We start from the raw sequence: 288,358 nt of genomic DNA, 5'->3' as shown, positions 1-288,358 counted from the left end.
ATGTGAATGGCAAGACTGAGTTACTACATTACTAGGTTTATCAGAAAATTTATACAAAGTATATGTATGCTAGTTTTTCTAAAAGGTTATTACTTTGCTGGAATGGTTTGTAAATTTCATGTACTTTACTTCTGTTTGAGTGGGAAGATACATAAGTATGCTGCTACTGTAATTCACTAAATAGTTCTAGAAGTTGTTACAGTGCATTCCTCATTTAAGTTTTAATTTGCTATGGAATAACATTTTAACAAAATAAAATTATGGCCCGATTTGTCATGATTCCAGTCTGGGTTGACTCAAGTTACATAAACAGCAGAGCTTCAATATTTATTCCTAGTCATATTGGATCAATGGTGGGTTTGGGGTTTGATATAGTGTGTAGCTGAGGGTCTCAACTAGTTTCTATCCTCCATTAAGCCAACCCCCACACCTCCAAACCATAAAAAGACGGAAAAAAGTGTTAAGAAGTATAGCAAAAAGAAACAACTTAACACCAAGAAACAGCAGAAATTAAAGTTATAACTTAACCTGAAAAATACCTATGAAGAAGACCGGGGAAGAAAGGGCTGATGCATTTTCATATTTACTCTATATGTGTCGACATCTGAGAGTATTGGAGAACCAAGTCCAAGCTAAGTCTTACTATGAGAGAGTACGTCACACAGAGAGACTGAAGTATGTGATTAGACACAACTGCTTCCTACACTGGATTTAGAAAGATGGTTCTAGCAAAAACCAAAATGCCAAGGGCAGGACCCAGCACAAAGCAATCTCCCTGGTGATAGTAAACACCAGGCATGTAGGCATACTTATTATAGGTTAAATGAAAAGAAAACAAAATAATACAAATTTAAAAATCGAACAAGATGATTTCTAAAACGCAAGTGAAATCTCACCTCCATTCTGGAGAGTCAGAGGGAAAACACAGCTTTGAATGTTTCCTAGAAAAATGAGAGTAACATTTACACAGTGTCCTAGTACTTGATCGGAAACAAGACCAGACTTCTGTGAAAGCAGAGCTAAGACGAGGTTCAAACAGGATGAGGCAAGGAGACAAATCAATGATCATGCCACCCACAATAATTTCAAGGAAATAGAAAAATGCAATAGCAAACCTAACGTTTTTATTGGAAATGTAACTAGAGAACCAGCTCAAAATGGTCCTATTTTTTTAAACAAAATATTGAGTTCCTTTTCAGAGACAACAGATCCAAACCAGAACTGGGCCTGCAGCTGCACCAGGAACCAAAGTCTCGCTCCCTCATCAGCCCCACAAGGAATGAAGGACCCACACGGCACCAGAACGTGAACAGCGACATCCTTGCCTAAGCTTGGGTCCGCTGTCCAGGGAGACTGGTGCTGATACTCCTTGACCATAAAGGGCCCAGCTCCAAGGTCCCCAATTAAAATATGCTCCGCAGCGACCCCACATCTCTGTTCTCCCCAAACACTACGAACATCTGGCCACACCCTGCATCAGAGTCTGGGCTTTGGGTCGTTTGCTCCAGCTCCCCCGGGGAGTCATTCCCAAGAAAACAGCCAGTCTTCTCCGCTGGGATGCTCACGTCTAGCGTATGCTCTACCGACGCTGGGTGGACAAAGAATGTTCTGGAGCAGAAGCAGATTAAAAATACAGGCTGGACAGCATGGAAAATAAAACACAAGCAAGAATAATCTCAGAATATTTTCCCCACAAAGAATAATGGAAAAGGAGAAATGACATATGAAAAAGCACATCGAAGCTGACAAAATTGAACTCCACTTGAGCTCTGTGCTCTCAGAAAACAGAGGTGAATAAGAAGCGCCCCATCCTTTTGTGCGGGGGCGGGGGGGGGAGGCTCACTGCAAAGAACCACCCTTCCTCATTTGACCTACCTAGAGTCCCCTTGTTGGACAAGGCCAGACCCAGACCCTCAGAATTCCCTTTCTTTGTCTCATAGATCATTAGCTGCATTGTCTCCACCAATCCGCACAAGACGTCTGCTTATGTGGCCCAATCACACATTAGTGAGGTTTACCCCCCCTCCCCCAGGGCCCTGGACACCAACCCTGCTCTTGAGCTTCAGCAGCAACAAAAAATGAACAACCTCTCTAGAAGGACCCCTCTCAAAAATTACCTCAGGGAAAATAATTCCCCAATCAATTTACCTATCACACCACCTACTCATTCCACCCCACACCCAGTTCTTCCCAGCTTAGTTCTTCCCATGACAGAAAGTCCTTTTAGCTTGACCTTTGTCACATTCAGGGTCTTACAGTGGGTGGGGTCTCCTTATTGCAATATCCCCCTTCATCTTGGGCAATAATGTCCTTCTCCCTATTGCAATAGACTTTCAAAATAATGTGTCTCTTTACATAAGTCCAGATTTTCTGTTGCAGTGTTGTTGTTTTTTTACGAGGGGATACCATGGAAAATTCAGAAATTCAGTCTAAGAATTTTAGGTACTCCTAAGGGGAGCATTACATCAGAACAGATGTGATATAAAAGCAAAACAAAACACTTCTTTAAGTTAAAAAGAAACTAATTTTATAGGTCATTCCAAACATATTCCAAATGGGAAAAATTAAAAAGAAAAAATCATCAAAGCAATAGAAGAAACTGTAAATAAACCCCAGGCATGGAGGACCCGCTCCTCAGGTCTGTCCGCTCCGCCGGGACACATTGTCTCGGGATAGCTCATTCCTTCCAGTGGCTGGAAATGAAGTGCAGCTCTCATTGCTCATGAGTGTTGTCGCCTCAATGACTTCCCTGGACTCCTGACCCACATGGCCAGCTTCTAGCCCGCTGTCTCTACTCCACACACACAGGGCACTCCAGCTGCCCACGTCCAGGGCAGATCTATCCACTTCTGAAGCGCCTGTTTGAACCCATTCTCCAGCAAGTTCTCCATCTGGAGTGTGTGAATGAATGCGCTTCACTGAGGCATAGTTCAGGGAGGGATTTTCATTGGTATTTCATAGTTCATTGGCACATTCTGCCATGCCCATATCTCACGACCTACGGCCTCTCCTCCCTGTGCCTCTGAGACTGGAGGTCCAGCCGTCACTGTCTGGCCGGAGCTACACGCATGACTTCATGTCTGGGCCTCCTGCTTCTTCTCCTGCCCCGCCCCCTGTTTTGTGCACACAGCAGCCAGAGTGGTCTCTGAAACGGAAGCTTAGATTATATTGTCTTTATTCAAAACCCTCCATGAATCCTCCTGTTCTCAAAGACCAAAATCCCTTACCAGCGTCTACACTGAGCCATCTCCCAGCACCTGTAACTCCCCCCAGAGACAGGATTCCCGCTGCCCCCCACCCCCCTGGCTGATTCTCGCCTCGAGGTTCTTGTGCTGCAGGAACATCGCGCGATTCCACGTTCAAACGCATGTCCGCGTTTAGATCCCCACGTGGCACGCTGGGGGTCTGGAAGTTTTCATATGCAGTGGTAAGACTTACAGCGACGTACATAAGTTGAATGCTTCCAGTTTTTAAGAATTTTCAACACTTTGACGAAATTAATGGGATATTTGTTCTTTCCTTCTGCAAAAGTGAACTCTACTAATAAGTATCGAGTTTTTGAAAGAGATTTGCCATTGTCTATAACAAAGAGGGAAAGTGAACACCACGGCCAAACAAGACAACAGCAAAGACCAAGCAGGGCGGATTCTTTTCTAAATGAACTGAAACCAACCCTTTTGAGTGCCTTTGAAACACCAGCTATAAAAGACGTGTTGGGATGAGAAAGACATGAGAAATGGTCTCTAGCGTCAGGTAATCTTGTTTATAAGAGAACAAATCACACAGTAATAGTGCAGTGTTTAAAAACCAATAAAAATGATCATTCGTTAAAAGTCAAAAATAATGTCCTTCCTGGTACAGCTGAACATCACACTGGTACGGTGTCCAGGGCAGGGGGCGTGTGACCGGGAATCGGCACAGGTGTCCAGGTCACCCGTCACGATGGCGGCTCCAAAATGTGAACCTCCGCATGGAGTAAAATCCCTCAGAGAAAATTAGCAAACCTCTGAGTTGCCAACTTACATTGAGCTCTACTGAAACTTTGTATATATATGCATGAATTAAACTGTAACATTGAAACTTTTCAGATAAGAAAGAAGGGACTCTCCAGTGCTTAATTAGGCCCTACGTTTAAGTCAAGCAATGATGACATTACATTCCTGCACTTAACACAAAATGAGGTCTTGGGTAATAATCATTATTTCTCATGTTCAGAAAAGTGTCTGTGACAAAGGGGAACCCGAGAGCTGCTCGGGGAGGTTTTCTGTGGCGCAGGCTGTCTCTGCGGCGGGGGTGAGAACACAGGCCTTGCTGCATATTACTTGACATCTTGGTACACATGCAGGCGGAAGCCTCTCTTGCACATAATTAACCACTTAGTAGTATGTTCAGAACTATTTCCCAAAGCCGCTTACGAAACCGTAACAGTATTATGCAGGAACATCTGACGGCAAATCCCACGGAGGTGCGTGTGTAATCAAAATGACTGCCATAGTTTCAACCGCGTTAGACCACTTTGGGGATTGTCTTGTCAAGTCAATTGTCTTCTTCAAAGCAGCCTGGTGAGGAAGAAAAGGAAGAAAACAAACTAAAAATAAAACAGAAAAATGACCCAGGCTCAAAGGGATGGGATCATCTATTTGCAGGAAGGTCAGACCAGCGAAGGTCAGGAACATCAAATGCTGATGTTTAGCACACGGGGAGGCATTGGGAGACCACGGCCCCGCAGGTTTCTCGTGGCCTGCGCCCGTGGGCCTCTGCGACACGGACACTGAGAGGGCTCATCTTCTCGTCCATCTGACACCGAACTGCACACACCTGCCACCTAAAGTAGGTTTGCATCCACACCAGCTCGCATAGTTTCTAGCAGAGTTTTTATTTCTGCTTTTTTTTTTCACCATCCAAATCTTTTTCCATCACCATTTTTTAATTTCTTTTCATTCTTCCCACTATCTTAAAAAAAAATTTTTTTTGTCCCAAGGATATTTTTCCATTGATTTTTAGATAGAGTGGGAGAAAGGGGAGGACAAGAGAGAGGGAGAGAGAGAAACATTGATGTGCGGGAGACACATCCATTGGTTGCCTCCCCCACGACTCTGACGGGCGGGGATCGAAGCCGAGGCCGTCAGTCCTCCGGGTGATGCTCCAATCGCAGAGCCAAGCGGGCCAGGGCCACCACCTTATCTTTGGACCAAACTAAATACTTTCATACTACATTCTAGAATACACATGGACAGTAATTTAATGGACACATTTGAACCAAGATGATTCAACCCAACCACCTGTTGGTTACTGTAATTGCATCTGGACCACCCACCTGATGGCTGAGGAGGGTGAGCTTGGGTGGTCCGGGGACTCAGGTGAGCACGGACGGGTTGCCTTCCCTCTCCTCTCAGGAAGAAACAGAAACACAGGGTAGGCTGTCATGACGACGTGAAAACAAGCACATAGAACGCCTCTCGCTGTACCTGGCACCCTGGCCTGTGCCCACCCTCTGGCTGCCACTATGCCAGCTCAGGCCTCGCCTGCTCCTTGCCAGCCTCCTTCTGGAAAGATCAGCAGTGAGCGCTGAGTGATGCCCCGCTGGCTCCCTTCCTCCGGGAGCGGTCAGAGCTGAGGAGAGAGCGGGACGGGCCTCGTCCCTGCATCTCAGGTCATTGATCTGGGAAAACAGATTGTTCTCGCTCATATTAAAAAAGCAAACTTTCCTTCTGGCCTGGCTCGGTGATTCCGAAATAATCAATATCTAATCTACACTTGCGATGACATTTCTATTTCTTCTTTCAGGAGGAAGAACTCATAACAATATTATGCAAGAAAATTCCGACACTTTGGCTGATGGTTTTATCTTGATCATCTCCAGTGCGATGCTTTCTTCGGATAAACCTAAAGCAAAATAAATAAAAAAATACTTATAAAGTAGCTTCCTAGCAATTTCTTTTACATCAAAAAATATACAGTTTTCTGGGGAAAGTAACGCACAGCCATTAAAAACAACAAAATTAAGTTGGAGATCAGAAGCTTGTATACACTTCTTGACAAAGGGAAGAGAGGTTGGGCCTTAGGAGAGGGTAAGTTGTGGGGCGTGCCTGAACTCTAACGGGAGATAAGAGGTATTTTTTTGGGGGGGGGTGAGATTCTGCAGCCCTCAGGCCAGCTCTTCATCTCCAGTGGCAGGAGCAGGGAAATGCATGCCACCCCCACAGGGAAATGCATGCCACCTTCACAGGGAAATGCATGCCACCCTCACAGGGAAATACATGCCACCCTCACAGGGAAATGCGAGCCACCTTCACCTAGGGAAATGCATGCCACCCTCACAGGGAAATGCATGCCACCCTCATAGGGAAATGCATGCCACCCTCACAGGGAAATACATGCCACCCTCACAGGGAAATGCGAGCCACCTTCACCTAGGGAAATGCATGCCACCCTCACAGGGAAATGCATGCCACCCTCATAGGGAAATGCATGCCACCCTCACAGGGAAATACATGCCACCCCCACAGGGAAATGCATGCCACCCTCACAGGGAAATACATGCCACCCTCACAGGGAAATGCATGCCACCCCCACAGGGAAATACATGCACCCTCACAGGGAAATACATGCACCCTCACAGGGAAATGCATGCCACCCCCACAGGGAAATACATGCCACCTTCACAGGGAAATGCATGCCACCCCCACAGGGAAATACATGCCACCCCCACAGGGAAATACATGCCACCGTTCACAGGGAAATACATGCCACCCTCACAGGGAAATGCATGCCACCCCCACAGGGAAATGCATGCCACCTTCACAGGGAAATGCATGCCACCCTCACAGGGAAATACATGCCACCCTCACAGGGAAATGCGAGCCACCTTCACCTAGGGAAATGCATGCCACCTTCACAGGGAAATACATGCCACCTTCACAGGGAAATGCATGCCACCCCCACAGGGAAATACATGCCACCCTCACAGGGAAATGCATGCACCCTCACAGGGAAATGCATGCCACCCTCACAGGGAAATACATGCCACCCTCACAGGGAAATACATTCCACCTTCACAGGGAAATACATGCCACCCTCACAGGGAAATACATGCTACCCTCACAGGGAAATACATGCCACCCCCACAGGGAAATACATGCCACCGTTCACAGGGAAATACATGCCACCCTCACAGGGAAATACATGCCACCCTCACAGGGAAATACATGCCACCCCCACAGGGAAATACATGCCACCCTCACAGGGAAATACATGCCACCCTCACAGGGAAATACATGCCACCCTCACAGGGAAATACATGCACCTTCACAGGGAAATACATGCACCCTCACAGGGAAATACATGCACCCTCACAGGGAAATTCATGCCACCGTTCACAGGGAAATACATGCCACCCTCACAGGGAAATACATGCCACCCTCACAGGGAAATACATGCCACCCTCACAGGGAAATACATGCCACCATTCACAGGGAAATACATGCCACCCTCACAGGGAAATACATGCACCTTCACAGGGAAATACATGCACCCTCACAGGGAAATACATGCACCCTCACAGGGAAATTCATGCCACCGTTCACAGGGAAATACATGCCACCCTCACAGGGAAATGCATGCCACCGTTCACAGGGAAATACATGCCACCCTCACAGGGAAATTCATGCCACCGTTCACAGGGAAATACATGCCACCCTCACAGGGAAATACATGCCACCGTTCACAGGGAAATACATGCCACCCTCACAGGGAAATACATGCACCTTCACAGGGAAATGCATGCCACCTTCACAGGGAAATGCATGCCACCCTCACAGGGAAATACATGCCACCTTCACAGGGAAATACATGCCACCCTCACAGGGAAATACATGCACCTTCACAGGGAAATGCATGCCACCTTCACAGGGAAATACATGCCACCCTCACAGGGAAATACATGCACCTTCACAGGGAAATATATGCCACCCTCACAGGGAAATGCATGCCACCCTCACAGGGAAATACATGCACCTTCACAGGGAAATACATGCACCCTCACAGGGAAATACATGCACCTTCACAGGGAAATATATGCACCCTCACAGGGAAATGCATGCCACCCTCACAGGGAAATACATGCCACCTTCACAGGGAAATACATGCACCCTCACAGGGAAATGCATGCCACCCTCACAGGGAAATGCATGCCACCCTCACAGGGAAATACATGCCACCCTCACAGGGAAATACATGCCACCCTCACAGGGAAATGCATGCCACCCTCACAGGGAAATGCATGCCACCCTCACAGGGAAATACATGCCACCCTCACAGGGAAATGATGCCACCGTCACACAGAGAAATACGTGCACCCTCACCTAGGGACATGATGCCATCTACACAGGGAAATGATGCCACCTTCGCAGGGAAATGATGCCTTGTTTGGGCCTAGATACAAGAACGAGAGGGGACTCTGTATCTTTTGATTCTTAACTGCCTTCAGTTGGAAATATTCCTCATGCCAGAGTGGCATATTTGTGGCATACCCTGGCCCCCTTGAGAGGAATGGGCCAGGATGTCCCATCCTGCACCCTGTTCCCCAACTCACCCACCTGCTCACCGTTCGCTGTGGGGAGAACGCAGTGCAGTTCCCTATTCTCCTTGGTGCCGAGGACCCAGAAGTGGACAATGGGCAGCGTGGCATCTCTAAAAGGTCAGGGAGCAGGTTAGCCGTTTCCACCAGGTCGAGCAGAGTCGGTCCCCACATGCCGTCGCCCCTCAGCAAGGCCAGGGCGGGGCGCCGCGGAGAAAGCATGGCTGGGACCCGAACTCATCCTTCAGGGACTGGGTAGTGGGCAGCGAGGAGCAGGCAGTTCAGCCAGGAAACATCTGTCCCTTTCATGCTGTAGAGATGCTTACTCACAGTCACTGCGATGACTTGGAAGACTACCGAGTCACCGAGAGCCTCGTGCTTGAGGACGAGGGTGCAGGGAGGCTGAGCTGGAGGTGCTGCGGCCCCTGGGCCGAGGGCAGCACACGGGTCAGGTGGGCCCAGCAGGGGGCGGCCCTGTGCCAGCCGGTGCCAGAGGAAGTTCTGAGGGGGAGGAGAAGCAGCCCAAAGACAGAGGTCAGGCCCTCCCTCCCCCACCTCTGCCTCAGGGTCTCAGCTGGCCTCTAGCATCAGGGCACAGAAGCGAGGGCCCTGCGCTGCAACCAGAAAACAGAAGTTTGGAAGTTAGGGTTCAAAGGAGGAGCAACTTTTATATGTTTTTAAGTAATGATGACGTTGCTCGGAAATGGACACTTAGTGTTTGGGAAGAATCGTCCGGGACAGGAACATAAATCTTGGCCTAGCAAAGCATCCCACTAATTTGGCGTCCCAATCGAATCAAGCAGAAATCGGCTTCATCCTGGGAGGAGGGCCTCTTCCTAAATGAACTCGGCAGTGGGCACAGGAGGGAGCTGGGTGCCAGCAAAGTCTCAGAGCAAAGTCAACTGCCACCGTTGTTCTGTCTCAAACCACAATCTGGAAGCTTCCGGCGCTGCTTCCGTGCTCTTTGTCACAGCAGTTTTTCACCTAAAAATGTGATGCTGAGACCGGGCCCTGGACCGCTGAGGACACCCACAAATATTCACGCCGCTCCAACCCCACGCCCCAGCCCCGACAGGAGCCCCCGATGGCTGCTTGCTCCATTTCACGCCCTCATTTCGTACGAATTCACCTGATCGCTGGAACCTAATTTATATCGAAAAGATGATGACAGCAAGTCACTAAAGTGATATTAACAAAATTGAGAAAGATAATAACAATAAAATTTTATAAGCATAGCCAAGAGAATGTTTCATGAATGCAGGTTAGGAAACAACTTCTTAAACGTGATGCCAAAAGTAAATAAAATAAAAAAAATTATGTTCAACCACATTAAAAATTAATGTCCGTGCCACACAGACAGATAACAGCCAACCAATATGCGCTCAGAGAATAAACAATGATGCCTGTTCGGAAAATAGAATAAATACGGATCCTTACAAAAACAGAATTCGCTAGAGAGAAGGTGGGCCTAAGACATCAATGGTCTTACTGAGAGAGCTCACCACGACCATAAAACAAAGAACGAGATATGTCTAAACATCGGATAACACCCGTCCAGGAAGACGCGAAACACATACGACAGCAGTGACATTTCTGGCTCATATGACCAACAATTCCACTTCTAATCATGTATCTTAAAAACCGTGGCCCTTCATTGTGAAAAGGAAGGGGTTAGCTTCTTCCTGGTAACATGATCCGTAAGACAGAAAAGTCAGAAGTTACCACCTGCCCACTAGTGATCCGGTAATAACTGGAGTCCGATGGCTACAACGGAATGGTGTGCAGCAGTTGAACTTAATGCAGCCTACCCAGATTAGCAGGTGTCCGACTCAGATTCAGGTGACCAGCGGGCAGTAACAGGTGTTTGGCGCCATCTGTATAAAATAGCAGCAGCCTAGGGCACAGCGTGTGCGTGCAGCAATCACGTAGGGTGTACGAACCAACAATACTATTTCCCTCTGAGGGAAGGAGGGTGCGCGGGAATCTTTAGCTGTTACCTGTGATATTTTTGATTTTTCAAAATATAAATAAGGCAATAAGTTAAGGTCAGTGAAGTAGGTGATAAGAATGCAAAGATTGTCTGGCGGGTGTGGCTCAGTGGTTGACATAGACCCTGCACCAGGAGGTCGCTGGTTCGATTCCCAGTCAGGGAACATGCCCAGGTTGTGGGCCAGGTCCCCAGTGGGGGGTGTGCAGGAGGCGGCCAGTCGATGTTCTCTCTCATCCATGTTTCTCTCTCTCTCCTTCTCCCTTCCTCTCTCTCTAAAAATCAATAAAGGGAAAAAAAACCAAAAACAAAGAATGCAAAGATTTATCATTTTCCAGGAGCTATACATATTCCATAACCCAATCAGTGAAAATAAAATAGTCATGATAATGACAACAATAATAACAATGATTATTCAATGAAATCAAACCGTGGGTGCCCCATGTGTGAACCATGGTCTCCCTGAAGTCTTCGGGGTCCTCACAGAAGCCTCAGCCAGGCTCAGTGTCTCTTCAGCCCTCTCAGTACACTCGGAGGGTGATCTGTTTGACTCCACAGAAGAAAAGCTGAATATGATAAGTCATGTGAATCAAATACAACATATGTCTCGTTGCTCCACATTTAAAAAATTTAATGTGATAGCTACATTTTGTTCTTTCTTATTTTGGGGATAAATTCAGAACTAAAATGTATCCCTGTATATCCAAATTGCTTGATGGTTTAACCATGGAGCATGACCATTCATTTTCAAATTAAACATATGAATATGTATGAAGGCATTCTTTGTGGATTACGGCAATCACATGCTCTAGGGCTCTATCCTTTCCTGTGCTGCTGGAGGGGAGTCAAAATGCAGTTTGTGGAGCGGATGGGGCACGTGGGTGGGTGTGACCGGGGCTCTTCCCGTTCTGCAGGTGGATTTCCCACAGGTGGGCACTGCTCATTATTCTTACCCTTCCAGGCACGTCCCCCCTGACCTGCAGGTGCGCAGAGGACAAGGTGCTCTTTATGGAGGGATGCATCACCACAAGTGTCTTTCCCTGTATATCAACTCTCTGTCCACATATTGAGTTCAATAGTGGCAGGGCAATTTTTTTTTGGGGGGGGGGGAGACAACCCTAAGTTTAGAAAATCTAAACAATTGACCAGTATATCATATAGATGAAAAGTACATGTCTGGATGAGGCAACCTTGCATAGAAAGTAAGTGAGCCCTGGCCGGTTTGGCTCAGCAGTTTGAGGGTCGACCTACAGACCAGAGAGTCCCGGGTTCGGTTCCCGCTAGGGGCACGTACCAAAAAAATACCCCCCTCCAAAAAAAATTAATTCATCCATTTAAAAAAAAAGAAAGTAAATGAATATATCTAAATTAGTAGCTATTTATAAGTATCTTGCTGTCTTACTGTGAAACAATGTATAGACAGAACAGTTGGATTTGAACTGAGTAACTTTTTCTTCTCTGCTAGAATTCCAGTGGAAACTAGCTTGCTCTCTGCAGTGGTGGCCACTGCTAAATAATTAACCTTGACCTTCATCAAGGCCCTGCTCTGTCGGCAAGATTTATGACAACGATGGAAGCAAGGCATTTTCTTGCTGATACAATTTCATGGGTAGTAGTAATAAGCCAAATGGGAGGACATTAAGACTGACTTCCAGAGGCTCTGTTTTCCTTCAAGTGAGTGTATTACCAGGAAAATGCAATCCCTTTCTGACTCTAGAATTACAAGGCAGAGTACTTAGGTGATGGAATTATACTAGACGACTAATTATCTGTTTTACATTTAAAATTTAAACAATTTCATTTTGCATAATTACTTTTGTTCTCATTTGAGTTTCGATAAGTAAATTCACTTGTTAAAATGGCATTACAAAGACATCGTTGGGGAAAAAAGTGATTCTAAAGATTTAGAATTAGATTTAAATAAATAATCATTATATCATTTAGTGCTAATATTGTCTCATTAGTTGTGCTTATTACCGATAGAAAATTTCATGTCTGTGTTACGAAGGATTGCATTCATGCCCAAAGTGGGTACCCTAGCGAGGAACGGCTGCTGGTCTGCAGGGTCAGTTATTAATGTCAAGTTCAATATGTTTTAGAAACTTCAACTAACGTGTTTTCTATCATCATTGATAGTATTGTGCAAATATGCTTTGCATGTACTGTGAATGTATTCAAAATGAAGGGATAATTATCACTTTAACACTTGTAGTATTTGTTTTTAGATGGAAAATAGTTTCTAATCTTGCCATTGTGTGTGTGTGTGTGTGTGAATCTATCTGTTGATCTATATCCGATGTTCCTCCAATGTGAAATTTGTATCTGAATCCCAGAATTCTGAGGACCACTTCCACTTTATTTTGCAGTCATTCTATTGTGAAGAAAAAATACAAAGCAATTTAACACTATTGTTTACATTTGTAGTAAATACTTTTATTTCTGGAGATTCCTTCTATAAATTGCTGAAATCCGGAAGACTTTCTGTGACATATTCACTCCATTAGTGAACAGAAAACAGATTTTAATTTAGCCTTAACAGAATTGTTTTCTTTTCAAAATATTTAAGACAAAAATCCTGTCACTAAATAATTGCCATTTATAAAGAATTCACTGTGTCAAATTGCCTTTATATATTTAGACACATTGCCTTTGTTATTTAAACTAACTAGTAAGGTGAGGATTATTAAGTGCGTTTTACAAACGAGGGGCTGAGCAGGAGCAAAGCTCGGGAGTCTGCAAGCACACAGGTGGCCCGGCCTAGAGCTCTGAGTCGCCCTGTCCCCTGTCTGCTGGAGCGTCCCCTTCCATCACATGCAGCCCCGGACCCAGGGCAGCCCAACCAGGGAAGTCACAGATCACCCTCCTGTCCTCTCTGCCCCAACAGAGTTCAACAGACAGAGTGTGGCTCTCATGGGAACTGCTACAGTGACCTGGGTTCTGAAGGAAGTCGTGTGTGTGTGTGTGTGTGTGTGTGTGTGTATACGCCCACGTGTGTGCGCGCGCAGTCACTGACGTAGTCATAGAAATACAAATGTACAATATTTTATCTGAAACATGTGGGGTGAGGTCTATTTAAAAATTCATAACATTTCAACCACTGGAAACATCATAAACATCTCTTGTGGGGTTGGTGGACGGAGGGTTCTAATCAGACATTAACTGTTCAGCAGAAAAATATACGAACCTGCATGCTAAGTAACATAAGTAAATACCTTCATTTCACTATCAAATAAGCTGCTTGCAAACCTTTGTGTTGTGTTCTTTACATATCCGAATGGTGCCCGAGAGAGGGGCTGCTGCTTTGGAGGGAGGAGGAGGGGGGAGGAGGGGGGGAGAGGGGGTAGAAGGGGGGAGGACGGAGGGAGGAGGGGGGAGGAGGGGGGGAAGAGGGGGGGAAGAGGAGGGGAGAGGAGGAGGGGGGAGGAGGAGGGGGGGAGAAGGGGGGAGGAGGGGAGGAGGAGGGGGGGAGAAGGGGGGGGAGGAGCTGCAGTTGCTAAGGGAGCTGCTGACTCAGCGTGTCCGTACACCTGATTGAGGGCACAGCTGGACGGTCCCATTTTATCCAGACTTACATTTTCTTTGCCTAGAACTTATAACAAAACAAATTAAAAAACAACATCCCTTGCCTAGTGGATTGGTATTTTATAAATTAACATTTCCTCAAAATCGGCTTAAAATTGTAGTTTATTACATGCATGCATAACTTGTAATGGATATTGTGACAAACCATCCTGCTGATAATGACTGTATGACAGCAACGACTGAGGGCCCGGCTCCCACCAACGTCACCCGTGTAGACCTGCAGCAAGGTGCCCACAGACTCCCTGTGCTGGTTTCATGACGTATGGAAGGTGATTAGACCACTGTGGTAGAATCTGGTTGTTCTGTCATTAAGCTGAAGATTTTCTTTTGGGTTTTGTAGTTTTGCTGGCTTATTCCTTGAAATGGTCTTTCCTCCAGCCTGTGTGATGTCCTCATGGGGCTTCCCATGTTCTTCTAAGTCACGGGTACATGTGGCAACAGGACATTTTGTGGAAACATGCACACATAGGTTCCTTTTGGTCTAATGTGTCCTCTAGTTAAATACGTCAACATTGTTTTAATAATGTCTGTGTGCCGCAGGGCATGATCCGGAATTTTTTGAAGTTAAATCCATATTGCAAGCCTGCAAAAAGTAAATACTATTATAATACGTTATTATCAGAGTAAAATAGAAGAGAAAGAGCTTCTCAGACTCGGGCTCTTGGCTGTTCTTTGTGGGCTTTGTAGTGAACTCACTTCTCATTTTAATCAACCACTTGGACTTTTTTTTTTCTCTCTCAGTATATCAACATAACAAAAAGTGAATTTTCACTTTGCTCAATTCTGTATATTTCCAAAGTCTTTTGTACATGAACTTACACCAATTACAAGATAGGTTAATTTATGCTCACGGACATGTAAGCAGCGCTAGTTCAGCCCTCACAGGGGGCGAATCCGTGTTAACATTCTCATTCATATTGACAATTGAGAATATTGATCAATGATAATATTCATAATCCTCATGAATACCGAGTGCCATGCATTCTAAATTCTATAAACCAGAAACAGAAAACACACATCCTAAGAAGCAAAAGACGGGGAGGCAGACACATAGAAACAAAAATGTAGTTATGACCCCATAAACCCAACCTTTACCCGTAAACTGTGCTCATTTCGTTGGGTCACTCAATTCAGTTATCAATCTCCAACATCCGAAGCCCATCAAGTCTCCGCATTTTACCTTCACCCTGACCTACGGCATCTGCAATTGCTTTTTAACTCAACGAGGGGGCAGCTGAGAACTACAAAGGTCAGGTGTATTCCCACGGCCTCCTCGCTCGCCCAGTGCCCCGGTCTGAGAGTGAGCTCCTCGCACACACGCAGTCACACACCCATAGTCACACACCAGGGTTTTCCAAAGGCAGTGGACTGTCGTCACCCCTTGCGTTAGGGTTAAACATGCGATGCTGTCAGTCACACCCCGAAGAAGCATTGTTCCGATGGGACAAGAGGGAACACATCGGCCTGTTGACGTTTTCCATACAGACCGCGACAGGTTTAGCAATCCACGCTCTCTGACTAGAGACTTAACCTACTCCCTGCTCTCAAGTGCATCTTAGCGGCATCAGCTAATGTAATGAAGCCAAACACGGATCGTGATTAATGACTGATGACTCATTAATGTAACAGGCGTGTTCTGTAAGTGCTCGTCATTTCAAAACCCCTTATAGAAACAATGTATCGACTCCCACCTGCGGGGCTCTTCGGTGTGGGGGGACGATTTCCTTCCCCACGTCTCCCTCGTGGTCATGTGCGAACAGACACGCCCGTGGCGTGGCACGTGAACAGGAGATGACTAATGACATCGAAGCAGTCATAGAAGGAACATTCCCGGGAACTGGATAAACACAAAAATGACAAATGTGATGACGAGGAACGAGATGCTACATAAATTGATATTGCCAAGCGTATCATTTCAACCACATTTCAATACTCGTAACAATTACTTAGAATCAGCAACACCACACAGCTAATCAGCGGCATGTGTTCATCCTCACAGCTGTTACCCCGGAAAACCACCCAGCTCCCCCCACTCGGCGGCAAGCACTCCGCGATTGCGGCGAAGCCGTCCCGACAAGGACACGGCCCACACGGGAGAAAGTTCAGGCAGAGGTCCACTGGCAAGTCGGAGACATGTGGTTACCAAGGCAACTCTCTTGGGAGGTAAACAATGTGGTTTAATGTTGAGTTTCGTCAGTTTATTTTATGTCAGAATCAATTTGCTATTTTCCATGTATTCCTCTAAACCGGTTAGAGAACAAAATAACATTATAAATAATAGAACCAGACACGCACTTAAAGGACGAAGTCATTGAGTCGTTCACGCGCTCATTGATTCTGAGGAATATACATTGTTTTTCAGCCTTCCCAGTGGTCTTAGCCATGTAAACATACACATGTCCTCGTGGCTGCTGCGTGGAGGTAGAGCAGACGGGGCGGAGGCAGAGCGGTAACTAACTAGTCAAACTGCTACGTGGTGTTAAGGGTTAGGGTGTCGATCAGGAAGCTCAGGGTTGTGTGTTTTCTGTGAAAACCTGTCACCGAAGCGGAGCCTGGGTGGAAACCTCATGAAGAGGAGGCGAGTGCTCCGGGTGTGGACGCAGCAGGAGGAAGTCCCGAGGCGGAGAGAAGCAAGCGGCTGCCGGGTCGAAGCAGAACAGTTTACGGCCCGGTTCCGAAGGGTCAGAACAGACGTGGACAGCAGCCCGGCCAGGGGACGGGGCGCGCCTCACCTGTTCTCCTTGGCAAAGGGTCCGAGGCTCTGTCCCGAGAACACCCAGAAGCCCAGGCGCAGGGGAACAGACGTTATTTCAGAGAAGCTCTATCGTTAAGGAAAACGACCTCTCCAAGGGCAGACATCGCCCTGACTACCTCCACACGGCCGATCTGCAGGCCTCGGGTGCCCGCCCTGTCCCCCCTTCCCTTGCCCACCACGTGCTAACTTCGCCCCGGAAATTGACGTGCCACAGTCCCCAGAGCAGTCACTGGGGGCAGTGTTTCGCTGTCCCTCCTCTTCCTGCCGCCTGCTCCCCAGGCCCCAAGCTGTGCCGACGCTGCCCTCGCCCCTCTCCTAGCGTGATTCTTCCCCGCCACTTCCTGCGGTCCAGTCCGGTGTCCTCGCTCACACCGGCCAGCGCAGTGGCGCTCGTGTTCAGCCCTGGGTTTTCTAGACCCACCTGTCACCGTGCGACTACGCGATGCTCCTTGGAAAATACAGATTTGATAGTTATCGGTTTTATTTTCTGGATTTAAAAATACCAGGGCCCCATGACGTGCCTCACATGCGTCTCAGGGTTCTCTGTCGTCCGACCGAAACGTATTTCTCCAGCCTTGTTTCTGCGAAACCCCACTTTCCCACGATGTTGCGGCTCTTTCTGAACCTTTCCTGGTCTCCACAAAGGTGCTCAGATGGTGGAGATTCTAATTATGCAGTGTGCATTTTAAACTAATTCTCTGGTTTCACATGTAATAAGAAGAGCACTTCTCTGAGCATGTTCTTCCACACAGTGCTCTGTGTGGTTTCTGTTGCTGAGCCTGTTTTACAAATAAAGAAATGGAGACTCAGCATCACACACCTGGCAGGTAATAAAACGCAGCTTCTCACACCGAAGCTTCCTGTCTGCAGGTCCCACCTGCTACAAAGCAATGCCATTTGTTCTCATACACCTCGCCGCAAGTCTGGTCACGTCCTACCGCTCCTGATGTGGTCTACACAAGCCCCTCTCCCTGCGGTGTGGCCTCCTGTTGTCGGGCTCCATGAGTTGCTTTGATTTTTTCCCCTTTCTGCCTCTGTAGGAATACAAGAAGTCACTAGGAGAAATGTGTTGACCTCTGTGCGGTGGTGGGGGTGTGAGGGATTAGGAGGATGGAAGTGTGTGTGTTTTAGAACAGCCCCGAGTCTGGCTCAAATTAAATGTTTACGTGATTATAATGTGCATACTGCCAGTACTGTTGGTTATTGTTTTCAGTTTTCATATTTGCTTCCAGGTGGGTATTCTCCCAATTATATAAACTCTTACTTCTTTATTTTTTTTCTTTCAATAATGAACAAACCTTTAACAAGGGGGAAGTTAGACACTGTAGGTGGCGGTTTTGCTGTCACGTGGAGGGTCTGCACTTTCCCAGAACGGAGACGTTTGACGCTGTGGCTTCACGGCAGAACTCCAGGCCGGCCTGTCAACTCGTCGGGCAGCTGTTCCGGAACGGCTGAGCTTGGACAGGAGGAGGGTCCTCACACTGACTCCGCCCTGTTCCCGGGCCCTGGCAGATCCGGCCACCCAGCCCCCTCTGGCCATGCAATTGTGGACTCTTCATCCTTCGAGGATGCTACCTTCCTCCTGCATTTCATTCCCTGCTCCCCTTTACCTGGCTTCCACATCTGCTGTCCTGTGTGCTTGAGTCTCCTTAGCTGAACAGTGCTTGTCCTAAGACAACTCTGAAAGCTACTCATTCTCAGAAATATGAGCAGTACTGATTTCCTTTGCAAAGAAAGCAGGTGAATTTCTTTCCAGCAACTAAATCTTCTCTTGTCTTTTTCATTTGTACCTGGCTGGGGAGACTAAGACATCGAGCAGACAGTGAGAACGCGGGGCGTTGGAATAAAATCTCATGTGAAGAACACTTCTTCCTCAGCTGAAGAACTGAAGAGGAAACTTTATGAAACAGATCAAGAGCACAGCTGTCCATGCATTTTTTTCTTTTCTATTTCAATATTATTCTATAGGTTAATCTCTTTGCCCCGAATGAAAGTTTTCCCATTTATATATTCTGCCCAAAGAGCTGACTTTGACCCTTCTCTCATCAGAGCGAATGCTTGTTTTTCTGGTGGAAGTTCATCTCTCTCCATATATATATTTTTTTCATTAATGGCCATAAATAATCATTACGAGAAGAACTCAAACCTCTGTCTTCACTCATAACCTTTATGTGAAGGCATATCTCAAATGAAACTCTGTTCTAAAATAGATGACATTTTTGAGGAAAATACCATCTTCTGCTGCAGAGGTGATGATCAAGCACTCGCTGGAAGACACCGTGACAGTGGTGATTGTCAACCGTGGCCGTTTCTGAGGGCAATGCAGCTCCCAAGGGAAGGGAAGAATCGAATCAGGAGCAGCTCTGTTTCCCTGCCTCTCTGCAGAGTTCCCTCCGAGGCGCATGAGCAGGGATTGAGTGTCCGGCTGCTGGGTGGGCTCGACCCCGCCGGTCACAGTGCGATGGTTCACGACGGCCCCTCACCTCTCCTGCTGCGCTGTCACCGGACTCACATGTTGAGAAAACAGCAGGTGAACAGAAGGCATGTAGAGTGGCAATTTTCCGTCCTACTTTAAGGTGTGGGAAATGCCTTCTGAGTACGTGGGAGTCCATCGTTTTATACTCGACATAAAGGGACATTGTTTGGACAAGGTTCCCCATAACCATCCTCAGTACGTTGCCTCTTCCTTTGCCAACACCAAGCCTCTTCGATAGTGTGTTTGATTGGAAACCGCTATTGTAGCTGAGTCTGTGTGGACAGCTCCCTCTGCCACTTTAACTTAGCTGAAATCTTGCCGTGGTGTTCGTGGTGAGTCGTCAGATGATGCTCAGTCAGGACGGGCCCATGGTTTTCTCTCCCTGGTCCCAAAACCCTTCCTTCTTTGAACTGTGGGACCCAGGCAGGGTAGCCACCCCTCCCTCATTCTCTTTTCTCTACGTGATGAATGTAGACATTTCTGGGATCATACCCATGTTCTCTTAATCCAGGTCATTTGGACAATATATACGGTTACCTGAAGTCATGCTCATCCGCTATTATATAACCTGCATGTGGTTCCCAGGAAGCTATGGTTCCCGGAAGCTGTAGTTCCCAGGAAGCTGTGGTCCCCGGAAGATGTGGCCCCAGCAAGAGGTGGTCCCCGGGAAGATGTGGGTCCCGGGAAGATGTGGGTCCCGGGAAGATGTGGTCCCCGGGAAGATGTGCGTCCAGGAAGATATGGGTCCCGGGAAGATGTGGGTCCCGGGAAGATGTGGTCCCCCGAAGATGTGGTCCCCAGGAAGATGGGGTCCCCAGGAAGACGTGGGTCCCGGAAGATTGGGTCCCGGGAAGATGTGGTCCCTGGGAAGATGTTGGTCCCAGGAAGATGGGATCCCCAGAAGATGGGGTCCCCGGAAGTTGGGGTCCCAGGAAGATGGGTTCCCTGGAAGATGTGGGTCCCAGGAAGATGTGGTCCCTGGGAAGATGTGGTCCCCGGGAAGATGTGGGTCCCGGGAAGATGGGGTCCCCAGAAGATGGCATCCCGGGAAGATGGGGTCCCCGGAAGATGGGGTCCCAGGAAGATGGGGTCCCTGGAAGATGTGGGTCCCAGGAAGATGTGGTCCCCGGGAAGATGTGGTCCCCGGGAAGATGTGGTCCCCAGGAAGATGTGTTGGGAGGTGCTATTCTGCACTATATCCATAGCCAAATGTAGTTGAGCCAGAGCAGACTCCTGACCCGAGAGGAGACAACGGATTGATTCATCACGGGAAATTGCTTTTCTAAAGTATGGCACTAATGGTCACACAGACTTGAAGTGTGACACAACAATGGGTGATCAGAGTAATGGTCTATTATCACAGATGCTGAGCCCCTCAAATCTAGCCTCGTCCTGCTCTCTGAAAGCTTGATTTTTCCCCTTGGCCCCTATTCAATGTCTTACCTCAGCATCCTTCCGACCACATGGGGCGTCTTCATTAGGTTGATCACACCTATTTTCACCTCACTTCCTCTCTTTTAAAAAATAGTTTCCTTGTCCAGCCAGTATGACAGTTTTTGAGCGTCGACCCATGCACCAAGAGGTCGCTGGTTCGATTCCAGATCAGGGCACATGCCCAGGTTGTGGGCCAGATTCCCAGTGGGTCATGCAGGAGGCGACCAATCAGTGGGCTCTCTCATCCATGTTTCTATCTCTCTCTTCCTCTCTCTCTCAAATCAATAAAGAAAAAAAAAATAGTTTCCTTGTTAAGAACTACAAGCATTCTGCGTCAATTAGCTCCTGCTGTGTAACAAACCACCCACAACTCAGCGTGGTTGGAACCACCATTGATTTAGTTACAAGTATTCAAGGTAACAATGTGTCTGGTCTCAGAGGGACCTCCCATGCTTCTGGACTTGATCACCAGCTGGACAGGGGGCTTCTCTGGCCTTGGCGGTGCTCTTCACACACCACCGAGGGCTTCGGCTGGAAGGGCTGGCCCGGGATGGCACAGTCTGCACGGTTCCTCATCCTCCAGGGGACCAGCCTGAGGCTGTTGTCCTGGTACACGGGCAAGGTCCCCAGGAGAGGGGGGGGGAGGGGGCCGCCTCCTGCCCCTCCTCACCTCTGCCGAGCCCAGTAACCCACACACACCCCGATTCAAAGTGAGAGGAACACACTCCCCTTGTCCTGGGAGCGGGTGCGCGTCACCGGCCCACGGGAGCTGCGCGGAGTGGGTGCACGTCAGGGGCCCACGGGAGCGGGACGGGGCGGAGTGGGTGCGCGTCACGGGCCCACGGGAGCTGGGAGAAGCAGGTGCGCGTCACGGACCCACGGGAGCTGGGAGGAGCAGGTGCGCGTCACGGACCCACGGGAGCTGGGAGGAGCAGGTGCGCGTCACGGACCCACGGGAGCTGGGAGGAGCAGGTGCGCGTCACAGACCCACTGGAGCTGGGAGGAGCGGGTGCGCGTCACGGACCCACGGGAGCGGGGCGGAGCGGGTGCGCGTCAGGGGTCCACGGGAGCGGAACGGGGCGGAGCGGACACGTGCAGCCAGATTCGCCGTCGCCGAAACCTCGGCTCCTCGGTTCTCTAGCGGTTTCTCTCCGGGTGTCCGAGGCTACGAGGCCTCTGGGCAAGCATCCAACTGTTGCCACTGGGGGTGGCTTTCTAATGCTCCCGGGAAGGTCTGTCAGGAGCTTCCCTCCAGCCCCTCATTTTCTGTTCCGAACTCCATTCTCCCCGAGTCGCATATATAACCACCTCCAACGTGCGGCAGAAGGAGCCGGGCACTATTCCTGTGCTCTTTCCGTCCGAGTGCGGGTCCCATTACTCGGCAGCAGCTCCCGAGACTGGAAAACGGAATGGATGGCCGTTTTTACACAGAACGGAGCGTCACCTAAAAATGGCATCGGCTGCGGTGCCAATCACCTGCGGCTCCTATAATTAACGCATCATTTAAAGAAAGAGAAGAGACAATACATGTAGCGTAGAAAGATGGGGGAGCCGAGCGGGTCCAGCTGTCTGCCGCCCTCTCGCAGTGATCTCTGTGAACTGTGCGCAGCGCATGATCTATTCCGGGCCTCCGTTTATTAATCCGCACAATAAACAGGTTGAATGACTAGCAAGAACTGTATATTCAACTAGGGAATTTGATTTGGAGATATAAAAGAAAACATAAGTTTAATGTTCTGCAGAAATAAAACAAAACAGACCATTTGATGTTTAATGGATAAATATTTAAACACACTCAGAGTTATTTTCCTCATGTATTTTTAAAACTTCATTTCTTTCTTTTACCACCAGCGTATTTAAAGAAAGGCGGAATTATTCTATAACAGATATCCATCTGTTCCTCCTTCTATGCTTTGTTACAAATAACATATTTCCGTGGTTATAGCATAATCGCCTCCCGTGAACGGTGATCACATCACCACTTAGGAGCAGCGGCTGGAGCAGGTGTGCGCTTCCCGAGCTGCGGCGCACGGTGCCTGAGCTGTGACCACCACTCGCTGGCCGAGCGGCCGACTCGGAAGCGGTGCGCACGTTTTCCTTCCGGCGGATCACTCAGCCCTGTGTGAGGGACGGGTGCCAGGCCCAACCTGTGGAAGTGTCCGGGGGTCCTGGTTCCCTACCCGGTGTGCCTCCCGCCACCCCCCTCCATCTGCTGAGGTTCTGGGTGGTCCCGCTGAGGTTCCTAATCTTAAACGTGAAACACACACCCACCCAGGACACGCTCACAGACGCACCCCCGCGGGGTGGACGGTGAGGCTCCTTGCTGTGTGCTGAGGGTCCCGTGCGCACGCGTTTGCACGCACGTTCCCACCTCTGCGTACTCACGCGGTCTCCAAACCATGTCTTAGGCGAAGGTCAGTCACTGGTTATAAGGCTTCATTTTCCCGAAAGGAAGATTATACCGTCTGACTCCTCACTTCGCAGTGTATCAGCTGGAACGCGGGTAACACCGGAGGAACGTAGCTCTGACTGTTTTTAAAATGCTGTCATCTTTTTTTCCGATGCAGAGAGGTGAGGGGACTGCCACTCAGGCTCGGTGGCCGCAGGCTCAGACGCAGGCGGTGAGGAACGAGGCTGCAGAACCCGGAGTGAGCAATGTCCAGGCGGGTGCACATAGCCGGGAGGCACCGTGTGCATCCGGAGCTGGGCTGCAGGAGGTGCCCCGCCCCCAGGCCGTGGTCTAGGGAGCCCCGGGGACCGGGACAGGGTGGCACAGCCCCACTCTCGCTGTGGACAAAGTGCGCCGTGCTGGGTCCTGGTGGCACTGCAGGGGGCCCAGGCGGTGCTTCCAATGCCCGTGTCTCACCTGGTAAGTGACTGGTCAACACTTGCAGGGCACAGGGGGACGTGAACACACCTCCACTCCCTGCGACAGCTAACGCCACGCCCCGAGTATGCGCTTGGCCGGCCACTCGGGTTTAAGGCGACATTTCAGGGAGAGATGGCATCACGGAAGGGTTCATGGAACGATGCTCCAAAGAATAAAAGTCATGAACACATATATGAACACAGAATGCATGGAAACATGTAAAAAGACAAGGACACGTGAATAATTCCACAGCGAAGGACACTATTGAATCAGGGATACAGCCCAAATGTAAACGTGTTATTTCAGTCGTACATGTTGAAGGACACTCTCAGTTGAAAAGTACGTGTTTTGCGTGAAAATAAAAGAAGATTCTAAGTTTATAAACAGTAAGATAAAATTATTTTAATAATCCAGAAAGAGCTAAATATCTAGGAAGGTAAAAGAAGGGTACTGAGTGCCTTCCTGCGGTGAAGTCAAACGTCCCTTCGGCCTGGCTCAGACGTGGGGACGCTGCCAGGCTGAGGGGTGGGCAGGTGTGTCTGCGTTCCCTGCCGTGGGCTCCCTTCCTGCCGTCTCTGCTGGGCCGGGACGTGCTGCAGACTCTGCACAGAGACCCCTGGCAGAATCTCCTCTGGGGCAAAAATCTGTCCTTCTGAGATAAAAGTATAATAGATTGTCCTTTCTGTCATAGAAATGTGACCAGAAGAGAGAAGCCATGTCTTGAGTGGACTTCACACATTGCCAGCGTCAGGAGGGGGTTCTCTAGTAGCCGTGGAAGCTATAACACAGATTAAATTCTAGTGCAAAAGAGATCGCTACACATCTTATGCCAAAGACCCAGCGAACGCAGAGCTGCGTCTCCAGCTGGGCCTCTGAGACCTCTCAAGGTTGCGCAGGGGACATCAGCCAGCGAAGCATCCCACAGCCGAAGGCCTGGGGACCTCTCCAGACAGCGCTCCAGCCTCTGGGCGTCTCATTTCAGACCTCAGCCGCGGGAAGGGAAGTTCTTCCGGGGGCACCGACCTGAAGGCTCCGACAGGTCATAGACGAGCCTGTCCTGTCTGTCCCATCAACAGGGAACTCTGAGAAACGCAGAGTATGTGTACTCATGTAAATGCTGCAGCACCACCGGTTATGGGAGATGTGTGCGGAGCCAGTCTGATGGATGGACACAGTGACATTTGTTGAAGAACCACACCAGCTAAACTCCCCAGGTGCAATCCAACACGCCGCTTGATTTTGTACCATCAGCTGAGAACAGCTATTGCTTTTTAAATTGTTAGAAACGAAACAACAAACACAAAGGGTTGTATTTTGTGACATAGGACATTATGTGGAATTCAAACTTAAGCGTGAGGGCAGAGTAGAGAGACGGAATACATCAAATGGGGTAGCTTTCACCAAGTTGCTAAAATTATTGACATTATAAAGGTTGAGGCATGAAGGAAAACTCTCTTCTTGTTCTAACTTGCCTGGACACTTTAACTTTCTGAATTTTCAAGTCCTGTGATATACATCTGGACAGACACCAGACCTCTAGATGACCCTTGGTTATCTCCCTGAAGGACTCACGTATGTGGGCCACCTGGCATCTCCCTGACAGCCACCATCTGGACCACTGGAAGTAACCAGGACTCCTGGTACCCATCCTCGAGACCACCTGGCACCTGTCATCCAGACCTCTGACCTCTGACCTCTGACCCCTGACCATCCTGGACCGTTCTCGGGCTGTCAGTGCAGGACTGATTATTCTCGGGAATGCAGTTTTTACTATGAGAACTCACAACTGTCCTTTATTCCTGGGCATACTTCCGGGGTTTCACCTACCTGTGACCCCAGTTTGCAAACTCTAAGACCCTTGAATAAACCTTTAACATTTATTTCTAGCCAAAGTCTCCAAAGTTCTTTTTTTTTTTTAGTTCTTTCGACAACTGTGCCCTGCATGTCAGTCTTTTGGGGACAGAATCACACTCACCTGCTTATGAATTGCTGAGTATTTGGGAGCTTATATGGCCTGAGAACTTGAAATTATTTACTATCTGGCTCTTTATGAAAAAAGTTTGCTGAATCCCGATCTACAGTGAAGCACTTTACCTGCAAATACTTCATTCCATAATTGTTCATTTTCATAAAATATTAAACATTTTTCCAAATACTTTATTTGACTTAAATATTCTTTATTATTTATTTTGATTCCTTAAGCTTAATACATTTAAATTTCAGGTTGCATTTGAAATCGAGACTGGATATTACATGGCAATTTGCTTCATCACATTTTTCTGGGCATTTGATGAAAACTATTTAGGTTTTAATTACTTGCCAATTCCACCTCTAAAGACTCACATCCTTTATGCCTCGTTTAATGTCCAATAATTTCTTCCTTGACATTATTTGTATGTTATGTCTTTTAAATGTTAAGGTATTCTGTTTGTAATCTCTCCCAAGTTGACTGTCTGTAGAGTTAAACGTTTTGGGTTTTAATGGAATCCAATAAATGTTCTTTGATGGGAGTCATGAATTTTAATCTATTTAAATGTATTCTAATAATTAAATAATATCCACACTCTGTCATCTTGTTTCAGGGTTTTTGTATACTTTTTAGTTACTTTCTAATTGTTGTGTTTTTTTTTTTAATTTTTTCCCCCTCTATTGATCCCAGAAAGAGGAAGGGAGAGGAAGAGACAGAAACATCGATGAGAGAGAACATCTATTGGCCACCTCCTGCATGCCCCCAACTGGGGATCCGACCCACAACCTGGGCATGTGCCCTGACCGGGAATTGAACTGGTGACCTCTTGGTGCAGGGATCGACGTTCAACCACTGAGCCACACCAGCCAGGCAATTTTTTCTAATTCTTACTGCGTCAATACACTTCCCTTATTCGTGTATTTCTATATGCACATGTATTCATAGAACCTTCTTCATAACAGTCAAAAATTGGAAACTATCTAAATATCAATTAGTAGCTGATCTGACTAATGCATTTCAGTATATTTATGTAACAAAGAAAAACTGGAAAATAAACCAGTGCACCCAGGACATAAAAATTAGTAAAAGTATCTATTTTCATTTCAATCTATTCCACGGTTATTGGTTGGTATACACATTAGTGCTCTTATTGCTTCATATTTATCTTTCACCTTTCTTTTAAAATTTATCAATTTTCGAAAGTTAACAAATAATGTCTTACTACACACAGTTAAGGTAGCATTTATTTAGTGCCTACTACTCTGCTATCTTGCTTTATAATCATATAATCAATCTTGATAACCAACATGAACTAATACTCACATTAATGATAATAATAACCGAAGAGTGTTAATTGTGTACCGGACTCATTCATGTAGCGAATGCGGAGGCTCCTCCCAAACCTTCTCAGGTAGATGTTTTACCCCCTTTACCAATGAGGGCACGGAGGGAAGAGGTTAGATCACTTGGCCAAATTATACCGCCAGTAGCAGGATGAAGCTAGTAGCTGGAGACATAACATTTAAAAAAATTTAAACGTAAGAAATTTTTTTTTTTTTTTTTTTATCCTCACCCGAGGACATTTTTCCATTTTTTGTACAGATAGAGTGGGAGGGAGAGAGAGGAACATCGACGTGAAAGGGACACATCGAGTGGCTGCCACCGCACCACCAACCAGGGCCGGGGACAAACTGCAACCGAGGTACGTGCCCTTAGCGGGAACCGAACCCGGGTCTCTCCGGACCACAGGCCGATGCTCTAACCGCTGAGCCAAACCGGCCAGGGCAACGTAAGAAATTTTTATACGACCGCAAACGGCTGCTATAAAAAGGCATGGATCCGTGCAGACAGCTGGTCCCTCATACCCATGCTCTCCCGGCTGCGCGTGTAAGTCAGGAATCACCGAGAAAAAGCGGCAGCTAAGTGCACCTGAGCAGTGCAAACTTCAAAGGCCAACCGCACGTACAAAACGTTTAAAAAGGTTCGTTTAGGCAGAACTACGACACGGATGCTCCAAAGACGCCTGCTGCACCGGACATGCGCCGTGGCGCGGTCCGCGGGCAGGAGAGGCGGCGCGGATGCTGCTGAGGCTGAACAAGACACAGGTGTCCCAGCGAGCTCACCGCGCAGCCCGTGGCCGGCGCGAGAAACCAGGCGATAAAGCGCAAACCAACAGAATCAGATCTTATTGCAGCTCCCGAGCGTTTCCCCCGACTGCACGTGTCGTGGGTGCGTGGCCCTCCGTGCGCCCTTCAGACCCGCCTGGGTGCCAGACCCGCCGACCCGGCTGGCGCGGTGGTGCCGCCAGGGGACGGAACCGGAGGTGGCTGGGGCTCAGTGGACGTGGAGAACGGAGACGGGCACAGTCACTCAGGTGACAAACAGCAGTGACAGGCGTGGAAGCCGAATGCCTGCTACAGAGGCTGCAACCAGACCCCGGGAGCTGGCTTCTTGTGAGCGTGACTACCGGGTGAGCCCGGACTCTGCCAGGTGATGCTGTCCAAGTCCCAAGAGGGGCAGGAAAGGACGAACGTCGTTCGGGAACCCTTCGCAAACCGGGGAACACAGCCTCTAGGGAGCCACAGTGTTCCCCGGAGACCAAGGGGACAGCGACTTTCACCGAGAAAGATCCCCCCGGGCCCCGGAGCAGTCCACCTTGGTACCAGGGAGCATCCCCATTCGTACAGCTGTGCTCGGTGGGGCCGTGCAGTCCTGCTCGGTCGTTGTCACGCATGCTGACCGGTTCTTAGCGAGCATTTTCGATTGTTTGGCGTCGATGCAAATGCAGATACGGTTGTGCAGTTCCGGCTGGATGGGGCAGGTCTCAGGGCTTCGGTGGAACAGGACACCAGGAGCTCCCTGGGGGTGACCCCGACAGCAGGGGCGCAGGGCAGGGCGTCCTCAGCCCGGCTGCGCGCAGGAGGGGCTTGTGCTGGTGACTCGACTCTGGCGATGGATCTGGGCCCGTCCACCCCAAGCAGTCCTCCTCCACGGAGACATTCCTCTCCAGGGTTCACAGCGGAACCAACTGGCTTCTGAAAGTAACAAGCAAAACTGTTCAGCCCTTGGGTATGGAGGCAAGCTAGTCATATAATTTAATTTGAAAGGGTCATTTATGATTAGTTTTAAGAAAAATAAAGGGATAAGGAATTCTAGGACTACTACTTCGCTTTTCATGGTACCGAACTTTACAGTTTGTTAAATATTTTCCCACGTATTGTTCTAATTGGTCCTCAGAATAAACTGGTGTCATCACAAGACCTATTTTATTTATATAGTTTGTGACTAGAAAATTGTAGTTTAAATGGCAGACTTGTTTTGAATAAATTTCTATTGTAAAGGGATTTGAGAGTGGAATTTGTAATGTGATAGAATTAGTAACAAAATTATAGTGTGAGTAACAAAATCTATTCCATTTTAAGGGTTTAACATCTATCTTTGTCCTTCCTACTAAGATATACAGACAATTCTTCACATGTTCTTCCATCATTGTTCTATTCACTTAATTGACAATGGTGCCAAATATTATTTTTTAGCATTTTTAGATCAATAAATTTTCAATTTATAAGACTTTTGTGTAATATTTTCTATGTATAAAATCTTTAATTTGAACTGAGGTGCTAGGGCATTTGAGAACCAACAATGAAGAAAATCTATACCCATAAGTTTTCATATGCCATAAATCATACATTTATATCTTTAAAAAATCTATGAGATTAAGAAGACAATGTTCCAATATAGTAATAACCAAAATAAAACAATTTGCTTAATGTTCTGTTCTTATTGACTTTTATTCCCATGGAATCCACAGAGTTCTTTGATTACAATCAATTATGTAAACCAATAGAAGACCAGACTAATAATACATCCAATGCCATAGAAAGTACACATGAATATGTTCTGTTCCAGATGAAAGTTCAATATCATCTTTGTTGTGTTGCTAAAACTATGCCATATGGGAAAATATTTCGCAACAATGAATTGATATCACATTTATTTTCTATATCTCTTGAATACCTGTAGTGTTGTCTCATCTAGAGCAGAAAGTAAAATTTCCCATTTTCACATCCAAGGTCATTTCTGTTTAGATATGCTATTTCCTTTCAACCAATTTTCAGATCACAGTATAGACCAAGACAAGGTTTCTCATTTGTAGAGGTGGAAAATCTTGTTTCTCAAGCTAGTTTGAAATTACATGGAACTGAAGTCACTGTTAGTGAAAGCATCACTTGGGAAATGAAACTATGTGGTCCCTTCCTATAAGAAACACCTGAGGCATTGCTAAAAATAATCATTTCAATCCATAGTTTCAGGCAGATATTATATTTTGCAAATTATTGGCATATATTTTGAACTGTATTTCCTTCTGAATTTTATTAAGTGGAGCACTGTCTAAGTTAATGATTACTTTGCTTTTAAATACCATGTCATTCGGGTTGTACTGGTATTTATACCTGCATGCACACTCAAAAGCTGCCTTCTGCATCTTTAATTTGTTGTGGAATATTTATAATAACCATTTACATGCAAGCCTACGTGCTAAATTTAGTCGCATGTCCCTTGACCTGAGTCATTAATTAGCAGTAATTGCTATACCGAGCGAAATGGTGCCCAGGTTTTACCTGCCTGAAACAGATGGGCTTACAGAGAAGACCCAAAGCGCGAGAATCGTGGGCATGGCCGTGATGTGGCAGGTAGTGTTTCAGACACAGTGTGTACATTTTCTCTAATTCCTATAACCGCCCTGGGAAATAACTACTGTTACTGACCCCACTTGAGAAACAGAAGGGACTTAGCTGCATCCACCCACGGGACCACGTTCTCGTGACCACTTAGCGTGAAGCAGTGATCCGGTGCACGGTCTGCCCTCCTCCTGAGCCGTCACCTGTCACCTTCGTGTTTGTGATCTGCTGTCAGACGTCGGTGTCCCTCCTGCAGGACTTGGTGTTGTGTTGGTCTGCCGCGGCCATAACATGATTCCGCCTCTGGTCTTATTCCAACATGTCCCATACCAAGTTCCCCTTTGCTCTGAATTCCCAGCTGTCTTAGTGGGTGACTCTTAACTGTATCACCTCGAACAACAGGGAAGGAACAGGAGGAGTCCAACAGGGACGTAGGTGGATTTTTATGCACGTTGATGTTCACTCGGGCTTACTTGGTGAACACAGATTGGGTGTGAAGGAGCCTGGGTCTGAGTTCGGGCCCCGTCACTTAACCACGCGACACTGTCACACGGGAGCAATCACTCACCAGTGGCCACACAGTGGGGCTCGGGGTACACTCTGCAGTGACATCGGCATGGTGTTTAATAAGTGAAGGAATAAGTAAATCAAAACAAGCTGTATTGAGGGAAGACTGAAGTTTCGAAAAAAATAGGTCTATTTCCTTGCCTCCTCCCACAGAGAGACGTGGCCTCGGCCACTTGCAGAGGGGCACCCGCACCCCACTGGGAATCGATGTCTGCAGGGCAGGGGTGCGGCAGTGGCCTGGCTGCAGGGGAACGAGCAGGCTTCTCATTGGTAAGTAGCGAGTTCTGAGGGGGGCGCTGCCTAAGGAAGGCGTTTCTGGGGCCCTCACCTGCTCGGCCCCTCTAGCCTGGGAGGTGTGGGGTAGGAGAGCTTCCAGGGGGCGTAAGAACGCCCTCGGTCCCGTGGGAAAGCGATGAGCTGCAACCCTGGAGGGGAGGGTTCAGACACCGGCTTACAGCGCCGTCAGGTGACCACCGAGCTTTCGGACCGTCCTGCCCTTCGGACACAGTGTCTCATTAATCTCTCCTATAAATGGTGCCAGTACCATTGGCTACCTTAGAGGATCATTGCGGAGATTGAATGAGTGGACACAGAAAGCAGATGTCTGAAATACAGTAAAAGGCTGAGTCACTTAGTGTTATTACCCATTTATTTCCTGACACATGTCCACCCTCCCAGGCACCTGTGCCAGATGGCAGCATATAAAATGAATACAGCCCTTCGTAGAGTAACAATACTGGCACATTTAGTGCAATCGACCTTTTATTTTACTATTATTATTGTTTTTAAATGTGTTTTTATTGATTTTTTTATTTTAGAGAGAGAGGAAAGGAGAGAGAGAGAGAGAAACATCGTCGTGAGATAGACATACCGATGTGAGAAAGAAACATCAATGGGCTGCCTCCTGCACGCCCCCTACTGGGGATCCAGCCCCAAACTCCCAGGTATGTGCCCTGACTGGGACCTCTCAGTCCATGGGAGGATGCTCCATCCACTGAGCCACACCCACCAGGCTATATTTTATGTTGAATTACTAGTCCATTGACTCTTCAGAGAGATGTCTGCTGTACTTAGTTACGAGTAAGCCGTTTCTGGGGGTGAGGGGGACTTTGGAGCCTGGCACCCCTTCAGTTTGTACCACTTACTGTTTGAGGGACCTTGGTACCACTTACTGTTTGAGGGACCATTGAAAGCCTCGGTTTCTTTAACTGCAAAGTCGTGAAAACTGATATTCTGAGGTCGTTAGGATGATAAAAGTAGATAGTATTCAAATGCTGTCTGACATATTCCCAGTGCTTAATTAATGCTAATTCCTCTCCTCACCCTGAGCATGATGAATAGTCTTTTCAGAGGTAAAGTTTATTAAAAACCCAAATTAGGATTTATTTGATTTCGAAATTGCTTAAGAAGCAGACACTTCGTCTGTTTCGGTGATTCGGCTGCCTGCGGAGTTCCTTAGAATTAGAATAATACCATTGCCCCTGAGAGTCTCATGAGATGAATGTGACATAGCAGACGCCACGGCCCAGACCCATGACGTTCACCGTGAATTATGCTCCCCGTCTGGGGCACTCAGCCAACCAAAGCACCTTTGAGCAGGACGCTTTGTATTGGTGTAGCAGTCCAAGACATTTAATCAAATCATCTAATAATTTTTGTCATGCCTCACCAGTTCCTAAGGAGGAAACAAAGGTACACACTCCTGGATGGGACCCCTCAGAGGACAGACAGCTCCCTTTTGGAGGAAAAAAGTCGCTGCTCACTGACAGACGCACCCCCTGCGGAAGCGTGTGACCGTCCCCGGACTCCGCAGGGAGGGAGACTGCGCAGAACAAGGAGATGGAGCGCCATTCAGCACTGCTGCTGTCTGCGGGCTCCTTGAGCACCTGCCGAGGTCCCTGCATGCACAAGCCTTCGGGAGACCTCTGCCCTGTGACAGAGATGAGGTCCCAGCCTCCAGCTGAGGTCCCTGCATGCACAAGCCTTCAGGAGACCTCTGCCCTGTGACAGAGATGATGTCCCAGCCTCCAGCCGAGGTCCCTGCATGCACAAGCCTTCGGGAGACCTCTGCCCTGTGACAGAGATGATGTCCCAGCCTCCAGCTTGGCTTCGAACCAGCTGCCTCCACGCGGTGCTGCTGCTCTTTCTGAAGCTCACGGTCCTTCGTCCCTCCTTCCCTCTGTCTCCCAAGATTCAGCGCACGTGTTTGCACGTACTGGGGGCCATAGCATCTAGTCTTCAAGCCAGAACACTTCTGTGAGTGAAACGTGGCAACAGAACAGGCCGACCCCTGTCAGAGGGGAGGGGGCTGGGGGCGAAGGATGAAGGGATGAAGCAAAGGAAAAGTAAGACTCATGGACACGGACAGCAGCATGGTGATGACCGGGGAGGGGGGCGAGGGTGAGGAGTGTAAAGGGGGTAAATGGTGATGGAAGGAGACTTCACTTGGGGTGGTGAACACACAATACGGTAACAGATGATGTGTTATAGAATTGTGCACCTGAAACCTAGCTAATGTTATTAACCAACGTCACTCCAATATAGTAAAAAAAAAAAAAAAGACTTAAAATAAAGCTACATGATACTAATAAATCCTTAGAACAGCAGGAGCCTCCTGGACTGTTGGAGAAAACATGGACACGTGGTCCCTCTGTGCTGGGATCTTGGGACGGGGTCATCCTTTCTTTTGTGATTCTCAACCCTTTTTTTCTATTTGTTCTGGCTCCACTAAGTGGATAAAGTGCCCCAAATGAGCTATTCTGTGCCATTTCCTCAAACCTTAGACAAGGCTAACAATCTGTCCTCTTAGGTCAAGTAGTTACTGCTCGGATCTTATCCCCCACACGCGACTGAAACCCGCACCAGCCACCTGGACTCCTTGCTGCTGCAGACCCCGGGCCCCGCTCCCCAAGTCTCCGCCCTCGCTGTCCCCCCACCTGAAGGCGTCTGTCCCGGAGCACCTGCTCCCTCACGCCCTTGAGGGTTTCACTCAACGTCAGCTTCTCCGTGAGACCTTCAGGTTTACATCCCCCCAAAACGGTGACCCTCTCCCCACCCCATTTTCTATGTCTCTTCCCTGCTCTATGTCCTTAGCAGCGATTTCCAAATGAACTCGACGTATATAACATACATATACAACGTACATATACATTGTTGCGTCCTCTCGCATCTCCGGCATCTACAACTGTGTTGGACAGACGTCTGCGGATGTGAGTCTGCCTGAGCCTTTGTCTGTGACCCTGTCCTGCTTTCCCGGTCGGGGAATCTGCGTCGATCCTTAAACATCCCGTTCAGTGCAGTGTTGCAGCCAGCCGCCCCTGAGCTCCCTGTGGGCACACACCTTAGACGTTATGGGGGCACCCTTTGTTCTCAACCTGCTTCAGACGGACTCGAATTGTCCCTCTTTGCCGACTTCAGCCGAGACTGGCAGCTCCTTCAGGTCAGGGAGGGGCACTTACCTCTTTCTCTCTGATGCGATCCCATGGCTGCAGCACTGAACGGGTTACAACTGCACCTTGCCAGGGTAGGAAACTCACTGCATTTAGAGTCGAATCACTTCACCTTTGGATGGTTATCATGTATACACACTTCTTCTAATCTTTCTTGATGAATAACTGGCCACCTTCTCATAGGTCTCGTCGTCTCAAGGTTGATCACAATTCAATCTAAGGTTTAAATGATCAAGCATCCGGTGTCATGCTTACCCAAGCCTCGCTAACCTCAGATCATACAGTCTCCTCATTTTTCCGTCTGGAAGTTCTACATTACCAAATGACATATTGATGCAGATAATACATGGAGTTACTTTTTGTTTGTGGTATAAAATAAGAGTAGAAATTATCCTCCTCCTCCTCCTCCTCCTTCTTTTCTGTTTCTGTGTGTACATCCATTTCTCCTGAACCATTTGTTGAAAAGATAGTTCTTTTCTCTAATTGAATCTTATTTGCATTTTTGTAAAAGAGCAATTGACCTAGAATGTAGAAATACATTTCTGGACTTGAACATCTGTTTTATTGACCTAGCTTATTCTTTCATCGATGCCAAAATGTTTAGATTACTAAAACTCTTTTGCTTCTGGATTTTTAATTTTTATATAATTTTTTTTGGATCAGATTTCAATGTCTACCAAAAAACAAAAACAACAACAAAAAAGGCCCACAAGGATTCTTCAGAATTGTAGATTAACTCAGGTGGAAAATGGTGTCTTACCAATATTGAGTCTTCAGCCTTGAATTGTAGGATTGCCTCCTGATTTATTTAGATTTTAAACTTCTCTCAGTCATGTCATGTTCTTCGTGTACAAATGCTACAGTTCTTTTGTTAAGTTTATTCCCATCTATGTTGTTCTCTGTGATGCTACTGTGAACGAGGTTAGTTTCTGCATGTTGATCTTGTAACTTTGTAACCTTGGGAACTTGTTTATTAGTTCTGATAGGCATCATGGTGCTTTTATTTATTTTTCTTTTTAGTCTATGTTATGAAAACTGTCTACTGAATGTATCCTGGGACCTGACCATCACCCATTTTTCTGTGTGTTTCTTATACATCCTACTCGAGGCTGATTCACCGCTTCACGAGCCCAAGCTGTGGGGTGTCCACCCCAGGTTTGTTCCATTTCTGAGGAAGCAGCAGACTTCCATACCCCGACGTCTGCTGCTCACCAGAGAACCCCGACGTCAAGTTTGACTACAACATCGTGAAATGGCCAACATGTCATTTGTTTAGGTTCTGTTTTATAGTCTCCCAATGTGTCCACACGTGCTGTTTGACCTGATTCTTACACAACCCTAGCGAGGCATGTAGAAGTACTCCCCAACCAAGAGGGGGGCGAGGGCTCGGAAGATTATGTTCTCTGGTATTTGGAAAAATCTGGGTGGGAGGGGATCAGCAATCCCTGGTCCCCCTGCAGAGTCTGTGCCGTGACCTGCCCTCATCTGGGCTGAAGCACGGGGAAGCCCACACTGTCCCGCTGGCCGGGACGCTGGCCCTTCGGATGACGCTGTCTTCCCTATGACCCGAGGGCCTTCTCATCTGGAATGACTGTCCGTAAATTGAAATTGGGATCAATAGCTGAATCATAAACTCACTAGTGTTATTTCACACTGAAAAATGTTACAGCTATATTATTGTCCATGAAAAATGTATCAACTTCATAAAAGTGCTATTGACTTTCCTCAGAAATTCTCCTTGAGTTTATAAAGGTCTATGCATTTATTTTTACAAGAGTCAAGTTTAGAAATAGGCAATGCTTCTAATTTATATTCGGTGTAATCACCTGTTATCTATTTAAGCCAGATAAAGAAAGAGATAAAGGAAATCGGCACCAATTTACACCAACTATTAACTTTCCCAGGGGTACACTGCTAGAACGAACCCCAGGTTTGCTGAGATTGTCCTTCAGCTTAATTTCACTAGGTAATATCACTAATGACCCCATTAGGGGCATTAAATTTTCCTTTTCTGATCAATCTTTAGAATATTGAACTCCATAAAGTATCTACTGACTGGTCAGCTAAATTAATCAAGGTCACCTTTGAGGTGGTATACAAAAGCTGACTGCAGTACCAGAGTTGTCGTGCAACTCTCATCCAGAGGTACTTATTTATTTAGTTTTTTAATCCTCACCCAAGGATATGTATTTATTGATTTGAGAGAGTGAGAGAGAGAAAGAAAGAGAGAGAGAGAGAGAGAGAGAGGAAGGGAGAGAGAGAAACATCAATCTGTTGCCTCCTGTATGCTCCCTGACCAGGGATTGAACTCACAACCTAGGCATGTGCCCGGACCAGCAACTGAACCTGAAACCCTGGGGCTCCTGCTAACTGAGCCACTTTCTTCTAAGCAGGTTGCACCAGACACATTACATCACTTGCTTGTTCAGCAACTGGTTCTGAGGGCAAGTGTACTCAGGGAGGTGTGCTGTAATTTGGGAGCTGATCACTTGTTTCAAAAGAAAGTATTTTTTGCCCTGGCTGGTTTGGCTCAGCGGTTGGAGCATCGGCCTGTGGACCAGAGAGTCCCGGGTTCGGTTCCCGCTAAGGGCATGTACCTCGGTTGCAGTTTGTCCCCGGCCCTGGTTGGGTCGTGTGGGTGGCAGCCACTTGATGTGTCCCTTTCACATCGATGTTTTTCTCTCTCTCTCTTCCTCTCTCTCCCTCCCGCTCTGTCTGGACAAAAAATGGAAAAATGTCCTCGGGTGAGGATAAAAACAAAAGAAAACATCCTCTAACAAAAGTTCTCTCATTAGAAAGATACTCTGCGAAACAATATTTGAAAATATTTTTGAACGATTAGTTATATAAGTTGAGAGGGTTATATTATTTTTTTAAATCCTTTATATTATTTGATTTGAAAAAGTAGACTTTGCGAAGTTGTTAGATGAAAAATGGAGGTTGAGTAAAATGAACGAATTCTTCTATGTAAATCGGAAATACTGTCCGAGGGCTGCCGTAATACGTGATCATGGGTGACCGCAAAACAAAGCAAATGCGTTCTCTCACGGTCAGAAGTCCCGAAGTGTGAACTCAGGGTGTGGGCAGGTAGGTTCTTTCTGGAGGTCCCGGGGGCGTATCCGCTCTGTGTTCCTCTCTCAGCGTCTAGAAGTGGCCCACAGTCCTCGGCTTGGGGTTGCCTCCCTCCAGTCCCACCTCTCCTGTCACACGGGCTCTGCCCTGTCCTCGTAGGGAGACATTAGTCATTGGATTTAGAGCCCACCCTAACCCAGGATGACCTGGTCTTCAGTCATTACTCTGCAAAGACCCTGCTTCTTAGAAAGGTCACATTCTGAGCTCTCACACGGACATGTATCTGTTGGGGACACTGCTCTGGTCACTACACACGTGCGTTAAGTCTTCTAGTTGTCATCGTCATGAGTGAAAAGAATCATCACAAAACATAATTTCTCCATAAATACAATTTTACAGTTGAGGTCCTTTCTGACGGTGCACTCACTGTCGCGGTATTATAGATCCCGCCGTGTGTATTTTTCTAGGAAGGACCCAAAATGATCAAGTTGAAAACAAATGCAAAATTGTGCTCTGAGTGCCATGCAAGGTGTCAGTACACAGAGTTCTTCCCGTGTGCTCTCAACGAGGAACACACAGAGCCCGAGAGAAAGCCCGAGCACCGCCCGGTATTCGGTACGGAACAGGCGCGAGGGGGAAAACCGTTTAACATCTAATTAAAAATACCTTGTTTGTCCTAGACGAGAGCCCTGGGAGGCGATTAACTGAGTTAGTCCTCTATCGAATGCCCCGTGCCTAGGTTGGATGTCTGTGTCTCTGTTTTCAGGCTAAGCATTTTTGTCCCTGCAGAAGTGGAAATTTTCTAGTGCATTCTGCTGACCTCAGGGTTATCACGCAGTGGCTTTCCAGCCCGTTCCCAAATGCTGTGGCTGCTTTCATTTCCATGATGATGATGTTTTCTCGGGGAAACACATGTTTAAATGCGGAGCGCGGCCCAGCGCTGTGCCTTTGAGTTATTCAAAGCTGACCCCAGTGTTTCACCCTTGAGAAGTTACTAGGAAACTGCTGTCTACCACAGAGCTGATAAGTCACCCAGCCTCATTAGGTGCAACAAAAATTACTATGCAATTAACTCAGAAATAGCACAGAAAAATTGCTACTATAGGACACTTTCACAGGTCGGAAGAATGGCCAATCAAGACACGCTTACTTAGAAATCAAAGGCCTCTTCAGATTTCAAAGAACACATGTTAAGCAGCATTCGGGGCTCACATGCTACTTTCTGGCCCCCCGGTGGGATGGGTCTCTCTTTCCATTCAAATGTTCTTGGATGCCTCCCAAAATTCTCCACAGCAATACAAATAGATTAAATGGACTCCTTTTTTCAAATGAAAGCTAATTGTTTTCAGATATTTAAAAATAGACACATGGATACACATAGATATATAAGTACTGAATAGAAAATAGATAGATGATAGATAGGTAGATAGATAGATAGACGATAGATTGATAGATAGATAGATGATAGATAGATAGATGATAGATAGATAGATGATAGATAGGTAGGTAGGTAGATAGATAGATGATAGATAGGTAGGTAGATAGACGATAGATAGATAGATAGATAGATAGATAGATAGATAGATGATAGATAGATAGATGATAGATAGATAGATGATAGGTAGGTAGGTAGATAGATAGATGATAGATAGGTAGGTAGATAGATGATAGATAGATGATAGATAGGTAGGTAGATAGATAGATAGATAGATAGATAGATGATAGATAGATAGATAGATAGATAATAGATAGGTAGGTAGATAGATGATAGATAGATGATAGATAGGTAGGTAGGTAGATAGATAGATAGATAGATGATAGATAGATAGATAGATAGATAGATAGATAGATGATAGATAGATAGATGATAGATAGATAGATAGATAGATGATAGATAGATAGATAGATAATAGATAGGTAGGTAGATAGATGATAGATAGATGATAGATAGGTAGGTAGGTAGATAGATAGATAGATAGATGATAGATAGATAGATAGATAGATAGATAGATAGATAGATGATAGATAGATAGATGATAGATAGATAGATAGATAAATAGATAGATAGATAGATAGATAGATAGATAGATAGATAGATGATAGATAGGTAGGTAGATAGATAGATGATAGGTAGAGGATAGACAGACAGATTAACGACAGGTAACTCCCTGTAAGTGTCTAGAAAGGTAGGGGACTCGCAGGTGAAGAGACAGAAGCCTGAACCGAGGCCCCGACCGTGGGGTGTGAGTCAGTTAAGAAACCGCACCAGTCACCTGGCGCCCCCAGTCCCGACTGTGACGGGGTACAGGGGCACACCACTTCCTGCTGACAGAAATATGCCAAGTAAAGAGGACTCTATCTGAAACCCCAACAAATCTGAAATTTGAGTGACTTATTGATCGCTCTAAATGGAAAGAACTGCTATGTAGGTTCCCTCTCAGTGACTCTCATCTTTTTCTTTAAAAATGGATCAAATTATCATCAACAAAATACCTTTTATTAAAGAATGCTTTTTTCTATGCAACATTGACTTTTTAAAAACATATTTTAAATTGGATTTTATGTGGATATGAAAAAGTCACATATCTTCACATACCTCCATGTTGCAGCCATACACCTGGATGGATTTGCTGAAACTGAGTTCCCTCAGGTGACCAGACAACCAGAGAAGATCCTGACTGGTACCTGAGCAGCCTCCCGACCCACTCCCACCAGCTGTACACCCACCCCCCACCAGCTGTACACCCGCCCCCCACCCGCTGTACACCCGCCCCCCCACCCGCTGTAAACCCGCCCCCCACCAGCTGTACACTTGCCACCCACCCGATGTACACCTGCCCCCACCAGCTGTACACTTGCCACCCACCCACTGTAAACTCGCCTCCCACCCGCTATACACCTGCCACCCACCCACTGTACACTTGCCACCCACCTGCTGTACACCCGCCATCCACCCGCAGTACACCCGCCCCCCACCTGCTGTACACTTGCCACCCACCCACTGTAAACCCGCCTCCCACTCGCTGTACACTTGCCACCCAACCACTGTACACCCGCCACCCACCCGCTGTATACCCGCCACCCACCTGCTGTACACTTGCCACCCACCCGCTGTACACTTGCCACCCACCCGCTGTACACTTGCCACCCACCCACTGTAAACCCGCCTCCCACCCGCTGTACACTTGCCACCCACCCGCTGTACACCCGCCACCCACCCGCTGTACACCTGCCACCCACCCGCTGTACACCTGCCACCCACCCGCTGTAAACCCGCCTCCCACCCGCTGTACACTTGCCACCCACCCACTGTACACCCACCACCCACCTGCTGTACACCCGCCTCTCACCCACTGTACACTTGCCACCCACCCACTGTACACCCACCACCCACCCGCTGTACACCCGCCTCCCACCCGCTGTACACTTGCCCCCCACCCGCTGTACACCCGCCACCCACCCGCTGTACACTTGTCACCCACCTGCTGTACACCCGCCACCCACCCGCTGTACACCCACCACCCACCCGCTGTACACTTCCCACCCACCCGCTGTACACCCCCCACCCACCCGCTGTACACCCACTCCCCACCCGCTATATACCCACCCTCACCGGCTCTACACCCACCCCCACCGGCTGTACACCCACCCCACCAGCTGTACACCCACCCCCACCCACTGTACACCCACCCCCACCAGCTGTACACCCACCCCCATCGGCTGTATACCCACCCCCACCAGCTGTACACCCACCCCCACCCGCTGTACACCCACCCCCACCAGCTGTACACCCACCCCACCAGCTGTACACCTGCTCCCCACCAGCTGTACACCCACCCCCACCAGCTGTACACCCACCCCCACCCGCTGTACACCTGCCACCCACCCCCACCAGCTGTACACCCACCCCACCAGCTGTACACCTGCTCCCCACCAGCTGTACACCCGCCCCCACCCACTGTACACCCACCCCACCAGCTGTACACCTGCTCCCCACCAGCTGTACACCCGCCCCCACCAGCTGTACACCCGCCCCCACCCGCTGTACACCCACCATCACCCGCTGTACACCCGCCCCCATCAGCTGTATACCCCCCCCAGCTGTACACCTGCTCCCCACCCGCTGTACACCCACCCCCACCAGCTGTACACCCACCCCCTATTGGCTGTACACCCACCCCCACCAGCTGTACACCTCCTCCCCACCAGCTGTACACCTGCTCCCCACCAGCTGTACACCCACCCCCACCAATATATCCATTCACCTGGCCCCTAAGAGCAGAGACCCAGATATGTGTATTTGGTGTAAAAACAGACTTATTCCAAGTAAACAGAAGTACTCCCTGTTGGACTATAAGAAAATTCCTAACACCATTAGTGAGAAGAATAAATATTATTCTTCCAAATGATCGGGTTATAGCTTTCATCTATGGAAAGCTCACTAGTCTAATGCTAAGAAAAAAAAAAGCTAGCAATTTATTAAAAAGCAGAGATAAAAAAATCCTGTGGTAGCCTTGTCAGATGAACCACAGTGGTAAATATTTGCTCGCAGAGCTATTGATGTTATGTATATTTTTGAAACTATTAGAGGGTTATTTATTTTTACCCTACTAATAGTTTTTAAGTGAAAAACAGCACAGTAGTCAAAGCTTCATTGTGGTGCCGTTTTTCCAATAATGGAAAATATATGATGTAATTCTCCCTGGGATGTTTGAAGTTCAAATGAAGCTGGCGTAGCATTTTTCAAAAGGGGTTTTTTGGGTGCTCATTGGATTCTGCTCGGCTTTACGTAAATGAAAGAAAACTCGGTCCGGGTGCAGATGTGTTTGTTTCGGAGTTTGCGGAAGTCCGTCATGCTCCCTGTTCCCATAGCGCGTGAACCTGGACAGGCCGATCTGTCTCCCCAAGCCCCTGTCCCTTCCCTGTAGGACTGATAGGACCTGCCTCCAAGGGGCTTTGGAAGTATTGAAAGAGATGTCACCACTGCACAACCCAGAAGCTTAAAAATGATCTTACAAAGAGTTGATTCCTGCCCTGGCCGGTTTGGCTCAGCGGTTAGAGCGTCGGCCTGCGGTCCGGAGAGACCCGGGTTCGGTTCCCGCTAAGGGCACGTACCTCGGTTGCAGTTTGTCCCCGGCCCTGGTTGGTCGTGCGGGTGGCAGCCACTCGATGTGTCCCTTCACGTCGATGTTTCTCTCTCTCTCTCCCTTCCTCTCTCTCCCTCCCACTCTATCTGTACAAAAAATGGAAAAATATCCTCGGGTGAGGATAAAAAAAAAAAAAAAAGAGTTGATTCTTGCCCTGGACAGTCTGGCTCAGCAGTTAGAACGTTGGTACGCGGACCTGACAGTCCCGGGTTCGGGTCCCACTAAGGGCATGTACCTCCATTGCAGTTTGTCCCCGGCCTCGGTTGGGATCGTGTGGGTGGCAGCCAGTCGGTGTCTCTCTCACATCGATGTTTCTCACTCTCTCTCCTTCCTTCTCTCCCTCCTGCTCTATCTGAAGGTAAATGCAAAAATGTCCTCGGGTGAGGATTAAAAAAAAAAGAGTTGATTCCTTACATTTGTATTAGGTGGTATATATTTTTCACTTAGATCCAGGTCTAATCAGAGCCAAAATGGACATGACTAAGCCTGTGTTTATGACGTAGCTCAGGGGCCATTGTCCCGCTCACCGACATGTGTGATGCTTGCGCGTGAAGGGACAGGTCCCTAGTGGCTGGGTCTGGACAAGCGATGGGAAACCGGGCCCTGAAGTCCTGTGGCTCCAGTGGCCCCTCCGTCCAGCTGCTCTGCTGTCCGGTCCTCTGACTGTGCAGGCTAGGATTCGGGGACCACTGATTCTCCTGATGCGAAACTACATCAGGGTCACAGAGCCGGAGGGAAGTCATCAGCCCCACCCCCGTGAGACCGATTCCAGTCTCTTCTGAACTGAAGACGGTAACACTTGCCGCTGCACCGTTTCTTCTGTGGCTGAATGCGGCCAGTGGCCTACATCTCCATCCGCACATTTTCCCGTTCATGAAGCTGCAGAGCACCCCAACTTCACTCAAGATTCCGAGGCATGTCGCCAGAGATCGGAGCTATACCCCAACCTTCCACCCGCCTAACAGTCACACCGGAGAGAACGCAATCTGCACACACTCGTAGCAGCGGACAGTTGTACAGAACTGTCCGGAAGGCCTCCGTGAGTGCGCAAGCGAGCCGGAGGGCTCCGCCTGGGGGTGGGCTCCCCCTGGACAGCCCCCAGTGTGATCCTGCGGCTCAGACCACCGGGAGGCCTTACCTGGCCCCCCACGGGGCCGCCTGCCCACTGCGGGCTGCGCACAGCCGGCCTGCTGGGCGCAGCACCCCACTGGCCGTCCTGGGCTTCACGGCCGCATTCCCAGCCCGTCCGTCCCGTCCCAGGTTTCTCCATCCGAGGTCTGGGCAGAGATCTTCTCTGATGAGACCTGACGGCACAAGGAAGGGGTGAGCTGCGGACACCTTTCCCGGTCCTGAGTCACGCCAGCACGTCCTGCTCCCGGCCTTTCCCGGCGTCCAGGTGTCCAGAAAGCAGCAGGGGCTTCTCCGGGGGCCTCAGTAGTGAGAGAACCCCCAGGCCTGTGCAGATCGACCTGACCCTCTCCGTGCGGAGAAGGGAAGGGGGTGTGTGTGGGCACCGCCCCCGGCTCCAGGCTCTGGCTTATCCCACAGCTGCTCTTATTGTCGAGAGTATCACAGTTGTCCTGCCCCCCACCCCACCCCCTCCTGCTGTCCCCGAACTAGTGTCTGTGCCCACTGGCTTTGCATATTTGCATGTACGCTGTTCGGTTTATCCCTTCCGACACCCGCCCCTCCCCATGCGGCTCGTTCACCTCTGGCTTTGCTCAGCCTGTTCCACTCCCCGCCACCCCGCAGCGCCCGCTCAGCCGCCCCCCCCAAACTTTCCCTTCTCTTTGGGTACCTGACGCATTCCAAGGGCATTTATTTTGTCTCCACGATGGACTTGCCGTGTGTAAATCAGGAAGAAAACCGGGTCCTCGGTGACCTTCCGATCTATTTGCTTCATCAGTCTCATGATCATTTCTTTAGTTGCAAGTATTATTTGTTTTTAGGTCAATATGCTTTTTGGCTTCTCTGAATTTTCAGTCATAAGGGAAACTTGCGACACATCCTTAAACAGAAACAAGAAAACAATGAAGAAAATGCCAGGAAATTAAAAAAATAGTAACAAATTTAAAAGTAAACTTTTCTGACCTAAGAATGGTTTCCTTAACCTAGGTTCATTAAATTAATAGGATCAGTTCTTTAATAATTCAGGTAATGATTAATTAAATAAATGACGAATAAATAAAATGAATGAATGCTGTTATCAATAAGGCCGTTTACTCATAAATTAAATGTGCTGCAAACTGAAGTGTTGGAACCCTGTCCTCCTGGGAACCCCCCTCCCTGCCTTCGCCACTCACTCCAGGGGTACATCCTGGGACGCTCTCAAGACCTGTTCAGGCCCCACAGTATCATTTCAAGCACGTCGCCCTCCTCCCACTGGCCCCAGTGAAAGTCTGTCCCCAGGTCGTTTTCAGTGTCCTGACCAGCGTTTGTCGCCCCCCCCTTCGCTGTGCACGCCCCCGTCTATCCGGGGTGACTTCACCGGCCAATCCCTACACCCCCTCCTGCAGCCAAGACTCGCATCCCCGGGTAGGGCCACGCAGACTCTCCTTCAGGTAAGACCTTTGACGGCCCCACCCCGTCCTCTGAGAAAACGTGTCGCCAAGCTGAAGGGGCCTTCGAGGCTCCCGTCCCGGAGCCGGACTGGTTATGACTGCCCAGCAGCTGTGTGGTATTTACCTCCCTGTCCGTTTCTCCCCCAATAATTTGTATTTTGCTCATTTACCTTTAACTCTATTTTTATCACATAGTTTTTTATAGAAAAGACCCTTTTACCAGCTGCCTTCACTTTTGGTAGAAGCTGGGACTTCTGGCATTACCATTTCGACCTTAAATTTCAGAATTTGTAAAAATCAAAATACACAACAACCTGGGTTGGTTGTCTTCACTTTAATATCCCGTAATGCACTGAGTTGGTTTCCTCCCCCCCTCCCATAACACTGAGCATTATGCTAACAAATGCCTAACGCAGGGGTGGTTCCGATTCTTCATTTTCCAAGACACTTCTTGCACTCAGCAGGCTTTCTCAATAGGCGTCTGTAATCGAAATATAGTTCCATTACGGAAATACGTGTATTAATACATGTGTCAAACTAGTTAATATATATTTTTTTATTATTCCTGGAAGGATTATGAGTATATCTGGAATACATTTTAAATTTTTAAATTTATGCTTCATTTTATTGCGTGTCTCTTAAAATTTTAGGTTGACCTAATTTCCTGAAGAATGGCAAAACTGATTAGTAGTTAGAGCATCTATGTCCAAGAACATAGAATTGTAACACCAGTGACAATTAAAAAATCCTATAATAGAAAACTGAGAGTGACGAATAGCACATTTTAATAAAATATGCAATAAGATTTGGTGAAATATAATTTGTAAATAAATTTTGGCATTGACCACAGTCATTTTATTGAAGACTATAAGAAAATCTCTATGTAAAATTGCCACTTTTTAAAAACCTGCATAAACTCTTAATCCATTGTCTTTATTTTATTTAACAAAATTTTTTTTTCTGTATTGATCTTTAGAGTGAGAGGGAGAGAGAGATAGAAGCATCGATGAGAGAACATGGATTGGCCGCCTCCTGCATGCCCCCCATTGGGGATTGGACCCCCACCCTGGGCATGTGTCCTGACCAGGAATAGAACCAGGAACCTCTTGGTGCAGGGGTGGACGCTCAACCACTGAGCCACACCGGCCAAACTTAATCCATTGTCTTTAAAGAGAAAGTAATTGTATTATAAAATTGTTTCTTAAAAGTATTTAGCGAAATGAGTCAAATAGCTAAAATGCTGTACTGTGATGTGGACAGTATTTATGGGAGATTCAGCTGTTTGGGGGGCAGATGTAGGTACCTGAGAACCCCTGTTTTCAGCCCTGGAATACGTGTGCTTGAGTGGGTCCTGCGCGGCCATGATGCCACGTCGGCCGCAGTGGCGTCTTCTGGTTCTTGTTTATGTTTTAGTCCCTCTGTGTGCTTCTGGCTGAGAACACCCCGTAGTTCGGTCCTGTCCCAGGGCTGCTCTTGGGGTGCAGCTACTGTCCGGACGTGGAGAGGGGACCGAGGCATTTGCACCGAGAGCCACACCAACCGCAGCTATTTACCCCAAAGCCCTTGACTTGACGCCCCGGGGGACCCCAGGGCTGCCAAGCTCCCCGAGCCTCCTTCACGTCGTTAGAAGCTCAGAGAATATCGGCTGTCGCAAAGCGACATTGCATCAGCCCTCTAGGGCCCTTTAGAAATATTCTAGGATTACTCAGAGAATCATCCGGGGCCACTTAGAGATTTTCCACCCGCAGTCTTGATGTCGTGATCATACATCACACTGTGCTTCAGATCCCCCTGCAGTTCCTGTGCGGGGGGCACTCGCGGTCCTTCTCCCGCCCCTCGCCCGGCCACCCACACCCTCCGGCCAGCATGGCACCTGCGAAGGAGGTCTGAGCGCCTTCGCTCACTTGCTGCAACCCGGAAGGAATGGTCTGCTATCTAAGCATTTCACTTTTATTAAGAACATACGAAATGCCTGTGATCGAGACAACTCATTTAAAAACATCCAAGAAAGAGAAGTCTCCCACTGAGCTATGAAGTGATCCTTAAAATGCTTTTTATAAAATATACAAAGGGGACTATATCCCAGCACGCTGAGCATTATGCTTCACGAGTTAGGATCATTTAGAAAGGAAGCAACTTACCATTAAAATTCACTTGCATTTAAAGGTAAATACAGGTATGAAGATATTAGACTCAGTCATGTAATACGCCTTTTGAAGTGGTATCCATCTTTCCTGCTCCCACTGATTCTAAATTAAACATGTTAGAAATGGATATATGTATGTATATGTATATATATATATCTCCATATATATGTATTGAATTGTAATCATGCAAGCTTTAAAATATACAAAACCTATCATTGTCATGAAGCGTAAACTGCTTATAAATTATGGTTTTAACAGAATGTAAGAGCTCCTGTCTAATGGACCTGGCGTGCATAACCTACGGATCATATTAGATTGCATCTATTGCAACCCTGAAGTTCAATACGTCGACTCAATAGGTTGACAGTGTGGACATATCTCGACCTGCTCAGAGAGGCTGGGAAGGTGCTGGTGAGCTGTGCCGTTAGCTTTCTCAGGGACAAACAGCCCTACTGAGAGCAAGATGAACGGACCTTGGAAACCCACCTTCCCTTTCAACCTCAGCCATGGCCTCTGTTCCCTACTGCCCTGAATCATCTTGTCACCACCTCTACCACTTGAAGGGAGACATGTTTTTATTCCAGAATAATACCCCTGTTATGTAAATGGACATCTATTGGTGAGAGGGACTTTCTGGACCAATGGCCCGTTTTTATTTCTATGTCTTTTTCCCCCTTTTTTTCTTTTCATCAATGATCTTTCATTTTAGTGTGCTGAACAATCCCTGTTATCAATACCATTATTGTCTGAGATTTGACCTGGATAATTCAGAATGAATAAAGTCTGAGGCGAGTTCTTTATTTGGGGAAATTATTGAACATACCGTGAGTTCTGGGTTGTGTAACAGCTCATGAGAGTATATAGCTCCACATTTCAAGGAAATACTGCTGTCCAAGTGAGATATTGCATCGGAGCTGGTCTGCAGCCTTGGGAGTCAAAGCAGAGGAGGGACAGTAAATCCCAATCCTTCCTGTCCTGGGAAGCACGTCAGAGTTCGGGAGGTAAACTCACTGCACTTAGATCTAACTTGTAGGTAGGCTTACCCATAAGCGAGCTGACAGGTGAAAAATGGAGATGTAAAAATTTCTGAATGGAGAAAGTAAACATATATATCTTTGATCAACGAAGATAGGGGACTATCAAAGCAATGCTTGGTGGCAATAAAATATACACATAAATGTAAACCATTTTGGTTTCAGATAAATTTAGCTCCTCCAAACAACTTTATCTCTGTCTCGCTACAAAAGTACATGTACACTCACACTTCATATTTAAAAATGAAATAGCTACACAATAGTTTGTCTTTTCAACAATGTGACTATTGGGGATTTTTTTTTTTCTTGCTTATTTATGTTTACTTTGGGAAACTTTGTCCTGATTTGGAAGTAATAGCATATAAGTATAAAGAAATGGTTAAACATTTTAGGTAAAAACATATTTTAATAAGTATACTACCCAAGAAAAAATTTCCCCATTTTTTAAAGAATTTTGACTATGATGTATGTATAACCTTTTTTGTTTGCAGTTCATTGAGTTTCTCAGATCTGTGGGATTATACATTTTAACATTTTAGAAGTGGCCAGTGGTCTTTAGATCTTTTTAATCTTCAAGCTTTCTTCGGGCATTTGCACATGGCTTAGGTAGTTTGGAGTTGTTACTCAGCTCACTGATGCCATGTCATCCTGTTCACACACCTTTCCTTCTTCAGTCAAATTTTCTTCTCAGCCGCTATCCTTTTTTGAACCCTAACATTTATATCTCCTATAAATGTTTATATTTATATCTCCTATATTGCTATTGCTACTTAACGCACTCAAACTTATTTTCTTGAACATATGGAATAAAGCTATAATAACAGTTCTAGAGCCATTTTGAATTAATTCTATCATTTGTCTCACGTTGGATCTGCTTCTACACTGGAGTGAGTTTTTGCTCATCATTCTGAGTCATACTTTATGCTATTATGGTTGACTTTAGTTCTTTTTTTCTTAATAAATTCTTTTTTTTTCTTTATTGATTTTAGAGGGAGAGGGAGAGAGTTAGAAATATCCATGAGAGAGAACATTGATTGGCCACCCCTTGCCTGGCTCCCACTGGGGATCGGGCCCACAACCTGGGCATGTGCCCTGACCGGAAATCAAACCGCAACCTCTTGGTGCATGGGTCAACACTCAACCACTGAGCCACACCAGCTGGGCGTTGACTTTAGTTTTTAATCACTTGCCACTGTTGGGACCTTTCACCCTGTTGGGAGCCTTACAGGCAGGACAAGAAGCCCCTGGTCTAGGACTAATTTACACCAGTGCTGAGGCAAACACTTCTGAATATGTAGCTGCCTCTGCATGACTTTCAAAGCTTCCCTGGTAGCCAGGAATGATCAGTGATTCCTGTTCTCAGATGTGTTCCCTCTGCCCCACCGGGTGGCTTTTCCCAGTCCTCAGTGGCCAGCCATGCTCTGCTCCATGCTCATGACCCACCTGGGACCCTGACTGTGTCCTCCAGCTGGGAACTCCAGGGGAGGTGCCTTGACTTTTCTGGGCTCCTGGTCTACCTTCTCAGTCACTGGAGTTTCCTCTGGGTGTCCCCTTGCTGGCGTGTGGCCTGGGAACATGGCTGGAATACCACAGAACCCATTTTGTGCCCGCATCTCAAGGATCAGTGACCTGAATTGCTCGGTGTCCAATGTCTGAACCAACTTGACACTTTTTCTCTGTGGTTTTAGTAAGTTCAAGAGAGAGATTTTTTTTTGAACATTGAATCTAGGTTAGCAGTTTTCTTTTTGCTTTTTGGACTTTAAAGATATTCAATTGATTCTTGCTTCCAACGTCTCCTTTGAGAATTTATCTGTCAATAGAATTGTCATTTCATGTAAGATTATCTGTTCTCCCCAAGATTTTTGTTGTGGTCATTGATTTCTCAGCAGCTGTGGTGTGCGTTCCTAAGGAGGCTTGTTTCATCTTATCCGACCCTCACCTGGCATGACTCCTTGAAATCTGAGTTGATAGGTTTTACGGTTTTGGAACATTCTTAAACAATGCCTACATTTTTTCTATTTATCTGATTTTTAAAATATATTGGCTTCAAGTATTCACTGTAGTTTTATGATTTTCAGAATCTCCACAGCCTGTGATTATGTCTCATTCTTAGTAATTGTTTCCCTAGTGCATTTTTTTTCTTTTTTTCATGTTGTTTCGGTTAATTTCACCGTAATTATTTCCTTTTCACTACACTTATTTACAAGTATTGGCTTTTTAAAAAATAATACTTTTTTCATTTTACTTTTTTTGGTTTTACATTTTTTACTTAAGATTTTCTGTTATATTTTTTGCTTATTAAGATGAGTATGTAGGTAATGGATTTTTAATATGCTTTATTTTTAAAACAGTTTTTGATTTACAGAGTATTTGCAAAGGAAGTAAGTCGAGTTCCACTACACCTTGCACCCAACTTCTTCTAAAATTAACAACTTACATTAACACGGTCCGTTTCCTAAATACAGAATAATAATAAAAACAACAACACAACATGGGCACATTAGCAACTGAAATCCAACCTTTGGCATCTGGCCCCTCAGCTGCTAGCCCCTCCCTGCCTTCGCCACTCACTCCAGGGGTACATCCTGGGACGCTCTCATGACCTGTTCAGGCCCCCATGGTATCATTTCAAACATGTCGCCCTCCTCCCACTGGCCCCAGTGAAAGTCTGCCCCCAGGTCGATTTCAGTGCCCTGACCAGCGTTTGTCACCCCCCCCTTCGCTGTGCACGCCCCCGTCTGTCCGGGGTGAGTTCACCGGCCAATCCCTACACCCCCTCCTGCAGCCAAGACTCGCATCCCCGGGTAGGGCCAGGAGGACTCTCGTTCAGGTAAGACCTTTGACGGCCCCACCCCGTCCTCTGAGAAAACGTGTGGCCAAGCTGAAGGGGCCTTCGAGGCTCCCCGTCCCGGACTGGCTATGACTGCCCAGCAGCCGTGTGGCATTACCTCCCTGTTCCTTTCCCCCCCGCGCTCTGCCTCCGCCCGTTCGCCTGGAACCACGGCCTCGCTTGCCCAGCCCTTCTCCGCTCGGGAAGCTCAGTACTGACATCGGGAGAAGACCGGGTGCCGCTCCCCTGGCAGGGGGCCCGCGTGCTCCCACTCTCCTGCTGTCACCGTGCCTATTGCCGTGCTGTCTGTCGTGTCCGTGGGCAGCACAGCCTGCCTGAGCCGGAGCCCCAGCTGGGCGGTGTGTCTCGCTGGGCGCTCGTCCCTCTCTGTCCTCAGCTCCGCAGCCAGGGGCTGTCCTGCTGCGCACACGAACCCAGGGCCTGCGGCGGCTCTCGCTGTGCTGGGCGGCTGCAGCAGAGATCCCGTCTGTTCAGCCATAGTCAGCTACTCCCCAAGCCCTGGTGTCCTCAGCAGCGGGCAGGAGTTTCGGTGGGCACTGCCCTGGGCACAGCACTACCCTGGGCACAGCACTACCCTGGCACAGCACTACCCTGGGCACAGCACTACCTGGGCACAGCACTACCCTGGGCACAGCACTACCCTGGGCACAACACTACCTGGGCACAGCACTACCCTGGGCACAACACTACCTGGGCACAGCACTACCCTGGGCACAGCACTACCTGGGCACAGCACTACCTGGGCACAGCACTACCCTGGGCACAGCACTACCTGGGCACAGCACTACCCTGGGCACAACACTACCTGGGCACAGCACTACCTGGGCACAGCACTACCCTGGGCACAACACTACCTGGGCACAGCACTACCCTGAGCACAGCACTACCTGGGCACAGCACTACCCTGGGCACAACACTACCTGGGCACAGCACTACCCTGGGCGCACCGCGTTCATGCACCGGCATTGTCTACTTCTGGATTAGAAATAAAAGTCAGATTCTCTAGTCTTATTGTGACACTTGTTATGTATATACCAATATATATATATGGATATATTTATACATTATAAAATTATACTTATGTTTTATATATAAAATAAACGTGCAATTTGAATATGTGTTTATTTTTGTTTGTTTGTTAATGTCCACCTGAGAATATTTTTCTATTGACTTTTAGGTAGAGAGGAAGAGAGGGAGAGAGAGAGCGAGAGAAACAATTTGTTGCCTCCCGCTCGACCCCTACTGGGGATGAGATCAAACCTACAACCCAGGTACGTGCCCTTGACCCGGAATGTAATGTGGTGACCCTTCGGGCCCTGGGCCAACACTCTAACCACTGGACCACACCAGCCAGGGCAAATTTATTCTTCATTCTCTCTCTCTCTCTCTCTCTCTCTCTCTCTCTCTCTCTCTCTCACACACACACACACACACACACACACATTTATCTCATTTCCCTCTCAAGTCTCTATCGCCATGGAGATTTGAAACATTTGCTGCTTCATCTTTTCCTCTGTCTTAGAACCTTGAGAACGGCACGAGACCTTCATCCGTATGGATCTGACTACACTTATTCCTCAAGCCAGGCTACTGGGTCCTAGAGCCGTCCCACCAGAAGCCTCCGTTCATGCCACTGCAAACGCGTGGTGATCATTTCCTGCAGGCCGCCCTGGCCCCTGCCCGGCCAGCTCTCTTCCTTAGAGCCCACAGCCGCTATTCGTCACGCCTTCTTTATTCTGCAGGTGAACCCTCCCTGCTCCCTCCCACCGAAGGTTCTGACGCCTCTGAAGTAAAAGCGAATTGTGGGGCAAAGCTTCTAAAACTATCACCCCAAGCTCCTCCCCCATGCTGTGGATAGAGGGGTCTCTCACACGGGCTCACCCTTTCTGACACTTTGGACCCTATTCCTTCCCAGCTTTCCGGAAGGGCAGGCCCTCTGGCACCCCCTTTGGTGCCACTTCTCATTTTCCTTCTCACCCCTTGTCCTCACGTATCCCATGCACATCGGCGACCCTCCCCCTCTGCCACAAGCCCTACCCTTTTCTCCTTGTCTTGTCCTTGAACAGTTGCCCCCATGACCCTACCTTCCATTACCCTATCTCTGTCCACTCTCTTCCTGATGTCCCTGCTGTGTTACAACTGCTTTTGAGACTATACTTGGATAAGCCACACCCACCGAAACCTGTAGAAAATCTTCTCCCCAAGTCCGTTCTCTGGATCCCCATTGTATTAAAAGGCAGCACCATTCACTAGTTTGCCAAAATTTGAATAGGGTGACTTTGGTGACTTTGAACTCTTCTCTCTCATCCCCCACCCCCATCCAAACAACATGCTCTGCAATTTCTATTCCCTACAATGCTCATGCCCACCCACTTTCTTCACTCCTGAGAAGCAGTCCTACCATCTCTTACTTAAATTCTCGAAACACACTCAACATTGCTCTTGTGACCTCAAGAATTTCTTTCATTCGTCCCCCGACTTGCGATGCATCCAGAGTGACCGATCTTTAACCAAAATATGAGCAGGTTACTTTGAAAACACTGTAACGGCTTCTTTAACCTTCAAGTCGACCTCAAACTCGTTGACATGGTTACATGCAGGGCCCTGGTTCTTTTATTCCATCAACGAGTCCTCTGCACACCATTCCAAGATGAATCAAAGTATCCATTTAGCTCTCAGTTGAATCAAGTTGGCATTTGCTTTTGGTACATATTATATTCTTTACGTCTGCCTAGAATACTTCTCATCAGCAATGCCCCCCGTCAGCAATCCCCCTTCACAGCTGCACCTGTTTGCCTGGGTGGTACTCAGGTCTGTGCAGATTTAATTCTCTTGTTCTGTGAGCCCCTAGCGCTGGGCAGCCCCGCCCTACGTGTCATGTTGTTCTGTCAGAAGAACTGACTGTTCAACCCACACTGTTGTTAACTCTCAGGGAAGGAGCGACGTTCACCTGTAAATCATGTGCATCCTTACACACTGACCAAGAGAGACACTCAATAATTATTAGGATGATGAACTAACTGATTTTTTCCTCAGCGACTAAAGATCAAATGTAGTCATCTGAAGGAGGTCTTTGAACTGTCCTGAAATATTTAAATAGCTTTCACAAGAAAATGGAATTAACCATATTGTACGTACAATGCAGAATTAGGACCAGAAAGCAAAAACTGCAAAGGAGAACCAACCTGAATCTGTTGAGGTGGTCTCTCGTGGTGAGAGATGCCTGGGAAGAGAGCGTGTTAGCTCAGGGGTGAGTGAGCCCCCAAATCAGAGGCTGTCTTGTGGCCAGTCGATTGCAGTCTGTCTATGAGGATCTCACAGAGCTGTGCTGCCCCATGCATAGTTCTGAGGCACTAGAACGGTTGACAGTCACTCATATAATATTACCCCAAATCTGCACCCAGTCGTGCGGAGGCAGGTCCCGGCCTGCGTGCAGGGAGAAATAGCGCCAGTGAGCATCGCTGGTGTACATCACCGCTCGTCCCCCCAAATCTGACACCATGGTGACTAAGCTGATAGTAAGTCATTTCCCAGACACGCCTACCTGAATCACTAGCTCCATGCTCTGGAGACTCTTTCTGAGGGTGTTTGAACTTTTCCAGGACAACGGGGACATAACCCTAGAGGCAGGGTAGGTGTCTACCAATGCAGTCACGGTGCTGCACGCGGTCCCCGCGCTCAGGGGCTCACGCTCGGTAATCCGCATCCTAAACTCTTACTAGTCTTATCTTTGAGCGTGGGCTCTGCATTTTCAGCCTGACAGAATGAAGGCTGCGTCAGGGGCTGGGAGGCTCAGCGCATGGGCAGTCGCAACCTCCCTGCGTCCGCCCCCCGCTCCCCGGCAGCCCCCCCTTCCTGCTCCAGCCACTCCTGCGTCTGGAGCCGTGGCCAGGGAGCTGGGGGCATAGGTGGCAATGGACACACGTGGCTGTTGCCCTCTTCCCTCCTGGGGGGACTTGAGCTCCGGGAAGGGTTGGGATCAGGCACGAGGTCCATCGCATCTTTGGGCAGGTTTGGCCGCGGCCATCCTATCCCCGGCCGGCAGGGCCTTGGTGTACATGATGGACAGCTCCACTGTGACCTGTCACCACCGAAGTACTGAGCACGCCAGGCAGGGAGGTGGCAATGCCTTGAAGCCACCTGTCTACCATGGGTTGAGACAGGAGGCACTTGGGAAGGGGCTCTAAATTACTCCGTTTTCAATTTGCACTGGGCCCACACATGATTTTGCCAGCATTTCCCAGAAGTCAGGCGCGTATTCATTTAAACAGTAGTTTCTAAGTCAAATGGAGCAGGTCAATGCTACGTCGAGTTGTGGTGATGAGCACACTGCTACATTTTGGGTTTAGTGAAACACATTTTTGTATAGATAAGCGGGGAAAGACAAGTGGAATGTTTGACTATATTAAACATTCTGTAAGGAAATAAATAGTTTAGCCTCAGAAATGTGGGGTACATTCATGCTTGTGTTTGACCTAATAATAAATGTGTAAATATGTTTTTTAATCAATCTGTCAGTGAAACACCGTCCAGAACTTTGTGGTACTGTCACACGGGGACCTTAGGCTGTTTGTTTCCGTGCTTGGTGTTTCTGGATGATGTCACTGAAGTCAGGTGAGCTTCACCTATGCTGTGGCTACTTCAGGTCCCTGGAAGGTAATTCAGGTGCACAGAGTGAGTAGTATTCTCCTGGGTGCCAAGACTACTATGATACACTCTAAATTCTTGAAACTGCCTCAAAAATTAATAACCATGTAACCTTTAATTCACATTGTTACACATTATTTTTGCTTCTAGGACCCAATAATACCTCCTCTTTTTTGGTGCAACCCTCACCTATAAAACGTAAAGCCCATGGCTATGTCCCGTGAACGCCAACGAGCCAGCATTTGTCTGGATGGGATGCGTTCCAGTAACTTTCCGTGTGCTCCTAATTGATTAAGTTTCAAATGCCGACCACTTTTTTGGTCCATTACCTCTTGGGACTGATTCGTGAAAATTAAACGATACATTAACTTACAGGTCAAAGTCAAATGTGCCGCCCCAGGCAGGACTTTTCACTGACTTCTGCTGGAAATAATCCCCTGGTACGTTTCAGCTCCGCGTCCAAGCTGGTGGGCCCAGCAACATGCCTCCAGGTGACCGAGTCTCCCCGACAGAGACCTGCGTGCTGTTCTGTGTGCTGCCTTTGCAACGGTGGGTCTCCTAGCAACCAGCATGCTACAGAATTGATCCAAATTAGAGCCACGAGGCTTGTGACAGGTTAATTCATGTACATAGCACCTCTCGTATACTTCTACTAGAAGGCTTTCCGAAGACGATGTCTGTAGAGCCATGGGAATGTGAACAAGGAAGCTCACATACGACGGGCAAGACTGTCAAGAACTGTATCTACAGAGTGGGATGCATCTTTGAATCTGTACATATCACGAGCCAGCAATTTCATTCCTCGTTAGATCATTAAATAAATGCACGCGTCTGTGCAGCAAGAGAGATGTCGAAGAATGTTCATAGGTGCAGTATTTATAGTAACATGGAATGACAACTCTCGGAATGGCCACCAACAGTAAGAATGAGCATCGAGCTGTGAATAGGAGTAATGTACAGCTGTAAGAATACACTTGAACGCTATAGAACAATACGACCGAATCTCACACACCTCTTCCTGAGACGTGGATGCCAAACACACAGTAATACTTATACACTACATGAGCCCATGGAAATAATACTTAAAAATAGGTTGAACCAAGCACAAGAGTTACAGAGACGAGAGGGTAATGACTGTAGAGGGACTTGAGTTCTGGCCGAGTGGCATCTCTCTGCCCAGGGGGTGATTCCACAGCTTATGGTGACGATTCATCAGTCTGTACAATCACGGCTCACGGCACTTGCTGACGTGTTGTCATATTTTAATTTTAAATAAGAGTCTCTATATTGACTCATGTGTGACAATTTCTCCCAACATATGATGTACCTTTCTAAAGGTAGATTTACCCCTTTAACCTGAAAATATCGTATTATCTGACTAAATACTCATGTGATGTTTTAAAATTTGGGTTTATTTATTTTTTATTTTTTGCAGACTCCAAAATTTCTATGTTTTCTCTAATTTGTCTTTCATTTGCTCTACAGTTATTTAAAATTCCTTGTTTCTTTTTAATGCCTTTTTCTTGTCCATCCCTTAATAGCACAACTAAGCATTTTCTAGTGATCATATTTTTTTTCTATTTCCTTTAAGTGATCCATTTTCCAGTTCTTTCCTCTGTCCCACCAGCGTCGACTGCGTCTATACATACATCCAGGGTGCGGTAAATGGAAAATAATACAAGAATCAGTAAATCATAATACAGTTTTCACAAAGCAAACTTCTTTTGTTCCTAATTTTATTTCCTGAAAATGTTACTGGGTACTACGAGCAGCATATTTTTAGACTACTTCAACTACTGCTACTAAAATTGCTGGTGTCAGGTGGATACCAGGCCATAGACATACTTTCATTATTCTTCATTTATGTGTTAGTTCTCGCACTGAGCTTCCTGCGGCAGACACACGCTCTCCACTTGCAGCTGGGCCTTTAGAGGCAGGGAGTCTGTTTCTCATTTCTCTCTCCGGGACATGTGTGTCCTTCAGGTCCTGCTTGCGTAGCCCAGATGTACCTTTATTTGATGGGTAAGGAGCTTCAATTTATCTTTTTTTTTTCTTAAAATAGAGCTGTGTTTATTTTTCCTTTGTTCTTAAACAATTTTCAGGGCCTGAAAGTGTAAGTGCGGAATTGAGGCTACTGCGTTCAGACCGTAGCTCTGAAGAATCTGTCCGGTGTGTGTGAGCGTGAATGTGTTATGGCATTTATATTAAATACCCTGGGGCAAACCACTGATAGACTTACGCATTTGATAATAAATTGATTGTATTTCTGACAAGAACAAGGCTAAATCATGGAGTGCACAGCTTTAATTATTATTCTAAAGTGACTGATACTAAATGATTGTTATTTGAATATCCCGCTGATGTGAATGCTTTAACCAGCGCAGTAGAAGGGAGAGGTTATCGGAGGCTTCAGAAGTTCACCCAGAGATCTCAGGCCACTTTGAATATTAATGATGCATGCCGACTCTTACGGAAACACAACAGGAAATGTAGTGCACACCTTTTTCCTATGACGAGTTCTCTCTGTTTTTTAGGCCTATCGTCTGAAATCCACAATATGATTTTCTTTAAGAACCAAGGATTGAAATAGGAAAACACACTGGATTAGGATGATGAAGCGAACGCCGTAGGGACAAGGAGAAAAGCTTCTTCGTCCCGCAGGGTACGCGTTCTCACCTGTGCTGAAGCTTCCTCGGCGCCACTTCATGCACTGATGCGATTTAATTAAAAGCGGGGTGTGTCCTCCTGCTCGTCGTATTATTCCTGTTGGACTGAGGGCTCATGTCCGACGGAATTTCATATGCTGTTACCTGAGGCTACTTCCTTGACACCGAGCTATTTGGGGAAATAAAAATTTGTTTTCTTTTTGGTTATTACCTATTTATCTATTACAGTTTTATCTCTCAGGGCTGGTGACGGGGTTCAGGTTGTGTTAGGAGACGAATTATATTCCCTTCCCTAATCCCCAGTTGGGAGCCTGACCTCCGGGCCCCGAGAGTGTGATGTATTTAGAAACAAGCTCTTGTCCCCGGTGATTCAGTTGAGACGAGGCCACCAGAGTGGAGCCTTAGAATAAAGGGTGGATTGGGGCCTGGACTCTCACAGAGGGAAGACCAGGTGAAGACACAGGGAGGAGACAGCCAGACAGTAGCCTCAGAAGAGTCAAACCTTGCCTACACGTTGATCTGGAATTTCCAGCCTCCTGCACTGTGAGAAAATAAATTTCTGGGCTTTAGTCATCCGGCAGTGCGGTTTGTTCAGACGGTCCCGGCGAAGGCGTGTGCTTTGCAGGGTGTCTGGGGACATCGTCCTAGATCAAGGAAACAGAGACCTACAAGACCACTCATGCGTCAGTATTCACACTTACAGACGGAGAGATGTGTAGAGATGATTTTGTTGCAGAAGGAGATCCAGTTTCTGAAAAAAATGATGTTCGAGATGCATGTTAGTCTTGACACTGCTGACTTTACCACCTGGAGTGGCCGGTTAGACCGTGTTGCCGCAGCAAACGGGCGTCTCGGGCTCCCCATCTTCGACCTTGGGTTGCCCTAAACTGAAGCGCTTTATCCTTTCATAAAATGTAGCATCATTCGCATTAAAAGTGTAATGTAAAATAATGAAAGATGGCCTAAATGACCGACTCTAAGTTATTTAAGAAATACATAAAAGAAAGAGCCACAGAAGGGCAATTTAAATAACTAACGTGTGAGCCAGGAATAATTTCCCCTGCCTCCTGGAGCGTAGTGTGTGCCCTTGTTTTGGCGGCAGATAGAAAACCATAGAAATGTAGATAATAAATGATGTGTTAATGTTCAAAAGATTCTTCTTGTGTTTTACCTGGAATTCGACAGTATTCCATTTATTTTTCCAATGATGTTCTCAGTACTTCCTAAACAATCTACTTACGATTTCTTCCCTGTCATAGGCCCTGCTTCTGAGAGACCCCGAATGGGGGGTGATGACATTTTAAGGCAAGAGCTCAGCCCTTAGCTCAGTGTCTGCGAGACAAGTGAACACAGAGTGACCGCAGGGAAGAGATCTCTGAGTAAGAAGTGGACGATCCCTAGGGCAGATTCATAATCGCACTATCACATAACTAGGTTTTCTGTAGAAATAATAAGCACATTTTGAGATAAGCATACTTGTGAAGTTATTGTAGCACCAACATTTCCACATAAGTGTTTGAGCTCAGCATTCTATAGAAACAGTTTATTTTTGTAATGGTAAAAATTGGTTTCGCCCCCAAATTTCCAGTACGAGTTTGTTTTCAGTTTTCAGCGTCATGCGATGAGTCCGTACCCCATTTTCTCAGAGTAAACGGAGGACCTTAGCTTTCTTCTCGCTTTCGGAGAATCACTTACTGAGCGCATAAATAAAAGCGGAGATGACACCACCTTCCGTTCTGTCTCTTGCTTTGGTGATCAACTAGCCCTTTCCCCGTCTGCGTGGTTTGAAATGACAATCCTGTCAAGGTGTACCTGGAATCGAAGCTAGAAATTTGTTTATTTGAACAGTCACTCGGGGGAAGGGATTTCCTCCCAGCAGCCTCTGCCCCACGCGTGGAGACGGGCAGCTTACCAGTTTACTTCATCGTTGGGCAGTGGTAGGTCTCAGAGGCTGTGACTTCAAATTAAAAGACAATCTGGCCAAGTGAAGTTCATTCCTCTCTAACATCGTTGGAAATATGTCCCAGAACCTTTCCTTTGCGGCCTCTGTCAACTTGGCTGAAGCGAAGTGGAGATGCTTCCCAGATGGCCCGAGCTCAGCCGCTTCAAATACCACGAGAGTAGAGTAATGCAATTAGTGTGTTATGCACAGATGGTCACGAACAATGTTCAAGGAAACGCCTTTGGTGAGGACAAGCCAGGGAGCTACCCACACGCTTGCCATGTCGACAGGGAGAGTATGAAAATACCAAGTTATTCGGTATCTGTGATCAGACCAAGGGCAAAACCGAGAGGCGTGAGAATTTCTATAATAAATGTTATTTATGCACTATGTGCCTGCAAGTCTTCCTTTTGTTTGTATTGGTCGTGCAAACCTCAAATGTGAATCTTGAGGTGGGTACATTTTTAATTATGTGCATGCAATGGAGAAATGCCAGTCTCACTAGTACTTGTTACATCCCTCCTAGGGAACCACTCGGACTGCTCCAGGAGGTCAGCGTGGTGAGCCCCATCCCCAGGAGCAGGGAACCTCCACATCTTCCTACCTGCTTCTAAGATGCCAGAATCGTTTATGAAGGGCATGTGGATATAGTCGGTCAATGACACAGTTTAAGATAGAACAACTTATGTGCGTATCTAGAAGTCTACTTTTGCAATGAATACACATAAATTTTTTTTTCTTTATCAATTTTAGAGAGAGAGGAAGGGAGAGGGAGAGAGAGATAGAAACATCGATGCGAGAGAACACCGATTGGCTGACTCCTACACGTTCCCTGCTGGGGATCGGGCCTACAGTGTGGGCATGTGCCCTGACTGGGAATTGAACTGGCAACCTCCTGGTGCAGGGGTCGACACTCAACCACTGAGCCACACCGGCTGGGCTCAATTAATACACTTTAAAGCAAATACTTTGAACAACAATACAATCTTTTTACATATATTATATAGAGTATTTGTACTTACCTTTTTTTTTCTGAATTATGAGGCAGACTTTCTTGCTGATGACAATTTATAGTACATTTAACTTCAATTATGATGTATTATTATTTGCTATTTATGCTTTAAAAAAAAAATATATATATATACACACGTTTATTATAAAAGAACCTGATAAAGGATACAGATGAGCATCCAGAAGGAAGAGATGGGGAGGGTGGGGCGTGGCCAGGGTTAAGGTGCCAAGCCCTCCGGGGCACCCTTCCTCCACGTCTCCCTGTGCTCACCCTCCCGGACGCTTCCAAAGCCCGCACGTTAGAGATTGTGCGGAATTTCTGTCTCACAGGCACGACCTGTCAATAACTCCATTTCCAGCCCTTCCCCCTTCTCAACAGAACGGGGGAGGAGCCGACAGTTCAGAGGGTGTAATCGTAGCTGGGTGTTTCCCGTGCCCACCCAGGAGCCCACCCAGGGTCCCCTCCTGAGAACCAATGCCCAGAGGTCCGGAAACCCTTGCTGTTTAACCCGAGTGGATGGGCAGCAATGGGCGTGAGCTGCCAGACAATTGCTGAGACACCCAGCGCAGGATGTGACGGGAGTTAACACACATCACGAATCCCACGTGATCCGTCTGCAATGCGAGCAGAGAATGACCAAGAAGATGCACGTTACAGATCGTGATGATGTCAAACCTGGCCAGGGTAGGACTGGGCTTGTGGGTCCCCAGGCTCATGCCTCCCCCGAACTGATTTTCTTCCCGAGGTGACAGTCATCCTGAGAGTTCCTGACCCCTGTACTCAGGGTACTTTCTCTCTGTGGTGAACCGGCCCGATGGGGACTCCCTACGTCGAAGCTGTGGCGTCGCTTTGACTATTATACCGTCTCCAGGTCTCTTCATGGTCGTCAGCACACTGCTAGTTAACCCAGTTATTATGAATATGAATCATGTACACAGAGTCATTTCCACGTCTGAGGGGGCCACGCCATTTAAACACAAAACAGGGATTGAAATGCAGCACTGTCCAGTGTGAAAAGTCACTGTCTCTGTGACTGGCCGTGAGGGGATCAATGACAAATGTGCCAGGTTTGGCACAGGGGAGCGCGGACACTCCGTAGGAGGTAACGGCGTGTATGTCACACTAGCATTTCAGTAGCGGACCTGGCTGAAATGTGACTGCATGACTAGCGATCAGACCCCTTTCTCAGCCTCCTCACCTTTGAGGTTTCCCCAGAGAGGCTTAGGAGATGCATTCGGGTCCTTTGATCCATGCTCCTAGCAACACAGGGAGCATCACCCCACTGACTCTCAGCAGGCCTGGAGACGGGGCGACCAGCCTTCCCCCGCTCCACTCCAGTTTCTTCCTGGGAACCTGTCACCGAAAGTCCTCCGGCGAATTCCCATTTTCTGTGAAGTCCCTAATTCCTTCAACGTCTCATAAAATTCTCCACGGTGTTCTGCCTTCTTAACTATCCCGAGTACATCTAACAACTCTGACCTTCAAACTGCATTTCTAATGGGTCCTGGTGTTTCATTTTCTGTCTGGATCCAGGCTTTATTTTGCGTGGACACTTTACGGAAGGCAATTCAATCACTAGCCCCTCCCACGTGACCTTGTTTTCAGTTACTCTCTATTATTGTTGAACTCCCGTCTACCCATCCCTTCCCAAGGGACATTTTCTCTCTCTTCTTGAAGAGTTACCCTTTCCCTAATATATGTTTGCATAATTTCCTTTTTATCCCCTTTATTCTGTCCATCCTACTTCTTCTTAAAGAAATTGTTCAGTTCTTGTTATTCTCTCGCTACATGTTCGGTGTGTGAGCCTCTGTCTACCGTGCCCAACCGAGTAGCCACAGAGCCCAGACCAGTGAAGGGCACACGAGAAGCTGCGATGATGGTGATGATGATGATTAGTAACAATGTTTTAATGTTTCTTCTGCAGTTCTTGGAGAGAGCGTCTAAACTTTAAAGTATCCTTAGTTGTTTGAATGCTTTTGTTGTTCTTGGAAGATCCTTGAAAAACACCCGAGTTTATGCTAAGGAGATGACTCCACATTGTGGGATGCTCAAGCCAGAAAGATGAATCATGAGACAAGGGGACTGGAGCTTGGAGCCACGTGGTATTGGTCCAACCTCCAGGGAGAGGACTAAGGACTGAGTTCAGGGACGTGGCTGATGGTTCAGTCGATGACATCTACCAAGCGCAACCCCAGTTAAAATGATCGAGGCCTGTGTGAGCTTCTGGGTGATGGACACGGCCACACGCTGGAAGAGTGGGGTGTCCTGATTCTTTGGGGACAGGACTCAAAAGGTCTGGGATTGAGATCCTCTTAGACCCTCTGTGTCTGTTCATGTTGCCGGTCCTGATGTGTATGCTTTACAATAGAACCATCATCATCAAGCTAATGCTTTTCTGAGTCCTGCTAGTCATTGTGACAAGCATGCAAAGCTGGGGTGGTTGTGCACCCCCAACTGTGGTTCGCAGCGTGTGCGGTCTCCTTGGTGTCTGTGCCTTCAACCCGGGGAGCCTGCCCTTGGTGTGAGACCTGCATTGCAGTGCTGTCGGGCTCCTTGGACGTCCAGCAAAGTGCCCTTTACAGACTTCCTCACTCTGCAGCTTGATGTAGCTTCTGTTCTCCTCCAAGCCCTTAGACACCAAGGAAAAACCTTATCATATCAACACACCATTTAAACGGTTTGCCTTTTTGTATCTAGTTTCTTTCCACGGCATTATTAATTAACAGTGTGAAGGTACATGTTAAATAGAATTGTACACGGATGTCATAAAGAAATTAATAAATGTGTGAATGAATTGAAAAATAGGAATCTAAACCTTGATTGAGAATGGAAGTCTTCAAGTAGTCTTACATGTGCACATCTTTTTTTCTCGTAGTAGGCAGACTTCGGAGATGCCCACACAGACCACAGTGCAGGAGTTGCATGTCCCCCCCAATCCCCTGAGTGTAGCAGGACCTTTGCATATAATGAGGTCACACTGTACAACAAGGCAATGGGACACTACACTGTACCAGACTCTGTTTTCAAAGACTAGAGTGAGACTTCCTGTGGGCTTCCAGGAACCAGCTATCACACTGTGAGGAGACCATTTGACTGGACCCTGAGGGAGCCTGGAGGACAAAAGAAATGTCCCCGGGCCAACCGTCAGACCCTCTATGGGACTCCCATTTCTACAAGTGCAGGGAACGAGGTTCCTCCAACAGCCGTGAATGAGTTGGGAGGTGGACGTCACGTTCCAAATCAAAACAGCCTGGTGGACACCTTGGCTTCTAACCTGTGAGACCTTGAGGAGTAGGCAACGACTCTGTGCCTGGACTTGAGATCTACGGAAACCGGGGGAACGGCGGGGTGGTGTACCCCGCTGACTTGTGGTGACTGCTACACAATAGCGGGAAACAACCACACTCTTCCTTCCAGTTACCCGCGAAGAAAAAACATGTGAGCAATTTTTAATCTTCTCTTTTATAATAAGAACTTAGGAAGCAATTTTTTATGTTGCCGATTAAACGAATCTCTTCACGTTTTAATATTCAGCCAAACATTGGAAAAGGTTGACAACTTTTTGGAAACATGAACGTGAACATTTTATTTTCTCTGTGGCATCTTGTGATGAACCGCTGTCTGCAAAGGCCCCTACACGTGAAGAGGAATGCGGGGGGAGGGGCTGACGGTACACGAGCCTCTCAAGGGTCTAATATTTCCTGTCAGAGATGCTTCTTCACAAAACAACCCAAAGTTAACCAAAGTACAAATGTAACTTAAAAATCATGCTCTCGGGGGCTTAGAGACCCTGACATTAGAAGACCCATCATGTCAAAAACACACAATGATGTAGAAACAACCATTTCTGAAGAAGAAGGAGGAATTTGAGGAATGATAGGGACTGGGGGGCTGGTCATGCTGATCACGACCGTGCACATTTATTTGTGTGCTAATGGCATTGTGTGCACGCTATCATGGCATGGTCTCCTTCAATCTGTATGAGTTTAAAAGCCTAGTATTACACGTCCTGCTCACGGACCTCTATTTTCTGCTCCCGGAACTTCAGTGATTTGAGAGTGTGTCATCTTCTGGGGAGAAAGAAAGGACATTCTGTTAAAAATCAGAGCCTGCTCATTGTGAACACCATTGCGCACTGTTTAGGTATTTTAAACGGTAGCTTCCAGTAAGTCTCTTTTAATTGGATACGCGTATCGTCTTTGTCCCTTGTAATTTGATAAAAGTGTTGAACAGAATAAAGCTGAGGATATTAACGGACATCATTTCATAGAGAATACCATTTAGTTGGGCATCTTTTTGTCTTACTCGTCGGTATGATGGCTGATCCCATTCTGTATCACTACCACCACACGTGGGGCCGCAGATAAATTCTCAGGATCTTGAAAAATTATCTTGTTAAGATTCAGATAAACTACAAATTGCCATCGTTTCTGGGTGAAATTGTGGACTTATGCAAATTTCTTGGAATAGACACAGAGAAAACTAACCAGCAAATTCGGGTTTTAGCTTTTCTTCCGCAAGCTTTGGCTAAGGCCTAGGCAATCAACCAGTTCCATGACTTGTGTCTACAGACTATTCCATATTCATTTCTGCATAAATTGTCTATGTCCAGCAATGTGTCTTTTTACAAATTTTCTTACTCTGCAGCTGCATGTATTTTCTGTTCTCCTCCAAGTCTCCAGACACCGAGAAAAAAAAAGTTATCATTATCAACATACCATTTAAACTCTTTGCCTTTTTGCATCCAGTTTCTTTTCTTTGCACTATTAATTAACAATGTTAAAGTACATGTTACATATAATTTTATACTCAAGTCATAAAGAAATTTGCCCTGCCATTAATTTTCCCAGGTGAAGTTTGGTCACCTTCTATTTCCACGTGGCCCCGAAGTCTCACACACTTGAAGCGGGAGCCATGAAGTCACCGGGACACTGGCGTTATTTATGACGGCAGGTTATCCAGTGGCACCGTCCCTGTCTGGATCACAGGTTTGCAGTAACGCAGGGAAATGATTCGAACGGGTCAGAGGTCTAATGTGTGAAGCGCATAAACAAAGGCTGCCCATGGAGAGTGTTAATCCACGCTCATTAATTTTTCTGATTTCACATTCTGCAGGTTCATCCAAAATTTATGAACCACAGCAGAGTGTGGCTTCAACAGCAATAGAGACATACTGGAGCATATGGCCGGGGGGCAAGACGAGTCCCTGCCAGAGCTCCTGCCCAGGGCGGGTGACTTGCCGCTCCACAGACCGCGGCCGCCCTGAGCGCCACCGCGCACGGGAGGGGGCCTCCCAGGGTCTCAGCCCCTCCCCACAGACCCTCCCGGCCCAGCTTAGTGCGCTGTCTTCCTTTCAGTAAACCTGTATTTAAACCTTCATTTAAACCACATACAATCCGACAACCTTATCTTTCCATGTCCCATGCATGTGCACACATACACATAGGTGAGTGTGTATATATGTGTACTTGGTAGCTATATATGTATATTAACTATACCACCAATATGTTTGTATATTTTTTAAAAAGTACAAAAATCTATTTCTTTTTTTTTAAACCTTCACCTGAGGACATTTTTGCATTTATCTTCAGATAGAGCAGGAGGGAGAGAGGGAGAAAAAGAGAGAGAGAGACATCGATGTGAGAGAGACACATCGAGTGGTTGCCACCCGCATGACCCAACCAGGGCCAGGGACAAACTGCCACCGAGGTACGTGCCCTTAGCGGGGACCGAACCTGCGACTCTCTGGTCCACAGGCCAACGCTCTAACCGCTGAGCCAAACTGGCCAGGACCAAAAATCTATTTCTAACAACAAAATATATTTATACTTATTATTTTACACTGTAGTACTGGTATAAGCCATCTTTGGACTCTGAAGTATTATTTGAGTAATCTTATTTTTATCAGAACTGAGCTGACTAGCAGTAATCCCTGTGGTAGGGAGACTACTCTTCCCCAAAGACATCCCCGTGCTAACCCCGATGCCGCCGATGTAATTCCTACACAGCGTCAGAGCCTTTGCGCTCGAGGTGAAATGGGGGCTCCTGCGTCGGAAGGTCGCCTGGGCTGCAAGACTGGCTCCCGGGCAGGCACACGGTCCTTACGAGGGCCAGAGAGACGCAGCAGTGCAAGTCCGAGACCTGTGACGGAAGCTGAGGTCTGGGTCACACCTCTGTGCCTCTGAGAACGGCAGGGAGGACGGGGCAGAAAGAAATGCAGGTGGGCCCCGGAGGCTGGCGAAGGCAAGGAGAGGAGCCAGACCTTGGCTGTGGCTCCAGGGAACGGAATTCTCGGACTCTGGCTTCCAGAACGTGGAAGACTAAATGGTGCTACTGTGAGACACTGCGCCCCCAGGGCTCGAGCCTAGGGCCTGGCCGGGTGTGCTGCCGACGATCGGGGGTTCGGGAGCCTTCTCTCTGGGGCCGCCTGGGCAGCAGACATTGGAATAAACTGGCACCGGTTCTGATTCGGAAGGGTTACGTTTCCGGGAAGGGGTGTTTTATACTCACACTCAGTATTGACTGTTATTCATGTGTGTTTATGTTGTTGTTGGGTCCCTGTGACATCAGATTTCATGGCCTCCCCTTCCTGGGTTCACGTGGCAGAGTGCGAGCCAAGCTCTTTGCAGGTGAGGGCGTTCCAGATCCATGGGACCTAGAAACTAGGACAGGACATCCCTTCTGGGGGTCACAGGCTGGTGCTCAGACTAGAGAGCCCCTCTGAGAGCACCAATCACGACGCGCCGCCACGGTTCCCGCAGGGACACGAAGGGTAAGTACAGAGGGTTCATTAAATCGACTAAACACAGTGCACCCAGTGTCAGAATGGCCCATGATTCACCCACAGCAGAGCAGGGAGCCGGTGCGGCGACCACTGTCCGCTGAGCGGGGTCGGATCATTCCCCAGACCCCGCTGTGGTCGGGAGTCCAGGGCTCGGGTGAGCGGCGGAAGCGAACCCGCTATAGCTCACGTACTGACATGCGGGGCGGCTGCTTCGCCCAGTAAAATGTAAGGGCTAAAAGCCTGAGAGTTATAAAACCTGGATCGATTCCCAGGTCTGATGCTTTTCAGATCAGTGACTTCGGGCAAGTTACCTGAGCCCTTGTGCCTTAGATTTTAACTGTCTACATAGTCACAACTCAGAAAATCCTGCAGAGGACTGCAGAGGAGGCTCTCACTATAGGGTATGTGTAATTATTTCTTTAATACAGTTATTAGTATTGCAATTTAATTATTCAGCAAATAAAAGTGAGCCTTTCCTAGACTGTGTTCTCATGAAGTTTCTCTTATCATGGAGATATTTATGGGTCCAGACAGCTGAATTAAGCATCATTTGATGTTCAACAAGTTGTGTAATTATTCACCATAATTATAAATTTTAAGTCACGTGCAATTTCTTCATTGGGGGCCACTCAGCAAAAGTAAAGTTTGATGCCAATGAGAGCATTAATCATCGTCATAAGAATGAATAACATTGAAAGGCTATACTGGAAAAAAGAAACTAATTTTCTTTTGATTTTTTTTTCTTTATTGATTTTAGAGAGGAAGGGAGAGGGAGAGAGATAGAAACATCAATGAGCGAGAACATCCATTGGCTGCCTCCTGCATGCTCCCCACTGGGGATCAGCCCACAACCTGGGCTTGTGCCCTGACCGGGAATCAAACCCGGGACCTCTTGGTGCAGGGTCGACGCTCAACTACTGAGCCACACTGGCCAGACCAAGTAGTTTTCTTAATTTCCAATTTGATATCTGTGTGGGTGTTGTCTATGGAAAGAGGAGCCCTTGTCTAGCCGGTGAGTTCCTAGTTCATGGACACCAACTCCGGTTCTGAAGACGAACGTGTGGGTTACGGAAGCCCAGCGCCTGCCTATCCAACTGCACGGTGAGCTCCCCGAGGTCAGTCTGAGGCAGGCAGTCACTCCGTGGGTGAGCTCCCCGAGGTCAGTCTGAGGCAGGCAGTCGCTCCGTGGGTGAGCTCCCCGAGGTCAGCCTGAGGCAGGCAGTCACTCCGTGGGTGAGCTCCCCGAGGTCAGTCTGAGGCAGGCAGTCGCTCCGTGGGTGAGCTCCCCGAGGTCAGTCTGAGGCAGGCAGTCACTCCGTGGGTGAGCTCCCCGAGGTCAGTCTGAGGCAGGCAGTCGCTCCGTGGGTGAGCTCCCCGAGGTCAGTCTGAGGCAGGCAGTCGCTCCGTGGGTGAGCTCCCCGAGGTCAGCCTGAGGCAGGCAGTCACTCCGTGGGTGAGCTCCCCGAGGTCAGTCTGAGGCAGGCAGTCGCTCCGTGGGTGAGCTCCCCGAGGTCAGTGTGAGGCAGGCAGTCGCTCCGTGGGTGAGCTCCCCGAGGTCAGTCTGAGGCAGGCAGTGGCTCTGTGGGTGAGCTCCCCGAGGTCAGTGTGAGGCAGGCAGTCGCTGCGTGGGTGAGCTCCCCGAGGTCAGTCTGAGGCAGGCAGTCGCTGCGTGGGTGAGCTCCCCGAGGTCAGTCTGAGGCAGGCAGTGGCTCCGTGGGTGAGCTCCCCGAGGTCAGCCTGAGGCAGGCAGTGGCTCCGTGGGTGAGCTCCCCGAGGTCAGCCTGAGGCAGGCAGTCGCTCCGTGGCCGTGTGGCTTCCGCTCAGCCCGTGTGCGGGAGGTAAAGTGCGGACTGGCCGCTCACAGCTCCAGGGCCGGTGCTGCCTCCGGAAGCCAAGCGAGCTGCTGGGTAGGCGTGTGGATGTGAACCATGTGAACCCCGAGGGACAGCCGGCAGCGCTGGTCACTTCTTGGTTTGTTGCCAAATTTTAACATACTGTACGTATGACGTGCATTATTCTTATAACCAAGTCGCCATGAACGGGTGTGTTGTTCACGCGGGACAGAGGCAGAACAGGCACCGAGAAGGCTTGGGTGAGAGGGATAGGTGCTTCTTCAGGGTGACCTCGGGGTCCCAACACTCAAAGTCGCAGTGTTGATGGTGCTGTCTTGCTCCTCTCTCCCCAGACGGTTCCCTTTTTGTGCCTGTGTCAGTGTTTTCCTGAGGTAGTTAATATTTGTCTAGATCTCCGCCGAATGAGGCGCACACACTATTTTTAACTCAAGGTTATTGTGAAGTTAAGGAGATAGATCTCTTGTGAACTAGCTGTTCTCATGGTTTTTGCCCCCCACCCCCCGTTATTGTTCCCTAAAGCGCAAAGCAATTATAATGCTGTAAATATTTTAGCGATAGGATTTGGGAAGGCCATTTCCATGTATAAATACAGAGCAATAATGAGTCATTCAAGTGACCATTGAGTAAACCGGCCCTGGACTCAATGAGGAGAATGAAGTGCTCAGGTGTCTGGTTCCTCCTAATAAGATGTCCAGGGGCTTCAGAGAGCCCATCTCTCACTGTTCTTGCTCAATTTGTGTGAAATGCTGGCATAATGCTGATGTGAACTGCTGCCTCGTTTTCCACCCATGGAGATAAGGGCCCGAATAAATCACAAAGGAAGTGCAGGGAAACAGCACTTCATTCCCCTATTACCGGCAGGTCTTCAGTGACCACTGATGGAGTCGGTGTTCCCGCACCAGTGGGACAGGCGCTCCGAGCGCGGGCTCAGAAAGGGTCCGTCGCCCACGGCACGCCGGCGCTGGGGTGACCTTTGCAAACACAGCAGAACAGAACATCCGCAGAGTTGTGCGTACAGCCTCACGCTAGTCATTTAAACATACAAAAAATATTTACCAGTAAGCATCCAGTCATATCGACTATGCCTTTTGTGGGTATGAATATGTAATCTATGTTTCTCACTGTTTCTACCTGTACCAAAATTCCACTTAAGCAACAATACATGTGAACTCACGTACAGTAATAAAAGTGCAGAGAAATGGCAACATCTTAGAATGTTTTAACACGGAGGCTGTTTGCCAAAGGAATGTGACATGGGCACGATGATAGTCAGCCTTGACTTTGAAAGGGTTTCCAAACATGTCACTTGCTCCTTGACAAATTTATATTTTTTTCGGGTATTCGGTGAGCCGGAAGGAAGGAGTTGTGAGAGCTTTGTGAATGCATCCTACCCCATGACTGTACATCCTTGACGAGCTAAGCTCCCCACCTTGATCTCCCTGTCAGTCACCCCCCCTTAATAAGTGGCAGCAGCGTCACGAGAATTTAAAGACGTATGTAGTGATCTTTGCTAATTCTCTCTCTCATTCCTGGTCTCCATCAATCTCCCCTTGAATCAATTCTATTGGTGAAATCCACCCGTCTTCACCTGTCCCCACCTCGATCATGGCCACTGGGCACGGGAAATGCGATGACCCTGGTCTCGGGCGATGGCCTTCCTGTTTTCAATTCTGGGTGGCTCTCTGCAGAATCGGGAACGATCTTTGAGAATGAATTTGTCGCGTGACACGCAGGTAATCCATTTCAACGACCGTTTTCCTCTCTGCCACAAAGACCGTGCAGTACCTCAGGGAAAGGTTGACGCCTCTTCCGATATCAACATTTTCTTTGCTCATGGCACCCCACCCGTGGTGGAGGACACGGACAAAGAGAGCCAGCTGCTTCGGCAGAGGAGATCCTCCACGGGGCGGACAACCCGAAGCCGGCTGGACAGAGGTGCGGACCGAGATGTAGTTTTCCCCAGGCAGCTAGTGGTTCATGGGGGCAGTTTGCATCTGTCACATCCAAGGTGGTCATTTATTTGCACATGGTTGTGACAGTGAGAGAGCTGTCCCGGCTAACCCAGTTGGAGTCGCTTGTCGAGCTGACACCAGGGTTTGTCACCCCCAGTCACACCTAGAGACACGGCTGGGCATGGAGGCTGTGGTGCTGCCCGGAGACTGCAGCCTCTGGGGACTGGCCAGTGGGAAAGGTCAGGGCCAGCCCTCCCCTCCTCCTGCCCTGGTCAGATCTGCGAGAGACCACGCCCACGGAACCGAATGCACGGGCATCTGTCCGTGCAAGAGACGCCTCGGACTTGCAGCAGAAATAGACTCTGGTCTCGTACTTTTACCTGACATCACACAAGAAAAGAAACTCCTCTGAAAATTGTTCTATCAGCTCTGTTACTGCATGCTTTAAATACTCTTCAGTCATAAGCATCCTCGGTCGTTTCATTTCTTGGTCCTTGCTGCTAACTCGGAACACGGAACGCAAACAGAACTGAAGGGCTCGAGGAAAAACATGACCCGGAGTAGCTAGGGTTGGGGAACAACCAAGAGGAGCAGTTTTTACTTATTTAGAACGGATTAGACGTAAAATTTAAGAAATGGCATGTAAGAAGGAAGAAACCTGGGGAAAATAACACTTAAGTTCGGAGAATGATTGTCACAGGTAATACTGGTCCCGTGGTGCCGCCTGAGACAGTCTCAGCTCATGAATTTGTGAGCAATGTACTGATTTTCTCTTTGGGGGATGTGGAGAGAATGAGTCAAATTTGTCATTATTATTTAATTGATAACAATTGAATTTTAAGGTCACTATCAACATAAAAATTTTTAGAAGTCTAGACTGAATATGTGATAAAATAGAAGGATATTGTATGTATACCATAATTACGGATGAAAACAGACTTTGCCATACAGAAATAAGCTATAAATCAAGTAAACAGCAAACAATGTTTAAGGTTCCCATAGAACGAAGGGATATCATAATGCCTCCTTAGTGTAAATTCGCCTATGACATCTCATTTCTAGCACAATATGAATGAGGCCTATGAATAATTGGGCTTGATTTACAGTTGTTTGGGCGCACGTACCCCCAACCAAATCCACCCATGTCCCCCAGTGTTCAGCCAAGAAGCCATCATGAAAGAGGACAAAGGTTTAAGGAACTTAAATTTTTCATAGTCTTAGATTCTCTTTAGTTCATGAACTTACTTTAAAAAATATATTTCTGATCTTACCTTATGTTTTAATCTTTAACGTCAATGTCTTTGTTTACTTGCTCTTATTTTATTTCCATTTGTCTACAATGCGTGCATGGATTTTGAGAGCTGAACCAAGTTTTGTGTCCCCGTACAGGGCTTTAAGTTGTCCCGCTGAAGCAACATGAAATCGAAATGGAGAGCAATGCTCCTTCTGCGGCTACTTACCCAGAAAGCAAAGAATGTACAGCTTTGCTGATCAAAACTCAAGTATCCGAATGCTTAGGCAAGTTTTGTATTTAATTACAATGTTATATAGTGTACTTTACAAAAATAAAGTGATAGTGTAGAAAAAACACAGACCTAACCAAGGAGACCGTATGCATACTTTAGGAAATCTCAGCTCCATGCCAGACTATGAAACAGGAAATGTATATATTTTTATTTCTTGCACCAATACCGAGATAAAAGCTGTTTAGAATTATAATGTGAAAACTCAAATGAACTCATATAATTAATTACTCTTATTAGTAAGGTAAGGTCTCTCAAGGCTGATAAGAACAATATTGTATTTACATCTAGAATGACTGGGTTTCTACTCCTACTCTATGGCCTCTTAGCATAACTGGACCACCCTGTGTCTGCCTGGTTCTCCATCTGATGGGGAGTGCTAAAAAGAGTAAATAATGCAACATGTTAACATTTGTTTAGTAGGAAATAATGCATTAGAACATTAGGTGTAATGTTAAGGATATTTGCAACATGTAAAATAAATGCAGAGCTGTGTTGTTAAAATGGGTGGGGATGCAGCATCTTTAACTCCCCCCATTCTGAGCTCGGAGAAACCTTTGGTGAGCCTTAAAGCTGGGTAGAAGTTGGTAAGAAAACCATTGAAATATGACAAGAAAAAGAATTTTGAAAAATAGGAATCATCATACAATTGCCATATGTTGTTACAATAAAGTTTTCTTACTTGTTAATGTGTATACTTGCAAACTGCAGTTAGTTTCAGAACAAGAGCAAGTTCTGTTGACGGGATTAGCAGATGGGTGCTGCTCATGCTGCCTCATGCCCCTTGCAAACCATGGCCTGTGTCCCATTGTGGTGGGAAGGGTTGACTTCCAGCTTACAGACACTTTTTTCTTGGAAATTGGCCAAAGAAGTTGCCTGGCACCTAAGTCCATCTCCCTGCAATGACTAGTCAATGTAGGGGGCACACTCTGGCCCTTGCAACTGAACTCAGAGCAGATTTAAATTGCAGTGCCGGCTCCAGAATCCCCCTCGGATCAGCTGTGGTCTCTTCTGCAGCTCACTGCAGTGTTTGCTACTTTGAAATCTTATGCTTAATCTTGCTCCCCTCATTTCACATAGGCATGTTTCCTAAGGTCTTCCCCATGACCCTCCTAGATGCCGTACTCAGTCTCAGAATTGATTTCCAAGCGACCATTCCAAAGCATTTCATTCCAAGAGCAGTCATTGGAAGCAAACTCCAAAATAGGACTTGGTGGTTGGAGCACCCCCTGGCTTCACTGGCCCCATCACTGGTGGTAGATACAATACAGAGAACCCTGGGGATGCTGCAGTGGCGTGACTGATGGAACTGTCGCTCTGGTGACCTGCCACAGGATGGCTGCAGCGGGTCCCTGGAGGGGGCGTGGCTCGGGAGCCAGTCAAGCTCTGGCCCACTGTAGAGGAACATCTCAGGTGTCGAAGGTATTGGAAAGTAGTTACAGTGCAATACAGTAGCTATCTGTTGTTGGGTCTATTGATTCTTCTATTCAGCTGTTGTCAGAGACGATGCTTTGTGTTAGCTCGATGTGTTTCAATGTATTGACACATGTTTCATGGCACATAACTTGGTTTATCTTTGCAAGCAGCTCATGGTTATACATTTTTAAAGACCTAGCATGCTGGTGGGGAGCGGGGTATTTTGTTTCTGTCAATCAGGCCAATATTCTGTGTCCGTGTGTCCATCGAGTTCCATGGAATTGTGTGGAACGCACCAGTTGTAAGTGCAGGTTTGTGTGTTTACTTTTTAGTTTCATCAGTTTGAGTCTCAGATTTTGAACTTCTGTTGCAAGAAACATAAATGATGTCTTCTTGATGAGTTGAGCCGCTGTCATTATAAAATGTTTCTCTTTAGTCCTCATAATTTTCTGTGTTCCTGGTGTGTTTCGTCTGATATTAATACAGCCATCCATGATTTATTTATTTTTATTGTGGTGAAATATGCATAACATAAAATCTACCATTTTAAACACTTTCAAGTGCACAGTTATGTGGCATTAGTACATTCCCGTTGGTGTGGAGCCATCACCACCATCCATCTCCTGAACCGACAACCACATGGACATTAATATTGTAATAACCGTGTATGGTGCTAGGTGGTGGGTACCGGGACTATCAGTGGAGAACTTTGTAAAGTGTACAACTGTCTATCCACTATGCTGTACCCCTGAAACTAATGCAAAATAAAAATGAATGTGAAAAAGTAAATATACTTTTCATAAAAGAATAAAACCAAAATGTTAATTAAAAAAAGAAGCATCTCCTATAGAATTATTTGGTGCCTGATATCCAGTCTCCCTCATCAGTTATATATCATGTCTGAGGTAGAGACACTTGCGCTTTCTAAAAACACCACAAAAGTCATAATCCACACCGCCAGTGGGTTGCGTGTATAACCTACCGTGCTGGGCGTCAAGGGGACGACCTGCCAGGACCTACTGTGCGTCCTTCCACTTTCCCTTTGCTGTGAGACCCAAATACCACACCAGCTTGTACAGTGGTAAATTGTAACATGAAGGGGGTGTATGACATAAACATTGATAATATACATGTTTGTGACTGGCTGCTCATCACTTCCTATGAATGTAACCTTCTATAAAATAATTTTAAAATTATGTCAGTAAAGTATATTTAAGAGCTAAATGCACGGTCAACTCGGTAAACTTTGGGAGTTTGGAGATGACCATGATTTCCGCACCCTTGGGGCAGGTGGTCGTGTGGGAACGTGAAGAAAGAAATGTCGTGACCGGAGGTGGTCCCTTAGTGTTCAGCTGTCATACTGGTGGAGAGGACGAAGAAAGACATCGAGGCCTAGGACCTGGTGTGGAGGAGAGAAGGGTGCAACATGAGTTTGTCAAGACCGGAGAGAAAGCATGCAGAAGTGAGCAGTATTACTGGAAGCGGGCCAGCATCAGGTTGTACCAGGCTTTCTCCCGTGGACTGAAGGGTTGTGACTTCATACCACAGGTCTTGTTCTGTTTGCAGGACAGGTGGCATTTTTGAGCAGTGAAGCAGCAGGTTGAAAATAGGGTGTACTCTCATTTTTAATGTACCCCAGAAAAGACTTCTTGTGCATTTCTCAAGCTGTTGATTTCTTAGCTCCACTGGTTACTATTGAGGCTAAGATGTTGGTAACCATCTCTGTACACAACTTCCCATTTTGGTAAGGTCACATTATTTGGTCCTAAACCCAATTAGTTTCCTTGAGAAAAAAATATATATATGCACAAACATCTACAAAACTTTATGCACATGACATCAACATTGTATCTCTACAGCTTTCTGTGCACAGATACACATTCCCACTAGTTTATTCAGCAACATAAAAATTTATATGTCTACAAGGGAAAATTTATATGTCTACAATCTCCCACCCAAACTGGGTCACATGACCTGCTTCCCATTTGCTGAGTGGTACCAATGTTCATGCACCATCAGAAACAAATCCGTTTCTCTCTCACTCACGATTCCCATATTGAAACACGTTCTCTAGATTTTACCTACTGCTTTCTCTCTTTCTTTGTTTAATCTTCACCTGAGGATATGCTTTTATTGAAAAGTTTTAGGTAGACTGTGGGGGCGGGGGACAGCACTCTGAGAGAGAAACAATGATTGGCTGTCTCCCACATACGCCCCAACCCGGGCTTGTACGTGACTGGAAATCAAACTGGCGACCTTTTGGTGCATGCACAATGCTCCCACTGGCTGAGCACCGGGCAGGGCCTCTCCTCCCTGTCGGTCCGTGTCTAGTGGAAGGAGCCCTGCCTGGAGCCACACCCCTGCAGTCTTCTGCACCCCCAGTTTGCTCCTCCGCAGAGCCAGGTGGAACTTTAAGCAGCACACATATCGCCGTCCCCCTGGAACACCCAGGTGACTCACTGTGTTGTTAAGAGTGAAGATGAAAAGGGTTCGCAGCAGACCTCAGACCCTGCACACCCCACCATGGGCGTGCCTCCAGCGGAGTGCGCCCCTGTGTGCTCCAGTCTCCTTTTCCTTCCTTAAAGGGACATGCACCCTCTGCACCAGTTGACCTCTCTATCATAAAGGTTATTTATGTGTCTTCTTTTTTTGTCTGATGACACCATTGTTAACCTTCACCACGCCTTCCGTATCTTAGTCCATGGCATGTCCCCGAGGAACGCGCCCTGCTGATCGGGACCCGGCCTACGCTCTCACAGGTCTCGCCTCAGGGTACAGTCACCTCTTACTACTGAGAGGGATGACGCGACACCTTGTAGATTTCTTCAACATCTTTCTCCTTTCTTCCCAAACCAGCCTGGGGATGGCCGTGCAGTGGATGCTGGAAGAATAAAGAAATGCTCAGATGAATGAGAGGCTCTGAAAGGTGACATTTCTGAGGAAATATTTGTTATTTCAGGAGCTAGGGAAGTCAAACCTCTTTTGATATCTGGCCTCCCATATTCAAGAGTGTCATTTAAGCACATGAAACCAATTATAGTCATGCATGAAGGACTCCCCAGTCCTTATTAATCATGCCCGTGACATTATTACAGCTTGCAAAATCTTGAAAATCCAAGGAGTATCCAAATCCTGAGTTTCATATGCCTACACTCCACAGAGACCACCATCCAATGATGAACTATCTCCATATGCAAATCGGGTTTTGATTCAGAGAACGGATACGCTTTATTCCGGAGTCGGCCCCACAGCACAGTCCTCATTCAGGGAAAACAATCTCATGTCACAGAAATAACTTTCAATATTCATGGAGTGGAACTACGGGTGTGATCCTTTAATGAACATGTCATTATTTCTAAGAGGATCTCCTGTATGCAGTTGCTATTTCTAAAAGACAAAGAAGGTCTTATAACTTATAATTAGATTAATTGTGTGCATTGTAAGCAGAAAAAATATCACTTTTGAATTTAGGTTTTGTATACGTACAGTCACGGCAGGGACTGTTGTTTGTTTTGTTGCCACACTTTCAGCACCTAGGAGAGCGCCGGATCCACAGTGGTGGCTATTTGCTGACTACAATTGTTTAGGTTAATGAATTGGGCTTGCGTGTGCCTGGGCATATATTCATGTAACACAAACTGAGTACCTGCTATGTGCAAAACAAGTTCAATACTGGTGGCAAGAGAAATAACCACATCTCTTCTACTCTCAGGGAACCCCAAATTCAGTAGGGGAGAAGATAATACATTTATATTAGAGAGGCAGACACACCCAATTTTGATTCTTCAACCTGGGTTGCAGGTTTGATCCTTGGCCAGTAGGAGTTATGTGGAAGCAACCAATCAATGTGTCTCTCTCACATGGATGTTTCTCTGTCTCTCTTCCTCCCTTCATCCCTCCCACTCTATCTAAAAATCAATGGAAAAACATCACCAGGTGAGGATTAACAACAAAAAATAAATTAATGAACAGAATGGATCCCGTTTGTTCAGGGAGGAGAAGAGGGGATGTTTCAAAAGATATCTCCACTCAGTTGCCTGGATAACAGGCCTGTGACCAAAATTAAGTGTATAAATGGGGGACAGTATTGTAAACAGGGGTGAGTTTATGTTCTGTCCTGGACGTCTGATTCCAGGGCCTGGAGATTGGGACTGAAATCTCATATTGATTTGACAATTGTTAGGATAGAAATTGATGAAAATTAATTCAGAGGCAGAACTTTGGAAATACAAAGGTGTAGTCCACACACGGACATTATAAGACACAGAAGCCAAATTAAGATGAACCTATTACATGTGATGTCATGGGAACCAAGAAGAGAGGACGTTAGGAAGGTAGAAATCTTCAACATAGATCTAAATGAATGTAAATAGAGGTAAAAATAAAATGTATATTACTTTTAAAAAAATCCTCACCCAAGGATATTTTCCCATTTATCTTCAGATAAAGTGGGAAGGAGAGAGAGGGAGAGAGAAAGAGTGATGTCAGAGAGACACATCAACTGGTTGCCTCCCGCGTGACCCCAACCAGGACTGGGGACGAACCACAACCGAGGTACATGCCCTTGGCAGGAATTGAACCTGAGACTCTTTGGTTCATGGGCCAACGCTCTAACCGCGGAGCCAAACCAGCCAGGGCTACATTACCTTTAATATTTGTTTGACAATATATGGTATGGATGAAGCCATAATATTATATAGCTTCATAGTGTCTTTTGAATACAGAAACCTATTGTAAATATTAAGACATTGTCTTTCTTTTAGGTAATTTCTAATTCTCTAAAGTGAGAATTATACCCAGTTCTAATTTTATTGAGACAGAAACTGTAATAATTGAGCAACTGAAAATGAAGTAGCCCTGGACGGAACAGTTGCTTTCCTAGTGGTTTTTAAAAGTCTCCAACAATTCTTCAATTCGGCACGTCAGCAGTTTAGCTAAACTTGGTTTGGGTTCTTCCCATGATTACATTGACTTGGATACGTTTTTGCAGCACACCTCACGGGCACGGAAAGGAGGCCGTCTGCACCGTGGGTCTGGGGCACACAGCTTTCGGTACGAGGGGCACGTGGTGACCGTTTCGTTCTGCAACACTTCTAACTGCCGATGTGCGCGCCTTCAGTCTGCGGGTTCTCCTCACGCCCAGCAGATGGCTGAAAGCCCAGCCAGGCCCCGTGGACTTCTGTCACCCAGTTAAAGGACAGACACATTGTATCCCCCTGGCAGCTCCAAGCGAAATAAGCGTTTTGCTCATAGTTTTGGAGTCAAAACGCTTTTTGTTTTTTTTTTTACATGAGACGAATGAAATGCTGGCCTTGGTTTTTGTAAATCTAGGTATTCTGTGTATCTTTTGGCCTGGAACATGATAGGTACTGGATTGATTTACACGCAATACAGACAGGATAATAGAAAATAATAGTACAGAGTAGGTATCATCTGTTGACTTGGGGTGATCTTGACTGCATCTAGGCATTAACAGCGAAGGGTTAATGACTCATTTGCAGAAGGCATTTCCCCCTGTCTGCCCACCTGAACGCATCGCTTTTCCTCTGGTGTTCAGCCTTGATGAGAACTGGGGACGGATGTTAATGCACCGGGCCGGCCGAGCTCCTGGCTTCCGGCCACGCGCATTTCCTTGGCCGAGTTTCGTCCGTATTTGCTAAACACATAGTGACAAAGTAAATCAATGACACAATTAATTGCGGTCACTCCTGGGCCTTCCTGTCTCCCCCCAGAAGTCCCTCCGCTTCCTTCGAAAGGGCCGTTTCGTAGGGGAAGATCGGCGACCGCGCCGGCCCCTGCTGGCTTCAGTGTTTCTGAGCGAATCATGACACAGGAAGAGATGGAAAAGCAATGATAAGACACTGCTCACCCGTCATTGCTCTTTGAGGCGTCAGGTCTGTGTCATCGCATCTCTGGCCGAGAGAAATGGGCTAATTGCAGCTCGGGGAGTCACTTCACGGAATGGGGCTCTGGAGAGATGCCAAGCCGCCGCTCTGGGTGCGAGCGACCTCTCCTGAGTTCCTTCACTCTGACACACACGGGCACAGAGTGTGTCCGAATTTCTCCCCGTAACACACCGTCAGCGAGGAAGCCTTTACTACACAGGAAATGACCGTCAAAGCCCATAGCAGCAGCAGCAAATAAGCAAACAGACGAAAGCGTGACCACCGCTCAGAGACAGCCAGGAGGGCCAAAGTCGGGGTCAGGTCTGCGTATCCGTCTCCCTCTGCAGAAGTCACTATGAAGAACAGTCTGCCCTCAGCTTTAGGAATTTCTCCTCCTGTATCCTCTGCTCGTAGAAACGCGTTTTCTCAGAATCAATCTGGAGACCATGAACACGCCACTTACTTCTCTGAGCCCAGTGCCACGAAAGGTCAGCAAAGGTAAAGAATTTCAAAACCCTGGCCCACAGAGGAGACTACATGGCCATGTGAACTAAACTACTGTACCACTAAAACATAAGGACACAGGAAGGGCAAAACTACACAGCAAAGAAAGAATCACGTTTGAACAAAAGCCAAAGTTTGCGTGGGGAGGATACCTATGTATCTATCTGCAGGTACCATGGAAAAGGTTTTAAGATACTTATGACATGTAAGCCGCATTCATATAGTGAGGACTCCAATAGATAAATGTACAAATAACCAGCATAAAATTAACTCAAGGCATTAATAAATAATTTCATCAAGCCGTGTTCAAATATACTCTTAACATTAAAAATGCATTTATAGTAGTTATCTGTTATCTTCTCTTGTAAATTAAGTTTAAAAATAATTTTGAGTCTGGTCAGTGTGGCTCAGTGGTTGAGCTCAACCCATGCACCCAGAGGTCGCTGGTTCGATTCCTGGTCAGGGCGCATGCTCGGGTTGTGGGTCCGATCCCCAGTGGGGGGCGTGAGGGAGGCAGCCAGTCCATGTTCTCTCTCATAGATGTTTCTATCTCTCTCTCTCTTTCTCCCTTCCTCTCTCTCTAAAGAAAAAAAAATTTTTTAAATAAAACAAAATTATAAAAATGAATAAATGATTTTGACCTCAGGCCGTTCACCGTACGCAGACATCGAAGGACTGGGGGGCGGGGCTCAGACGTCGCCTCGATGGCTTGGTGAACAACGGCAGGATCTGGGGAGTATCAGGCCGCTGCGTTCACTTCTGCCCCAAGCCTCTGTGACGCACACTCCTTTGGAGGTGTTCTTGGAGCCCTGCCACGGGAATGATGCCGAACTTCTAAAAAAATGAAAATATAGTTAATATACAACATGCCATTGGTTTCAGGTGCACAGCACAGAAAAGTCTACATTTATATACCTTACAGTGTGGCCACCAAAATGTATCGAGTGGCAATCGGGAGGGTTAAATGGCTGCATAATTAAGGAAGTAGGGAACATGTTTTTGTTCAAGGTCACAGAGATTAAAAATGATAAAATTAACAGTAATGTCATATGACTGTCACTCAGACATTGTACTGATATGACACATGATTTAAAAAATCAACTTCAGGAAAAATGGGATATCTCTTCATTCCAACCTCTAACTCATTGTTTCTAAAATGGGTTAAAAAAAAAGAAAAAGAGAATTTGAAGAGTGTTCATTTTTAAACAGTTTGAAATAAATGATTTCAGGAAATACATTTGGATGAATGTATTTTTTTTTTTCAAAAAAAAAAAAGCAATGAATTCTTGTGATTGAATGGGAGTTATTTATTTTCGTTTTCTAGAAACTGTTCACAGTGCTGATATTATTAAATAGTTACAATATATTATCTTTTTGGAATTCTCTGGTTTATTTTCAAATTCCAAAGCTCCTACACTAATTGAAAATTACAGAGCAAACCATGGGCTCGTATCATAGGAAGTAGAAACTAATTCAGATTTATGATTTCATTTCTGGTGGATTTCTACCAAATAGAGGGATAAAAACAGAATCTTATGAGAAACTTACTTCAACTAGTAGGAAGCTGGAGAAAATGGATTTTCAGAAACAAGGATAGAATTTGTTTTGAGAGTGTTAAATGAGCTTTGTGGAAGCTGGTCTTCTTGTATACACACAGAAATTAAATTTTGTTTAGAGCAAGAAGGTAACAGACAAATATCACAGAAACCTTTTGTTCTAAAGAATAACTTGTGGGCTCAGCCTGGTGTTTTGCTCCACACTAATGGATTACATCTTGCTCCCCAAGGGGACTGTTCATTTCAGAACAAACTTTGATTAACCTGCTCAGGTCAAAAATACCAAAAGAATAAACAGCAGCAGAGAAAATCAAATGTTCCTGTGGGAAAATATGGGAGCAAAGATCAAATTGGCAGGGCTTAACTTCTGAGATTCATCAGGCTTACGCGAGTGGGGAGTCAAGAACCTTTGCCAGGTTGTTTTTCTGAAAGTGGGAAAAATCAGTTCACAGCAACAGTATTCTGGTCCGTGGCGAGCACCTGAGCTGTCCACACTCCACGGCTGGGTGATCTCATGTCTCTTTTCCAGCTGTAAAGCACTAATTTGTTTCATTAGTATGTTTCTTACATTTTAGCCAAGATGGCAATCAGACATGGCAGTGATCTTGGTTGCATGACATGGAACTAATAGAATGTCTGCTATCAACATTCTCCTAGTCCACATGCAAAACCCTCTGCTAAGCCTCGTGGCTGGGACATCATGCGAATTTCTTAAAATCTGAAGGCGCCATCCACAGGGCTACCGTGAAATACAGGTGCTGTGTCGCCTTCACTTTCTGAAGGCTCTCTTCATGATTCGGAAGTGGAAACGGTGCAGGAAACCTCCAGTGAGCTGACTTCGCCGCGTGGGCAGGCGTGCTGCGTGTCGGACAGCCACGGTGGAGACAGGGAAGGGAGGTTCCGATGGGGACGCCATGCTCCCGTTTTTGAAAAGTTGCGCCACGAGATAAATTAAGAGTCATTGGAGAACTTTTCACTCTTGATTCTCAGCCCTGATGTAGTCATTTTATTAGGGCAATATGAGTTAATTTCACATCGCTTGACTGTTGCCCAGCTGGTCATGATGTGACAACTTAACCATTTAATGGAAGAAATTGACAGCTCGATAAACATTTATAAATACTCCGTAGAACCCTCTATAAACTAGCTACTCCAGTGATACAAAACCTGTTTTGATACAAGAATGTGTTTGTTTCTTCACTAGAGAGAGACGATAAAATACAATTAATCATTTCATGACTACCTCCATTGAACACTTACTATGCAATTCAATTGAACTTCCTTTTTGATAGATTTTATGTATCTAGATTCGGCTTTATGATGGAACACATTCCCTTTAAAAGTTACATGTAGTTTTTACACATTTGATGACAAGGAAATCTATGTCAGCTTACTTTTTTTTCAGTTTGGAGATTGGACCTAATAATGTGCAAGCGTAGTTACCACAGTTTCTTAGGAAATAACTCCAAAAGCCATAATTTCATGTATCCTAACCAAATGAAACTCTTCAGTGAAAGTGACTTCTTTGTTCACTTCTTTCTCCTATAGAACATTAAGATCAACATTTCCAAAAGTATCCAACATTCCCTTCTGCCACTTACAACAATAAAATAACATTTTTAACTTCAGATGCCTCCTACCCACCCAGTTGTTTGCTGGCTGGTTCTGCTTTCATGATGGACAAGGTCACTTTGGCTCTTGTCCCTGTTCAAGCCCCTGGCCTGCGTCTGCGTCCTGGCCGGGTGAGTAAGAACAGGTGTCCGTGCCTCTCAGATCTGAGCACTCTGTCTGTTACCTGTGGCCAAACTCGTGCCTTGGACAGAAACCAAGTAAACGGATTCCTATTGTTTCTATCTCTGAAGCCATTGGCTTGATGCCCTTTCTAAGGTTCCAGTATGATTGCCCCATGCATTGACTTTGCTATTATCTTGAAAGGACCAATCTCCTAGTCCAAAAAAATGCAGCTTGATAGCTGGACCATGGCTACCGAATGCGGAACCTTTCTAAAGCCACCTGCCTGGTCCTCTGGCCATTTTCCCTTGTCCGTTCCTGTCCTCCTTCTCAGTGCAGTGCTAGCACAGCAAAGCGAGGCGTGTGCCACACAGGGCTGGGCTCTGACGTCTTCTACCCGGGGGAGGACGCTGGCTTCCATAAGCAGGACTTTCAACACCAGGGCTGTCCATGGACCGCCAGCCATTCAAACCACACCCCAGTTTCCACCACGTCGCACTCTCTTCCCTAGGAACTGACTTTAGACTGATGTTCGCTGCTCTCTACTTATTTGTCCCACCCCCAAACTAAAAGAATAAATAAGGTAATCACACAAAATACAGTTGTTATTACTTGGTGTTATTCTTAAGCAACTGAGAAGCAAATAACACTGTCTTACAAAATGTCAGATTCCAAATAAAGTACACATCTTACATCTGAACAAATGAAACATAATTTTCCCATAGGTATATAATGTTTATACGAAATCATTAGATGACATCACTAGGTATCATCCTATTTTTCATGACAGATTGTGCTGGTGCTACTAACATTATTCTGTACCAGTGTATGAGACCCTAGAAGAGAGAAGATGGGGAAAGGGAGGGAGGGGAGGGGAGGACACAGGAGGCGAGGGGAGGGAGGGGAAGGGGGAGGGGGAGAAGGGGGAGGGCAGAAGGGGGGGGGCATTGATACATTTCCATTCCAGCCACACTTTGACACTGGATAACACACTAATATTTTTCATTTATTGCTGTCAGTTTTGAAGACACTCTGGGATAGAAATTAATATTAGAAATATGACTTGCTGGGGATTTGCATGGATTGTAATGAAATCCTTACAAGGCACCTGTACAGGGGGCTCAGCCTAATTAACTTCATTTGCATGCAAACCTCTCGACACTCATGCCAGGATAATCAGAATCTATTTTGTTTCCATCCATAGCTGGATGGTGCCTGGCCAAACAGTGCTGGTCCGTGAGGCCTGCGACACACCGCTTCCAAGAGAGGAAAAGCAGACAGAGAAACATCAGCACAAAGATTTTAAATGCCCGGCTCTTTCACCTTCTCTTAGCGCCTCTATTTTCCTCAAGGCCACAGACTCACAAAATGCAAAACGTAGAAGCAGTATACACAAAGCTAGAACCTTCCAAATGATCAAAAATAGTGAGGTTCCTCCTGCCTTGTAACCCGAACTCCCTGGTGCTGCTCCATACATCGTCCTGGTTGAGTCAGTCACCAAGGGGACCTGGAAGGAACCTTGGATGCTTCCTCCTGAACAGTGGTGCGACTTTGCGACTTTGTCCAGCATCCTTTGCTTTACAACACACCGTGCGGCGTTGACTTCATGCATGAGTGCAGATGTTTCTGTCTCCTCCAGGACGCACATCTTGGATGATTTAGTCACAAGGCACCTGAGATGACCCTACTCTGACGTCCACCAGTGCTTCCGTTCTGTGACCAGAGCACTGTTGATGGTCCAGTCCCTAGAACATGACTCTTGGATGGAGAAAATCCCACGTGGCCAACCCTGAATGTTTGTATGAGTCTCAACAGAAATGGCCAGTGGAATCGTATTTTGATTATCAAAAAAAAAAAACACAAAAAAACTTCTAAGGCTTAAGGACATATTTGAAAATATAGAAATGTTTGTTTCTCCCTAGAAAAGCTTAGGAGAAATAAATTTCCAGAGATAAATTGCGGAAGTTTGATAACGAGCGCTAACTCCCGATGGGATTAAAATGTTAGGCTGTGCAGTAACAGCAACAGATTGTGAATCACAACTGCCTAAAAGAAGGACAAAGGCAGAAAGAATAAAAAGGAAAAACTAAGTTATAGTTCATACATAGATAGTTAGACCCAGCAAATAAATTTAGTAGATTTTTATCCCTTTAGAATTTAAAAGAGCAAATAAACATTGTCCAAATAAATGTGTTTTAGAGTCAGGCTGACCTGCAGTCAGGTTTTATTTTTCACGATCTTGTGAACAGTTAACACTATGCCCTCTTTTATGTCCCAGCAAAGCACTTTACGGGAATTATTGCATAAATCGTGCGAAAGGAGAACAGTAGCAACCGTCTCACTGGGACTTGGACAGCATAAAATGACAGAAGAGGGAACATTCTGTAGAGAAACACCATTCTTATTGGATACGTGATAAATCTAAAGCTGATACCAAGCAAACCGCCAAACATGTGCCGTTAGACATCAGACGAGTTTGCAGAGCAACATACAGAAGTTCTCACGAGCACACTCTGTGGTTGTGGCCGTATCGCGTGAGAGCTGATCCATGCAAGGGCCACGCAGGACAGCTTCCGGAAGGAGGGGTAGGTCACCAAGGACTGAGACCTCTCTGGCACGAAGTAGATGCCATCTTCCCTCTGGGTAGCCGTGGTGGCCTGTGGCAAAGCATCTGGAAAGTTGAAGGTGCAGGGGGTTATCCCAAGATAATTAGAAGTGCTGAGCAATCTGTGTTTGAATTTCCTGGGAAAACACTCAGCACGGTTTTGGCATTCAGAAAGAACAGGGTTCATGATGCTCAGTCTAGTTAACGGCGGGGGGGGGGGGGGGGGTACATTGTTGCATAACTACTTCATTCATGTCCGTTATTATTTCTTCTATCTTTTGTTTTCTTTTCTGAGACTCTGGCTAAAGTTGGGTCATAACGGGATTTATCAAAAATAAATAAGGATGACAATATTTACATTTTCAGTTTAACATTTCTTCTTTGTCCTCAGGTCCAGAGGGGGAAATGACCCTCTGCAGTTCCCTGTGGACTACTGTCGAGATGGTAATCCACTGCTACAGCTTGGGTCCCCCGTTTCTTCAACTCTTCAAGCATGGAGAATCTTTAAATATTTCAGTATTTTTCCCTCTTGCAGCACAGAAAGAGAACATCCAGAGGCCAAGGAAAAGAAGTCAATAATATTGTAATAACTCTGTATGGCACCATTTGGGTACTGGACATATCAGGGGGATCCTGTGTAAAGTATATGATTGTCTAACCACTATGCTGTACACCCAAAATAATACAAAATAATATTGAATTAAACTGTAATTAAAAAATAAAATAAGGTAAGCCAGAGAAAAAAATAGAAGTGTTAGGCATGTTGAATGCTATGGTATCTAGTCTTTGTAGGTCCTTTTGAACACTGCAGGAAAATATATTTAAAAATCATAAACTGATGTTGATATTTGAAATTCAGATACACTATTGCTGTGTTTTTTCTACCACTTTTTATTTTCTATTTCTAGCTTTTCTCCTATAGTAAGACTATATTTAATCACACAGGAGCGAGAGGAGCTGTGTGCGGCACTTGGAAGTTACCCTCCGCATCAGCAGAGGGGGGGCGGCCTCACCCTGAGTTAAACCGGCGGCTGGCTGGCGCATCTCCTCGGAATACAGCCTTCTTGCTGGCGAGGACACTGAGGTTAACTTTAAACATCTGATCATACAAATCTCAAAGGTAGTTTGAATTCCTGTTTAAGGTTGCCTATTTGGGAAGGGTTCTATTTTAATGTTACTATTCTTTGGCTTCTTAGTCTTTGTCTGAAATGTCACACAGACGTACATCAAAATCTGCATGTTGACAGAAAGAAAGAGAGAAAAAAGGAACTGAAAGTTTGTGGGGTGGAGAACAGAATCAGATTTCCAGGCTCTGCTGTGAGAAAATATGTATGTAATTCATTTGTTTGAAATACACTCCGTAAGTGTATTTCAAACAAATGAATAAAGCATGTAAGTAGCTGTGTTTTGAAAGAAAGTAGTCCGTGCTTGCCAAATTTTACGTTTATGCAAAGTTAAACTGAGACTTTTACTAAAGGACTTTTTTGAGTTATCAATCAGGGCATTATAAAACTCTTGAGTAGCAGCAACAAAATTTGGACACGGAATTGTTTTAAAGGGATATTTATTCAGTACTTGGATAGCCGTGTTTTTATAAAATTATCCTGGACAATATTTTCTTAGAGGAATTTGTAAAAATAGACTCTTAGAAAGCAACTTTGTTGCAATGTTGTTGTTTTTCATTTTTCATATTTTCTGAAATCTATACAAAAAGAATTCCTTATGTATATTTAATGTATAAAAGCTAAACTGAACAAAAGATAACATAAAATGAAATTTCCATTCACAGCGAGAGTTCTCACCTTTCTCTTCCAGCCTCTTAGGATAATGTTGACATTTACAAAGGAAAGCAAGCTCTACAAAAACATTAAAATACGGCACATTTTTGAGACACACACTTTTCACACCAAGTAATTTAAATGAGTCTCTAGTGAAAAAAGCCAGGAAATAGAACACAGTTGTATCATTGGGAAGGCACTTAACATTTCTATAATTGTTACAGTCGAGTAGGTTAAGGTGCAGCTCTTGGCCCAGTGTAAGTTCAGTTCACATAGCGAGGTTAACAGGACTGAAAGACTCTATGAGCCATGAATGTGGGTCAAAGCAATGGACGAAGTTATAGCGATAACTGCTGTAGACTTACGACTGCGAAGTTTAACAGAGACCTTCTTTAAGTACACAATTCAATGATTTTAATCAGTGAAGATAGAACTGTAATTTCCCAATGAACTCATCTCAAAAGTTTCCGTGTGAGTCTGGAAAATGTTTATTTTCTAAGTTAGAATTAAGAGGATATAATAATATCTCGTGTTTACTTTGGATTTATAAAGATAATTTGTTAGGAGAAATGAACCAAGTTATATTAGAGATGATTGAAACTCAGCTTCCATCCATAGGGCCAGACTCATGCTGCAGCAGAGGAAGGAGACTTCTGCCCAGAGGTCCAGCCCACAGACCACTGCCCACAGACCATGCCCACATGGGCCCGCGGTGTGATTGAGAATCACGCAAACGGGTGCCATGCAACTGCGGCACAAACTCCGTGTGTAATAGCTCAGGTTTGGAAACATCCCGAAAGGCCATCCATCAAGGGCCCTTGATCATGCCCTTCTAGCCAACAGAGTACTATGCAGCCTTCAAAAATATGAAAACTATTCCTACGCAGAATACATCATTCAGTGGACTAGGCAAAGTGGGGGGTAGACTGAATATAGGAAGTGTTTTATATTTATATAAAAAATGAGTAACTAAAATCTTATATCTACTTGCTTACTTTTATAAAAGCAATGAAGGTGTTATAAAAAGGATGTGATTTCATATTGGGGGCAGGGGATGAAACGGAGATGATGGGAATACAAACACAAATTTCCCGAGGACAACCATTAGTAGAACTTTACCCTATGAAACTTATATATTTGAAACATTGAAAAGTATTAAACAGCAAGTCCTAAACTAAAACAGAAGCAAATAAGCCTAATGCTATATCAAATAAATAATATATTTACACAGAGAAACTAATAATTTCAAGAAAATGAAACAAATACAATGTCCATTCTTAGCAGATGTGTTTCAAGACTAAAAAGAACCATGAATGAATCTTAAAATATACTCAGAAGGTCTATTGGTAAGAGTTATATTAGCATTGTAATTTATGTACCTTGTAGGATAAAGTACATAGGTAAGTGTATTAGTGTAGTAAAAACTATATAGTTTTATTAACCAATGTCACCCCAATAAATTTAATTAAAAAATCAAAGTCTTACTATAGGGGAAAAACTAGAAATAGAAAATAAAAAGTGGTAGAAAAAACACAGCAATAGTGTATCTGAATTTCAAATATCAACATCAGTTTATGATTTTTAAATATATTTTCCTGCAGTGCTCAAAAGGACCTACAAAGACTAGATACCATAGCATTCAACATGCCTAACACTTCTATTTTTTTCTCTGGCTTACCTTATTTTATTTTTTAATTACAGTTTAATTCAATATTATTTTGTATTATTTCGGGAGTACAGCATAGTGGTTAGACAATCATATACTTTACACAGGATCCCCCTGATATGTCCAGTACCCAAATGGTGCCATACAGAGTTATTACAATATTATTGACTTTATTTTCTGAACTGTAGTTTACATCCCCAGGACTATTTTTTAACAATCAGTGTGTACATCTCAATCCCTTCACCTTTTCCACCTAGTTCCCCAACCCCTCTCTCCTCTGACAGCCATCTGTTCTCTGTATCTATGAATCTATTTTGTTTATTTATTTTGTTCATTAATTCTACACAAGTGAAATAATATGGTATTTGTCTTTCTCTAACAGGCTTATTTCACTTAATGCAATTCTCTTTAGGTCTATCCATGCTGTTCCAAATGGTATTATTTCATTTTTTTTATGGCTGAGTAGTATTCCATTGTGTAAATGTACCACCACACTTTTTTATCCATTCGTCTATTGATGGAAACTTGGGTTGCTTTCATAGCTTGGTGATTTAAATAATGCTGCAATGGACATAGGGGTGCATATGTTCTTTTGAATTAGCATTTTGGGTTTCTTCAGATATATACCCAGAGCAGAATTGCTGAATCATAAGGCAGTTCCATTTTTAATTTTTTAAGAAACCTCTATACTGTTTCCCGTAGCTTTTACACCAGCCTGCATTCCCAACAACAGTGCAAGAAGTTTCTTTCTCCACACCCTCGCCAACATTTGTTGTTGTTGATTTATTGACGGTGGTCATACTGACAGGTGTGAAGTGATAGCTCATTGTAGTTTTAATTTGCATCTCTCGCGGATGATTGATGACACTGAGCATCTTTTCATATGTCTACTGACCACCTGTATGTCCTCTCTGAAGAAGTGTCTATTTCTTATCCTTAATTTCTGACTCTCACTCTCCACTGAAAGAAACAGGTTTGGTGGTGAATCAGTTACTGCTTTTCATTTGTTGCCACCTGGATTCAAATTATTCCATTTCTGTTTCTTGATAGAAGAAACGTTGGAATTAGCATTTCAAACTGACTAGGTCATTGGCAGATGTTTTTGGTTTCTAAAACTCCCCTCCCCCTTTCTCTATTAAGAGGAGATGTAACTATACAGAATTTTATGTAGAAAATGCAAAAAAGAGATGCTTTTTAACAAAATGTGTGATAGTCTGTCCTTCAAAGATATTTTACACTACACTTAAAAAATAATATGTAGATAAAATACTTAAAAGGATTAAAAACTGTAAAAATGTTAGATAAAAATATGAGAATAATTTTTTAAAAAAATTTATGGATTAATAGAGCTTTCTGAAGCCAGGGACAGGCTGAGGAAAAATAGCAGAATCATCAACAATTTAAAAGTATGTTAGATGTGGAAATTAGGAACAAACTTAAAAATTAGGAGAAAATGTTTTCAGTAGAAAAATATATGGGGATTTAATATCTAAAGTAGTCAATAAGACCTTGAAACTAGAAAAAAAAAAAAAAAAGCCAAACAAAAGTAATTGGATATGGTCATTCAATTCACAGAAAAAAAAAAAAAAAAGGATAATATAAAGTAAAATATTTAACCTTTTCCTTGATTAAGGAAATTTCAGATAAAAAATGACAAATCAGGGTGTTTTTTGCTTATTTATTCAGTGAGACCTGTTTTTCCCCCCTTTTAGACAAAACAATGTATTACAACAAATTTGAAGCAGAAGTCAGATTGCAGAATACAGCTGCCCTCTATCATGTCAAATATTAAAGACGTTTGTAAAAATATAAATCAGTTAAATTTTTTAATAATCTTATTTTTAATTTTTGGAAAATATCATATTTTCATTAAAATCTTATTAATATTAAGATATGAGTTTATTACTGTTGCATACATATATTTGTACATATTTTTAAGTTTTAAGTTTTAATTTCTAATACACAGATATTAATGAGATACAGCCTACATAAGCAGAAACTCTTGGAGTTCCTCAATAATTTTAAATTGTGAATGGGTCCTGAGACCAAGTTGTTTGAATGGCTACATCAGACAAACTCGTGTAATTGTGCAGCAGAATACATATTCATCGCACAGTATAAACATGTATCTTCTTAGTAACATTCTTTGTAATAGCAGGACATTTTATATACAATGTCCATCAACACTGGAGTAAGAGAAATTGTAGTTAATTCTTAAGATAGAATAGAATAGTGTCAATGAAAAATGCCATATGCTGAGTATCAAAGCAAGACACAAACACATGTAATGTAGTTCCATACGTGATGACATTATGAAGACAGGATATAGTAGGATCATGAAGAAGGCAGGCAGAGTGGCCATGATTTTGAGGGAAAGGGTTGTGACCGGGCTCCGGCGAGTGCGAGGCTTTGCGGATGCTGGTGGTACTCAGCTTCTTGATCTCTGAGGTGGCTCCATGGGTAATCACTTTCTAATAAATGATCCACCGAACCCTCTATGCTCTTTATTAACACCGAGCAGCGTTTGTTTAGCTCCTACTAGAGAGATATTTCCCCACTGATTGGTTGGTTTCATTCCTGGATGTAATTACAGCTTTGTGCAAAGGAGAGAAGGTGGATTCGGGAAGCAGCAGAGCCGGACCCAAGTTCTAACTTCACCACTTACGAGGGGAGAGCGTTTAGCCAGGTTCTTTAACCTTCTGGGCTCCACTACTTATTCTCCCTAAACCACCATACACTCTAGTTTTGTGGGGTTGTTTTGAGATCTCCTGCCTCCTTTTGGCACTGAGGATATTTTAAAATATTCAAAGATTGCCGGGCTGGTGTGGCTCAGGGGATTGAGTGTCACCCCCATGGACTGAGAGGTCCCAGTCTGGTCAGGGCACATGCCCAGGTTGTGGGCTCGATCCCCCGGGGGGGGGGGGGGGGACAGGGGGCAGCCCATCGATGTTCCTCACTCTCCTTTCCTCTCTCTCTAAAAAAGAAATCAATGAAAACATATTTAAAAAAATAAGTAAAATATTCAAAGACATTAAAATAAAATAAAATAAATTTAAGCAAAAAAAGAGAGATTTCAACAAGATGCTATAACACAGCAATTAGTGACACCAGGTAAGAGTGTCCCTCTTCTCATCGCATACTTCCCATTGCGGGCATCTCTGGACTCACAGTGTATTTGGAAGCCACGAGGGCTCTGGTCAGCAGGTGTGCTGTCCAGGGTCATCCGAGCCACTGTTTCTCCGGCCACGACAGCCGCCGTCTGCAGTGGGAGCTTCTCACCAAGGCAGAGGGCTTGGTCACGGGAACGCCCAGGTGCTATAAACCGAGGCACGGAGTCCGAGCACCACAAACAGGTGTGTGAGGAGCAGTAGTTGGGGGACAGAGGCTGCTCTTTCTAAGTCTCGGGTGAGCAACAGGGCTGTTTCCAAAAGTCTCCCCGGCGAGTGGGATCCCCTCTCATCTCTGAGAACCATGGGCAGAAACAGCACACCCCTCTGCAGGTTCATACATGACAAAGGACAGCACCCGGGCGTGTCCGCAGGGACTCTGGGGACCACTCGAGCCTCACCCCCCCACTGGGAATACTCTGCACGTGTGACATGACAAGGATGTGTCTTCGGCAGCCCGGTCGCGCACACCCGAGGCCGTGCGGGCTTTGTGGGCCCGTGAACACGTAGGTCTCTGCGGGGAGAATGGACAGACATTAATTTTCTCACCGAAGCAGTAGGCAGTGGCGAAGTGAAATTGGATTGGTCAAGGGACGAGGGTGGGGAGGGAGGAAGAGAGAGAGAGAGAACGATAATTTAACACAGCTGAAAATATCACAAACCCAGGCTTAGGACGACCCAAAGTTTGCATCTGGACCATCATTGCTCAACCAAGGCTACATTTTGCTCCTCCCGCAGGGGGCATCTGTAATGTCTGGGGTCCTGTTGGGCGGTCGCAGGCAGAGGCCAGCGGGGTGCCCACAGCAAGTCCCCTCCCTGAGAAGGACCTGACTCAGACTACTGGCCGCTCTGAGGTGGCGAAGACCTGACCAGCTGCACACAGGCAGCAGGTGCATCAACTAAATGGTGTCATTTCGTTCGCGTCTGTCAAGTCTCTTTCCACTTGAATTCACGTTTGTATGATGTTAATAAATATACTTAATCAGGGCAGGCTATTTAAAGCATCAGGTAAACATCCTTATCAGTAAATTATCACTCTATGTCTGTGCGACATGTCCTGAACCCAGGGGCGTCTGTGTCTCCTGTTCCTTCATTTACTCCCAGAAGCAAAGCTGTCCACGCATTGGTCACTGAAGGACAGGGTGACACGGGGAAGCGCTTGCTCGTGTGGCTTCAGCAGGAGTGGACAGGGACCCCGAACAGGGTTTGGGACTGCCCACCGCTCGCTGCCGCGGAGATGGACTTTCGCCGTGTCCACTCCTGCTGGGCCCGGGGGCAGAGGAATTAATTTTTGCCTGGCAAGGTTAGTCCGCGCGCACTTAAGGTATAATATTCTCGGACTTTCGTACTAATTCATTTCTATTGTGTCTATTAAATAGACTTCGCGCTATCTTCAATTTAATTGGTGGGCCAATTTTTTATACGGCTGACTGGTGAGTCACCATCTCCTTTTAAAACATAAGTTCAAGCGTCTGATGCCCGCGGTGCCACTCCGGGGACGCTTGCACGCGAGTGTGAATGAGGGAGCAATGCCGCAGAGGCCTTCGAGGGTCTTTCTCTAAACCCCGACGAAGACGACAACGCAGCTTTCTGTGGGGCTTTGGGAGACACTGAGAAATATTAAATACTTCTGAGTTTCCCAGTGAGCAGTTAGCCACGTGCCTGACATCACGTCCCCTTTGGACATGTCATCTGTTCGCTCTCCCTCTAATCAAGTACGAGCATTATACGTGGATTATTTTATGTAAGACACATGCTGTACCTGCACGTGTTTACTGTAATAAATAGCGGGATGCCAACTCCAAAAGGTAAATCATAAAACACTGGTGACTGTCTTCAGTGTCTAGTTGTTGCTCATTTGCTGACACATTTTCAAGGCCTTACACCGCCCGATTGTGAACTTTGTTTCATTTCCTGGTGTTCTAGGTTAGCCCATCATTTCGTAGGGGCATAAACAGCCACGTGTCAGACATGCAACCACCCGCATAACGCACACGAGGATGTATATGTCTATATGTTGTATAGGAGAATATCATTCCCAAGAGGTCTTTTCATCCAGGACAGAGAGAGGCTTGGCAGAGCCAGTCAGCGGACAGTAAGGACATGAAGTGGCAGCAGAAACCCGGGCTCCAGGGGGTGTCACCCTCCTAGCAGCTCTCGGGGGGCTCCTGGGGGTGTCACCCTCCTAGCAGCTCTCGGGGTGGCACCACGCGGTGCAAGTTGGTGTATATGTTCAAATACACTCCTGAAGACTCTGTGTGCCTCAGCTTCTAAAATGACTGATGTTTACAGCCCTGGCTGGTTGCTCAGTGGTTAGAACATCGGCCTGCGGACCAGAGAGACCCGGGTTCGGTTCCCGCTAAGGGCATGTACCTCGGTTGCAATTTGTCCCCGGCCCTGGTTGGTCGTGCGGGTGGCAGCCACTCGATGTGTCCCTTTCACGTCGATGTTTCTCTCTCTCCTCCCCACTCTGTCTGAACAAAAAATGGAAAAATGTCCTCGGGTGGGGATAAAATCAATCAATAAATAAATAAAACTTCTTAAAGTAAATAAATAAAATGATTGACGTTTGCTTTTCGCTGATTATTTTCACTAATCTAGAAAAGTCCACGCTCTTTTAGAGAGAACAGATGAACAAATTTATAATCCAAAACAGGTATATAAACTCTTACAACCAAAGACTAATTTCACTGGTAACGTCTTTCTGACTTTCTTCCCTTTGGTAAACATCCACGCACACATTTTAGTAAAATGGAACCGTACCAGACGTCTCCTTTGAAACATTATCATCCCAGATGCAGCTCTATGAATGTATTTCTATGACAACCGGGCCTCATGTGATCATTTTTAATGAGCCTGTGGTATTATTTTTATGACTTTTACATTCTTTTCTTCTTTCACAAAGATGTATAAGCCCCGTCTAAAATGATTCTTAATTCGAAGGGGAAACTGTGTTTTGCCTGTATGTGGAGGTGTGTGTGTGTGTGTGTGTGTGTGTGTGTGTCTATGCAGTGTTGATTGCAACAAAGCCCTTTAAAAAAATTATATGAGTTGATATGTGTTTCCTGATTTCTGTTAAGAAGTTATATTCTTATGATATTCATGTTACCGGGCAGACTGCATTCGCCTATTCTTATGAACATTGCTCCGTCCCCCAAAAGAGTGGCATTGTGTGTGCGTTCTGTAAGTTACTGCCATTCCCTTTGCGTTCGCTGGGGTCTGAGGGGAGGTCAGCTCATTCCAGAGTTAACCCACAGGGAACACAGCTGAGACAGGCGGTGAGAAACCCAGGGGAGGGTTTATTCGTTTTTGATTCATTGTAACTGAATGATAATTCTGCGGGAGCTCCCCTGGTCTGGGAGGAGAGGCGTGTCTCTCGCAGAAATGAAGTATGACTGGCTGATGAAAACGCAGATGGATCTTATACTCCATGAAATAAATGCTTCTGTTTCTTTTTCTTATTAGTCAAGAGAGAACCAAGCACAGAAATTATCTTAAGAACATCGAAGACCGTATTTTCTTGGGGGGAAATTCTCTCTTGTTTTATGAGGAATTGTGAATGTTCTTTTAAAAAAGTGAAGGCTTCTCTACTTCAGACTCTGATGAGTAGATCTTGATTGTTGTTATTTATTGAAGAATTAGTGTATAATTTAGCCCATTAAACTTTAGTACTTTCTTAGCTGTTGGAAAATCAACACGTGAATAAATTTAAAATATTAAGTCATTGTTTTGTTTTGTTTTTTTAACTTTTTATTTTTTATTTTTTATTTATCCTCACCCGAGGACATTTTTTTTCCATTTTTTGCACAGATAGAGTGAGAGGGAGAGAGAGGAAGAGAGAGAGAGAGAGACATCGACATGGAAGGGACACATCGAGTGGCTGCCACCCGCACGACCAACCAGGGCCGGGGACAGACTGCAACCGAGGTACGTGCCCTTAGCGGGAACCGAACCCGGGTCTCCCCGGACCGCAGGCCGATGCTCTAACCGCTGAACCAAACCGGCCAGGGCAAAATATTAAGTCATTGTTAAAAATGATAATCTAGGTGGCACCATTCTCTAGGATTCATTAATACACTATGAAACTTTGTTAACAATCATTTTTAAAAGTGATTTAGGCCCGGCCGGTGTGGCTCAGTGGTTGAGCATCGACCCATGATGCACCGAGAGGTCACCAGTTCGATTCCCGGTCAGGGCACAGGCCCAGGTTGTGGGCCGGATCCCCAGTGGGGGGCGTGCAGGAGGCGGCCAATGGATGTTCTCTCATCGATGTTTCTCTCTCTCTCTCCCTCTCCCTTCCTCTCTCTAAAATCAATAAAGAAAAAAAAATTTAAGTCCGATTTTCTTTTAAAAAATAAGTAATTTAGATATTCAGTCATCAAACCCTGTGAAATCCCTTTCCAATTTTTCTGTTCTACTTTGTCTTTACAGGATGTTTTTCCAGGAGAGAAAAAGTCAGTGTAACCTTGAGGCCCCGGGATCGTCCTGAACCCCCCGTGGATGTGCGAGGCAGTAAGATGGAAGAAATAATAACTCGTCTTTTGGGAGAATGTAAAAATTCATACTCATGGTGAATGCCTTCATCACAAATTATTGGCAATAAATTGGATTTAAAAGGGGGCATTGTCTAACAGTAATCTTTAAACAATACCAGATAATAAGCTTTTTCTTCCTTGGTAGAATCATCTTGGCGGGAAAACATACATAACACTAGAAAGCATGAAAATAAAATCATTGCAGCAAAACACAGAAGCTGCTGTATTTTTATGTAGATCAAAATGTGTTGGAAGACGTGACATCACGATCCTTCTCAGTGCTAAGAAATGGCGAAGGAATTTTCCCACCCTCCTGGAATTACTTCTCCACGAAATAACTTGATGCTACATGAAGCGAACGGTGAGCAAATATCACATTTTTGGGTAATATATATATATATATATCAAAGTGTATATATATACACACATATGTACTTATATACACGTATTTGTATATACACATACATACATACATACATACATATCTTTCCTTACATTTTCTATATCACCGACATGCAGGAAAACAAAACAAATTTAAAATCACCTATCATGAAGCATCCAGCTGAAGTCAGTATTGATGTTTACAATGATTTGTACATGATTTGCAGGCGTTATACTACAGCTGGGAAATGCTTCTCCACTTCAGAAGAGGGTAGTAGGATAGTACAATACACTCTTCTACGCCCTGGGGTTTTAATTCTTTTTTTCTTTATTTTTTTTATTTTTATTTTTATTTTTATTTTTTATTTTTTTCCTCACCCGAGGACGTTTTTCCATTTTTTGTACAGATAGAGTGGGAGGGAGAGATAGGAAGAGAGAGAGAGAGGGAAACATTGACGTGAAAGGGACACATCGAGTGGCTGCCACCGCACGACCAACCAGGGTCGGGGACAAACTGCAACCAAGGTACATGCCCTTAGCAGAAACCGAACCCAGGTCTCTCCGGACCGCAGGTGGACGCTCTAACCACTGAGCCAAACCGGCCAGAGCTCTTTATTGATTTAGAGATAGAGGAAGGAAGAGGGAGAGAGATAGAAACATCAATGAGAGAGAACATCAACTGGCCACCTCCTGCACGCCGCCCACTGGGGATCGGGCCCACAACCTGGGCATGTGCCCTGACTGGGAATGGAACTGGGACCTCTCAGTGCAGGGGATGATGCTCAACCACTGAGCCACACCAGCCGGGCCACACCCTGTGTTTTGAAAGCCACGCACGGGCCCTTGCACTGGACATGCCACATGTAATTTAGGCCACTTCTATGCTGTTGAATTTTAGATGCCTTCCACGTCCTACAATTTCCACATTGGTGAACAAACATTCTTACAAATGAGTTTTTGTTAATACATTCAAAGAGGTGGAATGGTTTGTTCCAAGACTTTTCAGGTGAAAAAAAGATTGACCTTGACAACTTTTCTGTCTCCTATGCCTGTTCAAACCCGACTACAGCACAGAGTGTATGAGAACTGCGCCGAAGAGGATCATTCCTACGAATTGGGACGAACAAGAAATATCACCTTTTTGATGTGAATGTCTTTGATTTCCAGGGTTTGAGGCCAATGTGACTTGGCTTATATAGGTGTGGAGCTGAAATTCTTTCCAGGCCTTGACTTGTTAGAGGAGAGAAGAGAATAATGGGGGAATCTAATTCCCACACCTTGGTCCCCAAGTCCCTGCAAAACCATTTCGCCACCAGGCTGTCACATAGCTCTCGGAGATGTGTATGAATATCTACAACCACATCAGTCTTGTCTTGTTGGGAAGAGCTCATTTCCCCCTGAATTCTATCACGACCACAAAGACGATGTTTTCTATAATGCCTTTTCTTTCCCCGAAGCAAAGCCTCAAATCTGAGCCTCTCTTTCTCTTGTGTTATTTCCCTTCCATTGCGTTTTGTGGGCTCGGTCGGGTCATGTTCCCTGTCAGCTCCCCTTCTTTCACAGACTCTGTGTTGGAAGGGAATTATGAATGTCACGAAACGAGCTGATTCTCAAGTTTCTGTTGGTGGCTGAGAGAATGAAATCTCTCCACTTTTTCATTTGAGATTACGTCCGATGTGCACAGCCTGTCGCCCTAACTGTGTCGGCTCCTACCCTTATTCAGGCCATCTGTTTTGCACTGCGGGTGCCTGCTAGTCTCGCTCCCTGGTCTGACAGAGTTCTCCTCCGGACAACAGGTGTGCACGGGTCTGCGATCCGCCTCTTCCTGGCGTCTTTGTGCCCAGCCCCCCCACTGTCTGGGTGGCTGCAGTTCGGGAACTGTTAGCAGCTCCCCGAGAGGGCCGTGACTTCTCCCCTCTTGGGGGTTTCTGAGTGTGTAGTCATCTGACTGCAGCGCCGGGCGACCACGTTTCCTGATTAAAATAGAGGTTCACTCAACTCGCTGCTACTTCTCCCCGAATTGTATTTTATTCCACACTCCCTCCCAAGGGCTTGATGTGCTGACCCTTCAGTATGTTCTCACCGCATCCTCCCTTTTCCCCTGTTGAAAGTTGAATTGTCCTTTTTTTTCCCCCAGAAAATATTGATTTTAATAGAGAGATGAAGGGAGAAGGAGGGAGGGAGGGAGAGAGAGAGGAACATCGATGTGAGAGAGAAACATGGATTTGTTGCCCCATACGCACCCCAACCTGGGATCGAGCCTGCAACCTGGGCATGTGCCCTGACCAAAGAGTGAACCCGCCACCGTTGGGTGCACAGAAGGACCCTCAGAGACGGAGCCCCACGGGCCAGGGCAGAATCACCTTCTTTCTTCTGATTCCCTAGGACAGTCACTCAGCCTTGTGTCTCACCCAGTACACCGACCTCCCCGACACAGAGTGTGCTCAGGAAGTCCTCTGGGAAGTAAACAACGAACACACACCTTCTCGTAAGGGAAGGGACTCATCTGTTCTTGAGCAGGCCAGTTCGAACACTTTGTTGCAAACAACACATTAACAGATGAAAGCATCATTCCTGTGTACACCTACTAGGGATGCTGATGAGGGCCCTGGTGGATGTGGCCCCTCGCAGTCGGAAGCTCTGCAGACACAGACAGTATAAAATCCCTGCACAGGAGCACTGGGCGACCCTGCTGGCATGTCAGTTAACGATGCCCACAGTGCCCTTGGGGCATGGTCATGCCGCCCCGGAAACATCCGTGACCGCTGTCTCTAGAAGCATGCTCTCTTTTCAGGCACTGTTTACCAGCATGAACCTGCGTATACCTCCTTCTCCAGATTCCCTCTGAACGGAATTATTGGGCAGGTGCATAATTGGAAGCAACTGTACACCACGCGTGAGATTTCTGCTACAAAGGAAGTAGGAAAGCGAGCCTCGGGCTTAAAAGATAACAGAGATTAGCAGATGCTCTTTGGGAAAAATAAAGCTGTCGTTTTCTTGCAAATGCTTCAAAATTGAAAGAGTGGTTCTCTTCTTACTAAGCCAAATGAATTAAGCACTCAGTCTCTAAGATATATCTTCCTTTGTTTCTTTCTTTCTTTTTTTTTTCCTTAGAGACTTTCTGCTTCCAAGTCTATACTTCTGAGCTTCACCCGCATCCACCTCTGCTCACAGGGGATCCCTTCAGTCGAAGGGTGACCTTGAAGAGGGATGAAGGAGGCATGGTCTTGGCGAATGCAGAAAGGGCACCCTTCCATCCCAGCGTTGGCATCAGACCCCTTTGCAGGTCAAAGGCCCTGATTCTGACCTGGGCTTCTGGTTAGGTGTAGGCTCTGCAACAAGGTCACAAAGTGCTCCCTTTCTAGTGTCCCAGCCTGCTAGCTCTGTCACTCTAGTGAGTTCCTTAACCTCTCGCTACTCACCAGAAAGCTGAGTATAATAAGTCCCTACCTCACTGGGTCGAGAGAGGACTAAATAAGATAATGCCTTTAACACAACACGTGGCCATAGCAAGAACTTCCTGCTGGGCAGCCCCTACCATTTCCCACCAGGTGCTGCCCTATTGTCTCAGGGCTGGGTACCAGCCCTTCTTTACCAGGAGCATTCCAGTAACGTGACGGACCAAGGCCTGCTCTTACTGAATGCACCGGTTTCTAAGTCTTTGTGTATCGTCAAGAATACATAAGTGTGGATATAAGAAACTAATGAATGATGCATTTTCCCCTGCAGTTTGATGTACTTGTTTTGCAGCCCGACAGCGTCTCGTTGGTTATATTCAATCGACTCCTCTGCGTTCCTGACTCTAAATCCTCAGCGTTTAAAGTAATGGTCATGAACACACTCGTGTTAGGACCAGAGTCATTCTTTGCCTACTGTGCGCAGTACCATTTTCGGTCGTTGGTTTCAGTGGCTTGGCTCGCACTGGGCCGAGACGTGGGGCCCTCTGGTTCTGCAGGGACCGAGGTGGACTGTTATTTACTCCAAAGTTAAGTTTTTGCAGAAAGCACTCGGGGACACAATCATGAGACAATTGGAGTGAAAGAACTTCTCATTATTAACAATCCCCCAACCAAGATGTATACATTTGTAATTGTCACAGAGTGTAATTGTGATTTATAACGTTATGTGGAGCTTTGGGTAGGCAAGGACAAGCCTTTATTGCGAAGGCGGATTTCTTAATCTGTGGGCCAGCGGGACACGGCTGTGGGAGTCACCTCTGGGCTCCCCTCGCTGCCCGGAGCCCCTCTCTCCTCTCTCCTCCAGGCCCAGTGGCTCGGGAATCTCTTGGGAAATATCTCCTCGAGGCTTAGGTCTTGCCCTGGCTGTCTTACCAAGCAGGGCCACGTGTGACCAGGGCTAAGTCTACTTTTTTAAAAACTTTTTATCCTCACTCAAGAACACATTTATCTTCATGTAGAGAGGAGCAAAGAGAGAGAGAGAAACATCGATGTGAGAGAGACACATCGAGTGGCTGCCACCCACACGACCCCAACTGGGGCCGGGGACAAACTGCAACCGAGGCACATGACCTTGGTGGGAACCAAACCCGGGACTCTCTGGTCCGCGGGCTGACGCGCTAACCGCTGAGCCGAACCGGCCAGGGCAAGGTCTGCTTCTTACAAGCCTCTTACATGGCAATATTCCTTCAATTACTGGGCAACAGAGGCCCCAATCACACTCATTTTCATTTGAAAGTCTTAGGAGTTGGGCCTTAAACATGCATTTACTAAACACTTGCTGGAAACCCTGCCCCTGGATTGCCTATTCGCTTAGGGACACCTGTCTCTGCCTGAGTCATGGCAAACCCTCACTGTGCCAACCTGGCCATTTTCTCCACAACACGTGCCTATACTCTCTGTCTATGGAGTTCCCTGCACCAGCTCTTCCATCCACTCAATACCTTAAGAGAGAGGTGAATTGCACAATAATAGAGCATGTGTTTTGTTCTACATTTTTCACAGTGTTTACTAAAGTTAATTTGGAACAGAGATAAAAACACATGTTTCCCGGGACTGGTCAATAAAAAATAATAAAAGTCCCTGTAGCCCTGGCTGGTTTGGCTTAGCGGTCAGAGCATCTGCCTGTGGACAGGAGGGTCTCAGTTCCAATTCCCGCTCAAGGGCATGTACCTGGGTTGCAGTTCAATCCCCGGCCCCAGTCTGGGTCTTGCAGGAGGCAACCAATGGGTGTGTGTCTCTCACCTCGGTGTTTCTCTTTTTCTTTCTCCCTTCCACTCTCTCTAAAAATCAATGAAAAAATAGCCTCAGGTGAGGATTATCAAAAGACAAATAAAAATGAAAAAATGAATGAACGTTCCTGTATTGTCTTTTTTGGTATTCTGTATATGTATGGTGTTTCCACCCTTCTGGCTGGGGAGAGACTGTCCCTCCCAGGACCAGCCAGTCGTGAGAGATGGCGAAGGGCCCAGCCAGGAGCACACCTTTGAAGGCAGAGGAGCCGGTTGGGGCCACACCTCCCTTGGTCTGGGCTGCACACCGACCAGAGCATTCCTCTGCCTCAGCCACCCCGGGGCCCGGCCACAGTCCGCCAGGGAGTCGCCCAGGGCTCAGAGGTCCCTGCACCGATTCAGACCAGCACATCATGAGCTGTTAGCCGGTCTTCCTTTCCCAAGGAGTCTCCACTCAAGGCCTCGTGACCCACCCAGGGGCTTCTCCAGGGGTCCAGGGGCCTGCACGCGTGCCGTGCGTCCTGGTGCCAGGGCCCTGAGCAGAACACACTCTGTCTTCCTGAGCCTCTCCGTGTCTTCTCTGCACCAGACCGACTGTCACATAAACATCACGGAACAGTCACCAACGCAGTCTGGGCACATATTAGACAAATTCCCTTTTAAATGTCACAGATGTATTTTCTTGTCCTTATGTCTAGTCATTTCTCCCAGAAGGATCCCCTTTTCCATTCCGGGTCAGAGCAGGCCTCGGGCTTTGCCGTTCAAGGGCACACGCAAGGCTGGGGTGGGCCGCGGAGTGGTTCGGCCGCGGAGAGGTTCGGCCGCGGAGTGGTTCGGCCGCGGAGAGGTTCGGCCGCGGAGTGGTTCGGCCGCGGAGAGGTTCGGCCGCGGAGAGGTTCGGCCGCGGAGAGGTTCGGCCGCGGAGTGGTTCGGGACACGGAGCAACGAGCCGGCCACTGTCATTGCACAAGAAATGACTCTCAGGTCACAGAGCAAGGTGCCTGCTCTTTGAGGGGCCCTCCCTGCACGTTAGTTTTTGGGAAAAATTATACCCTGTTGGGAAGAAATAAATTATTAGAGAAAAATGGGATCCACATTGACGTGTCCTTCAAAACCTGAAATGAGAGAAAATGCATGCTGGACCTTCTGATCAACAGCATTCTTTATGAGAAAGTTAAATGTCACCTTTACTATTAACTGAGATGTTAAAATGCCAACAACTCTTGCCTCTGAATGTGTCTTTGCACTTTCTTGATCTGTATTTGCTATTGTAAGTATGACCCAATATGGCACCTCCTTGAATATAACTTCTCTCTTTTCCACCTTGGGTTTAGCCAGAAGAGAAATCACACACAAAAAGTCAGGCTGAGAAAGCACTTACTTGGTGTGTAAAACTGCTACCATGACTCTGCTAAGAATCTTAAAACCCTACTAAACATCTCTGGTTTTCAATAATAAGACAGTTCTCAAAATATAATATTTGAGAAATTTTGTTTGCAAATAAAAATGTTGAGAAAAATTTACTTATAGTCATAAAGAGTTTGCAAGCTATGTTTATTCTTTCATGATATTTATTTGCTGAAATCCATGAATTCTTGTAATGTACCAGTGGTAAGTTTTAAAAGAAACAGCAGCCCCATATTTGATTATCTAAATAGATATTGCAGATGTATTTATTAAATATATATGGTTGCTTATTTTATTTTACCCTCATTGTGAGTTTTTCTACACTTACAAACAAAAGGACGAAAATAAAGTTTGTTTAACACTATTTATCCTCATTTTTTATCAGTAAGCAGAAATTTTCAATTTGAATTTTTTTCACTTTGCCTTGCTCATTTCAAATAATTACACTCCTCACCTTTGTTCAAACCTGCTCAGTCTAAAAGGCCTCTCCCTGAAATCCATCATGAATCTTTCCTTTTTCCCTAATGCCCCATATGAAAGGCTACGGGCAGAACAGGTAAATCTGGCCTGTGCTTGGCATTGAAAGGAAGCAGGAATCGTGACGATTTGTCTGCTTTTGTCATTGTGATGAGAAAAATGAAACTTTGAGCGATTCTAGAGCTGTTGAAATGTGACAGTTTCCAAGGATAAGTTCAAATATCTGCATTGCTCCAATGCACAGCATTTCACGCGTCACCAGCCTAAATGTATTCACACAGGAGACAGACGAACCCAGTGCTGTCTCAGAATGGCACTTGAGCAAAGCCGTTGCTAATGAAGAAGTATTTAGACATCTTCAGAGAGTTGGCGCCAGCAAAGTTTCCCTGAATTTATACACAGGTGTATTGCAGTACACATAAAAGACGAATAGTTTATAAGTATATTTGAAAATAGGACATAAGACATAAATGAGTTTCAACACCTTTCTGTTTTTCCACTGCGTAGGGCATTTAGTTGAACTTGTAACATTATTAAAAATATATTTCATAGCATCACTATTTACAATTGCTAAGATCTGGACAGAGCCCAAGTGTCCGTCAGTAGACAAACGGATGAAAAGCTGTGGTACATGTACACAATGGAGTACTATGCAGCTGTAAGAAAGAAAGGTCTCTTAACATTTGAGATGACATGGAGGGACCTGGAGAGTATTATGTTGAGTGAAATAAGCCAGTCTGAGAAAGATAAGTACCTCATGATCTCACTTATTTATGGAACATTATGAACAAAATAAACTGTAGATCCAAATTGATCCAGAAACATGGAAGGAAGGAACAGACTGACAAACCTCAGAAGGAAAGGAGTTGGAGAGGGCAGGAAGAGATAAACCAAAGAACTTACATGCCTATATGCACAACCAGTGGACACAGACCCCGTGTGGGGAGGGCAGGAGGGGAGTGGGAGCCAGGATGACAGGGGTCAAGGGGGGAAAGAGGGGAGACATCTGTAATACCTTCAACAATTAAGATAAAAAAAAGAGATATTTCTCCAGTAGTAGTAACCATTGCTCAGAGATTTGCATTGCTTGCAAAAAATCAACAAACTGAAGAGGAAACTGCTATTTGATTGCACAGTTTTATTTTATGTTTTCCAAACTTCTATTTTAGAAATTTCTTAAAAATCCATGTCATAGAATCAATTGATTTACACTGTTTATTGTGTACGATAGATCATTGCACTAAACATATACACTAACAATTATTTTAACATTTAGAGTAGACCAAGAAGCCAAGCAAACCAATAAGACGGGGTCACAGACACTGGAAGAGGGTCTCCCAGGGGACTGTCTGCCCAACGCCCGCGTCCAAAATAACCAAGGCTCCTGTCACATGTACTTGTTTCACTTTAGGGGCATTTGCTTAAAGAGCCCAGAAATTGTCTACAAAAAATCCAGTTTGAGAATGTATGTTCTTCAAAGACCATTAGACTGTGCTACAGGAAATGATAAAACAGTTTGCCTTTCCTGTAGCAAGTAATATTTAATCTTGAAAGTGGGATCTCAACTTAGATTCACAGTCTCTGATTGAACGACTATGCAGAAACTTGGTCCTCGGGAGATTGAAATAGATTTTCTTGGGAAGACTGAAAGAGTCCCGACACCTTAATATTTACCTTGTTGCCCATGATCTGTAAAGAAGTTCTGTAGCTCTCGATAAAGTACAGGGCGTCAGCCTGCGTCCGTATGACTGAAGAATGCTCACCGGCGTGAAATCTTAGACCAGCGATAACAAGCCCAGACTTCATTGTTTATCTGTCTCTGAAGATTTCAGATATTACCTTCTTGCAGTTGTAACGCAAGTTTGCACTTACGAGAATGTCTTGTTGCTTTTTCAGGATACTAAGGATTAAGTTGTTGAGTCTCTAATGACTAAGGTCTATCACTAATAAACACAACCACAAATTTTGGCGTCCAAGAGTACTTCCAAATACTTCCAAGCGATTTCTGTGGATAAATACTCAACATCACATAAATTACAAGGAACATACATCCGGATGCATGGCTGAGCTTCCGGTTACATTAGGAACATATCAAAGTGGGTCTGCAATGAATAACTAATATGAAGCCTGGGTGTCTTGAGGACAAAGCCCACGAAGAATAGAATTTTATTTTTAAGTCTCAGAACCATGGGGCAAACATCACCAGGTCTGAGGCAGTCACAGAAGTTGGGGGCATTTGAAGGGGCTTCATCCTGAGGGCACAGGGCAGTGTCGTAGACATCAGTCAAGCGTTCTGCCTTCTCCGGCAGAATACAGAGTGGCCAGGTCCCGATATTATTACTTCTATTGATAGCCTACTCCTAGAAATATCAAGCATTAGCTGTTTCAGCAAAATAAAAATCGGATTTGAGCATATATGTAAATATGTATATGTATTACAGATATGAGAATTGAAGATCACAGCGTTGTAATGAGTAACAACAGAAATACGCTCAATGGAAAGGTTGAAGGCACAACCCTCCACGGGTTCACACAGACTTGTTGAGCTGGAGCGCAGCCCAAAAGACGTTACCGGGATGAACGCAGAGGTAAAAGGAGATGACGTGTTTGAGAAATCGAGGTTAAAAGACTGTGGGAGAGATGGAGGTCTAATCCACGTGTACACAGACCTTCGGAAAAAGAGGAAAGAGTTATGGGAGCAAACATCTGAAAACAAGTGGCTGAGAATTTCTAGCATCGATGACAATCTGAGTTGTCCGACAGAAAGCACAGCCTACAGCAGTAGAATAAATAGCACGTCAACGGAAAACGGAGCATGCATCCACTGTGGCCACCATGACGTACATGACAACCTCACGACGTCTTTATAACTGGACGCTCGTACCTTTGGTGGCCTCCCCCAGTTCACTCGCCCTCCACCCCAGTCGCTGGCCACTGCCCACCTGTGTCCGAGGGCGTGGTCTGGTTGGTTTCCACATTCCACACACGGCGTTTGTCTCTTTGTCTGCGTTGGTGCGCTGACCATTGCCCTCCTGGTCCATCCATATTGTTGGCAATGACAACAGTGGCTTCTTTTGATGGCTGACTAATGCGAAGGGTGCTATTGGCTATGTCATCACAAATGCATTTATTTGTGTGACGTCCAAATGTGTCCAGGACAAAATGTCCCATGTACCACATGCCGAAAGCCTGTTTCCGTGATGTTCACGTGCCACACTGTCACAGCCCTCCCCTCTCCTCCTGGTTCATGATGTATGCTCCCAGGGGAGCAGGGTTCTGCGACAAAACCGGGTTCCAAACGGTTCACCTTTCCGAGTCTCGCCTCGGGTGCTCGCGTCGCCCGCCCGGGAGGCAGGGCCACAAAGATGGAAACGGTGTCGGGACCTTCGCAGCCGGCACCTACCAGTTTGCACGGCGTCACTCTCGGACACAGCGCGGGGGGCTATGTCCCCGTGTAAGTCCCGACGAAGCCCTGGCTTCCACAGGGACGTGGCAGCATGCCGCGGGAGGGTCCCCAAGCCCCCTGCAGAAGCTGGAGGCCGCAGCCGGGGCGCGAGGTGCAGAGGGAGGGCTAACCTTGCGCGGGGGACATGAGGGAGGCCGAGCGGTTCTCCGCACATCATAGCGCCCAGTCTCTCTGCTCCTGCCTTCCCTCTGAACCTATGCTGCGTTTTTCGTTTTAAGAAGTGTGCCTTTTGGTTGGTATTATTACAGAAAATTTTAGAGTAGTTGTACTTTGGAGAGCTGGGCTTTATCTGTGACTTATTCATTTATAGCTGATAATACGATGGAAGGAAGCGATCGAGGTCCTACCGTGTGCCCGGCATCCGTTATCACACTTCCCACGACTACAGGGGACCTGCTTGCCCATCTCCCCATTCAAGGTATTGTCAACTCGACGGCAAGATGTCACAGGACCTCTGTTAGTGAGGGTGGGGGCTTGGAATGCCCAAAGCCAAGATTTATTTATTTATTTATTTATTTATTTTTATTATTTTTTTTTTTTTATCCTCACCCGAGGACATTTTTCCATTTTTTGTACAGATAGAGTGGGAGGGAGAGAGAGGAAGAGACAGAGAGAGAGAAACATCGACATGAAGGGACACATCGAGTGGCTGCCACCGCACGACCAACCAGGGCCGGGGACAAACTGCAACCGAAGTACGTGCCCTTAGCGGGAACCGAACCCGGGTCTCTCCGGACCGCAGGTCAACGCTCTAACCGCTGAGCCAAACCGGCCAGGGCCAAAGCCAAGATTTATACTTAAGGTGATCAAGTTGAAAACACACACGGGGGTCACTGCTAGTCATTTCACGTACGTTTCAACATTTTCAATGGGTGAGTCATGGTTTTATCAAGGATTTGAAGTCTTGGAAAGGAGAAAATTATTCTTGGAGAAGCAGAAGATGTGATTTTAGAGAGAATCGTTTCACATTGAAAGTATCTCAAACAAGGAACGATTCTCTCTAAAATCACATCTCGTTTGAGATGTTTTAAATATCCCTTTTCCGAAGCTGTTGTTTCTAAGCAGCGGAAAGTGGTCTACGGATCGCGTTAGAAACTAGTGACTGAGATTTGAAATGGTTTCGTAGTGTGGCTCTGATGAGAATAGGGCGGTGGTTTCTGTTTAAGTAAAGTCAAGTGTAAATGGCACACGTGGTCCATTCAAAGGAAGGACTAAATGAGGACACTCGCCATTCATTAGTCTACGGCTTTCAAAGGCAGAGTGGGGACATCGAGAGGAAAAAACCAAAGACTTGGATTCAACCTCATATTTTAATAATATCCTATGGAAATCATTCATTTTTCAACTGTCCAAATCCCTGATGGTCTATTCAGTTCTCTGGAAATGTTGCTTTGTGAGGTCCTTTTTATCTTTAATTGGAGAACATGTTCCCTGTTTGATGTGATAAACACGGATAAGCAACCCCCGATTCACAGACTGGCTATATTTCAAAAGATGGTCTGAATACATTGAATTTTAAGCTTCTAACCACTTCCCCTGGAGACAAGAGTTAAAATGATACTTGAGTCCCGTATCGACCATAAAAAAAAAATGCATTTTTATCCATCGTGCGACTGAACCATTATAGAAAGGAGAATGTGAAATCGTCCTTAATATAAATTTTGCCATCACAGAAATAACCTGCCTTATTTTGCCCCGAAATATTTTTATCAAGCGATTCCGCGTACACTGGTACCGAACTCCAACAATACAAGCACGAAACGGCGCACACAGGGACGTGAAGAGTGTACGTTCTGGCTGAGTGGTTACCACTGTGTGAGGGCTGCAGTGTCTCTATGCAAACAATTCTCCGGGGACCCGCGGAGTCAGCATGGAGCAGGGCGTCCGAGTCTTCAGGGAGTCCCAGGAGTTACAGTGTGAGGATTAATTGACTTCATCCATCTCCTCTCAATAACCTCTTGTGGCCGCAGACTTTGTTCTCAGCTCTGTTCTTCCGGCTCCGTTCCCTCGACCTGGTAATCTCACTGACTTAGGCTTAGTTATATTAATGACGTGCTACAGGAAGCCCTAAGACTACGCCGAGATTGAGCCGCAATGGCTGGATTGCAAGCCCTCAGTGCCGCACCCTGAGGTCTCCCAGCCAGAGGCAAGTGCTCCCCACGAGGGACTAGAAAGTTACTGAGAGCTGATGAGGGCTGCAACCCCGGCAGGAGGGGCCCCTCCGCTACGGCCGGATGGCTACGGCCCGTGCATGCCAAGGTCCAGATGTGTTTCCTTGACAACGGATGCTACTCTACAGGTACCTTCTGTTTGAATAAATGGAATTTTAATTAAACATCTGAGTTTTGCCCTAGTTTGAATCATGTCAATGGAGTTGACACTCAGAACCCCACCTCCTCCTCCTGTTCTCTGTACGTTTCTTCCCTGAGTAGGTGACCCTCTCTCAGGCCCATCTCCAGTAGGCAAAACATGTCCCTTCCACCTGCTTGATCTGCAGTAACCTTGTCTTTCAACAGAAAAACGTGGTTTCGCTCTTCCGTTCAAGATGCCAAAGAAGGATGATAAGATTCCATTCAATTAAATTGCTCTAATTTAATGAAAAAGGGATATTTGCCGCATCCACTTCTGATCATCCGCTGTGCGTAGGGCCTTTTCAGAGATCACTCTGTCTAGTTCTCGGACAACTCTGGGTCCACGTCCAACCACTCACATGACACAGGTGAGGTCGCTGAAACCCAGGCACTGCTGACTCGCAGTCATGTTCCGTACCCGGCGTTCGTATCCGCGTTGACTACAGAACTAAATCGCCCTTCTGAAGGTTATGTTGGGCACAAACGCAAGTCTTCAGCTTCAAGTATAAGAGCCAAAACCCTGAGCTGTTGTCATTCACTGAGGAATTTGTGGCTGGAATTACCCGGGTCAAACTCGCAAACCCCACTCACAGCTCTCCCTGGGCGGTGGGTTCTGCACCCAGGCTCAGAGGACCGACGCGCCGGACGGGGTTCGGCAGGTGGCAGCTCTCACCTGCATTTTAAACGTCACGTCCCTCTTCTGACATTAGTTTCCAGGTCCCCTTTCTTAATTACAAGTTAAAAAAAAAAAATTATAACTAGTCTGACTCCAGAGTGTTGCATATAAACAAAATGTCTAGCCCATAATGCACTTAATTATTTAGTCATCATCCTCTTTTCTTATTTTGTCATTGTTGTTAATCCTCACCTGAGGATTTTTTCCCATTGGGTTTTAGAAAGAGTGGAAGAGAGGGTGGGGGAGAGAGAGAAACATCCAAGCGAGAGAGACACATCGACTGGTTGCCTCCACGTGACCCCCACCAGCCAGGAGTCAAACCTGCAGCCCAGGTACAGTGTACAGCGTCCTTGACCAGAATCAACCCCACGGCCTCGGGCCAAGACTGCTGAGCCAAACGGACCAGAGCTTATTATCCTCTTTGAATAAAACACTGTCTCCTCTCCAATTTTATGGTGCTTCAAATACCATGCGAACCATAGTGGATTATCTTCCTTACCATCTAAGAATGTGGCTTTTTTGATGTACGTGCTTCCGGAGGGCTTTTCAAGACACAGAACAAACCTATTTCAATGCTGCCTTCCCGTGACCTCCCAAACACCACTTACGTGAGCTTAATTAATTGGTCTTTCTCCCCTGCTTGGCCTACTAAATCTGTTCCCCTTTCCTGATTAATGAGAGCAGATAACACAAATGCCTTCTCTCCGTGGCAATAAAACTCATAAGTATTTATAAATAGCTCATGATTCATGACAGCTCAGTATTATGCAGACTGTGCTCAGACGCTCCTGCGTTTCCGGGGTCTAGACCGGCCCCGCACCGTGATGCAGACGGAGTGCTGACCCCCTTTTCTGGCTTTGGATGATGTATTTGATGTACAAATCGCAGTCACTGCCCAACACGGCCTTTAGAAGCAAGCTTCTCTGACTTTCTGGGTCGCATCCAAAACTCCCAAAGAGGGCAGTGTTTTCCTGTGTCCAATTCTTTCGATCCCAGAAAGGATAACATGCTCTTTCTTTGTTTGGAAGCCGCGGGTGAGAACCACGACATCTGTTACCCTGTCGTTCACTGAACACAGAGACAGACCAGGGTGCAGAGAGCGACGGCCCTGGTTCTCTCTCGCTGGGCCTTGGCGTGGGTCTTTGTCACCGCTGACCCGGAGCACCGCCCTGGCCAGTGCGGCGAACGTGCATCCCACGAGTCTGGGCCTCTGCTCGGGCGTGCTCCACCCCAGCCGTGCACCACACACACGTCAGAGCGTGTGTGCGCGTCGGGCTGAGGCCCTGGAGGTGTGACTGCTCAGAGAGAAGCAACGAGAAACGCGTCCATCGCAGTGAAAGTCTGGATCTAGGAAACAACAGAGACTCTCAGTGGTGGGTACACGAGAAGTAGGAAGTGGTGCTTTTGACGTTGCGTGTGTCTCTTGGTGAATCAGGTGAAATTGTGATTTTTCTCTGACCACAGGCTGGACTCAACGTGGCTTCGTGGCTTTAACCACACAAAACACCTGCAGCTTCTCCTTGAAATGTAGGAAGCGGGAAGGAAGAGTTTCCACCTGCCATGCAGGGACCACCCTGGGTAGTCCACAAAATCACCACGTTCTTCAGTCTGCTAGAGAGATGACGACCGAATTGTCAGCTAAGAAATGACAACTTCTCCAGGGACACATGGAAGTGCCCGGATGGGGTCACTCGCTCCCACGAGCAGACATGGGATGGTAAGTGGGCGGGTTAGGAAACCTGGGCGAGAAGTTTCAGGGAATCCCTAAGGCTGAGTGTGAGCCCAGGGGAGAGCAAAGCAAGTCTCGGCGCTGCGGCCACAGGAGAATCTACACCTTCTCACGACCTTTCTCCCGCAGATGTCACCGCATTCCTCCTGAGAAGGACTGGGGTCTCAGTGAGAGAGCAAACATAATAAGCCTGCCCCGCATGCAGGAGTCGGAAAGGGGACAGTACCACCCACAAGAAAAAGCCAAGTCTCATTAAAATCCTTCACTCCTCTCTCTCCTCTGCGCCAAAGGCAACAAAACCGACTGGGTGGCACTCCCCTGTGTAAATGTGCCACAGCTAAAAAATGAAGGGCGCCTTATGTTTTGGGACAGCATGGATGGACCTACAGAGGGTTCTGCTAGTGAAATAAGCCAGAGGACAGGTGGAATCTAATGAACAAAATAAACCAACAAAATAAAAACAGACTCATAGACACAGAACAAACCATCAGGAGTCGGGGGGCAGGGTTGAGGAACAGGGTGAAAAAGGTGAAGGGATTAAGCAAAAACCAACCACTTCTAGACACAGACAGCAGCATGGTGATGGCCGAGGGAAAGGGGGGCGGAGGATGAAGAAGAAGGTACAGGAGTGATCAATGGTGACGGAAGGAGACGCGACTTGGGGGGGTGAACACACAAGACAAGATACAGATGCTGTGTTAGAGAATTGTACACCTGAAACCTAGATAATTTCGTAAAGCAATATCACCCCAATACATTCAATAAAAATTTAAAACAACTTAATGGGAGAGGTTTGCAAATCTGTTCTATTCGTCCCCGTAAAGACACGATGCACCTGTGGTAGGGAAGAGGGAGGGGAGGAGGCAGGAGGAAAGACTAGGAAAACATATGATTATCCGACATGTCATGTGGCCATAATCTGTGACAAGTCTCTGCTGAGAACAGGGCGCCACGCCTGCCTGGGGCTGCGGCTTGACCGAAACATTTCCTGGGACACAGTAGCTCTTCCCATCCCTGCTTCTTCAACTAGAATTTCATGGAAAAGCAGCCTCTGAAAAGATGTCGGGGGTACAAGTATCAATATATAGTCTATGTATTCAAGATATAATCAAGGTAGGTGAGACACTTTAAAACGTGAATGCAAGTCCATTGTTTTGGAATAAAAGGACAACACCTATCTCCGATCCTCTGGAGAGACTTTTTTCAGAGAAATGACATTTCCGCCGGACTTCACGGAAAGGGAGAATTACCGGCGGCAGATATGAGGACTGAATCGTTGATCTGAACCAAGTTTTCGGACGGGAATGCAAAGGGAGTATCAACAGGGCACATGCACAGTCAGTCTGCTGTCTGGAGAAGCAGCTGGCATGGTTTGGATGCACGCAATGAGGATATACCTGGAGCATGTCCTTATTGATTTATTTTTTAATTTTTTGTTTTAATCATCATGCAAAGGTTTTTTTTTTTTTTTTTAGATAGAGTGGAAGGGAGAGAGAAAGAAACATCAATATGAGAAAGGCACCCTGATTGGTTGCCTTATGTACGACCCCAACATTGGCCTGAAATCAGGGTACATGCCCTTGACCAGGAATCAAACCCAAGGCCCTTTGGTCCCCAGGCTGACGTTCTAAACACTGAGCAAAACCAGCCAGGGCTGGAGCATGGACTTATTAAATAAGAGGAAAGTTTTGGTGTTTATTTGTTGGCGGTCAAGGCCGAAAGAGACGGGCAACGTCAGAACGTTTATGAAACACTTACTGTGAAGTCTACGAGGGCCCATCAGAGCTTGAACTAGTACAGCCTCCCACACGTAGACGGGAGGGCACACCCAATGGCAACCCCTTCTCTTCTGAACCCGTTTTACCCACTGGAGGCTGACATCACCCACGAATTCTTAATCCACAGCCCGAATCTTTCAAGTACCTTCCAAATGGTGGGATGTGCTCATGCCTTAACACCAAAACAGAGACTAAATGAATAATTTATGTGTGCCTTTAAACTGAATTGTACTCCGAGCTCATGTGGACATGCATTCAAGGGGACATGGCTGAACTTGTTTCACTGTCAAAGAATATTTGCGGTGCGCCCTTTCCAAGTGCTCAATTCCTCGAACGTTTTAAAATGCCTTATACGTTCCAGGCACTGAGAATACAGTTGGTGGATAGAGGGATTTTAACAGCCAAGGAGAGGAAATATCAATAAAAACACTCCCTGAAATAATTCAATGTGGTACGTAAGGAGGAAAAGTACAACACTAATAAGAATGTGGAGTTGGGGCATTAAATAATGTTAGGCTTCGTCTTCAATGAGACAGTAAGACGTCCCCGAGGTATTGGGGTTGAAGGAATGGTTCCCCAGTTCCCCAGTGCATTAGTTGTGATGTTCTCGTCAGTAGGCTACAATACTTAGTATCGGGGTGTCTGCCTCCCAAATTTCTGTTTTTTCTTGAGTCCGGTCTGAGAATCTGTGTCTTTCTTTGTCCACATCATCTAAATAGTGAAATTATTGACAACATCTGCTTCAAGTATTATTTGAATCACGTTCTGTCTGCTGGGTCTGTAGTGATGCAGTACATTTTAGTCCTCACGTCGGTAATTGGTGCCGTTCCAGTGTTTTCTCCAGTGTCTTTAAGATTTGTCTAGGCGAGAGGTTTCATTATTTTAATAATTTTGAAGCATCAGCTTCTGATTTTCTTACTTTTTTCTATTGCTTCTCTGTTTTCTATTGTATTGTTTTCTGCTCTTATCTTTATTGGTAGTTTAATAATTTAATCTTTCTTCATTAGAGTTTCACTGAATCATATTTTCTATCTTTGTTACATTAAAATTTGCATTGGTTTTCTTTTTCTGAAAATTCCCTCTAAAGATGATTTGAACAACATTTCACAACTTTTACATACTTGTGCTTTATTTTTATTTAGGTTAAAATGATTTCTAATATGCTATGATACCCACACATTATTTAGAAGCATGCAACTTAATTTCCAAATATTTGTAGGTTTCATTAAAATATTTATGTTATTGATTTATAATTTGGTTTTGGTCAGAAAACATCCTGTGTAGTTTTAATACTTTATATATATGGAAGAGTGTTTTGCGTGAATATTGCATGTACACTTGGAAAAAAAAATATTGTTATGGCTCCCACACGTATTTTATAAGCATCATTTAGTAAGGCTGCGGCTGAGGCTGAGAAGGACCGGCGAGTCCCCTGGCAGGAGGTGTTTCTGCAGTGCCCTTTCAGACAGTCTTACTCATACATTTGTCCTCACCTTAGGGCTTATAAAACCTAAGTCTTTTTTTATTGGACAATTGACTTTTTCTCCATCCTTTTTTCGTTTGAAAGTGTGCTTTTTAAACTCAATTCCATGGAGTCAATAGATCTATTCCTCCAATTCAGACAGTTTGCCCACTTTTGCACCCAAATTTTGAGATATTACCTCTCCGGGGTTCATTCATAAGTAAACATTCCTTCACCTGCTGAAGTCAAAGAAAACACAGACCCGGACTACGCTTCTTGTCTTTGCTCACCTCGCCTCCACCGATCTCTAGATACCCGACAACCTGCCCAGGAAGAGGGCAGGGAGCCAAGGCTGTCCCCTCGTTAGACTCGCCCACTGTCATCCGGTCCCCCAGCAAATAGATTCCTCCCGTCCTCAGAAACCGTCCGCCAGCGAGGGGCAGTTTTATAAGACCTCCCATGCAGGATATGCCAGACCAGAAGGAGAAGCAGAGCTCATGGAACGGACACACCTGCTACCTGGCGATGTCAGGCGGAACCGCTGCATTTTCACCTCGACGCCAGCAACGAGCAGCCGAAGTCACCAACTCTGCACTCATGCCAAATCCAGGTTCCTTCAACGCCACTTAGAGTCCTATTACTTAATATACATTTACCTGGAGAGTTTCTTATTTGAGTTCAGAGCACGCTAGGTAACACAGGGTGGTTTTAGTTCCATGCTTACACAGACTTCCTTTGTCCTGACCTTGGGAAGGACATGATGTGTTTTCTCCCCCAGAAAGCTCCATCTTGGTCACAGCAGGGATTCTGAGATGACCTCCAGATCACCACCACCGCTGTGCGCTTCTGCGTAATCCCTTCCGCTCAGTGTGGGCAGCTACCGCGAACAGGATGAGACAGGATTTCCTTTCTTATATCATGTCCCCTGAGACTCCGCGGTGGCGGAGTCACAGATACTCTCCTGCGGAATTGCAGGTGCGTTAACATTCTGTAAGGGCTGCACGTGGCCTGGACCTGAGAACAGTTTCTGGGTGAGGGGAGTGATCCCCAACCAAAGGGCAGGAACGAAGGAGATCTCAGTCCTACACCTGCAAGGAGCTGAATTCTGTGACAACCTCAATGAGCTCAGAAGAGGAAAGAGAGACTCGGGTGAGAACGCAGCTCTGGCCACACCTGGACCTGAGCCTGGTGGGACGCTGAGCAGAGGACTCAGATCACCTACGCCCGGAATCTGGCAGTTGGAAACCTTAGGGCAATACCTGTTTGCTGGGTTTTTAAGCAGCTACCTTTGTGGTAACTTGTTTACAGCCGCAAGCAATACAATTTTTCTGCATCATCTACTGTGCTACCTCCCCCTGCATGCTGGAGGGATGTCATCGATATCTCGGAAAGGAAAGGGACCACCATCCTCAATCAGTTATTAAAAAAAACTCACGTGAAAATACATGTCTGGGGTTGTGTGAATCTCAGATACCTGGACAATGAGAACTGGGTATAATCAGTGATACTTTAGTGCAAAATACTACACAATCTAGTTAATGCTCATTTTCTAGCTTCATGTTTTCTGCTTATTTTATTTCCTTAGCAGTTACCTCTGCAGTTTCAACTGTTTTACATATGATGTACGGTTCCCATTACTTGACAATTCAACTCATAAGGTCCCGATTCAAGTATAGAATAACAAAATCAGCACTATCCATTCTTTTGAAATACCTAAGCAAATTCGGATGACAGGTGTAGAAACCGCATGACTAATTCAGAGGGGATGGGATGGAAATGCTGTGTGGTAGCCGGCCCATCAGATATTCCCATCACGTTCAATTCAGATAGCGTCGTCCTTCGAATCACTTTTTATTAGCAAAATGTTTGAGGACTGATATAAATTTGAATAAGTGGCAAAGCAATTTGTCATAGATCAAAATGTCTTTCCTCTTTCTCTACAGAGGCATTGAAAACCTTCTCAAATGTTTATGTTCATTAATTTCACTCCACGGGCATACTATGGCTAGAGAAAGCATTACACAGATGAAACGAAATGAAGTATTTAATAAGTACATTAAAACATTTACAAGCTATAAATTGAATTTTTGTCTAAATTAGTTTCTCTGATTCCAGAAAATACATATCCATTGTAGTGAATGTGGGAAAGACAGATAGCAAAATAAATCTGTAGCAGTATTTCTAGGACGCAGTTGAAAACTTTCTTGGTGATTTATGCTATACCTGTTACACATACGAAAATAAAAATCAATAGGTTAAAAATAAAGCCGTTTCACATGTGCATATTTTTTATTAATAGTAAAATTAATTTTTTAATCTAATATAAACAGTATTCATTTTATCCTGGTATATTTAATGGCAAATATGTTAAAATATTTTACTTCTTTCTAGTGAGGTATTTATCATCAAATATGTAAGAATATTACCCCCTTGTGTTTTGTTGTTGTTGTTGTTGTCGGTATTTTAACTGCATGTGCATTTATCTGTATTTGATTTGACAGGTAGAAGTTTTAAAATGTTCACACAGGATAAAGCTACTGACCTGGTGCTTTCTGGTTCTGTCTTTGGTTTCATACGTAGAACGATCGTCTCCATCACGAAACTATCTAAAGCATTCTACTATTTCGAGAAAATGATCAGCATACAAGAATCCCTTGAAAGACCCTCCCTGATCCCTTACCTAGTGAATTCCATCCGCCAACACTGGCAAAGGGGTGCCCAGAGGTGCTCCTGCCAGACTGGCCTCGGGGGACACACCCGCTCGGAACTTGTTTCTTTACAATCTTGACAGTTGTTTGTTGTTGTTGTTGTTGTTTTAACCTTTATGTCTTTGATGAACTTGTAGATGTTTTAAGGTAGTAAACTAAGAGTTTTCCCCCACAAGTTTTTTCTGTTTGTTAAAAGAAAGATTGTATTCTAAATACCATTTCTAATTCAAATTGACTAAGTATTATGGAAGACCTAATATTCTGATTGACTATTTATTATTATTATTTATTGAATTTATTGAGGTGACATTGGTTAATACAATGATCTAGGTTTCAGGTGTACAGTTCTGTAACACATCACCTGTGTGTTGTATTGTGCGTTCACCACCCCAAGTGACGTCTCCTCCTGTCACCCTTTATCCCTCTTTACTGTCTTCTACCTGCCCACCCTCTCCCCTCTGGTCATCACCAAGCCGTTGTTGTCTGTGTTTTTGTGTTTCTCCTTTTTTTTTTTTTTTTTTGCTTAATTTCTTCACCTTTTTCACCAAGCCCCCAACTCTCCTCTGACAGCTGTCAGTATATTTTGATTTATTTATTTTAAAAAGTATGCTTTCATTGTTTTTTTTTTTTGAGAGAGAGAGAAAGGGAGAGAGAGAGAGAGAGAGAAACATCGACGTGAGAGAGAAACATCTATTGGCCATCTCCTGCACGCCCCCTGCTGGGGATGGAGCCCGCAGTGCAGGCATGTGCCCTGACCGGGAATCAAACTGGAACCTCTCAGTCCATGGGATGACCCACCTCGGCCTGGCTGTGAGTTTATTTTTATTGCATGCTTTCTAAATATTGTATTTGAACTGACAATAGGTATCTGAGCAGCTACTGAAACAACGCCAAATAGCTCGCTAAGAAGACGTGCACCCCAATGTCTTCCCCTGCACTCTGCAGACCAAGCAGACCCGTCTCCTGCAGTCCATTATGTTGTATTCATCCAGAGAACACAGGCCTCAGAGTAATCTATGGGCTCCCGTAATGGTTTCCATTAAAAGGTCATACATTTTAATGTCCTTAGTACAAAAATAAATCCCTAAGCACTTTGTATAATATATAAAAATTCTCTAAAATAAAAAAGAGGAAAATCCATCATAAGCTTGCTACTTAAAGACAAGCCTTTCTTACCATCGGGCAGCCTTTAGAGAAAGCTTGGAGAGGCACATTCTCGCACAATGTTTTCCGATACTGCACCCCACGATGTTAAAAAGTATTGCCATTGTAACCATCATCTTATTATCATTACCGAAGTTGTGTGTCTCTGTCTGGGACTCTATGACAACAACAAAAATTTGTCTTTAATGTTCTAAATGTTTCTTTGTTGTTTAAATTAAATTCTAAAAAAAACTGCACCATAGTCGGCCGTCCCTCATGAACCCTTACCTGTTATATTGATCTCTGGTTTACTTACCCTTTGTTCCAAAAAAGTTTCTAAGTTATAATACATGCTCTGGAAATATACTTAGAAGCAATGATCACTTCTGAGAAATTGATGAGAGCTGGCTCCTTTTACGGAAAGACCCCTTGGTAAGGGACATTATTGAGATTAAAGATGGATCACTGTTCAGCTTGTATTCCAAATTTGGAAGGAGAAAGCAAGCAACTTTGGAAACTACTTGTCACAAACATTTCGCACGTTTCGGTGGTACCCAAATATCCATTGAACCAAACCTGCAAAAATGCCCAATCCCTGGCATTAACATGGAAACAAACAGAAACTCCAGTTGACTTTAAACTTACCAGTTCATATTGTTTTTAATTAGATGTTTGCAATGAAATCCCTTTAAAAATCAAATGCCATCTATTCACCAAGAAATCCGTATCATACCCGGTGTAAAACTGATCCCTACTTTGAAATAAAGAAGGCTAAAGCATTTGTACTGTACGTATGAAATGTCTTCTGTATCCAATTAAAATCTGGTATTAAGGATAATAGGAGAAAACTACTTGAGCCGTGTAGAGTGATTATGTGGGGTCATTTGTCATTGGTTCGATGATGTTCACATAAATTAATGGACTCGGTTTCACAAATGCCTGCATTAAATGTGAGGTGTATGATACAGCTTTTTAAAAATCCCGTTTAAAATTAATTTTCTTTCTAATAAATCAAATATGATTCTTCTTATATTCTCTGGTTCCCAGTTGTTCTCCTCGCGCCTACAGAAACGGGTCTCGCAGACAGGAAAAAGGCACTTGTTCAGTTGCGGTTAATGAAAAATCACCAGAGCAGGTGGGTCGCTGGAGGGATGCAGAGAGAGTTGTGAACCACCGCCTTTTAGATCTGGTCCCAAGAGTCGGCATGGACAGCGCCCCTCAGTGACATATGTCATCCAGCCTTCATTCCCAGGGACTTCTATTCCTCTCTCAGTGGTCTCGAGGACCCTGCCTATTGGAGCCGACTCTGGCTTCCCTGCCCTGAATTCCAGTGCAAGCTGAGCTGGCGTCTGCAGTAACAGGGCAACTCATCGCTCCTGCGGGAGAGCTTCAAAATGGAAAGTCGTGGATGCTGTGTGACCTCAGCAGGCTCTTAACCTCTCCAGTCTTCATTGATGTCGTTAACAAATTCATGTGTAACTATGTCTGTCTATCATCTATCTATCTATCTATCTATCTATCTATCTATCTATCTATCATCTATCTATCTATCATCTATCAATCATCTATCTATCATCTATCTATCATCTATCTATCTATCATCTATCTATCCGCTGGAGACGGGGAGAGGGACCCAGTGTGTGTTGGGTGCTGCTGCAGGCCCCAGAGGTGAGGCAGTAAACAGAGAACACGGAACACCTGCTCTCACCTAGTGTGCCCGACGATGACAAGTGCTATCCAAGGAGGAGGGGTCATGGGAAGGGGTAGAAGGCTGTGGCAGGTGGGGTGTTGGAGCTTAGAAGGTCTGTCAGGAAATGGTCTCTTGAGGAGCTGACAGGGACTTGAAGAGGACAAATGAGCCACGAGGCGGACCGAGGTAAGAATGAGCCAGGTGCAGGTGGCACAGATCTAGGACCCGAGGTGCCCAGGCCTGAGCTGACCTGCGTCGATGCCAGGTGCCCAGGCTGGGCGAGGTGAGCTGGGGGCACTCTGGCAGACGAGGCCAGGGACGTCACGGGGTTCTAGACCTGGTTGCGCCACTCCAATGGGTAAGAAATGGGACTCAGCTGTTTCCCCCTTCTGCCACAGGAATGTCACTCTGTCAAAGTCCACGTGTGACCAGCAGTGAATGTTTCCTGCCTTTACCTGGTACTGCCGGAGTGTGCGCTCCGCGGTGTCTGCAGCGCGTATGCCCGGAGGAGGACCGCTGGGCGGGTGAGCCCCTGCGCCGTGCCCCCTGCAGCGGGTCCAGAGGGTCCGCAGAGGCAGGGCGCGTGCGGCTGGGCCCCGGCGAGGCAGCGTGGCCTTGGGAGGTGGAAGAGGAACTGCGTCGACTCTTTCCCCCCAACGTCACTGTCAGCATCCACCCGGGAAGACGTGTTGCACCAGCACCCACTCCTCGCCGTCCTACCCAGAAGACAAGCTCGCTCCCGCGGGCTGGAGACGGATGAAGGGCGGGGGGTGGTGGGCTCTGGACACAGCGGGTCCAGGAAAGCTGTGTATGACCTCATGGCCTTTGAACCTGAACTCAGTAGGGACCGGTCACGGAGCACAGTCACAGGGCCAGGGGACGGGATGCGTGTGATGCCATCTGTTCAACGTCCCGCCGAGAGCAGGAGCCGTGGCATCGTGGGACCAGGAGACATGGCGCAGGGGCCCATCTGCGTTAAGCGAACATAATTAGGAGTCAGAGGTCAGGTGAGAAGAAGAACCCAATTGAAAGGAAACACACACGCAAGGGAAATTCTGGCTGTTTTCCATTATAACCTCTCCTGGTGCCCAACTGCCTCCCCCCCTCGCTGTGGGCTCTGGTCTTCCTGGGGGCTCGCCCCCCGAAAGCCCTGTGCTGGGGAGGCGGGCCTGAACCTACTTTTCTCGCTCGTCCTGCAGAGCGGGCCAGAGGCGCGGTCTGCTTTCCCTGCAGGGTTCCTGTCTCCTGCGCCGCGCGCTCCCGCGAGTCCCCAGGGCGCCCTAGTCCTGGCGCGGAAGGAAGTTCCCGCGCCGTGTTTGTGCTGTTCAGGGAGCTTTGTAAGAACACCTGCTGGGCTGCTCTCTTCCTGTCCTTCCGAGCTCCAGGGCTGTCCTCCCGGCCGGCAGAGTGCGTCCTGCTGGCCTCGGACTGCGGGGGGCCCCGGGCCGGGAGGGACCCTGCCCTCACCGGGCCCCACAGCAGCTCCTGGTTCAGGAATCTTCCGCCCCCTGTCGGCCTCTTTGTGGGGCTCTTCAGGAGAAGGGTTGTATTGGAGCTTCCTCCAATTACCACCTAGATTTTTCGTGGGAGAAAAAATGGGCAGGTCATTCTGTTAGTGCGCATGAAATCCATTCCACTCTGCACTGTGTAGCCAGATTTGTTTCTGCCTCTGAAAGACATCTTTCTTAGTTTCAGCATCACACACACATTTTTTCCCCTGATAATTTCTAAAACGTTTTTGAGGGATTTTTAGAAATGTAGAGTCAGTGTATCTGTGATACGTCATGTCTGAACATATACCCTGACTACCTTCTTTTTTTTGTTTTTATCCTCACCAGAGGGCATTTTTGCATTTATCTCAGATAGAGCAGGAGGGAAAGAAGGGGAAAGAGAGAGAGAGAGAGAAACATCGATGTGAAAGAGACACATTGAGTGGCCGCCACCCACACGACCCCAACCAGGGCCGGGGACAAACAGCAACTGAGGTACGTGCCCTTAGCGGGAATTGAACCCAGGACTCTCCGGTCTGCAGGCCAACGCTCTAACCACTGAGCCAAACTGACCAGGGCCTGACTACTGTCTTAAATAAGAAAGAAGGTATATCTGAACATGCTAAGATGTCACAAAGTGTCCCAATAGCTCTAATTCGCTATAAAACATAAGAGAAGAAAACACAAATCCTTAACAAATATTTATTGGAAATGGCCTCTGTACCGGGTAATGTTTTGGTGCCCAGAAAGTGATGAAGAACAGCACAGAAGTCCTATCCTCTACCATATAAGCACGAAGGGAAGAGGAGAGAGGTCACTTGTCATATATCGTGAACAAGCAAGTGTAGGTATTAGTGCACATTTCCAAACTGCATAGAGAGAGGTTAAGCTCTGGGACTAGGACATTCATTGGCAGGACCCTCACCCGAGGCCCTTCGTCCATCTGTGTCGGGACAAAGGGAGGCCTTTCGGACCACCGTCTCCCTGCACCTGGGATGCCAGTGGACTCGGAGAAAGGGCAAATGTTAGTGCCAAGCTTCGACACACAGAGTGGAGGTTCCCACGTAGGCACACTTGATGATTCTCTTTGACCTCGGTTGGTCGAAGAGATTACCTATACTTTGTTTACGTTCTGCTCTCTTACTTTTTTCCTTGCTATCCGCATTCTCTGTTCCAGGAGGGACCTGGGGAAAGAGGAAATGCTCACTGCCCAGTTCCACGCAGTCACCACCGAGTCTCTGTCACAAGGTGCACCTTAAATCTTAAGCACACTCTCGCTTAAGTATTTGAATATTTTTTTTTGACAATTCTTTCCACTAGCTTCTTTTCCTGAGTGAAGTTTTTTTTTTTTTTGTTTTTGTTTTTGTTGTTGTTTTTTTTTTTATCTTCTTGCTTAATTGTGCTGGCTGGGACTTTCACTACTTTGTTGGTGAAATGGGGCAAAAGTAACCATTCTTATCTTTTTCCTGATTTCGAGGAGAAGCATTCATTATTGTGCATGATGCTAATTGTGGGCTTTTCACACACGGCCTTTGTTTTGTTGAGATAATTTCCTTCTGTCATTAGTTTGTTGGGTGTTTTATTGTCATTGAAAGAATATGGAAACATTCCAAACATGTTTTCTTCATTAATTAAGTTAATAATCTGTTTTATTTTTCTTAAAGAACTTGTTTATTCTTTTAAAGTGGTATGTATCACATTGACTGATTTCATATGTTGAACCATCCTTGCATTTCAGGAATAAATCCCATGTGGCCATAGTTTATAATCATTCGAATGAGTTATTGAATTTGCTTTGCTGCATTTTACTGAATATATATTGCATCAACATTCATCGGACGTACTAGTTTATAGTTGTATTTTCTTGCAGTGCTGTGTTCTGGCTTTGGCATCAGGATGATGTTGGACTAGCAGCATGAGTTTTAAGCACTGGCCTTTTCGATTTTTTGAAAGACTTTGAGGAGGATTGATGTTAGTCCTTCCTTAAATTGTGATAGAATTCACCAGTTAGCCATCTTATCCTGAGGTTTTCTGTCAAGAGGTTTTGATTGTTTATTCAGTTTCTTTAATAGTCATATGTTTTGTCCAGCCAGTGTGGCTCAGTGGATTGAGCATCCGCCCATGGACTGAGAGGTCCTGGTTTGATTCCTGGTCAGGGCACATGCGTGGGTCACAGGATCGATCCCCAGTAGGAGCCGTGCAGGAGGCAGTCATCAATGTTTCTCTCTCACATATATGTTTCCATCTCTCTCTCTCTCTCACTTCCTCTCTTTCTAAAAAATAAATTAAAACACATTTAAAAATAGTTACAGGTTTGTTTAGATTTCCTATTTCTTCGTGATTGGTTTTGGTAGGTGTGTGCTTCCAGGCACGTCATCATTCCATCTAGTTTATCGATTTAGGGTCATGCAGTTGTTCACACCACTTCCCTACAATCCTTTTAATTTCTGTAAAACGGGATGTGCTGCTCTCTCTCCTGTCTGACTTCAGTTATTTATATTTTTTGCTCTTTTTTCTCTCCCTCAATCTAGCTAAATGTCTTTTAATTAAAATTTTTTTAAAAAAAACTGGTTCTTGATTTGGTTGTTTTTCTCTCTACTATTTTATCTCCGGTCTTTGTTACTTATTAGCCTTGGGTTTGTCCCCCCCCCCCCCTGTTTTTCCCCTAGTTCCTTAAGGAGTAAAGTTAGACTGTTTGCTTGGCATATTTCTTTCTTTTTAATGGTAGAATTTACAGCTATAGGTTGTCTTCTTAGCGTGGCTTTCACTATGATCCATAAGTTTCATGTTTTCCTTTGTCTCACGATCTTTTTAAGTTTTCTTTGTGATTCTAAAAGGTTAAATGCTGACTGCCACCATCTTCCCAATGCAAATACGATCTCTGCATCTTATCAGCACTGTGTCCCATGACATGTTTAAGGAGAGGGACGTGGCCTTAATTTGAACCTCTACCCTGAGGTGAGTATGAAAACACCCAGAGAGTCTGGGATCCCGAGTGGGATTGACAGGCTATACTGTGGTGCACGGATGTAGAGGAGGTGATGACATGTCACTCATGAAGACAGGTCACAGGGGGAAAGGGGGAGAATGCACCACAGGTGAGTCCATTCTCAGTGGCAATGAAGATCGCGTCGCTCCAGCTAAGTTTCTACTCAGCTACACTGAATGGAACATGGACATGGGAACTATTTCTCATGCCTAAGAACTGATTTGAACTGTCTGGATGAGTACAAAGAGCATCGTAGAGAATATATTTTAATCGTCTCCTAGAGTGCCTTGAACATAGAAATTGTTAAAAAAAAAAAAAAAAAAAAAAAGTCAAAAGAAATGAAAAGAAATACCACGTCGGCTCAGACAAATGAGCTCCATGTGGTCCACGAAGGACATGTGACGGGGACCTCAGGAGGCGCCTGAGACGAGACATCTGCAGCTACACAGGGCCACCAGCACAGTGATGGTTTTAATCTGATGAAAGCATGTCATTTACCTTACAAAACTTTAATTCTCTACAGCAAAACAAAATGAAACGTGCGCATGAATTATATTCGCATTTCACTTCTTTTAAAAATACAAAAACTGGAAAAGATGGTCATCGCAACTCTACCCAAAATCCACCCCTGCAGGGCTGATCACGAACTGAAAAAATAATCCAAAGTGTACCCCTCAGTACATAAAGGCACCCGCAGCTGCTCCCTTGCGGTCAAGTCCCAGCACCGACCACGTTCACAGCCGACACTCACCACGCCTGCGTATTCTGTGTTCTCCCGGAGTACGCTGTGTGTTTTCATGCCCATGCTTTTGCTCGTTCTTGTAGTTGGTTAGACGCCCTCCTCCTATTCCTCCCTCCCACACTGCCCTTTATTTCGGGAGGAGCTGGTCTGTGAACCATCCTTTAGATGTCCCCTGAGCTCAGAAGGGTTAAACCACCAGGCAGGAAGGTTTGTTCTCCGCGTTCTGCTGTGGGGCAGAGATGAGAACTCCGGACGTAGTGGCACAGTCGATGCTGGTACATTTTTGTTTCTGATTGATGAACATTTTGCTTTTCTATAACCTCTCTTCCTTTGTGTCTTCTGCAACAACAAAAAAAGTGTAATCCTTTTTTGTTTTTAACAAAAGAGTCTTTAAAAATTTGGAATGTTATAACAAATGTCTGAAGTTACTGTTCCTCCGACTCAACACGTTCATTTGTCTTTGTGTCATGATTTATAGACTCCTCACTACCCAGACGCCATCTCCTTAATGCATAATAATTACTTTCACCCGGGGAAATAAAATAGGATAGACCTTTCTGATTATGTGATCAAATGAAAACATATATCAAGTTCATGTATAGGAAAGTGTGATACTATAAAAATGTCAAATTCATTTACATTCATGTAAAATTTCAATAAAATGACAACCTCCATATATGGTCCTAAAACTGAGACGAGAGGAACAATACCCAAGAAAAACAATAACATTCTTAAAGGAGGAACAAATGTATGAAAACAAATATCAAGTTCTCATAAATGAAATAATTTTATAGCTCAGAAATATACATAGTTACATTGCATGTGCGACTATATGTTTATTACTATATGCATATTTATTTATATTAACATGATAAAACATGTTTCAAGTCCGTGGTAAAAGGAGATAGTCTACTACATAGAGGGTTAGAATACTACTACTTATTTGAAGAAATTAACAGAGATTTATTCAGAATTCATCCCATTTAAAGAAATACATTTTCAGTACCTAAAAACCTAAACAGACAAAGGAAACTATCCCCCCAAATTACAATGATAAAAGACTTTGATGTAAATTATATGAACTCATTTAAATAGAATGAATCCCTAAGGTTTATAAGTGTGTGTTTGAACTTGATTTCACACATGGATGATCATTCTAAACACAGTGGTTTTCGAGAAGAGTCCCAAACTGGCCCATTCATGTGAAAGCATCATGTATCCATACACAGCCTCCCCCTATAGCACTTCTACGTGATTATATGTCCTCTATATTCAGAGAGATTTCTACGGAACGGTGACACCTTCTTTAAATATATTCTGACCTTCACTTATTTCCAGGGTTCTCACCTCCTTTTTCTAAATTTCAACTTGAAACAATAAATATTTCTGACATAGTTCACCTACCTGTCACTGATCAATTTGATGAGCAGATCATTTTGTCATCCTCTGTTCCAGGAGGTACCACTGCTAAACTTCCTTCTGACCATTCTGGAAGTTCCTTTATTATTCTAGATCATTATCTCATCGCTTCTCTGCAAAGTTTCCTTTTTTAAAACTCAAGTTCACTCTTAAAAGCCTGGTTGTCAGCCAACTGGCCTTTCAAGCTGGAAGGCATATTTTAGTTTTGCCAAGTTTTATTTTAAATATTGTCTTAATGCTTTTGTCAAAATTTCCTAATGCAACTAGGCAGTGCCACCTTCGGAAGTTGGACTTCTTCCCCCAATTAATCTCTGCCTGGATAGCCGATCTATGCCCATCTCGCACTCCTTGAAGAAACGCCTTCTGCATTGTTTTATTTGTGAGCAGTATGCTGAGCAACGACCCGGTTTTGCACACCTGTGAAGTGAACTGGAAAAGGTCAGATCAGAAACCTGGCCTCCGTATTTCTGCATCTGCTGCTGGGGATCTTCGGTAACTTTGCCTCATAACTCTCAGTCCTGCTGTTTCACCAGGTCAGCAATTTCTCACAGAGCAGAGACCTGGCCTGTCCACTCGTAAAACTTTCCGAACGTGGGAGCGTAAGGAACGGACAGGAAATGTACACACAGCGGGGAAGGCGGGCTCCACGCAGAGCCTGCGAAGAGCCCGACGTTCAGAACAGAAAGAAAAGATGCGGACATTTGAGGGGAAACGGTGGAGCCAGGCAACTTTAGGTTACACGGGACAATTATTTTCGTAAATGACAGACGTGTCCTTGATGTGGCTGAGTCCCGGACTGGTGGCAGAAGCAGCACCAGAAGGATTCCTGCTGTCACTCGCAACACGTGCAGTGTCTGGTTCTGCTTCTCCCTCCTCGCCCCTCCCCTCCTGGGCCCTCCCCTCCTGGGTCCTCCCCTCCTCGCCCCTCCCCTCCTCTCCCCTCCCCTCCTGGGCCCTCCCCTCCTGGGCCCTCCCCTTCTCGCCCCTCCCCTCTCGCCCTCCCCTCCTGGGCCCTCCCCTCCTGGGCCCTCCCCTCCTCGCCCCTCCCCTCCTCTCCCCTCCCCTCCTGGGCCCTCCCCTCCTGGGCCCTCCCCTCCTGGGTCCTCCCCTCCTCGCCCCTCCCCTCCTGGGCCCTCCCCTCCTGGGTCCTCCCCTCCTCACCCCTCCCCTCCTCGCCCCTCCCCTCCTGGGCCCTCCCCTCCTGGGCCCTCCCCTCCTCGCCCCTCCCCTCCTGGGCCCTCCCCTCCTCGCCCCTCCCCTCCTCGCCCCTCCCCTCCTGGGCCCTCCCCTCCTGGGCCCTCCCCTCCTCGCCCCTCCCCTTCTGGGCCCTCCCCTCCTAGACCCCGCCCTCCTCGCCCCTCCCCTCCTGGGTCCTCCCCTCCTCGCCCCTCCCCTCCTCGCCCCTCCCCTCCTGGGCCCTCCCCTCCTGGGCCCTCCCCTCCTCACCCCTCCCCTTCTGGGCCCTCCCCTCCTAGACCCCGCCCTCCTCGCCCCTCCCCTCCTGGGCCCTCCTCGCCCCTCCCCTCCTCTCCCCTCCCCTCCTCTCCCCGCCCCTCCTGGGCACCCACCTCTTCACTCTGAAGCTCTGGGTGGCAGGCAGTGTCTCCTTGTACACTGCCACAGTTCCCCTCTTTGCCCGGCGCATCAGCACGAGGGACAGACACAGATGGAGTGTGCGTGAACATCTACACGAGAAGGATGCCCTAGTTGACCGTGTTTTTGCTTTCCTAAATTCTCTCTGAGTCAGACTGGGATGGAAGAACAAAACCTTGCCTCAAGTGTTGATCCTGTGTTGCTGCAGATTTGAAAAAAAAAAAAAATACTGTAATTTGGGCTTGAAAAAAGTGAGGTTAAAGAATATGAATTTGCTTACACAGTAAGTCTAGCCAGGAAAACCATACATTATTTCAGGGGTTACTCCTAAATGAAGCAGTAAAAAATTATATTTAAATTCCTAGACATGGGATTTTGTGCCATTTTGAGTAGCTGTTGACATATAATCATTGTTGTGGTTCCCATAATGATTTTTCCATTGTACTCAGTGCAACAATGAACAGAAATGTGGTTTACTTCATTTACATGGATGGTCTCAGTAGCCTGTGTCGAAAGAAATCAGAAAGAGTCCGGGAACTTTGGCTATAAATAAATGATAAAGTTTTAGTCAAGGGTCTGCACAACCACCCCGAGTGTTCCAAAAGGGAAAGAAAATCTGAAGGTTGTTAAAGTAAAAATACGTTCTTGAAAAGAATGGGTCTGCATTCTTAGCCTCTAGGTGGGTGGTCTGGGTTCCTGAGCATCTGCCCCAGTCCTTCTGGGTAGTCAGAGTGTTCTCTGGAGGTTTGATGGATGTGTAGCATTGATGCAGGACTGGAAAGTTCAGGTGTTTAAGTTCCCAGGCTAAAAAAAAAAAAAGAATAGAATTGTTTCAGGCTATTTGATTTTAGTAATTTAGCAGCTTGACTCTAGTTTATTTCTTCACTCTGTTTCACAGCTACAAACAGGAATTTTGTAATTGTATGAAATTCTCATCAGCTTTCCAATTCCAAGACCCTCAGGACTGCCTGGCAGAGAACACAAGCTGCTGATCTGAAAGAAAGAAAAAAAAAAAAACATTTCTGATGGATGAAAGAGCCAGAAAGACATCATATTTTACTTTTTATTTACTACATTGATCTTACATCTTACTATCAAAATAGTCTCCTTGCTTCATTGTATACATATTTTAATTTCTTTTTAATGCATATTTAAAAGGTTCAAACTCGTCAGAGCAATTCCTGTGAGCACACAAAATTTTATTTAATTTTAAACAAGAAATAATCAATTAAAATATATATAAATGAAAAATATATAATGAATTTTGACATTAGTGATTAAAAATATATTACTCAGTGGGAAATAGACTTAGTCAAATATGCTAATTAAATATGATGAAAAGTATTGGAATAGGAAAATATTTTTCAGGCTTTTAAATGACAATTTAAAGGTTAAACTATTCTAATTAATCATTTATAATATGTATGATATTCCTGGGGAAAAGAGTTTAGATACTTTTGTTTTCTATAGGCACAACTATTTACACACATACATATATGACACAAGTATATACATTATAAGTATACACAGCATAAAGAATGCATACAGACTATATTATGTATTTGCTTATAATGTTTAAATATAAATATTATGTTACCATGTATATGTTACCATGTATATACCATGCATAAAATATTATTCTTCCACCCAATGGCTACAAGTTATATTTGTAAAGGTTCTAAGATATAAAACTGAACAAATTGGTAAAATATTGAAAATATATATCAACAATTGAAATTTTTGAGTAACTCCCCCCCCCCCCCAAATACAAAGCAGTGTGTGGGCCCAAGTGAAGAGCTAAAATTATTTGTAACGAAATTTAAATATGAAATTTAAATTTGCAAAGCCAAATATTTTCTGGTGATTGACCCTTTAAGTCATTTCTGAAAAATGTAAGCCTATCAATGTGATTTACTTTGGTTGTTTTTAGGTTATTTTTCCTCATATATAATTTCTTCCATTTCTCACATAGCTCAGAGGACCTAGCTTAGTGAAAACAGAGAGCTCGCCCATTCAGAGAATGAACCTCACGCAATAGAGTACACAGAGAAAACAGATTACTTAAATCTTTCTGATTTCATTTTGCTTTGGTTTGTAGAGCTAATCAAACACCCCTTTGAAGCAAACGGAAAGGATGGTTATTTGCCTGACATTTGTCGGGCTGGTCTGGAAAGCCCTGTGGGCGAAAGGGAACCTGCTATTTCCAGAGAGAACCTCTGTGGCACTTCCTTGGACAGTTTTCAGATGCAGAGAAACCAGCGGTTACCTCGCTTTCCTCGGAGAGGCTGAACAAGACAAGGCGAGTCTTAACTAGAGACCTCGTTTCTTCCTCAGAAACTCATTATCGTGTGTCCGGAGGCAATACCCCCAGCCTCACCCTCGACACCCCGTCCTCTGGAACAGGCACAGGGTGGACCAGCCAATCCGCTAGCTGCATCTCTACACAGAGGTGTTTCCTTGGTCCAGGGTCATGGACTAGGGACAAGTTTTTGTCTGTGAGCTTAAAGCCATTTGAAGCAGAGAGGGTCTTCTTGCCCTTGACCTTCTGAGGATTATTTATCTGGCTCAGTGCCTGCTGCCTTGCAGAATGTTCTCGTGCGATGCAGGCTTCCCTCAGAAGACAGCAGTGCCCTGTGCCCTGGCCCACCTGCTTCTGTCTCCCCTCTGCATCTGAGCAGCCTTAGGCTCCGGGTTGGGAGTCCAAGGTCACCAGGGCAGGAAGGGATCACAGCCTCTCTCCTCAGCCCCCTCCTGTCAAGGTTGCCCCCTTCTCTGTTGGTTCAGAGGTCTCTGCCTCTGTCGTCTTCCGCTCTGAACGAGGACCCCACGGCAGCACGTTGGGGAGTATTTCGGTTCTTTGGCTAAAAGTGCATGAAGCCTACACTTCAGAGTACAATTTCATTTACATTTATATTATTATTTTTTAATTTTTTTCCTTTATTGATTTTTAGAGAGAGAGGGAGAAAGAGATAGAAAGAAAGATCAAGGAGAGAGCATCGATTGGCCGCCTCCTGCCTGCCCCCCACTGGGGATCCGGCCCACACCCTGGGCACGTGTCCTGACCGGGAATTGAACCACCCACCTCTGGGTGCCTGGGTCGACGCTCAACCACTGAGCCACAGCGGCCGGGCTACGTTGATGTTATTAAATAAATCATTTGGAACCTCAGCCTGTTTACTGCGTGTGACAGGTGCAGGTCGGCAGGCACAGGCAGGCCGATAGCCTGGCCCCCGGGGCGCACTGCTCCGTCGCAGTGGGGCCCCGGCCCGCACCCTTCTTCCCGCGGTCCCTGCTCAAGTGGCCGTGCTCCTGGCCAGCTGGGCACATTTCCTGGCAATTTGCTGCACATTGAAAACCAGGTAGTGTGTCGCTCGAACACGCAGAGCCGGGCGGGAGGCAGGCTCCCTTTTTACTGGAGAGAAGGGAGCATCTATTCACCCGGGCGGATGCATGTGTCTGAGCAGCTGCTGATTCCAAGCCATTTCCTGCATTTATTTATACTCATTCCGCTCACACTCCCCCCGCGCTGCCGCAGCGTGGAGACGAACTAAAAATAAGGACGGAGACGGTGCTGCAGATGCTCCAGGCTGCTGGAGGCTGCGGGGAGTGGGCGCCTGACCCCCGGGCCGGCGGCAGGCGTGCGGCCGAGCTGCTGCCTCTGCAGACTGATGAAATGCAGCAGAAGCCCAGTCTGCGGGGAGGGTCGTCACAAACCCACCTCCGAGCTCTTACCCTTGCAGTTGTTTTCTTTGCAGATTTCGGGAGCTAAGCCATTCGGATTTCTTCAGGTTTCATTCGATCTTGGTGCAGGTTCTTTGCTTCAACTGCAAATGATCACAAAACGCGTATTTTCAAAGCTACAACAGCTTTAGTCCAAAAATGGCTTCATTGATCAACCACCAAAAAAAAAAAAAAAAAAAAACCACCATTTTGCATAATTTAAATTTTTGCATTCGACTTAAATAGCTACACAATAAACAAAACAAATCCTTCCCTTTAGGTGAATAATAGAAACATTTTAATGAAAATTGAAGTAATAAGTATTTGTTGGTGACTTCATACGCATACTCACATAAAATAAGACAAAAAAAATTTTGCTGTTCTTTTAGGTTATAGATGAATGTATGACTACATGTACTCATCCCCAATAATAATATAACCAGCTCAAAATACGTACTCAAAACTCTCTAAAAATAACACCACACACACACACACACACACACACTTAATTATACATTTCTTCAATCAGAAGAAAAAGGAAAATTCATTATGCCATTGCCTTTGTTTGGAAAAAGAGGGTTTCTCCAGTCATTAGAAAGGACAAAATTTGTCTTGAGGTCAAATTACAAAATTAATATGTACCATAAAAATTATTTTTATCCCAGCTGGTGTGGGTCAGTGGTTGAACTTCGACCCATGCACCAAGAGGTCGCTAGTTTAATTTCCAGTCAAGGCGCATGCCCAGGTTGTGCGCCTGATCCCCAGTGGGGGGCATGCAGGAGGCGGCCAACCAATCGATGTTCTCTCTCTCATGGATGTTTCTATCTCTCTGTCCTTCTCTCTTCCTCTCTCTAAAATCAATAAAGAAAAAAATTGAAAAAAATTAGAAAAGGTCTTTAATGCTTTCTGTGCAAAAGAGACAGATACATTAAGTATTTGAACATTTCTAGCAGCAATCCTAAATAATGGCTGAGAGTACTGTGTGACATTCAACCCTTTGCTACACATGCGCTGTTACAATGTCACTATCACGTTGCAGAAGTCTGCCTTTGGAATCCCCCCACCTGTTTTGAGATATAATTATTATAGCAATTTAAAAAGGAAGACTCCATTAATAAAGTCTGACAAAATATTGGCAACTCATGCAGAATCTTTTATTCTTTACATTGAATAACCCTGCTAGAAAATTATTTTACTATACTGTTTTGATTTCCTAAATTTTGTTAAAATTTCATTGAGACCATATGTAGCTCACTCTCAAAATTCTGTATTTAATAAATTGGTAAAATTTTACATTTTATGGGCTTTACTCACCTTTCTGGTTCATTACAATCTTCTTTTTTTCGTTTTGAAAATTACAGTTTCACACTTTGTAAATGGTTCCCTCGTTTTATGCACAATGAGAGCTAACGTATACCCATCGCTGTTCCTGCCAGAGACATTCGAAAGGCTTTCTGCAGTTAACTCATTTACCTCACAAAACAACCCCAGTAATCTTAATTTGAAATAAAAAAAAGAAAAGTAAAGCATATGAAGATTTAGTAACTTTTCCTGGTTAGTGGCTCAATTATTCAATTATATCAGAGAGCGGGGAAATAAATCCACATCTATTTGTTTTAAAGCTGTGTCCTTAAGCTGTGACGTATACTGCAGTAAAATGTCACTTAGTTAAGCAGTTCCCTCTATGGTACAAACTACATGTATATGAAGATTATCCTTTCATAAGTACATTTGCAAACGTTGAGCAAGGCTTGATAAGCAAATAAATGATTAACTTTCATGATACAGACACTTTCTGGAATGTTTTAACTGAACATTTCAAATTACCCAAGCAAGCGAGTTCAGTAATCTAATTTATGTCTTTCACGAGACTAATGTTGATGATGCATTTCTGAGCCATTTTTTTTTTTTAACACTAGAGCAGGCAGAGGCCTTGATAAGGACCAAGTACTGCCAGCAAATTTGTAACCGCACGACTCTGTCTTCCCTGGATTCCAGAGAAACACGACAGGCAGAGGACGGTCCTCTTGAGCGGGGTCTCTGTGATTCCAGTCACAGCGTCCCCAGTGTCAGGAAGGGGACCACGCCGCCTTTGGTTCTCAGGACTTTCTCAGGGCACAGGGGTGCTCCGCTCTCGTACTTGGATGAATCTATGCGTGACCTTGAGTGGATGTTTTTTGTTTACGCAAGTTTTCCGACTGGTTTGGCAAATACAGAAGACAATTGTGGTAAGTCAGTCTTTAGCTTTGCAAGAAACTGTCAAACTGTTCTCTTAAAGAAACTGACCATTTTCCATCCCCCCAGCCACGGGGAAGCAGGCCCATAGCCCGGCACCCTCAATGACCGTCATATTGTAAATCTTTAAGGTTTTAGCCATTCAACTGGATAATTCATTGTTGTCTTGATTTGCTTTTCCTTTTTAAACATTTTTTATTATATTCTTCATAGTATTACAGAGGTCTCCCTTTTTGCCCCCCTCCACCCACTCCCTGACCACCGCAGGCCCCCCATGTTATTGTCTGTGTCCATGGATCATGCATATATGCATTTGGCTAATCTCTTCCTGATCCCTCCCCACCCACCAGATGTGTCGGTCCGGTCCACCAGCCATGCTCCGGACCTGCTCGCTCCTCACTCCATTCTGTCCTCTAGGTTTGCCTTTCTTATCGCCAAGGATGTCAGCATCTTTTCGTGTATATCCTTGCCATCTCTATAACTTTCTTAAGGGTCATTTGTTCCGATCAGCTCATTTCTGAGTTTTCTCTAATTTTCTTGGCATTAAATTTTAAATGTCCTTTATATATTTTGAGTGTGAATCTTTTATCACATATGTGTTGTGACTATTTCCCCCACGTTCTTGCTCATCTGTTATACAGAACCGAGGTTTTCACTTGAGTGGAATCTGTCCTACCTTTGTTTTTTCTTTTGTGGCTTGTGCTTTGGGGGTTACTTCTAAAAACTCATCACCAAAACCAAAGTGTTATGTATTTCTTTTAGTTTTTTTGTTTCCCCTTGAGTATTTGTAATTTTAAATTTCACATTTAAAATCAGAGCAGCATGTGTGGAGAAGACCACGTTTGCTTTGCGGAATTGCCTTTGTGTCCTTGGCCACCTGTGTGTCTATGTCTGCGCTCCATCCGGTCCCGTCCGGGGTTGTCTGTTCTTTAACTAATATCGTGCCCCCATTAAAATCTTAACTATACGTCTTCAAATTGGACAACGGAAGTTCTTCTTCAGTGTCCTGACTGTTCTAGGTCCTTTGCCTTTCCACATAAACTTTAGAATCGTTTTCTTTTTCGTTATCTACATTTTTATTGTAATACCTGGACTCAATAGGTCAATTTTGGAAAAACTGACAATTGAACAATATTGAGTCTTACAGTTCATGATCATTCACTCTCTCTTCATTGATTTCTTTCCTCCGTTTTATAATTCTCTGCACACGAATCTTGTACACATTTTGTTACATTTATACTCAAGTATTTCATTCTTTGGCGCTATGGTATGTGGCATTACATGTTTTAATTCCAATTCCAATTGTTTCTTGTTGACATGTAAAAAAGCATTTCGCCACCCAACCTTCAGCATTCGGCACCCTGATCCAACCACGTGGGACAGGGTCCTCCGCCAACAAAAAGATTAGCACTTGTGGGTAGTGGTTAGCATTTTTTTAGTAATAAAGTATTTTAATTAAGGTATGTATATTCATTTCTAGACACAATGCTATGGCACACTTACTAGAATACAGCACAGTGTAAACATGACTTTTATGTGCTCTGGAAAACCAAACAGTCCTACGACTGACTTCATCACAGTAGTTGTCTTATTGCGACATTCACTTCATGGTGTTGGTCTGGAAGTAAACATGCAATATCTCTGAGATATGCCTGAGTTACGGGAACTAAGATGATAAAGGACCATGGAGTCACAACCACATTTTTAAAAAAAATTATCACCTGGCCCTGGCCAGTTTGGCTCAGCGGTTGGAGTGTTGGCCTGCGGACCAGAGTCCCGGGTTCGGTTCCACATAGGGGTATGTACCAAACAAAAAACAAAACAAAACAAAAAAATCCTCACCTGAGGATACTTTTTTTATCCTCACCAGAGGACATTTTTCCTTTTTCTTTTTTTTTTTTTTTTTTGTTCAGATAGAGTGGGAGGGAGAGAGAGGAAGAGAGAGAGATAGAAACATCGACGTGAAGGGACACATCGAGTGGCTGCCCCCCGCACGACCAACCAGGGCAGGGGACAAACCGCAACCGAGGTACGTGCCCTTAGTGGGAACCGAACCCGGGTCTCTCTGGACTGATGATACTCTTCCATTTATCTTCAGATACAGTGGGAGGGAGGAAGAATGAGAGACAGAGAGAGACATCGACTGGTTGCCTCCTGCACCACCCAGACCAGGGCCCGGGACTGAACCGCAAACGAGGTATGTGCCCTTGACCAGAATCGAGCACGTGACTGTGGTCTGCGGGCTGAGGCTTAACTACTGGACCAAACTGGCCAGGGAAGGTCACAACCACCTTTCAAGTGTGTAAAATAAGGTTGATTTGATGATTTTACATAGATCCCTGGGAGCCAACTGCAATCCTTCTGAATTCTCAGGTGTGCATCATTTCCACCACCCTATACACACATGAAAAATAGCTCATGATGTGTTATTGATATCAAGTAATCACTAAAACCTACAGAGAGGGAGATATCTACCCCATTGGAAAGGTATTTTGATGGAGTAATCTGATATTTTATCAGGAAAGATACTCAAGACACTCCGTTCAGGATCCACTGAGGCAAAATGCAGAGCAGATTTTCAGAAGGACTGACTAACCCGGAGCTGGGGAAATTCTTCTGTGACGGTGTCACATCAGGGTTTTTTCAGAGTATTGGCTAAATGTGCCATTCAATGATCCATCCGAAAGTTTGTGGGCTACACCTTCAAGTCCTTTGTTGTACTTCAGAAAAACTTGTTTTAAAAGGACCATGTTGAGAAAGATCCGGCACGCTCCACGCGTGTGGTCTGACGCTGTGACCGCAGGCTCGCTGGCCCCCTGGGCCCGGCCATTCCTGAGTCAACGTGGTTCCTCCAAGTAAGACGCAGCCAGGTGTGTTTGCAGCAGGTACGATTGTGTGTCCATCATCTAAGGAACCGAAGGCTCGGTACTGTAGGGGGCACCCAGGAAGGGATGGTGCTGGATGGGGAACTTTAATTCACTCTACAAACTATTTTCCATAACATTTCCTCTTACCGCACCGAACTTTGGTACTGTCCTCTGAAATTTACATTTAGAGAAAATTGAAGCACGTTTATTGAACACTTACTGAATGCAATCCATTATGCAAATTATTATAAATCTCTAAACTGCCAAGCATATGGAGGAGAGGATTTTAAATTTACGACAAGTTTTGCCAATTAAATGTTATAGAGTATCTTAGTTTGACAAGTAAGATAGTCATAAAAAGCCAAACAGAACAATATATCTCACTGGGGCTTTGGCGTGAACTTGTGTACATTCCTTCTGCATCCTCTACTGGACAACTCTTACACGCAAGCCTGTGTTCCCTCAAGAAATACGTGGTCCAATGCAGTCTCTTCTTCACTCAGGTAGGCACAATTTTAAACAATCTTTTACACTTTACATTTAGTGTTTAATTAAACTTAATCATTTACATGCAAACACAGCACCAGTCTCATTTTCTTTCTTTCTTTTTCTGTATCGATCATGCATTAAGGGAGAAACAACTCTTTCAATAATAATGTGTTTTAGATAACTTCCTTTTATTGAAAACCTTCTACTTCTGAAAGGTCAACTCAACATTTTAGAAATAATTACTATTTACTGAAGGCATTTGAAACTAATTACTTCAACTTCTCTCTCATTAATTTGGGGATTTAGTATCAGGAGTACTGCCTGCTTGGGCAGAGATTGGAACATCATTCTGAAATGTAAGAGGAAGGGAAATTGTCACAATGAGTCCCAACTTTAGCAATTATGAAGTGATTATTTTGAACTTTTTCATGGAAATAAAACATAAAATCTCATCTTGTGAAGGTAATTAAAATATTCTAGAAAATATAAGAGTTGAAAGACATTATTAGGTAATTTCACACTCTTGTAAGTAAAACTCTATCTTTTCCATTTGAAACAGGACCTGAATTTAATTAGATGACTGTGTGCCCAGGTTCTCCCGGGCAGGAGTTTCATTTAAAATAAATTAGGTAACCGAGACTTGAATTATATCTACCAGGAGTGTGCATTGTGTGTCATTTAAATTTAAAGAATGGAAGGAAGTAGAGAAATTACAAAAAAGAAAACCAGGAAAGAGTGACTTTCTTTTAGAAAAATCAGTTACAATTGAACGTTAATAGGGTTTTTCACAATATATAATGACTTCCTCAGCTTGTAATGAATGAAACCTTAAAGTAAATCTGTATTTTAAGTTCGTGCCAACACAACACCAAGCGAGGAGATCATTTGTTTCTTTATAAAAGTGATGTGTAGTTTACCTTGATGCCCTGCTCCCATCCCTTCATCAAGAATTTGTAGAGCGCCCCCTTCAGGAGAAGCGCCGCACAGGTCAACGAAGACACCTTGGATGCAGGGCTGGCTTTGCCATCAGGGAAGCTGTGATCCCACAGAAGCAGGCAGACCCTTCATTTCACTGTTCGCTCCTTGAGTGTTCGTCCACCATACATTTGGTTGATTCCGTCTTTCTTCCTTTTTTTATGTTTTTAATCTTAACTTTTGATCACAGTTTATGTCTAATATTATTTTGTACTAATTTCAGGGGTACAGCACAGTGGTTAGACAACCATCTACTTTACAAAGTGTCCTCCCTGATCATTTATTTCTTATCAAAACCCTTTCCTCACAGTCTCTCCCTGTCCCTCCTGGGGGTCACTGTTTATTTTTAGCCACTGCCACCTCTCAGCTGTAAATATTTCCCCATTTTCTGCCCACTGCCTCAGTTATAACCCACTCTGCTCAGTCAGCATCACAAGGCAGGTGCAGTTCTAGAACTGGGCACAAGGCATTTCTGTTGTTTGGGCCATGAAGACTGTGGGATGTCATTGTGGCCGATTGGCAGACTGATGATTGGTAGTTGTCATGTGCTTTCAGTTACCAATACATTATTTCCTACTATTTATGTTATGGCTGTGGGGTTTAGAAAGCAAAAGATACAATGAGTGTATTACTAAGTAGTTAATGAATTGCTTCAGTATTATTTATTACTACCCCATTATGATAATATTGACACACTTGATATACTACCCTATTATATTAAAATCGGGTTTTCCCATATGTACACTGGAGTTTATTTCTGGGTTATTATTTTATTTGATTGACCTAACTGTTCTGCCATTCCCACATTATTTCATGTTGTTACTTGGTCATCTGTTTTAATATATGAAGATCCAAGTTCATTTCTATTATCTGTGGTCAATCTATCTCAGTTCTATCCCATAAATATATAATCCAAGCCACATATACAATTTTAAATGTTGTGCTCATCACATAAAAATGTAAAAAGAAATATAAAAATTAATGTTAATATTTTATTTTATCTAATATTGAATTTTCATTTTAATTGACAATCAACATAATATTTATTAATGAGACAGTTTCTTCTGTTTTTCACAAGGCTTTGAAACTGGAGTGTATTTCAGATATTTTGTATACAGGTTATGTGTGTGTGTGTGTGTGTGTGTGTGTGTGTCTGAATATTCAGCCTTCCACACTTGAACTGCTCAATACACACAAGAAGTTAGCAGTTGCTTTATGAGAAAGTGCAGTTTGAACACTTTATTTTAAAGCTGGACAGTAAAATGATTTTTCTTAGTCCTAGAAATATTGTTTAGTGACATGTTAGGGCTATAGGTGAACTTTAAAAGGATTTCTAAGTTGACATAATTTGATGACAGGGAATTACCTGGTTAATTGCAGACTTGGGTGAGATAATGAGCCCACCAACCACACTTCCATCTAAAGGGACCATGACATTAGGTTCCATGTTCTGCACTTTCAGGTCACTGACACGTTTTTAAAATATCGCTAGTTGCATCGAATAGATAGCTAAACAGAATCCTTTTAGACTGACCCTTCTTCTCACCAAGCTACTTTTTACCTGAGAATTGGAGTAGCAGTTGAAACACCAAGATATCGGGATACAACTTTCCTCAGCTACTGCAGCAGTAAGACAAACCCGTAGCACAACCCACAAGAGGCCGTTCGGGGTGCAGGCCGTCACCTTGTCACCTCGCTCTCCCATCACTCTGGGTGAGCAGGTGGCTCTCACTAACCGGAATATAGAAACCGAACCCTGAGGAAATGCGCATTTGCCACTTTAACTCGCCTTACTAAATGCATGTCATGAAAGTCCCATAAGATCAAGAAAACTACAACTTCACCAAGAACGTGCCTTTATGCCGACAGAGTCACAACGATCTATTATCTACAACGTCTGAGGCTGGGGGGCGATATAAACCAAGTGTCTGTGATCAAAACCATCACACTAGCCTTTGGGGTGGCGCATGCCGCCCTGCCACGGGGTGCAGGCTGCTTCCCCGTCAGGGTGTCAACACACCATACTGATTCGCCAAGCAGTGTTTTAAACAGAAATGTCAAAAGGCTTAGTTCGTATTCTTATACAAAACATAATCTATTTTACCCTAATAAATTGAACTGGAAAACTTTGCATCTCGCATCTATATTTCGCGTATGTGGACTGAGACACTGGTCACGGCTATGTGTTGCTACAGAGCCCTATTTGTTACTGAATCAATACTTTCATCATTCTCCACAATTGATATTTGCACAGCCAATCAGATAGATCATGCAGTTTAATAAAGTTTAGTCTGGGCCATAGACAAAAGAGTCACAGCAACATTCTATCATCCAGGATTATATTTTAACTGAAGATAGAAATGTCACCAGAGAAATGACTAGGTCGACTTTTTCTGTCACTAGTGGAAGTGGGGTTCTTGGGGGCACCACTGGAATAAGCATTTCCGGAGTCCCCATGGGAGAAAGAGATGTAAAAAGCTCTATTTGCGTGATCCTCAGTTTGTAACATCCTATTTCCCTTAAGCCCGGCCTAGAAGACACGCAGCTGGGGTCTTAGCAGGGTTAGAAGCAGGGCCAGTGTCCAGAGATTTTGTTCCGTGGTGGAGTTGGGTCTGATGTCGCATTAGGCTATTACAGCCCATTAGTCCGTTGTGTGGGGGGCCCAGTGGCTGTGGGCTACATGGCGGCTGCAGGGGAGCATGCCCTCTGCAACAGGAGAGCTGGGAGTGGGGGGCAAGGAAGAAGGCCAAGAGCCAACAGAACAGTGCTTTTGTTCAGGAGTGTATGTATCCTGATTTTTCACCCTTGCAGGGTCCATGCCTGTTCTGGCCAACTACTTGTTCCCAGGTATGCCTGACAGGTAAGCATCTTCCCACATCACCCAGACCTGACTGGGCAAGAGAGTATGGCCCAGTCCCTTCCCCATCGATCTGCAGGGACAGACCTGGAGAGCGTTAACTGCAGCTTCCTGGCAAAGCTGGACACATGGCCTGCCTGTTATCTAGTCTCCCCTTCGCTCTTCTCCTGTCAGCAACAACCAGGCTATTCTAACTGTATCAGAAGGACAGCTGTTCTGGCCTTTGGCCACCCATTTATTCTCTTAGAAATACGTCACCATGGATGGTGTTTTGATTTTCACCCGCTAAAAATGTCCAACCCACATTAGTACTGGCATAGTCCTCAGCTGCGTTCTACTTGCGTTTCAGCTGTCTTTAGAACGAGGTTATTGCTCATCATTCAGGGTCTGTTTATTCATATATTTGGTCAGTTTAAAAATACCACCATCCACTTTATACCCCCACTATGCAGGGCACACCATGGTTATCGACGGTGCCAGATGTGTGCTTAAAATGAATGAGTGAATAAATCATCCATCAATCAAAGCGAGGAATCTTGTTAAAAATGATATGGCACGGTCCTGGCCAGTTTGGCTCAGCAGTTAGAGCGTCGACCCATGGACCAGAGAGGCCTGGGTTCGGTTCCCGCTAAGGGCACGTACCTCGGTTGCAGTTTGTCCTTGGCCTAGTTGGGGTCATGTGGGTGGCAACCACTCGATGCATCTCTCTTATATCGATGTTTCTCTCTCTCTCTTCCTCCTTCTCTCCTTCCCACTCTATCTGAAGATAAATGCAAAAATGTCCATGAGTGAGGATGAAAAAAAAAAAAAATGATACAGCACTTCAGGAGGGAATGAGTATATGGTCTCACAGTGAGCTGGGTTCAGACCCCCTGACGCTGGAAGGACCAGTGTTCCCCACCCAGGCTTTTCGAGCTGCCGCTGAGCTGGTCGGTCCCTGGGGTTCTAATCCACCTGAAACACAGCCAGGAACACCTCGCTGACTTACTGCCAGATAACGTCGTTTCCACATGTCTTCTATACAGCAGGCAAATTAACTTCCTTTTTTGTTGTTGAATTTATTGGGGTGACATTGGTTAATAAAATTATATAGGTTTTAGGTGTGCAATTTTTAATACATCACAGCTGTATATTGTACTGTGTGTTCACCACCCCAATCACATCTCCTTCCATCACCATTTATCCCCCCTTTACCCTCTCCTACCTCCCCAGCCCTCCCCTCTGGGCATCACTATGCTGTTGTCTGTGTCTATACATTTTTTCTTTTTACTTAAGTCCTTCATCTTTTTTCTTTTTTTTTTTTATCCTCACCCTAGGACATTTTTTCATTTTTTGTTCAGATAGAGCAGGAGGGAGAGAGAGAAACATCGATGTGAAGGGACACATCGAGTGGCTGCCACCCGCACGACCAGCCAGGCTGGGGACAAACTGCAACCGAGGTACGCGCCCTTAGCGGGAACCGAACCCGGGTCTCTCTGTACCGCAGGCCAACGCTCTAACCGCTGAGCCAAACCGACCAGGGCAAGTCCTTCATCTTTTTCACCCAGCCCCCCAACAACTCCCCTACCAACAGCCGTCAGTCTGTTCTCTGTATCTATGAGTTTGTTTCTCTTTTGTGTGTTAGTTTCTTTTGTTTATTAGATCCCACATGTAAGTGAAATCATACGATGTCCTGATATGGCAAATGAACTTTCACCCCGAGACCCGCGTGGGAAGAGAGGCCCTGGGCTTTCAGGGTGACCGACTGGCCAGCAGGCAGCGCACCTCACGAGGGCTCTGCCTCTGGACTGCCCCCGCCGGGCTCCAAGCCGAGGCTCTGCCTGGGCGCCCGGGGACCCTGTCACTTGGAGCCTCCTGCAGCCTCCTTGGCGTAGACCGACTCCAGCCTGGAACTTCCCTCTGCTCTTACCAAGCTGGCCAACAGAGATGTAGCAAACATGATTTTCATTTTCACTGAATAAATGGAATGACAATTGGCAACTTTCCAGGGAAATGAAAACTAAATATCATATATAAATGATCATCGATACATTCTCAAGGAAATAATCCCGAATTTAACTTTCTTATCCTGGAGATGACACGTCCCATGCCCCGAGCCCTCATACAATCAGCCAGCACACACATGGTCACCGAGGGCCGGTCACGCCCAGGGGAGCTGGGCAGAGGCCAGTGGACAGAGCAGGGTCCTGTTTGGATAGAAGGTGTTTACCCAGCAGACCTCGGTGGGGAGGAGCAGGAACTGAGAATAAAGAAGCGAACCAATATGTCCACAATGTATTTTCAGAAGTTATATCTTTGCTGACAGTAAACTGAAGAGAAGGAGAGTATCGTGGGAAAATCTGGGCGTAAGTGTGAGAACAAATGTAAAAAATCAGCCAACCTGCCCTGGCCGGTGTGGCTCAGCGGAAGAGCGTAGCCCGCGGACCAAGGAGCTGGGGTTTGATTCCGGCCAAGGGCACGTACCTCGGTTGCAGTTCGGTCCCGGCCTTGGTCAGGGTCCTGCGGGAGGCACCAATCAATGTGTCTCTCTCACATCCATGTTTCTCTCTCTCTTCCTCCCACTCTATCTGAAGATAAATAGAAAAATGTCCTCAGGTGAGGATTAAATAAATAAATAAGCCACCCTCAGGGGAGATCTACGAAATACTGAGCTTAGGACTGTGATTAGGGTGAGGAGACAGAGGCACATACTTGCCTTGGGAACAACATTTAAGGGGATTCAACAAGTACCAGCAATCCAGATAAATAGTTTATGCAAGGTGTTAAAACATAAAAACAAAGGAATGCCAAATAGCTATGATAAAGAGAATAGAAAAGTACGATAAAGACAGGTGGCGCGTGTCACAGGACCCATGTAACCCTGCAGGAAGCGCAGGGTCTCCGATAAAACCTGGTTCCCAGCCACAGGGCTGCACTGCCCTCCGCCACCAGGAGGGTTCAGGAAGCCGATGACGTGTGAGAACAGATGGCCCCGCAGGGAGACTTCAATTCACGCAATGCTTTTTTATGTTATCCTCACCGGAGGATATTTTTGCATGTTTATCTTGAGATACAGCAAGAGGGCGAGAGGGAGGAGAGAGAGAGAAACATCCATGTGAGAGAGACACATCGACTGGTTGCCACCCACACGACCCCAACCGGGGCCGGGGACACACTGCAACTGAGGTACGTGCCCTTAGCGGGAACCAAACCCGCGTCTCTCTGGTCCGCGGGCCGACGCTCTAACCGCTGAGCCAAACCGCCAGCGCACACACAGTGCTTTCATTGCAGAGATTGAATTACCTTCCACGTGGTTCAGGAACGGAAGGGTATTTCGACGTGTGCCTGGGGCCCCACATTCAGCTTTGCCTCTGACTGCCACGGGGCTCAGCAGCTCCCGAGCGCAGGTGCTGGGCGGAGGGTCCGAGAAGGAAGGAGGAGGTGCGGGGTCCGACAGAAGGTCACGGCGAGGAGTCGATGGAAATTTCCTTCTTGATTTTCCCCAGCACATTGAGATGGTCGAGGTGATGGGAGTGTGGTCCGGAGCCGGGATACATACATTGACAGTCTTCTGCTACTAAAATAGTTTTGTTGCGCATTGTGAGATTGTAGCAACATCTTCTCTGTCAGTTTAGAATGCAATCTATTTCGTTATATATCGGCTAATACCTTGGCTGGAACCCAAGTATCTATGCTTTGTGTTCAATAGGTACACGTCGAATAAATCCTTTTAAAGGATGTATATAGTTATAATAATTCTTGTTATTCTTGAAAATCATTACATTAGAGAGGAGGGGTCAGTGGGGAAAAGGGGGGACATCTGTAGTACTTTCAACAATAAAAAGTAAATAAAATCATTACATTAGCTTAACATTGTACCCCTAGAGAACTTGATTAGTTCCAATATTTTTGCTTCATCTTTTTCATATTAATGAAAGGTGCTACTAAAACTGACTAAATAAAACCTTTTGTTACCTGAGTTTATTAAGATAAACATGTGAGATTAATCAGCCCTGGGTTTTACCCCTTTCGTTTCAAAGTATCTTGTTCTTATTCAACAATACATGTGAAGTAATCTTATTACATAAATGCTTTGAATTACAAAGAGCAGATCAAGAGGTTGTACTTCCGAGGACAACTGCCTAATGGGCTGAGAACACTGAGAATAGAAATGAGGATTTAAATATATTCTTCGTTCCATAAAACATGATGCTGGGTATCTCCGTTTCAATATCATTTGCTGAACTGCCACCTATGAAAATTAAATCGTAACCCTGCTCACCTCCGTCACAGAGAAGGCAGATGTTGTAACGTTCCCATCCTGACATAAATAAATGGAGAGTCACACAATTGGAAATCTAATTAGTGTTTAATAAGCCATCTGAAGTGACGTCATTCAACTCCTACAAATTAAGCCTGCTCTTTCCACACCTGCTGGTATTCTGCAACGGTAATTATTTCAGGACAGACAGAGGGCTACACCGGTGCGTATTAGCATAAGCATCTCCTCGGACTGCCCGGTCCTCTCGGAAAGGTGTTAACACGCCGGGCGAAGGGAGAAAGTTTCTGCAGACATAATGAGGCTTGTTCTGAACGGGGAACGCTCTGCTGTTCTAACCTACAATTTCCAAAGGTCACCTGGAGAAAATGACCTTCCCAACCTATCAGGTGTCTCTCAGAGATTCCTTATCGAAACACTTGTCCAACCATATTTTAAAAAGCAGACTTGCGCTGATGGCGTACAGACAAAAATATGTAATCGAGAAGTACTCTTTGGATAAAGTAGGAATTTGTAAATAAAGTAGCGTACATCTACTGTGGCACCTACTGGCAGGATGGGATCGATCACTACAAGACAGTGTTTTTTTTTTAAAAAAGAAAATTAGTTCATCGGTTACTTGGTGTTTATTCTAACATAGCATGCTTTGTTTATTTTCTGTTCTCTTCAGATACTCTTTAATGTCGGTCGCCTCACTTGTATTTCTGACGGTGGGGAGTGGCCCCCCGGAGCGCACCCCACGAGGCAAGGCCTGTGTGGAGATCACCTGTGTCGCAAGCCCTGCAGCTTCGTTCTCGGCTGTTGTTCCTGTTTTTCAGGCGACACAGGACATCTTTTGGCTACGAATGAAGAAAATAAAAAAAGTTCCGGTTATTAAAAAAAGAAATGCTTTTCATTCCTGCTTTGTTTGTTTTTTTTGGGGGGTAAAAAGAAATGAGGGGTGTGTGTGTGTGTGTGTGTGAGTGTGCATGTGAGTGTGTGAGCGTGTGAGTGTGTGAGTGTGTGTGAGTGTGCATGTGAGTGTGTGAGTGTGTGTGAGTGTGTGTGAGTGTGCGTGAGTGTGAGCGTGTGAGTGTGTGAGTGTGTGAGAGAGTGTATGTGAGTGTGTGAGTGTGTGTGTGTGTGTGTGTGTTGGTTGTAAGGTGGTTGATGGATATTTCCAGTTTCAACTCTGAAGTTACTCGTTGGAGCAGGCCCGTTGTGGGGACAGCACAGCCTCTCTGGAAGCCGGCCCATCGGACAGAGCCTTGAACCCGTAGAGATGACGGGAAGTTGGTGACAATTCCTCCGGCCATCTCGAGGATGCCGAGCTTTTCTCCTCCTCTAGAACTGGGGCCCTTTCTGCAGGGGTGTCTACTGGCCACCTCCAGAGATGCCCTTCTCTGAAGGTCCATCTACTATCTACGTGGAGATTCAACACATCGTTGTGATCAGAAATGTAACTATGACATCAGATTTTACCGCTAGCTATTTCTCTGGTCCAGCAGAAACTTTCCAAACTGCTTGAAATGCTGGTTGGAATGCCATTCAACGTAATGAAACTCGTGGTCTGGTCTTCGAGAGAGGACAGGGCACGGTTGTCCCGGCTACAGGCGTCAGAAGCATCATGTAGTTATTAAAACCTGACCTCTTTGTCACAGGCAGAACTCGGCGTCCACACCTTCGAACCTCTACCGCTCAGCTTGGGCCCTGGCTGCGAAGTGGAAAGTGGGTACAATGCATCATGTTCCGTTTCACATATGAATGTCCATTTACCAAACAACCGCCCCGGGCGTCTGAATGAGAGGGGTCACTTGTAATCGCTCGGGGCAGCTGACAGAAAACAGCTTCCGGCTATTTCATGGAGCTCTTTATTTCTGGATCAATTTTCAGAACTTTTAACAGTCGATACGCATAGTAGATATTATTCCCCTAACTAATATATCATGATCTTGTATAATTTGTGAATGCTTCTCTCTCCTTTATTGATCATGTCTTCTTTTTTTTTCTCAACTTGTAATAATCAATAACAAAGCCCACTTGAAACTAAATATTATTTAGCATTAAATATTAATCAAATTATAAAAATAAAGACAATTCCAAGCTGTGGAAAATGATATAAATTGAGTTGACCATATATGCACATGTACCAACATTCTGGCAAAAATCAGGTATCTCCACCCAGCTTTTCAGGACATAAAGATTTGATGACAGCCCTGGCCGGTTTGGCTCAGCGGTTAGAGCGTCGGCCTGCGAGCCAGAGAGACCCGGGTTCGGTTCCCGCTAAGGGCACGTACCTCGGTTGCAGTGTGTCCCCGGCCCTGGTTGGTCATGTGGGTGGCAGCCACTCCATGTCTCTCTCACATCGATGTCTCTCTCTCTCTCTTCTTCCCTCTCTCCCTCCCGCTCTATCTGAAGATAAATGCAAGAATGTCCTTGGGTGAGGATTAAAAAAAAAAATGTTGAAGATTTGATGATACCCTCTCAAAATATTGAAATAATATTCTACCCTGAGTCTGAAAATAAAATCCAACTTTCTTTGATTCCTTGGTGGTCAGAGCGCTCCACTTCACCAAGGCTCCAGCAATCAGACGCACTCAGCAATCAGGGCGCAGAACGAGTCAGCGCGCAGCTGGGCTTGTGTCCTGTCGACCCCATGGCGCCGTCGCTCAGCTTTTCTTGAACAACTGAGCCGGAGTCAGTCAGCTAGACTGACGTGTCCGTAAGAACAGCCCCACGATGTGTTCAAGGGTTCCTCCAGCTTCATTCCTGGTCAGCGTTACAATGTGAGATCACTGAGGTGTTTAAATACATTTCTAGATGCTTAAATCACGTCGTAAATGCCTAGGGAGATAGTTGACCCTTACCAATAACTTGAATCCAATTTTATGTTTGGTGAGTGTCTGGTTAATACTTACCGAAGAGAAGCACCAAGCGTGTCTGCCTCGTGGACCTGAACTTTTCACAGTGCTGAATACCCAAGACTAATCCTCATGCAGGGCTGTGTGGCTGAGCCCACAGCTGAGACTCAAAGGTCAGGGTGTCACAGCAGACAGCCCCATGACACCCAGGAGACTGGGTGGCAGCCAGAGGAGAGAACAGGAGAGCCGGCGGGAAGGCCGGAGGAAGAGGATGGTTCCCCAAGCCAAGTTGAGGCTGATTTTCATGAACTGGGAGGCAGATCAGTGAGCGGGTGATTCCTGTCCCCCTTTGGCAATGGACTCCATCCACCTGTCTGTGCAGACCTTGTAAAGCTTCAGTGAGGGGTGTTTAGTTACAATGTATCTCACCACAATGCTAACATGCGAACATCTAAGCAAAACACGTACTAATCTAATTAATCTTTAAAATAATCCCGAGTTAACTGTCTGAAAGGGATGTTTATGAGCTGAGGTGTTGGTAGACTGTGTCGTGTCAGGGAGGGTATTTCAACCAGCTCACATGAAATATGGACTAGGTATTAAAATAACTCAAGATGTTTCTAGAAGACTGTGCTGCTACAAACTGTTTATATTCAGCAGGGGAGCCCGGGACTCTGAAATCGGGGACGTGCAAGAAACGGAGTGTCCGTGTCCAATGAACTCGACAGGACAATGTTGGTGTTGTCACTGGGCACGTGCAGAGGGACGGCTCTGTGCCCTCCTCCGAATAGAAGAACGAGGCTTCGTTCCGAGCTGTTGGGATGGGTGTTCTCCATGGTTCGGAAAATTCAAACGATGGAGTGGGATCTGAGAAACTCAGACGGGACATTCAACCTTACTAATGTTCTTTGCACAACATATAACGAGACCAAGGCGAGGAAGAACATTTTATATACCTGCATGTAAAGATCGAGGCCGGCTGGAAAGAATGAAAACACAGTGCATGACGCATTTACTAAGTGCTGGGCATTGCAGCGGACATGGTCGAGAGGGAAGACTGTTTTGTGTAGACTCAGCCTGTTTCAGTTCACATTCTAATCCCTGACCCTCCCCCACTGGTCTCCAGCGCAGGCGAGGCGCCAGCTAAGAATTAGCCTTATGTTCATCAATGCTCTGGCGTCTCGCGTCTCGGCACTCGGATGGCTGCTTATTGAATACGCGGGAAGTGACAGAACTTGCCAGGGCTGTAACATAGTTTTACATATTAAAGATAAAAGAGATAATTTCGGCTTTAGAGCTAATCACACCTTTCCAGAGAGAAGAAATCCAACTCCTTATAAAATTTCAGCTTGAGCCAAATACCACAAAATTATCAATAAGTGCTGATCCCCTTCTTGGCCTGCTTCCCATAATGGACATATTTTCTTCCATTATTTTAAATATATATGTGCTTATTTTAGAAATGTCAGGTGTACGGGAAATTGGGGAGACGGTGAGTTTACAGATACCCCACATCGAGTCCTCCCTGTTGTTAACGTCTACCGTGAGTAGGCCGTTTCTGTTCTAACGAATGAAAACCCAAGTCTTTTCTTTTTCTTGAGTCTATTCTAAGTAGTTTTATTTTCTTTCAGGTTCAAATTGCAGTCATCATCGTTAGCATATGGGAAAGCAATTGACTTGCATTCATTGTCACACTCACTTTTTATGTCCAGGGCTTACGTGCGTAGATTCTTTGGGAACTTTTTAATCTATAAAATATCACACGAGAAACCGACAGTTTTAGATCCCATGTCTGAGTGAACTCATATGGTTCTTACACCAGTACATTTAATAAACATTATTCAAGTTATTGAGAAGAAAATTAAAACAAAAAAAATCTTTATATTGACATGACTTACTAGCAGCACATTTTATTTTATCTTCCCTTGTTAGTTTAACATTTGGTAACTCTTTTTGAAATTATTTTTTAATTTTATTTATTCATTTATTTATTGCAATTTTTATTTATTTTTGTTACAGATGTTTCTCCCCCCCACACACCCTCTTCCCAATCCCGCCCCTCCCCAGCATTGTTGTCTATGTCCATTGGTTACGCATACACGCATTCATTGTATTTTTCATTTACAGTTTACATTCAATGTTAATTTGCATTACTTTCAAGTGTACAACATAGTGGTTGGATAACTCTTAAACGATTGCATAAAAGGTGTCTCACGTGTGCTTGAAAGGGTCTCCTTTGGCCTGTCTCGTCCCAGCTTGTTGGTCCACTGAGCGGCCCCAGCAGGAGACTTCTGTCCTGGTGCCGAAGGCAGAAACTCTGCTAGGTGTCCACGCACTTGTAACCGGGGTTCCCATGGGGAAACTATTTGATCAACGGGAGATGAAAGTGGTGAATAAATCCTCCCCCTTTCTCTGAGCACACGCGAGACGCCTAGACGCCACACGTGAGGCTTTGCTACAATTGCGCCCTGAAGCTGAAGGTCGGGTGCACTAGTCTGACCAGCGCGATGGACTCGCAGGGTGGGCTCTCTCCTTTCCTGCCGCCTCCCCCACTTCCTGGGGCCTCCTTCTCAGCGACGGTCTCAGAATCTGCTGCTGGGCAGCCTCGTCTAGACTCAGTCAGGTCCCCGTGTTGACTCTGCAAAGGTAGAAGTCATTATCCCAGGGATACAACTAGGATATTACTGCCTCCGCTCCTTCTCAAGACAGAATGGGTCAATCTGACCCGACGTGAAGTTAGCACGTAAACATCGAGAGGCCGGTAAGAGTCAAGAAACTTGGTTTCCTCAGCTTGAAAATGGAAGAGAAATCAGGGCCTTCAATTCTCACATCTGTTGCAGATAACAAATCACTTCATTAAATAAGTACACACACAAATGAAAGTCACCTCCTCCAAAACGGTGCTCATGGCTCGCTTCTCCCATCTGAAGTCCACTTTGACCGGCAGAGGCCTTTGATGCCCAAAGGTGTGGCCCTACTAAGCCAAGGCCGGCTTCCACCTGCCTGGGCACATTCTCCACCCACCCCCTTGCGGAGAGCTGCGGCCTGCCCACCCCCAGGGGGACGGGCACCCACCCACCCAAACCAACATTTATCTTCAGATAGAGCGGGAGGGAGGGCGGAAGAGAGAGAGAAACATCGATGTGAGAGAGACACATTCAGTGGTCACCACCCACACAACCCCAACCAGGGCCGGGGACAAACTGCAACTGAGGCACATGCCCTTAGCGGGAACTGAACCCAGGACTCTCTGGTCCGGGCCGACGCTCTAACTGCTGAGCCAAACAGGCCAGGGCAGGTGTGAGTTTTGAGGTCACCGTTACCCACTTGGAACAAGGAGCAAGGCGCTGTGGGCGGGCGATTACCGATCAGAGTTCAACTTCCCGTCACCTTGTGGGACTCTCGAAGATCAAAACAATTATTCATCACTCCCTGGCCGGTTTGGCACACGGGTTAGAGCGCCAGCTCATGGACCAGACAGTCCCGGGTTCGGTTCCCTCTAGGGGCATATACCAAAAATAAAAATTAAAAAAAAAAGCCAGTTAAATATTGGGAGCTCTCTGCCACAAGAAGTATCATGGTTCAAATGTATGTGACACTCTGTCATTCTCTCTGCGACTAATGAGGTTACAGAGCTAATCTGTGTTCAGTCCACTTTCACACTGCGACATTAAGCTTCACACTTAACACTGAGGAAGACCCATATAATTTCTTACCTGAGAGCTGAAAGGTACTTAGAGTTCATTCAAAACTGGATTTAAACAATCAAAGTAGGTTTAAGCCATTAGGATGTGTAGAAGTTATAAAGTAGGTATGATGCATTATGCTAAAAAATATGAATGCATGTGTTTTGAGGCTATTAATTCAGACCCTGTCTTATTAAGACACTAGTCCTATATCAGTATGAAAATAATTTAGAGAGCATGCAGACTCATAACTATTTTCCCCATCTCGATCTGTGTCCAGAGAGTTAAGGTTTGCGTGATAAATAATTGTTGTTTATTTTTATCCTCACCCAAGGACACCTTTGCATCTATCTTCAGATAGAGCAGGAGGGAGGGAGAGAGAGAGAGAGAGAGAAACATCGACATGAGAGAGATACATCAACTGGTTGCCACCCACACCACCCCACCTGGTCTGCAGGCCGACGCTCCAACTGCTGAGCCAAACCCGCCAGGATGAACTGGCTTTTTTCCAACAAGTGCATAAAACATATAAAATCTGTAAGTCATCTAGGAGCACCTGTATCACATAATTTATCTTAGTCAGGAAGTAAAATTATTTAGCAACAACGTGTGTAGGCATAATTCCGTGGGTTTTTTTTTTTGTTGTTTGTTTGTTTTTTGTATGTGGGTTTGACTGAAATGGGCAATTTCAATTAAAAAAAAATTAATCGCCCTGTTAAAAATTCAACAATGTGCAATTTTAGCTTTTCAGTTAGCATTTTCACATTGTCATAGACCTGCCACTGTACCCTTGGAATGAAGCCACATTCCGTCCCTTGGGTCTTACTACATTCTTTGGAGAAGTGAAGTGACTCTCTGTTTAGGGACATGCCTGTCTGTGTAGCATGAGTTTCAAAAAAATGTTAGAACTTCCCATTGTGACCCTTTCAAAACCCATAATGATCTGTCTGGAGCATGATCTTAGGGAAAATATGACCTTAAACTATTTACCTGTCTTTAAATTCTAGGAATAATAATTGGAGAAATAATATTTGCAGATGATTTTCTGTCCTAATGTATAATGACAGTTTCTCAAGTAATCTAAAGTTTATTCTTAGCTTAAATCTGTATTATTAAAGAGGTGTTCTTTTCGGATAATTATTTAGTCCTTCATTAGATGGATGTGATTGAACAGGAATTTGGCATTATCCTATTGACTTACCAGAAGGATCATTATAATACATACCTCTATATTCTTTCCATGATATAATTTTTACCACTATGTCAAGAACTGTTTTTTAGTATTCTTTCTCGTAATGTGGTCTGCACATGGGTATAGATCCCAACATTTCTGTCCCAGTCTGTAATGAGAGAAGGAAGTAAATTCAGAGGCACCATGTAGGACAACGTAGAAACCATTTAGAAATTATTACCGAACTACTTTATGTTAGTTGTATCTCATAGAAACAAGACTTTGATCTATCTGATAGTTTCACTTTCATTTTTAATGTGTTTCACAAAAATGTTATCTGCAGTGATTGGAATTCAAAAAAAAGTGTCCCCCACCCCGATGGTTTAGAACTTGACTTTCTCACATGGTGTGTTCCTCGCCAGAGCCCACGGAACTTGATTGCTAGACGTTTCCCTCCAACAGAATGTAACTCTGTCACTTACTTACTTGTTGCCTCGCCTTATGCTGCTTATTTGGCTATAGTTCTAGAGACCTTGGGCGTCTGAAGATCTTGTGACTCCGCCCACCGCCTTCTCCACTAGGACTGCAGTAATACTCATTTTGTAGAGACGTCACGGGGGTACCAAGTGAGATGACCCACAGACATGACTCTGCTTCTTGCTCCAGCTCAGAAGGTGTGTCCAAGTTCCAAGTTATTAGTACTCGTCCGGGCTGTTGGCTTCCAAAGAGCAACGGCAGTGTTCTATCGCATTGCCTCCCCGACGTGGTCAGAGCAGGATGCGCCCAGAGGACGTAATGATGCTTGGCCGGCGACTCTGTGGTTCCATCGCTGGGGAAGCAGCCAAGTGAAGAGGAGATGGGTTGGTGCTGAGTGGACCGGGTCGTGCGGCAGTGACTGTTGCTCGCCTGTGGTCACGACAATGCTCGTGAGGACGTTGGAGAAAACCATGAACTTTGTAACACGGGAGCTATTCCATCTAAAACAGCATGTTCTTTTCACAGAAGTAACTCATTTAACCTTTTCCCCCTTGAATGCATTTATATTCCAACTCGTGTGTTTCAACTGAATTCTGTTGGATGAATCCCAAGTAAGGCATGTTCCCTAAGTTCTTTTTGGTCTTCTAAAATCTTTATAAATCTTTTTAGATTCACACCTTGTGTGAGAGCTGATACAAGAAAAAAGAATGGCAAGTCAGGAAAGTTGCAAGTATTCCGGTAATTCATTTCATGGTGACTTACATTTTTAAAAGGGCGTCAGGTAATTTAAAAAGCTTGGGCGTATGACAAAAATTCTCTGCTGTTACGTTGTCTCTCAAACTGTATTTGATATGCAGTAAGTGGAAGTCTTTTAATGACTCAGAACCCTAAATCAAGATCTGCAGGCTGTACTGAACGGCAGGTAAAGACAATGTGACTTACTCTAGTTCCCCGAGTACAGGTAACAGTGACCAGAGCTACTCCTGTGTGTCAGCTAACGCTCGCCTCAGGACTCTTGGAGATCTCCTTTCTGTGTTCAGTAATTTTTAAAGTCACAAATGACATATTATCATTTCTGAAGATGTGACGGTGGGTTTATGTTAGGCTGAGACTTTTTTGGGTTGGATACTTGTTTATGGTTAACACTGTTGTAGACACACAAGTGATCCCTTCTCTGTTTATTTACCATGGTCCACGCCTTGATCACTTGGGGAGACACACCTCCGGTGACTCTCAAAGATTCGCACACTCATGCAGCCTCTGTAACTGAAGGCGGGCAGCCCTGTGACTTCTTGTTAAGCAGTAGACTATGACGAAAGTGATGGGATAGGCATCTGTGATTACACTTCTCATTGCAAGTTTGTCTTAGCTTGAAAGAGAGGCTTGGCTGCGGGTTTGAGAAGGCACCTCGCCAGCGTGGTGGCAGCTGCCGATGGAGAGGGCCCTGCAAGGGACAGTGGGCAGCCCAGCCTGCAGGCCAGCAGGGCCTGGCTTCACTCCGGTGGCCACACGGAATGAACTTGGGAGGAGGCTGGGCCTGGAGGGGCTTACAGCCCAAACGGCACCTTGAGTTGGACCTGGGAAACCCCGCAGAGGACCCAACCACTCTGTGGGCAGACTCCCAACCCAGCAACGTCGTGAGATGAGTAAGTATTGTTTTAAGCCATTAAATGGGGTCATTTGTCACCAAGCAACAGAGAAGTCATATTATTAAAGGAACTCTCCATAACCCTTTTGGTAAAGGTTCTACATTTCCCCGAGATTTTAATATCGAATATTTGCATACTAATTCCTTCACTGTTCCGCATTAGTTGGGTTTCTAATGTTTTCCTAACAGATGCTACGATTCCGTGGGTTATCGATTATGCTTACAGGCGAGGACGCCAGAAATATAGCTAGTGAGGAACAACCCAGGGGCGTTCATCATGTTGTCGCCATGGATTGATAACTGGCCTCCCAAAATGTGTTTCTAATGAAAATAATCCAAATTGGAAGGTGCCCTGGCGTTTCTGTGGGGAGTGTACACATTTCCCCCGAGGGGGACCTTGCGAGTCAGGTTCTGCAGCCCGAGGGCTCTGACCTGGGATCGTGCTATTTCTCCGTGTCCCCAGCACCTACCGGACGTGAGGCCCACAGACCCCCGTGGCGGACAGAAGGGTCCCGACCACTTTCACTTTAATCAATGACAAACACTCTATCTGAAGATAAATACAAAAATATCATTGGATGAGGATGAAAAAAAAAAGATTCTTGCTTTGCAGGATGGAGTAATCTTCTACAACCAAGATTACTCCTTCCTGCAAAGCTGTCATTTAGAATCGTCAGACATATAGTTTCCCAGAGAAGAAAAAGCTACAGGAGTTCATCACCACCAAACCAGAACTAGATGAAATGTTGAAGGGTCTTCTTAAAGAAAAAGATAAAAATATGAACCAACAAAATGGCAATGAATACGCATCTATTGACAATGGAATCTACAAACAAAATGAACAGCCAGAACAGAAGCATTCTCACTGATTCAGAGAACATTTTGTTGGTTGCCAGATGGGAGGGAGGTTGGGGGAATGGGTGAAAAAGGTGAAGGGATTAAGAAGTACAAATTGGTTGTTAGACTGACAAACCTCAAAGGCAAGGGGGGTGGTGGGTGGGAAGAGATAAACCAAAGAACTTACATGCATATACACATAATCAATGGACACAGACAACAGCGTGGGGAAAGGCAGGAGGGGGGAGGGAGTGGGAAGGAGGGGGTCAGTAGGGGAAAAATGAGGAACATCTGTAATGCATTCAACAATAAAGATACATTTAATTAAAAAAAAAAGAAGCTGCTTCTTACTTTACTGTCCACGTTAACTTGCCTCCAGGGACTGTTGCGGGAAGATGAGGTTCAACTATGGATTTTTCCTTCTCTTTCCAATCAAAATTATACACACCATGTGCCAAACGTGTACCTCAGTTCCAGACCCCTCCCCGAGACACCTTGCTGGGGACTCGCACGGGGTGTCCAGGTGACCTCTCCACCACACCAGGTGCGAGGATGCTCGTCCTCCCCCACAGCTCCCCCTGCACCTGTCCGTGCCCATCCTGGATGCTGCCTATGACGCATCTCTCGGTTCCTCCCTTTAAATCCGCATCTAGTAGGAAGTGCTCCCTAAGGATACATCCAGAATCGGGCTGTTTTCTCCAGCACCAGCTGGTCTGTAACCCTGGCCCTTCCTCTGATTATGCATCACTACACCTCCCCAGACTGCAGCCTTGGCCTGCTGGGTGGTCCGCCCCCCAATACACGCAGATCATTCCCCACACGCCGCCAGTGCGATCCGTTTAAAGCAGACATCTGCTGCATGCCAGTTGGAATAGATGCCACATTTCTTACAGTGGTCTTAAAGGCCTGTGTCCCCGGGACCCCCGTCGCCTCTCTGATACCCCATGCTGTTTCCTGGCCCCACCTCCTTCCTCACTGTTCCTGGAGATGCCAAGCACACCTCTACCTAAAAGCTTTGCACTGGGTGGTCCTTCAACGGGAAGGTTTTCTCCCTGGGTATCAGCATGACTGGCTCCTCCGCTCCTCAAGTGTATGGCCAAAGTCATCTTCTGTGAGATACCTCCTGGACTTCATTGGAGATCTCATTGGACTTCTTATTCCTTTTCCCAGCACCACAGTTTATTTTCCAATTATACATCATCTGTCTTTTTCCAATACACCGTATAATCTATCTATCTATCTCTTATCTATCTATCTATCTATCTATCTATCTATCTATCTATCTATCTTCTATCTATCTATCTATCTATCTATTATCTATCTTTTATATCTATCTATCTATCATCTATCTATCTATCTATCTATCTATCTATCCATCCATCCATCCATCCATCCATCTATCTCTCATCCTTGTTTGTTCTTTGTCTGCTGTCCATGTCCCCGCGGGAAAGGGAACCACAGAGCATGGCTCTCCCTGTGTCACAGGCCGCACTGAAGGACCTGTACATAGCAGATGTCCAATCACACATCCTTAGAAGTATTTCTAAAATACTTTTCCAGAGTGTTTCTGACCAATGAGGGTAAAAATACAAATTAAAAAGTGTAATGATATCCATTCATGGTTGTAAATATCATTTGGTAAAAATTCTCCCATGTGTGCCCTGGCTGGGGTGGCTCAGTTGGTTGGAGCATCGTCCTGTACACCCGAAAGGTCACAGGTTCAATTCCAGGCCCGGGCACAAACCCAGGCCTCAGGTGCGATCCCAGGTTAGAGGGCGCATACAGGAGACAACAAATTAATGCTTCTCTCTCACATCGATGTTTCTTTCCCTCTCCCTGTCTCTAAAGTCAATAAAAAGCATATCCTTGGATGAGGATAAAAAAGAAAATATTCTCCAGTGTATAAGTCAGTTATACCTCAATGTAGCTGAACCATCTATCTCCAGAAATAACATGATGCTTTCCAGTCTTTTCTCCGAAGACCTGGTCTCCCCTCTGCAATTCTTTCCTTCCCTCCCGCTCCTTGTGCGTCCCAGTCTACTCTCCGTTCTCTCTGGGTGCCCAAGCGACAGCATCTTCGGCTGAGTGCGCTGTTTCCTCCACGGTCATGTTTTCCTGCTACAGAGGACCCAGCCAGCTCCTGCAGGAGGAACCCCGTGCCCTGAGCCCGCAGCTCAGGGTGTAGGAGGCACAGCCTGGCTCAGGTTGGGGCAGCTCTGCTTGGAACAGAGTGAAGTGTGCCAGCAATACCACCAGCTTGTTGGCCTTGGGGACTAGGTTCTGCTCTACCTGAGGACATTCTTCCACCGTCTGAATCATGAACTAAAGAGGCTCAAACACCATTCCATACATTTCTGGTGGAGGAATTCCAACCCTCAGACATGACCCCTGATGTTGCAAGTAGCCTCAAATCTTACGTCTCTGAGTCTAAGGAAACTTGAGAAAGCTGTGCTACTTTACATAAGCCAGCGCCTTGGGACCAGGATAGATAGTTGCCTGACCCATAAAGAGCTCTTGCAGGTACACACAGGTGACATGGTGAGGCTGATGGGTACTGTATGAATTAGACAGAATCTGTGATGTCAGAATACCAGAGAATAAAAATAGTGATATAATTTCAAAGGAAAAAAAATAGGAGATATATGTGTCACAAATACATAAACTCACTGAAAGTCATTACCAGGCAAAAGTCAAAAACAGTTAAGAGTATTGTGAGCCCTTCCAGAGAGAAGTCCTGATGCGGACGAAGGTGAGCTGCCTGGTGGACACCACGAGTTAGGTGAGTATTCTTCTGCCGAGTGCTTTCTGCGGGAAGTCGGCGCCGTGAAGGGTGCTGGCATGGATTTGTGTCGGCGTTCGAGGCTCCGCCTGCCTACACCTGAAAACAATAGTAATTCAGTGGAATCACACACCCGTCTTTGCCCAAGAAAACACCTCCCGCTCACAAAACAGTTACCGAGAACTGTGAGAAAAGTGACATCATGCCATTTCCAGGCTACTTATTCCTCATGCGGGGAGCTGGTGCTTGGAAAGGTCTGATCTTACAGTTTCTCAGAAGCCTTCGCCATACTGAGAAGAGTAAGAAACTTACACGAGGACGCTGACTCACTGGCCATTCTCTTAGGGGGAAGCGGATTGTTCTCAACGCCATGCGATTTTCCTGAGAAAGGCAAGAATCTCCTGATGCTTTGAGAATTAATTTTAACGCATATGAAGAGCAAGGAAAGGCTACTCTGACCGTCTGCGTGAAAGAGAGACAGGGTTCTGAAATAAGAACTCAGACTTGACATATAACAACGAGTGCTTCAAATGCCACAGCTTGGCTTATTCTCTAAGTTGGACGAAATGATGAACTTGCATCATTTATTTTTCTAATTTAGAAAATAATAATGATGATATTAAACCTAAATGGTTACTATAAAGAGTAAGGAAAGGGAAGTGTATAAGACCCCGAGAAAGGGGGATATCACGGTGTGGATCCTTCTTCAAGGCTCACAGTCAGATTTTACCCCACAGTGTGTTGGGAGTGAAGTCAGAATTTTTATTATGATGATTTTATCTCATGGAGAGCAACCAAGCTTTACTTTGCATGATGAATTTTAACAAAAACGCAAGGCCAAGAGCCTATTTCGAATATTCAAGAAATGTATCTTATAAATGTGGAAACTCCAATGGAACTGACTTCGACCTCCATGAGCACATCTGCATCCCTTCTGGAGCACATGTTAAATAGACGTACATTTACTTTTTAAAGAGTCACTTTTACTGCATTGGCTAGAAGCACCAATAGCATATTTTAAAAAGATGTGACTGTCTTACCCCTGGTTTGTTAAAGAATGCCTTTTACACGTAATCCATGAAGATAGTGTTTACAGGGTGGGGCAGATGTTCAAGTCCATACAACATGTTGTCAATAAGACATTCCCTATAAACCATTCAATTGAAAAAATTACCACGGATGAGCTGTGAATTTCATGTAGTAGTAAATACATATATTGAACTGGTCATATTAATTCAAAAAGTAGTGGCAGATCAATTTTATAAGTAGCTATTCTATGTTTAATGCACACATGTGTTTATAGCATAAATCTAACTATCTACGAAGATAATATTCAGACACTGGCTCCTGCCTGCCCTCGTCCCTGGGCTGCACCATCCCATCTCCGCATCTGCAGTTTGCAGACTTACCTGCAGGTCTTAGAAATGGAAGCCTGCACTATTCTCTCTCTCCTGTTTGTTTTTTTTTTTGGGGGGGGGGGGGCGCGCTGACTAATACGCCACCACTATAGGACACTTGTCCAGATTGTAATGAATAGTAGGAATGAGGGAGGCTGACTTATGAAAAGAGGGCGCAGTCAGATGAAGCAAACAGTGGGTGGAGCCACCTCCGCAGCCCTGGAATCCACAGACTGTCAGCCCCTGTGCAAATAGCCTGTTTTCTTCCCGCTCCGCTCTGGGGAAAGTAATCAGAATGACCATTCACAGAATGCATTTGTCAACGCAGCTGTATTTGAGTATTTGAGGAACTTTTTCTTCCTCGCAGAAGCAAATTGCTCTCTTGAAACGGCTCCTCAGCTCCCACCCTGGCTGCTTTGAAAAGCATATTGATTATGCGCAGGCAGCTGCCAGAGCCCAGCTCCCCCCTTCCCTGCGGCCTCCTCCTCGGGGGCCGCTCCTTCCCCTGCCACCCCGCAGCTCCCCCTCATGAGGGCCCCGCCCTGTGGTGCCCCGGGGCCGGATGTGTGTCCCTCCCACGGATTTCTGGACACTTCATTAAGGGCAGATTCAGCGTTTGTTTGTGTCCGGTTCCCGGTGCGTCTCCGCAGAGTGACCCCTGGCAGGTGTGACCTGGGGGGTGGGCCGGCAGGGATGGGGTGTGCTCCAGAACACGGGTGCCCAGGTGTCCGAGACCTGCTGGACAGACGGGACCAGTGCGGAACCGAGATGAGAACAACCTTTGCCAGGGCGATGTGGTGATTATAACCTTGAACTTTAGGTCCGCATAGTGGGGACGTAGAGACAAGAGGCATGAAGTCCTCCGACTCAGTGGCCTCAAACAGCAAACGAGGGCCAGGCCCGCACTGGCCTCACAAGCCTTGTGGGTGGAAGAGGCTAGGATCCAGCCAGTGTCTACACACCGGCAATCCGTAGCCCATCATTTCCCGGAGCCTTCGGGGTGTTCCTCGGTGTCTACTCTAAGGACGTTCTAAGGAGCCTTCATTACTCCGACCAGGGGTTAAACATCACAAAACCGACCGTGAAACGGAGGCTGCCCCGTGGAGAGGGAATCTCGGCGCCTGCGCAGACCCTCCCAGGACGAGCTTAAAAGTGATCGGACGGACACACGTCTTGACACCCGAGGGCGCTCGTCCCGAAGCGCAGACGCATCAGTGTGAGGCGGGCTGTGACCGGCGGGCCCGCTGCGGGGAACAGGGACACGCAGGTCACCGCGCGCTGCAGGCGAGCTAGTGCATTTTGGTAACCCTGTCCCCCCGGCAGGGGCCTGCCTCCTCCGAAACCCACACGGAACACTGTGCGCCAGCCGGTGGGGCTCAGTGGCTGAGCGTCGACCCTGCACCAAGAGGTCGCCGGTTCGATTCCTGCGGGGCACACGCCCAGGTTGTGGGCCGGATCCCCAGTGGGGGGCATGCAGGAGGCGGCCAATCGATGTTCTCTCTCGTTGATGTTTCTATTTCTCTCTCTCTCTCTTCCTTCCCCCTCTCTCAAATCAATAAAGAAAAAAGAAACAAGAAACAGTGTGAACGCAGGCACAGCCCTGGAGGCCTCCGCCTTGGCAGCTCTGCGTCGTCAAGGTGCTGGGCAGGTGCTGGGGAGCCGTGACCTCGGCAGACACCTTCACCCTCCGTGTGCCCTGATTGCCGGCTGGTGGGCGACTCGCCATCTAATTAATTTCAGCCCTCCCAGGTGGCATCACACCTGCCGACAAGACGCTTCAGGATGTCGACTTCCTAACGACCATCCGAGTACCCCAAAGGCACCCTGCTCTCTCCTGTGAATCCGCTGGTCATGCACCGAAGGTTCCTCCCTGGCAAGAAGGATGCTTCAGATGCTATTTTTAGCTCAGAGGAAGAGAAAGATTTGATAAATCGGAAACAGTTCTTCAGAAAGAGAAGAGAAAAGCACCAGTTTGAATGTTAAGGTTGCTGTCTAGGGTCGGTTTCAAGCATTCCACGGCCGAATCTGACTCTTGGGGCAGATAATGGGATTTTTATGTCATCCCGGGACACACACTCTGATTTCTTAGTTCCTCACCCGGGCAACTTACTAAGTGCATTTTATTTTCGATCCCAGCTGAAATGCAATAACTTTATGCTCCTTAAAGTCTGTTCTCAACAAAGAGAGAACTACAATGGCACTGAAGCGTTTGAACGTACACCTTGCTTGTTTACCATAAAAACAGACGGAAAACGAGAGCAGAAACACAGAAGCGAACAGAGAGGAAACCACCTCTTCTAAGGCAGCGTGTTCACCCTTGGCAATGGCACCTTAAAGTCACAGCAAAGGAAGCTGGATTTAACTCCGTGCACGACCTCTCCAAACTCAGACGTGGCCGCGTGCTGTGCTCTCTGCCCGGGCCCTTCACGCACTCTCCCGCCCACCACTCGGGTGCGAACCCCCCTTCACGCCCCAAATCGCAGTTTAGATTCTTCTCTATCACCGTGGAAAACCTGGAGGTTCGAAGGCGTGAGGGGCGTCTCTGCTTCCGGCCACAGGGCTCTCGGCGCACTGTGCTCCATGCGCTTGGCGACCCCTGCCCCCTCCCCCAGTGTCCTGGAGCACAGCACGGTCATGGTCACCGCTGTAGTCTCAGGTGCGGTAATGTGTCTCCGAATGGCAGACGTGCAGTAAATCTCTCCGTGGTGGACTGAGGGAAGGGATGTCCGATCAACATTTTAGAGAGCCCTGGCCAGTTTGGCTCCGCAGTTGGGTGTCGGCCTGTGGACCAGAGAGTCCCCAGTTTGGTTCCCGCTAGGGGCATGTACCACAAAAAATAAAAAAACATGTTAGAGAACACAGTGTGTTGAACCGTCTGCTCGATCCTGAGGTAAAGGGTGTCTGCTGAGTTTATTTGAAAGTACTACTTACGACAGGAGTGATGAGAGGGACTTTAATTTCAGTTGGCTTAGTGATTTGATTAAATTCATTTGCAACTTCCTCACAATGCTTTTATGTCCTAGAAATTTGCTGCAATTGATACACACAGGCACAGATGTATTTAGAGTAGAATCTTTATCCCCATCGACCTTATATATTTGATTAGTCACATCTCTTAGTAGTTATTCCCATCAAAGTGCAATAAACATGATCATCTACATGTTAATTAAGGATGAGAATAATCTCATGACCGGTGAGAGGATTAATAGACTGGTCAGAACTCTAAGTGGAATAGAAACGAAGTCCATTGTCATAGTAACATTACAATCAGACAGGTAAACAAATCAGAAGGTGTGACTTTCTTCCATCATTCATTTGAATACATCAGTTTCCAGCATCGATTTCTGGAGAATGCAGAACCTGATCAGACATAAATCAGGGGGTAGCCAGGGCTCAGAGAAAACCACGTTCTCAGTCAGGGATACGTTGTAGCAGGTTAGTAATGGAAACGCAGATACAGATGAAATACAGGTGTATAGATTTCAGCCACATCAACTACCGTAGACAGATGAACAAAGGTAGGGTGTTTGTTAAAGTGCATTGCCTTTGTTTACTGATGCGAGGGTCTAGTTTTCCCTGGTTGCAAGGCAAGTGGCCAACTGCTCGATTTTCTCCAGTCTCTATTCTATTTACATTCTAAAGCAATGAAGGGAAGAAGGTTTTATTATAAAACCAAAAACAAGGATGAAAGGTCACTACTCAGTAAGACCTGAAGCAAAGCTTGCTGAATCTTGCCTTTGCATTTATTTTTCTCTGTTCCTCTGCATCCCACACTAGCCATTGATTGATTGATTGATTGATTGATTGATTGATTTTGGCATGTGCCCCTAGTGGGAACCGAACCTGGGACTCTCTGGTCCACAGGCCGATGCTCTAACCTCTGAGCAAAACCGGCCAGGGCCCACACTAGCCATTTAAAAAGCACCATTTGATGGGGACGTGATCTGAAAAGATGCTGTTGAAAATGTCATTATTTGAAAGTCATCTTTTCAGAGGGTAATGTTTGTAACTTTACTTTCAAACACAGATTAGTATCCTCTGGCCAAATCAGACATCTTGATTGTGACATTGGAAGATGTGTGTGTGTGTGTGGGGGGGAGGGTGTGGAGAACAGGGGGATAATTATAGACTAAAAGGAGGGACCTTATGCCTTTTGGTCTGTCTTCAAGGGTGTACGTGTAAGTAAATACTAAGAAGTTTAGTGCCTTGCCTTTGAAAAAACACCTTTATTGTCTCTTCCCAACATCCCCACCCTCTTCCCTTTGTCAGTCTGTTCCCTACTTGCATGTCTCTGGATCTATTTTGATCTACAACTTATTTTGTTTATGATAGTTCATAAATAAGTGAGATCATGTGATACTTATCTTTCTCTGACTGGTTTATTTTGCTCAGCACAATACTTTCCAGGTCCCTCCATGTCGTCTCAAAGAATAAGAGATCTTTCTTTCTTACAGCTGCATAGTACTCCATTGTGTACATGTACCACAGCTTTTTTATCCACTCATCTACTGATGGGCACCTGGGCTGTTTCCAGATCTTGGCTATTACAAACAATGTTATTATGAACTTGGGGGGGGGGGCGTGTATTCTTTCTGATTGGTGTTTGGACTACTTTGCAAACATGGGCATTAAATTCAGATTTTCAAGCCGGCACACAGGTACTTCTTAGCAGTACAGCATTTCAATACTCGCTGCTGAATTTTCGTTGCCGGCGACGGAAACCGCAAGGCCGTAGGAGTTGGGTATTGAAGACTTGACTGTGATCATTTTTGTTTAAAGTTTTTTTGGGAGCAATGTAGTGTTGTCATATTTCTTTAAATATGAGTAACACCATCTCAAAATATATACATGCACAGCCATTGTCCTTTCTCACGAAGAAGGATCCAGCGAAAAGCTACTGGAACGGTAACGCTTAGCTCTCCCCGGACAACCGGATCAGGAACGCTGGTGGGCCGTCTGCCGTTCTGAAAGCAGAGTGCTGTCAACAGTCGCTCTGACCTTCTGCTCTCCCTGAAGGTCGTTTGGGTTTCAATTTGTGGTCTGGACCCTTTGTTATACGTTCCAGTAACATGACAGTTCAACAGGACGGAGCTTCTCACATGAGGTATAAAATCCTCTGATCTTCCCCAGCTCGGGCCAGAATTGAAAACCACATGTTCTGGGAATAAGGGAAGCTGAGTTGTTATTAAATGAGTGAGTTTAAAATAGAGAATGAGTAATTTCGTGTTTTTAGAGATTCTAAAGAATGGCGACTATTTCCAGGTAACGACTGAAAGGGGAAGATAGGTGATTTGGAATTCTAGTAAGGGCTGTAAAGCTTTTAGCATTTGATTTTTACACATTCTTTCATCACTATCCTGAAAGCGTCCTCTTTCCAAGACCTGGGGCCAACGATAATGTGTATAACGCCGATTCAGACACAGACAAGGTCTAATGCGTGAAAGTTCAGAATGGAAAGAAAATGGACCTGGCTATCAACTTCCTAGAATTGTGGGATGAAAGGGTCTTAAGCGTTTGTAAGTTGTATATGAGCAACATTATGCCCACATTAGATCACTTAGATGAAATAAAAAGTATTCCTGGAAAGATACAAAATGTGCAAACTGAATCATGAAATATGAGAAAATTGGCCCTATCACAAGTAAAACAATTGATTAATCATTTAAAACTTTTCACAAAGAACATTTCAGTCTCAAATTAAGAATTTATATCGACTCTTCACGGGCTCCTTTGAAAACATAACTAGGAGGTGAATGCGCTCTACCAAGACCAGACAAAGACGTCACTGGAAAGGAAAAGGAGAGATAAATATATCCTTTATATTACAATATTAAAACCTCTGAGAACATAATGGAAAACTGAATGCAGAAGGATCTGAAAAGATTATACACAATTAATAAGTGGGAATTATTCCGGGGATCCAAGATTGCTAAAACATCTAAAAATGTCGCTATAATACACATCTCATTATAACGCAGGGGGAGGAAAACATGATCATCTCAGACACACACGCAAATCGCTTGACCAAATTTAATGCCTCATTCATATGAATTACGGGACCGGTCCACAAGGAGCTAATCTATAGAGGCGGAATTTGTACAGGTGGTTGCTTGGGTCTGAGCGCTGGGACACAGCGTCAGGGCGGAGCCGACTCTTCCCGGAAGGGGCTTGTCTTGGGGGCGGGTGAAGCGGTCTACCCTTGACGGGGGGCGGGGCCCTGTACCGCGCTGTGTAGACCCTTGAAGGCATGGGACAGTACACTTTAGTGGATGAATTATATGCTATGTTCATTTTATTTCCATAAAGAGGTAAAAGAACAAAAAGTGCAAATACCAAGTCCAGCGGAAATGGAGTGATACTCCAAGGTATTTGTGCGGCACAAAGGCAGAGAGATCTCAGCCCAAATACTGCAATGGGACCTGCCTGATACGGTGGTCGGACTTTTATGATCCATTTGAGTTGTCAAATTAAATTTGGAATAACACAAAAGACACGTAAGAACTTTAATTAAATCTGATAAATCTCAGTTGAACAAATCCCCAAATGACATGTTCTTTATTTCCCATTTTAAATGTTATTTTGCTATATAGAACTTGGGATATATGCATATGTGTGTGTGTGTGTGTGTGTGTGTGTGTGTGTATATATATATATATATATATATATATAGTAGTTTTTAGGAGAAAAATGTATTTACTTAACATCAGAGTTTGTTTTATTTTAATACATACAACTTTAGGTAACCTTATAAATATTTGAGAAAGTACATTTTTAAAATCAAGATATTCCACCCCAAAAATATTATAAATCATAGAATCTTTAAATTTGGCTTCATAAAAAGAAAAAGAAAAAAAGACCTAAGTGTTTACTAGAATACGTACTATTTAAATATACATTTATAAAGATAGATTTATTATCACAGTAGTCCTACTTTTTATTTATATTATATTGCAGTGTCTTGTTCCTTTCTAATGGTTAATGGAGTCATGAAATATAAAAATGGTAGGAATAATTCTCTAAAGCTATACCATTTACTCCCAATCTGTAAATCATACAAATTTCAAGGAATGAAAGATAGTTTAAAACCACAGATAGACAAATTAATACTCTTTGTGTACATTCATCTCTTATACAGAACATATTTTTGCTTTTATGTATCCATAATCACCAACAATAATTCTCTAGAACTAAACAAATGTAGTCAGTAAAAATTAACATCAATGTAATTAGATTTGCAGTAATAAAGTAGACTAGAGTTTTGTAAATTTAAAGAAATGATTGTATAATGTGATGCTCAGCATTAATTAGGTTTATTTGAATGTTTATGATATTTCTCAAATTATGCCTTTAAAAGGAAAAACTAAACTATCAATACTGAAATAAACAACCTACTCTAATTTCCCTATATTCTAGCAAAAGTCAATATATCCTTTTATAATTAGCTGTTATTAAAATGCATCCATTTCCTGAACATATTCTTTCGTTGTTATCAAAGTACCTATCATGGTGTTTAAATATATCTGAGCCACAGAAGTAAGTTTTCTGCGTGTCGGGAACCTTGGTCATGTTCTGTCTCTATGGTTAAGTTTCTCTAGTTAATATAAACAATAACCTTGCAATGTAACAGTTACCCATTACACAAGGTGCATTGCATTAAGTTCAATCCCCTTATCATATTTCTGAAAATAAGACTAAAGGGAATTTGTGCCAGACAAGGAAATGTCGCAAGTTAAAAATACTGGGAATATTACGGAGATGATTTATAAAATTACTCATCGATTTGTTTCCTCTTTAAGTAGATAAAAAAAAAAAAAAGTTCTAATCTCAGAAATTATTTATAGTCTTATAAAGTCTTGCACATGGCACAACATTTTGAAATTGTCCATTTATCACAAGGCTTTGAAATTATTGCTGGCACATGTATCTTCTTTCCTAAATAGATGGCAAGAACCGTACCTACTCACTGTCAGATCCCAAGTATCCCGCACAAGGTTTGGCAAATATTTTTAGCTCTTATAATGTTTGTTTAAAGGACAGTGACCATGTTCATTGCCTTTCTTGGCATTTTAAAGCTAAATATTGGAAATACCCTAGAATGTCTGAAATAATCTTGGTTTGGATGATGGGTAATTTGATTTGTCCAGAAAATTTTATTTATCTTTAGTACATAATACTTTTATTTGTGCTTGATTAGCTGAATATTTCATTTTCTTAATTGACTAAATGCAACGTTTAGGTGAAATCAGTAGTACCTTGGAGAAAAATTATTTTATTACATATCTGTCCATGTTTGACTTGTTCTTTTTCTTTATCTTCAAGAACACCTCTCTTCAAAAAACATATATGTGTATCAAACACAGAGTCCTGATAAAATTTTGACCTACTCTTAATAAATCCTTACCAAAACTTTATTTTGATTATGTGAGAAAACACTTTAAGTTTTATACTCTTAAGGTTTCTGCTTCTTTGTGGTCATTAGAAATCCTCTTGCCATTCTAGGTAATACCACACATGATTGGCATAATTATTCACACTTGATAAATGAGAAAATGTCAGCTCTCGGAAGTGATGATGAATCTGCAATTCAAGGAACTGGTAAGTGTTGAAGCTACAACTGAAGCCCGGATCTGGATGCCAAGATAGGAATTTTAGGCTCCCTACCTTTGCCCTTGCTCCATACTTAAAGATGACAAAACATAAAATCACATTTATCCTGTGGATCCAAATGATTTCAGGCAATGGTTATGGTCTATGGGGATCAGAATACATTTGGGGTAGATTGTATCTCTCCCATAGTTAAAATCTCATCTGCCTTTGTTGAGTTAGATATTATATTTCTGTCTTGGAAATCTCAACTGTATAAAGAGAGCATAAAAGGGGTTACGGAATAGAAGCTTTTTAGTGTGATTGATGATGACAGTAATTAATATCCAACTAATTCTTTTATCCTTCTTCCACAACTTGAGACAGATGGATTTATTAATAGCCAAGACATTGTTAGCATCATTGACCAATGCTTATTGATTAAAATCAGTGGCTGTAGAAAGCCAGACGGCACATCCTCTCTCCCTCTCTGGGATGCAGTTAGAGAATGGGGGGCTGTCACAGAAGATCGGAACTTAGGAGACACTGCGACAGTTTGTGTGGAACTCTGAAGAGGACGCGACAAGCAGGAATTTTCTGGAGAACCTAGGCTTATGATTTTCTCACTTACCCAGGAGGTATTTAGGCACATTTTGAAATAAAAGAATTTGGTTATAATTTAAGCCCCTTAAATGTATACTTTTTACTAAATATAACCCCCAAATCAGATGATATGCTCCTGAAATTCGTGGTTAAGTGAATTTGGCTCCGAATGTACCTCCCTGACCGTGTCAAGTCCATCAACGTTCCCAGGTTTCTGCTGGAAACAGAACTTGTGTGGCTGTGGTTTCCACTAGACAAGAGGTTCTGCTGAAGCTGAATTCGCTCGTGTTTCCAAACAAGATAGTGCTAGATTCAAAGTGATGTCTCCTGTCCTGTGTAGTGACACATCAATCAATGTCATCATTAGCGGGGATTCACAGCTCTATAGAGAAGTGATCGAACATACCTTTCCCTCTAATTTCCCTACTTTAAATGTTCCTACTGCATCTCTGGTGTATACATTTTCATGTCTAATTATAATAGTGCTGCAGATTTATGTGAGAACACTCTTTGTTTAAATACATTGCTCAACGTCAATGCAAGAAAGAGAATCTAAGCATCTCTGCTTAAAGGGGTTGGCGGGGCAGGGAATCTGGGTGTCTTTCCACTTCTTATGGCTTCTTTAAACCAATAACACACAATTTGGGAACCCAGAGGACCTCCACATCTATGAGGCCCAAAGAGTTCGCAGCACTGTGACGCTTGTCTTCATAAAATGACTTTTTTGTTGTTGTTGCATTTTTTTTAATCATCAGTGACACGCATTGTGCCACTGTGCCAATACCACAGTGGTTTAATGAGGTCGACGTTGATTCCTTGCTCATGTAGCAGCGTCCAGGGATCCGACAAATGCCATTGCTGCGGCATCACGGGAGCTCTCTGGGAGGCCGGGAAAGGAGTCTCTGATGAGGTCCTGACTGTGCGGGTCACAGCCCCTGTGGCCTCCGCTCGCCGGTCTCCGTCGGCTCCCCGGCACTGGCCGTGGGCTGGCATGCTCTCCGCCGGAGCTGGCGGCCGGGGTGACCACGAAGATTCAGACGCAGTGGATGACTCCAGAAACGCCAAGGAGGAAACAGTTCTGGGTGGAGAAAGATTCTTCAGTGTGAGGGGGGGAGTTTCTTTCTGGGAGATAGGTTAACCCCTTTACAGAAAGACATGTTGGAACGAGCGTGGACTTGAGAGCCTGCAGACAGACCTCACTGTACCACTTACCGACCTGTTACCTCCGGAAAATTCTCTTCTGCGGGAAACTGATGCTGCTTATACTTACCAGTCAGGTGGAGAGAGTCATTTGGAGGATCAGTGTCAAAATGCCTGGCATATTAAAGACGTGTTCGTCATTGAATAGACTTCCTTTTTCTCTGTCTCTGCGCAACTGATTCTTCAGCTGTTTATCCCGAAAGCAACGGATTCCACCAGGGTAGGAGAACATCATTCGATACTGATCTCAAGTGTAGGTGCTCGCTGGCCAGGCCGGTCTCCCTTCCCCCGGAGGAGAGAATAGAAGACTCAAGACCACTTGGTGGTGAGTCATTACACACACCCAGGAACAATCTACGAAGTGAGTGTTAAAATACAGCCTCATGCGGCTGGTGTGGCTCAGTGGTCGAGCGTCGACCCACACACCTAGAGATCCCCAGTTCGATTCCCGGTCAGGACACATGCCCAGGTTGTGGGCCCGATCCCCAGTGGCGGGGTATGCAGGAGGAAGCTGATCAGTTTCTATCTCTCCTCACTTCCTCTCTCTCTAAAAATCACTAAAGGAATAAAAAAACATTTTTAAAAAGTAATATATATCCTCTAGTAATGTATAGCCTAATGAACATCCACGTGGGTTTTTTATTTAAACCAAGCATCTACATGTTTCCTAGTAGAGTTTCATTTTGAGGATGACAAGTGAATGAACCCATATTAGTTATTGTTTTGGAAGTGAAACTCCCAGTTCTGATGCGACAGAGCGTGGGTGTTGACAAGGCCACGGAGGGGTTTCTTGCCTTCGCAGACATGCCCAGCTTTGGGGGTGACGGGGATCTGCGCGCTCCCGCTGGAGCAACCTGTGCCGGGTAGATTACAGGGCCGGTGGCAGCCCAGGTGAGTGATTTCAATTACTTTGAATGTGCTCCGATTGAATGTGGAAGAAATTGCATTAACCAGTCACCTGTGGGTCCCTGTCACATGGTAACTTCTTGCTTACTTCAATGAGGGAAGACACTTGAGTACTAATGAGTTTCAAACCTACTTGGCAACAAAGTAGCCAGTTCATAGCTCTTTACATTTAAATAATTTCTCAACAAGCTAGCGGACCACATGGCTTCTCTTGCCGCACCTACATCTAGTTTTTCTACTTAGGGAAGCAGTTATTTTATTAAAAGAAAAAAGAAAGTTCTTATCATTGACGGATCACTTAAACATAGACGCAGTACAGGAGATACACCAAACATGGCTTTCCTCTCTGGGTGAACTGGGAGTCTCTCCATACTGCTTCCTCTCCATCTTTATTACAAAACCTTCTTCCTAATCCGGGCTCATCTTTGTTTTATCCCTTCACATTATCTTTTTTTTTTTTAAACTTAAAACTCAATAAACTAATTATTTTATCCAGTTATTTTTTGCTTATACATTTTATTTTGCAGAGTGCTTTCAGATTTACAGAAAAAACAACAACCGATAAAGCAGACTTCCCATGTACCCCTGCACAAAATCTCCCGTTCTGTTAACATGTGATAGACCATTACTTATGATTAAGGAACCAGTATCGATACACAAAGTCCACTGTTTATTTAGATCTTCTTAGTTTTCAACCTCATGCCCGTTCTGTTCTAAAATCCAGCCGAGGACACCATGTGACATCTGGTTGTCAAGTCTCATTAGGCTGTCACTTTGCGTGTGACATTTTCTCAGGCACCTCCTCAGACTTTCCTTGTTTTTGAAAACCTTGACAATTTGGAGGACCACACGTCAAGTATATTTCAGGCTGTAGTGCCACTGTCGTTTTTCTGATATTTCTATCACTACACTGGGGTGATGTGTTTTGGATGAGAGATCACAGCTGTAAAGTGCTATTTCCATCACCTCATTCCAAGGAGCCTGTTAGCAACGCGATGTGTGACGGTTGCTGTTGACCTGGCTGAGGCAACAGTGTTTGTCCGGCTTCTTCAGGCCAGGGTTCCTCTTTCTCCCACTAGGTGCCCCCCTTTCTTCTTCAGGAGGAAGTCCCCCTTCACAGCTGACCTGTAAGAAGTGGACACTGTGCTCTGCCTCCTTTAGAGGTGAGTATCTACATAACTGATTTGGGATTCTCCTGCTCTGGAGTTTTGTCTTCTCCCTATTGGTTAACTTATAAAATACTTTATGCAATCTGCATGGGCTCCTGAACACTTATTGTCAATTTTAGGTTTAACTCCAGTAATAATTTATTTTGCTACTCACATTGTTTGGACTTCGGCCGTTGGGAGTTCCTTCGGGTTGCTCGTGGGTGCCCGGGCACGTCCATATTGGTGAGGGATTATTCGAAGGTTTGAGGACTTCCTTACTTTCTGGGACTACAACATCCTCGAGGCTCCTCTTTGTGTCTCCTGCTTCAATCCTGAAAACTACCGTTCCTCCAAGGAGCCCGTTTCCTGTTGTCAGAGAGGGGTATTAAACACCAACGACTGGGCACCAGCGGTTCCCGTTGTTACTGGGTTGTCGTTTCTTTTAGGTCTTTGCTGAAAAAGCAAAAATATATATGTCCATATTAAAAAACAACAACAGTTATACACATACATCTAGAGGCATCTGTGTATGCAATCATAAGCATCTATTGTATATTAAATGTGGGTGTATGCTGGAGTCTTCACTGCTACTCACTCGGCACATGGAACATTCTAGCTTCCTCCCTTTGCTTTTCTGTACACACCCACTGCAAGAGTGAGAAACCTGGTCCCTCCTTCTACCTTAATTATTCAATTCTAGTGCACATAGGTAATGGGATAAACCTTGACACTGCAGGAGACTGTATCTACCAGGGTAGAATGTTTACGTCCAGTTCCATTCTGCCTTTTGTCTTAGACTTCACTGGTCTCCAAAGTTACTTAGGTTGGTACTCACCCTCCTGACCCTTAGTGCGGCTGTGCCGTGACAAGATCGATTCCGCTGTCGGCCCACCTTCTTTCCTAAGACGACCCAACATCCTGAGTATTGTTTCATTTGCGTGCATCAAAGTTTAATCTTCGTGCTATGAAGTTCAACGAGTTTTTGACAAAAATGAATCATGTTATGTATCATGATTACTCTATAATACAGAATAGTTTCACTACCTTAACATTTTTCCTGTACTTTTCAATTTCAACTTTTCTCCCCACACTCCTGGTAATCACTGTCTTCTTTCTGTCTCTATAATTTTGCCTGTTCCAGGATGTCTTGTAATTTGAATCATTCAGCCTGCAGCCTTTTCTGATTGTCATCCTTCATGCAGAAATATGCATTTATGGTTTCTCCATGCCTTTTCATAGTTTGATAGCTTTTTTTAAAAAACCATTTGGAGCTGTTTAAAATTGCTTCTTAAAAAAAAAAACAAAACACAATTCAAATCCAGTTGGTTCACTGCTAGTGTATAGGGTTACGAATTCCCTTTGCATATTAACCTTATGTCTTGCAGGCTTGTTATGCTTGCTTATTTGCTCCAGGAATTTTTAATTGTTGATTGTCTTTTTGGATTAAAGTCATGTCATCTGTAAACAAAGATAGTTTTCACTGATTTTTTTTTTTTTTTTCAGATAGAATGGGAGGGGAAGAGAGAGAAAGAGAGAAACATTGATGTGAGAGAGACACATGGATTGGTTGCCTCTCGCATGACCCCAACAGGGCTTGGGGATCAAACCTGCAACACAAGTACGTGCCCCTGACCAGGAATCGAACCCACCGACTTTCGGTCCACAGGCAGAAGCTCTAACCACTGAGTCAAACCATGCAGGGAAACAAAGATGGTTTTAAGTCTTGTTTTTGTATCTGTAGACCTTGTTTCTCTTGTTTCAGACTTAGCACAGGCTCCTGGTACACTGGACTGGAGCGATGCGAGGACCATGCCCAGTGGATGGACGAGACCCTTCTTCCTTCCCGTTGCATTTCTCACCCTCCATGCTCCCACCTCCACTCACATCACTCAGCTGTCCTCCGTGCTGCCCACTTTCCATTAGAGGCCGTAATGCATTCGTCTTAGCAATTTTAAATCCCTATTGGTTAATCCCCAAATCTGTCCTATTGGAGTTTGAAACTGATGCTTGTTTTGTCTCTTGTGACTGTTTTTTTTTCTTCTTCTTCTTGCTTTTACCATGCCAACTTTGCCTTGAAAGCCAGATGTAATAGGTAAGGTGACAGGACCTGGAGTAGACGGGCCTCCGGTTAGGGGTCTAAGGTGACAGGACCTGGAGTAGACGGGCCCCCGGTTAGGGGTCTATGTTCATCTGCCTCGGGCGGGGCTGCGCTCACAGCTCGCTGCCGCCGCGCATCTGCCAGCCGCGAGGGTTCCCTCCAGTGTCCTTGTCACTGTCTGTGTCTGCTGTGTGCAGGTGTCTCTAATAACTTCTCTTTGATTAAGTTTCAGTGTCTTAGTGGCCCAAGTCTCTGGGCTGTTACCTTCAGAAGTGGTTTGTCACCTTTTCATTTTCTTCCCTTGGAGAGAGCGAAGGCCGGAGGGAGCTGCGTGGGCCAAGGTCCTTTCCCTGAGGTCCGTGGGGCTTCGGACCAGTAGTTGCCCATGGAGAACAGACATGTGCTAGGCAGAATGTTCTGGGCATATTTCAAAATAGTGGTTTTTTCCTCCCCATGTGCAACACAGGAGAAGTGTGTGTGTGTGTGTGTGTGTGTGTGTGTGCTTTCGCCATGACAAACGTGTGCAGAACCTGGAGGTAAATCCCATAAATGTCCTCCTGTCCAGGAGTCCAGGTGCCCGGGCGTGCTCACAGCCTGGTCGGCCCAGCCTCCAGGAAGTCCTTCCGCCGTCACTGCCGTCGCAGTCATTGGTTCCCCATTGGTGCCTGCACACACATCGCGGTCATTGGTTCCTCATTCTACCTGCACACACATCGCGATCACTGGTTCCCATTCTACCTGCACACACATCGCGAGACCCCTTCAGTTCGGGTAATATTATGGTTGGAGAACGGCATGTTGAATGCGGTCTTAATTTGCCTTGCTCTGATTTGTAAGAGGCATCTGTGTGTGTGTGTGTGTGTGTGTGTTACTGATTCCATGTTTCCTTGGAGAGGTGAGTTGCAATGCTTCCTGTTCACCATTTTTATATTTTTATAACTAGCACCATGTTGGCTGCCTTTATCAGAATCCGGCTAAGAACTGTGGCATGCCCTTTTAGAAAAATCTAGTTCTGATGGTGACGGTTTTCATCTTCCTCTTTTTTCAAGCATGTCCTGAGGTATATATAAATGCAGGCAAAGTGGAAGGGGATCCAGGTGTCTCCCCAAAAGCCACTTATTTCCTCCTGCGTGCGCAGCGTTGAATGGCCTCCCGGGGCGGCAGGAACGAAGGGCGGCTGCAGCCCATCGATCGGCCAGGAGACGGGCACGTCCACCTGCCCACCAGCTTCAACGGGAGGGGGTGCCGGTGCCAAGTGCGCCAGGAGCACGACACGAGAAGAAGTGCCATTTGTCTTCCGGCAAGCACTCTGTCCGTATTGATTTTCCACCGTGAAAGGGCGCAGATATAAAGCAAAGTCAGTGAAGCAGGGCGAGGAGCAGGGTGCAGTCCGGGCGCCAGTGAGCACGCAGGGGCCACGTGCCCCGGCCTCCAGGATGACCAAGCAGCCTTGGTGAGGTGCCCACACCATGCCAAGGCAGCTGGCTCCCTCAGTGATGTAGTACGTGTTCCAGAAAGGATCCTGGGGACCGGCTAGACGCCCAGATTGGTGCATAGGTGTTTAGCGAGATGCTCAGAGCAACAGCTCGTGGTGCACAAGCTTAAAGGGAGGTGGGAAGAAAGGAGAGAGAGCGTGGCCAAGGGAGGGGACTCTGGCTGTGTGACACCCAGGTTTACCGAAGACGGGATTTCTGTTAGAAGATATCTGGATTATGTATTCTATAAACTTTAACAATAAGAACGAAGGGTTATAAAGACACACTGGGAAGGGAAATGGACTGTTTTGACTCAAACATAAACACAGGAGCCTCCTGCAGTAGAAAACACGGTGACTGTGTGGGTGAGACTGAGTTTGCGGTGGTTATTTCCAGGCAAATGAGGTGAACTTCAAAACTGCAGACCCTTCTTTCTGTCTGTTCCCCTCTGAGTGCATCTGCCGTGAGCGCCCAAGCGGCGCCCACAGCGGTGCCCACGGAATTGGCACGGAAGCCGACGCCTGAAAACAAACCTATAATCCATCGAAAGCCATTCAAACGCAAAGGCAGTGGAATGCATTTCTTCAATACTCAAGGACTCAGAAATATATTATCCGTATCATAGCCTTCCTTTAAGAACTATTGCCCGCATACTGAATCTCATTTCAAGTGGGTTCGCTCGAGTCTGTGAATCCCAAGGAAAGACTAACAGAGAACTGAATGAGCAGTGACGTAAGTTCCACATGGAAAGTAAGCCCTGGATCACATTTGTTTTCTTTTCTTTATTGGTTTTAGAGAGAGGAAGGGAGGGGGAGAGAGAGAGAGAATCATCAATGAGAGAGAACATCGACTGGCCGCCTCCTGCACGCCCCCCACTGGGGATCAGGCCCACAACCTGGGCATGTGCCCTGACCAGGAATCCAACCGGAGACCTCTTGGTGCAGGGTCGATGCTCAACCACTGACCCACATTTGTTTTAAAGTCAGAAACATTGTTTACTGTTTAATCTCATCAGACTCTAATCACAGAACAACACAGTGGCTTATCAGCCCTGCAATTTATTTCCTACGGCTCCGGAGACTTCCCAGCTCTTGTATCTCTGGTGTCCGGTGAGAGCTTCCTGGTGCAGCCGGTGTCGGGCGTCTTTCTCTCTAACGTCCTCTGATGGAGAGGCTGGGAGCTCAGGGGTGTGGTTGGGGGTGGGGGTGGGGGTGGGAGGTGGGGGGTTATCAGGGCACTGATCCCATTTGTGAAGGCTCTACCCCCATGAGCTAAGCAGTTCCCAGAGGCCCCGCCTCCGAATACCATCACACTGGACATTATGTTTCAACACATGAATTTGGGAAAGGCAGAAGCATCAAAAAGGTGGCGAAGGAATGAGTGACATGGGTGACCGAATAGACATGCTTTTAGGGATTTGGCACCATGTCTGGTACTTCTCTGCCTGGCCCTGGGTCCCAAAGGTGTTTCCCTGAAAGTCTCATAGCTTTTATTTTGCATTTACATCCATGCCTCTTTTGAGTCCGTTCTTGTATAAGATACAAGTTTCAGTCAAGGTTTGTTTATTTGGTTGTGTGTGTGTGTATGTGTGTATTGCCCGAGTGTGTACAAGTGTGACAGCACCGTTTATTGGAAAGATTGCTCTTGCTCGTTGAATTGCTTTTGCGTCTTCTTCCAAAACCGGTTGGACATAGATGTATGGGTCTGTTTCCGGGTTCTCAAGCTCATCAATAGTTTTAAAATTCTGTCACTGTCTTTGTCCTCATGTTGATGTAGGGACCCTTAGTGGCTTGGGTTGAGTTTGTTTGTTATCTTGTGTTGACAGTGCATCTGGGCTGATATCGTGTTGACTGAAATACTTGTTTCCCTGCCACACACACACACACACACACACACACACACACACTGCAATCAAATCACATTTTTCACATCTTAGAGTTGCTTGTTATTTGGTTGAAAAATAATTTGGTTATTTTTGTTTGTTTGTTTGCTTTATTTGCTTTACACCATTTCCCTTGGGGACTTGCTATCTCCCTGGCCATGATTCTCTGTGCCACACATGGTCATGTGATTATAACATTTTACCCAACAGCGTTCGTCTTTGGACAACCGCCAACCCTCCGTGCTGGGTAGCCTGTCTTAATTCCACAGGCAAGTCTCTAGTATAAGTGGAAACTTGGATTCTTCAGTACTTGGATTCTACAGAAACTGAAAACTCCCCCTCCACTGCCCCATACACTGTCTCTGTTACCCAAAGCTCACCGCCTCTGTGGTGCTTTAACTAATGTGTGTCAAAATGATCTCTTGTGACTCAGCAAACTTCCAACCCTGATGCCAGAAATGTTGAATCCAGCTGAAGCATGGACCTCGTATCTCTGTCTAACGAGCTCTCCAGGTTGATTCTGAGGCAGATGTTCTCAGGGTCATAAAATCTGCCCACATCGTGCCTCCAGGAAGTGACTGACAGCTCTGAAATCACATTCACCACGGCAATTCACCGGGTGTACTTTCTCCACCGCAGTGACGGCGATGGCTTTGGAAAGTGCTTCACGGTCCTTTAGTGCCAGAGACCCACCTGCACCAGCCGTTCAGAACAGTGTTTATCACCCCAGGATTGCCACGGAGCCCAGACCGCAGAGAACTCCGTCGGCTGGTCCGGGAGAGGGAAAAGTCTAATTCGTCTTCTACTGGGAAGGCAAACATACAGAAAACTGAAGAATAATGAACTGTTGGGTCAAAATTCCTGGACTCAAAGTCCAGCTTTGCTGTCACTATGAAAATCAATTTAGGAAATTCACTCAACCTCTCCAGGCTGTGGATTGACCTCCAGGTAAAGTAGAATGTCCCAGGGTGCTGGGGACGTTTAAGTGAGAAACATCTCGAAGGCGCAGCTCGGTCGGCGCAGGGCAGAGGAGGTGATCAGCGGACATGAGCTAGGAGGAAGGGGCCACTCCAGCCCTACGTGACTTAGAATAGAAACAGAGCCTTAAAATTGGCATCTCTGCTCTTTGAATAACGACCCTGGCCTTTCAGTGAGACAGTTGTTGATGTGGTGGCTAATGTGTAGCTGTCTCAAATGTCAGCCAAATGGGGCACTTTTGTCAACACTGAAAGCATCCTAGGAAGTCTCCAAATGACCCTGGGAAGGTCCTAGCTGCCCGGAGGGGTGTTTCCGGAGAGGAACTCACAGGCACGTCTGCTGGCTCCTCGGCAGGGGAGGAACACAAGGGGTCTTTCTGAGTCACAGGAGGTGCGTTTCTGAGCGCTTGGGTGCGGGCTGACGGTACCGGGCTGACGGTACCGGCCCGAACGGAACGTTCCGGAATCGCTGTGCTTTGACTCGGTAGGTGTTCACTCACGGGCGTTGAATTCCATTCGAACCACTTTTAGAAAGGGGGGTTTATTGCAGAATTACATCATAGCTGCACCAGTATTTAGAATCCATAGTGTAAAAAGCACACAGATGGCACATACTGTATATTCTCTGTTGTTGAAGAATAAACCGCAGACCCCAGATAGAGGTCAGCTGTGCTGAAGCCCCTGACGTCAAGTCTGACCTGATCTGTCGCAGTGTCCACCTTCTCCCGGAGGGTTCCTCGAGGTGGGCATTCTGGGATGTTCTGGTCATGATCAACTAGGTCATCGGTCACGGGGGGCCTCTCTCCCCCAAAGGAGCAGAGGCAATCTGCCTAATAAGATCCTGGTCTTCCACGAGGGCAGGTAATCGTGTCTGAAACAGCCCTTTCTCTCCTTTCCCAAGGACTTCCTGTCCTGCGCAGTGTGCGCACTCGAGATTCCACAGCTGCTCCGGGCTGCTCCCTGCTGATGCACGGGATGGCCCAGCGTAGGAACTGCTCAATGACTCAATCAGATCTTCGATGGACTCGACTGAGTTTTCGTTCTTTAACACTATGGAAACATGAAGGACTTCTTATTTTCTATGCACACAGTTTGGCATAAATCGTTAGGACTGTGAATTCAACGTCAAGTTTATCAAAATAATTCATCGGGGGCATTCTAATGTTTTCTGCAAAGGTGTTTTTGTGCAGCCGTTGGGTCTTTCACTGGTTTTTAATGTTGCTGATGTTAGGGTAGAAGCTTAGTGAAGGTATGGAAGTCCTGGGGACATTGTGTTACTTACTATATAAGAAGACGCTGTTGTGCACTTTGGGACCAGAGAGATGTCAGTTTGAATTCAACTCTACATTGTCTGTGTTGTTATAATTTTTATGCTACAAAACCGAAGAAGGTGAATTATGTTTAAATGTACGTGTACATATCACATTGCTTTATTTATATAGCACACTATATCACATTCTCTTCATTTACCCATTGACAAATTCAGGATATTTCCGTAGCTTGCCTATTGTGAATAAGGCCATAATGAACACAGAAATGCAGACATCTCTTTGAGATACTGATTTCATTCCATTTGGATATATACCCCAAAGTGGGATTATTGGATCATGTGGCAATCGGGCTTTTAATTTGTAAAAACTATGTTCAATTGAATTTTTAGAGATAGAAATATCAAATTGAGAGAGAAACATTGATTGGCTGCCTCCTGCATGCTCCCTACTGGGGATCAAGACTGCAACTCAGGCATGTGCCCTGACGGGGAATCGAACCGGGACCTCTCAGTCCATGGGATGACGCTCCATCCACTGAGCCACACCAGCCAGGCAGTTTTTAATTTGGGGGGGGGGGGACTTCCAAACTGCTTTCAGTAATGGCTGTGCCAGTTTGCATTCTCATGAGCAATATCCAAGAGTTCCCTTTTATTCACACCCTCGCCAACACTTACACTTGTCCTTTTGGTGATAGACATTCTTTGGTGTGTGTGAAGTGATATGTCACAGCGTTTCAATGTGCATTTCCCTGACAATTAGCCATACTGAGCACCTTTCTTTACACCTGTTAGCTGTTAGTCTCTTCTGGAAAACGTCTATCACGTCCTGGGCCTATTTTATAAGAGGTTGATTTAATTTTTATTTTGTTTTATTTGCTGTTTAACCATATGAGTTGCCTATATATTTTCATATCATCTCCTAATCAGCCATACAGTGTGCAAATGTTTCATTTCATTCTGTAAGTTGCCATTGTATTATATTCATGGTTTACTTTGCTGTGTAGAAGTTTTTAGTTTGATATCATCCGGTTTTCTTATTTTTTCTTTTCTTGTGATTTTGGTGTCATATCTTTAAAAAAAAAAAAAGCATTGCTAAAACCAAAGTTAAGTTTTTTTTATGGAATCTACTAAGAAAAAGATCCAGTATGTTCCAACAATAGCTGGATTAATAATTTATTCAGTATGGCACAATTTTTCCTCAAGGTAGGGCCTTCTTAAGAATAATCATGTTAGCTCAAAGTAAAACAATAACTGGTTTGGTGTATTAAAATCTTCAAACATAAATATTGTAAATTTTATCTTAACTAACTTGATATTATGAGCTTACTATCTTACTGTTCTTATAACATCAAAAGGTATTAGAGCTGGAGACTTACCGTAAAGTCTTCTCTGTGGCGAGGCAGATGTAAGAGAACATTTCCCCAGAAATGAAAGTATTAACACAGCTGCAAGGTATTTTGAGGGAGATAAAGTAATCAGCTTGAGTTCTTACTCTTGACAAAGAGCTCACTAAAAAAATACACAGAGAAAATGACAAGTTTAAAATAATTAAAAGGAGGAAGACGACGGTAGGTTTTTCAAATGCTGATAAGATTTTAATTTGCTCCCAGTGAAAATAACTGTATTGTTGGTGTTTCAAGGCACATAACAAGCAGTGTATCACACGTGATAGATTTAGCAATGAAATAGTATCAGTTAACAGCTGGAACTCATAAAAGCACAGTGTGAACGTGAAATTTGCTCCAATAAACCATCTGCTGAAAGATACTATTATGCAAAATTAAAAATAACGTTGAAACATTATTTGCCTTATTTAATAGATGTGTGAAAAAATAATGAGATATTAGAAAAGTAGGTGCTACTGTAATTAATTCCCTATATTAGACAGCTGATTAGACTAATGCACAGAAAGGTGGTATCTACATATCTATCTACATTTATTAGTAAAAGCCCCCAGTCAATTACACAGATACTTATTGTGTGTTCTGAAGACGACAGGGGCCAGGCCAGTTATGAAAGTTACCCTTTCTGTCTACACGGTGTCGCCGGTGCACATCTATGCAGTAATCACGGGAAACTGCCTTTCCAGGACTGTGTTGTAGAGATGACAGCACAGAAAAATTAGAGGCATCAGCCTTCAGGATAAAAGATTCAGGAAAAAGTAATCATTTAGGCACATGAGGACATAAAATTGGGCAGGACGAAATTTAGCAAAATCAATTGATGATTCGAAGCTATTGATGGAACCTCGATTTTGTAATGCAGGTTGCCTTGAATCAATGCTCTCCAGGGTGACAGTATAGTCCTATTCACAGAGCTGCTAGAGGGAAAGAGTTCCCAGAAGAAACTGCTTTGGGTTGGAATTAAACAGTACCTGGTTTGCAAAGACAAAGGCCAGAAATGACTGAATATTTTAGATGCCAGGTAAGAGAAGTCCAGGTATGCCATGATAATCAGAAACGGTTGCTAACACAATAGATCAGATCAGCCTTTGAATTAGGGTTTGAATTACAAGGATAAATGGATCAAGTCTTAAGTCGTTAATAGATTAGTCTTCTTATTATGCTGAGATGTCTTTCCCCTGCTTCTCTCCAGGGAGGTTACAAATGTGCACACCTCGGCGGCTTCCACTTTATGCCTCGGCTAAGCCAGAAGCTTCACAGTTCATCAATCAGTGTCCGCGAGAGCTCACGAGTTACACAGTTTGTAGCTCAAGCTGCCTTCTCGGCTCCCTAAATTATCGCCTTCATTTATTCTCGTCCGTTCTCACTGCCTCCTCCTTATTGACCACATAATGAAAATTTAAAATGGAAGCTTCTGTGTCATTATTGTTCATTTTCGTCTAATTTCCCCAAAGTTAATAATCTTTGGATCCAATTTACTTTTGAAAGATTAAATTAAGCCTCAGTCTCAGTGACTCTGCGCCTTACATTTCCATGACTTGGGTGTGGACTTGCGATGCTCACCCATCCGTGCAGCCGTGAAGACAATGGGGTTGGAGTTTTAGGGCCAGAGTGATACATTGTAGACACATCTCTTGTAATTAGATTTGTATATTAGCTTCGTGTTGCTGCTGTAACAAATTTCCCCGAGCTTGAAACAAAGCGGTTGAACTGTCTTACAGTTCTGGAGGTCAGAGGCTGAAATAGGACCTGTGGGTCTGTGGTCAGGATGAGCAGCCAGGAGCGTGTTCTTGGAGGGCGTATGGGACAAACCGGTTTCCTGAAAGTCTGCGGCATATGAAGTTTGCCTGAATTCCCTGCCAAAACCCCAAGGACTCCTTTCTACACAACTTGAGGTTAACGCTCAAAGAGATTATTTTTGAACATTAACATATTTCCTTTAAACATTTCTAGTCATCTTCCTTTTTTAACTCGTCCAAAGCCTTGTCCAATTTCTCAACCCCTCACCTCTCAATAGACACATTTTATTTTCCTTAATTTTTTTTTTTTTTTTTTTTTTTGCAGGAGAATTGCAAAGGATTTGACACTTGGCATGTGGTGATTCAAACAACACACTGTCCCTTCTCAGCATGCCTGATGTCTTTATCCACCCAAATCCATACACTGTGTGATCACCATGACAACTAAGAGAGCTTGTCATTGCAACCCCAGAAGCTAATTTCTTCACCCAAGTGGCGGCATGAGTTTAACATGTCTGAAGTTTCAACAAACCATGTTTTAACGGCCAGTGTTTTGAAAGGTCGTATTTTGTCTATTGGTTTGAATGTCCGCTCTTCCTGTTTGACTTAACAAACGGCCCCTCAAAGGGCCGCCGGAGAGGCTGCCACACGCCTCATGACAACGTAGCTAATCATTGTGCAGCAATAAAATCAAAATGTGTGACAATAAAACTTTTTGGCCTTACCTTAAAAAGAAAAGGCACTGCTGTGTCATCCACCAATTATCCAATTATCTCTCGTGTTACCATCCTTTTGAAAAAAATCTTCACCTGAAGATATTTTCGTATTTATTTTTAGCCAGTGGGAGGGAGAGAAAGAGAGAGAGAGAAACCCTGATGTGAGACACATCAATTGGTTGCCTCCTGCATGAGCCCGACCTGGGCCCAGACTGAACTGCATATGTGCCCTTGACTGGAATCAAACCCACGACTCGTTGGTCCACAGGCTGTCACTCCAACCTCTGAGCCAAACCGGCCAGGGTTCCGATTACCCTCTTGAAGTGTCCTCTTCTGTCAGCTTCTTCCACTGACGGGAACCTAGTGATTACCGTGGGCCCCGGAAGCATCTCCATCTCAGTCAATTGTGAGCCGCTTCAACCCTGTGACTTGGGAGTGCCATCACTTTATCTAGTTGGACGTGGGTCTATTTACCCACAGAGTAAGGATCTTGATTCCTCTACCTCCCACCATTTGGAGATTCTTCTAAGATCGCACCGATGGTGGCTAAAACAAAACAAAAAAGAAAAAGAATAAAATAAATGAAGAGGGAGGAAGACAAATATCCTCAGCCCCGTGGTTAGTTATTAGAGAATATGCGTCACTGTTTGCTGAGTTCTTTTAATAAGAAAAGAAACAAAGTGCACTGAGAACATTCTCTCTCCCCACGCGCAGACACACACCAGCCTCACGGGTGGTGACACGGGTAACGGAAGACCCCGGGCGGCAAGCGGCTCTCAGGTCTTCTGGTATCACGTCTCGGTCTCCTACCTTCAGAATAAATCATCCCCTAATCACGACGGAATGCATGCAACGTTCCAGGAGATTTTTGCCACTAAAATTTTCTTCTTGAAGGAGTGTCCGTAGCCATTCAGGTTTGTGTGTGAACAGGGTGTTCATTTCTCCTTTCCGACATGCGAGACTTTCAGAAATGTCTTCCTGACCCTTGTTTGAATTTATTCGCCCTTGTATTTCTAGTTTCACAAGGAGGAAGTGTGAGCTATTGACTATTGATTCCAATCAGGAGAGGCGAGTGGAGAGGACCTTCGTCTGAAGTCCTAACTCTCAGAGCAAGTGCTACCCCTTGGGAGGGGGCCCAGAGCGGACTTCGTCATGGTCTGTGTTTCCTTCGGGGCCCCTCTGGAAGCCAGGGCTCTGGCAGGAGGTGGGGCGAAGGCAGCCTCTCTGGGCGACATCCTGCCCAGGTATGCAGTGCTCCGCGGGGGATGTTCTTATAGAGACTCAGCGAGCTCTTCGCCCTCCTCCTGCCCTGTGGGGACACACGGTACCAGCTCTGACACTTGGAAGGCCTGCCCAGGACCTTCCACGCCGGCCCCTTGGTCTTGGTCAAACTTGCAGCTCCTAGTCCGTGAGAAATACATTCCGCTGTTTGCATGCCGCTGACTCTGCGGTGCTTGTCTGTCTGTCTGTCTCTCCGCAGCCTGAGCTGAGACCCCAGGCTTGCAAACAAGCTGCCGTGTGGTCTCCACCTTGGGCTGTGACCCTTCAGGGACGATTAGTTTGCTGATGCTTTCGGGAGTGTTTTACAGAAAATAAATGCTCAGTTCTATTTGTTCTGAGTCAGGTGGCCCACAAGGCAAACGTGGGAGACTTTGATATAAAACCTATTAAACTAATACATGTGGCATAATGGTCTCAGTCTCTTAAAAACTGTATAAATTGAGACTGGGGACCCGAACATACAGTGAAAATGACCTAATTCTCACCCTTCCACCTTTGATGTAATAAAAGTAAATACACACATGAGTGGACAATCAACCGATTAGTTTACTAACGCACAATAACATTCCAGGGAACCCACGTGTCTGCACAGTGGGGCACAATACATCATTCAGGATACCATTTTTACCGAGAAAACAAGGAGAGTCTTTGACAGCAGACTTGAAAGAAGCGAGGAATAACCCACAGGAAGAAAGCGAGCTATCTTTGGGTAAAGGGAAATTTTTAAAAATGTATGAGCAGAAGCAAAGGCATGGATGAGACGCAGGAGAAGGCAAGTCTGAAAGTTACCCTGGAGCCAGGCTGTGCTGGAGAAGAGTCTGTGGGGTCCTGCCAACCACGGAGCACTTCTGATTCCATTCTGATGTGATAGGGTATGCTAGGACACATTAGATTATCTCTGCCACACATTAGACCCTACACATTAGATTACCTCTATCACACATTAGATCCTACACATTAGATTACCTCTATCACACATTAGATCCTACACATTAGATTACCTCTGCCACACATTAGATCCTACACATTAGATTACCTCTATCACACATTAGATCCTGTCAATCACAGAACACTTCTGATTCCATTCTGATGTGATAGGGTATGCTAAGACACATTAGATTACCTCTGTCACACATTAGATCCTACACATTAGATTACCTCTGTCACACATTAGATACGTTAATAGAGGGTGACACAACCTCGTCTATGTTTCAAAGGGCTCCGTGTGGTGCCCAGGAGATTGAAGGGAATGAATTTACAAGGTGACAGAATCCAGAGAGAGCGGCCTGGAGACAGATTAGCATGGTGGCCATGTGGGTGGTGAGAAGCACCCAGACATGGGCACGTTTCAAAGAAAGAGCCCAGAGAAGCTGCAAATAAATTGCAGGTGGAGAGCGAGAGAAACGGATTCACACAGGACTGCAGCTTGGAAGCCGGGTCCTGCCATTGGAAGAAGGAGATGTTTTCACTGGGAGGAGGTCCTTGGGGAGCGGCAGGTTCAGAAGGAAAGATCTCTAATTTGGAAATCCGAGGTAGATGTTATCTCCAGGACCAGCGGTTTGGGATCCGGAAGCTAACGTCCCACAGTAGCCCATGATGACACAGGCTAGGATATGAGCTTAAAAGAATTAAAACAGCTTTTCTGTCTTCACTGTGTCTCATAGTTGTGGTTGCAATAATTGTTCCCAAAGTGACTGCAGCTGACACGCCCGAGAGAATGCGAATCTAGTGCGTGGTACCTGGTCTAGCTGGTTCTGAAGACAAAGCGGGTCTGGGTAGTATTTAACAAGGACTCGGTCACCGGCATGAAGAACTTACCGGACACAGCTTTGACGCCCGCTTTGTGTGCTGAGTGTTTGGCTTAAATACATGGATGGTGGGAACATGGGCTACTTCCAAGTGCAACAACGATGATGGAGAGAAGAACATGAACGAATACACGACCGTCTTCAGCCTCTATGCCCTCTGCCCCAGGCAGGAGGCGGGACTCTCTCACCGTCACAGGCAGACCACCCACCTCGAGAACTGGGCAGATTTCCCTCAACAGCGGGGAAGCTGGCCCAAGGCTCAGTGACAACACTTCTGAGCTCCGTCTTGGCATGTTTCGAAGTCAGACTGGGTCTTTGTTTAGGAGTAAATGACACTCTGAAATTTTTGGAACAGAAATGTTCAAGAGGACTCACCGCCAAATGCACTTGACCCCAAAGTCCACTGAGTTTCCTGTGTGTGAAGCAGGTGTTTTTAGAGAGAGATACTCATGCCTGGGTTAAGGCCACACACTTGTCGGGCACAGGTACTTACATCACCTGTGCACCGACCTCTGCTACCCAGACAGCCGCACGCAAAGCTACATGCAGAAGAGGCGGGGTACAGAGTCAGCCTGGGATAAGAAATCTTGCCAAGGTAAGTACAGATGTTTCTTCCATTTATATCAACCAACCCCTGTGGATGTGTCGGAGAAGGGATCCCAGTGGTGCTCACCCTAGAACTGATTTGAAATCAAGGACAGGAGCACCCTCTTCCTAACAAAATACGAAATAAAATGTGGCAGTCGCAGCCCAGGAGAGATTTAATAAATTAGGGTCAACATCAAAACCTTAAAATACGAAGGATGGTTTTTTTGGGGGGACGATCTACAATGAAGTCCCCTGCTGACTTAGTCCGGGGACCAGACGGACCGGGGGCAGCACAGTGCATCAGCCCATGTTGGCTTCTTCGCTGCTTTTGATGGCCGCTCCTGCTGTGTCCCTTCTGCTGGACGAAGTCCGAGGGCTGTAACATGGGGCACACCGTCATTGATAAGGTTGTAGACTTTTTTCCTCTAAACTCACCTTGTTCTAGATGGTAGATGCTAGTCAACTACCGCTACTTACATTTAAATTAGTTACAATGAGAGAATGTTAAATGCTCACTCTTGGAAGCACCAATTGGCTATTGAAATGCAGCTGCGAACAGAGCCCGCGACCAGCGCGTCGTCACCTCGTGGTGCCAGGGGTGGCTTAGCCCACATGCCCTCTCACACACGTCGGAGAATTAAATCCTGCACAGCGTCTGCTGATGGAATACGGAGGAGCCGCTGCTCACAGGTAACACCAAGGGCCAATCTTGTTCCTCGGTTCATGGTGAAAACCTACACTCTTTCCACTTTTTGAAATATTGGCTTCCCGGGAGTGGACGCGAATGTATAACATGTCCTAAGACCCCGCGAGTCCAGGCGGAAATCACACCTTCTGCACGTGGCAAGACTCGCTCTTCATTGCCCACGTGAGGAAACAAAGCAAACAGACCAAACCAAAGCAAACAGAAACAGGGTTTGGTCTGAAAGGCTTGCCTGACCCTTATCACCCAAACGAATCAATTTTCAGTTTTTTTCATTTTACCTCCAAATGCTGGTAAACCTTTAAAAGCAAATGATCTGACGGGAATCATGAGAAGGAATTCATCTATCAAGATGGGTTCCCTTTGTAAGAACTCTGCGTGGTGCCAGGTGGGTACCTATAATATGAAGAGGTAACACTGTAAATTATATAATCATCTGACCACTACATTGTACATCTAAAACTAATAATATTGAATGTCAACTGTAATTGAAAAAAAATTTTTTTTAACTTTATGAAATTAAAAAAATAAAATAGGGTGGCCTCCCAATGCTTAACTGGGCTTAAATTCAAAATTAGTCTACTGACCATGTGCTGACAGAAGCTTCTCCCATACTCTGCATTTCAGGAGGAATCAAAGACTCAGTGCTAAGAATCCACCACTACAGGAGTGCCTGGTCCTGTGGACACAGAGGTACCACTTGCCCAGTAGACTGTGCTCTGCCCTCACCAATCAGAATTGCACAAGATGTGGCCTCATTTGCATCTACTTCAACCAATCCGAATTAATCAGAAGTGAGTCCTCATTTGCATGAAGGGACCTGAGTGGACCCCGAGTGGGAACTTTCCCGATGAGGGCAGCCTCTCCTTCGTCCAGTCTGAGGGGACCATCCTTTTGTTCGCAAAATGTTCACTTGAATAAAGTTTCTTCTTTTTCTCTTAATACTTTTTGTGAAATTTTATTGACATATTTCCCCCTCAAGCTGGTTTCTTGTTGCTAGACTTCCCACACATCTACATTGTGACGACTGTCTCTGATTTTCTGCATTGGAAATATCATCCACATATCCACCAAGTGTAAGTATACAAAAAAATATAGGAATATGTTATCCCTTGACTTACACTGTTTGTTAGTCATGTAATCTGTGTTCTATTCAAACTAATGGTCAACATGATTAAAAATACACATGTCCAAAATATACATTTGTATATATCTTCAAAAATACTGCTTTTACACTTAAAACATGTTATATGTTTCAAAATTGTTTTCTTTCAATATTTAAAATTACTTTATTATGCTTATTATACTAGAAAGCAAATATATTATCTTTAAGTAATATTTAAAATTTGAATCAAATGTAACTAGAGCAAATACTTTGCTTTTTTAAATTTAAAAAGATTTTATGAAATGTTTTATAAAAATTATTCACATTCCATATCAATGTGAGGACTTGTAAAAAATCAATATGACACCTTAAACATGTTTCTTATAGAATTACATTATGCAAATTTAATAGTATATAAATTGTTTAATAATCTGGAATACTCTGGAGTATTTTTTTTTTTTATCCTCACCCAAGGACATTTTTTCCATTTTTTGTTCAGACAGAGTGGGAGGGAGGGAGGGAGGGAGAGAGAGAGAGAGAGAGAGAGAGAGAGAGAGAGAGAGAGAGAAACATCAATGTGAATGGGACACATCAAGTGGCTGCCACCCACACGACCCAGCCAGGGCCGGGGACAAACTGCAACCGACATATATGCCCTTAGCAGGAACTGAACCCAGGTCTCTCTGGAGCGCTGCCCGATGCTCTAACTGCTGAGCCAAACCAGCCAGGACTGGAGTATTTTTATAAGCAACTAAATGTAATAGATTCTTTTGTAATTTATTATCATTTCTGAGTAATGTACAGCACCCATTTTTATGCTTTTCTGCGTTTTCCAATTTATGTGTCTTATGCTTCCCAGGAATTAGTGTGGTCATCACAACTGTTGCGGATTTATGAAAAAGGATTTAACAATTTGGCTAATTTATCTTTCCTATTAACTGAAGACACCTACCAATCAAACGCTCCCAAACTTCTCACACCGGCCACTCTAGAAGCCTGACATATATGGGATTTACCTAAATTAATTTTGTTGAGTAGAAGTTCTTGTCATCAATCTCTTGGTGCAGGCACAATTCACATGCTTCTCTAGCATTGTTTTATTTTGTTCTTTTATCCTCACCCAAGGACACTGTTCCATTTACCTTCAGATAGAGTGGGAGGGGGGAAGAGAGAGAGAGAAACATTAATGAGAGAGAGACACATCCATTGGCTGCCTCCGGCATAACCCCATCCGAGGCCGGGGACCAAACTGCAACCCACGTATGTGCCCTTGACCAGAATCGAACCCGAGACTCTTCTGTCTGCAGGCTGACACTCTAACCACGAAGCAAACTGACCAGGGCTCCTAGCGTTGTTTTTGGGGGGAGACAGAGCGAGACACATGAAGAAAGTGGTGTGAATGTTTATTGCATGGACCTCTCTGAGTCAGCAGTCAGCACGAGTTCCTGAGCAATGGTGCTGCCTGTGAATTCTGTGTTCTGTCCATTTATCTATCATCTATCTATTTATCTGTCTGTCTATCCATTTATCTATCATCTATCTGTCTGTCTGTCTATCTACCTACCTACCTACCTATCTATCATCTGTCTGTCTATCTATCTATCTATCTATCTACCTACCTATCATCTATCTCTCTATCTATCATCTATCTGTATTTGTGTCTGTCAATCTATCTATCTTCTATCTATCTATCTATCATCTATCTGTCATCTATCTATCTGTCATCTATCTATCTATCTATCTATCTATCTATCATCTATCTATCTATCTATCTAATCTATCATCTATCTATATCTATCTATCTATCTATCCATCTATCTGTCATCTATCTGTCATCTATCTATCTATCTATTTATCTATCTATCTATCTATCTATCATCTATCTGTATTTGTGTCTGTCATCTATCTATCTATCTAATCTATCATCTATATCTATCTATCTATCCATCTATCATCTATCTGTCATCTATCTATCTATCTATCTATCTATCTAATCTATCATCTATCTATCTCTATCTATCTATCTATCCATCTATCTGTCATCTATCTGTCATCTATCTATCTATCTATGTAATTCATTCACTCGATTGTTCATTTATTCATTTAGTTGTTCATTTAGGTGAGACTGTTTTAAGCACAGAAACCACGACAGGGACCTGTCCATGCCTACAAATTGTACTGTTTATTAAAACTAGGTAATGAAAAACATATCTTTAAAGACGTGCTTCACACTGAGAACATTATTAGTTAGGCATGCCAGTACGACGTCTCTTAGAAGCTGACTGTCACAGTCACTCGGTGACACAGGCAGCCTGGAAGTCTCTCAGCCCTCCCGAGTCTCTACCTGTGAGTGTGTGTCAAGGAGCCTGCCTTTTCCTTTCTTCCAGCTCCTGATGCCGAGCGCGCGCGGGAGAGCGAGGCCCAGGCCTGCAGCTCGGCGGCCGGCGGTCGGTGCTCCCTCTGCTGGGTGAGCCCCGCGCGCGTGGGCGGCGCAGCTGCAGAGGGTCCGGTGGGCAGCCGGCCTGACTGCAGACGAGCCCCCGCCCTCTCATCGATGGTCACAGTGCACTCTCGCGGTATCAACGCGGAGGGGTCGTTCTGGCCACCGTGGGATGTCTTGAGGGGTAAGAAAGAAGTGGCGGCAACTCAGCTCTAGAACGAAAAAAAAAAAGAAAAGAAACTACAGAGCCTGATGCCTGCCCCCAAATGTTCCTTTCTTTAAAACAAAAAAATCACAGAAACAGTTCATAAAATAGATATTCATTGTGTTTCATTATATTGGTCTAGTGCTAAGTTGAAAAAAAAAACAGATTTTCAAAAACTTATATGGCAAGTAAGACTTATATTTTAATTATGCAAGTAACATTTTCATTAAAATTACATAATTATATTTGAATAACTAATATATGTTGATTGAAGAAATGAAATACAAAAATGAGGAAAAAAAACAATTTGCATGTCTGTAGAATTATCTATTTACTTTTTTACCAACCAATACTATATGCATTTTTATAAGAACTATTTTTAATATATTTAGCATACTTAGCAAGAATCTGTGGATGTATTTCCTCATTAATTGCTATACATTCCAACATCAATTTTAATGAATAAACATTTTATCTAATTGCATAATAAAAGTTTATCTCCAATATTTTCCCACTGCATATCTTGTATCTGAACTTTTTCATATATTCTTAATTATGTTCTTCAACTAAATTCTCAGAAGCGAGCTGTCTAGGTCAAGGGCACGCACTCTTTCAGTGTTTTGTTACTTATTCCCAGATCGCCATTCCAAAACTTTCCCCTGATTTTCTATCCCATTGTCACATCTGAGTGTATTCTGGGCTCGCATTCTTGATGTAGCCGTCTTCAAAGTGAGCCTTAATGCCTTTTTGGCACAGTCTGGAGCAGGAGATGACACCCAGGGAAGAAAAATTATTCAGAAGGCTTTGATGGCCCAAGGAATTGAGTTCTGAGCTCAGCTTTGGACCACATGACCCAGAGATGAACCTCTCCAACATTCTGAGAGGAGCTGCTGCCCTGGTCTCGTCCCTCCTCAGGCCAGGACCATGACTGCACTCTTCAGAGAGTACACGTGTAGCACGATTGTACAGTGTCAGTGCTCCTTGGGTAAACCAAAAGGGACTTGTGACAAGGTGGTCGTAATCTGAGAATATTGTTACAGTTCATAGCCCAAGGACCTTGGATAAATACCTCTATACGCACAACTAGAGATAACGAACCTCTTGCTGTGCTGGAGCCTGACAAGCAGTCCTGCCCCAGGGCCTTTGCACCTGTGCTCCCCTCCTCCCAGATGCTCTACCCACAGGTGTGTGCTTGACTCTCTTCATTCCAGTCTACTTTCATCAGCCATTCCTCTGAAGAGATTTTTCTTACCACCTGCTCTGAAGGAATGAAGATGAACTAATAAATCCAACCCTTCCTCACTCGTAAATAATTGAAAACTACAGCGGAGACAATACACGGTGACTTCCCATGAGCTTTCAGATTCCAACAAAACTTCTTATTTTCCCACATTCTCTTAGTCTAGGCTGGTTTGTTGTGTTTTTATATTGCAGAGCTTATGCTTATTTTTAATTAGGAAGTTGTTTATAATTCTCTTATTTAATGTTACTGAAGAAATTATATTCTCTTCCAATGTTATCTCTACCTTTGAAACACACCCAGAATCCCATTAGCTCGTGCCGTTTCTATTACCACCAGATTAGACTAAGTGACCATCACTTCCTACAAAGACCATTGTAATAGACACCAGAGCATTCTCTCTGCTTCCAAGCTCCTCCAGCTAACTCGCGCACACACACACACACACACACTCACACTCACACATATGCACACACTCACACCCACCCCCACACACCCAGGCACACACACTCACACATATGCACACACTCACACCCACCCCCACACACCCAGGCACACACACTCACACACACGCACACACTCACACCCAGGCACACACACCCAGGCACACACACTCACACACTGTACACTCATGCACATGCACACACACACACATTCAAGCACATGCACACGCATTCACATGCACACACGTGTACGCACAGGCTATCATTTGCTAATCTCCTACTCACTTTTTCTTAGCACTTATAACTAGCAGAGAAAATGTTTATTTCCCCTCTTCGAATATACAGCTTCTGGATAACAAGACTGTGATATTCCCTGCTGTGTCTTTCAGTCTACGGTTAGTGTTCAACAATTTTTTTGATTAATCAATTTCAATGTACTTTTTAAATTGTTAACATAAACTAAGCCGGAAACACATTGTTTCCTTGCATTTTTAGAGACATGACCTGAGGGTGTCTTTATGGTCGAATTAGAGTTCATTCAATGTCCTCACCCTCCTGCAAGTTAAGAGAAGTTATGTTTTCAACTTCTTGTGTTATAGCTTCCAGATTGAAGACCCAGTTTAGAGAATCATTATTATTATTGTTATTGTCAGGAGCACCTATGTGATTACATTTTTACCAAAATATAATCAACTCCCCTCATACACTGAGTTGTGTCTTTTACTTATTGAAGCCTAAATCTCTACACTTAGGTAGTAAATTATTATTTAACTGGTAAAATGTGTTTTTTTTCTTTTTTTTTTTCAGTTATTTAGAGATGGACACAGACACTGATTCCTACCTCATTATAACGTCCTCTAACCAAATGGTCTTATTTTATTTTCACAATTCTTTGAGGTGGGTTCCACTTTTAGTTAAACTGAGATCCTTATACCCAGACTAACTAGCATGAAGTCTAGGAAGTGACATGTGATGAAATGGTGTTGCAATTATTCTTGTTAAATCTGTAATCTCTGCTCTTGGTTACAGGACATGTTGTGTGAGAAGAAAATGTTTTCTTCCTCGTGTTCCCCTCGTCTGCCCTCATGATCACAGGGAGGGTTTCTGCCCCCTTTACCCATGCCCCTCGCCGACTCTAATTTCAGAGCTGCTTGTATATTCAGAATAGTACCACAAACATTGTGTCCTGCTGTTGCTACAGGAAATGGAAAAAGAGCACACCACCAGAAAATCGAATTACGGGCGAGAGCAGACTGTCCCATCGCGGTTTCCGGGCACTCGCAGCCTGTCAAAGTCACGTGCCTTTCAGCGTTTTGCTTACTGGTTTGAGAAACGATATCGACCTTGAAACTTAAATTCCCGCCAGTCGGTCTTCCCGGTGCTTCCTGAGCCCACGACTGTGACTTCGTTTCTTAGTTCGTAGGGGTTTTTGTCTCAGATGCTCCCTTACCTTTGTATACACAAACTTCTGAATCTTACTGAACTTTAGGAATTATTGCAAGAAATTCCTTTATAAAATCACACACTCGAAGCCTTCATTGAGCTATTCCAGCTCAGAAGGCATGCTGTTTGCTTTCATTAAAGATGGCTATCCATGTTTACATGCACACGTGCAGGCCAATGATCACAAAATATCTAAATATGGACACACACAGTTATAGTACACCTGTGTGATTGTATCATATATACGTGTATATGTAATTGTATACCAAACACTCAGCAAACCAAGAAGCAGATTTAACAAACGTTAACTTCATGCCGTTGTTTATTCCGATAACTTGATTTGAGGAAAATGAGAAATTACAGGTATATGTAATGCCTTTGTATTTCCTCCACATTTCCTTCCTGATCACAGTTCCCTGTACAAACTGGGAGATCGCTGATGGACAAAAGTGTCGTTGCGTATTCTCTAAAATGTGATCTGTAGCTAAGTGAAGATGGCACTACTCTGTGTGACCCAACTTTCCAGAACGAACCCCACTGATGGATGTCACTGGGAAATACTGTCCGAATGGCCATTATGTTTTCAAGATTTAAAGCGGTCACCAGTAGGTCTGGTCTGTTACATCACACTATCCCATAGTAAGACGAACACTTAGAATTTGGCTACAGTTGCCATGGCTAGAACTGGAAGATGGGGATCCTAGGTAGGTCTGTTTACAAAGTATTCATTGTTGCCACATGACCTCCAGAGAGCCCTGCCATTCTAGTTCCCCCCACAGAGCGCGGGGGGGGGGGTTCTGTGCCTGCCTTCCAGCCAGCCCCCCTCTGGCTCTTGACCTTGGGGAAGTTATCTGAGCCTCGGGCCCTCCTCGGGAAACCCAGGCCAGAAGCATCCACCACCTAGCTTGTTTTTGACCATTAGAGGTGACGGTTGAGGTGACTTGGCTTCGAAAGCTGCAAATTCCCCCCCAATCTTGTTCATATCCTTACATTCTCACCAACCATTCTTCTTTGTACACACTGCCCTTGGGACCAAGAGGCACTCTGGTCCCCCCAACCCCCACACTGATGTCCCACAATTTCAGCAGGCTAGGGGTCGGTGAACACCCACACACCCTTCAGGGTGGAGGCACTGTCCAGCAGGCTTCAAGAACAAGGAGGACATTGGGAACATCCCACCGTTTTTGGACTTAACGGTTCCTTCAGCCACCGGCTACGGGAACTCCCTGAATACCCCTGGAAGTTTTAAAAGCCATTTATAAAACAGACTTAAGGCTCCTCTCACCAAAGCATCTATGCAGCGGGAAGAACATCGCACTTGTGAGTCACTGTCCCCTTGGTCCCTGTGCGTGATCTACTACATGATGTGGTTCAGAGGCTTAACGTCCCCGGGCTGCTGTTTGGCGGTGACATTGTGGTGGTGGCAGCCGTGTCTGCATATTAAGGGCAAGGAGAGCTGTCCTCCACACCTGCTAGAAACGGTGTGCACATCGGGTAGTGGTTCCACCGGCTCCCCTGTCCCAGAAGAGCCTGTCTGGGTTGGGGACACAGTACAAATGGAGGATTATGATTCTGCAGAATCAGTCAGCACAGGGTTCACCTCGGCAGGACTCTGCTCAAGGCGCCGTGGACTCTGCCCCACGCGTTTTTCTGGAAACAACAATGAACTGGCCCCCGCGGCCCAAAGCCGCTCAACGGACCCCCGAAATGGTGACGCTTCAGTGCAACCTTCTTGAGAGTGGAAATTTATCTATTAAAACGTGTCTCTTCTAAAAGTTCATCAGTGAAGATCATTATAGTTTCCCCAATTGAACTTTTAATTAGACCAGAGAGCGGATGTTGAATGTTCCCTGTGACTGCGTGTTGCGACTGTGCTTGTGGCCCAATAGGGACGGCGGACTCGATGTTTGTGCGCTTATCTCCCGGCAGGCTTGCGGACGGGGGATGATTTCATTAGCTCCGGTCGCAGTGATGCTCACATCCCGGCCCCAGGGCTGGGAACATGCTTCTCAACAGTCGGCCCCAGTTAGTCTATTCATGCAGGCAGATTAAACAAATCGCAATATTTAGGGAAAGCTTCTGAAATCCATAATTATGAACAACAAAAACATCTTTAACATTTGTTTGAAAAAGACTCTCACATTAAGAAAAGAATTATAACTGAGACTCAAAAAAAAAATAAAGTTCGAGTGCTTGTCAACCGTGAGCGAGTTTGCCAATGGGAAATCAGTTATATGCTGTTTGTGCCTTTAGGTACTTGCTTCCTTATCCACATAATCAATTATTTATTCTGTAGCTCAAACTAATTAGTCCTTTCATAAGAAAAGTATCTACACGTTCTCCTATTCTTCTAATATTAATGTGATTATATCAAACTCATCAAACCTACCTGGGATGATGGAACATGGAAGGTTTTTATGTTCAATGATGGACAATTTAAAGTCTCTGAAATTCACTTATCAGATCGCTAGGAAACATTGAAGCAAATGGCATGATTGGATTTTAACGAGTAGCCAATAAAAAAAAGTAGGAAAAAAACTGTTAAATCTCCTTTGTTAGATTTTGATTTAAGGATGACTTATTGAAAACAAGATCAGGAGACATTCTGGGCTCAACTCATCCAAAATCTGTGGGTCAAAAATGTTTGAGCCACAACCCCTGTACGTATTTGAAATGTGATGCCAAGGAATGTGCATGTTTGCAAAATGGTGGAATGCTCTGAAATCCCTAAAAGAAGTGGACAGAGCACAGGTACTTTGCTGCCTCAGAAATTTTGGGCCTTGGCCGGGTGGCTGAGTTGGTCGGAGTGTGGTTCCATACACCATAAAGGTTACCAGTCTGACTCCCAGTCAGGACCCACACCTAGGTTGCAGGTTTGATCCCCAGTTGGGAAGTTTACAGGAAGCAACCAGTCTGTGCTTCTCTGGTACATCAACATTTCTCTTCCTCTTTCTTTCTCCCTTCCTTTCTCTCTAAAATCAATATATATATATATATATACACACACACACTCAGACACACACACAAACACGTATCTCCTTGAATGAGAATTAAATAATAAAGAAATATTGGATATATATTAAATGGTGAAACTTAAAACTTATATAAAAGAGAGATCATGATTATATAGTCTTTGAATTATCTCTATTGCATTTTTTATTATTACAAAAACTAGTAGAAATGAAACCATAAAATAGTGACCCAATTTTGTACACTTTCCCTGAGTAAAAGAATATGTGGTCTTTCTGGCCGGAGTGGCTCAGTGGTTGAGCGTCAACCCTGCACCAAGAGGTCGCTGGTTCAATTCCCAGTCAGGGCACAGGCCCAGGTTGTGGGCCCATCCCCAGTGTGGGGCATGCAGGAGGCAGCCAATCGATGTTCTCTCTCACTGATGTTTCTGTGCCTCTCTCCCTCTCCCTTCCTCTCTCTGTAAAATCAATAAAGAAAAAACAAAGAACATGTGGTCTCAGAAGGCGACATTATCGCCTGTTTGCTGGAGCTGTTGCAGTGTCTAGTGGGGACGCTCAGCATCCAGCCTGCACGAGGCCCGCCCTGTGTGTGCCTCTCACCAGGCAGGAACTCGGGGGGCTTCCAGGACTGGAGGTCTGCAGGGCAGCGGGTTATACCCCCGAGGCTGGTGTCGGAGTCAGAGGAGAGAGGCTAAGTGATGCGTGTTTAATACGTACGGGCTATTTTTCAGAGGCCAGAGAGCAAACACTCTCTTTAAGTGAAATTTGAAGGGGAAAAACCGGATGCTATTTGGATTCATTGCTTAATTATTAAGTAAACATTTTCAAGGCCTATAGCTTCCTAATTCTGCTCTGATCCCTCCCTGTGGCTTCCAGGCGTAAGAGGAAGGGTAGGACGTGGCCTGAGAGAGCAGGTGAGGAGGGGCCGTGACGATGGGGAGCAACTGTCTCTGTTGGAAGCGGGTCTCCCAGCTCAGCCCAGAGACCCGTGACGCTGAGGCAGAGTCAATGAGCAGAGCGGGAACTCGTCAAACAGTCTGCACCCTCTACGGGAGCCTGGTTTCCTGGCCACGCACGTGCGCTAAAGTGCGTCCCCTGTGTCATGTTCCGGCTCACGTGGCAGACTGGGAAAGTGACAGACTCCTCAACACCAGAAACCTAGAACACAATTTCAGTGTCCAAGAAGAGTGTCACACGCATTCCTTGGTTTTAAATGAGCAAGTTTATTGCCTGGTTGGTGTGGCTCAGTGGATTGAGTGTCGTCCCATGGACTGAGAGGTCCCGGTTCTGATCCCGGTTCCGGTCTCGGTTCCATTCCCGGTCAGGGCACAGGCCCGGGTTGCAGGCTCCATCCCCCATAGGGGGCGTGCAGGAGGCAGCTGATCCGTGTTCCTCTTTCTAAAAAAAATCAATAAAAAACATACTTTAAAAAGTAAATGATCAGGCTTATTAAAGTAGAGAACTTGGACAATTTATTCTATATAAAATTTACAAATAAAGAAGAGGCACACTATCTAGAACAAAAGCAGCTTTTTTTTTTACACCCCAATGCTTAATAAAATAGTATTTTGGTTCTCCTTAGCATTACAATAGGCTTATCTCAGGAAATTAGTGACACGTCTTCGGAAAACCCTCCCACGTAGAACAATCAACACGGGAACATGTTACAGTGCTGTCGTCTGGGCTTCACTGAGAGGCTGAATCGGGGGTTCTGGAACACCCCGCAATGTGCAGCTGTCACAGAGCCCCGGGCCATCCCAAGGCGGGGTCCAGATGGAGGCAGAGCTCCATTCATGAGGCGGCTTTATCAAAAAGGCTTGCGGAGTCACTGTTCATGGGGGTTTCCCTTCCCGTTCAGGTGCCTATTGTGAGCAAGGCCCGGGCGGGGCACCGCCACCATCACAAGGAAAACGTGGTCACAATCCGAGTGACAGTACATTGCTCTGCGTGATTTTTAGATCAGTACCTAGTATAAGGTTTTATAGGCAAAAGAGATGATAAAAACCAGTATCATAAACGTTGAGACGGGTTAATCCCATCTGATTGGAAAAGAGCCGCTCCCTGGAATGAGACACGACAGACGAGGTCGTCATTCAAGGAGGCTGGATTCGGGGTTTTGAAGAGATAAAGTAAATGAACAGAAATGTCGAGATTGGGATTTGGGGGGTGAGTGTGGGACTTTGGATGTGGTGTCTATGTTAGCTTTGGAGAGTGGGCTTAAGTGTGATTTTTTTTTTTTTTTTGACACAAATCTGAAGAACTTTGATTGCAGTATTAAAAAACATAAAAATCTCCGTAGCAAATGTGGAAATACTTGATATTTTGTGTCAGGAGAGTGAAGGGTCCAGGTTGGGTTTCAGAAGCTTACTTATAGCCATGCAGCGGACGGATCAACAACGGGAAGACTGCGACCCCACGGGGCAGGGGCTGAGGGGGCAGGAAGGTCGGGGTATAAGAATCCAGGCTGGCACTCAGCTCTGAAGTGGAGTTGAAGCTGTGACGGCCTAATGCAGAAAGAAAACTGGGGATTGCAACGTTCTGAAATCTCTACCTTACGTTTTAGGAAAGATGTGTGTACCATTATGTAGACAAGAGTGCACTCGGGGGGGGGGGGCATGAAGGTACATGCAATGGGGCATGTTGAACTTGACCCGATTCCTTTGATCACACTACTGCCTCTCTATCCTGGATAATGAGAAAACGTTTCATTACTCAAGGCCCAAGTTGAAGGATTCTCCATTCATTGGCCCCATTTTTATTGTCGCCTTCCTGATTAAGGACCTGGACGTTAGTGTTGTCAACCGGGCAGAAATTCGCCGAAGGGAAGCAGAGAAGACCACCCTCAAAGGTGCCACTTTGCTGAGTGGGTTGTTTTGACCCGAAGGCAATCAAGACCCAGTAGATTCAAGAAAAGATGTTTACCTCCCTCTTAGATGACTGATCACTTTTTAAAATTATTATTATTAATTTTAGAGAGAGAGGCATGGAGAGAGGGAGAGACAGAGAGTGAAACATAGATATAACTTGCCTCCCATAGGTGTCCAGATCAGGACTGAACTCACAACTTGGGCATGTGCCCTGACTAGGAATTTAACCAGTGACCTTTTGGTGCACGCCAAGATTCTCAGCCAACTGAGCCACAATGGCCAGGGTTTGGCTGGCCACTTTTGGCCTCTTATTTTTAAGGGGCTCTCTCTCATGCATATGAAATAAATTTATTTTTCTCCTATTAATCTGTCTTATGTCAATTTAATTCTTAGACCAGCCAAATAACCTAGAATAGAAGAAAGAAATGTCCACAGCTACAAAACTTCATGATAAACTATATTGAAGAGGACCCTAAGTAATGAATACTGAGAATTTGTATATGCTCAGAATCATTGCATGAAATGGGTCTCTTGTCTTCAGAAGCACTAGAGAAGTCAGGGTGGAGGGGTTGGGAAGAGGCAGGATTATTCTGCATATCTCTTCTAAGTAATTTCTCTATCTTAATTAGAAAAGCACAAATTACATATACATGCAGTTAGAAAAGCATATTGTTAAATTCCTGTTTTCTGAAAAGTAAAATGTTGGCAATGAAGACCTTTTTTTTTTTTTTTAATTTTGAAGTTTCTTATATCGCTGTGACTTTCATGTCAATATTCAATAAAGCACCTTGCGGTGCTTTTGATATGAAAATGTGATTGCTATTGAACATTAAACAAGGGATGCTGGTAATTTTAGGACAATTATGTTTTAGCTTTCTATACCCAAACAATGATAATCAAATCTCATGCTTGAGAACTGTAGCTGATTGTCACAGGGAGAGAAGCATCATGCCACCAATGGGGTAATTACAGAGGAACATTGACGGGCTGCTTCACCTCCCTTTGAAGGGTAGGCTAAGTCATTGTAACCCATAAAACGCAGCTATGGGCTGACGAGCTGGTGTAGCTCATCAAATCTTGTGCTCAGATGTATCTGCCTGATATTCAGTTTAAATGCCATGTGTTATAATTTAGTCACATTCCCATGTCTAAGGAAATGAGCTGGATGCTTCCATCTGCTGCAGAATATGTAGGTCCCTGAGAATCGGAAAGAATGGACATCTCTTGAACCCCACTTTACATCTCCTAAGGGGGAGACGTGCTCTCACTTCTATAGGATTCTAAGCAAAATGTCTGCTTTCATGACTTTTTAAAAATCTCTCATACCACCCTGGCCGGTTTGGCTCAGCAGTTAGAGCGTCGGCCTGTGGTCCAGAGAGACCTGGGTTTGGTTCCCGCTAAGGGCATGTACCTCAGTTGCAGTGTGTCCCCAGCCCTGGTTGGTCGTGTGGGTGGCAGCCACTCGATGTGTCCCTTTCATGTCGATGTTTCTCTCTCTCTCTCTCTTCCTCTCTCTCTCCCACTCTATCTGAACAAAAAATAGAAAAAAAATGCCCTTAGGTGAGGATAAAAAAATAAATAAAATAAAATAAAAATAAAAATCTCTCATACCAATAAAATTCTTAAGGCCATCTTACTGGAGAAGAGAGACCTTTTCTATTCTCCAAAAATTGGGTCAAAACCTGTGGAGACATCAAATAGGTGGGAAAGGGATGTGGAAATCAATACCATGCAGTCCAGAGGTGACCAAGGAATTTATTTTTATAATACGCTAAAATCAAACCAAGCAAGAAAAAAATTTGCCAGTGTTTGGTCTGCATTTTAAATGTTGCTGTGAGCTCTGTATACATACCTGTGATAATAAGGTAGAAATATAGGCACCATACTTAACAAGGGTCTCTGTGTTAAATTTTAAAGGGGTTTTGCCAGGTAAGATTTCAGCTCGGGAGTTAAAGGATGACAGCAGAATCCATACAGGTCTCTGACTTAAAAAATAAAATCTACAGAGATACAAAGACACATCCAACCTCGCTACATTTATTTAAAAGGTGAAACTAGAAATGAAGCACAGACACATGGTGAAACCCTCATGAAGAAAGTTGCAACACCTAAGCTGCAGCTTCTCTGCTGATTCCTGTGTTTCTTCTGTAAACTACTTTTCCATGCATCAGATGACCCCAAGGTTAAGCAGACCAGAGGAGTCCAGTAAATTGATATTAGCCATCATTAGAGATGTCAGCTCTTGTCTTATGTATCTTAGAATTAAAAGAAGAACACACTCAGTCAATACCTTTATATACTTTGTCTAAGGAGAAGGAGAGAGGTAACTAGACAACTGAGTTCTAACGTTAGCAGAAGAATTGAGAACCTGTAACAGGAATAACTCTTAAAGCTAACACTTAATTTGTGACGTGTGATATACATTCCATGCATTATCTCAGTTAATAGAACGATGACAGGGGGTAGCTATTATTTTTACCCCCTCCTACAGATGTACAAGCTGAGGGTCATAGAGAGATAAGTCATTTGATGAAGTTCACTCAAGTTGTATGTGGACAGGACTCAACTACATGTCTGTCTAAGTCACTGTTCTAATCTGAAATTATTAACAAGTAGCACTAAGAAAAAGCCCCCCTCCTTTTTTTGGTAGGTCTTTGCCAGTTTCCATGGTGTAAACACTCTCACCTTGGCCAATGCAGAAGACGGTAAAATGATACAAAATCAATCTTACAGACTGTACGCCAGGTTTACTTACCGCACCGATGAGCCCTAACGCACAAATCCATAATTTCCACCATTAGGTTACACTGTACGTCATAACCAAAACAAGAAGAAAGAAGGAAATAGCAGGAAAGTAAAAGAGGAACCTCTGGGGCGAGGTCTGACTATGTTTTCCCGCTCACGAACCACTTAGGAGAGTTCCTGTTCAGACCTTACTTTCCACAGGAAGGTCTATCATCTGAAACAAAGAAACTCGGCAATAAATTAAATATGCAATGTGGCTATGGGTGCCAATCCTTAAGAACGATACATAAGACAAGCATGTCTAATTTATTAGACCCACACTTCTGAGGAACAGGAGGGAGGGGAAATGGAAAAGAAGGAATCAAAGGTTGAGGAACCTTGTCTAGAAGGCATGTGGGCCACGGGTGGGACACGTTTGCGTAGGCACCAAAGCGAGATTTTACCGACGCCTGTATTGACTATGGGCCTTTAAGTAGACCACTAAGTTGTCAGACTCATGTTTAAGATGTAGTACACTATTATGATGGTAACTTTATCCCTAAGCGAAATGAGCTTCAGGGTTAAGCTTGGACAGCGGCGGAGGACCTCTCCATCTCAGAGTTGCCTTCCCCCACATGGCGTTGCACCCCTCAGTCAAAAAAAAAAAAAAAAAAAAAAAATCTAGAATCTTCCCAGTGTATGTCCACACTGCACACACACGTTACATGCTGTCACCTCTACCACTCTACAGATGCGGCGCCCTTCCGATCTCTGGATGCAGGGGGGACCACGGCTCTCTGTCAAAGAGCCTCTGTCCTGTTTCTAGGGACGCTCTGTTCGAGGGTTCTTCAATTTCCCAGTTCACTTGATGAGCGAGAAGCACACAGAGAATGTACAATTATAGCTATGAAAGGATAGATTTTTCTCCACTCTGGTTTTCATTTTCCCCATCTTCAAAAAAAATACCCTTAATCTTCCCACTTACTAATCTGTTTCCAAAGCGTCACGTTCTGCTCCAGCACCTGCGACGCCGCAGCCTCATTTCTCCGGTGCAGTCTCAGTCCCCGTGCTGACTGCGGGCACATACACGCAGCCTGACTTCACTGCGTCTTCCTGTCTTGTTCTTTCCCTCCGTCCCCACCCCCACCTGCGAACCTGCAGATATGGGCCGAGCTTGTGCTCAGCAAACGGTGGTTACCTGGTCGAAATGAGCCTTTGGTGATTAAATATTGAAGAGAGGGAAGGAAAAACTATTAAAAATGCAGTGTATTTTAATGGGATCATAGAATATGCTTTGCCAGGGAAAACAGAGAATATCTATTTTAAACTTTTCACTGATTATGGAGAAAACTGAGAACAGGGAATGCTTTATTCTTGCCACAAATTAATTTTTGGAATATATTGCGATGAATTAAATATTTTAAGCTGGAACTTTTTTTTTAAAGGGCTCACAGATGTGTGCAATTTTGAGGAACACACTTTTCTGAGGTTCCATGTATTTGAGAACACAATAAAATGCAGAATCTGATGGTGAACTAAGTCCCCACTGGTTAGCCAGACCATGGAGTATGTACATTCATCCCTAACCCCCAAGCCCGTGAACTTGAGTACTACGCTAAACGTGACCATCGTGTCCGTTGCTCTAACCAGCTTCACCTGAATTCCAGCCTTAGGTAAATCCATTCCAGATCATCTGCGCGGCCCCAGGAAGACCAACAGGCCTCCCACGAGGCGTTGACCTTGATCCCATTTCCTAAGTCCAGAATTCTCTGCTAATGTCTCTTGCCAAAGTAAAGGCTAAAGCCAGAAGTTTTAGGTATGTCTTCAGCGCCCACTGATGGGACATGAGGCACCACAGATGTCTGCCAGGACACCACAGCCGTTGTCCAGAGGGCCATGTCTCATCTGGGGGCAGAAGACTCCGTCCTCATCACTTCAGGGGGCTGAGCAGTTTGCCTCCAGTTCTCCTGGGAAGCTCATGTCCCCACCACGCCCTGGTGTGCAGTCAGTCTAGCACAGTTTTCTGAGAGGGCACAGTCGGGGACTGAGGTCCCCTGTACCTCCTCTGTTCAGAAGCATGTCTGTGTCCCAAGCCCACCCACCTGCATTAGGGCGCCTCCTCCTGGGGCCTCAGGAGGCACATCTCTCCACTTGACTCCACGTGTCCCCACCCCTATCTTTGCCCTCTCCTCCTTCCCCTCCCCCATGTATAAAACGCCTGGGGCCTTTTGCTTGGGGCTCCCTCAGCCGTGAGGTGATGCCTTGCCACCATCACATATCTCGTGACCCCAGCAGGTGTCGTTCAGCCGTGGGACACAGGAGCAGGAACTCCCTGTGCCTCTGGTCTGCGCCCTCCCAGCGAGTGAGCACGGGCTGGGTGGCTGCTCCCAGGGTCCCTATGCGAACACACACCTGTGCTGCAGGTAAGACGGGGGCTGGGCTGGGCCGAGAGCAGCTGGTGGGCATGCCGCGGCCTTCCACCTGTCTGCCTCAAAGCTTCATTTTGTTAACTTTATTTTTATTGTTGACACTATTACAGATGTCCCCATCCCTCCTTTGCTGCCCTCCACCCAGGCCCCGCCCGCCCTTCCCTCTGGCTGTCACCTCCCTTGTTGGTGTCTCGGGGCTATGCCTACATGTTCTGATCCCTCCCTTCTTTCATCGACCCCCTAAACCCCCTCCCCTCTGACAGCTGTCAGCCTGTCCCATGAATCCACGCCTCTGGTTCTTTTTGGTTTGTTGGTTTATGTTCTTCATTAGAGTCCACCGAACAGTGAGATCACGTGGTGTTGGCTTGCTCTGCCTGCCTTATTTCAGTCACTCAGCACAATCCTGTCCGGGTCCATCACGCTGTCACAGAGGCGAGGTTCCTCTCGTCAGAACTTGCGACGTGAATGCTTCTGCAAGACTTTTCTTCGTAACACCGGCTGGTGATCCTTCCTGCTTCGCCGACAGCTGCATGGACGCCTCCCTCACCCTGGGACTCGAAGGACCTGGGCTGGGGCAGAGGGCAGCCTGCTGGGCAGACACGGCCTGGGTTCTAAGCCCTGCCCCTGCCCTTCCTGTCTTGAATTCATGTGTGCTTCTCACGTTTGCTTCCCTTTGGGAAAGTTCTGACCTCGAGTTTCTGCAGAAAACACGTGCCCAGGTTAATCTCTTTAACAAAAGAACTTTCAGGTATATATACATTGCCCATGGTCACAGCCAACAGTGTGGGGGAGGCCTGGGGGGCTGGGAGGGCTGGGTGGAGGGGGGCAAGTAGGGAAAAAACGAGGGGGGACATTTGTCATGTTCTCAACAACAAAGATGCATTCTTTTAAAAAAGGAGAGAGGTGCCCAGGATTCTCGGTGCGTTTGCATTCCCCAGCTTCCGTTCGGTCCAGCTAGGCCACGCCCCCCGGGAACCAGCCCGGCACCACTGGGGTCCTTGCTGTATGAGTCGATCCAAGGTGTCTGTTCTTACACAGCATTGCAACCTGTGAGGCTCCTTCCCGCTGCTTTCTCAGCTCGTCTCCAAACCAACCCTGCAGAGGAAGGCAGAGACGATCCCTTCTGCACCGCATGTGGGGGGCCGGCTCGCTCGCCAGGCAGCCCCCGTGGCCTGTGCTGACCGGCACGGGTTTGAATCCAGTTCTGCGGCCTAAGACCCTCTCCCATGTCTGCTCGGCCCGCCGCGCTGCCTTCCAAACACAGTTCGCAGACGCTGAAGGCAGGAGCGGGTTGACTGATTTTAAACGAGAAGCTTGCGGGTGTGGGCTGGTAGGAACCCTACCTGAAGCCGCTACTTCCTCGGGCAGACAGGGCCCGGTGCGGGGCACCAGCGAGGTGGGCGTTGGGCTCCAGTGGGAACGAAGTCCCGAGCGTGGAGAGAACGTGAACTCCGGCCGCGGGAATGTACTGATGCCCGGCGCTCGGGAGCCTTGACGGGGCGGACTCCGGGACCTGGGGTAGGTGACCCCGCCAGGAAACATGCCCTTTGGGATCAAAGACAGTCATTTGGAATGTTGCGATCCCGTCTGTCCACAATGCACGTCGCGGAGGAACCACCCGTCATAGACACCCAGAGCGCCCTTGGGCAGCTCTTCCATCCGCCTTCCGGCAACTCCCTCTGACATTTCTTGGTCAACTCCGATGACCGATATATTATTCTTGATAATACATAGTAAGTCAAGTCACTCTTTTATTAGTGATAAATAGAGTGAAAATGCACAAGGGACATTGGGAAATAAGATCACAGGAAACTACCTTAGCTTTACGACGGTCTCCATTTGACCTTGAGCGCACAGCCTAAAGCATGTCCGCCGAAGCCGTTATCCGAATTGGTGAGCCACTTGGGGTCCTGGCGTTTCAAAACTGCGAGGAGAGATGTAGACAATGTCTCCTTCATAAAGCACCTGTTTCCCGCGTCCGCGTCCTTCCTTCTGGCGGATTTTAAATAATGGTTTGGACGGCGGCAGGCTATAAAAATTGCCAGCAATATTAACTCATAAAACTAATTAGAGTAAATGTTTCTGGCATCTGCTCATTTTTTCTCCTTATTTCTCTCCCACCGAACTACACATATGATCCATCTAAACTCTTTATTACATAGCAAAAACAGTTGTAAAGAGAAGGAAGCATCTGTTACTCAGCTATTCTGGGGACTGTGTCAAATAGATTGAACCAAACAGACTCTCCCCAGTGCTCAGGGAGTCAACTTCGTCAGCAGTTCTAGGAAGCAATGGTGATGTCATTTAAACATCATTTATGCCACCACCCCTATCATGCCAACCCTCACTATTTTTATTTTTTTCCTGGAAAAACCAAAAAGATTTTAGATAGTACGTCGTGCGCCCAACGCGACAGAGAATTTTATTAGAGTCATTCATTCCTTCTTCTTCTATTCATTAGTTCAGATTTTAATATCTCTTAATTAAAATTGATTTTTGGGTGCCGACCATTTGGAGTGACGCGTAAGAAGTTAGCCTTGTCCTCACCAAGCTCAAGGTCCAAAGGGAAAGAAGACGAGGACACGGGAACCTTGGCCACGTGTGAGCAGTCGCGACAAATGTGCTCAGGGAGCTTCGGCATCCGACGGTCAGAGTAAAAGGTCAGAAGGAGGTCTCAGCGGGAGGCAGGCTTAAGGTCACATCTCAACGACCACGCAGGGGCCAGCTGCCGGACTGTGTGCACAGAGGTGGACCGTCACACAGCGACGCTCTCTTTGTGTGTTTGGTGGGTGCCGCTTTAAATCGTAGGCCACCCCTAGAAGGTGGATGCTCTGCGGTCTGATGAAAGATTGTTCACAAGCCCTGGCAGTGAGCTTGGATTTGACCTTGGAGCAGGACTTCGCCATCCTCAGGTCTAGAGAAAGGGACTGTGACTACATACACAAAAGGCCTTTTCCACAGTCTTTTACTTTTAATTATTTGTCCTTACAACTTATTTATATTAATTTTTGTTGGTTACACATGTCCCTCTTTTTTCCCCCTTTGACACCCTCCTCCCCTCTCTGGCCCCCCTCCACCTTCAGCACACTGTTGTCTGTGTCCATTGGTTGTGCACACATGCATATCAGTTCTTTGGTTTATCCCCAAACCCCACCTCCCTTCCCTCTGAGGTTTGGCAGCCTGGTTCCTACTTCCACGTTTCAGCTTATTTTGTTCATTAGATTCCACAAATAAGTGGGATTATGTGGTATTTGTCTTTCTCTGACTGGCTTAGTTCACTCAGCATAATACTCTCCAGGTCCCTCCACGTCGTCTCAAAGGATAAGAGATCTTTCTTTCTTACGGCTGCATAGTACTCCATTGTGTGTACGTACCACAGCTTTTCATCCACTCATCTCCTGATGGACACGTGGCTGTTTCCAAATCTCAGCATTGTAAACAGTGCTGCTGTGAACATAGGGATGCTAAACCAGGAAATAAGGTGATAAATACATGTTTTATTATACCTCAACTCATGCTTTCATTATCATTTAAATATATATATGTTGTTTAAACTTTTTTTAAATATGTTTTTATCGATTTATTTTTTTAGAGAAAGAGGAAGGGAGAGAGACAAACATCGACGTGAGAGGGAAACATCCATTGGCTGCCTCCTGCGTGCCTCCCACTGGGGATCGAGTCTGTAACCCAGGCCTGTGCCCTGACCAGGACTCACACTGGTACATGGGCCAATGCTCAACCAACTGAGCCACACGGGCAGGGCTGATTATCATTTTTGTTCCCAAAATTTACTTGCCCAGATTTTTAATTTAATGTCTGTGAGATTAAATATTCAGAAAAGTCTCCAAAAAAAATGACAGTGAGCACATTCCTACTTTCCCTAATTATTATTTTTCTCTCTTCTTCTTAGATATTTTGACACTTTATTTCTGCCGACCTTCGAAATGGTATTCTAAGAATGAGTGTGTTCTCCTGGATAACAAATGCTCACGGTGCGTGCTAGAAATACCCAGGTCCATGAGCCCTTCCCTCAACTGGCTCCCAGCGCTGGCCTCTTGTGAGACTGTAGTGAAATATCGAAACCAGGAGATGGACACAGGGACAGTGCTGTGAATGACATAGCAGATCTCGCTCACTCGCTTATCACCAGATTTTATAGGAAAAACACTTCTGCACATATGTGTGCGTCCATGCATTTGATTCCATGTGTTAATTTGTGTCAAGACTACAAAAATCAAGTCAGCAAATTCTCCCATCACCACAGTGAGATTTCCCCAGGATACCCCTTTATAACTGCTTCCACCCCCGTCTCTGTACCCTGCCCAGACTGGCATGATCTTCATCAATATAGTCCTTCCTCACTTTTAAACATGTTCTGTGAATGGAACCATACTATGTGTGTAATTAGAGGTTTGTTTTTTTAAAAAATAAGAATAATCTCCATCCATGTTTCTGCATGGATTAATAGTTTGCTCCATTTCAACACTAAGTAGGATTCCACTGTGTGAAAACATCATAGTATTTGTTTTTTATCCTTTTGCTTGTTGAAGGGTATTTGAACGGTATCTCCCTTGGGGGAATTACAACATGCTGCTAGGAACATGCCTTGTGCTTATGTCTACAAGTTCATCTCTATCCTGTCCTTGGGTTCTATGTTCTAGTGACAATAATATATACATATGTATATATATCATCACACATGAACAGAAAATGCTTTTCTATTATTTCCTTTGGTACTTTTCCAAGGTCCAAGTTAGAAGATGTCTTGTTGAGAAGCCTTTCATTACTTCCTACACTGAGTCAGCAACCCTGGCTAAGGATTCCCGACAGACCTCCCCTTCCACCTGAGAGACGTATTGCCTTACATTACTTTATTATGTAGATTGCTGAGGACCATTTTTAGTTAGTTTTTCTTTTCTCCTCCTCCTCCTTCTCCTTCTTCTCAGCTAGTTACAGCAAGTGACAGTGTAGGAAAACTGCAAGAGAGAGTTAGGAGGTGCTATTTATAGGACGTAGGCTTGAGTTCGGTGATTTAAAGGAGGATGAGGAAATCGAAGCTAGAACTGGATTGTATACTGTCAGGATGCAGAACAAGTCTGTGATTGAGTATCTTAATAATTTTTATCTAGGAGCTGGGAGGGTTAAAGTGGAATTAGAGTTGTCATGGGCAAAGCAGCCACAATCGCTCAGAACGACAGAAGATGGAAGAGGAGATAGAAGAGGGTGTTCAGTCACTTTTGCTGTTTGCAGAACAGTTCTGTCCATGTCTTGTTCTGAGCATCGTTCAGGGTGACACGGACTGTTCATCTTCTCCTCAAAAGCCAACCGGGTCATCGAATGACCAGATGGACCAGAGGACCTTGGTCATTTTCTTTACAATAAGGTCAAGGAAAACACACACTCTGTTTTGCCCCGTAACCAGGTGCCATTTTATGGGCGACCTGGAAAAGAGTCATCACTAAGAGAGATAAAGAAGGTTTTCGTTTATTTCTTTCGATTTTTCCTATAGAGAGCAAGTATTACCTGAGGATAGTATTTCGATTATTAAAACAGGACAGTCTAAACAAGCCCACTGACTTGGAAATGAGGGCTCAAGAAAAAGACATGATTATTCATAGACAAACCCACTATATATGTCCAGCCGGTGTGGCTCAGTGGTTGAGTGTCGACTCATGAACCAAGAGGTCACTGGTTCGATTCCCAGGCAGAGCCCATGCCCAGGTGGTGGGTCGATCCCCAGTGAGGGACATGCAGGAGGCAGCCAATCAATGTTCTCTCTCATCAGTGTTATCTCTCTCTCCCTCTCCCTTCCTCTCTCTAAAATCAATAAAGAAAAAAAATAACAATATCTCTATGCACATATACTCAAGTATGTGCATTTTTGTGTCTAGAATACAAACCCACAGACTGTTAGTATGTGTGACGTCAGCCTGGATGCTTGTAACACAAATATAAACACGGATGGGAACCGTGTCCTTTTTAAATTTATTTTTATCCTCACTGGAGGACATTTTTGCATGTATCTTCAGATAGAGCAGGAGGGAGAGAGGGAGAAAGGGAGAGAGAGAAACACGGATGTGAGAGAGACACATTGACTGGCTGCCACCCACACGACCCCAACCAGGGCTAGAGACAAACCGCGACCAAGGTACGCGCCCTCAGCGGGAACCGAACCCGGGCCTCTCCGGTCCGCAGGCCGTACCCTAACCACTGAGCCAAACCGGCCAGGGCAGGAACATTGTACTGTTAATGGCATATTGTTGCTTTATTTTTTTCATCACGGATTGCATGCATTGTTTTCATCATTAAAAACTAGCTTAGCTATCAACAATGAAAAAAGAGCTGATTGCAGTTAAAACGTTTAGATAATATAGAATCTCAAAAGTGACTTTTGTATTCAGATAAACAGCATTTCCTTGTGAGTAATTACTATAAAATGATTAGTTATTGGTTGTCACTGATCCTTTTCCTTGGTCGTTTCAGCTTCGTTCTATCCCGGGGCCTTTCCTGTCTGGTTACTCAGGGGGGCGGGGGCGGAGGCGGGGGCGGGGGCGGGGCTCCCCTTTGGAGAGCGTAGATTGAAACCAAACCCTCGGGAGTAAGCTCCACACTTTACTCATTTTACTTCTGCGCCCCGGTTTCTCCTTGCTATGAGTTTTTGTCTTTGGCAGCTTCGTGAGAGATGGAGAAGGACTGCTCCGTGGATGCCAGCCGATGGCTACACTTCTGCGGCTGAAGATTCCTAGAGCGACGCAGCGAGCCTGAGGTTATGTTTATATGGAAATGAAGTGGGTGAGAGAGGCCAGAAAAAGAGAAGGACAGCCCCATCGGTCTGGGTGATTGATACCAGCACTGGTAGGCAGCACAGCTCAGGAATTCCACCTACAAATAGTATTCGTTGACTGGGGGGGGTCACATTTTATCCAAAGTTGATGCAAAAAATGGACCATCAGAGTGTTCTTACTTTAATTCAAGGCTACCCCCTTCTTCGTGGTCCTGGGATTGTCTCTGCCTGGCTCCCTGTGTCTCCTCTCCCTCCCTGTGCCGCATCATTCTACTGCCATTGTCCAGCTCTTTCCTTTGATGTGGTGAGGCACCCGCTGACCTGCCCCCTGAGATCACCGGTGCTTTGGAATCAATCACCCCGACGAGCACCGTGGGTCCCTTATTTTCCTAGACCTTCCCACAGCTCTCACGCTTGTCTGTTTGACCCCTTGGAATAAGTTCTCTCCTTGGGGCTCCCATCACGACATCCTCAGGTTATCCTTTTCTGGGGACCTCTCGGACCTGGCGTTCTTAGCTTCTTTGGCAGGCTGTCCTCATTCCCAAGACCATGTCCCCAAGCATTCTGACGTAAGCACAGAGTACCTGAACACGACATTGCACAGCTTCGGAAAGAGGTCCACACTGCTGAACATGCCTAGCGTGTACCTCTACCTGGTTACTTCTATGCCATCCTGGAGTTCTGTGTTTTAGTTACCATAATATATATATATATATGTGTGTGTGTGTGTATTTTCATTTTCTTTTTAAATTTTTTTCTTTATTGACTTTAGAGAGAGAGGAAGGAAGAGGGAGAGAGAGATAGAAACATCGATGAGAGAGAACATCGATTGGCCGCCTCCTGCACGCCCCCTACTGGGGATCGGGCCCACAGTCTGGGCATGTGCCCTGACCAAGAATTAAACCGGTGACCTCTTGGTGCAGGGTCGATGCTCCACCACTGAGCCACACCAGCCAGGCTCTTTTCATTTTCTTGAATGTCCAGATCATTACACATGAATAGAAAATGCTTTTCTATTATTTCCTTTGGTATTTTTCCAAGGCCCAAGTTAGAAGCTACTTCTGTTGAGAAGCCTTTCATTACTTCCTACACTGAGTCAGCAACCCCGGCTGTGGGCTCCCAGCGGACCTCCCCTTCCATCTGAGAGACTTATTACTTTATATTACTTTATTATGTAAATTGCTTGTTTAATTGTTTCCTCTCTAGACTGCCAATGTCATTAGAGAAGGTTTGTTTCTCTCTTATCAGCTTCACTATCTACAATACTTAGAGTAGAACCTGGGACACAATCTTGTTAATGAACACCTGCTGAATAAAAGATGCATTAATATTTTCAGAGCTGAACTGGGAAGAGCAGTTGACAGTGCGTGGGAAGCTAGAACCTTGGAGCTGAAATGAGCCGGTGGAATGTGATTGCAATGATGACAGACACCTCGTTCCTTCTACCCAGTTATGATATATTTTATCTCCCCTCACCTATTTATTTCATATTGACTGAAAGGAAAAAAATTGTAAAAACAATACCACAGTGTTTGCTCAAAATTGTCTGCTTAACAATAGCCTAAATGGTAATGTTTTTGCTTTTAGAAAAGACATCTCCTTGTAATTTAGGAAGAGTTCAGGCATGTGTTAATCGAATACAAAAAGTGTACACATTTACTTGCTGCCTAGCAATGAACGCAGAAGGTGACTATAATCCACGGTCCAGTTGCTTTCGTCAGTAACGTAAAATGAGGGGCCGATGCTCACCTGGGCCAGGTGTGAAATCCAGTGTGTAAACGACCCGTGATGTTTCACAGACGTCTGTACTCCCCAGAAGTCAGGCGCACATCCCCCGGGGCTCTGCCGCTCACCTAAGGGTCCCTGGAAGCCAGGGGCAGGCGCCTCTGTCACCGTCACAGACACGTGCCTTCTCTCCACGACTCCCTGCATCAACCCACTGAGGACAGAGGGAGACAGCTCCCAGGACGTGAGATAAGGCGAGCGTGAAGCCCCCACCGCCTTCCCGTACCCTGGGATCTTCCGGAGGAAGGGGATCCATCCCAAAGGCGACCACCATGTCCTTAATCGTGTTGTACAAAGCTGCGGGTTGGAGGGCTACGCTGACCTTTTAAAAACGTTCAGTCTGAAATTTCTCCGTTAACTAACCCTCTCCCCTCCCCCACGCTGCCCAGGGTTTCCAGTACTGCGCACAGGAAACTCATCTGAATGCGCGGATCTCACCGGCCGCTCTTCCCTCTGCAAACAGGCACCTGCTCCGGTGACTCGCTGCGTTTTCACCTCTGACCTTGGCACACTGTTCCCATCTCCCGCGATCAACATGCAGAAGGCAGCGCCGGTCGGAACTAGAGGTCCCGGCCTACTCGGCAATATCCCAAGAAATGTGGTACCTGATGCAGAACATTTTCAATCGTTGGTCCAGTTATACTCCCCCCACTTCAGATTTCTATTGGCATTAAAAGCACCTTACGCTTTTCTTGTGCATTTCTATGGATGTTCTTTGTTGTTTTGTCCTATTAAGAATGTAAGCTTCTTGAGAAGCCATGTCTATTTTGCTTAACTTTAAAGAAACGGTGACACTATTTTCCAACGTGGCTTTGCCAAATGGCATCTCTAGCAACAATGTATGAGCGTTCCAGTATTCTCATCAACAACACTTATTGTCTGTTACATAATTTATATCTATTCTACTGGGGATGTGAAGTGGTATCTTATAATATTTTTGTTTGCATTTACCTAATGATGTCTAATAATGTCTAATTCTTTTGCTGTGTTTTAACTTTTCTATAGTCATAGTTGTAAAAAGGTGTGTGACAAGACTAGAGAATGTAGCAGTGATTTTCTCTAGACAGTGAAAGTAATAGCTAAGTTTTATGTTTCATTTTTTTCTATTTTAAAATTTATTTTCATAATAAAAAGGGATTGTAACTACAAACAATCTAGCATATTTCCCTTCTCACTGGATTATAGAATTGAGTGCTAGAAAGCTATTATTTTTCAAGATAAACTTCAAGAACCCACTACCCCGCCCTTGACAATTGATGAGCTCTGGTACACCCTTTCAGGACATCCATTAATAACAACGTTGACTTTTTTTTTGCCAAGTCTTAATTTCTCAATTGACTTTGATTCTCTATACGTCAACTATTTATGGGTCAGGTTCTATCCTCCACTTCTGGCATGAATCCCGGACATTTGATTCTTTCCCAAAGTCTATACACAAAATTATTGGCAAGATTGGTACTGGCAGTAATGATCTTTTATAGACTTCTGATGTTACGTGGAGTTATGTGAGGCTGACTTATGGCCCTTTCGTGAACTAGAGTTTGGAGGTGAATCGGATGCTTCTCTCTGCTGAATTTACCCCACACTTCCAGTGTATTCCTCTCTGTACTGGAAGTATTTGACAGCCCGCATGGAAACATAAAGCAATAGAAACATCCGTCAAGACGAGGCTGGGAGAGTTAGAATCGGGACCCGTTTAGACAGGGGAGAAACCACTGTCATTGTACTGCCTTTGTGTTCCAAAGTATTTTGAGATTCAAACACAAAATGAGTCGTGGAAAATTTGATAGCTCACATCAAGGAGGTATTGCTATTTTAAAACAGCGAAAGAGGGCTTTTTCCCATCTTTTTATTGAGGGAATAGATTTTAACTACTGGGCGTCTTTATATGCATGAGAGGCCCTTTATGGCTTTCCCGGCGCTTTGGATAAGAAGTGCTGTGATGTGCACCTGGTCACGGGAACATCCAGGTTACACTTTACAGCTCGCTGTGGTCCAGGAAGCCGTGAGGGGGACCTGAAGATTTCATTCCGCCAGGATCATTAAGGGATGCACAGAGGTCAGGGAGCACACAGAGCGTTTTCAGGAAAGTATTGCCTGTTCCCTCAGCTCCCTGTACCTCTCAGGCCCCAGTTCTCTAGAGAGGGGCACAAGTGAGAGGACCCCCAAGACGGACTTACCGACAGAAACTAGGTTTCCTCCCCAGATGGCATTAAATCTCTAAGCAGAGGGCGTCAGCATGAACACTCAGAGTCATCTACACATGGCTTGAATTTTAATCCGACTTCTTAAAGTTCAGTTCTTACAGAACCTTCAGAGCGGCTGGCGAAGAAAGTACCTGACCTAGGTTGTCACGTGCTCTGTTGTCACCCAGTCCGTGGCCCAACACAGAGCCTTCTTGTGAGTTAAAAACCAGTGGGTAGTGCGGACCCTTGGGCTCGCTCATCCTTTCTGTGGTTATGTGCCTGTTTTCTTTCTTTTAGACATAAATTCTGTTAACTAGCTCTCTTTGTATTCTCCATGTCTCTGCGGCCTTAATGACCTGTGGATTTATTTTGCCTTCGATCATCTACTTTTTCTTGGCGTATCCCTTGGAAAAAAATCCATATGCCACCTCTGATGAGAGTTTGTTTAGTGTGAGGGGTTCGGGCGTTTCTTCTCAAACCTTATTAAGCATGCTCTTCCAGGGTTAGCTGGCACGGAGGAGTTGGCTGTAAGACAGTCTTTTCAAGTTCCCCACAGACAAGGCACGCAGATACAGAATAAACCAAGGTAGAACGGTAATTTCTTACACATCAAAGGGGAGTAAAGTTGCATGCGTCCACTGTGGCTCTTTTTTCTTCTGCCTTCAGCCAAAATGGCCTGCCCTCTACGGGCCGACATAAGTAAGTCTCTCACCTTAAATCCTCTTTACCTGATGGAGTAATACAGCCCACAATAAGGAAACTGTGCTCTTAGCCCTGTCTGGGTAGCTCGGTTGGTTGAAGTGTTATCTCAATAGGCTAAGGTTGAGAGTCCGATCCCTGGTCTCCTACAGGGAATAATCAATGAATGTATAAATAAGTAGAACAACAAATAGATCTCTCTCTCTCTTTCTCTTTCTCCAAATCAATATATAAAAACATTTTATTTTTAAGAAAAAGAAACTGTATTCTTGTGGGAGCTTTCTTTTTTCTACCGAACCAAGCATGGTAGTTATATATGTTCGTTGATAACTATAAATATGGACAGAATCCAGTAACCACTTACATCTCTTCCCACTTCTTGTTGTGGCCACCAATGGAGTCTATATCCTCCTGGTGGGCACTAAGTGGACAGAGACAATTCACCTTTCAACAGGCTGCCTTTGGCTGGTGTAAGAAGGTCAAGTATAAGCAAGGTCAGCTGACACTGTCCCCAACAACCTACTGTGCATTCAACTCACATCTGTGCACTTGATATTTCGCCCTCATCCCAACGACTACTTAAACTCTGCGTGGTCCAAAATTTTGTTCTTTTCTGTTTTTCCCCCTTTTCTTCCCCAAGTCATTTTTTTTTTTTTCTGATTGATTTCTACTTCTCCTAGATGTTCCAGGGTTTTGTTTTTGTTTTATTGTTCTAAGTTATCTATAGCAAAAACTCTTTCATGTCTTCCACATGCCCACAGGGAAAATTTGGCTTGCTGTAATACAATGTATGCCATGTACCGGATTCTCTGTCTCCTATCTCCTCGCTCATCTTTGATGTCCTCGGGTTCTCAGCCGCCGCGCGGATCCGGGCACCTAGCAAAATCCTTGGCTCGATACAGACGCCCAGCAAATTCTCCGGGCTTGCTGAACTGACGCGATGCCGACAGCAGCTGAGGCACAGCTGCCCAGACACCTGAACTCCCGTCCACACTAATCGAATGTCCATTCCCCACCGGGTGCAATGCGATCCTCTCCCGGACTAGCCTTTGCCATCGGTCAGGGAGCCGGCTTCGCCCTGCCTTGCTGTGTCCCGATCACTCTGGGCCGGGAGCTTCCCCCCGAAACGCACTCGGAGACGTGTTCAGTGTGCCCAGAAACACGCTTAGACAAATGTGATCATAATTTTTAAAGCTCTAGGTTACCCCCGCATTTTAATCCGCTGGAGGCTTTTTGCAGAATTCCCCCCTCAAGGGCCCTGGAGCAGCGATTTTCAGCGGGTGGCCCCAGGACTTTTGAAACCCGGCAATGCCCGACGATTTAGTCAGGTGAGGGCCAACAACCAACACGACACTAGCCACCCAGGGTGAATGAATTCAAATCACACCTCGTTTGCTTTTTCAATCCGATCGGCAAACAGGCATGTTTTGGTGTGCCAAGGAACTGGAGTTTGGTTTGCATGTGCCAAGATGGAAACGGTGGAAAACCGCGGCCCCTCTGCGTCCACCTGGAAAACACACGGGACACGCGTGTTCGCCTTTCCTACACAGCACTGCCCTTCCGGACCACATTCCCGCCTTCTCCTGCATGAAATACAGCCTTGCGCCCTCACTTCTGTGGGAGGGGGTCGCTGGGTAGTCCACTGTTCACGCAACAGCCAGAACAAGTCTGCGTGAACATGCCCATCAGTCATTCCTCTGCCTGGACCCGTGGTTCTCAGGGTGACGCTCCTCCTCCTTCCCCGGCCCCAGAGCCGCCATCCCTTCACCCCCTTCCCGTCCCCAGCCTGGAATCCCCCTCTGCCCCCTCCAGCTGTGAGGATCTGCATTTGGACCCCAAACAGAAGTTACTCCCAGCGCCTGGCCCTTCTCTTGTCCACCTGGAACACACGTCCCCTGCATTTTTGCACACAAAAGCTCTTGGTTTAATGCTAATATTATTATTATTATTTTTTTTTTATCCTCACCCGAGGATATTTTTCCATTTTTTGTACAGATAGAGTGGGAGGGAGAGAGAGAGAGAAACATCGATGTGAAGGGACACATCGAGTGGCTGCCACCCACACGACCAACCAGGGCCGGGGACAAACTGCAACCGAAGTACGCGCCCTTAGCGGGAACCGAACCCGGGTCTCTCCGGACCGCAGGCCAACGCTCTAACCGCCGAGCCAAACTGGCCAGGGCAATGCTAATATTATTTTAATGAGATTAAGTGTCTAGCTGTACAGACTGGATAAACAGGGGAGGTCTGGAACACGTAGCTTCTGGAAAGCTCTGTGTTCAGGGCAGGCGGACGAGTGGCCAGGCTGGGGGAAGGCTGTTGGGCCAGCAATCCTCAGCGGGGCTCTGAAGGGGCGGGCTGGTGGGGGGCCGGGGCAATGCTGCCCAAGGTCCCACGTTGGGGGGGGGCGGGGAGCGGGGACGTGAGAGCGGGTATGTGGGTGCAGTCCAGGACATAGGTAACTGAGGCTGATTCTTAGCAGCCAGAGGGGCCAGCAGGCCGGGTGTCCTAGAAGCAAATGGGACCCTGGGGACGCAGCTGGGAGCCGGGGCCTGCCCGAGGCCCAGCCACGCTGCCGCCTCTCAGGTCTGCCCCTGCGGCTCCGGGCTCTGCCCTGGGGCTCTGCCCTCCTTCCGCAGGGCTGGCCGCAGACCCGTGGTCCGTGTCCTCCCTGCAGACGCTGCAGCCCCAAGAGCACAGGCTTCTGTTCAGAGGCCCTGGCCTGGGTACAAAGCAAGGCACCACCCCAGTTCTCACCAGGGGCGTGAAGGCAGACGGCCAGGGCTCCGAGCCCCGGGCCTGGATCAAGCTCTCTGGGATCTCAAAGCAGGGCGGCCCGTCAAACTCCCTGCTCCCCTTCCTGCGCGGGCTGAGGGCCCTCGGCATGGTCTCCTGGGCGCAGGGATCCGGGCGCTCCGCAGTGGGTGGGCTCCCTGCAGAGCAGGCTCTGGGCTCCTGGAACGCACAGGGTCTCCCCGTGGGCCCAAGAGGCGCGATCGGGGTCACTGGGCTGGAGACCCGTCCCGGCTGCGGGGCACCCCACAGCCCCCACTTCAGGTAACTCTTGCAGGCACAGGGAAGATCCGGCCTCAGGGTGCTCTCAGGGGGTGATTTGGCCGGAAGGTGCGTCGGTGTCTCTGAGACCGCCCTCCAGGGCCGGGAGGCATTCGGGGGAGGGGCCGAGTTGGGATCCGGTGCCCCCTGTGGACACCGCCCTGGGCCAGGGTCAGACCAGGCCCCAGGGAAGGGCGTTCCTGGGCCAGGGGTGGCCGTGCGGACCGGGGCGAGCTCAGGTAGCTGCCCATGAAGCGGACGGCAGGAGGGGCCTTCAGGTGGGATTCACTTCAGAGCCCCAGCGAAGCGAAGCGGCTGTACTTGGCTGAGGCACCCACGGCTCAGTGACCGTTGGCATCTGGGCGCACAGACGGCGCGAGGGCGTGGGCGCTGGAGCCCTCCCGCTGTGGTGCGCGCAGCAAGCAGGTGCGGGGGACGCGGGGGACGCAGCAGGCGCAGCAGCAGCCTCTGTGCCCTGGCTGTCCGGTGGTCACAGCTCCTTCCTCCTGCACCTGGCGGCAAGTTCGGCTCCGGAGAGACGGGCCTGGCATGTCCTCATTCTCTCTCTCATCCTTTGTGAGGTGTCCTCCGCATCACATACAGTCCACCCACCCCAAGGGTACAGTTCTGTGGCCTCGGGTACATGCACAGATGTGGGCACCTATCCCCATGTTTATCATTTTGACAGGAAGCCCTGCACCCTACAGCCTTCAGCTCCCTACTCACGTCCCCTCCCCACCCTGAACGACCTTTGATCTTTCTCTCTGTGTGGATTTCCCTTTTTCCTGCTGTTCTCTCATCAACACGGAATTAGATACTCGGTGGTCTGTTGTGACCAGCTTCTTCCAAGCCGTGAGGTTTTCCCTCCATGGCTGGGTCAGCGCCTGCTTCCTTTGTGTGGTCTGGCGTGGTCCCCCGGTGCGGATAGAAGACACTCTACCTCCGCCCGTTGGTGGACATTCTGTGTATTTACCTTTAGGGTGTCATGAACAGTGCTGTTTGAAACGTTCCCATATGAGGTTTTGTGTGGACAAATGTTTTCGTTTCTCAGGAGAATTGTTGGCTCACATGGAAACTGCTTAGGTTTTGGGGGGCCCACAGCACCTGTCCCACTTGTGCTCCCAAGTGGGTGCCCCCCGTGGACACTGCCCTGGGCCAGCGCTGTCTCTGTTTTCGGACTTGACATTTAGAAGGAGAACGGATAATAATTCCTGCAGTTTCTGAAAATTGCAGATAGGATATTGACAGAAAGTCACTCTTATTATTGTAAAAAAAAAAAAAAAATGAGCGTAATTCACTTCCATGTTCTTTTAAAGAAAAGCAAATGACCTGGTTTTCTTTCCGCAACCGGGGTGCATGTTGGACTCTTCTAGAAGGAATGTCAGTGGCAGCTGAATCAATCTGCCTCTCCAGGAGACAGTGACATTGAGCCACCACTCATTTGAGCTGCCAACACGAATTTCATGAAGACTCATACCATTGTAAGCTCCCAGACATTCACATGGAGATTCTGCTCTCTTTGAACGTTACAGCAATCTCTCTCATCCCCCCATGTTGACCGGTAGCCCGTGCGTGGAGCTCGGCCATGCCTATTTCCAACTAACAGCTGGGAAGCAGCTGACTCCGAAAACAGCGTTGGATGGAGTCTGGCGGTCTGCTCGAGGGGGTGTAAAGACAACTGTTCCCCGGAACATTTTCCTCAAAAGCATGTGGAGCAGGAACGTGCGGAGCCGGCCGGCAGGGGCGTGGGGTGTGGGGACAGGCAGAGGCAGTGGCGATCCAAGAGCGAGCTTTGTCCTCCTCTGAGAAACAGACTGCGGGGCACTGAGAAGCTTGGGGAGAAAGCCTCAAGGCTCCTGCTAGAGAGGGGCCAAATGCTGGGGAGCTGGGTGCTCTCCTCCCAGGGCTGCTGGGCACTGAGCTCCACAACCCTTCCCACCTGCTGATCATTCCCATTTCCTCCGGGGTCCTTATTTAATTAATGATCCTTCAGTATATGATTTTGAAAATGGAAAGAAATCCCTATGCTATAATTTTCTTCTTAAGAGGACATTTCTTGATAATGATGACAATGACTTTTATACCTAAGATGTCTCTTAAGATGACATTATCATCATCATCAGTGTGGACAGGTAATGCCATTGTGTATAGATTTCTTAAAATGCATTTTTCTTTGAAATAGCTACAGAGTTTCCCATGTCTAGTTGCCATCCAGTCCAATGGGTGTCATTTTGGTTGGTAGTTAGGCACCTTTCGGAAACCCCATTCTTCCTCCTGGTAGGCCACACGCAACTCTGAGACAATCATCTCAAAATATGCCTTCTTTGGTAAATCAGGATTGATTAGTTAAAAGTGATTTTCACAGACACTGAACATGTCTGGTTCTTCTGTTTCTCTCCCACCAAGAAATAGCAGGTTTCTTTGGGTTAGTTGACCTTAGAGATGAACAGAGATCAGTACTCCCCAAGCAGAGAGGGTCTGCTGTGCTCCACCCTCAGGCACGCTAGAGAAGGTCTCTATCGGGCTGGGGAATAGGTTGAGGATGTTACTTACATTTACTTATTATTTTTTAAAAATACTTTTTCTTTATTGATTTTGGAGAGAGAATAAGGGAGAGAGAGAGAGATATATAGAAACATCGATGAGAGAGAACATTGATTGGCCACCTCCTGCATGCCCCTCACTGGGGAGCAGACACACAACATGGGCATGTGCCCTGACCGGAAATGGAACCGGCCACCTCTTGGTGCATGGGTCGATGCTCAACCACTGAGCCACGGCTGAGTGGGATGTTACTTACATTTAAGTAAATGGGTAGAGACCTGGGGTGCTGCTCAACACCCTACAGTGTTCAAGAAGCCCTCTCCCCCAACACAACGTGATCTGGACAGAGATATCTACACTGCAGAGACATCTCCTTTTCCAATACTGCTATCGATAGACTGTTTTTTTTTCTTGAATTTCTTTTGTCTCATTTAAAAATAATTAAAGTCAATATATGAATTTAGTGCTTGTGTCCTTTAAAAATACACTGTGGACGTCCACATTCCAGGTGGGTACAACATTACAATAATTGTATGGACTAGTGTCTCACACTGGAGTGCGCAGGGTTGGAACCACCAAGAGGACATGCTAAACGAAGATTGCTGGCCAGGTCCCAACACTTTGCATTTCTGACATCTCTGCAGGTGACATAATGGTGCCGCCCTGGACCACCCTGAGAACCACTGCTTTAGGCTCATGTGTGCGTGTGTCTGGTTGTAGGATCTGGAAATTGTCAGGGTTAAACCAATAGATATCATCTGACATCCAAGTTATACGGAGTATAATTTTTTTTCATTTGGGAGAGACGTCTAATTTTCAGGAGCATTTCTCAAAATGCAATGCACATTCAAATCATCCGGAGATGTTGAGATTCAGATGTCGAGGCAGTAGGTCTGAGTTGTGGCCCCAAATCGGGCATTTCTTGCCCATCACAAGCTGTCCGCGGTCTAGCAGTCTTGGTCACCACCTGGGTGTGTGTAGGCATGCAGAACCCCAGGCACCATGCAATATGCCAGCTCCCGCATGTTCACATGAGCGTTCTGAAGGTTGGAATGCGCAGGCCCAGACACACCGTTCTCACCTGCGAACCCCCACGCCCTGCTGTTCTGTTTGAAACAGCGTGGAGAGGCTTGTGTGAATATTTAATGCAGATCTGAACCGTCTTCCCGGTGGCTCGCATTGTCACGGTGGCTGAAAATGACTGAGCTGGCTGGTCTCTGGCTTGTGATTCTGCTACGGATTCTGGCGTCTCTTTTGTGGCCAGCGTTGACTTGGTGGACGTGCCTGGCTGTGCAACTGCTCCCCACCGCCTTTCCATGCCCACCTGCCCAAGGTCGTACTGTGTTGGAGAGTTCCACCGATTCGTATGAAGGTTTGAACTCTGATGAAGAAAGTAACATTTGTCAGCCCCCTTACTATATAATGTGACCAAGCCTCAGACATGTAGGCTGATCCATACATTAAATCTATAGTAATCAGACTGTAAAGCCAATACTGAGCGTAGCAGCTGGCACATATATTGATAATAAATGATTATTGAAAGACTACCTCCTGCAGTTTGGGAAGGTTCAGTGTTTACCTTCCAATCATGGATTTCGCTTCTCTCAGGACATTTTGTTTTGCAGACTTCCTGGAAGTGTTTTAGAGCTGAATTCCATGCCATTGCATTCTGGTTTGAATGAACTCTATTACATAACCAGTCGTGTATTAAATACATATGGAATGAAATGTGTGCTTGCTAATGCCCCCTGCAGATATAATTCAATAATCAAAACTTTCGGGTCATACAATGAAAATAGAGATGACATTTTATGCTGAGCTCTTTCTTCCTGAATACGACACTGTTAAGGGCAAAGATCACGTCTCTCGGGTGCTGCGTATACAAGATCTTACTTACCACAGATGCTCGACACGTGTTCCAGGAGAGACTCACCCAAGGTCTGCTGTGAGTTAGAATTTTGATCAACTCACTGAAAATGAGTACAGATGACAGAGCGGAGAGCTGTGACAGGTTTTGTCTGGGACGCCAGATTGACAGGCACAGCTGACTGAACTGAAGCTAGTTATGTTCCTGCACCTCTCCCAGACCGTAATTCAAAGCCTCACAGCTTGCAAAAGATTCATCAGACAGAAAATAGCAATTACGAAGACGTAAGAAAGGGGCGATTTCCAGAGAAGGCTCTTCGGCGGATTGGATGTCACAGTAGGAAACATATTTTCGTAGCTTTTAAGAAGGATGGGCACCCCAGGTGCCGGCCTGGCGGAGCATGGTCCTTGATGCTCCAGGTGCCGGCCTGGCGGAGCATGGTCCTTGATGCCCCAGGTGCCGGCTGGGCGGAGCATGCTTCCTGGCGCCCCGGGGGCTGGCACGGTGGACCATGCTCCCTGGCAGCCAGACCTTTTTTTAGGAGCATTTCAGACAGTCTTGAGTTTGACAGAAAGTGGGAAGTCATCCTAAAATGTATTAAAAATAATGTAAAAATGATTAGCATTATAAAGTATGCATGTTTCTTGTTGACTTGGCTACCAATAGGCATTCTCATGAATGACCCATTTGATATGAAATTGGATGAACTAAGGGAACCATTCCCATGGGCTTTGCCTTGATCACATTTAACTTTTATATCAACAGAGTCATATCTAATGAAGAGACAATGAGATTTCATAGGTTAAATTATGTCAAAATATAAAGGTTTAATAATCCATGGCCAGCCCGGCCAGTGTGGCTTGGTGGTTGAGCATCGACCCATACACTAAGAGGTTGCTGGTTTGATTCCCAGTCAGGACATATGCCCAGGTTGTGGGCCAAATCCCCAGTGATGGGCATGCAGGAGGTAGCCAATGAATGCACTCTCTCATTGATGTTTCGCTCTCTCTGTTCCTCTCCCGTCCTCTCTCTAAAAAAAGAATCGATAAAGAAAAAAATATATATTTTAAAAAAACCTATGGCAAATAGTGTTTTATCATTTTGGAATAATGATGGCAAAGATAAACCACACAACAAATATATTCTAAAGTTCATGGCTTTAAGGTTATACACCATATAAACAAAATAAATGATTGAGCATTTAAGCATTGGCTACATTGATTCACTTTTCTGCAAGGTGCCCTGAATACCAAGGTGCTGAGCACTGTATTCTGTGCTGGAAGGAATTTGTTTAGCAATGTCAGGTCTGTGTCATCTGCTAGGAAGCTGATTGATCAAACTTTGTTGACCAAACCACATTTATTTGGAAAAGAAATTCCTTCTAAAATACAGATCCATGTGATCCATTTTTCTTTCAAACTCTTTATTGTACCCATCACCTCAGTAGTTTGATCTCCAGGTCAATTATTTGATTTATGTTTTCAAGTTACCTTTTTTTTTTTTTTTTACTGTCTCAATGGGAAGGTAATATGAGAGAGAGATTTTTATAAAATTTGGAAGACGTCTGGTTAAATTTTGAGGGTGTCCAAATCTTGATCCAAAATAAAAATGATGAAATCATAGCTGTGATCTGAAATTATAATTTCAATAAAAGTTATATGACTATGAATTATTACTCAAATTATGACTTTGTTTTTTAAATTCACTTAATGGACTCAATCCAAACTCTTATAATATATTTTGAATACATTAAAATGAGTCTTACAATATCCATATTTTAGTAAAATCTATCAAGAAGTATGAATTAATATATTCTAAGCATTAACACATAGTTTTGTTACAATTTAAGAAAATTTTCAAAAAGGGAGTGATGCTGGATGATGTAGTCTATGAAAAGATAAACCTAATTTTCAAGAGATTAAAAAAGTTCACCCTGGCCAGTTTGGTTGAGCAGTTAGAGCATCGACTTGCAGACAAAGTCTTGTGGGTTCAATTCCTGGTCAAGGGCACATACCTGGGTTGCAGGTTCAATGCCCGGCCCCTGGTTTGTTTCTCTCACATTGATGTTTTTTTCTCTCTCTCCCTCCCTTCCACTCCATTTTTTTTTAAAAGTCAATGGAAAAACATCTTCTGGTGAGGACTAACAACAACAACAAGTTCAGTGGTGTAAAAGACAGGTGATGAGCTTGTCTGTGTGAATTGTTTGAACAAAGAAATCAAAGCAAACATCACTGGAAAACAACTTCAGCCTGCTGAGAGAAGGCGAGTCGCTCTGCACCCCCCAGGAGAACGGCGTGGTCGCTAAGAAGTCGCGTAGGCATACTCCCCCTGGAATTCGGGGCCATCTGACAAGACGTTTCCCAGGCAAGTTCTCCCCATCGCAAAGGCAAGATTATTTTAAAATCTCATGTGTGGGCAATGTACAGATCGCGTATCATGGAACCATACACTAGAACCCTATATAATCCTATTAACCAATGGCACCCCAATACATTTCATTTTTAAAAACAAAGATGCAATAAATAAATATTTTCCTTTCGAAGAAATTAATCTGATACATTTGATACAAGTTTAAGTATTACAAACAAACAGAACCTCCGAGGCCATGCAGCTACCAACCGATGTCAGCAGGAGTCAAGAATCCTGGTGGATGGTAGAAACTGATGAGCTCTAAGGCGTTCCTTGGTCCTTATTGACGCTGGTGAGGCTGAAACCTTGTAATTTATGGGAATAGGAGACAACAGAACAAGGGGTTACAGGAAACCTTGATACAGGAAGTTTGCAGTAGACTAATAAAAATTTCCACCACCTGTATCCATGACAAAAAACACATCATAGATGAGTGCCAAGCTCAGCTCGGGGACATGAAATACGTTAGAATAGTGGTTTAGAGATGGCGTGTAAGGGGAGTCAGAAAAAAACATGCAGAACAAGAGGCTGGTCTTGTCTAAATTATGTTGACGAGTGTCCAGGTTCCATGGTCACCTCACCGTTGCTCCTTCAACACCACGCCTGTGCACCCGACAACTTCCTTGACCTCATCACTCTGGCTTTATAAGCAAGGTGCCCTGTTACTGTGTCTTTCGTAGAGTTTAGACATGGCTTTATAAGCCAGATGCGCTGTTACTGTGTCTTTTGTAGAGTTTAGACATGGTATTATAATAGTTTTTAACAGGGTTGTCAATACTCAGTGTGGAGCTTTGTAACGCAGGGGAGAATGCTCCATTGTCCACAAGGACCAGGAAGATGAATGAGTGAGAAGAGGTAGAAGAAAGTAAACCACATGCATAAAAATGGTTCTTTGTTCTATACTTGATGAGACATGACAATACAATTAGAAGAAAAATTGCCCCTGATACTTCCTCAGCATCAAGACGAATGGCAGTGAGACTTCCAAAGCCTGTGGATAGTGACAGCACTCATCTGCTCCCATTCAACTGTCGACGTGCGAAGTGGGACCAGGGATACCCGGCGTCGGAATTGTGAGAGAAGCCGGATATGAAGGGTGTTATGTTAGACCTGCCGGCGTTTAAATGATGCCAGCATTTCCCTGCAGACTGACTTCTTTCTTCACTGTGTGGTATTTTACTCATCGTAAACAGACGGTCTTTTTCTGTAATAAAGTTCATCTCTTGCCTTTACACGTTGCTCCTTTCCTGTTCCCGTCGACCCCCAGATTCCAAAGGGTGTCTTCTTACACTGTGAGTTTTAATTCAGCTGCCAAATTGGTAAGAATAGGTTGTGTTATAGGATTCTAATTGCATCTTTGTTTATCCACGTGAAAAGCCAATTACAGTCTCGTTTATTTAATAGTCTATATTCCCTTTCAGGGGGTTCTAACGCTGCCACATTTTTAAATACATGTATCTCTGTGTTTCTAGGCAAGCTATTATATTCCATTGTCTTGTCGTCACCTTTCTGTTTTAATTACTGTCACTTTATACTGGATAGTTGGCTTTTTTTCTAATGTGATTCACCAGCATCATTCTTTCTCAACTTGGCCTTGGGTACTTTCGACCATTTACTCATCAGTAATTATTGTAACACCATTCTGTGAAAATAATAATGAAAACGGCTACTGGGCCATCCACTAACATTGCATTGGACTTGCAGACGTACTTGGACAGGTAGCCATTCCTTGTGATGTGTTTTCTAAATGCAACTTCCACTGTGGTCTATCTAATGTATTTATAAAGGCTTTTCATGTCTTGTGTTAGATTTATTCCCATCCTTATAATTTGCTTCTATTGTCAATGGCATTTTAAAAATATTTTTTTATCAGAGTTTCAGTGTTTATAGGATCACTGTTGATATTTGTATGAGGACCCTGTATTCTGCAACTTAGACACATTTCTGAGTTCTAATCATTATCCTGTATATAGAATCTGTTTTCTATATACACATTCAAACCATCTCAAATCACAAACAGTGCTCATATTTCTAGTCGATCTAAATGCAACCTATTTATATTTCCTTATTGGTATTCTGATCATATATGTTTTCTATTTCATTATTGGCTATGTTTTTCCATTTGGGTTGTCAGACTTAGTGAAAAAAAATAAAACAAAATAGGACATACAGTTTAATTTGAGTTCAGATCAAGAACTTTTTGAGAGCGTGCTTTGTGTAATTTGTTTCGCTGTCATCAAGATGTTTTTGTAACTGAGAACGTTGTCCCTCCCGGTCAGAGCACCATGTACCCTGGAGGAAAAGGTGTACCCTACTGTTGTCAGGGGAACAGTCCCCTAGGTGCCCATCATACCCAGCTGATTGGCAGTGCAGTTCATTTTGAGTCTCACTGAGTTTCAGCCTGCAGGGTAACGACAGCACTGCAGACGGACCGGTGTTGACATCTCCGACTGTCGCAGGGGGGTTGAGTATTTCTTCCCCAAGTTCTGTAACTTTTTGCTTCATGTATTTTGAGTCTGTTGTTAGGCCCCCACACTTGGAGGCTTTTAAGTCTTCTTGGAGAATTAACCTATTTATTTTTATTTCATGTTCTCAATTATTTCCAATTATTTTATTACTCTGTAATCGGCTTCATCTGAAATGTGTATAGCTAGTAGAGCTTTTTTAACAGTTGTAACAGCTCATAAGGTGTATCTTTCCCTATTTCTTCACTTTCAATCTGTCTGCGCCTTTATGTTTAAAACTGGTTTCTTGCAGACAACAGAGAGCTGGACCTGTGTGGATTTCTATGCACGTTCATTGTCTCAGTATCTGAACTGGAAATTTTACACCATTCTCTTTTAAAGTGTGGATGTTTTTTTTTTTTCTACTTACTGCACCTGTTATCTTTTTTCCGTCTCTCATGCTGACTTCTTTGGTTTTAATTGAGCATTTCATATGAATCTATTTTCTTTTCTGTCTTAGCACATAAGTTTCAGTCCTAAAGTGTGCAATACACATGTACAACTACTCATCTAAGTTCAGTTTCAAATAGCAGTGCAAGTACATACAAATATAGTCTCCCCCTTTCTCTCTCCTGACCCTCATAATATTGCTGCCATTAGCCGTATGGTATAATCATCTAATGCATTGTTACTATTACTACTTTTATATATTTTTATGAGATACTTTAATAATAATAAATAAAATAATTTTATTATATCTCCATCAATTCATTTACCCATGTTACTCTTTTCTTTACAAAGGTCCACATTTCTGACCTAACTAATCACCTTCTCTCTGAGGTTGTTGTCTGCTTACCACCTTTAGTGGAAATTGTTGGGTACAGAATTCTAGGTTGCTGGATGTTTTTTTGTTTTTTTCTTTTTCACTGCTCTCTATATTGGCTTGCATGTTTCTGATAAGTCAAAGGTGATCTTTATTCTTATTCTTCTACAGGAGAATTCTCCCTCCTCGCTCTGATTTATTTTAAAATCTGGTTTATTTTAAGGTTTTCTTCTTCCTTTTTCTTCTTTCTTCTTCACCACCTTCTTCCTCCTCTTCCTCCTCCTCTTCCTCCTCCTCCTCCTCCTGTTCCTCTTCCTCCTCCTCCTCCTCCTCCTCTTGTCCTCCTTTTCCTCCTTCTCCTTCTTCCTCTTAGAGTTTGAATGTGACGTAGACTCTTCAGAGTTTATTCTTCCTGGTGTTCTCTGAACTACTTGAATCTTTTGTTTAGTGTTTGTCATTTATTTTAGAAAATTCTTAGCCACTATCAATTCAACTATTTCTTCTGCTCTTGTCCTGTTTCTTCTCCTTCCTAATATTCCTTGTATACGTGTGTTATGCCTTTCATAATTACTTAACAGTTGTTGAGTATTCTGTTCCATGTTTAATTTTTTTAAAATATTTCAATTTGGAAAGTTTCTATTGCATGTAGTCTAACTCAGTGATTCTTCCCTTGTCTGTATCCAGTCTAGGAATCAGTCCATTAGAGTCAGGGTGCCGGGTGGGACCAGATGGGAGAAAAGGTTAAAATAAAGAAATGAGGGTTCTGCATGGTTTCAGATGCTCCTCAATTTATGATGAGGTTGCCTTCCGATAAATCTGTCATAAATTAAAAGTACAGTAAGTTGAACACCATAGCTCAGCCCAGCTGGTTTCTGATGACTGTGCTTTTCCTTTGCACCCTTGTAAAGTGGAAACAAAACCGAAGTTGCAGCATCGTAAGTCACATACTGTTTGTGTCCTTCTCGCCCCTCCTGCACACTTATAATGTTCAACAAGTATGTTTGGGGAAGGTGGGAACTGAGGGATACACTCTGGACTGTCAAATTTTATATCAATCCCTCCTGGGATGTGTTGAGCCCCATGTTTGCTGTCACTGAGGTGCCAAGGAGCTCAGATTCCTAGAGTTTTGTGTTGGTGGCTCTGTTGGTTGTCGCCTCCCCAAGGACTCCTCTGAAGAAGCATCTGGGTGTTTCAGCTTTTCCCTGTCAGAACCTACCTGCTGCTGTTGCCACAGGTGCGGGGAGGGGCCATTCTATAACTGTGACTACATACGTCTCTGAGGGCCTGTGTCTCCAGACTCTGGCCTTCATCTGTGGCTGTGCAGTGTGCTAGCTCCCCCTCCTCCTCCTTCGGTTAGATAACACGGTTAAATGGGCTGGAGTTGGAGAAGTGCCCTTCTCAGATCTTTACTGTGAAAATCCAATGCAATGCCTGGCGTTTACATCCGCAAACGTGTGGAGACCTCCTCAAGACTTCTGCCCCGAGTTGTTGATCTGTTTCACACTAATCCTTATTTAGACTCCAGTAATTCTTCAAAATTATCATGTAAGTGCTCCTGCAAGTTTATAGCTCCTGCAGCCCGAGGGAAACAGACCTCGGCTGCCACACTCTGGCTTCACCTCCCTCCCCCACTTTTGGGGGTATGGGTTGCCCCATAATATCAGTTCCCTGACGGAGCTGAGAAAAGTGGTTGACTTCTTGTTACTATTCTAAGGGTAAGAGTGACATCTTCTAATCGCTTTAAGTGTCAAAACTGATGCCAGATTCTATCATTTTTAGTATAAAACAATTTCAGAGGTTGACTGGTATTAACATAACACCATAATAAGAACATAGCTATTTATTAAAAAAGAATTCACTCCATTTTTATCTTCACTTTACTATTTTTATTTTACTTTTTATTGACCCTATTACAGATGTCCCTCATTTTCTGTACCTCTGCCCTCCTGCCCAGCCTCGCCCCCTCTGCCATCACACACCGTTGTCTGTGTCCATGGGCTATGTATGTAATTTTGGCTAACTCTTCACCTCACTTACCATTTTTTAAATAACAGTGATGACAGGATTCATAGATGGCACAAGAACCAACTTACGTCGCTTACAGAAGTGCATCTGAACTGTATTTCAGCAGGTGTTACACTTTGGGCATACACCTGTCTTCAGAAGGCCACGGAACTTTCTCTAGGGTACAGGCGACTTCATTTCACTGAAAATCAACCTGCCGTTTGAATGTGGGCACGTTTCCCCGCAGCACTGACCTCTTGTTGAGAAGCAGAACCCAAAAGAATAATTTGTTTATGTGCATGTAGGTCTCCAGTCCTGAGTATTCTTGCTTGTGTGTAAAATTCCCTTTATGAACGGTTACGCCTATCTTTACAGTGTAGTTTGGGGAAGAGCAGCGGGGTGAGTTGTTTCTTAATTTAACAGAGTCCAATATACCACCACCTGCTGCCAAAACTTTGCTGAAAAGCATTATCATTTTGTACATGTTGTCCTCAGAGAGGCAAAAGTAAAAAGCTGTTTGCTAAGTATGTAGCAAAGAGAAGTAAACATCACATTGAAAAATCCAATTACATAAGATCGCCTTTCTTGTGTATGGATTAAGTAGCACAGAAATAAACACTTTGTTTTTTAAATCCTCACCCGAGGATAGTTTTCCATTCATCTTCAGACGGAGTGGGAGGGAGGGAGAGAGAGCGAGAGAGAAACATTGATGTGAGAGAGACACATCCATTGGTTGCCTCCCTCCTGTGTGACCCTGACCAGAGCCAGGGACCTAATGGCAACCGAGGTACAAGCCCTTGACCGGAATTGAACCTATGACTCTGGTCCATGGACCAATGCTCTAATCCCTGAGCCAAACTGGCCATGGGTAAAAAAACTATTTTTATTAAATTAAAAAGTCATCAATTAATGTCAAATTTAACCTTAATTGTTTGGCAATAATTTGTCACTTTTTCCCCCAAAATTTAAAATGGTAGCAATGACTATATAATAACCAAGCAAAGATTTATATTCTTAGTTTAAATTCTCCATGACAGCATATTATAACTAAGATATTTATAAGTTCACATGTTTGAACACATATGTAGGAGTTCAAAGCTACTCTATTAAAAACTAAACAACTTAAGACCATTTGGCTTTATGTGTTTTATGTTTTTTTAAAAAATATATTTTTTCTTTATTGATTTTAGAGAGAGTAAGGGAGAGGGAGATAGAGATAGAAACATCAATGAGAGAGAACATCGATGGCCTCCTCCTGCATGCCCCCCACGGGGGCTCAGGCCCACATCCTGGGCATGTGCTCTGACCGGGAATCGAACCGGTGACCTCTTGGTGCAGGGTCAACCCTCAGCCACTGAGCCACACCTGCTGGGCATGTTTTTGTTTTCTTGCATCGTAATTCTCAAAATGGGAAGCTTGAAGCTAACTGGGCAGATTTGTGCCTCTACCCTCTTCCTGGTCACTCGTTTTTGAAAACCTTGAGTTTGACTCCGTTTGGCTGGTTAGTTCATCTGCTCGTTAGATTCCACAGACGAGTGAGATCATAGGTACTTGTCTCTCTCTGACTGACTTACTTCATTAGCGTTGCATCTTTTTCTTTTTAGAAACAACTGCAAACATACAAAAACACTGCAGATAGTGTTTTTTGAAAATAAGTTGTAGGCATGATACCAGATCACTCAAATACGTTATTGTATATGTCCTCAAACAGTGTACTCTCCGACATAACCGAAATCCAACCACGAACCTCAGAAAATTACCAGACTTACTTCATTAGTGTTGCATCTTTTTCTTTCTAGAAACAATTGCAAACATACAAAAACACTGCAGATAGTGTTTTTTGAAAATAAGTTGTTGGCGTGATACCAGATCACTCAAATACGTTATTGTATATGTCCTTAAACAGTGTACTCTCCGACATAACCGAAATCCAACCACGAACCTCAGAAAATTACCATTGATACATTGCTGCCATTCCATCCAGAGATCCAGAGTCCACCAGCTGTCCCACTAACTCGCTAAGTGGAAAGCGACCCTGTCCAGAACCGCGTGTTGCTTTTTAATGATCATTCTGGCATTTTATGTAACATGGATACAGCCGAACATACAGTGGGTACAAAAAGCACATAACAGAACTGCTTATAAATTTCAACTGTTCGTTCCTGTCTGGAGTTGGGAGTGCCTGGAACACTTAGCCATGGCTGACGTGGCTCAGCGGTTAGAGTGTCGGCCATGGACCAATGAGTCGTGAGTTCGATTCTGAGCAAGGGCACGTGCCTTGGTTGTGGTTCTTCCCCAGCACTGGTCGAGGTCAGCCAGTGATGTTTCTCTCTCACATCGATGTTTCTCTCTCTCCCTCTCTCTCTTTCTGTCTCTGTCTCTCTCTCACCCCTCCCACTCTATCCGAAAATAGACAAATACCCTAGGGTGAGGATTAAAAAAACCCACTATGTATATAATTATTTTTAAAAAATATGACAACATGCTCTCTAGTTTCCAGCTGTCTCATCATGGTCTTTCCTAAAGTTCATCACTTTGTTTCGCAGGTTTAAATCTCTCATTTCCCCTTTTCCAGAGAAGCACCAGATAGCACCAACATGTCCTTAGAAATATGGGCTCAATGCAAACTTACTGAAACTTTTGAGAAATTGTTTGGCCGGAATCTTTTAAAAGGATTAGAACTACTCACTAACAAAGGGACCTACATTCTTTCTCCCCAGAAAGCCAACAAGATTCTTCAAAAACATCTTTATCCTTTAACCTAACAAAGGCATCTGATAGAGGAAATACCTTCAGTTAATGAAATCTCTGATATCGCCTTCAGTTCATTGTCTTTGCAGAATCTGAAAGACAATCAATTTCATGAAGAAGATATTTGCCATAATAAAGTTTCCTAAGTTCAGATTGCATGAAAAAAGATAAATAAATGTCAGGTTGGTATTAGCGTTCTTCCTTAAATAACAGTGTTATACTTTTTCTGACTTAGGGAATGAAGTCATATGAAGTAATAATTAGTAGGTGCTACTAATGAGCACTGTTCAGAAAGTAAGTAAAATGACTTCAACGTTGGGCTATATTTCAGAGAAAATTCGATTATTCTTCAATACAATTTTTAAAGAGAGATAAGGTGATATCGTTGAGTCAACTATGAACACTCCATTCTACTGTCTCCTGTAACCCTTCTCCACACCATCGTGCACCTGCCCCAAAGTCACTGAGAGGAACATCCATGGGGTAGAAGTGTCCATGAGAGGGTCACCTTGTTCCCATGACCATGACCGGTGCTGCAGTGGGAAGTAGATACGGATCGGTCTGCGGTCCTACATGCCTAGTCTTCCAGGACTATCACATTTTGTATCCGACTTACTTCTTCTCACTATCTCCAGAATAAGCCAGAAACCAAAACTCGGGACACAGAAGAAACCAAGTTTCATTCCAAGGCAGCCGTTGACAGCACCCATTTAGAGTATCGGTGGAGGTGATATAAAACCAACAGTCAACACCCCAAAAGTTCTCATTGTTTGAGGTACTTTCAACCATGTGAAAAGGGCTACTTTCCCACTTTCAATGATCGGAGAGAATGCGTAGTTGTCCAGAGAAGCAGCTAACGACTTTCCATTATGAAGGGAGGTGGTTTTATTTGCACATCGCTCTTGGAGGCAGAAGCGGGTATGAGAACAGGGACTGCAGAAGCGCTAAGTCATAACGTTTTATTATGAACCAAATGCCAGCATCATTAATCACAGAAAATATAATAATCGTACTGACAATTACAGTACTTTTGTCGCCAAAGATATTTTGTTATTCGAAACTATAGCAATTAATAATTATTAATGACTCTGTTATTAATGGGAAATATATTCCATCTAAAAAATGGAAAGTAGCATATTATCCTAAAGAGTAAAATACATAATTAATACATTAAAATCCGATTATAACAAGTGAATTATTCTGGTTTCTTATTTAATGAATTGATATTTCTACTTAAATTACATTATTAAGACATTTAAAAATAACGTGCTAGGCAGAATGCTATATTATCATGAATATTTCAACACACTGTATCACATTATTAGTGACAAACAAAAAGCGCTCATTACTTTCACTGGAAATACTAGAATTTTCAAATAATTTATTGAGAGAGTAACACACAGCTTAAAAACTCGATAGCTTTCCCGTTGACTTGAAATATTAGATTTGTTCTGACCCCGAAATGGAGCAGAAGCAGGGAACTCAGGAGCAGTACGAGGACACCCAGAGGGAAGTCTGTTTTCTGTGGTTTGTTTTCCATGCAGCCACTCAGAGGTCTGGCTGCCGCGCTTCTGTGCTGACCCCTCACCTCGCAGGGCACACGCCCCCCACAAGGATCGCCGACGATGACCCCGTGAGCCGAGCTCAGCCAGTGGGCGGTAAACTTCGACTGCGGTCGACCCCCCAAGATCGCATGTCTAGGTCTACAGGGGGAGACGAGAGGTCGTGCGGAGTCAGCACCCGCAGAGCACCGTCTGGGAGAAAACACTGTTTCGGCCCACGTTCTGGTCTCTGCCAGCCCTGATCGAACCTGAAGAACCACAGAGACGTGGGGAAACGATGTGTTCCAGGCGATGAGCCAGCTTCTCAGGAGAGAATGGATTCCCTCACAGAACCCGGGCACCTTGCAGGGCCCCGCTGCGCCCTCCCCCGCTCAGGGGTGCGTCCGAGGTCTGCCAGCCCTCAGCCGCCGCGTGGATGCGAACCAGACACACAGTCTGGAAGTTTAAAAGTAAGCAGATGCTGTCTCTCCTCTGGCAAGGCAAACTCTGCCGTGCCTTCTAGAATATCTCATGTCTGTGTCTTGATGTTTCAAACCAAAAAGTGGTGACGACATCGAGCTTCGGGAAAACATGTCATCCTGCACAAACCCTCGTCACGGTGCAAACATAGCTTGGTTATCAAACACGGGAAGGAAGTTCCAAATGGTAAGGTGATAAAGCAAAGCCAGAGTGACGTGCCTTTTGTACAGACTTCACTCACAGGACCTCTGCCTCCTTCTCCAAGCCCAACCGCTCACGTTATACTCTCATACTCTGAACTTACCGCAGTCCTTGGCTGCACCCACAGGACTGGGTTTTACGAAGGGCAGTGCCCCCTTAACCTGGCTGAGTCTTTTAACCCCTGGAGTTAGTCTAGGGGGCCATGAGCTTCACTGTGAAGTGTTCTCTGCCCCTGGCTTCACTCTAGCTAGTTTAGGGACCTCCACCTGGATTCCATCAGGAAGTGAGGAAAACGCACCTGCCTCCGGATGTCAGGTGTGGCAAACACAAAACCACCCGGACCCTTCTTGCCAGAAGAGAGGGGTTCCCTGAGCCTGTGCCAGGTCCAGGTCTGTGCCCGTGCCAAAGGGTGCAGAAATGGCAGGGGGAGGCATCACGATGTTCTGTTGGAACAGCCCTGGAGGTGGCAGGGATCCGCAGTGGAAATAAGAGAAGGACACGAGAGTGAGGATGATGGCCACCCTGAAGAGGAATGCATTCAGTGTTCCAGGCACGAGTACGCACCGCGGGTCCCCCCAACCCGTCGGAGACTCTCCCGGAATATGAAGGCAGAGAGTCTGTAAGTAACAGAGCTAAACGACCAAGTCCTCTCCCGTCACCGCCTGGGCATTGAGTATGCCTCTTGTCATAGGATGACCATGGTCAGAAATGTTGGGATGATGTTTACTCAGGCCCATGAACAAGGTCTGTCCATCACTTCTCTGTCCCGAGGAGTGACCGGCTTGAAAGAACTCTTGGTGCTCCGTTGACTGTCTACTTCTTACTGCCTTGGGGAGCTGACGTTTTGTCTGTTTCACTTGCTCTACAAAAGTTCCTACTGGGGCTGGAGAACAGGGAGGGGTGGGTATATTTTTTCTCATATTTTGACCTGTCCTCGTAACAGAAGGATATTAGAAGTGAACAGTGTTTGCCTAATTTTCCATCTTATTCTCTATTTCCAGTGCAGTTCAGACAATGGACTCATTACAAGACATCTCATTAGACAAGTCATCGTCAATAAGGGATCTGCCAATGCTCCGTGTCCAGCGGCAACCCAGACCTCAGCCTGCATTTCACCCGGAACTTCATCCCGTCCCTTGATGTTAAGATAAACTGTAAAGGCTGATGTATCTTCACCAGAAGATTGCATTTCCTCTCTTGCTGCCTCCTGCCCTTGGTTTCTTAATCAAACTTATGTTGGATGACACAGACTAACACCCTGGAGTGACTTTAAGCCGAAAAAGGAACTGTTTTGAAGTATCAGGTGCGTTTGAAGTTACCGGGGAAGGCTCGGTGATCTGGGAGCGGGGGAGCGATCGGAGGTGGCAGCTCTTTCCTGGGCTGGTGTCCCTGTCTGCGTGGCGTCTCCCTGCCGTGCCCCAGGACAGACCTTCTCTACACGAGGGGCGCAGACGGCCTCCGAGTCCCAGCAGCTCAGCCCGCAGACTCCATTCCCGGCCAGCCTGTGCCGCCGGGTGTCTCTCTTCTGTGTCCCCACGTCAAACACAGGCAGCATCCTTCGGGTTTGTAAATGAACTGACCCTTGTAAGTGTCCAGTTCTGAACTCATGACCTTAATCATCTTTCTCCCATCACGGGCTGGGGCTGCTGAGCAACTTCCATTGAGGGGCTGGCTCCTGCTTGAACGGAATCGTGTCCCCACAAAAACCTTCAGATGTGGACTGCCTAATCTGCAAAGTGATTGCATTTGGAGAATGGACTTTTAAAGACGTACCTAAGGTTCAATAAGGTCATAAGAGTGGGCCCTAATCCAACAAGGCGCATGAGCTCATAAGAGAGGCAGAGGCAGCAGGGATGTGATATCAGAGGGAAGACCCCCGGACACTGGAAGGAGGCGAGGAGGTGGCCACCTGCCAGCCAACGGGAGAGGCCTCCGGAGAGACCCGCACCCCAGCACCTCGAGCCTGCACGTCCAGCCTCCAGAATTATGCAAATAAATTTGTGTTGTTGAATCCAGCCCATTGCTCTGACAGCCCCACAGACTAATTACGCGCTCGGAGAGCGTGCTCGCACCAGGGCAGTGGGGGAAGCTCAGCGGCTCATTGGAGTTTGTTTTCCTAGATTTGTCATTTCTTTTGTTGCTTCATTTCAGGCTCTTTCATCTCACGTATCTGTTCCTTTTTGATAGAAAAAATGCTTCAGTCCTAAGATCTGGGCAGACCTTATCTTCTGAGTTCCGGCTCCACAATAATTTCTGGTTTCCAACAACAATTTCAACGGTCGTACCAGGATGTATCTCCCAACACAGATCCATTGTACCGAACCCTCGATTTATCTACCTATTGAACAAACCTTTACCCTCCTTCAACTCTGCCCCCATGACAGCGACTCGGGAGCCCCGGCCCCGTCCGCGCTGGCTGTCCCGCTTGGTCCCTCGTGGGTCTGGATGAGCGACAAGCTGTCCTGCTTGGTGTTCTCTTCAGAATCAGCGTCCACTTGAAGTGGTAGTTAGACTGGTTGTATCAGTGACATGTCAAATGAAGAGCCAGGCATCCCTGCTAAATAACATCGCTTCATGACAGGCGAGTGGACGTTTTCTAAGCACCTGCAGGGACTGACAAACTTGGCTGGACAGGGCCAGTGCCCGTTACCACACGTTATGGGGTCCTGTGTAATCCCGACTAGCAGCTCCTAGCTCGCTTCTCATGAGCAACGTGTCCTTCTAGGGGAAGAATGTATGGTCACCAGGGGGACAAACAAAATATCTTTAAAGTCAACGAGAATATAGGAACGGCACAGAAATGGCTTCTGTTTCTCTTGGAGTCTTTGGAAAGATAGTTACGCCAAACGATGACACATCATTAAACATTATAGATAAACTCACAGGGTAGAAAGTCGGTCAAAACACATGACGGTTCGCTCAGGACTCGGGGTGTACGCGACGTGCACCGTGACTACTGGGGTAACACTGAGCTTCCAGAGGAGCAGGCCGTGCCTGTCGGAGGGCAAGCGACGAGGACAGAGGAAGAAAAGACAGCAGAGAGCCCTCCAACAATGGGCCGCGCAGACGTGCAGAGCAGACCTGTTACCTGAGGACTACTGCTGCCACATACGGCACGCGCCTTACGTAAGCTACGGTGCCCAGAATGGCCTGGCCCCGCAACACAGGAGCTAGAGCGAGGAGCCCATCATTATATGCAGAGTGTGTTAATGGAACTTCCGCACGAGGTTCATCTTGGGCAGTGGTAACAGGACACCATATCCTCCACGCCAGGTGGCAGGTGCTAGAGGGCTCCATCGGGCAGGGGAGGATGGGTAGGGGTGCGGGGGCATGCCCTGCCCCAGGTGAGGGGAACCACCTTTCACGCCTGCCCAGGGGCAGGGCATCGGCCACCCCAGCGTGCGAGGGGCCCAGGGGGGCTCACTGGAATCAAGCTATCTCCGGCTAGCATCTGACTCGAGGCTCTGGAGTGGACCCAGCAGCCAGAACATAGAATAACAGTCTCTCCTCCAGACATTTGCTGCCCACCAGTGAATCTCCTCTGAACGAGTGGGTCTATGGAGAACTGTGTCCCCTCTTGCTGGTGTAGCCAATCATCCTACACTGGAGGGCTTCAAACATCACAAACACGTTCTCTTAAGGTGTGCTGGGTGTCAGGACTCTGTAGTGAGTCCCGCGGTGTTAACGGCAAGGTGTCTGCAGGTCCGCACATTTTCTAGGGGCCACTCTGCTGTCCTCCCTCTTCCGGCCGCCAGGGGCCGCCTGCAGCCTTGGCCCGCAGCCTCCCCCACCCTCCAAGGCGCCAGAAAATCCCTGGCTGCTCGCTCTCCAGTCCAGACGCTTCTGCCTCAGTGTCTCGAATTGAAGGGCCCTCGGGATTCCCACAGGCTGAGATGAGCTAGGACGCCCTCATCCTAAGACCAGTCGACTAAGTGAAGGGCAACCTTAACCAGAACCATCCGCAGTCCGTCGCTGGGGGTCTCGGAAGAGCACTATTTGACTCTCGCGGTGGCCTTGACTGATTTTTGTTTTACTGAAGGATTTGGTTTATTCTTCTCTGAGTTCTGAAACCTGCTCTATCACCGTCTTCAAAATACATGTCCACTCATGGTTTGGTAGCTCGGCTGCTCAACCCCAGGGCACTGGCTCGTGAGTGTGGAGCGTGTCCGGCCTTTGCCCTTCTAAATCCCCTCGATGGAGCGTGCTCTGGGAGGGGACCTGGCCAGGGATTGAGATTGCAGGCGAAACCAGCAAACAAACAAACAGAACCCAACTTCAGAGGACCCTGGCTCTCACCATCTTCTCAGGAAAACTTCCAGGAAAATGCATACGGTAGGGAAGAGCACAAACAAAGCTCAAGTCTCATTCAAATTACGAAATGTGACCCACGAGAACAAATGGACCCTGAGGGCACCCCGGAAAAGCCTCCATTCTCAAGAACCTTCCCCAGTGAGAAGACCCAGGCAATAGTTCTAGGAGGAACCTGGTAAATTCAGGGCCTGGGGGCATGTCGGAGGATATGGTTGCTCAAGGTGTTAAATACGTGTTAGACTAGAAGCTCCTGATTCTATCCATGTCTTCTGTTCACTTGTGATACTGAACTGTCCACTCGAGAAACACTTTCTACAGATTCAGAGGATGAGCCCAAATCCACCCCAGTCCCCAGTGCCAGTTGGACACAGCAGGTGCCTGGAGGGACCCGGAGGAGAGAGGACAGTCCAAGCAGAGCTGACCTTCCAAAGCACCACGTCGAAGGTTCCTCTGCCCTCCAGCCCCCGACCTGTCCCTCCCCCCTCACTGCTCCAGCTCAGGATTGCTGGGTGACGCGGGAACTGTTTTCTACAACCGGCAGTAGGATGCTCCCTGACCCAGTCTCTACACTGTCTCCAAAGTGTGGATGATGATCACGTAATTCTCCGCTTTTAAGTGTTCCCTGGGTGCCGAAGCTTCCAGGGTAAAACTCCAAGTCCAGAGTTCAGTTTCCAACCAGCTTTAGGAGTTGCCACCTGCCCCTGGACGGCTGCAGCCCGTGCTGTGCCCACCACCGGCTCCCGCGCATCAGTGCCTGGTACGTGGGTGAACCTATTTCCTATTTCCTCCCCTGTCCCTTTGCTCATGCCCAGCCAGGCCTGTGGCCCAACTTTTGCCCTGACGTGCTTCTTTCGTTTTTATATTGTTAACACTATTAGAAATGTTCCCCTTTTCTTCCCCGTGACCCACATTCACCCAGCCCCCCCCCCCTCCGGCCATCAGGACGCTGCGTGCCTGTCCGCGGGCTGTGCATATATGTCCTTCAGCTAATCTCACCCCCGTTCACCCCCGCTCCCTCCCCTCTGACCCATCAGTCGGTTCCGTGGAACCAAGCCTCTGGTTCTGTTGGGTTCGTCAGTTTATTCTGTGTTAATGGAACTCCTACACGGGCCTCAGCCCTCAGCTCTAAAACTACCCAGCACTTGAGACTTCTGATCAAGAAATTCCTTGAGTATTTTTATGCGCTCCCTTTGAAAATGTCGTTCGTAAGATTTAGAATTCTGGTATTCCCTTGTAGATTAATCTCCCTGACATTTTGGAGAACAGCGGGCATCACCTCTCTGCTTCGTGCTCCCAAAGGGTTGAGCAGTGGCTGTCTCACGGCTGGTGCAAAAACACCCGTGGATTAATACACAAACACTGCATTTGGAAGTAGACTTTCATACCTTTTAATTTAAAAAAAAAAAAATCTCGACTTTTTCTAATCTCTATACCTCAGATTCCTAAAAATATCAAATTTACCTCTAAGGCAAACTGTGTCATGGTGTTGACAATAAATAATACCAATGAAACATGTGATAAAGAATCAAGTATAAAGCTTCTCACCAAGAATAATGCGCAGCTGACTTTTAATTTGTCCTAGGCGAATATTAAAAAGAAATAGACAACTGCACCCTAACCTTGGTATTATGTCCCTGCAGGGCTGGCCTCCAAGTGGAATAGACTTTCCCTGTAAAGCACTTTTCAAACAGGTGAGATCCTCGCCAACTTGTTGGAGGGAAGAGAAATAAAATGGAACAAAGGGTTCAAGACCCTAACAATCCAGCCTTTCTATTTGCTATTAGCATTAAAATAAGTCAGAAAACAAATAAGCTCTTTTTCTTAACAATTGCTCTAACTTCTTAAGTTCAAAAGACTTTCTGGCCAATCTCTCGGCACTCCTTGAACGTCATTCAAATTCTGCTGGGCATTCATATTCCTAACATGAGGGCTCATCACAGAGCCCCGTGAAAAGAGCTGGGTCCCATAAACATCACACTAACAATGTCGCTGCAGTGCGGAATGAAGGCTGATTTAAATCACAATGAAGCACAAATATGAGGAAGGAAACAAAAAACATTTCATGAAGTTTGCTGACTACAAAAGCTTAATTAAGTCAAAGACTACTTATTACCAATCACAGGAGGATCAAAAGGCACCTTTCAGTTCCAGTAAACACCAGGGTTGAGTGCATTTCACACCCAACGGAAGGAAAGGGAACCACAGCATGCTAAAATGGAAAGGCTCAATTTACCAAAACAATCACCGAACTGAACTGTGTCTTAAAAGAAACTCGACTCCCAGACTCTCCCCACCTCTTGAATCCCTCAGCTGGGCCCTAATAAACACACTCCACTGCACTTTTCACTTGCCATCCATTGCTACACAGCATTGACACAATGTAGTGGCTTCAAAACAAGAGCCACGAGTTATCTCATTGGGTTTCTGTGAGAGCAACTCACCTGGGTGTTTCCTGTGAGGTGGCAGGTAGGATGTCCTCGGCAGGCTTGACTGGGGAGGGGACTCTGCTTTGCGGGAGCTTGTTTATGTGGTGGGAAAGTCGGTGTTGGCTGGAAGGAGGCATCACTTCTTCACCACATGGGCATCTCCATAGGGCTCACGGTATGACATCTGGCCTCACCGGTGCCGATGCAGGAAAGGGCGAGGTGGAAGCCACACTCTGAGGCTAGCCTCAGACATCACACATGAGTATTTCCATAATATCGCATTAGTGACACAGATCAGCCCTATTCATTGTGGGAAGAGACCATATAGTGTCACGAATACCAACAGGCAAGAATCAGTGGGGTTTGGTGAACCTGGCAACCACAGTTCCCATGCTCAGTCCTGGTGTTTTGTTTAGTTTCCTGTCTTATCTGATTGCTCCTAGTCATCACGTCCATTGAAACCTCTCAAATGATGGCAACCTCCCCCCACACCTCCATTTTAGGAGGCCAGTGTCTTACCCATCAGATGACTGGGGTTTTCCATCTCCATTTCAGTCCCCACCCCAAAACTCTACCAATTCAAACGTTGATTAATGGGTTGAAGTCCTTTTTGGTCTTCATTTCTGCTTCTGAACAACTTCCTTCTCCGTGCTCTTTTAAAAAGAATAGTGCTGTTGCAGTTCTTGTCACGAGCGAACAGATCGTCCACCACCGCGTCATGACTCTCATCATTCGCGAATCTCCTGTTGTCTGCGATGTCTGGTTTGCTCCACCACCGGCCCTGCCGTCACTTGCCTGTGAGGACGCCAAGCCTGGCCCCTCAGTTCTTCAACCATGCTGCCACCAAACAACCTAGTCTATCCGCTTAAGCCAAACACTGGCATGAACAAACCTTAGAACTCAAACATCAGCTCCCTCTCACCCAGACAATTGTCTTCTCCTTCTCCTGGATTTGCTCATCTGAAAACAAACAAAAGAACCACTCATTCTATTTTGGGCTGATTATAGACTTACAAAGAGAGGATAGAGATACTGCAACCACAGAACCAGCTCAAAATGGTCCTGTCCTACTTACCAAGATACGGAGTTGGTTTTCAGGGACAACAGACTAAAACCACAGCGAAGTAGAGGAAACCTGGGCAGAGGAGAGAACTTTGACCTCTACCTGCACCCGGAACCAAAAGCTCTCCCCTCCCCAACCCCACAGGGAATCAAATGACCAGGACACAACAGGAGCACTGGAAACAGAAGCTGAGGGTCTGCTGTCCAGAAAGATCTGGTGCTGAAACCCCTGAACCATAAAGGGCAAGCTCCAAGGCAAAACATCTGAGAACCAAATTTTTTTTTTTTTTTTTTTTATCCTCACCCGAGGATATTTTTCTATTTTTTGTTCAGATAGAGTGGGAGAGAGAGAGAGAAAGAGAGAAATATCTACTTGAAAGGGACACATCGAGTGGCTGCAACCTGCACGACCAACCAGGGCCAGGGACAAACTGCAACCGAGATACATGCCCTTAGCGGGAACCGAACCCGGGTCTCTCTGGACCACAGGCCAACGCTCTAACCACTGAGCCAAACGGGCCAGGGCTGAGAACCAAGTTTTGTTGCTTCAACGTATGGTGTTTCTCTCTAATGGGACATATATATGTATTTATACTACCAAATGAAACAACACAAAAGCTAGAATGTATTTCAGATTAGAAAAAAATAGAAACCCAATATTTTGAAATCAAGCGAAACAATGAAACACAGTCATAGATTTTACATACCAAAAAAGCACGTACTGGCAAAGAGCAGGAATACAGAATTGTGTCTTGGAAGAGGGTTGTTATCTCACTTTGAAACATGCCAAAGAAGCTGTGCATTGCTGTTCAACCATCTCCAGAAATTGTTCCTAGAATACAGCCCTTCCCTGGCATAGCCACTGGTGTTCGCGGAGACTGTAGCTCTGAACAGGGCAGGCAGCCTGAGGGAAGAGCTCCTTGATCACAGCGTCATTAGACAGTAATAGACTAACATACTGCCACTGAGGAGATCAAGAAGAAAATGAATGGAGAATAAACCCAGTGAACTACTTTGAAAGCAGGTAAATGTAGGCCAGGTGTACCCAGACACGTAGGCACTGGGGTGACATAAGTTGGAGGAGTCCCCACGGTTCTGGGACAACATCCAGCCAGGAAGAGAACCAACGTTTCCCAGTGTCTGCTTCCCCAGGGCACAGCCAACCTGAGGAGTGGATGCTACAGAATCATTCATTTAGTCTTACCCAATTCATGACAGAAAGCTCCCATATATTCTTTTAAAGAAGAACAATCATTCCTCTTGCTGCTAAGTTTATAAACTGCCCGGTGTGCACATACCTCTAACTGACTGGTCACAAGCCAAGGGCCCGTTCCTGAGAATCACATCTCCTCTGTTGGAGGGGGATCGCTGACAGAGAGCTTGGTCCTCGGTTTGTTATATGAGCTTCCGTATTTACAGACCATTAGTATTTATCTTCTGACGGTAAAAAATGGGTTTTTCTATAGTTCAGGCCAAAATTCTGCCCAGAATCAACTCTGTCAAGACAATAGGAGGGGCCTTGGACTGGGAATGAAGAAGCAGAAGAATAAGGGGTGATAAAAGTCAGGGCAGGAGAAGGACAAGGTAGAGAAACCCGGGAGTGAGACGTCTCTGGACACCCAATAGTGGTCTCAGAACCTGGCCACCTGTCTTGCAGAAGTGGGATCGTCCTTGTTTTGAATCCCAAGGTCAAGTTATAAGCAGTGGTAAATATCATGCATGGTAGTTTCAACTCATTGTAGGAAAAAAAATTATTAGAGCTACTTAAGAATAGAATATATTTTTTCATGCAATGAGAGTAACTCTTGGCACTAGAAGTGCATAAGACGAGCTAGAACCCACTAAAATTTTCCCAAGAGTTTTGCGAGTTCCTGATTTTTTCTGCTGACCAATAGGAAATACGCGTTTCCAGAGATTTTCCCGGTGGCTTGGAAGTGTGGGGATGAGCCTGTGTTCCTGGAAGAGCACTTTTCCCTGGAAGCAGATGTCCCGCCCCGTGAGGTCCTTCGGGGGACTCTCCTGAACAGGACCCTGGGCAAAAAACCAAGTGGCTCTTTATTGATTCATTTTTGTATGGAATTCCTCGGGCTGACATTGGTGGATGAAATTACACAGGTTTCAGGTGTACAGTTCTATAATACGTCACCCGTATGGTGTATGAGGTGCTCACCATACAAAGTCTAGTCTGCTTCTGCTACCATTTATCCCTCCTTTACTCTCTTCTATCTCCCCCAACCCCCTTTTCCTCCGTAGCCACCACACTGTTGTTCATGTCTGTGAGTTTTTCTTTTTTCGCCTCACCTGTCTCCCCTCCCCCGCCACCCTCCTCCCTGGCCGCCGGCAGTCTGCTCTCTGTGCCTGAGTCTGTTCTGTCCATGAAATTCCACGTATGAGCGACACTGTGCGTACTTGGCTGCCTCTGCCTGGCTTAGCTCACTCAGCACCAGACCCTCTAGGTCGGCGATGTGCACCCTTTTTGATTTTATGACACATGTAAACTAATGACTAAAATTTGGTGGCACACCGAAAGTATGTTTTTGCACATACGACAGAAAAAATCGGTACAATGTTAATTCATTCACACCGGGCGACTTGTCGTGCGACGCTGGCCCTCTGTCTATTTCACAGTGTACGGGAATAGAGGTCAGGGGTCCGCACTGAATCGTCATGGAGCCGATGTTTTGAACTTCCTTGAGGCACAGGGGCTGAAAATAGCTGCTCCGGGTGTTGTTGCAAAAGGTAAAACTTCCTTCTTGTTTATGGCCAAGTGGTATTCCACTGTGTGAACGCACCACAGATCTTTGATCCACTCATCTGCTGATGGGATCTTGGGTTGTTTCTAGATCTGAGCTATTGCAAATAATGCTGCAGTGAATGCAGCGGTGCGTAGATTCTTCCGAATCAGTGAGGAGGGTTTCTTAGGCTACGTTCCCAGAAGTGGACTCTCGGGCTCACAAGGCAGTTCTGTTTCTAATTGTCTGCGGTAACTTCCGGCAGGTGTGAGGGGATATCTCACTGTGGTTGTAATTTGCATCTCTCTGATGATCAGTGAGGCTGGGCATCTTTTCATAGGTCTGCTGGCCATCTGCATGTCCTCTTTGGAGAAGATCCCCAAAATGGTATTTTAATGTCCCTGAGGCCTTGGCCGCCACCTGTGCAATGAGAGACCTGGACGGCAGAAACACAAAGAGCTCCGCATGTTCCCAAAAACAGTTCGGACTGAAGACGTGTCCCACAGCAAGTCTTGCTTGTGCCCGTTCCCCTGGGTCCTGGCCTGACCAGGCCCTCCGCCCTGTCAGGCAGCAGGAGGGAAGAACCGCTGAAAAGCCAGAGGGATGCTGAGAGCAGGAGGGAAGGGAAATGCAGTGTGCACACTGGTCACACATCGTGGGAAGAAAGAGAGACTTATGTCCAAGGGCGGAGCTGCTGTTTTTTACCTGAGTTTGAATAATTATAGTCTCAGAACAAAATCGAATGCTGAAGACATACTGAAAACAAAAAAATAAATTCATTTTCTCCCCATGTACTTGCACTGGTAGCAGCTTGTGCGCGTGCACGCACACACACACACACAGAAACACACATATATTTACATGAAGGTTTGGATCTCCTCTGGATTTTCTTCCGTTAATGGAATCCACTTATGTGCATGTTCATGCATTTAAGAAAAATTTAGCATATGGTCTGATCGGTGTGGTTCAGTGGTTGAGCATCCACCCCTGCACCAAGAGGTTGCCGGTTTGATTCCCCGTCAGGACACATGCCCAGGTTGTGGGCCTGATCCCAAGTGGGGGGTGTGCAGGAGGCGGCCAGTCGATGTTCTCTCTCATCCATGTTTCTATCTCTCTCTCCCTCTCCCTTCCTCTCTAAAATTAATAAAGGAAAAAAAAATTTTTTTTGTAATTTACCACTATGTTTTGAGGATTTTTCCTGAGTGGCTCCATACAGATCTTTTTAGGCTTTTATTTTCTACTAAATATTTTCTTTCCAATTATTTAAAGTCCAGCTTTCATAGTTTCATGCTTGGAGTCGATTCTTTGCTTCTTATGAAACGGGGGCTGAACTTACTACTTCCCTTGAAGAATTGCTTTGCCTCAGCAGCTCGCGGATGGTGCAATAGCAGTGTCCACGGGTCACGGTGGTCCCTCTGCCCCACGTCTCGTATCTGCAGACTTGGATCTGTGTGCACACTCCTTTCTATTACACTTTTTTTTTAATTTTTTATGAATTTTTATTTATTTTTTTGTTACAGATATTTTACCTTTTTACCCCATTGGCACCCCCCACCCTACCCCCCCTCCACCCTGTCCCCGGCTTAGTTGTCCATGTCCATTGGTCATGCATACATGCATATAAGTTCTGTGGTTTATCTCTTCCCACCCCCCCACCCCCCATCCCCTCTTCTGAGGGATGTCAGTCTGTGCCCTACTTCCATGTGTCTGGGTCTACTGTATTCCTCAGACTGTTATGTTCAATATATTCCGTATATAAGTGAGATCATGTGGTATTTGTCTTTTTCTGCTTGGCTTCTTTCACTTAGGATAATACTTTCCAGGTCCCTCCATGTCGTCTCAAAGGATAAGAGATCTTTCTTTCTTGCCGCTGCATAGTACTCCATTGTGTATATGTACCACAGCTTTTTTATCCATTCGTCTACTGGTGGACACTTGGGCTGTTTCCAGATCTTAGCTATTGTAAATAGTGCTGCTATGAACATGGGGGTACATATATTCTTCCTGATTGGTGTTTCAGGCTTCTTAGGGTATATTCCCAGCAGTGGGATCACTGGGTCAAATGAAAGTTCAATTTTTAATTTTTTGAGGTAGCACCATATTGTTTTCCATAGCGGCTACACCAGTCTGCATTCCCACCAGCAGTGTACTAGAGTCCCCTTTTCTCCACACCCTCGCCAACACTTGTTGTTTGATGATTTGTTGATGGCGGCCATTCTGACAGGTGTGAGGTGATACCTCATTGTTGTTTTAATTTGCATCTCTCTGATGATTAGTGATGTTGAGCATTTCTTCATATGTCTCTTGGCCATTTGTACGTCCTGTTTGGAGAGGTGTCTATTCAGCTCCTCTGCCCATTTTTTAATTGGGTTCTTTGTCTTCCTTTTGTGGAGTTGTATGAGCACTCTATATATATTGGAAATTAACCCCTTATCTGATACATCATTGGCAATGATGTTCTCCCATACAGTGGGTTGCCTTTCCATTTTGATGATTGTTTCTTTTGCTGTGCAGAAGCTTTTTAGTTTGATGTAGTCCCATGTGTTCATTTTCTCCTTTATTTCTGTTGCCTTAGGTGATGTATCAGTGAAAATTCTGCTCCGTATGATGTCTGAAATTTTGTTGCCTACATTTTCTTCTAGAATTTTTATGGAGTCACGGGTCACATTTAAGTCTTTTATTTATTTTGAGTTTATTTTTGTGTATGGTGTAAGTTGATGGTCTAGTTTCATTTTTTTGCATGTAGCTGTCCAATTTTCCCAACACCATTTATTAAAGAGTCTGTCTTTACTCCACTGTATGCTCTTGCCACCTTTGTCAAATATTAATTGAGCGTATTGCCTTGGGTCCATTTCTGGGTTTTCAGTTCTGTTCCACTGGTCTATATGCCTGTTCTTGTGCCAGTACCAGGCTGTTTTGGTTACAGTCGCTTTGTAGTATAACCTGATATCTGGTATTGTGATCCCACCTACTTTGTTCTTCTTTTTCAAGATTGCTGTGGCTATTCGGGGTCTTTTTTGGTTCCATATGAACTTTTGAAGTATTTGTTCTAGTTCTATGAAATATGTCGTTGGTATTTTGATGGGGATTGCATTGAATCTATAGATTGCTTTGGGTAGTATGGACATTTTAATTATGTTAATTCTTCCAATCCATGAACAGGGTATGTGCTTCCACTTTTTTATATCTTCCTCTATTTCTTTTTTCAATGACCTGTAGTTTTCTGCAAATAGGTCCTTTACTTCTTTGGTTAAGTTTATTCCTAGGTATCGTAATTTTTTTGGCGCAATGGTAAATGGGATTGTTTTTTCAGTTTCTCTTTCTGTGAGTTCATCATTGATGTACAAGAATGCCGTCGATTTCTTGACGTTAATTTTGTATCCTGCTACTCTGCCAAATTCATTTATTAAGTCTAATAGATTTTTGATGGAGTCTTTAGGGTTTTCTATGTACAATATCATGTCATCTGCAAATAATGACAGTTTCACTTCCTCCTTTCCAATTTGGATCCCTTTTATTTTTTCTTCACGTCTGATTGCTGTAGCTAAGACTTCCAGTACAATGTTAAATAAGAGTGGCGAAAGTGGACATCCCTGTCTTGTTCCTGTTCTTAATGGAAATTTTTTTAGTTTCTGTCCATTGAGTATGATGTTGGCTGTAGGTCTTTCATATATGGCCTTTATTATGTCGAGAAATGATCCCTCTATTCCTACATTGCTGAGCGTTTTTATCAGAAATGGATGCTGGATTTTGTCGAATGCTTTTTCAGCATCTATTGATATGATCATGTGGTTTTTATTCTTCATTTTGTTGATGTGGAGTATCACGTTTATTGATTTGCGAATATTGTACCAGCCTTGCATCCCTGGAATGAATCCCACTTGGTCATGGTGAATAATTTTTTTGATGTACTTCTGGATCCGATTTGCTAATATTTTGTTCAGGATTTTGGCGTCTATGTTCATCAGGGATATTGGCCTGTAGTTTTCTTTCTTCGTAGTGTCTTTTTCTGGTTTTGGAATTAGAATTATGCTGGCTTCATAGAACGTGTTTGGAAGTCTTCCTTCTTCTTGAATTTTTTGAAATAGTTTGAGGAGAATGGGTGTTAGTTCTTTTTTGAATGTTCGGTAAAACTCCCCCGTGAAACCATCTGGGCCTGGGCTTTTGTTTGCTGGGAGAGTCTTGATTACCTCTTCAATTTCCTTGGTTGTTATTGGTCTGTTCAAGTTTTCTATCTCTTCCGGAAATAGTTTTGGGAGACTGTGTGTTTCTAGAAATTTGTCCATTTCGCTTAGATTGTCGAATTTGTTGCCATATAGTTGTTCATAGTAGTTGTTAACGATCTTTTGTATTTCCGTGGTGTTGGTTGTTACTTCTCCTCTTTCATTTCTGATTTTGTGTATTTGGGTTCTTTCTCTTTGTTTCTTGGTGAGTCTAGCTAAGGGTCCGTCAATCTTGTTGATCTTTTCGAAAAACCAGCTCTTTGTTTCATTGATCCTTTGAATTGTTTTCTTGGTCTCTATGTCATTTATTTCTGCTCTGATCTTTACTATTTCCTTCCTTCTACTTGCTCTGGGGTTTTCTTTTTGTTTGCTTTCTAATTCTTTAAGTTGTGAGGTTAGACAGTCAATTAGAAATTTTTCTTGTTTTTTGAGGTAGGCCTGTAGTGCTATGAACTTCCCTCTCAGAACTGCTTTCGCTGCATCCCATAGATTTTGTGTTGTGTGTTCATTTTCATTGGTTTCTAGGAAGTTTTTAATTTCTTCCTTGATCTCGTCGGTGACCCATTCATTGTTTAATAGCATGCTATTTAACCTCCATGTGTTGAAATGTCTTTGCATGTTCTTGTTGCAATTGATTTCTAGTTTCATGCCATTGTGATCTGAGAAGATGCTTGATATGATTTCAATCTTCTTGAACTTGTAGAGATTTAATTTGTGTCCTATCATTTGGTCTATCTTTGAGAATGTCCCATGTGCACTTGAGAAGAATGTGTATTCTGTAGTTTTGGGGTGTAATTCTCTGTAGATATCTATTAAATCCATTTGGTCTAGTGCTTCATTTAGAGTCTCTGTTTCCTTTTTTTTGCCTAGAGGATCTATCCAGTGCTGTCAACGGGGTGTTGAAGTCCCCTGCTATGATTGTATTGTTGTCGATTTCTCCTTGGAAGTCCTCCAGAAGATATTTAATATATTTTGGTGCTCCTATATTGGGTGCATATATGTTTATCAAGGTTATATCTTCCTGTTGGATAGATCCTTTCAATATTATGTAGTGGCCGTCTTTGTCTCTAGTTATGGTCTTCATTTTGAAATCTATTTTATCAGATACGAGAATTGCTACCCCAGTTTTTTTTTGCTTTACATTTGCTTGGAACATTTTTTTCCATCCCTTCACTTTCAACCTATGTGAGTCTTTTGTTGAGAGGTGGGTCTCTTGTAAACAACATATAGATGAGTCATGCTTTCTTATCCAATCAGCTACTCTGTGTCTCTTTATGGGAGCATTCAATCCATTAACGTTTAAGGTGATTATTGATATGTACTTATTTATTGCCATTTTTGTTTAGTGTGGTTCTATTTTTCTTCCCATTTCTACTGCTAATTACAACAGGCCTTTTAACATTTCTTGCAGTGCTGGTTTGGTGCTAATGTATTCCCTTAGCCTTTTTTTTGTCTGGGAAGCTCTTTATTTGACCTTCTATTTTGAATGATAGCCTTGCTGGGTAGAGTAGTCTTGGATTCAGATTCTTGTTTTTCATGACTTTGGTTACTTCATGCCATTCTCTTCTGGCCTGTAGTGTTTCTTGTGAGAAGTCAGCTGAGAGCCTTATGGGGTTCCCTTTGTAGGTAACCTGTTGCTTATCTCTTACTGCTTTTAGGATTCTCTCTTTGTCTTTAATTTGTGGCATTTTAATTACTATGTGTCTTGGTGTGGGCCTGTTTGGGTTCTTCTTACTTGGGACTCTCTGTGCTTCTTGAACTTGAATGCCTTCTTCCTTCACCAAATTAGGGAAGTTTTCTCTCACTATTTTTTTGAATATATTCTCTATCCCTTGCTCATTTTCTTTTTCTTCGGGGATGCGAATATTATTACGTTTCCAGTTGTCCCACAGTTCTCTTAAGCTGTCTTCCTGTTTTTTAATAGTTTTTTCCTTTTGTTTTTCTGATTGGTTGATTTTTTCTACCCTGTCTTCTAATTCACTGATCCGGTCCTCAGCTTCCCCTACTCTGCTTTTTAAACCTTCCAATGTGTTTTTCATTTCTGATATGTCATTTTTTATCTCTTATTTTTGGTTTTTAATTTCCAATTGGATTATTTTCAATGTCTCTATGTCCTTACTCATGCTGTTCAGCTTCCTCAAGATCATGGCTCTGAATTCTAGCTCTGTTAACATGCCTAATTGCTCTGCATTGATCTCATCTTCGGTGGAGGTGTCTTGCTCTTTCATTTGACTTCTGTTTCTGTGTTTCACCATTTTGGCTATCACTGTGGGCTTTGGAGCCTGTCAAGTTCTCCCTGTGGGTGTTGGTGTTCTGCTGTTTGTGGCTCCCTCTCCTGTGTTTAGATGAGCGAGGGAGGACCCGCGTTGAACACCACTGTCAAGTCTTACTTTCCTAGTTAAAGTTGCCAGCCCAGGAAAGGTACTGTTATCCTCTAGCTTTTTGCCTGGAGGCTAGTAGTCTAGGTTACTTGATGCGTTTTGGGTTGTCAGTTGATTGAAAAACTCCCTCTGGTGCTCAGCCAAGGGGCTTTCACGAGGGTGGGGCAGATGCTGGTTGTTAGTGAGCCTCAATTAGCACTTCAATGGCCCACAGGGTGGGGTTGGATCTCCGAGGGAGGGGCTGGTGCCTCTCTCAGAGCCCTGGGAAGGAGCAATGTGGCCACAGTCCTGTGTGGCTGCACTCAGCCAAAGCTCTGAGCGCCCTCCAAACCCCGAGTGTCCCCACACAGCTCCAGTCCAGTCTGCCCTCCCTCTGCCGGAGCCCAAGGTGAGTGGCTGTGGCTGTTTCAGCCTCTGTCCCGGCTGTGCTGTGGGGCCGCCTGGGAGTGTGACCCGAGGGCGCTGCTCCCAGCTGAGGCCGCTGCCGAGCTGCCGACCGTGGGCTCCCAGCCCCGTCTCGCGCCTTCACAAGCCTACCGGGATGGAGTCAGTGTCCCTTGTTGTATGGTCCTCCAAGCTGCTTTTCTGTTGCTTTTTCCCGTCGATTTGTCTGTGTTATAGTTGTAATTCCAGTTTGGTTCTGGGAGACGGTCTGTGTAGCTCCGTTCACTCCGCCGCCATTTTTCCAAGACCTCTATTACACTTTATACAACGGATTATTCATTGCTATGTAGGCGGTACCTGGCGATGTACTCCTTGCTTGTGTGTGTGTCCGGTGAGTGGCACGGGTTTAAGTACACATTGTCTGTAAAGGGTCAGATAGTAACTATTTAGAGTGTGGACCCTGCAGGGTCTGTTAAGCACTGGTGCCCCAAGCATAGCCCCAGCCCCCTCCCCCCCCCCGGCAGATGGCGGTGGCTGCGTCCCAGCAGGGTCCTAGTTCCAAGTCAGGCCAGGCCGGACTGGGCTCCAGAGAGAGCTGGGGTGCTGACTGACGTTCTCCCTAAAGGCCTGTCGGGATTGTGAATGGGACTGAATTCAAAGACCAACTCACGGAATCCCTTCCTACAGAAGCATTAAGTCTTTCTGGTTTTGGATATGCTAGAACATTCCACAGAGTTTTGTAAGAGAAGATGCACTACAGTGTCAAATGCACTCTATGTAGAACTTGGCCATGTTTATTCCTAAATATCTTACAGTTTCTGGGACTCCTTTCTGGTCCTTGGGCAGATGACCTTACTAACTATACTAATTAGGTAGTATTTCTCCCTGTCTTCCACAGATTATAGCCCGCCGTGTGGATGTGCCTTACGGCGCTGGCTGGGGTGGCCACCCGGAGCGGCACACCTGGGCCGACTTTGAACACCTGGCGGGTTCCTTTAATAATCGAACACTAGTATCCTATTTGCTTAGGTTCTGGCAGGATTCTTTGAACACACTCCATTTTCTTTCTTGTGTGATTATATGTATACTCTAATCTGGAATGGGTACTGAATTTCATCCCATGCTTTCCCATATCTGTGATGAAGATAACATTATTTTTCCTCTTTTAATCTGTAAATGAAAAGATTCAACTTGACTGGTTTAAATAAGGCTTATCACAAATCATTATTCCTTGTTCCAAACACCTACTAAGTATCGCCTTAGTTTTCCTCATCTAGACTCATCAGTGGGATTAGTCTACCCAGCGGTTCTCAACCTGGAGGTCGCGACCCCTTTGGGGGTCGAATGACCCTTTCGCAGGGGTCGCCTAAGACCATCGGAAGACACACATTTCCAATGGCGATTCATAAAAGCAGCAAAATTACAGTTATGAAGTAGCAACAAAAATAATTTTATGGCTGGGGGTCAGCACAACAGGAGGAACTGCATTGAAGGGCCGCGGCGTCGGGAAGGTGGAGGGCCCCTGGTCTACACCTCTCTGTGCCCTCCTCCTCCCGCTGAGATGAGGTTGACGCAGGTCTCACGCAGAAGCTCAGGATAATTCCATCTCCTGGTATGCCTGCAACCATTTAACTAACGGATCGATATCAGTCATGTATGTTATTCATAACTTCTGTTCTCCCTAAAGCAGACATAATTATGCCAACACATGGCCAACTCATAGCAATTGTTTTTCATGCGAGAAATGAGAACAGAGTTACGACCCTGCTATTCATCTATTCATCCGCTTTTATTACGGAGGGAATACACACTGAATAAGACAAACGAGAAAGCCGTGGTCTGCTAGAGAGCGACCAGGCCCCGGGCAACCGTCGGCTCGGCTGGAAACAAGAAGGGCGTCCTTCTGGGCGGGGTGACCCGAGGACCTCGGAGACAGCCAACGGGTGTGTGGAAGCTTGAAGGACTTCAAAGATGAGTCATATGAGTGTCTGATGGGAAACAACCAGCAAAGGGCAAGAAATGGGAGGCAGTCCGGCGACGTGGAGGACGGCACAGACGCGGGGAAGACAGGACAGACGCGGGGAAGACGGCACAGACGCGGGGAAGACGGAGCAGGTGGGGAGAGCAGCCTGGAGATGACCTCGGGCACAGCTGCCAGCTCTCCCCACCTGCCTCGGTGGCCGTGGGTGGCACCCGACATGACCAGGCCCATGTTTCCCTTGTTCCTCTCGAAGCCAACTCGTCTAGGTTCTGACGGCAGAAGCGGAAACACGCACGGAGCCATACCTGGACGGCTTGCGGTCTGAAACATGGCTCCCAAATAACAGAAGATCTTCGGAGGGGGCCTTACGCCGACTCCCAGCGGTGGCTTGTGTTCCACCGAGTCACACCCTGTCCGTGGGGTGTTTCTGTGTCTATTTGATGTGTTTGCCGTTCTGCGGTGAGTAGAGATATCACACTGTGGTCTTGAATTTACACTGCTGGTGACAGTGAACATTTTTATGTGATTGTTTGTCATCCATTTATCTTCATTAGTAAAGGGTCTATTCAACACTTTTGCCTACTTAACGAGTGTACTATTATTGACTTCTTTCCTCCTTATTGATTCTAGAGAGAGAGGAAGGGAGAGAGAGAACGTCAATTGGCCGCCTCCTGCACGCCCCCCACTGAGGATCGGGCCCACAACCTGGGCATGTGCCCTGACCGGAATCGAACCAGCGACCTCTTGGTGCAGGGCCATGCTCAGCCACTGAGCCACACCAGCCAAGCATGACTCCTTCAGATACATTCAAATAAACGTGTGCATTACAAGTGCCGGCAAATAAAGTATTTGCTTCGTAATTATAATTAAGTCTTTCTTTTTTTTATGTTTTATTAATTTATTTTTATCACAGGTGTCCCTCCTTTTCCTCCCCTTGGACATCCCCCTCCCCCCCGGCCTGGCTGCCTTCCCTGGACTGCTGTCTGTGCCCACTGGTGAGCATCTGTGCATGTGGGTTCTGTGGTTTATCTCTTCCCACCCCTCACCCCCTTCCCTCAGAGGTCTGTCAGTCTGTTCCCTACTTCCATGTCTCTGGATCTATTTTGTCCATCAGCTTATTTTGTTCATTACATTCCACAAGTAAGTGGGATCATGTGATACTTGTCTTTCTCTGACTGGCTTATTTTGCTCAGCATAATACCCTCCAGGTCCCTCCGTGTCGTCTCAAAGGGTAAGAGATCTGTCTTTCTTACAGCTGCATAGTGTTCCATTGTGTACATGTACCACAGTGTTTTATCCACTCATCTGCTGGTGGACACTTGACTTCCTTTACACGTGATGGATGCCATTTGTCAACACGACTTACCTTGACGCGCTTCGAGGCTGGCGTGTTGTATGATGTCATGTGTACTATACCTTTTCAAACACACTGATGACTGTGATCAAGCTGCCCAAATATCAGTATTTATGACAGAAAAGTTACCGTATATTTTTCATAAAAGATGGCTTATTATTGATATGATTCATAGCTGTTAATGAAGCCAGGTTTTCTAGATCCCTCTACTGGGAGAAGCGTTAGCTCCGCATTTGCGAACGCTGTGACCTCACAGGCTGCATCCGTTCCACATCCCAGACTTCGAACCAGGATTTCTCTCCACGCGCACGCAATTCAGATTGTTAGCTAATTCCAGCTGCCGCTCCATTACTCTCTCTGTCCGATGTTTCACTGTGCTTGTGCTAAGCTCAACTTTGATAATTGTACGATTCCAAGGAATATTTTGGCACTCTAGTAAACATTGTTCTGTGTATTGGAAAACCTGAGTCCTTTTTTTTTTTTTTTTTTTACTTTAAAGATGTCATTTCCAGTAGCAACTGCTGCTTGACTAGACAAAAGATTTTGGATCTTTTTCCATATAAATATCTAAAAATGAGACTATCAAAAATACAAGAAATGAAGTTGGGAGTCTCTACAAAGCTGTGAAGAGAGTAAGCAGCCAAGTCTAACGGGTTGCTACGTGTGTCTCCCCATGGAGAGTGCCGCTGAGCCCCCGCGTGTCCCCTCCCAGGCACGGCACCCCGACATTTCTCTTTGGTCCGGAGAGTCTGCCTTAGACGAGGGCAGAAGGCAGCAGACGCCTCTCGACCTTGTTGAGCTTTGTCAGTTAAAGGGCACAGTGTCTCCATGATATTTTCAGTTTTATATAAATACAACCCCAAAGTTGTCTAACGCATAGACATTTTAACAAGTCAATTCTATGATTTGATTTGAAAGAGAGTAAGAAAATGTCACCTTAAAGGAGCTCTGTCCCCAGACATTCCCACCAATGGCTGAGATGCGCTGTGAAACTCGGGTGTCCACCGGCGGCGCCCCGGGTGGTGGCCTGCGCACGGAGGACCCACGGGCTCAGAGAGTCAAGGACGGCAGATCCGAGGAGGGCCTTGAACACAGATGAAGGGCTGACCGCCTGGGAGGAGGAGGGCAGAGCTGGACAGGCACAGAGCCATGTGGAGCAGAGGGACATGGCCCAGGGCGATCAGAAGGAGGCAGGAGTTGGTGGGGATGTACATGAAGGGCCACAGGCCCTTTGAAAAACGAAGACGGTGCTACATGAAGCCAGACATTCACAGATGACCACTGACCACGTGGAACCCATGCCGCTCTCCTCACACACATACTACACCAAAACCCAGTTATCAGAATCCCCAAAACACCGATGGTAACGGACGCGCTACACTAACGTAAGATGTTAACACCAGACAAAACAGGGGGGCTGGGGAGCAGAGGTGCGTGGGACTCTGATTCCCACTCCAGTGGAGAAACTGGGAACACATTTAAGACAGGTGGAACTCATGGCCGTTTCTCGGAAGCGGCATCTTGCTGGCCCACAGTTAAGCGAACCCACTGTGCCATGGTCCTGATGCTTTGTCACCAGCGTCTAAGCCTTGGGGCCCCGTGGCCCGCCCTGGGATGTGAGGACTGTTACTGTTACTAGTCCCGCTTTTCACGGAGAAGCAGACTGTTCTTTCTTAGCAGCCGTACCTTCCTCTGAAACAATCAGCCATGACGTGCTGGCGGAGGACTCATTTCTTCATGAAGTTCGGGCCTGCAAAGGTGTTATTCTGCAGAAAGCCCTGCCTGGGGTGGGGGGAGGGGGAGGCAGGAAAGCAAGCAGGGGGGACACGGGGCGTGAGGAGCGTCCCGGGGAAGCAGGGGAAACAGAGAATGGAGGGAGAGACATGGAGGACAACTCTGCGCCATGAACACTGGGAACTGGTAACAAGCGCAGGACAACAGCACGAGGGGATACTACGTTGCTGTGAAAAGGAATACAGTACTGACGAGCTCAGCCTCTAAAGTGTATCTCCAAGACATTTGCTAAGTGGCAGCGTTGGCTGCCCAGGGGGCTGCGTCCCGGACCATCCCACAGAGGGTAGCCCAGTGGCTGGCAGGCTGGGCGGCGGGGGACTGCGAGGTGGTTCTCACAGGGGAGGAGCTGGTCTGGGCCACGCTGGGGTGCGCGTTGGGTGCCCACGTTTACAATTCATAGAACTGGACACGCATACAGTCAAGTTCGCTGTCTGCTAGTTACACATTTTATTTTATTTTTTTTTTGTTTTTTTATCCTCACCCGAGGACATTTTTGCATTTTTTTTTTGTTCAGACAGAGCGGGAGGGAGAGAGGAAGAGAGAGAGGGAGAAACATCGATGTGAAGGGACACATCGAGTGGCTGCCACCCGCACGACCAACCAGGGCCGGGGACAAACTGCAACCGAGGTATGTGCCCTTAGCGGGAACTGAACCCGGGTCTCTCTGTACCGCAGGCCGACGCTCCAACCGCTGAGCCAAACCGGCCAGGGCTAGTTACACATTTTAACGTTAAAACTCCTCGAGTGAAGCCATCGTTTTTATTGCTTTTTAAAGTTTGTGTTCACTTTATTGGGTGCCATTGGTTCATAAAATTACATAGGTTTTCTGCACTCACTCTTAGAGTTCTGGGGAACAGTCACCTGTTGCACTTGGAATGTTTTTAAGCGAATGACTACTTTGCAGCCTGTGGCTAAAACACGGTACGGATTTCACGTAGAATGTCACGGGAGAACACACCTGCCGTCCCTGGACGGAGGGCACGTACTCTGAGCATGGGTCTGACGTCTGAGGTTTTGCTCTGCTTAAGGAAACACCTTCTCCAGGCTGGGGTTCCATTTATTTACTTTCAAACACGCTGATCCGACGTTGAATTCCAGCTCAGGCACCAGGCTCCTTGTCATTAGAGCAAATAACTCTGCTGATGGTCAGGCCGCCCTCTTCGCTGCCCGTTGTGCCCACGACTCGCAGCTTTTCCTGCGACAGATCACGGCCGTCTCTCCTGTCACTCAGCTACGCAGACGGAGAGAGCTCCGGACAAGGAGACCGATGCCTGTCCACAGAGGATCCTCAGCCAGACGACGAAGGTTAACGTCAACGGGGACAAAAGCCAGGTGGAGACTATGTCCTCTCAATATAATATGATAAGAATAACATTCCATGTGGTCCTCTTCCCCCAGAAACCTTAACTCCGTTGGATTCATAAGAAAAGAACAACAACAAGACAAATCCCAGTTGAAGGACATCCTACAAGCACACACTGTGTACTCCTCAAAGCCGTCCAGGTCACGCAACCCGAAACAAACCTGAGAGATTTTAGAGGGAACTTTTATTAACTGAAACTTAGAATTAAACAGTAAAGGTTTGCAGGCTCCGTTCTACACTGTGTGCCGGCAGTTGTCTGCCTTGGCCGTAGGTCCCCTGACGGCAGGAGGAGGAAGCAAAGGGAGAAGGGAGGGAGGTGAGGTCGTGGGCAGGGGCTGGGTGGTTGACCCGTAAGGCAGAAGAAGAACTGTCACAAGTGGGGTGATGCCCAACAGCCCCTTCCACACTGGTCTGGTTGACGTGTACTTGCCCGGACTCCACTGGAGACGACAGATGCAACATAACACGCCTGAGCCCAACTCTGGACTCCGGCAACCCCTCGTTCTTATGGAGCGGGATTGTCATGAATCCCACCCAAGGTCATCACCCAATGTCACAAATAGCCATTTGCCGAACTCTCTGCAAAAGTAGGCTCTGAGGACATAATCGATCTGGACTTTAGAATTACATCCCGTGAGGCTGCAAGTGACTTTGCTGTTGTCCAGGATGCCATTGTCTGGTGTGTTTCACCCAAAGCTTTCCAGTGGGTGCACAAGGTTTGTAGCAAACGTTCCTTCCCCTTTGGACTTCTCCAAGAAACCATTAAAATGCTCATGGATCACCGAGACCGCTCCCTATTAAAATATTTTGCGTAGAGTTCAGGAATATTATTAATTCAAATGGAGACACTTGGTTCAAGGAAACAGAAAAAACGGTCTTTATGGACCAGCGTTTGGCCTGTAAAACCCGCCGGCCCAAACCAGCAACGGCGATGTGTTAAAAACCTGATGTTTGCGGTATCAGGACACAAGTGCTACTGGCTCTCTGTTTCAGGATCTTGTGAGAGCCGCCTACCGAGTGCTCGGGGCACCTGTGCACATAGCGGGTCGGCCGTGGCCTGGCTTCAGGAAGTTTCGTTAGCGTGAAGATCGCAGACCTGACACCATCGAGGTGACCGTGATGGAGAAGGTGGCGCCGCCCAGAATGGAGACAAATAAAAACCTGATTCTCCACTAAAATAAAAAGCCCGCTGCGAGCCCACACACAGACCGCACGCTTTGGTTTTCCCTCAAGGGCGCCTGTGGGAAAATCCTGCTGATCTCCCGTGATTCCAGCACAGACTCCTGAGCTCGTCCGAGGAGCACAGGGGTCCCCCAGGCAGGTGGGACAGGAAGCGGGACTCGGCTCCGGCGAGGTGGCTCTTCCCCCTGTGCTGCCCACGCCGCACCGAACCCAGCTTAGAAATGACAGCGAGTCCAGGCTGGGTTCCGGGGATTAGGCGAACTTTCCCTTCGACCTGAGCTACCCCCACGTTTTCCTCGACGTTGAGAAGAAGAATACGGATCCTGCTGCGGTAAGAAAACTGCGGTGGTTTCTCTTCTTACCAGATGCTGCGGGGCAGAGACCTGCTTTCTCGGGCCTCATGCAATCTGAGGGCAGAACCTGGTACTTTACCTCGATTTGCTACGTGTGGTCAGAGGCGAGCGCTGGTGAGGAAGGGTGGCGGGACCTCAGTCTCAGCAAAGTCTCGGCAGAGAGCACACTTGTGGGCAGACACTGCCCTGCACTGTCCGTCCGGCGCAGCAGGTGGCCCGTGGCAGGGCCAGAGAGGGCGTGGTTCGTGGCTCCGGAGGCCGGGCTGGCATGCGGACACCGAAATGTCCCTGCTACCGCCCAGCCTGCTCCTTCCCTCCCTCCCTCTCCCCCCTTTATCTCTCTCTCCCTCTCATTCCGTGTGCGCACACCTCTCTCTCTTCCTTTTATTCTCAACTATCTGTGTCATGAGTGCATTGCCATGACCAGGACACAGAACGTTCGATTCATTTCTGGAAAATGAAAAAGAAATCCAAAGTGAGAGGCACGCAGGTGCCCTTTTACAGCCGAGGAAATGATACTGCCACCTCCCACGTCACCCATGTGCGTGGAAAGAAAGCTCAGGCCCGGCCACCGGAGTGACCTGCTCTGCCCCGGGGTGGCCTCTCCCGAGGGGACTGCAGAGGTGAGAGCCCAGGGGTGTGTCCCTGAAGGATCCACAGGTTCCCTCTCAGGACGCTGCTTTTCCGGGACCAGGGAACCATCACGGAGGACGTGGTTTGAGGCTGCATTTCCTATCCGGGAGAAGGAAGTCCACGCAGAATAACTCGTCCGTGGCTGCATCCGTCTCCCTTCGTTTTACAAACGACTCTGTCCACACACGGAGGAGTGCTCTGGTGGTTGCTTCAAAACCAATCATTTATCAGAGGAATCTTCTGAATTGAAAAATAAAAAAGATACACGGATCTGCTATTAACATAAACACTCCTGAAAATGCAGGACACAATGGCTGTTGGTGGACCCCGTACCAGATCACCATCAGAAAGCGGGTGCTCTGGGAGGGCCCCGACAGGTCACTTCTCAGTACCAGACTGTCACCGAGCAGAGCCCGGCAGGAACCAAGAGGACCCAGCAGGCAGAGGACACGGAGGTCCGTCTCAGGGCCCACGGAAGGGAGAGGGCGAGAAACTCAGTTTCCACGAAAGACGTCTGATGGACCCCTCAGGTCAAGCTCTGCTTGCAGTTTCAATCTGACAGCGCAAAGTCATCGCACACTTTTTCAGCAGAATGAAATGAACAAGGACCGAAAGGGAAGAAAGCGGCCGTGCGTCTGTGACCCAGGCGGCGGGTCTGATGACCTCTGCGTTCTGAAGACACTCCAAGCACCCACAGTGTCACCGCGAATGACACAGGAGCCTGGTCCCCGGGCCTCCATCTAAAGCAGCACCAACATATACCCATGTGAACAAGGTGGACCAGAAGAGGTGATTAGTGACGGAGGGGACACCAGCAGTGGTTCCCACCAGAACTCCACAGGACCCACAGGTGACCTCTAGCCCTTTCTATTATCATTGGTTTGTTTTATTTATTTTATTTTTTTCTTTATTGATTTTTAGAGAGAGAGGAAGGGAGAGAGAGAGAGAGAGAGAGACATCAATGAGAGAGAACATCGATTGGCCGCCTCCTGCCTGCCCCTCACTGGGGATCGGACCCACAGCCTGGGCATGTGCCCTGACTGGGAATCGAACTGGCGACCTCTTGGTGCAGGGGTCGACGCTCAACCACTGAGCCACACTGGCCGGCCTCTAACCCTTTCAAATGACCTTTTCAAAAGACTCAGTTAGACTTCTCTGTGCTCTCAGGGATGAAAAAGCAAAAACGCACACATTGAAAACATACACATAGATGTTTTAAAAAATTAATTGGGGAGCTATTTAATGTTAATTAGCAGATCAGGATGTTTGGTACTGCTGGTCCACCATGCCCATGGAGTGCATCTCAGCAGACCCTCCTGCTGAGACAGCTGCATTGTTCGAGCAGAGGCACCGCCATGACGCAGGCACATCCGTTCACGACGACCACTGGCCGCTGCCCCCACTTCCCAGACGCCGCAGGCCGTGGGCAGCATCAGTATTTTTTAAATTGAAATCAGAGCTCTCTTATTTCTTTTATTTTTAATTGTTTAGCAGACCGTTTTAGATACTTACCTTCCTTCAGTTAAAAAAAAAAATGTGTGCGAACTTCCGTGAACATGTGTCACACCCTCCGAGAGGCAGGGTCCTTGTCCAGGACGTGGCTTCATCTCCGATCTGAAAAACATTTCCAGGAGCACCACGCCCAGGGCATCTGAGACCAGGCTTCCTGTTACTCCTGGGGGACACTGGAGATTCTTCTGTGTATCGACTTTTTTCTTCTTGTTTGTAGCAGCTTTTGCCATTGTTTTCCATTTCATTAGATCAGTAATAAATGTATTTGCTCTTTTGTTCATTCTGGCAATAAACAGTTATTGCAACAAATAATTATTGCAGTAAACAATTATTGCCACAGACAATTATTGCTAGCTCAATATGTGTCAAACCCAGTGATTATGCATAAATATACGATAACATGATAACATGATCAACATCAAAGGTGTCGACACAAACAGGCAATTTTATTAAAATTTATATTATAATTAAGGAAGTTATTACATTCAATTTACTTGGGGAGTTTAACTTAAAGAGATAATCAATGATGAATTAAGATTTGAATAGGTCCAGTCCGTTCCCAAGAATAATATAATAATTAGCTCATGGCCTAATAGAAATATAAGAGGCCTGTAAATAAAGAATTCCATCTCTTAAATGCTTAATAGATTTAGTTACAAAATACTGGGAAATAGTGATTAACTGTCTTTATAAAGGAGAAAAAGACCTTTAGGTTACTTTTAATGGATCACCAATTATTTATTAAGAGAAAAAAGCAAAGCCCTGGCCAGTTTGGCTCAGCAGTAGAGCATTGGTCCATAGACCAATGAGTCACGGGTTCGATTCTGGTCAAGGGCACGTACCTTGGTTGCGGAAGGCAACCAGTCGATCACGTTGATGCTTCTCTCTCTTTCTCTCCCTCCTACTCTATCTGAAGATAAATAGAGAAAAAAATCCTCAGGTGACGATTAAAAAACTAAACAAACCAAAAAAAGTAAATGAAAAAAAAAAAAAACTTATTCCAAAAGCAAAATGATGGTTAAAATCCAAAGTTACGGCAAGAAGAGATTGGTCAGAAGACCCACAGGCGAGTTAGTGTGCTGCCGAAGGTATCAGTACAGAGGTGCGGTCACAGTTAAGAACGGGGACACAGGAGTGGACGCCCTCTGCGGTCTGTATCAATCAGGACAATTCGTCATAAGAAACCCCAGAGGCTGGACCGTGGAAACGACGTATTTGCTCACAGTTATGGAAGCGGGAAATCCACCACCAGGTTCTTTCGAGGCCTCCTCTTTGCCCACATCACAGCCGAAGAGGGCTTTTCCCACGAGGACAGAATCCTATAAAATCAAGGCTCCTCCCTTATGACATTGCTTAACCTCAGTTCCCTCCTCGTAGGCCTCATCTCCTGTCACGGTGGGGGGTCCGGGCTTCAGCATGGACATCTCAGAACACTTTTCCATAGCATCCTGTCTCCGGCCCCTGACGTTCATGTTCGCCCCGGAGGCAAGGCGCATGCCCTCCGGACAGTCCCAGAGGTCTTCACTGGTGCCGTATCCAGCCTGCAGTCTGAAGTCTCACCTAGATGACACCTAAATCAGGTATTGGTGAGGCTCCGTGTCCCTGCGTGCACCAGTGACTCCCCAGTGACAGCTGGGGTTAAGTTTTTCTGACAAAGGAAACAGAGAAGGCAGCAGACAGTGTTCGAGGCCTGAAGGGAGCAGAGTTAACAAGATTTAGAGACTGGCGGGTCAGACGAACGCGAGGAAGTGGACGTCCCTCAGGTCCGCCAGGTCCCCAGCTGGGATGAGTCAGTGCAGGTTGTGAACATGAATCACAGACGGAGGGACGAGGACAACTGTGGAAAGGTAATGGATTTGGTGAGAAGCACACAACTAGCTGTTGCCGTCACTTTTTCCTATAAATCTCCAAACCTAATGCATAGCTAATAGAGTGCATCAATTTACTCCTTGCCTGTTGCCAACCCTTTCTGACCCCAGTATTTCTAACTGCGGGGACCTCCATTTATACGGGTTCGTGACAAACGACAGTCTGAGTCATGGAGAAAATTCAGGGCACTGTGCCATTCGGTCTTGCCCAGAGGTTGGGAATTTGGAGTTGCTCTGTTGTCCCAGGTGAGACACATGCAAGGTGAGGCCCTGGAGCTCCTTTCGGAAGCCAAGCTCGGTCTGCACGGCCTCAGCGCCGGGCCCCAGCCCTGGCTCCGGAGAGGTCAGATCGGCAGGTCTCAGAAAAGGGCTGCCCGCAGCTGATGAGCGGGCGCAGCAGGGTGGCCTCCCTCCTCCCTCTCCCTTTGGCTATAGGCAGGGACTGTGTTCCAACCCAGTGGCCATTTCCATGGACCCTGCCATGCACACGCACACGCAGGCTTGCACACACATGCACACACACACATGCACATGCACACACATGTACACTCGCACACACATGCACACGCACGCACGCACACACACACACACACATTTTATGTTCTTTTAACCAAGGTGTTGCTGACCTCAGAACAACCACCACCCTAGACGTCTAGAAATCCCCTCCCAAGACAGAACCCCTTGGCTGAGGACAATAGCATATATCAAAACAGGTTTTTCTTCCCCAAGTTAACGTCATTATTCAAAACTCTTTGGAGCGCTCCGGTGGGCATGTCTTACGGTTCGATCAATGCCTATAGTTAAAATCCTCTAACTGTCTAAGTCCAATTTAGCCAAGGCCAAGGTTAGAGTGACAAAGTTTACGGTGATTTACTTAAATATTTACTTGAAACTTTTCTTACCAAGCTGTGAGGGTCCCTAATTTGCACCCCATTAATATGTTGTTATGTTGTTGTTTTCTGAGCCATAAAAACTCGGTTTAGTAAAAATATGTCAGGTTAGTAGACTACATATGAAACGAAATCTCCATCCAGATAATTTCAAACATTATAAGAATAAAAAATGGTTAAGTATTTTTTTTTTTCATGTTCTTCTACAACAGGAACCAAGTATAGATTGGAGCTCAAATTATCATGAAAAAACAACTACTAATTTGATAGTCCATTACAAAATAAATATGCTAAGTTAAATATTCAAAAATTAAATAGTAGTGAATGTATCATTGCGGTTGAAACACAGAGCCGGGCTGTGTTTACCTCGGGTCTCCTCACAAAGTCAGTGACCGCCCTTGCAAGGAAACGCATTACAGGGAGTGGAGAGGTATTATCTCATTTCAAGTTATTACTTTAAAGCAATTAAAATTCTAATAGTTTTTCTGCTCTTTTCGACTCAGGGAGGTATAAAATAGGAATATTAATGAATAGTGGTTTACCCTCTAGAAAAAAAATTCCTTTAGGGTCTGAAAATAATAAGTGCATTATCAGTGATAGGTACTTTCAATACTGGTTTTAGAAGGCTATAATGGGATATAATTTTATTACACATTTTTGTGATTTGGTTGAATATTTTGCCTAACAATTGGTGTGTGTACCATTATATTGTCTAATAAGAATGAATGTGTTTAATTATTGCCATAAGATGTTAGTTCAAAACAAAGTACAGTAATACCACTTCTATTAATAAAAAGGGAGAAACACAGAAGAAATACAAAGGTAAACGAATAATAAAATACTGACAAGTGCTTTGTGGACTATAGAAATTAGAATTTTATATTCCTTTTTCTTCTGAAGAAATTTAAGGTTGTAGTAAATATCTGTAAGAACATATTCGTTTTTGAAATATTTTGTTCATAAAACAAACTTACCAGGGTCCTTCCTGACCACACATGTCTTTCCAGAGAAGGCAAAAACAAGAGAAAAATTGCTGAGAAGGTTGCTATTACGAGGACATATTTTAAAGTTTAACATCGATCTTTGGTTTGATTGATGACATTTATTGTACTCAGTAATACCAAGTGCCTGGCATGCATCCCCCTTCTGGTGACAGAATCCAGATCCGCTAAAAGTGAAATATTGTAGCAAAAATAGTTGGTTGCTTCGATTCTAACCAGACACCAGACGGCACACGGGGGGCTCCCTGGGCTTGTGTTCTCTGTAGACATGGGTTGGAATTTGCAACTACCCATTTCTTTTCAATACAGTGTTCTCTTAGGGGTTAGCCAGAGTTGGATTCTGTTGCATTTAATCCAGTAATCCTAAATAATACCCAGACGTACACAGTTTTTCCTTTAAGTTGCTTGAGAGTAGATTCAAGTGTCCAGAAAAAAAAATGGAAACGGAACAAAAGGAGGCACCTCCACTTCGGAAGGGAGTCGGCGCCACAGAATTAACTGGACTTTGTGGAGATTAGAACCAGAAGTCTGCTCTTGGCTCAGATCCTGGCTACCCACGTGACCTTGGGTAAGTCATTAACCACAGCCCTCTACCCTTCGGTAGGGATGACAAAGGCAGGCCATTTGCTGTGGAAGTTTGTGTTCCTTGTGCCTTATGGTCACAACACACAATTTGTGCTCAGTAAAGATCTGGGAAGTAATTCCAAGTGTATTATACCTACCCCTTAGGTAAGAGAATAGTGGACATGTGTCACCCCCATGTCTGCTTAGTCTCTGAACCTCCCATTTTATAAACCTCATTGAGCAAAGAACCCATCAGCCCACCATCCGTTGCAGAACCCCAAAGTGCCAGAGATGCGCTTTGAGCAGCTCCTCCGAACAGGACGAAAGAACTGCAACCCCCTCCCCATCATATGTGCCCATTTTCAACTCTGAGTCAGAACGCGGGATGCACAGAGGCAGGCCCCGTGCCCAAACGGCTTCTTCGGGCAGTATTGTTGCAGGAAGAGGTTCGTTTCAGGAGAACATGGGGTGCGGTGCCGGCAGTGAGGTGGACACGCCACAGCGGGAACAGACGAGGGTCCTCAGAGCACGTGCTGACTCCAGCATTTGATTCGGTTGTAGGCACAGTGGCGGCCCAGATCTCTGCAGGTTTCGGCCTGTGATTTGGGTTATTGAAGTGATGTATGACCCCTGAGTCGGACGCTCTGGCCCTCCTGGCTTACTTATCAAGATCCGAGATTCTCAAGCTTCCCCAGACTAGCAGCATCAGCATTACTTGGGGACTCGATAGAAACGCACACTCTCAGGTCCAACCTTGTACCTGCTGAATCAGCAACTTTGGAAGTGGTGGGGATAGCGATGGAAGCAACCTATCATTTCACCTGTCTTGCAAATGATTCTAATAAAGCTTCACGTTTGAGACTCACTTTTCCAAGAGACCACATTTGAAACTAGACCAGGTCATTCAAATCTTTAATCTCTATTATAGATGATAGATAGATAGATAAATAATAGATAAATAGGTAGGTAGATAGACAGATATTTGTATTTTGTTGTCTTGTAGGGTAGGGTTTCAATGACACGCATTATGTCCTATATAAATATTAGCTTTTATTATTTAATAGTCACTTAAGAAATTTATATTGTGCTTGAAATATATGGAATACATTTATATTGCTTGAAACTATTATAAATGATACAAAGTCCTGAAAAATATTGCTAACCACTGCACAATAATGTGTTGTACATAAAGAAAAAAAAAAGCTTGAAATAACACTGTAAACAGCAAAGAACTATAATTATCCATTAAACAGTAATACCCCACCCTCCCCGACTCCAGTTCCTGGGAACTACACACCTCCTCTCTCTATGAATTTGACTACTTGGCTACCTCATGTACATGGACTCATCAAATTTGTCTTGTTGTGACTGGCTTATTAACTTAGCAAAACGTCCTTATGGTTAATCCATGCTGTATCGGGTATCAGAATTGCTTTCATTTTAAAGATGAATGATATTTTATCTCTTTAAAGAGTGTACTTCTCACAACTCTGAATATTGTATATCTTTTAACCTAGCTTTAAAGTTCTTTCATGCTTTGGTCTTTTACATTCTATAAAAGAATAAAAAAGGGCAATTACATACCAAAATCGTACTTATACAGGTTTTTATCTGTGTTTATGTATTTGCATTTACGGGGGGATTTTGTATTTCTGTGTGGCTTCGATTTATTGGGCTTCGATGTTGACAGGAAAGACGTCAGGGAGAATGTCCTTGGCAGTGCGCAGAGGGTAACCCCGTCCCGCGCTTGGTTTATTGAGACGGTTTTCATTCTACCTTCATTTTCAAAGGATAGTTTTGTTGGATATAGAAGTCTCGGTTGACTTTTTAAAAAATCTTATTTCATCACTTTAAATATATTTATCCACTGCCTTCTTGCCTCCAACATTTCTGCTGAGGAATCTTTGTTTTAATCACATTGAAGATGACTTGTACGTGAGCGATCGTTTTTCTCTTGCTGCTTTATTTGGGATTCTGTCTTTGACTTTCAACGGTTTGGAACTAATGTGTGCAGTGTAGATATTTTGGGGTTTGTTCTATTTTAACTCCTTATGCTTCTTGTATTTATATATCTACCTTGTGGCAGTTATTTTAGGTATCAACTTTACTGGACCAGAGTAGAGAGGGCCCAGGTATTTGATTAATCATTCTTCTTGCTGTTTCTATGAGGGTGATTTTGGATAAGATTAACATTGAAATCATACAGCAAGTACATAAGATTATTCTTCCTCATGTGGGTTTGAAGGCTCGAACAGAACAAAAGGATTACTCTCCCCATGTAAGCATATTCCTCCTAAGAAGACTGCCTTGTAACATCATGTGTTCCTCGTCTTTGACTTGAACTGACCTCACCATGTTAAATGAACCTACACAATAACTTGAAAATAAGGTTTGCTTTGCCGCCTCTGGAATCAGGGACCGAGAGTCCATAGTCCCGCACTGGGGCCACAGGCTGCGGACTTCAGGACAAGGCCGGGAGGTGGGACAAAAGCAGGTAAAAATGCCCCACACTTTCCCTAACATCCTTTAGTGGCTTTTTTCCACGGTTCAGCATTCATTCCATTGCTATAGGCCTTCGACTATTTTTCAGAGTTCTGACAAAGTTGCTTCTGACAATGGCTGCTTGTTTTTTTATTTATTTTATTTTTTGGTTTATTTGTTCTTAATATATGTATCCGTGGGAGATGGGAGCTTGGAGACGCCTGCCCTTCCAGGTTGCTGATGTCACTTCTAGGTCACCTTTCCTAGTAATATGTTGTAACATCATCCCTGCTACTTCGCGCTTCCACTTTCGTGGCTTCACTCTATTGCTTATTTCAAATACGTTCATTAAAAAGTTGACCGAGACAGTGAAAATGATACAGCGCGCGCTCGGTTGTCTGAGTCGATTGTACACCCTGTATTACCATTACAGTTAAAATGACTGTACGTATGGACTGCAGGCCTATGTACTCGAGCACCCCAGGAACCCTTCCACGCATCTGGAGTGATTTAACCACGATACACGAGGGACGGCTCCCTTAAGTTCCTTAAGGTTGATATCATTCTCACAATTGCCTGTTTTCCAAGAAGACGCGATTTAAATGCTTGTACTTTGCTGTACTCTGTCAGATGTATGAAAAATCACTTCCAAAAAATATGTGACAAAGCAAATGAATTAATTAAAATAAAAGCAATTCATCACCTCGAAGTCAGGTGAGCCCAGAGATTTAAAAAACAAAGAGTCTCCTTTATATTTTCTCTCTTACTTAATCCTTAAACCTACATTCAAGGAGCAGCTCATTAAAACTGAGGTCAAAAAATGTCACTGGTTGCTGTGATGATTGTGGGGCACCCGGTGAAAGGTGTGCAAGTTTCATTCCCATCACTGTTGTCTCCTGAATCAGTTAGTGTCCTTTTTTTTTACTATGATGTATGTATTTTATTTCAAGTGATTACAGTGGCATACACTTAATCAAAAACTAACTTTAAAAATTATAAGGAGACTTGATTTTATCATTCAGTCATCAAACTTCCATGATTAACCCAATATCATGGCAAAGCCAAGCCCTGCCTTAGATCTTGACGGCCTTCGTTATTTTCTTTGTTTTACAATTTCCTGCACTTTCTGAAACGATTTTCTATCTTCCTTTCACTATTCCATTTTTGTAATGTAAAAAAAGAGAGCTTCAGCCAAGTAACTCACAAAAGTAACTAATTTTGACTGGAACCCAAAACACTGGAGTTGGCGTGTATAAGAAGAAAGAGAAAAGGAAACGAAAACAGAAACTGGATTCAGAACAGAGGCAGAAAATATGAGTAATGAACAGATGAATGATATTATGCTAAAGGGACATTGCGAAGTGATAATTGCGAGAACCTACAGAAAATTAAACATGACAGGTGATGATCGTGTGTCCTTGGGGATGAAAAGCAAAGGCAATTAGAATGGAAAGAGTTGAATTGCAACAGCCAAAGAAAGAGCTTATTTAGGGAAATATTCAGAAGTCGGAATTTTTCTCTAAAAAGTGTTTATGTATTGTGTTCAACGTTGGGTCTTTCTACAACAGAAATGGGAATCGGAGGTTATCTCCAGCAATCGGCATAGATCACAAGTGAACAATGCGAAACCAGAGAGGTGACCTTGCTTCACCAAGGTGAAGCTTCTTAGTGAAAAAATTACCCATAGAGCTGGTCTTGTAATAGCTTTTGAAGCATTTTCAAGCATATTTTAGTTTCAATGGGGAGTTGGGTAATATGCAAAGGCTTTAGTTCTCCGTTGTAATGGCACACATTTCGTTGAACGGCAGAATTATTCAAGGTTACACAAATGCAAGCAAGAATAACATCGACGGGGCTGGTTTCTGGCCTTAAATTTCTTATAGTCTATTCATTCTCAAAGGATATCTTAACTGTTTCCTCTACTCATTTTAAGCAGAAGAGGCTTTAATTAGGTGTCATCCCCACACCTCAGAAGGACCATTTTTTGATAATGCCACTCACCCACCACTGTTTAAAAGTACTCCTGCCCTATGAAAAGGAGACACTTCATAGGCAAAGAACTGAACAACTGAGCTATGACCAAAAAACTGTTTTCCTACCAGTAACGTGGAAAATGTGGAACAAAACCCTGCAAAAAGTGTACTAGGAAAAGAAACAAAAAAAATAGAACCATAAGGAACCGCCTAATGGAGAGGAAGATTCCATATTTTAAAAATAAAGTTAGCTTAAAGAGGGAATTATCATAAATGTAGAAAGAGATGCTTGTAAAAACAATGATAGTATTTGAAGATAACGTTTCCTTCGTGTAAAGATAAAACTGCACCAGGAAGAACTCATAAATGATATGAGTAGAATCACTAAAAGGATTTACTCTAAAGGTCAATATTCAATTAATGTAATTGCTAAGATACTGACATGGGGCCTGATTTATGGGCATTTGTAGGACTAAAATGTCCCATTTTTAGAAACCAAAGCAGTTTTTATAGCTGATGTCATATGCTACAACCTCATATATCCGAACCAGCTGGGACAGAGTGCCTGTGTGGTCTGCAAAGACAGGCACCATAACGCATTTCTAGCTACAGGTGTTTGATTCCAGGTCCAATGTGCATTTTAGATGCTCCCTGCGTGGCCAGGGCTACAGCAATAACCGATGAACGTGAGATATTAAAAGGTAAAGCAACAGAAATGTCAGCGGTGGGATGTGATCCCGGAAACTGCACCCAACAGTTACTTTGAGTCTACTCGACCTTCCGTCGAGTTTCAGACGCATAAAGATAAGGGTTCTTAGGTTTCCCAAATGCTGCTCATTGGCTACAACTTCTAACTGAGGATATACCAAGTTTTCCCTAATTTCTCAAAGCTTAAGAATAAACCTGCCCCATAAAAGCAAAGCATGAACTGGCAGCTATCGGGTGGGGTGGATTGGGGGGGCTGGGTGAAAAGGAGGTGAAGGGATTAAGCAATACATATAGAAAACATAGACGCAGACAGCATTCTGGTGCGGAGGGATGGGGCAGGTGGAAGAGGACAGTGAGGGGTAAGCGGTGGCAGAAAGAGACGATACTGTGGGTGACAGGCCCGTGCAGATCATGATTTGTTGAGTTGTACACTTGAAACATGTGTGGTTTTATTAACCAATGTCACCCCAAGAAACTCAGTGAAATGAGAATAAGTCTGATGCTGTGGGTTTATCCAGAACACTTTTGAGCCTCGGTCCTTAATCCAGTGCTTTGTGGAGGGAGGATGATGAGACTCTATGAGACCAGTTTTACTTTTACTGATTTTAAAAAATAAACAGGTCGCCCTGGCCAGTTTGGCTCAGCGGTTAGAGCATCGACCTGCGGTCCAGAGAGACCCGGGTTCGGTTTCCGCTAAGGGCATGTACTTCGGTTGCAGTTTGTCCCCGGCCCTGGTTGGTCGTGTGGGTGGCAGCCACTCGATGTGTCCCTTCACATCGATGTTTCTCTCTCTCTCTCACTCTCACTCTATCTGAACAAAAAAGAAAAAGTGTCCTCGGGTGAGGATAAAAAAAATAAAATTAAAAAAAAAAACACATGTCTACCTATACACGAATATACATACACGTACATATATACATGTATATATACTATACACATTTTTAATACCTACTTTTATGAACACAGGTATCAGAAACTGACGATCACAACCCTGTTGTGAGCACGAGGAAAGGAGCTGAGAGGCATCCTTTCGGCCTTTGCCCAGAGAAAACTTTAAGTCCATTTGCTCTCCTGTGATCATGCAAAGTACCTGGCTAAGTAAGGTAAGAGTCTCCTTCGGAGCTGTTCACCGAAGTCGGATGGCAGGGCTTTTAAAGGTATTTCGTTGTGAGACTGTTTGCTCAAGCCATTTAGCAGCACACTATTTCGAGGAGGTAACCCTGAGTTCTGAGCATCCCCGGAGCCCCACGCCCAGGCTGCAGTGTGCAGTCAGTTGGTGTAAAATAATCACGCACTTTGAACCTCTATGGCTCCTACTTCCAAAGAGATGAGTGGGATCAAGTACTCATCACCAGATCATCTCCAATCTTATTTGTCAGTTCTATTCTATTTTATTGAGTATAGAATCTGGCAAATTGAGACAAACCTGGTTTTCAGCTCTTGTCCAGTCGGGAAGTCAATAATGCTGATAAAAGTACGGGGTCTTGTTCATTCACCGAAATCTCCCGGCACCGGACTTAGCAAATCGCCCTGCTCGCGTCCCCATCGCTAAGGGTTTTCAAACAGAATTAGGCTACTATCCCCCATTGCTTTTTACCCTCAAGGAGGTTGCGCTACTAGGAGTTAGAAACGTGACAAATAACTGACAAAACAAACACAATCAAACGCATACTGGGTACGATAGGAGCAAGTGGCTCTGGCCACAGCAGGAGAAAGCTGAATGCAATAGTGTCGCTTGGGGGCCAGTGGAGACAAGGGTGAACTGCACATCATAAACCTCCGCGGACTCCAGTGGCCTGATCCACGGAGCAGGACAATGACTTCCTGCTGATGTGACTACTTTGACGATGATTCAGTGGCGCCTTCTGCGCTCAGTCCACAGCGGCTGTTCAGCAGAACCGATTAGACGAGGAAGAGAAGACAGTGGGGTTTGAGGGTGCTGTTCAGGACAGAGAGCGGAACACGCGCATGGGAATGGCAGGAAGACACACGTGCACGTATCCGGGGTAAAAGCAGACAGCTTCCTGTTCAGGCCATGCACAGCGGGTGCTCTCCCCATTGCCTCCCGAGATGTTGCGGGCGGAGACGGGGCGGGAAGGAAAACCGTGCGTGTCTAGATACACAGAAATTCTGATTCCAATTCGTCTCGCTCACCGCTCCGTGGCTCTCTTATTGGTGGCTTATTTGTTTCCTTCCTGGCCATGCGTATTTAATTAATACCTTCTTACTGCCAGATGAGTTTTATTTCTCCCCAGACGCCCGCCCCTGCCCCGCTGGCTGGCGCACGCAGACCTGAGAAACAGCGCTCGCTCCATGGCGCACGCAGTCACCCGGCCGCACTCACGCAGGGGCTGCGTCCAGGGATACAAGAGAAAAGAAGATACTGTTTTTGGCATCGACGTATTAATGAGCACACTTTTGGTGTTTGTATGCTAGTCCTTTTTTCTTCCCTTCACTGCTGATTTCTGCACACACACACATTCCACGCCGCCTCAGCATGCGCTGGATGAAGAGCCCTGATGTGGGCTTCGTTGCTGGGACACAGGGACCTCAGTGACAGGGACCTCAGTGACATGCCCTGTGAGGCTGGATGAGGACAGGAGCTGGGGCTGGCTGCTCCCTGGGAAGCTGTCTTGCTAGCACGGTGGGGTTGCAGAAATTGTCAGCAGCCCAGTGATGGCGTAGAAATGGCCATTGCTGGACTCGGGGGCAACCTGTCCCCTGCCCGCATGTGGGTGACACTCAGACACCTTCTTTTAAGGGAACATCCCCCTGGGAGTAGGTCCCATTGCTGACCCCTCTACTCCAGGTCTCGCGGTCCTCATACTTCTTCATGGACCGAGGTCTCCGAAACACCGAGGGGCCTTAGTCACTTCTGCGTTCAATACGAATTCAGAAGTACTCCTCAGTAACATCTGGGGCTACCACCCATGTCATTACAGATCTGTTGGCAGCTCTGCAGACCCTCCTGTCCCATCCTTATAGGCACTCGAGGACGTGGTGGTGCTGGGGACTGTCAGGGACAGGAGCAAGGTCACAGGAGTTTAACAGCAGAGAGAAGCTCACCACACCACAGAACTGTGGGAAGAGGCCAGCAGGCTGGGCACGGCGAGTTCAGGGAGCTCAGGCCGGAGAAGGCGGTGATGGAAACACCCAGAAGGGAATCGACGAAGAGACGGACCCTCGGGATGACACCTCCTGGCCCGCTTCCGTCCCCTGTTCCGACATTCCTGATTCTGCGAACATTTTCTGAAAGAGACCGGCTTTAGGGCTGCTGCTTCGTCAGGAACGTGGGCATCGCAGAAGTGACTTCTACACCCTGTAAGAATTGAGGTTAACCGACGAAAGGAGCTGAAGTCAAAGTGTCAATTGTTTCTTGGAAATTGAGAAACTGAGTTTAGAAACATTTCCTTCAGGGTTCAGCATACAGAGAACTTCGTTTATTGGTAACGAAGGCATAAATAGAAGAGAACGTGACTTGCCCAAAGCGTTGGGAGACCCATCTGTGGAGAAGGAGTGCGTACCTGTGGCCCACCCGTGATGCTGCAGGCGGAGGCACGCGAGTCCCAGGCCCCCGTCAGGGTCCCGGCAAACCTGCGCTTCTCCTCCGCGCCCTCAAACCCCGTCAGTGAGGCAAGGAAGCCCCTCCGCCCTCTGTCCTGGGAGAGCTTGCTCAGTCACGGCATCACTTCTGAAGGGGGGCGTGAAAGCCTGGTCTTGGGACTCAGACAGTATGATCCACATTTTAGGTCCAGCACTTCCTAGCTCTGTGGCCATGGGGAAATGACTTCATCGCCTCAAGCATCCTGCCTTCCCCATCTGAAAAATGGGGGTAGTAATGCATCCTGGGTTATCCAGGCTGCTATCCAGGGCCTCACTCCCCTTGGCCCAGGACCCCCAGGTATATGTTGCCAGGGCAACGAAAGGATGGGTAGCTGGATGGGATTTAGGTGGATCCGGATTTTCACCTTCTGATCAGTGGTGCCTTTGCCTTTCTGAGTTGCGAGGTATTTTAAATATCACTGCCGCCTCTTTCTGACATTCAAAGAGCTGTTTTCATAGTCCCGGGCATACTGTGTGGTTATAGGGAGATATATTTTTGTTGTAGTGACCAAACGTGATGTGTAACTTATGGTTAGTTTCTTAGTTGGTCCACTGCTTCCATTTTGGTGTGACCTCCTTCAGTGACATATTTCGTTTCATTATCTCAGGGGCTCACACAGCGCTTTGCACCGAGTGTACACACCGTAAGCAAGGACCGAACGTGTCCAGGGAAATTATCCATTTATCTCGTCGTATCTGGACTTTGCAGTTCCGGGAGAGGGTCACCTGTGTGATCAACCACTTTTATCATGTGAGAGACTTAGTGCCCTGCAGTAATGGCCGCAGCATCATTAGTGGGAGAATATAGGATCGTAGGCAGGGAAGAATCTTTGTGAGAAACCAGATGTAAAATTGCAACCGTCTTGCACAGGCTATAAAAAGTTATATGATTGTTTATCTTGTTTCAAGTAGTGTAAAATAAAGACTTTTACAGCAGCACTGGTTTGCCTTTAGATGGGCCCTCGGAGAGTGGTTTTGGCTTGATAACATCAAACTATGTCAAGCCTGTGTAAGCTCAGGCAGCCGGAGGGGGTACGACCATTAGATCAATGCCCACACATCAGGCATGGAAACACCCGCCACGCTGTCAACATAGTATATGCAAAGTGATACATAATTAGCAAGTGATTTGGGTAATGACTTCCAGTGACTGAAATATACTCTTTAGCAATCTATGTCAGGAGCCAACAGCCAGGAAGTTGAGGAACCACGGACCGCGCAATGATAAAGGACGTGGGAGGAGCATCCCTCTTACCCACCTCGGCCACCACAGGGGCCATGGTGGTGAAATCAAAGATGTCGCTCTAAATCTTTCTCCCAATATTCTTTAGGCCGAGGTGTCACCAAATCCCGCCCATTGTGGGTTGCCAGGTTTCAGAAAACAGCATAGAAGAGAAGCGCAGCTCACACTTCATGGAAGCAATCGCTGCTACTAACAACTGAACCGTCCCGTGGATCCAGCGTGGATGCTGAAGGGTGTGGTCATCACCTGGCTCCCTGCTCCTGTCTCTTCCATCACGGACTGACCTTCCTGCTTTGTCTATCTTCAATCAACGCTCCCTGCGACTGTCTCATTTCCCACCCATGGTTCCCCTCCATTTCTTCTACGGATACTCTTCGTGGCCATTTGGGGAAGGGGCCGTCTCTCCTACTTAGTTTCCTTTCATTGATTTTTGGCCCAGGTCTAATCACCAACATATTTATTCCTTTACTGCTCTCTTCCAACTTCCCCAGCTAGAACCCAGAGCTGACCCTATAATTCATGGAAACATATCATGCCACAGTCATCCCAATTACTATAATTATTCTATAGTAAGAGAATTTTAGCTACAAGAACGTATGCTTTTGCTTGTCGATGTGGCTGTTTCTTACTGCTTTCTTCAAGAGAATTGTAGAAGTTTTTATTTAGGATAGAAGAGAAATCCCCTTTGATAAACACAGCTCTGTTTTTATTTTTACATCTTGAAAATTCGAATCGCTCCGTTTTCGAGACCAAGAATGGCGTTTTCAGTGTGACAGAGGCTGTTCACAAGTCCCCAAACCTTCAAATAAATTATGCACAGGAAATAGTTAAGCAAACGATGAACATTTAAAGACTATGTAAATGAGTTGATTATTGTGACATCGGAAATGTACGTCCTGGTGGGTGTTCATACCCACGCGTTCTCACTCTTCCCACAGCTGCTCAGGAGGCACACTCCGCCACGTGTCGGTCACGCGGCTCCCCCGGCACAAGCCGACACGGACCCAAGTCATGTTTTTATTGCCTTTCACAGTGCCGTATTCTGGGATTAAAGTGGAAAAAAAATCCAGATGGCTGATATAATTTGTCTTGGGTGGTTTTTCACTTCTTGAGGAGATACTACTGATATGTAATACTGAAATCAAACTTTTAAAAGAAGTTTAGAACAATCTCCAGCAAAGGGAATTGTGCCATAGATAGTCTACTCTCCAGGAAATAACAGGATGAAATCAAACACGTTCTGTTTACCAGTTCTTTCATGTGTTTGGGAGCTTGTGGGTTTTTGCCCCCCGACTTTACTGAGGTATCATTGACAAATAAAAATGTATATATGTAAGGTAAAATTGTAAAAAGGTATGCTCTATTAAGTTGGTGACATTTTATATTATTCTCTATTAATTTCTTTTGCTATCCATCAGTTGATTTGTAAACATGGAATACTCCATGATTCTAAACAGATTTTATGTTGTTGTTCACTATAAGCAGTCAGTCTTCGAATCGCTTCTTGCCTGGTTGCTTGAAAGACAACCGCGCGCCACGGTTTAGAAGTCTGTGTTCCCAAGGTTTTACTTATTTATTTATTGTAAAGATACATGTCACAGGTGTTACAACAAGAGTGTGTCAGTGCTAGGTAGACTTATCACAGTTGGAGATTTCTGAAGTCAGTCTTGCTGCCCACAATTCTTTTTGCGACATAAAACCTACTTTTTGAAAACTGCTGATGGCCACAATCTACTAAAATATTCTGACACCCAACCATTTCCTGCCAAACTCCATGATTTCTGGTTTTGATGACCTAGCAATGTTAATTCCTCTTTACTAGTCTCTTCATCACTGTTTCTCAACACGGAAATGGACGATGGGGCCCCAGAGCAAACATTTTGACACACTCATATAATTATAAAAAACAACAATAAAAAAACACACAAAACCTTAGGAAAAACGGCAGCTTCATTTTCTTTTCTTCTTTCTCTGTGTTTTGCATTTAAACTTATCTAAGCTCCTTATTTAAATCACTAATGTTCTGGCATGAAGGCAAACACTTGTCTTTGAGCTGAAAATCAGCTGAGGAGGCCATCGTAAAGTGTACATTTTCCTCTGGCTCCCCAGAAGTGGCTCAGGGCCCAGAAAGTCTCAGGTGTTGTGTCCCAGCTAAACCCAGCGGGGGGGATGGGAGCAAGGGTCCGATCCAGCCAGTTACAGCATCAGAACCCACACTTAGACATTTGATATCTACATGATGAACTAGTATTGCAGACTTTTCTCATAAGGGACATTTAATATTGCAGGGGTTTAATAGAAGACCAGATTATTATACCATTTTTGTGAAGAAAACTTTTAAGTTAACAATTTTTAATTATTTTTATTTTTCCCTTATTGATTTTAGAGAGAGGCAGGGAGAGGGTGATAGAAACATCGATGAGAGAGAACACTGATGGGTCGCCTCCTGTATGCCCCCCACTGGGGATCAGGCCCACAACCTGGGCATGTGCCCTGACCGGGAATCAAAATCAGCAACCTGTTGGCATGTGAGTCGACACTCAGCCACTGAGCCACACCACCGGGCTAATTAACAACTTTTTGAAACAACAATTGTTGAAATGCTATACCATTGTTGGATCCCTGTTTGTATGTATATATAGTGACTTTTCATTCGAAGACACATTAAATAAAAACATGTATAGAGTGATATTTCAGACAAAGACACCTCTACCAATAAACTCACCACAACAGGTTGCAGGGAAAAACTGTGGTGATGATCAGGTTGAAACATGCCCCATGTCTAGATAAACCTAATATTTTGTTTTTCATATTGACATGGAACTCGGGGATCTTCAGTTTGATGTACGTACTATTTCCACCTGCTTCTAGGCTCTCTCAAGTTTAGCCTTTACTCTGCCTCAAGGGCACTTTTCTGTATTATTTTATATATTATTTTTAGTGCCGTTTGAGAACAAGATAACCATGAACTTGGAAAGGTTGAAAAATGCTTTTGCCTCCTCTGCTGTGGCACCTTCAAAGTACAATATGAACACAAACTAAAGCAAGAAATCTTTGATGTTGCTGTATTTTTTTTTATCCTAGGTTTCCAATTCTTTTAAAGATATAAAGAGCTTCTATTAGTATAAATCCCCCTCCCCAAAGGGGAGAATGATCACTGAACACAGCTTCGAGTTGAACCTAAAAGTCGGTCACCCACTCTACAGTCTTCCTTGTGTACCCCACATCAATGACCACACTCTGCCCATTCTTCTCTGTCTAGTTTGACAATGTCAAGCAAGGGTCGCTACATAAACACACTGTGCTTCTGTTCCTTTGAATGGACATGCGTCCGCGTTTCTCATTTGATAACATTTTATCACAGTATGCACAAACACCTATAATACTTTTTCCCTGTAAAATTTAAGTTTAATTTAATTGCATGTCACTTCGCAGGGTCTTCAGAGACAAAGGGAAGTATTTTTACATGGTTTTGTCTATCCACCTGCACCCACGCAGGAGAAGTTTCTCTGTGTTCTGAGGTGCTTTCCATTTGCAGGGGCAGGCCTATACTTTCACAGGAAGAAGGTGCACTGTTCTGCCATAATTCATGCTGTCCTACTACTCTTGACACTGGGAAAACGGCCCACAGTTCCAGCTACACGTTGCCACAAAAGCCAAACTCGTGAGCCAGGTTCTGGTTGAGAGGAAAAGAGGCTTATTCAGGTGTTGACAACCTGAGAAGATTTCAGGCTCATGCTTTCAAAACCATCTTAGCATCTCAGTGCAGGCAGAGGTTTTTATAAGGAGGGAAAGAGAGAGCAGAACAAGGGGATCAGGGGAAGGACTGTGTAGGCAGTGTCCTTGCTGGTCCCAATATGGATTGTTCTTGTTTTTATTTTTTTTTCTTTATTGATTTTAGAGAGAGAGAAAGTGAGAAGGAGATAAAGATAGAAACATCGATGAGAGAGAACATCGATTGGCCACCTCCTGCATGCCTCCCACTGGGTATTGGGTCCACAACCAGGGCATGTGCCCTGACCAGGAATTGAACTGGCAACCTCTTGGTGCATGGGCCTATGCTCAACCACTGAGCCACACCAGAGAGGCCCCAGTATGGATTGTTAATGTCAGCATGCTGGAACTGGTCAGTATTAGCAAAATGCTTGTAGTTGGGCAATCTGCATCAATCAAAGTCATGGTCAAGGCTGCTTCTCACAGAAGCAGGAACTAGAAGTGATGATGCCTGAAATATGCGTAAAAGGAAAACGTCAGTATATAAGTTCCTTGTATCGGTTTATTATTGCTGAGTTATGGAAGCCAGTGTTTGAGTTAAAAATCTGCCTCTAGCCCTGGATGGTTTGACTCAGCGGTGAGAGCGTCAGCCCATGGACCAGAGAGTCCCAGGTTCGGTTCCCGCTAAGGGCACGTACCTCGTATGCAGTTTGTCCCAGGGTCCGGTTGGGGTTGTGTGGGTGGTAAACAGTCAATGTGTCTCTCTCATGTCCATGTTTCTCTCCCTCTCTTTCCCACTTGCCTCTAAGTTTCTCTTTGACATTGGATCACAAACAACATTTTATTTTTCTCTTACTACCTGCAGGTTTCTGTCTTCTCAGCCAACCCTCTAGCATGTCCTCCGGAGATGAAGCTGGCTGAGTTCACTGCTGTATCACTAGGCCCTGCTGAGGTGCCCAGTGCATTGTGGACTCAGCAAACTCACGATGAAGAACTTGTTTTTTCTACCTGCCTCCTGACCCACATTCCAGGTAGGCGGTATTTGAACTCAGACTTTTCCAAGACTTTCCCTTGAATCCGGGTTTTATTGTCAGTACAAAGAGTAGATATCTTATCAATTTCAATCATGCCCATGGAAAGTATCCCACCAAAGATACTAGTACACTGGTGGTTTCTAGAAACCGAAAGTAAAACAGGAGTTTAGCTTAGGTGTAATTTTATCAACACAAAAATCGTATATTTTTAGGGATTGGCATTCATTCCTGTCCACAGAATGGAGATGGGGTGGGAGACCAAAGGTCGGAATGGATGAACTTGAGGGCCCATTGGTGTCTTTTCTCCATTTGGCAAGACCAGCCTTGCAAATTAAACTTTGGGTATTTGTATGGTCTGCACATACATATTCAATTACATTTTCCAATCAAATCATTTTCTTTGGCTAACATAGACACCCGTGGATTTTGCTTTCACCTTTAGTCTACACTTAATTTGGTTTTCT

This window comes from Molossus molossus, unplaced genomic scaffold, assembly GCF_014108415.1.
Source record: "Molossus molossus isolate mMolMol1 unplaced genomic scaffold, mMolMol1.p scaffold_m16_p_7, whole genome shotgun sequence".
Lineage (NCBI taxonomy): Eukaryota > Metazoa > Chordata > Mammalia > Chiroptera > Molossidae > Molossus > Molossus molossus.
The sequence above is the reverse complement of the archived record's forward strand: the minus strand, read 5'-3'. Positions refer to the sequence as shown.